Genomic DNA, 288,358 nt, shown 5'->3' with positions numbered 1-288,358 from the left:
TGCCTGAGTCATCACTGGAAGCTGGGGACCTAATTTGTCATTATTTGTTAATATTTTTTTAATTTTCTAAGCAGTCGCGGACACCCTGAGAAGGCTTCGCTGGCCCCCAGGGGTCCCCGGACCACAGGTTGGGAACCACAGATTTACAGTATAAAATGTAGCTAGCAAATGCAAGCCTATCATGTCAAACATAGCAATAGATTCAATCTTTCACATTTTTTTAGTCTTGTTGTCCTAAAAACCTGTGTAGCTCAAGACATCTTTGGAAGGAGTCTCCACATTCTTAGCAGTGCAGTTTGAGTGCTCTGATTACACTGCGAAGAATGAGCGGCGTTGCAGCCCCACATAGGAGTGGATGCAGAGGCGGTCCACATAACGCTCCTAGTATTCAGGACATTTTCAACATTTCAGGCAGAGGAGACACACTGGGCTCACCTGTATAAATGAAACAGAGTGGATCCAGATACCCCCAACATGTGGACAAGGTGTAGTACTAAGAGGTGAAGGGCCTGACTGCATTCCATGTCCTGAGGCGACCAGTGGTCTCTGGCCACAGGGTCGAAATGTTGATAATTTTGAATGGGACTGTCAAATTTACCACTGAATTGGAAGCAAGAATCTGTGTTTAAGGACTGGACTGTTGTTGATGAATTTATTAACTTTAATAGACATCCCATTTTTGTGCATATGCATCATTGTAAAAATTGCACAATATCACACACTTGAGCAATGTGCCGTCTGCACTTTTTTGATTCAGTGTAATGTTGAACTATTCCTATTTTTGGAAAACAAAATTAATGTGAGAGAAATATAAAGAATTAGAATCACATTGAGCATAATTTTAAGCCCCACCCTACTCTGTGTGTAAACAGTTTTCACCTAACACATTGCACTATTACTACCTGCCTCTTACACATGGTGCACTCATAGATCCCTGTACTCCACATTGCAACCTGTTTCCTACAGTGTACCCTGTACTGCCCTACACACAAACACACACACACAGGTGTGTACAGCATGTGCAGCAGCAGCGTAAGATTCCCCTACTTTAGGACATAAACATGAACTACAGGTACCTATGTGCTACAGTTTATAGGGCTAAGATTTTCCTAATATCTGCCTGAACATGCTTTAAAGTGAACAAGTGCACTTTCCACAAGTCTCTTCCTAAATACTTGTCCACAGCGTACAAACTACTTTAAATGAATAGTTCTCCAATGCGGTGAATCTAAGGTGTTTGCAGAAGAGATAGCAATAAATAACCTAACAAGAAGCGTCGAGCTTCCATTAATACAAGCCACCACTGAACACTTCTTATATGTTGTCTCTTCATACAAATTAGAGTGTTTTTTTTGTATATCACTACCGACAAAAATATTTTTCTAAACTCTCTAATTAATAGATCTATCTGGGGAAATCATCTCTGAAGGTTGAGTGCACGTATAGGGCTTGACCTCGAGTACTTAGGTCACAGTTAGTATCCCGGCGAACACGTATCTCGCTACCTACAGAATGCAAGAAATGACCCAGAGGCAACATTTAGCCGAGACCCAATAGTCACTGGGATTAACCTCTGCTTTTGTACAGAAGTCGCTAAAGTATTATCGAAATGTGTTTGTTGCCCCATCTTCTCAGCAAGCCTGGCAGGCATAAGGCATGATTCTTTCAAGTGGAACTGTGCTTTCTTGGCACTGGGACACCTATGGCACATAACTAACGATAGTGGGACTAATGAACCAATAGTTTTACGAATTTGCTAAAATGTATTATTCTTAGAGAATCGCTAACCCATTGCCTTTGAAACCTTTGTTATTAAACTTAAGTCACACATTAGCAAAGTACTAAAATTCACTAATGGGCTAACACATTGCTTCTTTGCAAATAAAAGTAATAATTTTAGTGAATTCACAATCAGTGACCCCTAGGGTGGGTGAACACTCAGATGTGGTTGGTGCCTTAAAATAAGGTGGACACTTGTCATAGACCTGCATCTTATACCCATCTAGGGCCGAGGTCCTACCATTTAGAAAGACCATGTAGAGATCATCTAATAAGTTAGGAAGATACTGGCATATCACAGTAAGGATTCTAAAGTCAATTGTACTAAGTAACTGAAATTCTAAAATTCCTACTTCAGCAGAACACTATGTCAAAACAGATGTTACCTGGAGCTGTAACCACTACAATAGGTGAGACACAAACCAAACCTAATATGCTTTTCCAAAATGTACATTGCACTTATTTTTTCACCCAAGGTGCACGTGTTCTGGCGGGAGCTGCAATAATTGTGATGCTCACCAGCCCAGTCTGGGGATGCAACTGCCATAATTATCATAGACCCACTTGGAGGGTCAAGTGATGTGGCCATCATAGGCTGGAAAGAGTGAGCAACTCCTGTGATCATCATAGGTCCAGATAGGGGCTACAACTACTATGACAATCATAGGGCCAAATGAAGGGTGCAACTATTGTGAGCACCGTAGGTCTGTCAGGGCTGCACATCCAGCTGCTTTGACTATGTTAGAAATTAGGTCTTTGGTTGGCAGTCAGGTTACCCCCTGTCCAAGCAAGGACCCTCATTCTAGTCAGGGTACGTCACACACAATCCAAATTATCCTGTGCCCACCCTCTGGTAGCTTGGCACTGAGCTGTCAGGCTTAACTTAGAAGGTGATATGTAAAGTATTTGTTCAATAAATCATGCAATAACACAAAAATACACCACACAGTGTTTAGAAAAATATATAATATTTATCTGGTTAAATGCAGGTCAAAACGATCAAGATTTGTACATGTTTTAATTTCACTTTAGAGAATGATAAAAAGAGTCTTCAGTCTTTGAAAAGTAACAAGTGTCTCTAGCAAGCACAAAGTACCTGGTTTGCGTTCAAATTCTCCGCAAGGGACCACAGAGGAGGAGATGCGTGGAAAACAGGGAGGTGTGCATCGGTTTCTCCGGGCGCACACAGACGATGCGTGGATAATTTTCCATGCAGGGAAGGCTTTTCGTCGATTTCCAGTGCGCCGACTTGGATCCTCTTTGGGTTGCGGGGTATCTGGACAACCCGGGGATGATGCAGAGAAATCCTGGGCGTGCAGGATGAAGTCAACAGGAGCTGCGTCGATCCGGTGGGCGATGCAGGGAAATTTCTGGTGCAATGCAGGCGCTGCGTCGATTCTTCTCGCAGAAGGTCAGGCTGTGTCGTTCCAGCTTGGCTATGCAAAGATCCATTGGGTTGTTGAGGTTCGGCATGCTGTGATTTTCTCACCACGATGGAGGCTGTGTGTCGTTTCTGGCAGGCTGTGCGTCGAATTTTCACTGCACAAGGAGTTCTTTGCAGGATGAAGTCTTTTTGGCCCTGAGACTTCAAGGAACAGGAGGCAAGCTCTATCCAAGCCCTTGGAGAGCTCTTCTCAGCAGAGCCAGAGGTCAGCAAGGCAGCACGGCAACAGCAGGGCAGCAGTCCTTTGCTGAAAAGCAGTCAGGGGAGTCCTTTGGGAAGCCAGGCAGTTCCTTTTGGCAGGTTGCAGGGTCTGGTTCAGAGTTTCTTCACCAATGGCATCTTGTCCAGAAGTGTCTGAGTTGGTAGGGTCAGAGGCCCTGTTTAAATACCCAAATGTGCCGATGAAGTGGTGGAGGCTTCAAAGAGTGGCTTAGAAGTGTACCAGGTCCCCTTTCAGTTCCATCCTGTCTGCCAGGGCCCCAGTAGGGGGTTTGGCAGTCCATAGTGTGAGGACAGTCCACTGTACTCTTAAATGTAAGTGTCAGGCCCCCCACTCTCCCAGCCCAGGAAGACCCATTCAGTATGCAGATGTGTACAGGTGTGACTCAGCATCCTGTGTTTGGGGTTGTCTGAGTGAAATGCACAAGGGAGCTGTCAAGTAACCTAGCCAGACATGGATTGTAAGGCACAGATAAGTCCAGAGAAATGCTCTCTTTCTAAAAGTGAGATTTCTAAAATAGTAATATTAAATTCAACTTCACCAGTCAGCAGGATTGTGTATTACCATTCTGGCCATACTACATATGACCTTGTTACTCCTTTCAGATCAGAATCTACCACTCAAACAGTATATGAGGGTATCCATAATGTTAGCCTATGAAAGGAGCAGGCCTCACAGCAGTGTAAAACAAATTTAGGAGTTCTACACTACCAGGACAAATAAACTACACAGGTACATGTCCTGCCTTTTACCTACAAAGCACCCTGCCCTGTGGGTTACCTAGGGCCTACCATAGGGGTGACTTATATGCAGAAAAAGGGGAGTTTAAGGCTTGGCAAGTACTTTTAAATGCCAAGTCAAAGTGGCAGTGAAACTGCACACACAGGCCTTGCAATGGCAGGCCTGAGGCATGGTTAAGGGGCTACTTATGCGGGTGGCACAATCAGTGCTGCAGGCCCACTAGTAGCATTTAATCTCCAGGCCCTGGGCACATGTAGTGCACTTTACTGGGGACTTACAAGTAGATTAAATATGCCAATTGGGTATGAACCAATGTCACATGCTTTAAGGGAGAGAGCATATGCACTTTAGCACTGATTAGCAGTGGTAAAGTGTGCAGAGTCCTAAAACCAGCAAAACAGTGTCCAAAAAGTGGAGGGAGGCAGGCAGGAAAAAAGTTAGGGGTGACCACCCTAAGGCTGTCAGATCTAACAGACTACCATTGGCCTGACCTGGTCCAGGCTGGGTAATGGTACCGCAAACTTTTGAAACCACTACTGCCAGGTCTGCACCTGTGCCAGTGCTGTCAGTTCCACAGACTAAGGCCAGACACGTACTCTAACATGGGCAGTGCACAGGTTCGTCTGTAACCCAGGGGACTTATTGCTCACTACGGCCCCCACAGGAGACAACCAGGATCATCCATAGGCAAAAAAGGACTCTAACATGCCCCTTCGTACCAAGGGCAGCAAGACTTAAAGACTGAGACATACACTAACTAAAAACCCATGCTACACAGGACAGCAACCAAAATTACGGGACTGCATTGCAACAGAGAGAGCAGGAAAGCACTGTATCTACTAAGATATAGCACTCTCCCACTCTCTCCCTAGTGCTACACAATTAGACTGCTTAGTGCCACAGTGAAAGAGTGTGTGTGTGTGTGTGTGTGCATGTTCATGCGTGTATGTGTGTGTAAGAAGAGAAAGAGAGAAAGTTGTTTAGCACAGGTTTTGTACTGGAAGGATACCCTTCCAGTACAAAACACTAGGCCTAGACAAACACTAACGCCCAGATTTATATAAAGTGGAACTTCTCATTGTGAGGCGCCACTTTTCTTGCGCTCCGCCTAACGCCACCATGTGTGTGCCATATTTAAGATACGACGCACCATGGCAGTATTAGGAACAATAGTGTCAAAATGGTTTACGCTATTGTGGTGCTCAGCTCTACTAGCATCAAAAATTCTGATGCTAGTGGAGCAAAGTGCAAGGAGGCCCATTGATTCCAATGAGTGCATCCTTTTAATGCCTGCTTTCAGCGCCATTTCAGCGGGCCTCCTTGCACCGGAACACCCCCTTTGCATACATTATGCATGGTGCATGCATAATGTGGCGCAAAGGGTCACAAACTGGCGCAATGCATGCCTTGTGCCACTTTGTAGATATGGTGCGGTGTTTTTGGCAATCTAACACCACATTAGGGTCTGAAAAATTGCACTAATTTGGCATTAGGTGGCGCAAGGCCATCCCTAAATTTGGGCCTAAAGCTTCCCCCACTTTGCATGTGTGCTGTACAGTCCAGCACACATAGGCAGAATAGTTTGGAGAAAATAAAGGATTTCTCCATGTAACACCATTCTGAAAAAAAGCATTATTTTTTAGCACAAAAACCCTGTCTACTACAGTTAGTAGACACTTCTTTGTGTCAAAACCCAGAGGTGATTTCACATGAACGCCCATGTTCAGGCCATGGAATGCCCCTCCCTCCCTCACAAAGGAATGAAAGTACCGTTGCGCACTGCTCTGTGTAACTTGGAGGAAACTTTTCAGCACAAAACATGTTTTGCACTGCTATGTAAATTCAAAATCAACAATTTACACTGTGTTGCATCACTTTTGTGACCAAAATTTGCTCAGGCGTGTTTTTTACTGTGTGATTGAAGCTGCACTTGGGTACATTCCCAATATCTCCTGATTTTCCAAACGTGGCAGGTAGGATGGGGGTGACTTAGAGCTAGGGGAGCACCTGGGACCGATTAGCAGAGGATCAGAGAGTGTGTAGCGCCTTATGGAAGAATCGCACACAGGGACAATAACTTGTATAACTAATTGAATTTTGAATTATGTCAACCAACTGATTGATTAAAAGTACTTTCTTTCAGAGAATGCAAGCACTTGGATGGACTTTTGAGCTATTGTTTCTATTGGTTGATTGTTGAGTGTGAGGGTCAAGCATCCCACACAGCCTCCCTAAGAAGCCTAGGACTGTTCACGACCCTGAAGAGGGGGTTGTAGTTGGCCCACTTTACAGAGACATAGTAAGACAGGCCCCAAGACCTCGGGGGCATATAACCTCCACTCCCATGGTTGCAAACCAGCAGCCCCTGCTCTTCTCTGTGCCCCCTTGCCCCTGAATGGGGTTTGACAATCGTCTATTGTTCATAGTTTGAATCAATATTTTACAGAAAGCAGACTGCTTTTATATTATTATTATTATTATTATTTTATATATTTAAAACCAAGGTTATTTCAGGTTTTGACTCCTTAGAATTTGCAATTAATCATTGTTTTCTATACTCAGAAGAAAAGTCTTGAGCATTTGATCCTTCCCTGGGTCAAACTTTTTTTTTGCATTTGTTTTGATAGGACATGGAACAAGTAAGTTTGCGAAAATAAGAAAAACACAGCTTTCTGTCAGAGCTGAGGCACCGTATGTCTCCAAATGTAGTTATATGTGGTGTCCAATGTTTTCTATGATTATTTTTCTCTTTGGATTGCAATAGGATGTTTATGAGGGTCCTTTTTTCATCAGTGTGTGAATCCGAAATAGCGGATAAAGGCACTGGTTCAGATGCAGCGAATGGAAAAGGGTGAGCAAAAAGGAGGATCTGTCAAGATTTATTTTAAACTTCCACGTGCAATATGCTTTAGTTCCTCTGTTTTTTTCTAGTGGTTTGAACCATGGTTGAAACAGTGGTTAGGGTACGGTCACTTCATCTTATAGTTGATTCTTGCCTCCAGAGTAGCTGACATCTGTGGAGATAAGTAGATATAAAACATATGATTTGATCACCACACAAATATGCATGAAAGTTTTTGAGGATATGGTCTATCACAATTAGGCCAGAAGTCTGCATGTTGAATTTAATAAGGTTGAACTGAATGGTAGACACTGTGATCGGAAGTGGTTGTTGCAGTAGGGATCTGTCATTAGATGTCACTTTCAACCAGGATTAGAAAGAAGCACTTCTACTAATGCAGAACGATAAGCCCGGTTAGGGCTGCATCATTCGCACCATAGCAGGAAAATAGGAGAAAAGATACACATTGAATTGTCCTTAAGGAACAGTAGTAGTGAAGAAATAAAAAGGCTCCATTATTCCCTAAAGAGACATGGAAGGGGGAATAGAAAGCAGCTGCATTATTCCCACAGAGAAGAGCAGGACCTGTACTGAGTCTCAGCCTATACTAACCTAATAATGCAGGAAACACACACTGCAAGCAGCACAAACCCCCTGACACTGCTGACACCAGTCCACGTAGCCATTGCTTATATGTACAAATACCATATACTCTTCTGCCATTTTACACCCTATTGAACATGTAGTGTAAGAGATCTGGCCACTGAGCAAACGGAGAGCAGGAAAACAGGCACCTAAGGGTCGAGGTGGCCATGTGAGATTGACTTTAGAAGGAGACCTTCATATCTAGAACTCAAAATGTTCGGTGGGCTAAACTCCTTTTCACTCAGTATTCTGCAGCTCAGCATCTTTGTAGAACACCACAGTGTGGCCAGGCTGCCTCATCACTCCTGATGCAGATTCACTCCTTTCAAACTTCAAAGCGACTACAATTTAAAGATTTATGTATGATTGGGCCACAGTCGTTCTCAAACAAGAATCCCATTGGGACAATACATTTAGTTGACTTTGTACTGCCTACTTAGATGCAATTCAAAGCCCCTCTTCGGAAAAGCACATTAGAATACCTTTCTTCTTTCTAGTGTTCTAGATTGCCCCCAGAGACACAAACTATGGTGGGAGGATTGCTTGCACATAGACTAAAGCCCTTGCATCACTCTGGGTAGCATTCAGACCAATAGTTTTTCACAACTGAGCTACTCTAGACAGAGTTCTGTCTTATGCATATTGTTACCCACTGATTCGACTCCTCATGAAAACAGTTCATCCCACACTGCCGAGCAAGGGCCCCTCCAGAAGAGAACAGAACAAATGAGAGACTCTTTTCTGTATTGTTAGGCCTCATCATTGAGGAACAGCTTGGTTCCTCTGGCACAGTCAGTAAGGGACCCATATCTAGACATACCTTTGGCCACTAAGTGCTTTAACACACAAAATGTGATAACATGAATGTGTGTAAATAGTATAACCAATAGCAATTGCTCTAAATAGTGTTGGAACACATTTTTTTGCCCACTGTGCCACTCTAGCCAGCCTTAACCAAAATCAGTTCTCAAACTGCTTCTCATAGAAACAGTTCATCCTGAAACTGTCAGGAAAGCCCCTCTCCAAAAGGAAACATTAACAGTGCCAGACTGGTTTTGTTCTTGTCAGTACGGTGTGGCTATGATCCAGTTGCACAGCAAGCAAGGGTACACGTCTGGGCATACACTTGGCCATTTAAGGCACTAATGCACGAATTCAAGAAAAGTTGCACTGCGTCCAATGCAGCACCACTTTTCTTCAGCCCCTGAGTGCCCCCCTACCACCACCATGTGTGCAACGTATTAAATATATGAAGCACCATGGCGCAGGGTAGGGGCAATAGCTCAAAACGATTGACGCTATTGATGTACTGTGCAGGATTAGTAGCGCTAATCCTGCAGAATACATAGGGGCCCATTGAAAACAATGCTATGCCCCATTTTAATGCCTTCTCTGTGCAGGCATTAAAAATAGCCACTAAAAATGGCACCGTAGATTCCACTGCGCCATTTTTGCGGTGGCCCTAGCAGAGGAACGCCCCCTTGCATACATTATGCAGGCATAACGTGACACAAGGGGTTACAAAGTGACTTAATGCATGCATTGGCCACTTTGTAAATATGCTGCTGCGAATTTGGCCTCCTTGGGCTGCATTTGGGTCATAAAAAATGCCATTTTATCTCATTTAGGCCCTCTTAAATCTCGGCCTAAATGAGGCACGCAAAAGTTGAAGGGTAGCTGGTTAACTTTGGTTCACGTATCCGTTTGCGCTTTGAGAGAAAAAAAAACTTTAAACTTTGCATTTCTATTTATAATGCAGAATACTTTGTAAAGTGCTATTTATCTTCATTATGCTTTTGAAAGGTTTGTTTCTGGCTAAACAATCCTTGCAAGAAACTGTGAAAAACAAATGTAGTGTTTTATTCATTCTGCACTTAGTTTGTAAATTTTCAAGAATCTTTTAAGAACGCCACACAATCACCAATGACGTTGCAATGCATACATGTCACAACCTCCTGCTTTATTCCCATCAACCACCTCTATTTCTCTTCACTAAACACTAATAGAGGGTAACCAAGGCTCATTCGTATAAATAAAGTACAATATTAAAAAAGAAACATAGTTCATATTTTAAAATGATCTGGACATAGCAATGCATTTTCTTTTTTGTTAGGGTGCAATTACTTTCCTTATCAAGACATCACAGTCAGAAGCAGGCAAAACACGTAATTATAAACCCAAACATAAATACTTTTGTTCGGAATACCTTTGCAAACAGTTGTTGTGCTTTTAATCCCTGGCTTTTTTCAACATTTGTAACATTACAGTTAGGACAGGGGAATTCCGCCTGTTTGGAAAGTCGTTTCTGTCTTACACAATCAAAAGATGAATGCTGACTATGAACCTGTCATTATTAATTCTATGTCAGGACCCGGAGGTGAAGATTAGGCTTTTAACTTCCTTCACTTTATTCCAGCATCCATGACTAAACATTAATAACTACATTTCCCATGAACCCTTGGAAAAGAAAAAAAACTGTTCATCCAATCAGAGCAGTGTGGTGTTGGTAACACGTGCCTAACACCTGCACCCGACAATAGTTGGGGAACTTTGTGGAGTGGGAGTTCGAGAATGTGGGAGGCAGCAGGGGCAGACGGTCATTAGCTGAAGAACAGGATGAACGTGTAAAGGCCTGCTCTTAAATAAAGGATCTCCTCTACTTCCCTGCGAAGTGTAATTATTCTACAAAGTTGGCGACGAGTGGAAGAACCTTTGAATCTACATTGGCACTTACCGGCAGTAACAAGCTGCATCAGTAAGAAGAGCAGATCCAGGATAGGCTACTGGCCTCTGGTGTCTCCTTGTGGCCTATTTAGCCTCTGTGTTTATACAGCATTTCTTCTCCGCGGACGTTACTGGCAGATTTTTTTTGGAGGCTGTAAAAGGTACTGATTCATGCATGTGTGAACTGCTACGCACACCTGTAGCATGTCATGTTGCGCCGTTGCTTCGTCTGACATCTTAAAGTCAGGCGTGGTGAAGCATTGAATTACGTGCGGCCATTTTGTATGCTCGCATGTGGAGTCTGGCCGAATTGATCGGCGTGGTTAAGCTTAACGTGCATTCAACGATCGTGAAAACTGGAAGACGCAAACAGGTGCAAACAGAATTGGTAGATGCAAACAGAATTGGAGCGACTAAAAAACAGGATCGGAATTTCAGCACATTGATTGTTACCTTACTTCCAGTTTTAACAATGATGTGCACACGTAATTCTGTAGTACATAGTATATATAAAAAGGAAAAAACTCTCCAGTTAAGAAATAACTACATATTATAAGTGTTTTTTGGAGCGTTTTCAGCACTTTGGTTAGAAATGTAATTGCTAGAAGTGTCTAAGCTGGTTCCCCATTACCTTTGCTTATTTTGAACATGTGTGGGCAGGCATTTTCACTCACCCCTCCCATTTCTTTCCTTCCCAAAGCAGGGGAGCCTGCAATGAAATGGGGGGGATTGGAAAGAGTATTTCTTGAACTACATTGCTGCTATTGAAGAAGAGCGTGAAGAAGCATTCGCCTGGGAAAGGAAGAAACAAATACTTTTAGATTGTTTGGGTCCCGAAGGACAGAGAGTGTTCACTCAGATGGAAAAAAAACAGAGAGCGAGGGATGACTCAGATGTCATCAAACATGCATTGGAAGACTTAGACGCGCATTACCAACTGGTTGTGTGTGCTGCGGTGGATAGATGAAATTTCTTTCAACGTAGGAAAGGCAAAGATGAGACTGTGGAAGACTATGTATCTGCTCTCAAAAAATTGGCAATAACTTGCAGGTTCGGGCAGTTACATGATGAACTGATTCGTGATCAAATCATTATGCATTCTAATAATGCTGGGGTACAAGAGAAACTTTGGATTAGTGGAGATGCTCCCTTGAATTAAATTATTGCTATTGTTAAGTAAGCAGAATTGTCTAAACGCTTTGCCGAAGCAGCTTTGAGTAATAGAAACGAGGGTGATTTGGTGTGTAAAGTGATGCATGAGGATTTTTTTTTACCAGTAATAAGTATACTGCACATAAACCAGGCATGAAGAAGAGTCAGCAGGGGAAGGTTATCTTATGCTACATTTGTGGCAATAAGGGACATTACACGAGAGACAAGTGTTGTCCTGAGACCAAATCAAAATGTATATTTTGTGGTGTGTTAGGGCACTTCACCAAAGTGTGTAAGAAGAAAAACAATGATTCTGCTGTTAAGTGTGTGGAAGTTGAACAAGAATGCCATGTCGAAGAGTCTGAGTCAGAAGATGGGGATTGTATTTTAAGCATAGACAATTTTGTATTAAGCACCAATGAGTTGCGAAAAAAGCCCATATGCGATATAAAAATTGGGGGGTGCAAATACTAATGGTTGCAGATTCTGGTTCACCGTTCACTATTCTCTGTAGTGAGGTTTGGAATGAAAAGTTTGCTGATTTATATGGAAGTGATTTATCACCCTCTTGCATTTAACCTGTTACTTTTATGGGTGAGAAGATTCCTATGGTGGGTTCCATGAATTTGATGTTCGAGTTCAAAGGCAGGGAGGCATCTGACACTTTATTTGTGGCAGAGAAAGGACCCTCTATTTTAGGGTGGAAGGACCAAGGAGCATTAGGAGTCATTTTAAATCCTAATAGTGACACACAAGTGCTATTCTTAGGAGAGCCTGGCAAGCTCTTAGAGGTGGAGTTATTGCAAAAATGTCCCAAGTATTTTAGGTCAAGATGGTTGAACTGTTGAAATTTAATCATGAAATCATAGTTAAGGAAGGTGTTACCCCTGTTTCCCCCAAAGTAAGGAACATTCCCTTAAGTGTGAGAGACGCTGTTATGAAGGAGTTGGATAAAGTGGAAAAGGATGGTATAATAGAACCCATTGAAAGTGCGGAATGGTTAGCACCTTTAGTTGTGGCTCGTAAAACCAATGGACAGATTAGGCTCTGTGTGGATTTGAGAGAGCTTAACAGACAATGGCCCTCAATTTGTGTCTGAGAAGTAGAAGGAGTTTTTGTCTAGGAAAGGGATTAGGGAAAAACACAATCCAGTCTACCATCCAGTGGGGAACGGTGCTGTGGATCGTTTCAACCATGTGATAATGGGTTCTGTACAAGCAGTCATTGGTGCAGGGAAGGCTTGGGAAAAGAAACTTGCATGCATGATGTGGGCTTATAGAGTCACTCCGACTGTAACGGGGTATAGTCCCTTAAAGATACTCAGGTGAAGAGAGCCTTACACTAAAGATAATAAAGCGTGGTTAAATCTGAAGATTTGGAGTAAGTGGTCCCCTGCTATGGTCAGGAGCAACATTTTGAAGGCACAGAAGGTTTATAAAGAGATTGCGATCAAAGTCACAAGGTAAAGGAAGTCAACCTTGAGCCAGATGATTGGGTCAAAGTAAAATTGGCATGTAGAACCCTGAAATGGGACAGCAAGCTCTCTAATCCCCTTCAAGTCAAAAAAATGTTTTAGCGATCAGCGTTATTGAGTGATGTGATGGTATGCCATCATGGTAAATTGGCTAAATGCAGTGGTAATGTGAAGGGGAGTGGTATGGATGTGTGGGAAAAATCTAGAGCAGATTTTGAGTGCTTATGGCAAGAGGTTGCGGGTGAGGATAAGCACATACAAGTTGAACAGGAACAACCTTGGGGACATAATCAGCATGGGCATTCGTCAGGTTCCACTCATTCAGCTGTCCGAAGTGAGTTGCCTCCAGCCCAGGAGCAACAGATCATTTGTCAGAATCCACTCGTGTTAACAACCGGAAGAAGTTGCCTCCGGTTGCTACTCGTAGTGGAAGGGTGGTGGCACTGCCAAGGAAGTATCAGGATTTTGTGTTAGATATTTAAAAATCTATATACAATCTTCCTTATTCGATGTTCATGTATCTGTATTTATCAAGCTTTCATGTATCTGTATTTATTGACCTTTAAACTGGCTCATTGGTCTATGTTATGTTATTGTTAAAGAGGGGGGATGTGTGGCGTTGGTAACACATGCCTAACACCTGCACGCAACTATAGTTGTGGACATTTGTGGAGTGAGAGTTCGAGAATATGTGAGGCAGTGGGGGCAGACGGCCGTTAGCTGAAGACCAGGATGAACGTGTAAAGGTTTGCTCTTAAATAAAGGATCTCCTCTACTTACCTGCCAAAGTGTAATTATTCTACAAGCAGCACATCTTCCTATAACAACCAATGAGAACCATCTATCCCCCTCTTTCTTCACTGCTCCAGCAGCTTAAGATGTTCTCCTTTACGATTACTTGTGTGTGTGCTTTAGAACACAGCACCGAATTCTACACAAAGGCAGGCAGGGGATTTTGCTGCCGTCGCATTGTGTTCTATTGTGTTCTATTGCTGTTTACATGCCTAACCATTATCTGTTATGGTTGCGAGTGCGTTTGTGTTCCTACACCGACATTGGACCTTTCAGCCCGCTCCCTGTGCAGTGCGGTCGCCATTAGCTAGGGGGCCCGCGCATAAGAATTTCATTGCGCTCAGCGCGACTTGACCTCTAGTTTCTCTGCGTGTCTCTCTGACTCGTTATCAGACAAAGAGATGCACGCCTCCTCAAATTGGACTGGGCCTGCGAGTGACATGCACAGGGCTAATAAATACTGATCAATATGAAAAGGGAGCCACCGCCTGGAGAATTACACACACAACGCAGGTAGGATCACCCTGCAAGCATGGATTGTTTCTGGGACACATCCCAGGCAGCTTATTTCCTTAGAAAAGTTGGTGGAGGTCCCGAGGCCTATGAAACCCAGTCCCTTGGTCTATAATTGGGAAAGTTCCAACTGTATTGGGAACTATTCCCGTTATTTTCCCCCTTACTGTCTAGCTCTGCCTGACTTGGCTTTTACTTACCTGCCTTCCCTGATTAGCCATAGTGATCATTATGGAGGGCTTTCAAGAGTCCTGTGTGGAGAAGGAGGGCATTACTTACCTGCCAATTGATGATGAATTTTGTAGGATAATGGATACGTCAATTTTTAAAGTTGTCATGCAGCTAGTGGCAGCCTTGGAGAAGAGAATGGAACAATTGCAGGTGCAATGCAATATACCCCTTAATCCAAGGAAAGAATCCGACGGACCATCCGTCCCTAAACCTCCGGGCAGCATGGCATTTCTAACCCTGAAGCCAAACAGAAGCGTGTGGAGGAGGCAGGGCTGGATAAGGAGGCCTTTTCTCACTTTAAAAGAGCCTTTATGAACTCCCAGGCATCCCCACTAGATGCTGCCCCCCTGCCATACCCCAAGACTCTTCCCCTCTTTCTTCCTTCCCGCATACCCACACAGATGGGGATGACTCCCCTAACACATCGGTTGGTGATGCAGACCCCAGCAGACCTTGGCGCCCATCCTCATTACTCACTGTAACTGGGGATTCCCCTCCACTTTGGACATGCTTGATCCAGACGAGCTAGTACACCCACGTTCGGTGGAATGGTACCCAGCCCCCAAGGTCGCCGCATATGTGATGGCCAGACTGCGCAAACCCCTGGATAAGGAGGTTCAAAGCTGTCTAAGAGCAGAATGCGCAAGGCCTTCCCTAGAAGGCAAGGTAGCCTACACCCCTGAGACAGACTCTAAAATGGCCACTTTCTGGACCAAGTTTATCAGGAATCCGAAGAAAGGGATCTATCGATCCTGGCACACCTGCCAGGATAAACTTCTAGACATGCAGGGCTTTTAACGAAGATTCTGGATATGGCAGAAGACGCAAAAGCTTCGGGCTCCCTAATAGCTCTGGAAGCATTGTCTAATTGGGCCAGAGAGCTATCATCTTTTTGGGTAATGCAAATTGCGCAATTTCGACCAAGCACAAGAGATCCCTCTTAATAAAGATCAATCCCAAATTGGGGAGTGTTTTGTTTTCACTAATGACCGAGCTGACAACAATCTCTGGAATGCACTTCTTAGTTTAAAGAAGACATTTATTATTACTTCACCACAAGGTTCCTGAGAGAGATTATTAGGTTGGAGGCACACATTTAAAAATAGTCACAGCAATGAAAGGAAAATATATCAAAGTGATTCTCAATTGCAATGTACACAGCAAATATATGTGATTATATTATAGCATAACTGTCAAAGAATAAAAGTCAAAATTCATCACCGTAGGGCCTATCACTACTCGTCATCTTTCTCATGCCAGCAAGTTGATAACCCCTGTTCAACTGCGAGAAAGAGATCTTCTGCCCTCACAGGACAGGTCAGACAGTTGACGTCCACTCCTGACTAAAGTCTCGGAAAATTCCCCCTGCTGCTGCCCTGGGACACCTGTTATAATATTCAAAACATGCTGGCTACTGTAGGTCAGAGTTGGAAGAAACACCGTCCAAAGTTGGCCAAGTTTTCAAAGCTGTCTCTCCCAAGGCCGCACTAGAGAAAAACACAAAATAAGCGCTTCCTTATCATGCTAGTGTTCGGTGAGAGAAAATACAAAAAACACAAGCTTGGTTTACCATGTTGAAAAACACAGCTCATCTGCAATGTCTCAACTGCATGTCTAACGCCACGATAAAGTCAATAGGCAGCTAAACTGAATACAAAATGTAATTTATAACACCACGATAAAGCCAATAGGCAGCTAAACTGAATACAGAATGTATTTTGCTACTGGTGAACATTGAACAACAAATATGCACAGTGGTGAAACACAAAGTCAGTGGTCAAACATTCTTAATTTCAATACAGGGAACTAACTGCTTCTGAGGCTGGTCCTATTGCCCAGGGGAATCTTTTCAGTGAGCCTTTTGTCTGAGAGCTGGGCAAATGTGTGATTACATTCATCTTGTTGGACAAAGTACGATCTTCTTATCATGAATCAATGTCCGGTGGCCTTGTCTCACTACCTACACAAGACGATCAGCCTGCTAGAGTCTCTAGGTTTTGTCATCAATGAGACAAAGTCTGTCCTCCATCTTTCCAGGTCCATCCAATTCCTGGGATTCATAGTGGATTTGGTTCAGGCTACCCTCAGCCTTCTGCAACAAAATTGTCCAGGATAAGGCACAAGCTGCTCCGGACTCTGGCCATGCCAAAGATTTCTTCACAGCATCTAGCGCGGATCGTCGGTCTCCTTTCATCCTCTATCCAGGCCATTTTTCCCGGTCAAGTGCACTACCGGGAACTGTAATGCCTCAAAATATCCCACCTGCAGCGTTGTCACTTATTCTCAGTCCATTTCCCTCTCGAAGGAAGCGAGAGAGGAGTTGCAATGGTAGCTCGCTCACATAGAGGCTTGGAATGGCCAAGCGATCTTTGGCTCCTGATCCGACCTGGTGATAGAGTCGGATGCCAGCGGATCAGGTTGGGGAGCTCGCTGCAGAGAATTTTCCACAGGAGGAAGTTGGTCATCCACAGAGCCGACTTTGCACATCAACTGCCTGGAACACATGGCAGGGTCTTTTGCAGTAAAATGCTGGACAAAAGTGAAAGCGCAGTGCTGTGTCCTACTCAAAATGGACAATGTGGCGGCAGTTCACTACGTCAACTGCATGGGGGGGACCAGGTCAAAGACCTTGTCAGGCTTAGCCCGGACATTCTGGGAGTATTGCCTGGCCAATTGAATCTCAGTATAGGAAGAACATCTTCCAGAGGCTATCAATCAGGTGGCAAACTGGCAATGTCGCCACTAGAGGGACACCAACCTCTGGAAGCTTCATCCAAAGGTGTTTCAGTACTGGTGGGGTCCCTTCTCAATAGACCTGTTCGACTCCCGGCTGGACAATCAGCTGGACAAGTATTGCAGCTGGCATCCGGACCCAGAAGCGACATACACAGATGCATTTCTCCTGGATTGGAGCAAGGAATCAGTGTACGCGTTTCCCCCATTTCCAATGTGAGTTTCCACGCAGGTCCAGAGACAACAAGCTTGTCTGGTGCTGATTTCCCCGATTTGGAGGTTGCAAGTTCTGATGGAACTTTCTTGGATTTTTCCAATCCCCTTACCCCTATTTCCTACTCTGCTCCTGGATCCCCGGAGCAATCCACATGATCTGGTCCTGAAAGGCTCTTTGTGTCTCATGCGTGGCAGATTACCAGAAATGCTGGAAAGTCCTGGGAATTTCACAAGAAGCTGCTGCTTTACTTGCCAAGGCATGGGCTGACAGCACAAATATACAAGATACCGGTTCACCTGGTCTCGATGGTTGGGTTGATGTCTCCAGTAACAAGTGGATCCCATGGGGGTAAATGTTGTCCATATCCTGAATTTCTTGGCAACCCTAGCTTCCAAAGGTATGACCTATAGACCTGTTAATACATTCAGGTCAGCCATCTCCGCGTGACACCTCCCAGTAGAGGGTCACCCAGTTGGGGAACACCCCATAGTCTGCTAGATTTTGTGGGGTATAAGGCTGTCTGTTCCACCACAGCCTAGTTACTCCACCTTGTGGGACGTGAATAAGGTCCTCAATCTGTATAAGTCATTGCCTTTTAATCGGTATTTGTCACCTTGCTGTATCTTATTTTGTGCTGAAGGGTTTCGGATGTGAGAGCTCTGGAGATAACAGGTAGAGTTTTCTTTTTTTGTGTTGTAATTTTTTATTGTTTTCACCACTTTACACAGTTTACAAGGAATATTTAATACCATTCTTAATTCTAATCGTAGCTTCTATTAGCTTAAGTGACATATATAAGTATAAGTTCTGTAGTCTGTTGTAACACATATGTTCGCTTACTAAACATTTTGAGCAAATATTTACATTCCTATTTGTCAATTGGCGTCGTCAATATTATTTGACAAAATAGAAATAATTATCATAAAAGGATACAAATAGAATCTCGAGCCGTGTCTTGTTTTGACAGACTTATAAAAGAAAACGAGAACCCATTCGCTCCATGATGTTCTCGCTATTCAGCCCCGTTGTATTAATAGTCTGGCTTAATAATAGTCAAATAATCTCCTCACTACCCCATCCCATATCTCCAGGGGAGGGTCATGTGGGTGACTGTCTTTCTTAATGGAAGGTGGTCCGCCCCCTGGTGAATAAAATATATATGGTGCGGGTAAAGATAAACGTATATTGTGGGAGAGCAACAGATGAGAAGGGGAAAAATGTGGTTTTGAGTAACTTCCACGTGTGGGCTAGAGGTTATGGGCGATATAGGTTGGTCCAACATGGTATGAGAAGAGATGAGGTGACGCCCCAGTTACAATATATGGGGGCTGACCTTAATGTGGACCGTGATATAGCGACATGGGTGTGAGACTCTGAGGTCTAACAACCTCTCAAAAGTGTCACTTCTAAGGCTGAGAGATGTAATTTGAGATGTTGCATGAAACAGATGGGAAATGATCAAGGATGAGGGGGAGAACGGTATGAGCTTACTGAAGGAAACAAGAAAAGATAGTGAAAAGGAAGGAATGAAAGAAAGAAAGATCAAAATAAAAAGGAGAGGGATAAAGAGGGACAAGGATATAGATCAATAAGGGTGTGGAGAAAAAGAGTAATGATGGTAGGGATGATATCAATAGGAATTGTAATAATATCAATGATGATAACAATAATGGAAATGGAAATAACACTAGCGGTGACCAAGGGGAAAAAAATCGCAAATAAACAAAAAGGAAATTATTGTAATGGTGGGGATAGTGTGGAGATGGCAGGACAAAGTTAAGGGACGTTGAGGGGCAGGGGGCAGATGGGTAAAGGTGGGATGGTGAGATAAGTGATGATATGGCACTAAGGATAAAAACGAGGGGCCGATGGGTTTACAGGAGGCTGTGTGATAGCTTTCTATCGGGGAACGTGGTTGGGTTATGGGAGTAAAGTATGAAGGGGGGTAGCTGTGCATATTTTGCTGTTGTAAGGGGCACATTCCTGCTGTGTGGGTTGGTTCTTTGAAGAGGGTCTAGTCCTGTGGTCCCAAGAGGAAGGGTGACCAGGTCTGTAGGAACACTTCTGTTCTATCTTGTAAGCTATAAATGAGTTGTTCATGTGTGGCTGCTTGGTACATTGCCACCAACCATTCGTCATGGGAGGGAGCGGCCGCTGCACGCCAGTGTCTGAGAATACATAGTTTTGCCGTGGCCAGCGCTGTAGGTAGTAGTCGGCTTTGTGTTCGGGAAATATTGTAGAGCTCTCCAGTATTATGCAGCATTTGGAGAGATGGGGTGAGGAGTGGTGGAAGAGATAGGGCTTCCCGGAGAGTGTTTCCCACTGACCGCCAAAAGGGTTGTATGGCCGGACAATCGTGTAAGATTGAATTAGATCACAGCGTGTGTGCCGGCATCTCCAGCAGGCTGCATGGGGAAGGAGTCCTGCTGCGCGTAGTTTCTGTGGGGTCCAGTACCAGTAATGTAGGGTCTTAAAGAGACAGAATTTTAGGCAGACCTCACGTGCTCCTCGCTCTTTGGCTTCGATCAAATCAGCCCAATCCTCCAGATCATAGTCAGTCTGTAGGCGTGTTTGCCATTTATTCTTAAGGGAGTTCAGGAGGGGGAGTGAGAAGAGGCGTTGGTTCAGTAAAGCCTGCAGTCCTGATACTGCTCCCTTCAGTTGCCCCCATGTTTCCAGGTAGTGTAGATCTGGAGAGGGTAGGGGTCGTCGGGGGGAGGGTCCTAGTCGCTGTGTCAGACAATGTCGGAGTTGGAGATAGTGCCATGAATAACATTCCGGGAGATTGACTTCTGCCTGGATTTCCCTGAATGTTTTCCAGGTATCCCCCGATATGGGTTGGTCTACTCGTTTGATACCTCTTTGATTCCAGTCCCTCCAGACAATGGTCTTCCCCCCAATCTGAAACACTTTATTGCCCCATAGTGGGGCTCTGTCATGTAGATGGGGATCTATTTTAAGGGATTGGTTCACCTGTCTCCAAACTTTCCTCATGGCTCCTATCATGGGGTTGGTGGGTCGGTAGCCCATCTAGCCTGTATCATAGAGCATCTGGAGGCCATAGGGAGCTCCTGTAAGTGCTTGTTCTACTTCCACCCATAGCGGTGGGTCTCTTGCATTCGGGAGAAGGAAGACCAATTGTGAGAGGTGTAGCGCAGAGGTATAATGTTCAACCGAGGGGAGGTTTAGCCCGCCACATTCACGTCTGGCTAACAGGGTGGCTCTGGGTAGTCGCGGGCGCATGGATCCCCAGGCGAAAGCGCGGATACGGCGGTCTATCTCTCGTAGCAGAGGTAGGGGTATATGTAGAGGAATCATACCTAGGATGTATAGGAATCTTGGTAAGGTCACCATTCGCACCGCTTGCACTCTGCCCCACATAGAAAGGCCCAGCTGGCTCCACTTCTCGAAATCCCGTTTCATATTACTAAGCAGTGGGTCTAATTTATCTGTCACTATGTTATCCAGCCCCGTGTTTATGTCGATACCTAAGTACCGGAGTCAGGATTGTTTCCACTTGACCGGAGGTCCTTGTGTTGAGGTGCTGACTGTGACTGGAGATAGTGGTAGGGCTTCGCTTTTATCCCAATTGATCCGGTACCCCGATATGTGTTCAAATTCCGTTAGTGTCTCTCCAAGGGCTGTAAGGGAGTTGGGTAAATCTGTGAGGGTATCTAAGATGTCATCTGCCTATAAATAGATGATGGAGTTTCCGCCTGGTAGCGGAATTCCTGATAGAAGGTTGGAGCTACGGATGACCGCTGCCAAGGGCTCTACAGCAAGAAGGAATAGGAGAGGGGACAGTGGGCAGCCCTGACGTGTCCCTCTACGAATCGGGAAGGTGTCCGAGAGGAACCCTCCACAGTTCACCTGGGCTGTCGGGAATCATATAGTAGATGCACTTTATTAATAAAATTGTCTCCTAACCTGAAGCGTTTTAAAATTTCAAAGAGGTACCACCCCTCTATTCGATCTAATGCTTTTTCGGCATCCAATGAGAGGGCCAAGGCTTCCTGTCGCATATCTCGTGCTGACCAGATAGCATGAAAGAGTGTGCGGAGATGGTTCCTTGAGGAGTGGCCCGGTACAAAGCCTACTTGGGTGTGATGGATTATAGAGGGGATAACTTTTTTGAGACGGGTAGCCAATATTCCCGTCAGTATCTTAATATCCCCATTAAGGAGGGAGATGGGATGTTAACTTCCGCTGAGAAGTGGGAATTTTCCAGGTTTTGGCAAAACTGTGATGGAGGCTTTATTAGATAGAGGGTGTAAGGAGCCTTCCTGATCTGCCCCTTTGAATGCCTCGTATAAGGCGTCCACTGTGTCGGTTCCCGTCCATTTATAGAATTTGGATGTGAACCCATCCTCTCCTGGTGCTTTGTGATATGATAGGTTGGCTATTGCCTGTTGTATCTCTACCTTACTGATGTCACCTTCTAAAAGTGCCTTGCCGTCAGCTGAGAGGCCCTCCATAGGAAGGCGGCTAGCCGAGTAGTATCCTCAACCGTTTCTGGGGTATATAGGGCTTGATAGTACCAGAAGAAGTCAGCCGCGATCGCCTGGGGATGTGTGATAAGTGTGTTATCTTGGGTGCGTATTGCCAGTGTGGCTAGTGGGGTTTCTCCTTGGCATAGTTGGGCAGCTAGCAGGCAGCGTGCTTTCTCTCCATGTTCAGAGTGTCGGCCCTTCAACCTTTGTAAAGAATATTCCGCGTGTGAGGTATAGATAGAGTTAAGCTCCATTTTGGCCTGTTCTATATGGCGGTGATTGGAAGGGGTAGGGCTTCTCGTGTATTCCCTGGTGGCATTGGCTATTCTATCTTCTAACGTTCCCTGTTGGTCCCTTCTATGGGCATTGGAAATGGCTGTGTCCCTCATTAGCTGTCCCCTAATAGTTGCCTGCGCCGCCGCCCAGAGAAGCTGCAGTGAAGTTACTGAGCCCTTATTATCGTTCAGGTATGTGGCTATATGAGTCTTGAGTTGTTCCTTTCCTTTTGGGGTTCGGTATCTGTGGTTAGAGAGGCGCCAGGGTTTGCGACAGGGCATAATCATCCCGAGTTCAAGGGTTATTAAGACCGGGGAGTGATCCGATAGTGCGGCCACCAGTATTTATGCTGACCTAATCTATTGTATCATCCGGTGATTGAGAAAATAGTCGAGCTGCGATTGAGTCCCGTGGACCGGGGAGACAAAGGTATATTCCTTATTGGAGGGGTGGGAAAGACGCCAGCAATCTAGTAGGCTATGGTCTGAAAGGATGTCTTTTAAAAGGGCTCTGTCTGCATTGTTGCTCGAATCAAGACCGCTTTAGCGGTCTAGGATAGCATCTTGAACTATGTTCCAATCCCCTCCTAGTATATATTGTGAGGCGCCTATCTGCGTTAGCAGCCGATTGAGGGAGAGAAAGAAGGAGTGCTTGGAGCCGGTGGGGGCGTATTTCAAGCCTATCCAGATTGTGGAGGATCCTACCATGAGTTTGGTGAGGACGTAACGTCCCTCCGGGTCATGCCATCTCTTAAGTAATCGGAATTGTAGTGAAGGCTGAAGAAGTATTGCCACTCCACATCTCCTTCCCGTTCCCTGTGTACCTTCCGTTATAGGCGGTGTTCTGCTGTAAAGTGCCTTGCCCACCCAGTCTCTGCGTAGTTTCTCTGATTCTGCCGGGTAAAGTTGTGTTTCCTGTAGTAGGGCAATGTCGGCATGTTTGGAGCGGAGATAAGACAGTGGCAGTCATTTTGACCCTGGCGGTACGAGACCGCCAGGGCTAAAATGACGGAAGCACCGCCAACAGGCTGGCGGTGCTTCCTGGCCTATTACGACCACGGCGGAAGCGCCGCAGTCGTACCGCCGGAGCCGGAGGTATTCTGCCACATTTGCCCCGGGGGCTAGCAGCGCTGCCCAGGGGATCATGAGTCCCCTTTCCGCCAGCCTTTTCCTGGCGGTTTGAACCGCCAGGAAAAGGCTGGTGGAAAGGGGAGTCGCGGGGCCCCTGGGGGCCCCTTCACTGCCCATGCCACCGGCATGGGCAGGGCCCCATGGAGCTTTTCACTGTCTGCACAGCAGACAGTGAAAAGCGCGACGGGTGCAACTGCACCCGTCGCACAGCCGCAACACCACCGGCTCCATTTGGAGGCGGCTCCTGTGTTGCGTCCGGGATCCCCGCTGGGCCGGCGGGCGGAAACCAGGTTTCTGCCCGCCGGCCCAGCGGGGATCTCCAAATGGCCGCGGCTGGAGTGCGGCTGCATTGGCGGCCGCCCGGCGGTCTCAGCCACCCGCCAAGGTCGTAATGACCCCCAGTATCTTTTGGCATTTAATATAGTGAGTCATACCGTGTACATTCCAGGAGGGGACTGTGAGTGGAGTCGTCGATCCCATGAGTGTATAATAGTTTGTGGTTTACGGGGTGTCGAATGTGCTATGGTCAGTGGGAAAGAACTAGAGGGGGGAGAGCAAACCCGAGATGTGGCGGGGCCTCTGTTTGGGTGTGTAATAAGGAAGAAGCGGGGGAATAAAATAAGAATAATAATGAAGAGAATACCCCTCGGTCACAAAGGGGAAAAAAAAAAAAAAAAGGGGGGGGAGGGAAGGTGAAGTAGAGTACCCCGAAGATCAGGTAGTGACTACTACGTTAGTGTGTACAGGGGTGGGGGCAGAAATAAACCTGGTCTAGGAGTCGCAATAGAAAAAAGGAAATAGATGATAGTAAATAAAGAGAGGGGAATAATAGTCGTAGTGAGTGGACACTGGCTACTAAAGTCCTGCTAACCTGCGGGTCTTATCCTGTAGGGCCCGCGCGCCAGGGAGGTGTTATCATATCATTAGAGTGTAATGAGGGAGTTTGTGATTTATTCATAGTTTGTGAGACCTCTAAGGAGCCCCCTAACTGGGTATTCATTTATGATAATGTGTAGGATACTGAGGGTTCTGAGTACGGATATAGGGCAGAGATTTGGAGGTTTAAGGGGGGAAGTAGGGGTGACGAGTCACGGGATATCTCTTATTATATATTCTGTGACTGCTGGAAGTTAGAATGGTGTAGGGTGTAAAGAATTATGGTAAATTTTGATAAATGGGGCTTCGTTTCGGGTGGTTATCATTGTGTGTGTTTTGTGGGTCCAGTCCCGGAAATGCTGGAGGCGGAGCGTGTGAGTGTGGGTCTATGAGGCTGTGTCATCACTGTTACCCCATTCAGAGTGATTAGTATGTGAAGGGGAGGCTGCCTTAGTGGTCGATGAGTGTGCCTTCATTAGTTCACTCTCGGGGGTTAGGGGTGTGGGATTAGCTGTTAGATTTGTCTGTGAGTTCTCCTAGGGGAGTAGGAGGGTCCCCTGTGAGGTAGTACTAGTACTGGTGGGTTTAGCATATTTGGGTATGAATTACTGAATATTCTTCAAGTCCGTCCTTCGTATGGGTAGAGTTTTCACCACAGAAGGGGTTACCTTTTATATTACTTGTAGAACGAAGAGTAATTCAAAGACTGTTTCCTATCCATCCTTTCCAGAGGTTCCAAAATCGTGTGTTGTCAAATCAATTAAGGCGTACGAAGAGATGACATAAGAACTTCGCCCCCCTGGGGAACATCAATTGTTAATTGCTCTTACTAAACCTCATGGGGCGGTGTCTTCCCCTACAGTTGCTAGATCGGTTAAATGGGCCATGCGGGAAGCAGTTATTGATGTTTCCCGTTTTGGAGCTCATTCGGTGAGAGGTGCCAATGCATTGAAGGCCTTCTTTTTGGGAGCCCGACTGAGGATATTCTTAATGCAGCAGACTGGTCTTCCAATTCTACTTTTAAAAGGTTTTATTTAAACCTATTACCAATCTGGCAACTGTAGTGGTAGATAAGCTTTAAACTAGCCTAATCCTCACCTTCGGGTCCTGACATAGAAAGAAAACTTTCCTAGCTAACGTAACAGAAAATGTTATATATATATACATATTCAACTTTTCTCAGTGTCTCAAATATATACAAATATATCACTGAATTGAAATATCCCCATCCCTGACCACCCTGACCACGTTGTCATGTCGCCCAAAAAGGGTGTCATTTCGTTGTGTTCCCCAGTTATACAGCCTCCATTGTCATTAAATATGAAGCAAAATATTGATATTAGCCACATATAAGTGAGTTTTTTGTAGAGTGCAGGCCCTGTACTGACTTATATTCTTAAACATGTATACATACAGAGTGAAGAAAAGGGATAGGTCACGGATCACAGAATTTGGGCAAGTGGGGAAACCTGAATTTGAGTGTAGGATTACAAAGTGTGCATTTCAGTGACTGCAGAGTTACAGTCTTCTCTCTTCTGTTTAACACCAAAGATTAATGCCTCAATTGATATTATTTAGTTAGTGTTATAATATGGAGTTCAATAAATACACTTATCACATCTCAAATAAAACTACTTTTGTTCACACTTCGATTCCTGTGCGTAGTCATAAGATTTAAAGGTGTGGTTTTCTCTTCGGATTTTGCCCACACACCCGTAGGCCAGAGCCAGGGACTGAAGATGCCTCTCTGAAATCATGCTGCACTTCCCAGCTGTCTCCTCGAAGAGCGGGAACCTAAGGACCACCCTCCGGTGACTGACGTGCTGAGCCTATCCTAAAATCCAGTTTTTAGGTTGAGAGCAAAGCGCTTTCACCTGTTCTAGGTGTTGTAGACTTTTACCACGCCCATCTCACTCCCATAACTTTCATTAGTTCGTGGGCTTGTCTTTAAAAAATGACTTGATGTCATTGGTAAATGCTTTACTTTTATCCCACCTTGGGGCGGTTTGGTTACTGCCTTGGACACCCACCCTGTTACAGGGATAATTGCACAATTGCCAATATACTTCAACATGTTCAAACTACTTTTTTATTTTGTCTACGCTCCGTGGCTGCCATGACGCTCACAGCAAAAGTCGATCACTAGTATTGTTTTACATTATATGTACTCTAATCTGCTTAAAACACATTCTTTGCAGCAGAAATATTAATCCTGTGCGCTGCATTATGATGACTCCAAGCTTCCACTAGACAAAGTATGTTATCTCTCCAGAAAGAAAATAAATTGCCAGTTGTTTTGACATTTTTACTTTACATGCACTTTGTGATTTGCAGAGTGTACGTTCTTTGCAGCAGGCACATTAGCGCTCTACGCTACAACATAATGAGTCCAAGCTTCTATTAGACAAACGTATTTCCTCTCTCCAGAAAGAACATCAATCGCCAGAGTTATTTTGACATTTTTACATTAGATGCACTCTGACCTGCTTAGTACACGTTCTTTGCAGCACACATATTCATGCTGAGACTGGTAGTTTTATTTTTGTAGTGCGATACTCACTGGAAGCCAGCCCTTGGAGTAGCAGTCGTAGAGTTGTGCAGCTCCCCAGTTCAATGCATTATTCGCTCATTAAGTTTAACTTTCTGCTTTGCATTTTGGGACAAGTAGTTTTATTTTAATAATGTGATACAAGCTGTGAATACAAGCAGAAACTTGATTAGATGAACTACACATGTTTAAGTCTGTGAAACTTGAGCTGTGTGTGCCTGTATTTAAAAAAAAAAAACTAAAGGTGAGCTTACTGCTGAATATGCTGTACAATGGTAAATATTTATAACTAATATTTTAGTTCAAGGCTGAAGTTCATTAATATCATGTGAGGTGGCTCTCCTCAAGCGTGTGAAAAATCCTGGGCGTTTCGTTCGATTTCCCAGACTGCAGTAAAGGGACAGTGATCCAGTAAGCACACTTTTCCGGAGGATACCAACGGGTGAAAGTCTTGGGGTAGTAATAGAAGACAACTCCCAGCACTGCATTACAGTTTCGATCCTGACCACTGTTTCTTTCAGCTATAACTCCTACACCTCGACAACCTCTTGGTCGCATGTAACATCACGGATGTTGATTTTACACAGTGCTTAATTTGAGCCGGTTGGTCACTGGGGAGGGACACCGGCACTCCCTTTTTGGGACCAATGCTCCTCTTTCCTGATAGAACTTTTCGAATGTCATTAAATGACAATGTGAGGGGTGAGACTTGTGAGGATCGCTGGTGGCTTAGACGGATGCCACGCGTTGGAAAACAACCCCTTTGGTGCCACTTACCCATCAGTACTATATGCTTTTGCCAGGGTATTTCCCATATCTTGCCATTCTTGCAATTGCTGCGAAAAGTTTGGGTCTTTGTAGAAGCAGGAAGGCTGTAAGGAAGGAGGTAAGCGCAGCCGTGGTCCCTTAGTTTGGAGAGTAATTGTTTAAAGTTGCCCTTACACCACAGTGTGCGGTGAAAGCTTTCCCAGCGCAGCCCACTTGGGAGGGGTTTATGCTGAGTCGGTACGTGTTATACTTTATCTGATAACTGAACCTGTCATTGCTTGATTTACATGGATCCCGTATGAAACAGCCCCGTAAAGCCTCTGCCAAGTTTAAATTTGCATAAGAATCCCGTACTGAAGTAGCTTAACAGAAAGACTGAAAGAATAGCGAAAGGAATAATTTCAGTGTTATTGAAACGAGTGGGGTTGTGAAGCGAAACTGTTTTGTTTGTTTTAATATCATGAAAGTTATAAAGTAGACACTGCAGCAAAGCCCTGCCCCACAACAGAGTACCTATGGACAGCAACTGAGGTAGCGCAATTCTGATGATCACTGAGTCTGCCTCCAATTTATGAACCAGTGCTTAATTTGTACAGGCGATTTCCGGTGGGCACCGGCTCTTCTTTTTGCGGGCCAACACTTATTTTCGGCATCAGGCATTTACTGCGAGCAAAGGCACATTTGCGAAAGACACAAAAACCAAGCATGTGCACTGCAATAGGTCTTGCATTTGCAAGAGTTAGAGCTATTGTTGTTGTAAAAGCACAACTGGATTTTCTTGCCACATAACTTGGTCAACCCTGCCACATAATTTGGTCCTCTCTGCCACATAATTCCAGTGGCCCTACATATAACTAAAGCACTTCCATTTCCCTTCTTCCTCCATCTGCAGCAAAAAATAAAAATATTGCATTTAGCATCCAATTTTAAATTTGCCATGCTAATTAGAATGGAATACCACTTTCACTGCCCACCATCAGAGTTGCTGGGGTAGAAATATTAAAAATAGCCTTCAATGTTTTGCTGAATAATTGATGGATGTTGTGCCATGGGGAGCATGCGCCTCTGGGAAAGAGGCAATGTCAAACAGAGAGTGACAACACGAGTGCTTGAATGTTTAAAGTAGTGCTTAATTTGTGCTTGTTGTTTCCGGTGTGCTTAATTTGTGCTGGTTGTTTCCGGTGCTGAGCACTGGCACTTATTTTGGAGGGCGGCATTTATTCTTCTGCCTCAAGCAATTACAGCGAGCAAAAGTCACATATGGAAAAGACGGAGGAAGAGAAAAATGAAAAAGTGTCACAAAGGGAGAAAGTAGAAAGATGCAAGAGTGAGCTGAGGGGACAGGGAGTGGCTTTAAATGGATTAACGAGGCCCGAGGTAGCTTCAGGATTATGCTGCCTCAGTAATCCCTGTTCCCACATTTAATTGCAGCAGCCACATGTTTAAGAGGAGGGTTTTGGCCACCGCCACGTTTTTATTTACAAATTAAGCACTGGTTTAAACAGAGAAAATGAAAAATACATCATACATTAAATAATCACAGTTTATTGAAAAGAGTGCCTTGACCGCAAAGATTTGAAAGAAAAAATATTTCCCTTTACAAAGGCCACAGAGTAGTTTAGTAGGTGCAGATAACACTTAGTAAAGGTTTGACCTTATGTTATTGAAATTACTGAAGATGGATAAAGGAGGGGCTGCAGGCAACCTTTGTCTGGCAGCAAGCTTTTTGTCTATGCTAAGCCCACTTTTAAGTAAAGCGTTAACAGTTAACACATTTTTGTAAATATTTTGGAGACAACCCTGCTGTGAGGAGGCAAAGTATTCTGAGTCTTTGTCCCACGGGGTCCAGTAATTAGTCTTATCCAGTGAAAGGTTGCAAACCCTGAAAAGCATCCAAGATAGTCATTACTGCCAGAAACAAAGTGTTTCCAATCTAAAGCATTTGTTTTCCACCCAAATGCATATTAACTACTTGAATGGATGTTCTTTTTATATGAAAAGCAAAAACCTTCATCAACAACAAACAAATACATTTGAAATTATATCTCTTGCTTTGTCTAACAGTCGAGGAAGAAAAGCGATTTTGTGTACTTATAATTGTAATAGCAAAGCAGCTTATGAGGTTTTTTTACGGATCGTGTTGGATGTATAATTTATAGACAAATGAGCAATCTGTGCTGTTTGTGTGTTTTCTATTGGCAAACCTTATCTCAACTTATGCCACACCTTTGTCAGAACTTGTCTCCCAGCAAAGAAAGTGGAATAGGACGGGAGAAGGCAATAGTAAACACATGAGCAAATTAACATTCTTGAAGGATAACTCAGATGCCACCCACTTCTGGAAAAACGTGACCTGAATAGTAGGTGGGCCTTTTTTCTTATAAGAAGGAAACCATTTGGGCGCAGACGACTTTGGCCAGCTCTGCGTCCGTTCCCCCACTTCAAGACCCAAGATAAGTGGCCTCAAAGCAGTGGGTGTTCTCCTGGCCTCCCCGGTCAAGGGGCGTCCATCCCAGCCCCGCCCATCGGGCGTGAACTCCGCAGGGCTGCTATGTGCCCGCCCTAGATGCCTTTTTGAGATGTGTGCTTCGTTTCGCATTACAGCCTTGAGCAAAGGCAACTCCTGGCGAGGAGGGTGAGGGAACAATTGGAACACTCAAACTGTTTCAAGCAAGGAAGAAACAGTGTCAAGTTATGGATAAATGCTAACAACGTATCTGAGTGGCTGAAGGCATCTGCTGCAGCATTCTGTGTCCAGCATTCATGTGTGTTCACAGTAGGGCCAGCGTGTATCCATCCAAAGTCAATAAACTTGAGCGCCACTCAGTTGGGTCACAGGAACACCTGTCTTTTACAGCACCGGAAAGCCAGAAGAATATGGCATCGGGTGTATATAAACAAAAACATTAACTCACCACTAGCACTATGTTGCGGTTGTCAAAGCACTATTCATTGCTCCCCATTTTTGATGAAATATTCCTTGTTGTAAAGTTTATTCATACCAACACAGCAGCCCCAGGTGCTGCTCGGTGGAGTGAGAGAGCTTTAGCAGATTAATGGCAAGGAGTCTAGGAATCTGATGACAGTGACAAGGGCAGCAGCGGGGGGGCAGTGGGACTCCTCACCCTACTGATGTGCACTTGTGTGAGCGGACCAATTACCGCTGAAGCACAATCCTGCGCAGTGGCCATAGGTGGGACCTAGTGGCTGAGTTATGGAGCATCCGAGGTCTAATGTTGGCTCTACGACCTGTCGACATTGTGTCATACTGGGCAAACCAGCCGAGGTCCCTGCTCCCCAGATCACCACCCACAACTATTGAAAATCCCGCAAAAAACAAATCAAGTTCCAAACGTTTTCATTTCAATTAGATTGGTTGTCTAACAAACACGTGCGCTGGGTTAGCACATTAGGGATTGCATAACGTTAAACAACTGAGCGAGGATCATCTTTCTCAGCACTGAGATATCTGTCTATTTTATGCCCCTTGGCAGGGGTGGCATACCAATGCAGCCAAATGGCTCTTGCTGCTTAATCCCAGCAAACTGCACGTGTTTCATCCCGCGTATCTGCATGGGGGGGCCGGCTTTTGCACTGGTGGCCCCCGTGCGACAATCTTTTTTTGCGCTCCCCCAACCTATGACCACCTCCTCGGGTTTCCTCACTACCACCCAGCAAAAGTCTCCTCATCTCTCCATAGCCCCTCTCTTACATACATTTAATTTGTTTTAAAGAACTGGTAAGGACTGGCTTTACTAATCCACTCAGCTTTCCACATAAAACATAGGCCATTATTTATACTTTTTGACGCAAAACTGTACAAACACAGTCCAGAGCACCAGCCGGGCGGCAATTGTACGGAATGCCGCAAGCTAGGGCAAAGCGTGAAAAAAATGATGTTAGCCTGGTGAGAGGTGGCGGGATGGGAGAAGGGGGTTTTGCATGAACCAACTAATGACATTAGGCTGGCTTGAGGCAAATAAAAATGCCTCCAACCAGCCTAGCCTAATTTTCTGATGTAAAACCATCCATACCACATGACTCCTGTCTTAGAAAAGACAGGAGTCATGCCCATCATCCCAATGGCCATTGTTCCCTGGGTATAGCCATTGCACCCTGTGCCATGCAGTGGGCCCCAATTTGAGCCCCGATGGCACTTTATTTAAAAATAAAAAAACATACCTATACTTACCCTACTTACCTGGGATGGGTCTCCCATCCTCCGGTGTCCTTCTGGTGTGGGTGGGGGTATTCCTGGGGCTTGAGGAGGGCACCTCTGGACCCATTCCATGGTATTCAACCATGGAAATGGGTCCACAGGTCCCCTAACGTCTGGTCTGATCCAGGCGTTAAATATTGGTGCAAAGCAAGCTTTGCACCATTATTTAGCTCCTCCTGCCATCCATGCGTCATTTTAGCATGAGGAGATGAATATGGGGCTATGGAGTTAGCACCAGTTTTTAGATGGGAAGGACTACCTTGCATCTCATTGACACAAGGAAGGTTCATGCATCTGAAAAATGGTGCAAACTCCAATATTTTGACATTAGACGGATCTAATGTCAAAATATAAAGATGTAGTTCGTTTTGCGCCGAATTTGCGTTAAAAAAATGACACAAATTTGGCACAAATGGAGTATAAATATGCCCCATAGTTCTGTTTTTAAAGCAGGTGCATTAACCCTCTGCAATACTTTGTATCAAGTCAAAACTGCCACTGGACAAATCTTCGATCTCTCTCTCTCCAGCAAGAACACTAAAAACAAGAGGTATCTTGACATTTTAATTGCTTCCTGAAGGCTGGACTGGCAATGAACTTTTCAGCAGGTGCTTTTAAATCCTAAATTTCTAAGTTATTGCTAACCCCTGAAGTCAGCTCTCCCCATCCAGACGAGCACCCGGTACATCCACACCGGTCTGTGTACACGTGTGCAATGGCGGCGGGGGTGGGCGCTTTCCTTCATCATGAAGTGGGAAATACCAGGATGCCATTTTGCTCTGAACTGCGCGCTCTGTAAGTGAGAGTTACTAAACTATCCGTATGATAGCACAGGGGCATAAGGTGTCCGCTTGGGACATCCTTGTCTGAAAGGTTAGAGAGACACTGAGGGTCAGCTTTGTCAGTTCGTCTTCCCTTCATTTGTCCAAGGAGATATTTTCGGTCCCATCGAGGCACACAATAGTAACACTTGTTATACATAGCGCTATGAAAGACAATAACCTGTGATAGCAAGCTTTGTTTTGAGAAACAATTAATTGATAACGCTATGTTTTTTTTTTAAAGATGTTTTTTATTGAGTCAAATACAAGAACATTAACTTAACATTGCCAGGACAGAGATATTCAGTTTTGAATATATATATGCATAAGGAATATTGTACTTATAAATGCATATTATCCATGTAAATGAATTAGGCATATACAGCAACATAGTATCAAAGACTCCAAGTTTGAATAAAGTAAGAAGAAAGAGAGAGGTAGAGGGAGAAGAGCTATAGGGGTAGAAAATGGAATCAAGTGATAGCCATGTGGAGAGAGAGGTAATAGACATTAGTTACAGCGAATGTAAGATGAAATAAGTATATATAAGAAGAAAAACAGGAAATATATTGACATTTTTTAAAAAGGAGGAGAAAAATCTATTTCCTTCGCAGTGCGTGAGAGATAGTTACTTAATGGCAACCATAGCTGATGACGTTTGAAGAAAGTTCCTGTTGAATCAAGCTTGTAGCTGTCAAGTCTATGTTGATAGCATACAGAATTCCACCACTGTCTGAGAGTCATGTTCTCCAAAGATTTCCAGTTAGAAGTAATAATAGAGATTGCAATAGAAAGCAAAAGGTCCACCAATTTTCCAAGAGGCCTGGATGAACTCCAGATACAGTGTATGCCCCCCAAAAACAGTAATTCATATGACATTGGTGAGGAGATCTGAGCTATTTGCTGAAATGCTAGACCATATTGAGGACCAAAAAGTAGATAGGGATGAACAGGAAAAAAAACATGTTAAAGTCAGTACCCTGCTGAGTGTGGCAGCGCCAACAATTGTCATTTTGTGCAAGTTTGAGTTTGTAAAGGCGTACAGGAGTGTAGAAAAGTCTATAATAAAAAAATATAGGGTCTGTGTGAGGCTTGCAATGCGTGCAGTGGAATGTATCTTATATCATATTCTATCCCATAAAAAAGTTGGCCAAACAGCACCAAGATCTGATTCCCACAATGTCTCAATAGGTGATTTGAGTCTAAGTGAAACAGACGTTCTTAAAAGTTTATAAATTCCAGCTGCCCTAGGATAATTAGAAGTTACAATCGGGTGTGGAGATGATGCAAGAGAAGAATGATTATGATGTATAAGTTTATTGAGGGCCTCTTGGACTAGAGTAGAAATAATTATATATTGGGATTTCATGCGAATAGGGAGATTATAAATTGCTGAGAGAGTAGTAAAAGGGATGATAGAGTCTTTATGATATAATTGGGAAATGAGAAGAATACCTTTAGTCACCCAAGCCTCCCAACACAAGGTTTTACCTTGTTTCCTAAGCGAACTATTGTGCCAAATAGGACTGTTAAAGAATTGATTAATGGGTGTAAGATGTGAAATAAAAAAAGGTTTCAGTGAGTTGACTGAATGGGAGATAGTGCTGGGCAACCAGAATTTTGGGGGTTAGACATAAATATAATGTGTGTATGGGAAAAGGGAGAAATAAATGTTTCTTCCAAAGAGAACCATAGCTTTTGAGGGGCATCATTGAGTGTAGATAAATAGGGATGTATTTGCGTAATGCCAAAAGATTTGTGATAAGTTATAAAGTAAGGAAAATTAACTCCACCTTGTACTTTAGGAAGTTTAAATTTCAAGAGAGTGATTCAGGATTGTTTACCGTTCCACAGGAACTTGGATAGAATTTTATCAATTGAACTAAAAAATAGTTTAGGTATGTTAATAGGAAGCATCATAAGGAAGAGGTTAATGATAGGGAGAAGCATCATCTTAATGGTGTCCAAGCGGCCCCACCACGTGAGATATAATGGAGACCATTTCTGTGTGAGATCTACAAGCTTTGCAGATAAGATTTCTAAATTAGTCCTTAATGTATCCTTGAAAGTAGTGCAGTACCATACCCCCAGGCATTTAATCTTAGAAGAATTCTAAGATAATCCTGCATCAAGGAATACAGAGCCAGTGCAATGAGCATTAAGTGGTAAGACCACTGTTTTGTCTATATTAATTTAAGTTTATAGCCAGATACATCAGAATATGAGTTGAGATCATGCTGGAATGCAGGAAGAGAAGTGTCAGGGTGAGACATGAACAAAAGAATAACATCAGCATATGCCATAAATTTGATGTGTGCATTATTAATTTGAAACCCCTTAAATTGTTCACACGTTTTTAATTGGTATAGAAAAGGTTCGAAAGCCAAAATAAATAGTAAAGGAGATAATGGGCATCCCTGACGAGTACCCCTTTTAAGAGGGAAAAAAGGAGATCGAATACCATTTGTTATAACTGAGGAACATGGTGAGGAATAAAGAATGGATATAAAATGTCAGAATTTAGTACCTAGTCCATGCCATTCCAATGCTTTCGACAAGAAACCCCAGTAGACCCTATCGAAGGCCTTTTCCGCATCCAATGATAAAGCTGCCAGAGGAATTTTAAGTTTAGATGCCTTGTTAATAATATTTTAAAAAGTACAGGAATTATCTGCTACATTTCTATTAGGGATGAAACCAGATTGATGACAATCAATAAGGTCAGGTATATATGGGAGTAAACGGAGAGCTAAAACTTTGGCATAGAGTTTACAATCAGTATTAATTAAAGATATGGGTCTATAATTTTTACAGTCAGTCGCATCCTGATCTTTTTTGGGAATAAGACAAATCATGGCCTCCGTAAATGAACCAGATGCAGAACCTGACATTATAAAGTGATTAAGTAATTGAAAGAGTTTGGGGAAAAGAGACTTAGCAAACTGAATAAAGAATTCTACTGTGAAGCCATCTGGGCCTAGAGCCTTACCCTTGGGGAGAGATTGTAAAGCTGTATATAGTTCGGTAGGTTGTAGGGGTTGGTCTAAAGATGAGAGGTCAATCTGCAATGGGTCTCTTGGTTTGTGATTAGAGAAATATTGGTTGAGAGATTCAACTGTTGGTATGTGTTCTGGAGTGTACAAGTCCTTATAGTCAGAAGCGAAACACAATGCTATATCTTTATCTCTAAAGTGTTTAACACCATTGTTATCTGTGATATATTTAATAGTTGTTTTTTCTTTTCTTTGTTTCAAATATCGAGCTAGAAGAGAACCAGCTTTATTGTTACCACCATAATAGCTGGCATTTATTTTCAGGAGGGTGCACCATGCTTGTTCAGTGGTATATTGGTTAAATTCCATTTTAGCTGAGACTAGTGCTTCAAGATGTGATTTACTAGTTTTGTGAGTATAGTATTCATGTTCTAGGACTTTATATTTTCAAGGATGGAAGTCGATTTTTGTTGAGCAGACTTTTTCTTTGAGTGAGCGTAACTTATGATGAAACCCCTAGAGGCTACTTTGAATGCATCCCACACAAAATGAAATGATAGTTGATCACTATCGTTGATGTGAAAGTATTCTTCTATAAACTTACTGTAGGAAGCGATAAAAGTAGCATCTTAAGGTAGAGAGTTATTAAACCTCCATGAAGATGTTTTAGAACCATTAAGAAAAAAGATCAAGGTCAGTAATCACAGGTGCGTGATCTGAGATCAAAATAGCACTGATTTCAGAGTTGACCATATGTTGCAATAAACCTTTACTCAGAAAGATATAATCAAGCCTAGAATGGGAATGGTGGGTAGGAGAATAAAAAGAGTATTCCAAGAGGTCGGGATTGCATACTCTCCAGGAATCAGAGAGAGAATGCTGTAAAATAAAGTTTTTAAAAGCTTTGTGGGAGGCATGTGGAATGAAGCGTGACATGGAACGTCTGTCCAAAAATGGATTACGAATTTGATTGCAGTCACCATCTATTAGTAATTTGTTTGAGGAATGTTCAGAGACAATATGTGAAAGATTCTTCCAAAAATTTAGATTCGGATGTGTGGGGCCGTATATATTTAGGATAGTAAAAGAAATATTGTCAATTGTAAATGTAAAAAGTACTCAGCGACCTTCTGTATCTTGATGCTGTGAAATTATGGTAGGTTTGAGAGATTTATTACAGAGTATAATTACCCCATTTTTGTTTGTGATGGAAGGGTAGTAGAAAATGTCCCCTACCCATTGTTTTTTAAGCTTAATTGCCTCAGAGTCGTTGAGGTGAGTTTTTTGCAACAAAGCAATGTGGCATTTCAAACAAGCTAGGTGAGATAAGACACGCTGACGTTTAATGGGGTGTTTAAGCCCCTTAACATTCCAAATAACAGTTCTAAGTTGCATAACAAGAAGTATTAATAAACAGCTGCTGTAACAAGGAAAAAACTAGGCATATCAATTTTGCAACAGCAAAGAAATGGGAAAGAAACAAGATAGTAAAGAAAAAGAAAAGGAGGAAGATGACCTCCAGAAGTTGTATATACATGGATATAGCAGTACAGGGACTAAAGTCCACGAAAGCTAAAGAAAACAAGATAGAATGTGAATAACCCGAAAGTTAGAGGGACAGCGGAGAACCTGAAAAGACAGGCAAGAGTGGCTTCAGCACAAGATAAGTGATATTAGATATTAAAACATATGAAGGCGAGTTTCATGGAAGAAAAAAAAAACATACTAATGAAAAATGTACCATTCAGGAGACCAAATAACGTAATAACTACAGAAAAGGACTGTGACATGATAAACAATAAAAATCAAAGCTTACCAGTGGAACGCGTAGGAGAACAATTTGGATGGTGAGAAAGGGATACGGTTGGGAAAGGAACATGAGGATTGCACAAAGAACACTATCTAAAAAAATATATATATAAGAAAATAAGAAGATGCAGAGAAGGAAAACCATGGATATAAATATTAAACATAACCATTACTATTAAACTGTCCAGAAAAAAAAAAAGAAAGGACATTAAAGACAAATTAAATTATATCTTCAAGTAATTGCAGATGCTCCTAGTTCCATTGCTTCTGTTTTGTGTTGGTTAATAAAAGTTTGTAGTGCTGAAGGTTCCTCAAACGAGTAAGATTTGTCCTTGAATGTAATTTTGGAAATGCATGGGTGAAGAAGACCATATTGAATACCCAAAGATTTGAGTTGTGGACGTAAGTCCAAAAACTGTTTGCGACGTGCAGCTGTAGCAGGAGAGAAGTCTTCTGCGAAAAACACTTTATGAGCCCATCTTTTTGGCTTCCGAGAGTATTTGCATCAAGTCAGTAAATTGGAGAAAGAGAAAAATAATTCCTCTAGGATGTGCACGAGGGCCAGTTGAAGTCTGTGGACCTAAACAATGTGCCCGTTGGATAGAGAGGGGAGAGGTAGAAGGCAAGCTAAGAATTGAAGATATTGCTGTTTGAAGGAATGCAATTATGTTAGAGCCTTCCGAACCTTCTGGAATCCCAAAAAGGCGAAGATTATTTCTCCTATTTCTGTTTTTTAAGTTTTCAGTAAGCCTTTTAAGTTGAGCTATGTCCTTGGAGATCTGAGGATTGACAGTGTTACAATCTTCAAGGTTACTGACTCTCTGTTCCAGAGTACAAATTTGTTGTTCGTGTTGGGACCATTGCTCCTCAATACGTTGCAAAGAGGCATTAGTGTCCATCATAAAGGGCTTTAGTGCACGCAATTCCTCCATGACATCATCTAGAGTAAGCTGTGTAGGTAATTTTGAGGGAGAATCAAGGTATTTTTTGGGGCGCTTGATGGAGGAGGTGTTAGATGCTTTTTTCGCAATTGCACCAGCAGCATGAGATGAAGAGGCGCTATCCTTTAAAAAGACTGCAGCACTATCCATTGTTAAAGCTGATGGTAGAGAAGATTTAGTTATATGTGTGCGCACCACTCGAAGAGGATTATTAGACTTGGAGAAAGATGATGACTGGCAACTCTGAGAATTATGTGGTCTCCCCATAAAAGCCAGCAGCAATTTGGTAATAGGAAGCCAGCAATGTGAGGTGTTGATGAAATTATATTATGATGAGAAGCTGCTTCCAGAAGTTTCCAACAACAGAGCAAAATATAATACAAAAATATATATATCATAACAGGCATGACAGAATACCACAAGAGCCAAACACTTTACTGCACATAGTCAAACAATTGGTCACTAGTTTTAAGGAAACCTTCTGAAAAGGAAAAATCCCCTCCATCAAAGGAAAGCATTTAACATGTTATGAAGAGCAATATGAAAGAGCTCCTTGACAAAAGCTGCCAGTGAATACTGAAAGTTGAAAACCTCAGCTAAATGTGTTTGAAGAGAGAGGTCAAAAGTTCAGCTGGCTGTCAGAAGGTAATAAATATTCCATTTCAGAGGAAACTAGATTTGTAGAATCACATCAAGGCAAGCAGTTAAAAGTCAAATAGCAACATCTCTGTGAAAGTTTAGGTTAGTGCAGAGGCTTATGTGACACAGATAAATAATTACCTCAGGCCCTCACATGAAGTCTCTGATATGACTTCAAAACTTGATGTCTCTGTAAGATAAAGGCATATTTATGCAGCTGCAGAGCTCTTGCGCTTAAAAATGCTGAAGAAATTAATCATTTTGATGTGAAAACATCTCCTTCTTTCCAGGAAGTGCTGAAGCCTCACGTAGCTCTAAAGAGCAGCAGCCATCTTGCGTGACCTCCAGCCACGCCCCCATAACTATTTTCAATTCCCAGAAACTGACGTGTTTGCACCCTGCACCCGTTCATCTAAACCCTGTCTTCTGAGAATAAAATGCATTAAAGCGCTCAGTGTTCCAGCTCCGGCTTTTTATGCACAGGAGACAGTTTTATCTTTTTTTAAGGGGCGCGGTTCGAGATTTCCAGGGGCTGTTCTTTTTCAGGCTGCCCTGACGGTCTCGTCAGTGCATTCAACTTGGGTTCTGTCTCAGCCTCCTGTGCATTTCAACTCTCTGAGATATACGGGGCCCTTGAATCGTTCTGTTCAAAATATGATAAAAAGACTTCACTGTGCTGCATGCACAATGCACTGAAGTATGTTTCAAGGCGCACTGTGGTCACTAGCAGCTCAGCTGTTGGAATGTGGGAATGTCCTGCTTTAAGCAGACCCGTTCTCTCGATCGGAATTTCTTTCCATTTTTGAGCACACACCTGTGTCCTCCAACTGCATGTATAAAGATGTGTGTGACCTTTTTTTATTTGCAAGTATATGCATGGTACATCTGGGAAAGCTGCATTAATATCTGAAATATTCTATAGGAAAGTAAAATGTAAAATAATCTAGGACAGCCATGGTGAACTTAATTCCTGGACAGGTACATGAAATTGGTGTTTTAAAGCACTATTGGTTCAGTTACAAGGATCATTCCATGTCATGCTCCATTCCATGTGGCTATATGACATCTCTGCCCATTCTGGAGTTGCAGAGTCAGGGTCTGGTCTCATTGAAGGCAACATCCTGTGATGATTCTGAGCAAATTACGTAATCCCTTCTCTTAAAAAAAAAACATGAATGTGACCTTGTTTAATAAAAGTAGTGCACATGTAAAGTTCTCCAATAACTTTGGGGTTAACTTCGCGTTTGGAATGACACTTAAAATAAATGAATATTTAAAATATAAAGGGCGCTTGCAATATGGCTTAGTGGCATTCAGGGATAGAATTCCAACAAAGTGTCCAGAGGCTTGAACAAACATATTCTGTCCTTCATTCTTCTATCTTTTGATAGAGCGACAAACATGCTGCTGTACCTATACACGTTCCTACGATAAATCTACAGACAAAACGCACACTGGTGTAAATGTAACGCTAGGTCTCTGCTTCCATAAGAAGTCACGTGCCTTCAAGGTCAAAAATCTCTAACTTGTTCCATTCAATCGGTTTGCGATTGTCACAATTCACATACTTTTTTATTCAATTTTGAACTTGAGTGCTGTGGTCAGGACATGCCAGGCAGTTTGCTGCAGTTTTTTTTTTATTCAGGCTTTCTAATTAGGTCCCTTATAAGTTGCTATACGATATTATTGTGTGCTCCATTCTGCGTTGTGGAATTTACCATTAACTGTATTCACAGCATCAGCTGGCTGTTCTTATTGCGGGTTAAGGTTATTTTTGGTTCATTACCACAGTAAGGTATTCTAATTCCCTTCCATAGTGCCATATATCTTGGCTTCTCCAGTTTATGGGTGCTCCCACATCGGCAGCACTGGAAGATAATTAAATGGTTGTTTCGGACAATTAAGGGACTTTTCCTATTTACCCAAGTAGCCCATGGAGGAAGCTGATCTTGTATCCTTCATTGGACAGTAGTGTATGTGGGGAGGGGGGGTCCCAAGGCCTGGGGGATGGTACCACAGCTTTATCAGCATGCATATGTATTTTTTCCGGCCACTCCTAAAGGCTATTTCACAGTAAACCTGCTGTGGTTATACATTGGTGTTTGTGCTGGTCAGTCTTTCAGCCTAAAGTATTTTAAGCGGGTCTGGTGGGGGGAGGGCAACACAGCCACTGGGTACATTTATTTCTAATGCAGGAAGTACATACATTCCATTGCCATAGGGGGTAATTGCTGAAGGACATGTGCAAGGCACGCCAGGTCGGTCTTGTTCTGCGTCGGCTGGTTCATCTTCTTACCTCTAATTCACGCCCGACCTATTTCTAATATTGTTATATTTAGCCTGAAGTTAGTCTCTTATTTTAAAAGATCCTGTGCTAGAACTGGGTTGAATAGTGTGGCACCCCCAGCAGGGAAACTGCTCATGCGAATGAGCGGGAGGCCTTTTCTCATGGGTGCTTATTAGGTCACCTCTGACTCGAGGCCACCAAAGGTACGACATGTGGTCTATTTTATACGGTCTGGCATATTATTGACCCTTAAAATACAGTGAGTTCCATGCATTCCATGTCCTTACAGGGGGTAGACTGCAGCGCAGGGCAAGTCACTCAGTGCAGGTAATGGGTCTAGTCAGGCAATTTAACAAGGGGTACATCTCATTCTAGCTAGGTAGGGGCTTCCTGGATGGAAAGGCTGGAGCAGGGGCTGCCAAGTGATGCCAGAGGACTCTGATAGGGTACGCCTAAAAGTTCAGTGGTGGAAGGGCTTTTGCACGACCCATCATGAGGCCCCCATGATGCTGTTTATTAACCTCACTTAATGGCACAGCATTAAGCCAGGGCAGTGTGGGTCCAGCAGTGAGGCAGAGGTTTTTCCTCATTCAAGTGTTCTAGCTCACAATTGTCCACTTGAAGGTAGGGGACAAAGCTCATGGGAAGAGGGCAAGTATACAGCAGCAACTGGAAGGTAAGCAATGGCCAACAGCAAATCTCTTGGATATAGGTGGAAGCAAATGTTCCTGGTAGGATCAGTTGCATTGCTTTGAGGTTGATTAAATGACCTTACGGGGAACCATTGTGTATATAGGTCAAGGGATCCTCAGCAACAAACCTTCAGGCTTTTGTCTAGTGATTGAAGTGCCCGGTTTAGCACTGGTAGCCATTAGCAGACAAGGTGCAAGATTTATGGCCGTCTGCCTATATATGGGTTTTGGATTGAGTCCTAGCTAAGCTATGAAGATGCCAGGGGACACGGAAGAGAACATCCATCCATGGGCAAAAGTGGTCGAGCAGGAGTACGTTGGTCTCCTACTAGGGAGGGATGTATGGAATATTTTCAGGGCAGGAGGGAATCGATCCATGCACCTAGGGCGGTCTCTTGGTGCATTTTGAGGTTGTTGTAAGGCCCACATTTGGGAGAGAGGATGGTGTAGTCAGCCATGGGACAAGTACCCCTGAGGGTAAGCTGGGGTAGAGATATTTCTGGAAGCACCTGTAGAATGGTGTCATGGGGATGGAGAGCGTCCCCATAGTGAGGATGTGCATTGGTCACCTGGGGGTCGTGAGCTCTTCATTCGGCAGTCACACAATCTTATAGATCTTTTTCGAAAGCCCTCCAGTGGTGACAGGGCGAGAGCGCCAGTAACCTCTTCGCTCAGTGGTTGAATTTCTAGCAGCAGAAAAAAGGGCTACCCAAAAAATGTGGACTGATTTACTGAACTGACCCCTGGGAGGGGTGTTGAATTGTATGGGCAACTGCAGGCAGAAGGGGAACTGACCTGCTGATGGTCCTGGACCCTTCTGCCCTACCCCAAGATGCCTGGTGTTAAACATTTGGGGGATTTTCCTGGAGGCAGGGACAATGTGCTATGTGGTGCCCTGGTTTTGTGTTGGTATGGAACAGCGAGTATTGTCCGTCCCTCTGTGAGAAGGAGGGGAAGTTGCCACTAAGATATGCTTGCCAATAATCTCCCGGATGCCCTTGTTTGAGGGCATGTGCGATGGATAAGAAAATTAGAAAAGGGGGCCTTCTGGCACTTTGCATTCTGGAGAGTTGTGCTGTGCTGGAAAAGTGGAGATGACTATTTATATAGGCTGTACAAACAAGCAGTCTTTGAGCTCCTTCACTGATCTTATGTCCTGTATTTTTATAATAATGTCTGCTTAACTATGGTTATTATTTTCACTGATATTAGCTGACTATGTGAATCAAAGGCTATACTGTGGTTCAATAATCATAATTGCGGTTGTCTCTCCTTGGAAGTTGTTGAAGTGGGGGCAGCGACTTGCATGTTGTGAGCGCACTAGTGTGATTTACGTTTGATTGTAACCAAAAGTAACGCAAAGCTGCACAATGTGGTAGCTTGCATTACTTTGCATCAAGTGGGCATTTCATGAGTAGCACAATGTGGTAGCTTGCATTACTTTGCATCAAGTGGGCATTTCATGAGTAGTGCATGGGCTTTCCCATGCAACCATCCATGGGGTTGGAAGCACATCCCTATCTATAAACAACCATAGGCAGGGATTTGTGCCAAAATCTTATGCCTCCTTGAGGCAGACATAGGTGGACAAATGTTTTAATTTCACCTCATTTTGCCCTCTTTGTACGTGTGCTGCACTCTACAGCACACATGCAAACGCGGAAATCCCTTAGTGCCTAGCGTTTGCATGGAAAGGGACCCCAGCCTGTACAAAAACGATGCCTGGCACAAGGTTATCTGTGTAGGAGGTTGGCAGCATAAAACGCGCCATTGCAGGGGGAGAGCAGAACAGCGTCACATCCTAGTAGATGTTGTGATGTTCTACTCTCTCCTGTTCACACAACACAGCTCAGCAACTTTACTTGTTGTGCTGCATTGTGATTTCGTAGTATATCTGACCTAAATGCAGAAGAGACTGCATAAATGTTTTATATGTAAAGCTGAATGAGGGACCAATAGGTTATGGAAAACATTATTTATTCAAACATGCTCCTTTATTGATCGTCATTTCTTCCATAGTAAAATATTTATCATATCATTTATTATGCGTTGGATATCCATAGGTGAATAAGGTTACCCCGTGTGAACGGGTGGGCACAATGAAAGCTGTGAATGTTTCCTATGGATATGTGATTAATTCATAGTATTTTTGTGTTACTGTACGCAGGTTCATACCATTTAAGCATGCAGAATGTTTAAGGGAGTGGAATGGTTGCCACTGTAACACTTGATTTTCAGGTCACGAGTTTACATCCCAGCAAGGGCCACTCAGCCTTCCATCCTTGTGTAATTGAAGACTATTACATTTGGAAATAGTGTCATCAGTTACTTGGAAAAGAAAGAGGTGCAGTATTAAGTGCTATATAAATTAGGCCTGTTGCTCAAAAAAAGGCTGGTTGAATGTCTAAATGTTTGCATTGTTCTCTTACTGGTCTCTCTCATTGCAGTAGAAGGGAACCTGAAATCCTCTCAGTGCAAAAGAACTATTCACAAGAATCACAAACCAAGCATCTCTTTGATATTACTTAGGTCTGTTTCTTGTGAAAGTGAATACTTTTATGAACGGGTGCTGTGCAATATTGACTTCTGCCCTGGTTCTTACAACTTTTCGCAATAAGTCACAAATCAATTCCCATTCTATTAGTAATGATGAGGGTGCCAGGTGGGTATGACATTTTTGCATAGACTCTTTGTGCTGCAAGAGATGTGAACATTCCTAGTGCCACACAAAGAGACTCTTGTCAGAGAGAAATCTGAATTAGTCCTATTACGTCTGTGGCCAGTTCCTTTGCAATTGTGTCAGTTAACAAAGGGGAACCTTCTCGTAGTTTTTTCAACTTTTTTTGGTTTTCGCCTCCACAGCGCTTGCACTGTGCTTGGCAAATCTCTTGTAAATATAAAACAAACATAAAAGTGGCTTAGGTCCCAGCTATTATTTACCATTGGTTGGCTTTCACATCAATCCCATCTCCTTGATTCTCATTGTTCAACACATCTTCCATTGCTTGCTCTTCCATTGCTTTTTGGTTGTTTTGGGGAGCATGGTCCAACTACAGTTTATGGTCTGCAGCAGGAATCCTTCCACTGGCTGCAGGTTTCCAGAGGTACTTTTTTTTTTTTTTTTTTTACTTCTTAGTGTACACTCCAGAAGAGTACATTATATTGAAGGCTGCCTGAGACACATCCTTGGTACCCCACAGGTTTTCCTTTGCTACTTGCCCTGTCTCTTCCCTACCTCCACCTCAATGCTTGCCAACCCACTTTGCTTGATGACCCAGTTTTTAGAGTCCAGCAGTTATCGCCACATGTGCTTGAAATGTTTCCAGAAAAAACCTTTGTCCAATGGAAACAACAAATTGCACTGATTAATGTAAGAAATCATTGTACTGATGTTAGACATGGCATCCTTGGCATGATCTTCCCTGTCTTTTTTGCCTCTGCTTCCTATGTTTTGACTGTGAGCTGCACTTCAGTTTTTGCTGGTTTTGGTGCTCGGGCACTTTACTGCTGCTGACCCGTGCTAAAGTGCAAGTGCTCCCTGTGTAAATTATATTGGTGCTTGGTTTATCCACTATTGGCATAATTCATTTACTGTTAAGTCCCTAGTAAAGTGCACTAGAGGAGCCCAGGGCCCGTAAATCAAATGATACGAGTGGGCCTGCAGCACTGAATGTGTCACCCACATGTGTAGCCCCGTCAACATGGCTCAGATCTGCCACTGCAGTGACGTGTGTGCAGTTTTAAACTGCCAATTTGACCTGACAAGTGTACTCACTTGCCAGGACCAAATCTTCCCTTTTTGTACATGTACGGCACCCCTAAGGTAGGTCATAGGCAGCACAATGGGCAGGATGCAGTGTATGTTAAAGGTGGGACATATACTGATGTGTTTTACATGTCCTAACAGTGAAATACTGCCAAATTTGGTTTTCACTGTGGCAAGGCATATCTCTCTCATAGGTTAACATGGGAGCTCCCTTTAAATAACTTTTGAGTGCAGTGTTCTTTGGGAGCAGATAGAGATTTGGAGTTTAGGGTCTCTGAACTCACAATTTAAAAATACATATTTTGGTAAAGCTGGTTTTTAAACTGTTTGAAAATGCCACTTTTAGAAAGTGGTCATTTTCCTGCTTAAACCATTCTGTGACTCTGCCTTGCCTGCCTGCCTGTGTAGTTCCTGTCTGAATCAGATGATAGTTGGGCAATTTGTGAATTTCCACTAGACAGTGACACAAAGGGAGCTGGGGTGGAGCCTGCATATCCTAATGGGCCATCTAAGCTAAAGTGTTGGGAGGAGTGGTTACTTACACCTGAATGGGCTGTTCCTGCTCTCATACAATGTAGTCTCCAACCCACTGGTGTGAGTCAGGAGCCACGCCTGGGCAAGGCAGGATCTTGTGAACAACAGAGACTTTCCTTTGAAATTTGGTTACTTCAAATGTAGAAAGGGGAATGAGTAGGGGACCCAAAACCCCAGATTTTCACATTACTTCTGGAACCAAGAGGACCCTCTGCCAAGGAGAAGAGCTGAGGAGCTGGAGGAGGAGTACTGCCCCTTTGCCTATGGCTGTGATTTGCTGGGTTCACCTGCAGTTGCTGCTTCTGCATGAAAGAGGAAAAAGACTGGATTTTGTGGTATATTACTGCTTGTGAAGTGTCTCCAAGGACTTGTATTGAGCTTGCCTCCTGTTTTGAAGTCTCAGGACCATCAAAGACTTCCTCTTCCAGCATCTGGACTCTCTGCTGAGATTCCTGCCCTGCCAAAGGGTGCCCTATCCAGTCCCTGGGCTCTAGAAAGGTGAAGCTGGTAGAACAAAGACTGAAATCCACACACAGGAAGCCGTGCTGGGAAACTTTCGAAGCAACACCTGCTTGCAGCTGCTAAAATTGACGCATACCCAACGCAGCATGGTTTTCCATCACCGTGCGCCGGAATATCTCACGCATCTTCGCAGGGTGTCAAAATCAACATGAACCTGCGCAGATTTAAGGTGTCCAGCCCAGAAATCGATGCATCGCTGTCTTGCGGGAGAGAAAAACGATGCATTGCATACCCGACAAAAGAAGAAATGACGCATGGCCTCACGCATAAGTAAGGAATCTACGCTTCGCTGACTTTTCTGATACATGCTCACATGTGCAGCTTTATTTTTGATGCAAACCAGGTACTTTGTGTAACAACGTTTCCATTGTTTTCTATGGACTAAAGCTCTTTTTACTTTAAAAATTCATAACTTGTGTATGTTGGATTTTTGTCATTCTGGTCTTGTTTGATTTAAATATATAATGGCTATTTTTCTAAACTGGTGTGGTTTCCATTTTGTAGTTTTTTCACTGTATTAATGTGTGTGTTGGTACAAATACTTTACACATTGCCTATGAGATAAGCCTGGCTGCTTGTGCCAAGCTACCAAGAGGGTGAGCAGGGGTTATCTTATTGTATCTCCATTGCCCTGACTAGAGTGAGAGTCCCTCTTTGGAAAGACTGCAAACTGACTGCCAACCAGAGACCCCATTTCTAACATTTGCCATCTTGTGTGTCTATAAAAAAATGCCTCCAGTCCACAGCACAGCAGTGCTGCAACCCCCCACTTCATGATTGTCCCTCTTTTGAGGTTTCACAACAACACATGTTTCACACAGGAAGCTCCTTTGGGATATTTTTTTAGTAAATTAAATATAAAAAATCTTAAACAGGCATTTTTATTGTACCAAGTCCACAAACTCTCTTTACCGCTTGCTCCATTGTTGCTTGTCTCCCTCCCATCCCCGGCGTAACTTGAACCAAAATTGCCGGCCCCTTCTATGATTTAAGACTTAAAGCTGTTGCAAGCACAAAACATTGAGAAATATACCAAATGCATTTATTTTCACAAGAAATCATTTGTAAATTAAAGAACAAGGTGATAACTGTCTTGTAACTCAAAGAACACATATAATGATCCTACTCCGCATTGTCTTCTGCAGCTGCATGAGTTTGCTATACCAGTGGGCCTTGTGGAAAGTGAGCTGTCAAGCTTTATCAAAGACTGGCTTTGTTGTGGAATCAGCAGACAAGCATTTGACCTTTTGATATTTTCCACTGTTGTTGCTTGCCCTCACTTAAATCTTCCTGGGAAACTAAAATGAGTTACAATGAATCGCAGGGCAGCAAAGCAGACAAGCATTGACAAAGCCAATAAGTTTCACATATGCAAGAACTATTAGCTTTGACAGTGACTTTATTACATGTTGCCTAGCAGCATGGGCTTCTGTGCCACCTGGCCTGAATGAAAAAACACTGACCATGCCATAGCACTTTTTTTTTTTTTTAATTAAAGCACCATTGCACAGTTGTACGCCCTGCTGTGCAACATGTAAAAAAAAAATTGTCAAAGCCAATAAATCTTGCATAGGCGAAATCTATAGGCTTTGCAAATACTTGTTGAACCTTGTAGGCCTAGAGAAAATGTAACTTGTTATCACAATTTGCTAACTCTTCATCTTTTTGTACATTTCAGTAGAGGTTGTCAAGGTGATTTTGTGATTGTTATTGACTTTACACTTTTCACAACCATTCACAGTGAAAACCGCCACCAACTGCATAGTGGCTACATTTGTGACTTTGTACATTGTTGAATGAGAATGTTTATACATTAAGTAATTTGCACTGACTTTGCAAATAGATAGTTAACTCTACATCAGGCCAATTATGCTGTTTTGAATCACAGCAGGAAATTGATACCTTGCCAAAATGATGAAAAAGGTGACAATAAGAATGACAAAGTGAGGAATAATTATGTGTCTGTGTTTATTGCATGTGACGTCAATTATTAGAATGGTGCTTCGAAAATGTGGTTACAAAATTGCTTGTCTTCCAATGGCTTAGGGTTTTTGATGCTTAAACCAACTCTTCCTCCTGTAAATACCATGTTTAATAGGGCAAATACTGTAAAATTAACTTTCAGATTGTACCAAACAATCAATCAATCATAGCATTTGTAAAGCGCAGCACTGTCACCCCAAGGGCATCTGGGTGTTGAGAGTGCCATGTCTCAGTGGAAAAGCCACTTCTTGAGTCGCTTTCTGAAGTCCGCCAGGACCCTAAATAGAGTGGAGATGGAATGCTCATTTTTCTCACACTACTTCTCTCTTACATTGTTGAAAGCATTGGTGTCACAAAGAAATCTCAGTACAATTAACTTCCCGAAGGTAGAATGGGATAGGGAGAGAAACAAAGACATGTATCAGATGCAGTGCTTGGATGACCCTTAGCTTCCGTTTTGGCACCCTTTGAAATATGCTTACTACCGCGTACAGAGAGGTCATGCAGAAAGCAGAAGGAACTCAAAGATGATAACAGGCCTCTTTCCTTACCATCTGTAGTTTCCACTCCTTGCCCATCCCCTGGCTCCTCAAGTTTGGTGGGAGGTTGTTAAGTGTATTAGAGTGTGACTACAATTCAGTGGTTGGTGTCATCAGGGGAAAAGGTGTCTGATGTACCTGGTTCTACCTCCAGAATTTTGGTTAATTGATCAGAGTGATCATAGAGAATGGGCGAAGACTTGGAAGGGAGAACAGGATGATGGTGGCAGAAAAGGAGAAGTAACAAATGTGGGAGGAAAATGGCCACTTGCAATGGCTGATTAGAAACGAGGTGGAAGGGGAAAGATGGAAAGCAGAAATGACTGGATTAGGAACCAGCTCTGTCTTTTTCTTTCATACCAGTCACATAACAACGCAGTGTGAGCGAAATGAGTCAGTGTCTAAATGAAGACTAAGGCAGCACCCACCCCACTTTGAGGTACACACAGGAGATCCATCCCCACAGCGGGAGTGCACAATAAGGGCAATACAGAAGGACCAGGGAGGGCAGGAAAGCCATCAGCAGGGACAGTCGGAGGCGATACACAAGAATGTTCATGGGCGTAGGGCACAATAAATTGTGGGTGAGGGGAGTGTAGAAGTCACATCCCATGAGATGCATTGTTTGTAGGTTTGTCAGCAAGTTTTCTATAAAGTTCCTTATGTACTCAGGGTTGAGTGGTTGAATACAAATTATGAGACAACCAAAGTCATTGGTAAAATAACACAAAGTGTTAATCCAGCTGCTGCAGAAATCATCCTTTCATTCTCCAGAGGTAGACAAAAAGGTGATATTTAGTAGGGTAACTTATACCTCTCATGTGCAGTTGCATGTATTCTCTGAGAAGAGCAATACATAAAGTCCATTTCACTTAAATTGTTTTCTTGAAATAATTTCGGAAAAATGGCATTCACAAAAGTTTTGTACTTTGCCCTTATTTGCTTTCTCTCTCTGTAAGGGTGTTTTAGGAATCTGGGATTGGTGTTGTTTAGTGGTGTGGTGAGGGTTGTCATGGTTCAGGGATAGTTCGAGAATAGGTGTGTGAGGAGGTTTTAATGTTTCAGGGATGAGTGGTGTTTAGATGTAGATTTTGTTTTAGGATTCGGGAATGGGTAGAGGTTTGGGCAGTGAGGGTTTTTTGGGCTCAGGGATAAGTGAAGTTTAGGAGTAGAATGGGCTTTTATGATTCAGGTATGGATGGGCTTACTCGATCAGGGAATGGTGTAGTTTAGTCATCAGGAGCCATATTTGGCAAGGCAGGATGAATAGTGTTGAGGGTGGTTAGGTATTTTGGTTGCTAAGTGAATTAAAAGTATCCAAAGTATAACAATCTGAAATTATGTCCCCTGAAGTAAAGCAGTGAAAAAACACCCCATACATAAATGTTTTTGAAAGTAAGACCTGCAACCATTGCATTCACACCTTAAAAAGAGCATGCAAAAGCCAATTTTGAAAAAAAGACAGTTCGAAAAATGGTTTCTGTGAGAAGGTAAATGCTATTCATTCTGCTAATTTCCATGACACGGTTTAGCTGAAACGGTTTCTTAGTAATGTCATTCCATGAATTAATTTTTCTGTGAAATCACAAGCAAATCAAATGTCCTTCTTCCCTCCCCTCTTCTGCCCATTATGCTCTGATTCCTACTGCTGTCTACAGTTTTCTTCTTTTGTCTTTGTGGAGTGGTAGACCATAACCACATCTCATCATGTCCATCTACCTAACTCTTTTTTTTGTTTTTTTTTTCTCACCATTTGCTTGAATCTTTTACCAATCCCTAAATTGATTTTTAACTAAAAGTGACCAATTTCCATTTATCTGGATTGTATTTTTCTTTTCTTTGCTTTGCCTTTTACTGTCATCTGCTGTGACCTCTAATTTTTAGGTGATGGTAGAAATAAAATTATAACTGCTGTGATACTAAACGATTTATTTTGTTATAGTTTCAATACTTCCCTTTAAAAATGCTGATCTTCATATTCTCTCTTTTTAATATTTTTTATAGAAAGTGTTGAAAATGTTGTGATTATTTAAAATAAAAATCATTATCATCCAGAAAAAGGATTTGGTACCGGGCCAAGATTTTCACATTTTTGCCATTTCTAAAAGATGGAATCTCACACAATGTTTTTGTCCGTTAGGAATTATCTGTCTTTTTTTATTAAGCCAAAAATTCTAATCATTTACAATTCTTTACATGTAAGAGCCAACAACTACGGTTATTGTCAGCAGCGACTCCTCCACTATGGCTCAGGAGCATTGCCCCCCCCCCCACCAGCAGCAGAAGCTGCAAAACTTAAAAAATAAAACCATAATAAACTATGTTTATTATCATTTTATTTTTAAGGGGCTGGGCCATGGTGATGACGAACATGGAGAGGGAGTGCACAGCCCTCCCCTAAGTGCGCATGTGTGTTTGGCCGGCCGTCTCGGGCCAGCCAAACACATATGCGCACTGTGGTCTCTCATGACTGGCACTGTGTTGTTGGGTTTTGGAGAGAGCAGGCAGAGGCTCCCAGTCTGCCTGGGTGTGCCAAGCTAGGGCACTCCCGCCAATCCTAATGCAGCATTCGGATTGGCCGCAGGGCAGGCTGGGAGCCTGCATAACAGCGGTGAGGCTGTAGGGAATTAGGTACGTTTTCTTTTTTTATTTCATTTTTCTGCTTGTCGTTGTCCACCCCCCTGTCACTTGCCGCCACTCCCTTTTTCCACACCGTGAGCCGCGACTGGTTATTGTCTCGTTCTTAGCCTGACTGAGACACACTCAGTCACATTCAGATGTAGAGAGCCGCATAATTTTTAAAGGGGAATTTAAAGGATTGTATTGCTGAGAGCATGTATTATTCGAGAGGAGATAAAAAGTTCCTCCAGTGCTCCCAACAAGTGCCCAGATATTATGGAATATGGAAACAAACAATATAAAGGTTCTGGGTGCAAATAGCAATGCTAGCCCAAAAATGTCACATCCGTTAGCTTTCAGACAGCAGGGCTGATTCAAGTTTCATACATTTTATGGGCTCTTGCTTTAAATCATTGTGTTGCCTTAAACTCACACAAAAAAAAGTATTCAACTTCAAATAGAATCACTGTCTTCATTGTTACGTAGATCTTGCAGTCATTAAGTAGCGAAGCTATTCCATAGGTGAAATAGAACGTAAAAAGCAGAACTTAGAGGCTTTGGTAGCAGCTATCAGATTTATATATTTTGCTTTATTGAACATACAATCCAGGGGTTCAGAGAGCAGCCTTATGCCTCAGTTGATACATTGGGGTATCATTTTTAAAAGTTAATATTACGCAGGGAAGCAAAAGAAGCTGCTGCGCTGTGTTGCCTCAACTAGAGAAACAGAAAGTGCCATATCTACTAAGGTGCACTTGAGGTTGTCTAGCGCCAACAGGGGCACCTTTGCCTGCATTGCGTTATGGGCAGGATTGTTTACGTACAGGAGTGGACACCTTCCTGTACAAACACATATATTTACAGTACCCTTATTCATAATCATTAAATTCTGCATCTCATAACTGCATTACATGCAGGAAGCAAATGTTTTCTATTTTGTTTATTTCAATGCAGCAGGAGTTTTTTTTATACTTTGACAGTTCTCCAGATACATGCCAAAACTATTGCTTTTGCCGACGCTTGCTTTTTAAGGAATTATGCAAAAAAACATGGACTTTCTCCCCTTCCCCTTGTTTTTACTACAATATATCACTCATTATGTGGAAAAAAAAATAGCATTCCCGGGTTTCAGTCAAATTTATTCAGAAGCAACGCCTAATATTTTTAGGAGTAACTCAGAAGACTTAATTACCTTAATATCAATGCACATCGCTAAAAAAGAACATGCTCGTTCCTTTGAAAAACGAGTGGTTATATACATTTAAGACTGAGCTGCATAACAGTAGGGAAGATGTTATGAGCATGATAATTGTCAATATATATATATATATATATATATATATATATATATATATATATATATATATATATTTATATATATATATATATACATATATACTTGAGGGTAAAATGTATAATGCATTTCAAATTAAGTTATTTGAAGGAGACGTAGGTTACCTCTGTGCATTGTTCCCTAATTGTATGAGATTAAGATTGGGGGATTTTAAAGAGTTTTAAACCATCCCAAGAGGAGCTGCTAGTTAGAGAACTGATGAGTGTTAACAAGATACTCCAAACAATTTTACTCAAAGTCATAGATCTAAGTTAGGTGGGAAAAATTTTGGCCAATTGGAATCTGTACTGCCTAAAGCGTTGTTTCCAGTCAGCTACCCCTGCTAGCAAGACATTTAGGCCCATGTTTATACTTTTACACACAAAACTGCGCTAGCGCAGTTTTGCGTGTAAAAGTATAGCGCCGGCTAGCGCCATTCCCAGATGCCGGCCGGGTGCCATATTTATGGAATGGCGCTAGCCAGTGCTAATGCCCTGTTAGCGTCCTTGTAAAGGACGCTAACAGGGTGGGGAGGCGTAGGGGAAACCGGGATTTGTGTGCCTAATTATGGAGCTGCACTGTTTAGAGGCAAAAAAATGCCTCTGAGCAGTGTAACGCCATTTCCTGGTGCACAATCCCCATGGACATGGCTCCTGTCGTAGTAAAGACGGGAGCCATGCCCACCACCCCATTGGCCATTGGGGCCAGCACCATGCGGGGGGCCCCAAGTCAGGGCCCCGAGCGGGGAAATACTTACCTGGACTTACCTGGGTGGGTCCCCCATTCTGTGGTGTCCCTCTGGTCGGTGGGGGTGTCCATTGGGCCAGGGAAGGGTACCTGTGGGCTCTTTCAATGGTCTCTGATCATGGAAAAAGGCGCAAAGGTCCCCTAACACCTGTCCATGCCCAGGTGTTAAATAATAGCGCTAAGCAAGCTTAGCTCCATTGTTTAAGGCCCCCATCCCCCTATGCTAGATTTTAGCATGGGGTATAAATATGGCGCTAAGGCCATATCATTGTTTTCTGCACGGGAACACCTACCTTGCATATAATTGATGCAAGGTAGGTTTTCACGTCCAGAAAATGATGTAACCTCCATGACTTTTTTGCTAGACGTGTCTCGCGCCAAAATATAGATATGGAGTGAGGTTTGAGCTGAATTAGCGTAAAAAAATGATGCTAATTCAGTGCAAGCTAAGTATAAATATGGGCCTTAGGGCCTCATTATGAGTTTGGCGAGTGGTCTGCCAGACCGCTAGGTTGACGATTTTGAAAAGACTGCCATGTTGGCGGTCTTCCTGAACCTCTATCACATGTTACACAAGCAGGATTGACGACCGCCAAGCATAAATGGGAGACCACATGTGGTGCGGCAGCCTGGAAATAGGCAGTCCAATCACCTGTTTTGTCAGTCACTGAGCTCATTACAAGCACACAGTCACCATGGTGGCCCTTCATGGCGGTGAGCCAATGGCGGTCCGAACCACAGAGGTTTGCGGTCTGCTGAGTAAAAAACAACTGCACATTGGATGATTTGGAAAACAACACAGCTGACACACATTGCCACAGTGGACACACCTGAAAAGGATACTATACTACACACCCCTTCACACACCACAATCCTTTGCATCTCCACTGCATGACCAAAAACACTCATCATCATCTTCCCATCTGTTCAAGTCCTAGGGACCACCATCCTTTTTTAAACTATCCTATAGAATACCCAGCACACACTTTTTGTCAATTCACGCCCTTTTGCACTTCCCTCATTTAGTAAGCCCCTGAAATCATTAGAGTAGAGCCACAATTGATTGGAGCACAAGTCCAGCATACTCCACTCAGTAGTAAAATTGAAATGTGGGAGAGGAAAGTCGACAAAGTCAATGCTCTAGGCACCACCCTGCACACAAAGGACAACGTCAGGAAGAGGTGGAATGACCTCAGGGTCAAGGTCCATTTCCTGGTCTCCAGGCACAATTTTCATACCAAGAAGACTGGCAGTGGCCCTCCAAGTGCCTCATTACATCTCCTTTCCTAGGAGGAGAAGGTCTTGGCCATCCTGCATCCTGAGGGCTTGACTGGAATACTAGGGGGAGTGGAGTCTGGTAAGCCACAACACAAATGTCATAAAAATACCATGTCATGCATGATCATAGCTCACCTTTACCCACTGTCTTGTTCATGTACCACACCAAAATTCAATATTCAGAGTATCTGGGTGTTCACACTGTCAATCTGTATTGTCGGACCCAACATCACAGCTACTAAGGTCCATCACATGTCATTGGTACAAATGGAGACTGTAAGTCTTACAATATACAACAACAATCCCAGGACCCATGGTATGCCTCCATAGGTAAATGTATGCCCAAAACTTAAATGCAGTCTGCATACAGATATGTGATACCAAACATTTGGATAGTGTGTGTAGTACAGAGAATGACCTAACTGCAACTCCCAGCAGCCCTGTTTCTGAAACTCCAACCACCAGCCCAGTGTCCCTTTGACCAAATACACCTGTGTATCACCTCACAAAAGAAGTTTACTCACCAGGGGGTAAGATACCATTTGTCTTGTGTGTGAAGTAGAAGGAGTAAGCTTACTACAGCTCCCAATAGGCCCTGTTTCTGAAACTCCAACCACAATCCCAGTGCTCATGTGAACAATATCAACTGTGTATCAACTCACAAATGACACTTACTCACCTGGGGGATGGATACCATTTGTAGAGTATGTGAAGTAGAGCGAGTGAGCTGACTACACTTCCCAATAGGCCCTGTTTCTGAAACTCCAACCACCAGCCCAGTGTTCCTTTGATCAAATACACCTGTGTATCAACTCACAAATGATGTTTACTCACCTTGGGGGAGGATACCATTTGTAGAGTGTGTGATGTAGAGGGAGTGAGCTGACTACAGCACCTAATAGGCCCTGTTTCTGAAACTCCAACCACCAGCCCAGAGTTCCTTTGACCAAATACACCTGTGCATCAACTCACAAATGAAGTTTACTCGATGAGGGGAGGATACCATTTGTAGAGTATGTGAAGTAGAGGGGATGAGCTGACTGCAGCTCCCAATAGACCCTGTTTATGACACTCCAACCACCAGCCCAGTGTTCCTTTGACTAAATACACCTGTGTATCAACTCACACCCTTGGGGGGAGAATATTTGTCTACTGTGTCATGTAGAGGGACTGACCTTGCTTCATAGCCCAATAGGTCCTCTCAGTCTTACTCCAATCACCAGCACAGTGGCCACTTGTCCAAATACCTTTATTTGTCAACTCTCAAATGAAGTATACTCACCTGGAAGTTATCATGCACACATTATGCACAAATCAGAGACATATCTGTCAACATAGCTCCATTTTGAATTGCAAACCCAAGAATAAACATTTGAGTACAGGAATGACACCTTACCCAATGTAAATAGCAAATATTCCTAAGGCCTCAAGATGCCTCACCAGATTGGTTTTGGCAGCAGACACATTCACAATGCATTGTGCACATGATGACTCCAGTCACACATACGACAGATCCCTTGGTTTGCCTGTATCACACTCAATTAGGCCTCAAAAAAGCAAAATCCATATCTTGCCTAGCCACAGTCTTGTCTGCAATGGTGGCCATCCTCCAAAGTGCAAATGATCTGCACATCACATCAGCAGCTTGGTTCAAAATGAGCTGGCAAACGTCACACATGTTAAGTCAAAACACTCAATTCTATGGTCACTTGGCACCATTGGATTAATTGCAACTTAACTTCGAACAAAGTCTCTGCTTAATGTAACCCCGATAACCAAGGTAGATTTCACTTTACAAACTGTAACATAGTTTCCCATCAACAAGTGGAGATGCCGCTACACACACATAGGCCATAGAACAGACTTCCACTATCCTGCTGGATAGCAAAGAAGACACTCCTGGACATCTGGATGTGGAGGACGGTACTGGCCCATCTGAGCAACCTGGTCAGAGAGCAACATTGAGTCTCACTGTGCCCATTACATCACATCCCAGCCCTGTTGCTTCAACATCACAGACAAACATTTGCCCCCCAACCTGTGCACCTAGCACAGTGTCTATCATCTCACGCGCCACAGTCGTGGATCCTGAGTTGCAGTGCAACACTTCCAACAATGATGGTTCAGGAATAAGTTGGAGAGGCCACCTGTGGCAAGGGCACAGGCCAGTGGGGTATGGTGCGTGGTGAGGCCACTGGGGTTGCTGCCAGCCAGGACACCATCAGCCACGTCTTGGGGTCTATCAGGAGTCCCAAGGTCTGATAGGCCCGGTGTTGGCCAAACTCCGGGAAATCAAGCAGCTACAGAGGGACATCCATAGGGATATGCATGAACAGTGGGAGGCCCACAATACCAACATGGCCTCCCTAACAGGGGTGTTGAGGGACATTAACACCACCCTGAGCAAAACTCGACAACAACACTCTAACCATTCATTTGGCACAGCAACACCATGCCCTTCTTCATCGGTGCCAGCCACTGGAAGGGAGGCCCTGCCAGAAGAACAAGCCACAGACAGCCCTGCCTCTGTAGCAGCAGACCCCCCCACACACACACACAAGCGACGATGTCTGGCCAAGAATCCAAGAGGTGCAGATGGCAAGACACCCACCACTGCCAGTAATAACCATCTTCCTTAAGGACCTCATTTGTGTGCCACACATTCACTCTGTGGACTGATCCTGAACTACCTACCTGTTCCAATGGGAGGAGTACTCTGGCCTTTGGACTCCTAATGGTGTGGCATCCACTCCTATGATTTCTTTCACCATGACTTACCTCTTCTCTTTTCATTTTTGTTTCTTTCAATTCTAAATGTATTTCCTGTATTAGCATCAATATAAATTCACCCATCACAAACTCATTGTCTGCTTGCTTTGATTTCTCATTTAGCTATGTAGAGATGTAAGGCAATATGAACCAAACGATGAAGATACAAGCAACTTGAGTAAGCAGGGGTGTGTCACGGGCACACAGTATACAGCTCAGGATTTCAACTATTACACACCAACACATTTGCCCAAGTGTCAGGTCAGACCACAAATCTGAATCCATCCAGTGTTCAGCACTCAGGCTGTCAATATATCTTGAGTATTGGAAATTAGAATGTGTAACTCATACTGAGTAGATCTACACATTTGCAGTTGCAGGCCCCCAGACCATGAAAGGAAGGGATTTGTCAGACATTGTTGTGTGGTATAGGAAAACATAGAAGTGGCTGATGTTATCAGCTTGAGCCTTATCACATACCACACCTAAGTAATCCAACACCACATAATCCAAGACAGATGGAAGTACAACAGGCCCTGATCACAGGTCTATCCTTATCCAATGACCATGCATCTGGTGGTATGACACAAACATATGTCAGTGTTGTGGCACTGGCACTGTGGCCTACAATAACAAAACACATCAACAGCTACATACAGGTCATACAAAGAGTATGTTGAGCCAATGTGAAGGAATCGTGGGCTGATCCGCGATAACAGGCACAGACATGTGAGATGTAGAGATCTGCCAAACAGACAACTTGCATGTTGAAGGAATGGAAGAACTTTCTGTTGTGATAAACTTGTTCAGTGGTTTGCGATGGCACAAAGCCAACATGTCTGCCATCAATGGCCCCCACCACATGTGGGAGGTGGGCAAAACCATAAAGGTCTGGCTTCACATTGGCTAAATCCTCATGTCGGGGAAACCTAATTTAGCTGTCAATGTGTTTCATCATTGCTGAAAGGAAATTCTTCAACACCAAACTGAACATAGGTTTGGACACTCCAGCAGATAGGGCCACTGTATGTTGGAAGGACCCTTTGTCCAGGAAGTGAAACCTGCCATAACTTGTACAATGGGTGATATGCAGTATGGATTGCTCTTGGCTGGCATCAGATCTGGCTCCAACTGATGGCATGAGTCCACTATTGTTTGCCTGTCCAGGCAGAAGAATATTATTACATGACGTTGCTCCATTGTCTGAAGATCTGTCAATGGGCAGTAGACTGGAGGTTGTAGCCTCCTCCCTCTCCCAGGGTACCTATGTGTCTATGTGTGAAAATACTTGATTTGTAACATTAGTCAGTGTCTCCACAGCAAAATCCATGATGTATACCAATAATGTCATGTGACAAAGCATTTCTGACAGGATAGACATGACACCCAGAGCCCAGCATAGCTGGCAACTACACAAGGGTCACATGTGACCCACATTGCTGTCAACACATGTGTCCACATCATAGATTTGGATTGAACTCAATTATCTGCTACACAATTGCCCCTCAAAATGTGTCTGTATAGTCCATCTACAAAAATAAGCGTCTGCAGTGGTGTACCAAGCAGTGCCGTCAATTGTCATCTGTGTGCTGCAACACACTACCCTGGTGGTTATGTAGGAGAACCTACATGAAAGGCAGAATAATGGTGTTTGCAATGCCACAACACATTTTTTGTAGGTGTGACACCATTTACAAAGCTAAATACCTTATTTCATTGTGCCAAAATGATGGATGCCTGACCTCCTCAATTGGACATTAGGAACCACCCGTTACCGCCAGCAAAAGTCGTCAGGGTGGTAGACAGTCGTAACTGCGATGGACTCAGGCACAGGCTAACGGTGTTGCCTGTGGTGGTTGAGAACACAAAATGGCTGTGTCTGCCGGCGGTGATGACCACATACATGGAGGACGTGATTGCCATGTTGTGCTTATTCACTCACTTAACTCTGCTGCCAGGAACACCTCCACTACCTGAGCTGCTGTGTGGTGCCTCTAGTAGCAATCATACCACATCCAGCAAGTGATAGGACCCCTGCATTTTCTCCAGAGGAACTGGATAGGCTTGCAAAGGAGGTTCTACCTCTATATGGACAGATCTATGTATCACCAGAGAAGCAAGTAAAAGTCTCATAGGCACAATTGATACTGTTACACATCATCCTTTCCCTCCTCACAGGCTAATATGCACCCCTGTATGCCAGTAAGACTTCTTGTGTGCCTGTTGTTTCAGTCTGTGTGGGATCAATGGGATGTACAGGGTGCAGGTATTGGTGCACAGTAACATATGTTACGTTTACTCACATGTGTGAGGTTTTTGGAATCTAATATCTTCCTTGTGTTGGATGCACATAAATAGGTAAGGAGACTTTACTGCCATCCCTGACATCTTTGTCTTTATGATGTTTGTAAACGTTAGACAACATGTATGTGGTTGACAGCATGAGCTGTGTATGCATTTTGTTTGAGTCATTTGAGGGTATTGTGAGCAATGTGTATAGTACCACAGATCTTTCACCCCACATCTGGTCTTGACAAACTGTAGTCTGGAAGGCATATCCTGAGTCACTCTGCCCTTCAGGTTGCCACACACACACCTCATGACAAATTGTTGATGGGCACATGATGTACTGTCATGCATGGAAGTCAATGGAAATGGAGTAACGTAAGATCTGCAAGCTCAGTCGGCAGAGCCCTGGCCCTGTCAAATGTATCTTCCAGTATGTGACATAGTCCATGCTGTGGTAGAGTCATTGTGGCAATGCAACTGTGACACTGTGCCCACTCCCTGTATACCAGTAGATACTGTAATGTGGGCAATATAATGCTCTAGTTGCAGAACTTGCCCTGCATGCCTTAGAGCATTGACTAGATGAGGAATGGGTACAGAGGTAAAACCATGAACTAGTCCATAAGTGCATTGCCTCATTGTCAAAGGATGTCTTTAACTCATGACAGGTCCCTTACCCCCACAGCTCTGTTGTCACCTTCACAGAAGTAATATTTGCCTTGCACAGGCTTAGTACACTGATGACAGTCCCACAGTGCAGACAGTGTGGTGATTCCTGTGAGGCCATGACTTGTAACTCATTAGCCTAGTCACATTGCAGAAATTGTACAATGCATATATTTGTATGTTGAATGGCATTTCTGTGGGATAGACACATATATACAAACAAGTGTTCTGTGGCACAGGTATGTATCCCAGAACCTACCCCCTGAAGGGGCATGGGACTGCATGTGATAGGTCACATGTCCATGCATACACAAGAAAGACACTTTCTGTACCTGTCATGCCAGCCCCTTCAGTGTCACTCAAGTGTAAGGGTGAAGTTTGTACTATGGCAGTTGCCTGAAGGGACTGTACTCAGTGAGTCAATCTCACAGAGTGTGAATGTATTGGTCCAGTCAGGCCTCAGAAGTTTACCCTTCAGAAGCCACATGTGTGTAGTGTTTCATTGTGGCTCACATCACAGTACATGTTGCTGGAACATGGGCCACCTGATGTGAGTAGGCTTGCTTATTCATTGTGGGCCATCGGCAGGGTAGTTGGTAAGTCTGCAGATGGATACAAAAGTGTGTAGTCATGTCCCTGTACTTATTGGCCTGTGTGTTTTACACTTGTGATGTGTTAAAAGTTTTTATTTTCTAGCTTGCTTTTTCTGATGAGTGTGACTCAACCATTTGTGCCAAAACTTGTGATTGTAATCTCTTGATTTGTCTCTTGCATCCATGCAGTTCAATGCCCGTCAGAAGAAGGGGATATGGAGAGTCATCGCCTGAAAGGTGCGGACACTGGGGGTCCACAGCTGGAGGAGTTCCCACTGTCGCAAGAGGTGGGAGGACCTGAGACGCTGGGCCCGGAAGATCGCCGAGCCCCAGCTGGGGGTGTCCTCCTAATGTGGGCGGGGTGCCCATTGGACCCTGACCCCCCTAATATCACGAATCCTGGTGGTGGTGTACCCAGATCTTGATGGGCATTTGAGTGGAGCACAGCAGCCACAAGGGGGAGAGTACGGGGCACAATCCTGCCTGTCAAATTGAGTGTTAATGTGTTAGGTTCTGACATCTCCCCCTGACGATTAGGGGTGTGCCTTGTGTGAAACAGTAGCTAAGTGCATGTTTATGTAGATATGTAATATGGTGCATACTGATGGGCCTATTGGCCCAGGGACATAGGGCACAACTGTCCACAATACGCAAACAATTTGATCTCCGGGGACAACATATGGCTGTGTACATTGGTCAATCAAGTACTGTTTGTTGTTGTATTTGTGGTAAATTGTATGCAACAGACCACTACTCCTCAGTATTACAGGCCAAAGTAAAGGAAGTGATGGATCACCGTCCTCAGCCATGTCTGTGGTTAAATGAGTATATTAGCATCTGCCACCCAGAGGCTATTTGTCTTTAGGGTGTAACAGGTGCTGGTGCCTCACTGTTGTCTGTAATCTGAAGATGGCCATCATTCATGTGACAGAGCATGCAATTATCTTTGTGTGCAGGAACGGATCAATACCTTCCCTTGGTAAGTGGGGAATGTTCATAGACATGATTTGTGTGCCACCACTGTTGCCAACATTCCTTGTGATACATGGTAGCGTGTGTCTTTCTCTTTTGACAAAATGTGTACTCTGGTGTTTCATGCATGGTCTACGTGTCTTCATTGAATGATTCCTGTATTCCCTCACAAATAGGTGAGTGCCAACCTGTGTTTGGAATAGGACATTTGCAAAGTGAGACCATTTCATGTGGGGCCACAGCCAGGAGTGTGTCACCATTGATTGTTGGCTCACACATACTTTCAGCCGTCATTGCATGTAATTTTTCACGTACAACTGCAGTAGCAATAAGGTACAAGAAGTATATGGCTAGATTTTTTTAGCCACAATGTGCATTTCCAGGCCATTCATGTGGCATCATGTAGCAAAGTGCACTTCACATGTGTAATGGGTAAGGTTTTTCACCTAACTGTTAGCTTGCATCATGGAATGTCTAGCAGTAATGTTGAACTCACATGTGTTTAGGTACACCCATTCATCCACAGACATCTGGGTTTACATGACCAAAATGGAGTGAGTGCTGTAGCTTCCCACTGGGCAACATGTTGAGGGCCTCCTATTTGCAAATCTTTATGTCTCTCTGACATACACACGACTAATGGCTTCTACTGATGCAATCAGAGTATGTATTTGTCAGTAGTTCTAGACATTAGTGGTAATTTCCCTGAGGCTTGCTGATTAACTCTGTTGTGGTTTTTAGGGACATAGGGCCTCATTATGAACATGGCGGTCCAGACCGCCATGCTGGTGACGGTGGAAAATACCGCCACTGGCATGGCGGTATGAAACCGCCATGTAATGTACAAGGGAGGGCCGCCACAGGCGGCCCTCCGCCACCGCCAAGCTACCGCCGAAAGGCAGCCTGACAATTGCGGATATCATTAAACGACAGGACAGCAGATAATGAACCCTTGTTTCTCCAGCCTTTCCCTGGCGGGTTCCCCCACCAGGGAAGGGCTGGCAGGAGGGGTGCTCAGGGGCCCCCGGGCTGTGCCCTGTCGCGCAGGTTTACAGGCAGTGATCTGTGCGACGGGTGCTGCTGCACCCGCCGCACAGTGCCATTGATGGCGGCTCCATGTGGAGCCGTCGGCAGTGTCCCGGCCCTGCATTCTGCTTCGCCAGCGGGCCAGCAGAATGTACATTATATGGCCGGCGGGTCTCAAGGGGGCTGGCAGTTTATGAAAAGAGCGCCAGCATGTACACGGCGGGGTTTCCCGCCATGTTCGTAATGACCCCCATAGTTCCCTGCCAAATTGCACATGATGTCTACAGTATACATTTCCATGTCAAATGTGTGGCCTATCGGGGCAAAATTGGTACTACCTCCATGACTCCATTGGGATACATTTCACTTGGTGAAGTGTGCATTGTGGATATGTTTCCATTATTTCCATGTCAGTTTCTCCAGGCTACTGTACTGTTGTCTGCAATATGTCATGTTCTGGAAGCATAATTCCTTATTGTTGTGGTATTGTGTATGTGATAAATAAATGTCTGCATGACCTTGTGTGGGATCTGTGGGAATGGAATTTGCATATGCCTACTATTGTATGACAACAGGTAACTGATGTATGCTCCTTGAGGCAAAGCATTGAAGGTGATGTTGTCTCCCACATGATCAATAGTTACTGATCTTGCACAACTTCACCCAGGTAATTGTAGTTGTCTGAGATCTTGATTTTCCTTTAGGCAACTGTTGACAGTTCAGATGGCATGCATGCATATGGTATGGTAAATGTATGGGCCACTTAGGTGGAGTTTGTTGCAGGCGCATACTTGACATCATGGCAATGTTGGCAAATCAGAACTGTTGTTTAAGTGTGATCAGGGACTAGCGGTTGCCCTATTTCTCTTTGAATTTCCAGCATCATCCCAGGCAGGTGAAGGAGACAGGGCACAGCCAAGTGGGGAAGCATCAGGCCATGGGACCTCAGGTCAAGACACCACCGACACAGAGGGGCCCAGTGACCCAGAGGGTGAGGAAAGTGCCACGGAGGAGACCGAATCTACATCATCATCATTGGATTCTTCCTCCAGTTGCCCCTCTCTAGTGGTGGTGGACCCATCAAGACATACTCCAGTAGCATCTTTGTCCACCACCCCTGTTCTATTGTACCCCTCCCTGTTGCTCCCCACCCAGTTGGCCGTGCTCGCTCACCCAAGAGGGTTGGTGTCTCCTTTGCCGCATGCACCTCGCTCTAGTCCCTTTTCCCCCTGCTGCCCTGAGTTAGGGGGATAATGACCTTCTGAGAGGTATCCCTGTGGGCCAGACTGCCATTGTGAATGCCATCCAGGGACTGGCCTACCAACTTCAGCAGACCAATGCTTTCCTGGAAGGCATTCATAGTGCCATGTCTGGCCTACAGAGATCTTTTCAGGTTCTGACCTCCTCACCGATGGCAGCCAGTCATCCCCTTCCTCCCGTCTCCCTTCTGCCTCCCTCTTCCCAAACCAAACCCCCCATTCCCCTACCTATCCCAAGCACACAGACAGATCCGCACCCACCACACCACACAAAAGCAACACATACAAATGCAAACACCATAAAACAAACCAGCACGCAAGCACTCAACATATACCCACACATACAACTTAAGCCACTTCCTCCCCAGACACCCAAACTGGTCCATACACCGAATAAAGCAAACCAACAGGCACCAGCACAACAGTCAGTGACACACCCACCACACCCACCATACCCACAGACACCACCCCATAGATACGCAGACATAAACCACATCCACCATACCTGCAGACCCCCCCCACAAACACACAGACATCCACCGCTACAAGCATACCTGCAGACACCACCCTAACTTACACACACACATCCATCATTCCGTCACCCTCCACCTCCACCTCCCAGCCTCCCAAGGCACACAAACGCCCACAGGCACACACACAACACACACCACCCAAACAGAAGCATACCGCACACACCCAAGACATCAACACCGACACAGTAGACGGCCACTCCTTGGACCTCCAAAACCCCAAACCATTCTGATAACTGCCCTCTGTTCCTAAGGAAAGATTTTTGTTTGACCTTGTCCTTCCCCGTTCCCTCCACCACCTGTCCCAAACCCAAGAGTCCCCGACCCACATCCCAACCCATCATTTCCACCTCCAAGCCATCTCTGTAGGCACCCATACCCCTCCACCCCAAGAAGAAGCCCACCCCTCCTAAGTAAGAACCCACACCTCCCAAACCCACCGATCCCAAATCTGATCCACACCCCTACAAGGATGATCCCTGAGGAGCCTGCCCAATTGATGCCCCTTCCTGTGGAGGTTTCCTGGCAGTAATAGGAGTTACGTGTGGGCACAGTAATGTGCATGGACATATATGGACTGGCCAATGGCCTTTGCTCCAATTCATTTGTTTAAAAATAAACCCAAACAGCTGTTGTTTGGGTATACATTTGTCCTGCAATTCCTTGTCTACCTTTATGTTGGTCCTGAGTAACTTGTGTTGTATGCATACAGTTGTGTGTGTTTGACCCTGCTTGCTGATCCGTTTGGTGTTGTTTGCAATACCTGACTTTGTGGGCAGTGCTGGTGCCCCCCAAGACAAGGGTATATGTTGACTCTATGTATGTGTTTGACAATGCAATTGTGGTCTCATTGCATTGTGTTCTTGTTACATACTCCGCTGGACTTCTCACCTCTGGATTTCGGATTGGCGAATACACTAAGGGGGTGATTCCAACCCTGGCGGTCGGTGTTAAAGCGGCGGCCAACCCGCCAACAGGCTGGCGGTCCAAAAAATGGAATTCTGACCCTGGCGGGAACCGCCAACACAGCCCGCCACTTTAACACTCCGACCGCCACGGCGGGACACACAAACAGCGCGGCGGTCACCGCCAACAGGCAGGCGGCAGACAATGTAACGCCCACCCTATCACAACTCACCAATCCGCCACCTTTTCCGGGGCGGGAGCGCCGCCGATAAAAACACGGCGGAAACAGACTACGAACGGGAAAACGCTCACCTCTACGCATTCCACGAGGACGGAGGACAGCATGGAGCCCAAATTAAACATCCTACCAGCTATTGTGTACCTGCTCATCTACCACGAGTACGAACTCCGGCGCAGAAGACAACGGTGAGTACCGCACCTACGACACAGGGGAGGGGGGAGGAGAAAAGGTTACGGGCACACACATACGCCCCCCCCAGCCATCAACACACCAATGCAGAGCAATAACTGAGTGACACCCCCCAAACCCCCCAGAAAAATGCACAGACATAATAAAAATGTAACGTTAAATTTATGTAAAAATTAGGTTCATTGAAGTCATGGAAAATTTACAAAATAAAATATCAAACCATAAATTATGAACAGTGCGAAAGCTATGTACAAAGTCAATAAGTCCAGCTCAGTTTTCCGAATATCCACAGTCCGTGGGCCAATGTCCACCAAACACATGGGCAAAGCCCACACAGGAGTCCTGAGTCCGTTGGAGAGAACACTGCAGGGGCATCAGATGACAAAACTACAGGCACCTCAGGGGGAAGGGAAGGGGGGCACCTCAGCCACATGAGTCCACAACGCCAGATCCACGAGGGGCCTCCATGCCCACTGTACCATCCTGGGGAGTGCAAAGCCACAGTCTCACAAGTCTCTACAGTGGGTGGATTGCCCACTGTACCATCCTGGGGAGTGCAAAGCCACAGTCTCTCAAGTGGATAACAGTGTCCAGTGGTTCTGGAGGAGGCAGGGTGCCCAGAGTGCAGCGTGAACACTAGCTCGAGACAGAACCGGCACTGTCAATGGGCCAGCGGTGCCTGACAGGAAGGGCCCAGCGGAGCGGTGCTTGAGACGGCGGGGCCCAGCGGAGCGGTGCTTGAGATGAAGGGCCCAGCGGAGCGGTGCCTGACAGGAAGGGCCCAGCGGAGCGGTGCTTGAGATGAAGTGCCCAGCGGAGCGGTGCTTGACAGCAAGGGCCCAGCGGAGCGGTGCTTGAGATGAAGGGCCCAGCGGAGCGGTGCTTGACAGGAAGGGCCCAGCGGAGCGGTGCTTGAGATGAAGGGCCCAGCGGAGCGGTGCCTGACAGGAAGGGCCCAGCGGAGCGGTGCTTGAGACGGCGGGGCCCAGCGGAGCGGTGCTTGACAGGAAGGGCCCAGCGGAGCGGTGCTTGAGATGAAGGGCCCAGCGGAGCGGTGCCTGACAGGAAGGGCCCAGCGGAGCGGTGCTTGAGACGGCGGGGCCCAGCGGAGCGGTGCTTGAGATGAAGGGCCCAGCGGAGCGGTGCTTGACAGGAAGGGCCCAGCGGAGCGGTGCTTGAGATGAAGGGCCCAGCGGAGCGGTGCTTGACAGGAAGGGCCCAGCGGAGCGGTGCTTGAGACGGCGGGTTCCAGCGGAGCGCTGCTTGAGATGAAGGGCCCAGCGGAGCGGTGCTTGACAGGAAGGGCCCAGCGGAGCGGTGCTTGAGATGAAGGGCCCAGCGGAGCGGTGCCTGACAGGAAGGGCCCAGCGGAGCGGTGCTTGAGACGGCGGGGCCCAGCGGAGCGGTGCTTGAGATGAAGGGCCCAGCGGAGCGGTGCTTGACAGGAAGGGCCCAGCGGAGCGGTGCTTGACAGGAAGGGCCCAGCGGGGCCCAGCGGAGCGGTGCTTGAGATGAAGGGCCCAGCGGAGCGGTGCTTGACAGGAAGGGCCCAGAGGAGCGGTGCTTGAGACGGCGGGGCCCTGTTCAGCGGTGCCTATCTTCACGGCGGGGCCCTGTGCAGCGTGCCTATCTTCACGGCGGGGCCCTGTTCAGCGGTGCCTATCTTCACGGCGGGGCCCTGTTCAGCGGTGCCTTCCAGCACGGCGGGGCCCTGTTCAGCGGTGCCTATCTTCACGGCGGGGCCCTGTTCAGCGGTGCCTATCTTCACGGCGGGGCCCTGTTCAGCGGTGCCTTCCATCTTCACGGCGGGGCCCTGTTCAGCGGTGCCTTCCAGCACGGCGGGGCCCTGTTCAGCGGTGCCTATCTTCACGGCGGGGCCCTGTTCAGCGGTGCCTATCTTCACGGCGGGCCCTGTTCAGCGGTGCCTACCTTCACGGCGGGGCCCTGTTCAGCGGTGCCTATCTTCACGGCGGGGCCCTATTCAGCGGTGCCTTCCAGCACGGCGGGGCCCTGTTCAGCGGTGCTTGTCCAGTCATTCAACGGAGCCAGACCTGGCCAGGACTCCCTCCTTAGTCGCCCTCCGACCGTGCAGTTGCTGGACCCTCCTGTGACAGAGTCCTGGGCCCGTGGGTGTCCTCCCTCACCCCCGGGATGGGGCTTGTGGGGCCCTCCTGGTCCACGCCCCTGCTGGCTGACTTCTCCGCCCTGCTGCCCTTGCCCTCCTTCGATGAGGCTCGCTGGCCCTTGCCTCCCCTGGATGTTGTGGCAGGTGACGGCCCAGGACTTTACTCCTTGGGGGCAGCCGAGTCAGTCTTCTCGCGGCGGCCCTTGATTTTACGGGTCCTCTTTCCAGGGGGGGGCTGGCTGTCCCCTTGCTGCTGGCCGATGTATCAGTGCTGGGAAAGGGGGGACTCCAAAACCCGTGCACAATGCTGACACTAGAAGCAGGGCTGGTGGTGGCTGAGGTGCTCTTCGGACTCTTACCAGATGGAGGGGGTGGGTCAGGTGGGGCAAAGAGGTTAAGTTTAGAGAGGTAAAGTTTTTTAGGACCAATGTAAAGGGTAGGTGCAGTGGGAATGGGAGTGGAGGAAGAGGATGTGGTTGTAGGAGAGTCAGGTGTGCTGTCTTTGGGTGCAGGTGCTTGTGACGTAGGCTGTCGTGAGGTGGTTGGCTGTTGGGTGGGTGGCTGCCTGCGTTTGTGTGTCTTGGAAGAGGGGGTGACAGACACAGTGGGAGAGGACACAGGGGACGTGTAAATGGCAGTGGGGGTGGTGACTCCACGTGTGCGGACTGTACTGGAGGGTGTGGTGGTGATGGAAGCACTGGCTGATGGTGGTGTGCATGCAGGTGTGAGTGTAGACGTCACAGGGAGGGAGGAGGGAGACAAGGAGGAGGGGGACACAGAGGTGGTAGTGACTGTTGCCATGTCTGCATCTGGGTGTTGCTTGGGTGAATGCTTGTGGGATCTGTGGTGCTTATGTCTGGATGAGCTGGCCTTGGGTGTTGAGGTGTGTGCAGGCTGGTCTGATGGTGTGGATGGGATAGGCTGAGGAACAGGAGACAGAGACAGGGTGGAGGCAGTCAGAAGAGGGAGGCTGGAAACAGGGACAATGGCTGCCGTCAGTGCTGAGGCCAGAGTATTGAACGATCGTTGATGGGCAGCCTGACCCGAATGAATGCCCTCCAGGTATGCATTGCTCCGATGCACCTCCCTCTCTACACCCTGGATGGCATTCAAAAGGGTAGACTGCCCAACAATGATGGTCTGTAGGAGGTCAATGACCTCCTCACTGAGGGCAGCAGGGGTAACTGGGGCAGGGCCTGAGGTGCCTGGGGCGAAGGTGATGCCCGCCTTCTTGGGCGAGCGGGCACGGAGAGAAGGCTGAGGGGCTGCTGGGAGGGCAGAGCTGGTGCGCTGGGTGGCGGCTGTACCTGTAGAGGCGGGGGGCCCGGATGTTGCCGCCACCGCTAGGGAGCTCCCATCCGAGGACGTGTCGGTGTCGCTGGTGTCACCACGGGTCCCCGTTGTGGTGCTCCCCTCGCCCTCCGTATCACTGGTGACCTCGGTGTCTGTACCATGGCCCACCGGGGCCTTGTGAGTCGCAGCTCCCTCGTGCTCCGATGCCAATTCTCCTCCGCCTGATGATGCTAATGCACACATGCACAAGAAGATAAAGAAAAAGGGTGGGGGGAGAAATAAAAACAGGTTGAGTGCATGCATTGTCAACACCGTTGGCGGAGAGGACAGACACAGGAGCCTCATGCACTAAGCCGCGCAATCGGGGTACACTACTCAGTATTTGCGACTAGGCCAACAGGTCTATGGACCACAAATGCGCTAATGGGTGATGCTGGACCATCGATTGCTGTACTTGTCACCCTACACAGGTGGGGGGCGGGGGCACAGGGCCATGCCTAAAGGAGGGGACTACACTACAGAAAGCGCCCTGGCCTAATGTCACCCACAGCCCTCCTCCCCCACCCAGATGCCTCCACTGCGTGTAAAGATAGCAGAATGTGCTGGTACTCACCCCCTTGTGTCTGCTGTGATGTCCTCACGCGCCCATCCAAATCGGGGTAGGCCACCGCCAGGATCTGGGACATCAGGGGGGTCAATGTACGACTGGCACCCCTCCTACGTTGGGAGGCCATCCCCAGCAGAGACTCGGCGGTCTTCCTGGTCCCGCGGCGGATGTCCTCCCACCTCTTGCGGCAGTGGGTGCCCCGTCTGTTGTGGACCCCCAGGGCCCGGACTTCCTTGGCGATGGCACGCCAAATGTCGACTTTCTGATGGGCGCTGACCTATTTGACATGTACAGGGTGGAATCGGAAATATCATCAGTTTTCTGTATGTTCGATGTGATTGCCCCCCTCTCCCCAACCTTGCCATGTGGCACATGCTCTCATCTGTCGTGCCTTGCACTCCTCATTCTCTCCCCACCCCACCATCTTACATCCACCATACACAACCCAGGCATAGCCCATTCAACGTGCACCCAGTGTACTTACCTGTTGGTCTGGAGGACCGTAGAGTAGCGCATACTGGGGGAGGACCCCATCCACAAGTTTCTCCAACTCTTCAGAAGTGAAGGCAGGGGCCCTTTCCCCAGTCGCAGCAGCCATTGTCTCTTCCAGACTGAGGTCACAGCAGCACTTGCAGTATAGGTCCTCTCCTGTGGATGATCAGGTCTCGAGTGATTAAGCAGATAGAAAATGGCGGTCACGCCCGCGGCAGTGCGTACCGCGGCGTTGCGTACCGCGACCGCTGGCGCACCTCGTCATTGGCTCCTGAAACCCATAGGGTTCAATGTTAACCAATGCGGCTTCGCACAGCGGTCTTCGACCGCCTACCGCCACGGTGTGCCATGCCAGCGCATTGACCTCACATCCCACTGTCACACTTCACAGGTCATACAGCCGCCATTTCAAGGGCCCACATGGCTTAATTTCTACTGCGTCACACAGGCCTAGGCCTTGCATTGCCACTCATACAAGCCATTCAATGCATAGCGATTCTTTTACTGTGCAAGCTGTGGTTACGTACCTGTGGGTTGCTTGACTCTGTGCTCCATGTTGTCCTTCCTGGGCACCGTCCGCTGGGACTTGCAAGGAGAAGGAGGAATCCTCCCGTGTTCAGACCACTGGTGGACCTGTCGACAATGGAAGAACGCCATATTATATTTCGATACCGACTTGACCGAGCCACTATACATGAACTGTGTGCCCAGCTGGAGCCAGCCCTGATGTCCCCCATCCGCCAACCCACAGGGATTCCCCCTCTGGTGCAGGTTCTGTCAGTCCTCCATTTTTTGGCAAGTGGGTCTTTTCAGACAACAGTGGCCATGTCATCAGGGATGTCTCAGCCTATGTTTTCTAAGATTTTGTCCAGAGTGGTGTCTGCCCTGATGAAATACATGCGGAGCTACATTGTTTTCCCAGAGGAGGGTGATTTGCCCATTGTGAAGGGTGATTTCTATGCCCTTGGACATATCCCCAACATCATTGGTGCCATTGATGGGACCCATGTGACTTTAGTACCCCCAAAAGACAATGAGCAGGTGTACAGAAACAGGAAAAATTACCATTCTATGAATGTCAAGGTGGTCTGTTTGGCAGACCAGTACATCTCCCATGTAAATGCCAAGTTCCCTGGGTCAGTGCATGACGCGTATGTTATGCGAAATAGCAGCATCCCTTATGTGATGGAACAGCTACAGAGACAACGTGTGTGGCTAATTGGTGACTCTGGTTACCCCAACCTGCCTTGGCTATTGACCCCAGTGAGGAATCCCCGGACCAGGGCAGAGGAACGGTACAATGAGGCGCATGGGCGAACTAGGAGGATCATAGAAAGGACATTCGGGCTCCTGAAGGCCAGGTTCAGGTGCCTGCATATGACAGGTGGATCCCTAATGTACTCACCAAAGAAGGTGTGCCATATCATCGTGGCCTGCTGTATGCTTCACAATCTTGCATTGCGACGCCAGGTGCCTTTCCTGCAGGAGGATGGTCCAGATGGTGGTGTTGTAGCAGCTGTGGATCCTGTGGAGAGTGAAGAGGAGGAAGACGACGGGGACGACACAGACAACAGGGACACAGTTATACAACAGTATTTTCAGTAGCACACAGGTAAGAATCACCCACGCCATTTTACATTTACTTCTGGCCTCCTGCATTTCTACTTTCTGTGTTCCCCACCATTTCCTTTTCACTGAATTATGACTTTCCCTTCCCTTTTCAGAGCTGTTTGACCAACTGCGTGACTTCTGCTTAGTTTGCCCATGGACTAAAGCGTATTGACATTGGTATGTTGTCATCACAATGTAAATGAACATTAAAGAACCGTTATGTGTAATACATTTGTTAAGAATACAAGCAGACTCCAGATTTTTGAAGTGCAATTAGTGATTTATTTTTAGTGCTACATATAGGTCCATGATAGTAAAATGGTGATGGGTGGGGGTGGAGTAATGTCCATGGCAGAGTCCAGTTCTCAGTTTCACAGGTGCATTGTCCATATGCCTGTGGAAGGATGGAGCAGGGGCTGTTTGAGGTTGGACAGGGTGACAATGTGGGACAGTGGGATGACATCAGGGGGTATCTTATGCTGGCGGTGGTCTTGGCATCCTACTCTGTCTTCTTGTGTGATCTCAGGTTCCGCTTGCGGGGTGGTTGATCTTCAGCAGGAGGTGGGGTTCTGGGGGCCTGTCGTTGTGTGGGGGCCTCCTGTCCACTAGCGCCGGCGGAGGTGGTAGGCTGTTCGTGGTCCGGGCTAGTGACAGGGGCCCTTTGGAGTGCCACATGGTCCCGCAATGTGGTGTCTATCCGGTTGAGGGCCAGGACGATGGTCCCCATTGCGGAACCGATGTTCCTGAGTTCGTCTCTGAACCCCATGTACCGTTCCTCCTGCTGTGCCTGGATTTCCTGGAACCTGGCCAGTACCATCGCCATCGTCTCCTGGGAGTGGTGGTATGCTCCCATGATGGTGGTGAGGGCCTCTTGGAGAGTGGGTTCCCTGGGCCTGTCCTCCCCCCCCTGTCGCACAGCAGCCCTCCCAGTTGCCCTGTTTCCCCGGGCCTCTGTCCCCTGGACGGTGTGCCCACTACCACTGCCCCCAGGTCCCTGTTGTTGTTGGGGTGGTGGGTCAGCCTGGGTGCCCTGTAGTGGCGGACACACCGCTGATTGACGCGTCCTGGAGACAGAAGCATGGGCCCGCTGGGTGGGAGCTGTGCTGATATTCCCAGAGGGGGTTAGGTCTGCTGTGGCCTGTGTCTGTGTGTGGGGAACCGACTGTCCAGAGGTCCCCGATGGTCCGGGCTGGTCATCAGGTTCTAGGTCGACAGAGCTGCTGTCCTCACTGGGGGCCTGTTCTGGGGGTGGGATGGACAATTCTGGACCCTCCGTGGCGGGGTGTTGGCGTTCGGGCCCTGCAGGGGTAAAAGAGTATGGTTATTGCTATTGTGTGTGCCATGTCGTGCGATTTGTGGGTGCCCTTGTCCCCCAGTGCTGGCATTCCCTTGTGGGAGGAGTTGTGAGGGTGGTTTGTGGGGGGGATGGGTATGTGCAGTGGTCATGCATAGGTGATGGGTGTCCATGGTTTGTGTTGGCATTCAGGGTTTGGTGTTGGGTTGGGTGGGTTGTGCTGGTGAGACATTGGCAGGGAGGATGTGTGCTGGGGGGTTGGGGGTGAGGGTGGGGGTGTGGGTTGGCATGCTCGTGGTTGGGGGGGGTGAAGTAGTTGAGATGAGACTTACCAGAGTCCATTCCTCCGGCTACTCCAGCGAGGCCGTCAGGATGCAGGATGTTGAAGACCTCTTGCTCCCATGCTGTGAATTCGGGTGGAGTGGGTGGTGGTCCGCCGCCAGTCTTCTGCACAGCGATGTTGTGTCTTGAGACCATCGACCGCACCTTCCCACGTAGGTCGTTCCAGCGCTTTCAGATGTCTTCCCGATTTCTGGGATGCTGTCCCACAGCGTTGACCCTGTCGACGATCCTTTGCCATAGCTCCGCCTTCCTGGCTATTGTGGTGTGCTGCACCTGTGTGCCGAAGAGCTGGGGCTCTACCCTTATTATTTCCTCCACCATGACCCTGAGTTCTTGGTCCGAGAACCTGGGGTGTCTTTGGGGTGCCATGGGGTGGTGTGGATGAGGTGTGGGGTGGTGTTAGTGGTGATGTGAGTGGTGGTGTGTGGTGATGTGTGCGTAGATGTGGTGTGGGTGATGATGTCGGGTTCCTGTGTGTGTTGTGGTTTGCGTTCCCTGTGCTCTCTCTCTGTGTATTGCGCCTTGTCTCTGAATTTCTGGTTGTAGGGGTTTGTGGGTGATGTGGGTGTGTGTTTTATATGGTGATGGGTGTGTGGGAGTGTTGTTTGTATGTGTGTCAGGTGTGTGTATTTCAAATTGTCCAATGTGGCTGTGTTTTGTATATGTGTGTGTATTGTGAGCGCGGCGGTGTGTACCGCCAATGGAATACCGCGGTTGAAAGACCGCCGCGTGGATTCGTGGGTCGTAATAGCATGGGCGTGTTTGTGTTGGCGTGACGGTGGAGGTTTGGCCATCTCCAGTTTATCGCTGCCCGCTGATGAGGCAGCCTTCCGTGGATGTCGGGTTTTTGGCGGTTTGCCAGTTGGAGGTCAGAATGACCGTGGCGGTTTACCACGGCCGCGGCGGTATGATGGCGGGCTTCTGACCGGCGGAAAGGGCCTTTTACCGCCGAGGTCAGAATGACCCCCTAAGTCTTCTACAGGTCCTGGATACTCCAAATAAGGGCGACCCCTTCTAGTAGCCACGGTGCCGCTTGACAGGCTACGCCAAAGCAGACCATACCCTCCAGAAGGAGTCCCAGAGGGAAAAAAAAAACAACACTGGGGAAAAAACCTCTAACAGGAACTCCTGAAGGAAAACAAGAAAAAACAGGACTTGACAACAGGAAACAAAAATAGGCAATATCCAGGTAAAAGGCAGGAAAAAAGGAACAGGCAAAAATATCCCAAGGCAAAAAAACAGGAACAAAGAACAGGGGCGAACAGCACAACCAGAAGGAAGTGTTTGCAACGCAAGGAGGAACAAGACTGACTGACTTATATACTGAGAAAAGGTAAGTGACATCACAGGAAAAGGAAGTAACACCATCTTGGATTGGGAAAAGCCCATAGACCAGTATAGGAAAAAGAAAGTAGTATAAAAGAAAAACAGAGCATGCTGGGACAAAAACACGAAGAAGACAGGATGGATACAACATGGATAGAGACAGGCAAAAGGACCAACAAAAAACCACCACCAAAAACAAAAGAAGAAAAAAGGGCTACAAGTAAGTGTAGTGCGACCGGGAGCGAAATATATGCTTCCCAGAAAGCATAGTCATAAAACGCGGGGAACGGCGCTCCGAATATCGGTAGCACGTTCCACCCGCGAGGACAGAAAGAGACGCCGCGTCAGAGCGCAGCGTTACAGTAGGTCCCCTCCCCGAGGCACCAGGTTTGTCAGGATGATTGTCAAAAAACAGGCGAACCAAACGGGGAGCATGGACGGAGGATGCATCCTCCCAAGAACAGTCACTGAGGGGGTATCCTTTCCAATGGACCAAAAACTGTAGTTTGCGTCGAAAAATTCTGAAATCACAGATCTCCTGGACTTCATACTCAGGCTGTCCGTTGATAGAAAGAGGAGGTGGACGTTGGAACTGGCGATGGTAAGGATCAGGAACAAAGGGTTTTAACTGGGACACTTGGAAAACAGGATGAACCCTCCAGGTATGAGGTAAGCGGAGACGCACAACTACAGGATTCAGAATGTGCGAAATTCGAAAGGGTCCATAAAAACGTGGTTGGAACTTATTGGTGGAAAACCGGGATGGTAGAAATCTGGAAGAAATCCATACCTTGTGGCCCACTTGATACAAAGGTGCGGCTTGCCGATAACGATCCGCCTTTCGCTTCATAGCTTTTTTCGAAGCTAGGAGAGTTGTGTGAAGTAGGCCCTGGATTCGACGGATCTGTCGTGAAAAAGAAGTGACTGCAGGCACAGAAGAGGATGTTCGAGAAACAGTAGTGAAAGTCCTCGGATGAAATCCAAAAGTACAATAAAAGGGTGTGGTCTTGGTCGCACTATGTATTGTGTTGTTATAGGAGAACTCGGCAAGAGCAAGATATTCCGACCAATTGCTTTGTGTGGCCTTACAGTAACATCTCAGATACTGCTGAAGTTCTTGATTCACTCTTTCAGTTTGCCCATTCGTTTGTGGATAGAAACCTGAGGATAAAGAAATCTCAATGTTAAAGAAGGCACAAAGGCTCTTCAGAAACGTGATACATATTGACGCTCTCTGTCCAAAATGACCTCTTGAGGAAGACCATGGAGGCGAAAAATATCCCGTAGAAAAATGCGACTCATTTCTGGGGCCGTTGGTAGTTTCTTCAAGGCTGAAAAATGGGCCATATTGGTGAATGAATCTACGGTCACCAAGATCACTTGGTTACCAGAGGAGATAGGTAGAGAGCATATGAAATCCGTGGATAGAGTACACCAAGGAGCGGAACGAACCAGTAGAGGTCTTAATAAACCTGCCACCTTAGTTCGGGGTGTCTTAGTCTGGGCACAGACTGGGCATGCTAACACATAGGTTTCAGTGTCTGTTTTTAGCGAAGGCCACCAAAAAGATAGCTGAAGCACCTCCTGGGTCTTCCTGATACCTCGATGACCGGCTATAGGAGAATCATGGCACATTTGCAGAGCTTCTGTCTGCACTTTCTTGGTAGGTAGGAAAAGAGCATGTTGATGATAGAAGTAGTTGTCCTTCTTCTGCAAAAAAGGAGTCACTCTATCCCATTCTGAAGCAGACAGAAACTGGTACTCGGATTGAATGCGTTCTTGAAAAGATTGAGTAGCTCCGATGATTCTGCTAGACTCAATAAAATGTGGAGAGGAGTTATGGGCTATGTCAGGATATCTGCGGGATAAGGCATCTGCCACTAAATTCTGGGAACCAGGTATGTACGTGATCACGAAATCGTACTGGCTAAAGAAGAAAGCCCATCGAGCCTGATGACTGTTGCGACACTGAAAGCTCCGAAGACACTGGAGATTACGGTGATCAGTCCTAGCTTCAAAAGGCTCTCTGGAACCCATCAGGAAATGCCTCCATTCCTTACAAGCTACTTTGAGAGCGAGTAGTTCTCATTCCAGTACAGAATAATTTTGTTCAGCCTCTGATAGGATATGAGACAGATAAAAGATAGGATGTTTCAATCCATCATTGTCTTGATTCTGCAGCAGAACTGCCCCAATAGCTCTGTCTGAGGCATCAGTCACGACGATAAATTTCTTGGTATTGTCAAGATGACGCAACACGGGTGCTTGGGTAAAGGCTGTCTTTAATTCTTGAAACGCGCGTTCAACCTCCTTGGTCCAAATGAAACCCTTCTTCAGGTTCTCTTTCTTAATTGTTTGTGTTATGAAACTTTGTAGGTGGGCAAAGTTCTGAATAAACTGACGATAAAAGTTTGATAAACCAAGAAAACATTGCGTTTCTTTAATGGACGTTGGAGAAGGCCAATCTAATATGGCACTGACCTTGTCAGGATCCATGGATATTCCGTGTTGATTAATACAAAACCCGAGATACCTTACTTCAGATTTATGGAACTCACACTTCTCAGGTTTACAAAACAATTGGTTTTTCTTGAGTCTTTCCAGGACTTGCAGGACATGATCTACATGGTGCTCAGGATCACGGGAATATATCAAGATATCATCCAAATAAATGACTACATATTGATTGAGTACATCAGAGAACACTGAATCCATAAATCGTTGAAAAACAGAAGGGGCGTTGGTCAGTCCAAAGGGCATGACACGGTACTCATAGTGCCCAAAAGGGGTACGGAAAGCTGTCTTCCATTCATCTCCTTCCTTGATCCGAAGGAGATGATAGGCACTCAGTAAGTCTAATTTGGTAAATATCTTGGCTCCTTGAATGGCATCCAATATATCTTTGATTAAAGGCAGTGGATATCGATCCTTAATCGTTATTCTGTTGAGTTCACGAAAGTCCATACAAGGACGCAGATCCTTATTCTTCTTTGGGACGAAGAAGAGAGGAGCCCCAGCGGGGGACGTGGAAGGAGCAATCAAACCATTGTGTAAGTTGTTGTCTAAATATTCCCTTAGCACCTTCTTTTCTTGGTCTGTCAGAGAATACATTCGACCGAAGGGGACGACTTCATCAGGAATTAAAGGAATAGCACAGTCATAACTGCGATGAGGTGGCAAAATAGGATTACTAGGTTTCTGAAAAATCCTGATATATTCCTGATAACAATCTGGAACCCCCTGGATAATAATGATAGAGTTAGTGTTATCCTTAGTTGACTGACAGGACCTTTTAGGAGTCCAATAAGAAGTAGTGGAATAACAATTCTGTTGACAAAATGAAGACGTTAGGGATATAGTTCGTGTTTCCCAATTGATAAAGGGGTTGTGTCGAGCTAACCAGGGAATTCCCAAAATCATGATGTGATTTGGTGAGACTATGAGATCAAAGGCAACGTGTTCTTGATGCCCCCCAAATGTCAAACAAAGAGTAGGAGTTGAGGCCACCACAGGTCCTGAGGTTAACGGAGAAACATCCACCGTGTGAACCTGCTCAGGAGTTTCTTTAGGAATGCGGGGAATTCCTTTACTCGTAGCCCAGGTCTCATCCCGATAGAGTCCACTGGCTCCACAATCAAGGAGAGCCAGAAGATGTTCTTCTTGATCTTGTGAACTTTGTAACTTGACCGAGAGGATAAACAGGGTGGACATTCTTTCTTTGGAGGAACATATTGATGGTACTTCAGCTCCTCCCGTCTCCTTCCTCCTTACAGGGGACGGGAGCTGGCGTTTCCCGCAGGCCGTACCGGACAACTGCGGATCAGGTGGTCAGCCTTACCACAGTATAGGCAAAGTCCCCTTTGTCGTCGTTCCTCCCTTTCTGACTGCGTCAATGGCCCACGAACCAGATCTATCTGCATGGGTTCTTCATGGGTAGGTGGAGAGGCTTCAGATGGACTATCTTCCGTTCGCCGACTGCTAGCACGGAAGGTACCAGACTGGTATGGAGCTCTAGTTCTACCTCTTTCCATCTTGCGCTCTCGAAGTCTATACTCGATGTTCATAGATTGATCCATTAATTCTTTCAAAGAACAAGCTGGAGAAGAGTGTTCAAGCTCATCTTTAATTTCTTCACGCAGGCCTCGGCGAAAAAGGGTTACGAAGGTGCGTTCTACCCAGGAGGTTTCAGCTGCCAGCTGTTTGAAGCAGGTTATATACTGCAGTACATCCTGATTACCCTGCTGAATGTCACATAAGGCTTCTTCACCTGCTGCTTCTACCCCAGGTCTCTCAAACATTTGTTTGAAAACAGTCAGGAAAGCGGAATAGTTAGCCAGGACTGGGTCATCTGCAGAAACCAGAGGAGTCGCCCAAGCAAGCGCTGGACCAGACAAGGCACTGATCAGATAGCCCACCTTAGCCTTATCCGAAGAAAACTGGAGTGGACGAAAGGCAAAGAAAACCGTCAGGGCGTCCAAAAATTCCTTCATCTTTAAAGGATCTCCGGAATATCGAGGAATAGTAGCAGATACGAGTGGTATGTCCATTGATCGGGAAGACAAGACCTGTCGTAGCGCGGTGTTCTCTGCCCGTAACTGTTGTAACTCTTGGGCTTGTTGTTGGACAGTCTGTAACATGGCTTGAGCATTTTCTGACGCCTCTCCCTGTGGATCTTCCATGGCGTCTCAAACGCAGAATCTTTTGGCGTTGCAATCTGTTACGTACTGCGCTGGACTTCTCACCTCTGGATTTCGGATTGGCGAATACACCAAGTCTTCTACTGGTCCTGGATACTCCCAAATAAGGGCGACCCCTTCTAGTAGCCACGGTGCCGCTTGACAGGCTACGCCAAAGCAGACCGTAACCTCCGGAGGGAAAAAAAAACAACACTGGGGGAAAAACCTCTTACAGGAACTCCTGAAGGAAAACAAGAAAAAACACGACTTGACAACAGGAAACAAAAATAGGCAATATCCAGGTAAAAGGCAGGAAAAAAGGAACAGCCAAAAATATCCCAAGGCAAAAGCAGGAACAAAGAACAGGCAAAAATCTCCCGAGGCAAAAGCAGGAACAAAGAACAGGCAAAAATCTCCCAAGGCAAAAAAACAGGAACAAAGAACAGGAGTGAACAGCACAACCAGAAGGAAGTGTTTGCAACGCAAGGAGGAACAAGACTGACTGACTTATACTGAGAAAAGGTAAGTGACATCACAGGAAAAGGAAGTAACACCATCTTGGATTGGGATAAGCCCATAGACCAGTATAGGAAAAAGAAAGTAGTATAAAAGAAAAACAGAGCATGCTGGGACAAAAACACGAAGACAGGATGGACACAACATGGATAGAGACAGGCAAAAGGACCAACAAAAACCCACCACCAACAACAAAAGAAGAAAAAAGCGCTACAAGTAAGTGTAGCACGACCGGGAGCGAAATATATGCTTCCCCGAAAGCATAGTCAAAAAACGCGGGGAACGACGCTCCGAATATCGGTAGTGCGTTCCACCCGCGAGGACAGAAAGAGACGCCGCGTCAGAGCGCGGCGTTACAGTTCTGTTTTGTATTGTAAGCATTTTATCTTGTGTTGTCCGATGTCAGCATGTATGTTGTCAGTCTTGTCCCCCTCACATGGACTGTACATTTTTTTCATGTGTGGGAGCTCGAGGTTGGCTTGTGCAGACATAGATGGTGTTCAATTGTGCTAGCATCCTTAGCCATAGCAGTGCAGGGACTACCAAACGTATAATCAGGCCCTTGATTGGGTGAATTCCCATAGCCCAAAAGATTACACCTATTCTCTAGCCGACGATTTCTAGTTATTCCGTGGCTCACAAAGGATACACAATTTAAGGAAGTTTTTGAATATCTAACTACTTTGGGATGATCGTTACAAGGTCTCCATCTTGGAGGCCACATTCTGATCCACTAACTACTGAAGCACTCTCTACTATTGGGGGGGGGGGTTAAGGAAATTTACAAGAACTATGGTGGTCCCTCGCCCCATCCCGATTTTCCTGCTTACAGCACAGTGGTTCTTCCACAATTCCTGCATGGGGCAGAGGTGTTAGATCTGGGTGGTTATCTCTATTGGAAAAAGATGGGAGGTTGCTGTCTGAACAATTTGCCAGCTCTCCTGAAATGTGCTATGGCCCGTACAATCAGGATGGAATCTGGGCTGCAATCCCGGTCCCTTATTGCTTTAATGCAATAGTTTACATTTTGGAATAACTAATAAATTGCTAGTGGCAGAGCAACCCAAAATAGGAAATAATTTCAAGTGATCTGTGCAGGACAGTGAAGACAAGGACTCAGAGACAGGTTATGGCTGCGGCATTACAAAGAAATATTTGAATAATCCACTTCCCCTATGGCTTTCAAAGTGTGAATTGACTGAGCGAGGTCTGAAGATCGGGAGAGAAAAAAGATTCCAGTGACTGAGTCTAAAGCCCTCAACGGTAGACATGTGGGAATCGTAGGAAATACATTATTTTTTAAGTATTTACATGGTTCGCCTACTAGTCAAATGCATAGTATAATGTAGAGATTTAGAATAGCGCTCCATCCTCTCCACCTCTATCCTTTAGGGGTATCTTTTCTCAAAATTTCAAAAAGGTTGTGTTGCTGGAAATGACCATTACAAAGGTCTGTTTTATATTAGATTATGTTTGTTTCTTAAATCTGCATTGAAAAACTGTTAAAACATTTTTTTACGTATGATATAACGTCAAGATTAGCAACAATTAAGTTTGTATTTCGAATGGAACATATCGACTTAACCTGTGCAATGGGTAGTTTTTTTTAATAACTGTAAATGATATTGTACCTTGGTTATTATTGTTTTATAATGTTTAATCACAACATGTATATTTTAAAGTGTTTCCAAATAGTTTGTATTTTAATTGACTTTCTTTGTTAACATTTTTATGAAATGTGATTATGTCGTTTAAGAGACTTGTGTCCTAAATAAACTAAACCTAGAACTGAATGTGTGATAAGGGAATGGAGCCTGGGTGCGCCATAGTCGCCTTGGAGAAGGCCCAGGTTTGGGTTCAATAGATGAGCATGGACCAGTGGATCATCCCCACAGTACGGTAGACAAAGGCAACCATATCTCGGGTCTAAAGGTCCCTTTACATTTCTGTGCCCAAGTGCCCCTGCACCTATTGGTCTCATCGTGGCCTGAACTGAAAAAGACAGCATTAATTGGGATCCAAAGGTCCCCTCACCTGATGCACTCTTGAGAGCTATGTCCCGGCTAAAACAGAGAATTTGGTCAAGCGTATTTACTGAACTGAAATAGTCGTGGGTCAAAATCTCTGGCCAGACTGAAGAAGTCAGCCATATGGGGGATCTAAAGAACCCCTCGCTCCATGTGCCCAGGTGCTACTGCACCTGCTCAATCAATAGCCACGCCTCTGCTAAGACCAGAGCCTTCGTAAGGCCTCTTTAAGATCTGAACTGAAGAAACAGCAATAATTTGGTTCAAAGACCCATCACACGGGTGGACCCCAGTGCCAGGCACATGTTGTACTGACCACAGTGCCAGTGCGCATGGTGAACTGACCACAGTGCCAGTGCACATGGTGTACTGACCACAGTGCCAGTGCACATGGTGAACTGGCACGAGAGGTGGCAGTGCTGCTCTATAGGTCAGTGGCCTAACGAAACTTGCGGGGTGCCCTGCACATTACATAGAGGGCGCCCCTCCAGAATCACGCAGGAGCTCCGAGGCCAGAGCATTGTGTTGAGGGGCCCTCTGGTGCTCGCTGCCCCCTGCAAGGCGGGGGCCTTCATTACCCGCTGATTGACCTATGACTCAAATGCTAAACTAACAAAGCTCGTCTTTGTGGCAAGACTTACTAGTAGCGGCAGGGCCGGTCTGCCAATTTTGGCTCATGTCCCGGTTTTTTAAGGCCAGCTGAGAACACTGAGAGGCGTCTTATTATGCGATCTAGGGCCATGCTATTTGGCAGCTGTTATAAGTAAGCAATTTATTGAACATGTATGATGCTGATTTTGAAAATTACATTTTATTTATTTTCCTAGAGTCTCTTCCGTGTTCCTATGTTGCTGAGACCTGCCTTTCTGCGCCCCTCCCTCGATGTAAAATTCTTCCTGCAAAACATCCCTGTTTCTGGTTCTCAAGATCTAGCCACCTTACTGATATATTCACATTCAGCCCGAGGCAGAGGACGCTCTGTTCTTTTTACAATTCCCTATAGTACAGCCCCTCACGCGTATTATCAGCAGTTGTTTTGCAGATGTTCGGAGATCCTAAACCCTCCCCAGGTTGCCAGAGGCATCGATGGGGCGGGGCCTTACACTTATATCTGTGGTATAGGGAGATCCGTGATATCTTGCTGGCTGCGATTTTCCGGAGCCCAGCAGCTCACACACGCAGTTCAGGTGAGTCTAGTGCGGGTGTCTCCAACGAGTAGCTCGTGAGCTACCGCTAGCTCTCCAGCTTCCTGTGTGCAGCCCAGCCTACTAATATAAAAGCTTTTTCTTTCTTGAGTCAACATGTAAATCAAAATTAAAAAGCATGTGTTCAAGACGAATGTGGGTGTATCTTCATAAGTCATAAAATGATGTTTAGAGATAAATGGTTGAATTTCCAAAATGCGTATTTATGTGTGATGCCATGGTTTGGTGTGAGATGTTCTGCGCTATTTTTTCATGAGCTTTTTTATGTCATGTGCTTTCTTTTGTGGTTTTTGTTGCTGATGTGTTGTGTATTGATTTGTTGTGTTTTGAGTGGTGAGTGTTGTTTTAGTGCTGTGACTGGTGTTATGAGCACTGATATATATTTGAGTAATGGAAAGGTTTTGTGGTTTGTTGGTATGTTGGGGTTGAGCTCTTGCTTTTTGTTTGGTATAGTCTGAAATTAGTTGTTGTCCTTTGAAATGCAGTGCTAATTGTTGTGCAGTTTTAGGTTGTACATGCTTTATATTGTGTTTATTCTTTGGGGTGTGATTGCATACAGTTAGGTGGTTTATGATTGTGCTATGTCGTTTGTTTTGTACATTTGATGATTTATTGCTTTTTGTGTATTGTTATCTTCGTTGTGTGTTGTCTTTTTGAATTATGTTATGTATTTTAGTGTTATGGGCTATATTATGTTTTGTCTTAAGTTTTGTTGATTTTATTGCCTGTACTATTGCATGTAGGCAAATTGGCATGTCAGGTTTCGTCTTATAAATTGATACAGTGTACAATATGTTATTGTGTTTGGGGGTTCATTTGGGGTGTGTTGTTGCAATATAGTTTTTTTAAGTTGCACAACATGGTGTGTTTTGTGCTGTGTAACATGTCATGTTTTTGTCTTCCGTTGTAAGTATTTCTGACATATTTGTTTTCTACTTGCATACCTTGTTAGGTGTTCCAATATGGTGATATGTGTGTTGTGGTAGGTGTTGTGCTGTGGAGTGTTGGTTTGTTGTGCAGTGCTGAGTATTGTTGTGTGTTATATACTTTAATGCTATGTGTTAAGGTGTTGTGTGTTGTGCTGGTATGCTGCCTGCTATGGTGTGGGTGTTGCATGTTTTATTCTTTGTGTGGTTTTCTGTTTTTTTATGTAGTGCTGGTAAGTTGTGTGTTGTGTTATGTGTCTTCGTGTCATAAATTGTTTTAAGTGTTGACATGTGTGTTGTGTTGCATTTTGTGTCACGTGTTGTATTTGTCTTCTGTTGTGAGTATTTTTGACATTTTTGTTTTGTGCTTGCATACTTTGTGAAGTGTTCTAATATGGTGATATCCGTGTTATGGTAGGAGTTGTGCTGTGGTGTGTTGGTTTGTTATGCAGTGCTGTGTATCGTTGTTTGTTATGTTTTCTATGCTCTACTGCTATGTGTTATGGTGTTGTGTTTGGTGCTGGTATGCTGTCTGCTATGTTGTGGGTGTTGCATGTTTTAGCCTGTATGAGGTTTTCTGTCTTTTACGTTGTGCTGGTAAATTGTGTTGTGTGTTATGTGTCAGTGTTATAAATTTTGATAAGTGTTGACATGTGTGTTGTGTTGGAATTTGTGTTATGTGTTAGTGTGACATGCTGGTTATGTAAGTGTGCTGTGGTGGATTCGGGTGTGGTGGGTTGCAGGTTCATGTGTTATGTGACAGTATTTTGATGTGGATTTTACTGTGTGTTTTCTTGTGTGATTTTAAATTGTAATTAAACAAGGGACTGTCCAGGAAACGACTTGATTTCAGTGAAGATGCTGGACCTTAACCCCTTCGCTACCAGGCATTTTCCTCCTACTGTGCAAGGCCTTTTTTTGCCTATTTGGAATAGTTCTTGCTTTGGCCCTCATAACTTTTTGTCCACATAAGCTACCCACGCCAAATTTTCATCCTTTTTTTCCAACATCCTAGGGATTCTAGAGGTACCCAGACTTTGTGGGTTCCCCTGAAGGAGGCCAAGAAATTAGCCAAAACACAGTGAAAATTTCGTTTTTTAAAAAAAAAAATGGGAAAAAGGGGCTGCAGAAGAAGGCTTGTGGTTTTTACCCTGAAAATGACATCAACAAGGTGTTTGCTAAAATCACCAGCTTCCCAGCTTTCAGGAACAGGCAGACATGAATCAGAAAACCCAATTTTTCAACACAATTTTGGCATTTTACTGGGACATACCCCATTTTTACGATTTTTTGTGCTTTCAGCCGCCTTCCAGTCAGTGACAGAAATGGGGGTGAAACCAATGCTGGATCCCAGAAACCTAAACATTTCTGAAAAGTAGACAACATTCTGAATTCACCAAGGGGTAATTTGTGTAGATCCTACAAGGGTTTCCTACAGAAAATAACAAATGAATTCTTTTTATTGAAATTGAGGTGAAAAAAAAGAGTTACTCTGTAACTTTTTCCTGCAATGTCAGATTTTTGAAAGCAATATACCGTTACTTCTGCTGGACTCTTCTGGTTGCGGGGATATATAGGGCTTGTAGGTTCATCAAGAACCCTAGCTACCCAGAGCCAATAAATGAGCTGCACGCTGCAGTGGGTTTTCATTCTATCCCGGGTATACAGCAATTCATTTGCTGAAATATGAAGAGTGAAAAATAGCTATCAAGAAAACCTTTGTATTTCCAAAATGGGCACAAGATAAGGTGTTGAGGAGCAGTGGTTATTTGCACTTCTCTGAATTCTGGGTTTCCCATACTAGCATGTGAATTACAGGGCATTTCTCAAATAGATGTCTTTTTTACACACTCTCTTATATTTGGAAAGAAAAAAGTAGAGAAAGACAAGGGGCAATAACACTTGTTTTGCTATTCTATGTTCCCCCAAGTCTCCCGATAAAAATGATACCTCACTTGTGTGGGTAGGCCTAGCGCCTGCGACAGGAAATGCCCCAAAACACAACGTGGACACATCCCATTTTTTGACAGAAAACAGAGGTGTTTTTTGCAAAGTGCCTACCTGTAGATTTTGGCCTCTAGCTCAGCCGGCACCTAAGGAAACCTACCAAACCTGTGCATTTATTAAAACTAGAGACCTAGGGGAATCCAAGATGGGGTGACTTGTGGGGCTCTGACCAGGTTCTGTTACCCAGAATCCTTTGCAAACCTCAAAATATGGCAAAAAAAAACACATTTTCCTCACATTTCGGTGACAGAAAGTTCTGGAATCTGAGAGGAGCCACAAATTTCCTTCCACCCAGCGTTCCCCCAAGTCTCCCGATAAAAATGGTTTCTCACTTGTGTGGGTAGGCCTAGCGCCCACGAAAGGAAATGGCTCAAAGAGTGCAGAGGAGAGCTGAAAGACTGTTACCCCCTTCAGTTGAGGTGGGGCGTAACCAGGCCCATACTGGTTGGTAGCCACCACCCCATTTTTTTTTGTTTTTTTTAAATTCCCTGGCATCTAGTAGACTTTCTGCCCCCGGGGTGTGGATCAGGGGAAGTTGCCCCCTCTGCCCACTAGTGGGCAGAACAACTTTGGCCCCATTTATTTGGGGTGGGGGTATGGCCATACCCCCACCCTCTTATTTTTGAAAAAAAAACTTCCCTGGCCTCTGGTGGGCTTTCTGTCCCCCCTTGGGGCAGATGGGCATTCCAAAAATAGGCACATCTGCCCCCAATGGGGGGCAGATATGGCCAACAGTAATGTGCTCTCATGGGGAGTGACCCTTACCCAAGGGGCTACCTCCCTAAAGAAAACACACACATACACACACACCAATCCCTGGTGCCTAAGTGGTTTCTGCCCCCATGGGGGCAGATTGGCCTAACAAAAATTGGCCGATCTGCCCCCAAGGGGGGCAGAAATGGTCTAAATACAATTTGCCCCCCAGGGGAGCAACCCTTGCCTAATGGGTCGCTCCCCATCTCTAAAAAAACAAACAAACAAAATAAAAAACACAAAAAGAAAATTAGCCCTGGTGCCTAGAGATCGGCCTAATAACAGGGGGGGCAGAAATGGCCTAAAATAAATTTGCTCCCCCTAAACCTTCCCGGGTGCGACCCTTACCTATGGGGTCACTCCCCTTGCGTGACATTTTCGGGGAAAAAAATCCCTGGTGCCTAGTTGTTTCTGCTCCCTCGGGGGCAGATTGACCTAAAATCGGCCGTCCTGCCCCCAAGGGGGGCAGAAATGGTCTAAATACAATTTGCCCCCCCAGGGGAGCGACCCTTGCCTAATGGGTCGCTCCACATCTCTAAAAAAAAAAAAAAAAAAAAAATGCCCTGGCGCCTAGAGGTTTCTGCCCCCCCTGGGGGCAGACCAGCCTAATAACAATAGGCCGATCTGTCTCCAGGGGGCAGCAATGGCCTAATATAAATTTACTCCCCCACACCCCAACCCCCCCCCCCCCGGGAGCGACCCTTGCCTACGGGGTCGCTCCCCTTGCGTGACATTGGCGCAAAAAAAATAAATCCCCGGTGCCTAGTTGTTTTTGCCCCCCTTGGGGGGCAGATTGACCTAAAATCGGCCGATCTGCCCCCAAGGGGGGCGGAAATGGTCTAAATACAATATGCCCCCCAGGGGAGTGACCCTTGCCTAATGGGTCGCTCCCCATCTCTAAAAAAAAAAAAAAAAAAAAAAAAACACAAATAAAAATTAGCCCTGGCGCCTAGAGGTTTCTCCCCCCCCTGGGGGCAGATCGGCCTAATAACAATAGGCCGATCTGCCCCCGGGGGGGGGCAGCAATGACCTAATATAAATTCCCCCCCCCCACCCCCTCAACCCACCCCGGGAGCGACCCTTGCCTACAGGGTCGCTCCCCTTGCGTGACATTGGCGCAAAAAAAAAATCCCTGGTGCCTAGTTGTTTCTGCCGCCTTGGGGGCAGATTGACCTAAAATCAGCCGATCTGCCCCCAAGGGGGGCAGAAATGGTCTAAATACAATTTGCCCCCCAGGGGAGCGACCCTTGCCTAATGGGTCGCTCCCCATCTCTAAAAAAACAAACAAACAAAAAAAAACACAAAAAGAAATTAGCCCTGGCACCTAGAGGTTTCTGCTCCCAGGGGGGGCAGAACTGGCCTAAAATAAATTTGCCCCTCCACCCCCCCCCGGGGAGCGACACGTGCCTCCCCTTGCATGACATTGGCGCAAAAAAAAAAAAAAAAAAGATCCCTGGGTGCCTAGTGGTTTCTGCCCCCAACCTAAAATCGGCTGATCTGCCCCAAAAGGCGGCAGAAATGGCCTAAATACAATTTGCCCCTCCAGGAGAGCGACCCTTGCCTAAGGGGTCGCTCACCATTTGTAAAACAACAACAACAAAAATCCCCAGTGCCTAGTGGTTTCTGCCCCCCTTGGGGGCAGATCGGCCTAATTAAAATAGGCTGATCTGCCCCCCAGGGGGGCAGAAATGGCCTAAAATAAATTTGCCCCCCCAGGGGAACGACCCTTGCCTAAGGGGTCGCACCCCTTGTGTGCAATTCACAATGAAAAAAAAAACTCCCTGGTGTCTAGTGGTTTCTGTCCCCCTTGGGGGCAGATTGGCCTCATAAAAATAGGCCAATCTGCCCCCAAGGGGGGCAGAAATGGCCTAAATATAATTTGCCCCCTAGGGGAGCGACCCTTGCCTAAGGGGTCGCTCCCCAACTCTAAAAACAAAAACAAAACAAACAAAAAAAATGATCCCCGGTGCCTAGAGGTTTCTGCCCCAAGGGGGGGCAGAAAAGGCCTTAAAATAAAATGCCCCCCCCTGGGAGCAACCCTTGCCCAAGGGGTCGCTCCCCTCATGCCAGTTTCCTTTTCTAAAATAAATCCCTGGTGTCTAGTGGGCATTTCAAAAGCCGGATTGCTTTACAATCCGGCTTTTGAAACGCTCAGAGAGACTTCAAAGGAAAGGAAATTCATTTCCTTCCCTTTGAAGCCTCTCCGGCCTCCTCCAAGTGATCCGAAGAGAAATGCTTTGCATTTCTCTTCCGATCAGCCTCTGTGATTGTCAGCGCGCGATGCGTGCTGACGTCACAGGAGTGGGGGTCGGGGGTGGAAGGGGAAGGGATTCCCCTTCCATCCACGACCAGGGGGTGTGGGTGGGGGGCTCATGGGGGGAGCGCTAGCACTCCCCCCGGTTCCCGGGTGCAGGATGAGGTAATCTCGTCCAAGGCACCCGGGAACCGGTGCCTTGGACGAGATCACCTTGCCCAAGGCACTGTACCGGTTAAATATTGTGGCCTTACGGTTAATCCCTTCGATTTGCACTGTGAAGGCTCAAAGCTCAAATTTAAGTTTTACCTGATTTTTTGGTCAATAACAAGGTTTGCAGTGAATGAGAATTATTGCAATGACGTTGCTTGTTTAGAAGAGTGTCAATAAATAACAATTATCGGCATATGCTCAGGCATACACTTCGATTTTTGGTGCACCATTTTGTAAGGGGTGGCATTTAATTTCATTGTCATTTTGAAAAGTGCGCATTATTCTTTGCTCATTACTTGGGGTCACTTTCACTGGAGGTAACTTCTTCATAGTCCTGCCAAGGCAGGTGAAGCAGACGGCAAGCGGGCAGGGTGCAGACATTGCAGTTGTTATGGGCTAAATAGATTCCATGGTGGAGTTATTGTCTTAATTGAGACCAACTCATGACTCCAACACTCAGGACCTACCTCTCAGCAGTCTTAGCCCAGGAGCCTTCCTTCTGGGATAGTTCTAGAGGAAAGTCCAGGAAGGGATAGTTCTAGAGGAAAGTCCAGGAAGGCCCAGGGTCCCACCTACATTGCTCCCCTTTCCTAAAAATACATGGGGCTTCTGTGGTGGTGTTGGGGGTGGGATGGGGGTTATTACCATAACTTCGACTTGCACCACTAGGATGCACTGCTTATGACATCAGATATCACATCACTGTTGACATCTGAAATCTATGATGGTGTAGGTTATACTTATGTTAATTACACATATCTGGTGAATTTCAGAGGTTTTGCTATCTTACTTGGATGTAACTCCACTTCAACCTTTGTTTTTGTCAGTGAACATATTTACTGTGCAGTTAGGTCTGAGTTTCCACAGGAAATTGATTTTATGTTTTGCTAATAACATTGACACAGTTTGACAAATCTTCACAAAACCTTCCAGAAAAAGGTTCATCTACCTAAGCTCCCTCCTGGAAAGTTTTGGGGTGATTCATCAAGCAGGAGCTAAGAAAAATGGAAGGGATCTCAAAACGTTTTTACCCATGCAGTTTCCCATAGAAACGTTAGACAACTCCACAGCCAAAATGATTGACTGGAATTACACTATATTTGGCATATAAACTAGGGGCCTCATTTACGAGGCCCTAGCGGCACACTGCACCATAAGTTTTCTACGCATAATTTTTTTTACACTCCAGGGGCACAGTGTGCCAGCCCATAATTACAAGGCACCTCAAAGCCACCTTGCATGGCTTTTCATGGCTTTGTAAATATGGAGCCCTTCCACGGATAACATTGCGTGAAAGGGGCATTCCAAGGGTCTTGCTTATGGCATTCCCACCAACATCCATGGAACACGAAGGAATCTGATGCATTCCCAGGTTTACAAGACTGGGAATGTGTCAAGTTCCTACACCACATCAGGGGTGTTGTACGGATGATGCAATGGGGAGAAATATCTTTATTTCTCCCTGTTTTTTCCTCTTTCTATGTGTGCTGCATTGTGCAGCACACATAGACAGAGGAAAACACCTCTTGTGATTGTTTTTGTGCAGGAAGGTGTTCCTTCCTGCACAAAACAATCATCCCCACAATGCAGGCACCCTTCCACTACGGCGCAAGGGTGCCTGCATTGGCGCTAGGCAGCAATTGGTGCACCATCGCAGGGGGACAGGACAGAGATGCTCTGTATCTTGTAGATATGGTACATTTCTGCCCTTTCCCGGAACTGCAGAGCGCCGCCCTGCGCCACAGACCTCATAAATGAGGCCCTGAATATTGACTCAGAAAGTGTGTTTTTTGCGATTTGGCCGTTTGAGAGAAATAAAGCTTCAATATCTATAGATATCTAGTGACAAGGTACTACCAAGAGTAAATTAGAGTACCAAAAAAATGACAAATGAAGCATTCTGACTGGCTGGTCCAATGGGGAATAGGAACAGTCCCACAAGACCGAGTACTGTGATTGGACAGCTGCAACAAGAAGAGCCTCCATTTCAGCACTCGAGGGCTCAATTTGGCCATTTGAGAGAAATAAAGCTTCAATATTTATAGACGTCTAGCAACATGATACCGCCAACATTAAAGGAGAGTGCCAACAAAAACGACAAATGAAGCGTTCTGATTGGCTGGTCTACTGTGGAATAGGAACAGACCCACAAGACCGAGGGCTGTGATTGGTCAGCCGCAACATGAAGAGTAATGTTGGAGTTACCACTTCAGGTCTCGAGGGCTCGATCCTTGAAACTTAAAATAAAACAACATATAAGGGGGGCCGTAGTCCTTGTGGGTGGCGGAGGGAATGGGTTTAGCAGTATACTCATAGAACTTGGCATGCCCCGCAAAAGTTGTGCAAAAGTAAAAAACATTGGGTGGGTTTACCTTGGTGTTGTAAAACCATGAGGGGTAAGCCAGCAGTGGGAAGTTGCCCACTTGCAGAGGTTTGGGTGCAGGAATTTGCCATAAGCCAGACCCTGTAACCAACTCCACACCATGTATAGCAAAAGACCATGCGCTGTGGGGGTGAATAACCCCATGCTGTCACGGCTAAAGCGCGTATGCTGCGGGCAGCTTGTTACTCTCAGGGGGTTGAATGCTGTGTCTGGACTCAAGCCATGCCCTGCACCCACCTCCCACTAGGCACGGCCAAATAGCATGTACTGCTGGGGTAGACATGGTTAGGTATGGTTATACAATCGTATTTCATGTTAAAAAAAAGTTAGAAATTCATTGAAAAAAGGTGAACGTGACATGGAGTCTTTGCAGTGGTACCACAAAGTACCGCAGTACCACAAGCTCAAAACATGTAATCTGATTGGCTGGTCACAACATGAACGTAAAGTTACAGTCCCCGTTTTGTGAATTCACAACTCAGTCACTGTGTTGTAGAAAACAAAACTAAAAAAGAGAGAAGGGAATAGGGCAGGGGTACACTGGCACCCCTGGCCCTTGTCGAGGAGTGGACCCCTCGTTTTCAAATTAAAAATATTTTTTCTGCGGTATCACTGTACTACAGTACTACAGTGAGGCTCAGCATGAACCCCGTGTATTTTCGAACTACTATCACAGCAGTGTAAATAAAAGGAGAGCGGGCTGGGTGGGACTCTGCAATACCACGGTGGTTGGCATGCAGTGGGGTGATGGTTGCCTGTGGGATATTAGGCCCATGTATGACGTAATTAGGCATGGTAAAAAATATTACTTCACATTAGAAAAAAATACAAAAACTTAATTGAAGAAAGCAAAGGTTTAAGAGATGTTATACTTAGGTGAGCATGTCATTTAGAACGCAACATTTTGAACTAAGAAACACATTAAAATTCACCAGTTATAAGTAACAAAATTAACTATAATTTGTGCCCTCCCCATGCACTGCTTATGACCTCACAGATACAACACTCATGACATATTCTATGACATCATTGATAATATCAATACAAAATCTGAAATTACATCATTGTTGACAACTCGGTTCATGGCGGGTGTGCAGTGATATTATCAATGATGTCATAGAGCATATCATGAGTGATGTGATATGGGAGTTAACTGGCAGTGTATTGCTCTCTGCACTGACGAACCTTTGGGTCTACTGATGCTGCACACTGCTCATGCGGACCTGGTCCAGTTGAGTCAGTTTATAACCTTTGCTTCACCAATTAAGTTTTCTACTAGGGTATCTAGAAAAATTTGTCAACATATGGAAATCTTAAGGCAATGCCAATGAATTGCACTGAATTGAAGTGAAATTAACTGAATTGCATTAACCTGAATTTAACCGAGAACAAAGGAAAGTAGACAGAGAAAATGACAGAGGGAGAGAGAAAAAGAAGCAAGAGGAAGGGAGAGAGAGACAGTGGGAGAGGGAGAGAGAGAGCATAGAGTGAGAGGGGGAGACACGGAGAAAGAGAAAGAAAGGTAGAGGATTATGTATGCAGAGCTCCAGCAAATTGGAATACTCAGTTTGCATATAAATACTCAAAAATTCTCCATGGCTGAGGATTCCAAAGAGGAGTGCTCATAGTCTGAGTATGAATCTAGTGTGAGATATTTTTAATAACAGGAATAAACACGATACCTGTGAAAATAAGATTGTAAGAATTATCCAGCAAGGAATGACTTGCTTATAACTGATAATAAGGTAGAAGAGAGTATTTCTTATGGCGCTTAGTCAAAGGATGTCCATGTTAAGCATAGTCCTTATGGCCCCATAAATTTCTCTGAAGATGATCTTTAGCATCGTCTCTTCTCTTCCTAAGAAGAAAAAATTCTGAATCCTACTTACCTTATTGTGGCTATAACTTACCTCATTCACAAAATCAGATTTAAGACTTGAGATGACTGGGTTTAAGAAGGGAAGAAATACATAGAATGTGAACTTGCGATCATAATTTGTTTTATTACTAGGAAATATAGTCCCACAATGATGTAGTATTGCTGATGAATAAATACTAGGCAGGGTAGGCTGTGTTCATCCCAGGGCATAGTTATCTTTGAAAGATTGTGAACACTCACAAATACTGGCTCTTTCACCATTTACCACCATGGAAATAGTAGGCAATTTACTTGATCAATGGTAGGAGTAAACCAATTTCTGTGGTGTTGAGTGGAAAGGAATACCCCAAACTTTGTGGATGCGTAGCATAAGAAGCTTTGCCACAGGGAAAAATATTTTCCCCACGGGGAAAATAAGTAAATGTGTCATTGCTCAAAGATCCTGGCATTTTCAGTAGGAGCAATTGAGCACCATGTATAGAATACTAGCACATAGGCCTATATTAATTCACAAGCCTTCTCTGAGATACATCTGGGAAGCTGCAACTGACTATGAGCTCTTAAGTCTGCAGGTGCAGGTTTTCAACTTCTTTGTGAATCTGGCCCAATTTTCCTCCTGATTGTTCAAATTTCTATACTGTTCAACTATAGTTATGACTACTCAATGCTGGAAGTATTTGCATCTAATGTTTTTAATTTTTATTTTGGAATAGACCGGCAGTTCCAGAAATTAGAGGTATCGACATGCTGCAGTCATTCAACCGATCTCAGGAGATTCTTCGATCAGTGGTGCGTGCGAGAGCTTGCTGTCACCAGAGGAGGCACTGCTGTGCTGCAAATGGGAACGCCATGCATGCTGGGAAGGTGGCTGTCATGACCGCCTCCACTAAAGGGTAATAAAATAAAAACTTCTGCCTATTGCAAAGTTGCAGCTCATTGTGTTTAGACGTGCAACGCTGAATGGGTGCCCAAAAATTAGATATTGCCACCTATGGTTTAATTTACAGAACTCAAGCCCCCATAGCTGTGTTACTAATGGGGAAGGGATCAGTCCTACTGGGCTGAAGGATACACATGGGGCCTATTTACCCTGCTTTGTTTTCTCAGAATAATGTGCATCCCATTGTCCTTCCTGGGATAGACCCTTTTTAACAACTTCAGTTTAAAGAAAGTGCTTAAGTCAGCTATTTATCAGAGAGTACCAACTATAGCAGTTGCCATGTGGTTTGTGGACTGGAGAAATTATGCAGGGGACCCATGTGAATGACATTTCCGTCCACCTCTAGCAAAGATCCAGGAGCGTGACGTAAAACAATGGGTCCTGCCCTACAGAATTTGATGCAGGGCATGTGAATCTCCCATATATCACAGATATTCATTGCCTTGCATTGAATGGGGCCCCAGAAGAGTTAGAGGGGTGCCTGTGGCACAGGGGCTGCAGGGGGCTGTGTTACACCTGTTGACAAATCTGTGTTAACTACACCATGGTATCTTAGTATGTTCAGTGCTTTAAATTGGCAGGCACTGCCCGGTACTGAGTACCCTCACTTCTTTCATTTGAAAAGGAGAGTATCTGCACTTCTAAGCACTGCTGCAGTACATTTAATGGGAGAGTGATGGCACTTTTCGAGATTAAATGGACACCCTAAATTATGAGTACCTGTACTTTCACATTCCCATTTAAAGAGAATGGTGTGCCATTTTTCACAGCTATCAGGTTACACAGCATGCATTATATCTTCCTTCCTCTGGCTCATTCATCCTGTTCCCTTAACTTCCTTCCAGCTATCTCACAACAAAATTGATTTCTTTTCTCAGGTTTTGGGGAAGACTTGGGTTCTTGGTGTTTGGGTCTCCCAGGGAAGGAGTCCTAGGAGTGATCTTGGGTTTTCAGGCTTGGACAGCCTCCAGTCAGTCCTCTTTGTCACCTCCTGCCATCTGTCACCAACGCAAGGTGGCAATTTCTTTGCACCAGCGTGGCCCCATGCTTTGGTTATTCTTGGGTGTGGTCTACGAAAGACGTAAATACAAAGACGATGGGTAATGTATGGAGCTAGTTCTTCTCCAGGTTGCTCTCATTGTGGTATCTTCATTTGCTTGGCAGAGTTGGTGGATTCTCAGGTACGCCAACATATATATTCCTCTTCCTGTCTCTGATAAATCTTCAAAGACCACCTCTATGCCAAAAACTCCCTTTCCCTAATTATATGTTATAAGGATAAAAGGACCCGGTTGCAGTCGAAGCACACTGGAGAATGTATTCATTTGTTTCAAAGTCTAAGCTGTGATTTTTGTGTTTTTTTAGCACATTAACTATTTTTAGGGTTGAGCGTGCAAGCGCTGTGGCCCCTGTTGTAATCTCTCTATGGGCTTTTACCCATGCCCATGTCACGCCCATCAGTTTGGTTGGTTCGTGGACTTGCCTTTTATAATTCTCTTGATTTCATTAGTGAAAGGCATGCATACATAATGCCTTTCTCTGTGTTTAGCCCTCCTCAAGAGCACCGGTAAACTACTGAAAACATAAGAGGCTCCATGTTTTCCGAATGGCTTCTGGACCACTTTTTCTTTTTATTTCCTACGCAGCGTGATCTCACTGGACAGTAGTCAAGCGCTTTGCATGACATCGATCTTGTTGCATTAATAACTGTACTTTTGCAGGTTATATGGATAATTGCACTTTTGCCAAAATGTTTGACTGTGAGTGAACTTCTGTTTCCTTTTGTGTGTCTCCTTTGTGCTCATGGCAACCGTCGGCTTGCTTATGTGAAACTGTTTTACTTTTCATTTTCAGTTTATGTGGCAGGAAAAATCCGGGTAGGAGTATGCAACGCTAATAGCTCTAACTCGAGCAAATCCAAAAAAATGTCATGGTCACATACTCACCTTAGGTGTTGATTTCTCATTCTTTTTCAAGATTCTATAGCTACATTTCTTTTTCTTCTTACTAGTTTTCCCTATATTTTTATCATCATACAAAGATGTACATTGCTAGTTTTCATGCATTAGAATAGCTACAAGGCAAGTTGGAAGTTCTTTGGACTGGCTAAATTTGGCACTATCAAGTACCCATTTAAAAACAACAGCAAAGTGTTTATTGTTTGATCACCCAGGGTCTTTTGCAGGCTGTTGGTTAAATAGAGGGCCCCTTACCTTGACTGTCACGTTTGGATGAAAATAGATTTTCCAAGTCTATTCTTCATGAATCACCCCAGAAGGCACTTGCACCCAGTAGGCTCCTGGTTAGTATGGACACCTTGCATATTCTACTTGCTTTTCAACCAAAGCATGTTAGTCTACCTTGGAGGCAACACTCAACTGCCAAAGATGTGCTTAAAACAGCCTTCATTGCCCTCAGGTCATTTAGGGGCATAATTAGAAGCCCCTAGAGCCACCATAGTGTCATTTGTTTTACGCTAAGGCGACGTTAAGGAGGCTTTTCTCTATCGCCGTATTTACAAAGTGGCGCATCGGTTGCATTGCGCCTTCTTGTAAACCCTTGTGCCACATTATGGCTGCTCCAGGCATAATGTATGCAAGGGGGGGCGTTCCGATGCAGGTAGGCCCAACAAAATGGATCAGTAAAATTTACATTTCTGTGCACCATTATTTCCATCATTTTTCATGCCTGCTCAGAGCAGGGGTTAAAATGTCACCCCTATTTTAATCAGTGGGCCTCCCTATGCTTTGCTGCACTAGCGTCAACATTTTTGTGCAGCAAAGTGTCACAATAGCATAAAAAATGTTGACTATATTGTCCTAACAACTGCCATGGGTTGCCTTCTTGTAAATATGGTGCAACCGTGGTGTCGTTAGATGGGGACAAGGGAAACGCGAGAAAAATGGTGCATCAGGATCAATGTGCAACTTTCTTGTAAATAAGCCGCTTAATCTCCCTGCTCTTCTTTTATAGGATTGGACTTGCCATTGCACGGCGCCTAGGACAGCAAGGAGCTAAGATCGTACTGAGCAGCCGAAAGCAAGAAAATGTCAACCGTGCAGTGGAACAGCTTGAGGCAGAGAACCTGTCGGTATCAGGAACAGTTTGTGATGTTGGAAAGATGGAAGACAGGAGCAGACTGTTGAAATTGGTAAGATGATTTACACAATTCTGCCGTCTTTCATTTATAAATTTATTTGCAGGTTTTTTAAAGTGCAGAAATTAGAGCATCCTTCCAGATGAGTAACTACAGGGACACCAACCACCATGGTTGTTCAGACCACGTCAAGTATGCTCTTCCTCTTTTAGATACACTACTAGTCCAATATGGAGTACATAAATCAACCTGATTTGTTGCTGACCCTCATCTACCATGCATGTTTCGTGCCTATTTAACACTGCCCTGAAAAACAAATATGAATCTAAGTCATCAACAGTTACAAGCTAGTCCCTGACTTTCCTATGTTCTGAGGCAAGCCACAAATCAATTTAAAGGGAGCTAATCATATCATTCATACGAAGGTACATCTGCACTGCCCATTCCTCAGGGGGCATAGAATTATAGTCCTACTGTACCAGATACAAAAGAGTCAATCAACCCACCAACCTACAAGGAATAAGACTATAGAATTCAGGGGGAGCAATGCAATACTCAAAGCCCTAATATCATCAAACTAGAAATGGTGAAATGGCAAAAGAAGACTTGCCTTAAAGGCAGGCTAAGGGAATCTGGAACAATAACCAAGCATAGGTTTGACAACTTGTTTAATTCTCAGTTCAGAAAGCCCCTAAAAGAGTATCTCTACCTGGAGCTCTTAGTCTACCACCAAAAAGGTGTGTCATGGGAGGGGTCAAGGAAATATCCCACAAGTACAATTCACATCCAGTAGGGTGTGACAGTTTGGGTATTTATGAACATTTGCAAGTACATTTATTGCACATTGCTCATACTGAGGTTACAAACAGAGGCTCCAACCAGCACTACTCCTGAACATGTGAGTAAAAACAGCAATCTGGACCGATTCCATCAAGGGCGTGAAGGGACATTTGTGAAAGAACTTTAAGTGACGGAAGTTTTTCTGAAGTTAATTAAAACGTGTGCCAAATTCCTAAAACCGAATCTGATGCATTTTCACTCAGTGCATGAAATATGTACGCTGAGGCCTATAAAAACAGTAGAACCTGAGTTTTGATACAGTTAGGACTGTTTCTTACAATCGTTGTGAGTTATGTGAACCAGCGTTTAGTACTGACACTCAACAGAAGCAACTTAAGACCGGATGTAGGCACAATTTACAATAGTCATACTTTGTAAATCTGGCTTTAAGTTCATTTGAAACAGCAGACCCAGTGAGCAACATGGATTGCTGCAAAAAATTAACCAATCCTATTGCAGCCATAGTACTTGAAAGCTTTTAACTATATTTTAACTAATACAAAGTTTAGACTGTGAGAAAATCGTATTATTAGTAGGGGTAGCTGTGATACCTCGTCAAGAAATAATGTCACTATTCCCTGTTAGGTACATATAGGGTTCTTCAAATCAAACCTTAGCTCAGTCCTTTGTAGCTGAGGCACATAGCAGTAACGCTTAACTCATCGGAAAACAAGTGTAAACCATTTATCAGTACAAAAAAAGTTAATAGGTAAGAAGCACACAAGAAAATCCCACTTCAATTTATAAAAAAATAGAATATATTTTTACCTTTAATTGAACACTAAACCAGCAAAAATCAGATGAGGAGAGCTGGAGTTATGACTTTTGAAAGATTTTCATAAATCACGACAAAATCTTCTAAAAGTTTCTGAGATCACTGTTTTTCAATCATAGTGGTAATATATTAACCCGGAATGCGAGGGTCCAGGGCAAAGTTTAAGTTTCAGGCCCCCATCATAGAAGCCTGTGTCATATAGTGGCGTCCTCTGCAGCTTGAGGCTAGGGTTGGGCTCCTAGTTGATGGACATATGAAGACCAGCGGTCCAGTGAATTCTTGATCTCAATGACACTTGAGGCTACCTAGAAACTGGCAAGCAGCAGTAGTCTTTAAAGCCTCGGACACTGTGCCCAAAAATGGTTACCTTTTACCTTTGGCTTGCAAGTTTAAGTTTTGGGGCAGAAAGGGTACACTCTAACACTGGTTGAGGTTCACCACTTGCAGTCCTTCATCTGCCCTTTCCGAGACCATCAGTTTTGTGATGATGGTAGACAGTGCCCCTTACATACCAGGTTTAAGTTTGTGGGTTGGGAGGACTCTCTAGGCAGTGGGGTTTCAAGTCCCATAGGCAAACTAACCCACTCTTGCAACATTTCCTGTGGGATTGGCACTAAATAATCCCATAGTCCTCCTCTCTGCCCAAATCGAAAATGTTGAGACCCTTCTGACACCTCCTCCCTCCAACAGACCCTTTGTTCCCCTTCCTAGGAGCGCTTCACATGTCTCAGCAAGATGGCACCATGCTGCCTCAGCTCACAACTGCTGCAGTTGATCAGAAGCGGCTACTAGAAGTTTGGGGTAAGAAGATGTGACTTTTTAAAGTCACCTTTTTATTAAACGTTACTTTAAATCCAACTCCACCACTGGGTCGGTGTTTGACCTGGCATCCTTGGCTTAGTTTTTTCCTAACTTTTGTCCACCAGACCTCCTGTTTTTGCTAAATTTGTTTTACTGGTCTTAGGACTCTGCACACATTACCACTGCTCCTAGTGATAACGTGCTTGTGCTCGCTCCTTAAAAAGTGGTAGAATTGGCTATACCCAATTGGCTTACTTAATTTACTTTTAAGTCCCTAGTAAAGTGACACTACTTGTGCACAGGACCTATAAAATAAATGCTACTAGTGGGCCTGCAGCACTGATTGTGCCACCCACTTAAGTATCACTCTAAACATGTCTTATGTCTGACATTGCACCTGTCATTTTGACTTGGAAAAATATACTTTCTGCCAGGCTTAACCTTCCTTTTTAATCAATAAAAGACAGCCCTAGGGTAGATATTGGACAGCCCAGAGGGCAGGGTGAAATGTATTCAAAAAGTAGGATATGTGCTTTTATGTTTTACATGTGCTGGTAGTATACAAACCTTACATTTGTTTTTCCTACTTCTCCTATAGGATAACATTGGAGTTATCTTATCACATTTTATAAGTGCAATTTCCAAATGGGAAGAGGTTTTTATGCCATGTTTGGTATCTCCGGAATTGGAATTTAAAATCCCGATTGATGGTGAAGTATGATTTTAAACTCCAATTTTGAAAATTCCACTTTTAAAAAGTTGGCATTTTCTTGCCTTTGCCTTTTGGTGCCTGCAGCATGTCTCTGGGTCTCATGATTCGGTGTAGTTGACAGTTGAGCTTGGTGTATTCCTCCAAGGCAGACACACACCATAGGGAGCTTGGGTGTGACTGAATGGGCCATAATGTTCAGGATGGTGGAAAACCTGGGCCCAGCCCCACTTACATTTGAATAGGCTGTGTCCTGTCTCCACACAAAGGACTGCTTACCCCCTGTAGTTAGTCTGGAGCCAGTGCCAGGAAGGCAGAGCATCGTTGCACTACAAAGACATGCCTCTAGAAGCCTCCCACCACTTCAAAGGCACACCTGTGTATAAATACTGGACATCAGACACCAATTCCTCAGTACACATCTGTGGATTCTCTAACTGGAAAAAAGGACTACTGTGCTGCTGACAGGACTGGCATTTTGCTGGACTCCTGCTCTGAAGGAATTGCTGCCCTGCTGTGGTGACCTACTGCCTGCTGTCCTAGTGCCTGTTGAGGAAGAACTGGACCTGTAACGTTATCTTAAACCCATGGTACCCGGAGGGACTCCAAGGGCCAGTATGCTGGCCTCCGGGTCTGAGCCTCAGGGATGCAGAACCCCAACCCCCAATTGCCTGCACTTTACCCAGGACCCAGCTGCAGTGCCTCTCAGGTTTGTTAGCTGAAATCAAGCTTTTGGGATCTTTGCAACTGCGAACGGGCCCATTCGCACCAAGACGTCGCAGCTTGCACCACAATCCTGCTCAAAGTTGAAGCTCTCTCAGCCCAGCACTTCCCGCCCCAGCATTATCTGCTTGAAGGGTCCACTGGTGCGAAGCACCAGCAATATCCACCTAAAACGCTGGTCAATTCTTTGCACCATGCCAACAGCCTCCCTCAATGCTCTCCCTGCTCCCTGTGACCCTCTCCAACACAAACAGGACTCTTTATTACTACATGAAGTGTTGCACAAATACTTTACACGTTGCCTCTAGGTTAAGCCTGACTGCTCTGTGCTAAGCTACGAGGGGGTTGAACTCAGATTAATTTGGGGTTTGCTCGTGCCTTACACTGACATGGCTTTTAGTTGCTGCCTGAACAGGGCTCACACCTCACATTTCTTACAGTCTGTTTTATTGTAACAATTAAGATGATACCTTGGAGTACTTGGTTTGGTGGTCCCAAATGGAAGTTAGCACTTGAGCTCATGGAACTCCATGTTAGCCAATAGGGCTACTTACCTATTACAGTAAAAATGAAAATTTTGAGATTTCACTATCACAACACTTACAGCACAACTGAAACACATCCCTCTTTTTAATATGTAGAACCCTCGTTTGTGGCTACCAGGGCCTACCCAGGTGCAACTTATAAATATTAAAAAGGAAGGTTCTGACTCAGAAAACTGATTTATTTTGTTATTTCGAGTTGTCAGTTTAAAAGCTACCCACCTAGGCTCCAATGGCAGACCTAGTTCCATGTTTTCACATTGTCACTGCAATGGTGGCAATGGTAAGCGCTGTAGGCAACTAGTGACATTTAACTTACTAGTCCAGGGCTCACCTTGCACTATATACTAGGAACTTATAGGTAAGAAAGGTCTACTAATCAGCCAGCTGTACATACACTTTTAAGGGTCTTGGCACATGCACTGGAGCCTAGTCAGCAGGACCCAATGCACTACAAAGTCATAAAACCAGTACCATCTGTCCACAAACTTGGTGGTGGGGTGATCAATCAAAAAGAGGCACTTTCTTACAAAGACCTAAATAAAATGTCTACAAAATGTAAAGTAAGCCTACCATAATCCTAACAAATAAAATTATCCTTGGTTACCAGCAATCTGTGAGAAGGCAAGAGCAGGTGTAGCAATGTTAGTAGATGCACAAAGGAGGAGGGCCTCTAGACACTACATCTGTGTTTAGACATGGGAAAAGCTGGAATCTCTGCCAGCTATTGGTAGGCAAATACATGGGAACCCTAACAACTATAGGTCGCATGGTAAAAAAGTTGGACAACCCTACTCTCATGGAACTTGTACATTCAGTGAGATATGATAGGAGAGCCAGGTAGAAAGGGGTAATGAGAATGGGTGCTAGTTGGGGTTAGCACCAGGTTTGACCACTCTAGAAAGAGACACCCATAGCCTCAGTTGCTGAAACAAGTTGCATAATGAGGACATTCTAACATGGCGGTTGGTGGGGGAGGTGGAGTACATACATACATTAAATAGAGAACTATGTCTAGGGTCAAAAAACAGCTTGAAACATTGTTGGAACCCAGCAGACGGTATGCAATGAGTCTAGATTAAATTTAGACATCAGCAGCAATCCAGAAAGAGAGGGAGACAGGCAGCAAAGCAGATACAGAGACTAACAGCATACCAGGACAATGAATACGCTCGGAGACCCACGGGGAAACAGTGCTCAAGTAGGGATGTCAAAGTTTCATAGTTTCTTTACTCACAAAGTACCCATATTTCATACAAAAACTACACAAAACACATAAAGTAGGCGTAATTTGTTGCGCGGTTTGCTTTGATGTTAAAATCGAGACTTTGCAAACCTGTGTCATGCAAGTGTTATTTGTATTGAGTTGCTTGCAAGGAAAACCTCAGCATGCTCAATGCTTGCATATTACAAGTGTGACACTAGGCTCTCACATATAAAATGCTCATAACTTACTGATACAACATGGGTTCACACTACACACAAGAAAAAGCTAAGCAAAACAAAGCATTTCTAAAATACTCACAAGGTTCTAGCACCAACTATCCAGCTGTTGATGCTGCAGCAGATGCAGTGGCACCAGTGCCCAGATGCCTACAGGAACCACTGAGTCCTGATTACTGCTGCATTTTCACTGCATGCACTGGAGTTCATAGCCCCCTTGCTGCACCACTGCAGCTAACAATCAGGAGAGAAAACTACATCTGTGCTTAGGCATGGGAAAAGCAGAAATCTCTGCCAACTGTTGGTCAGCCAATAAACGGGAACCCTGCAAGACCATGCTTGCATAATAAAAACTTTGGACAACCCTACTCTTATGCAGCATGCAGAATCAGTGAGGTATTCAGAGATCTGGAGTGGGATGACAGAGAGAAAGGAAAGCACAAACTATAGAGCCAGAGGTCTCAAGGGACATAAACATACAGCAAGACATAAATGCCAATAGGAAAGAGTGTGGAAATTACTCAGAATGGGTGACTTTGGTGAGCACCTTTTAATGGCCCAAGGGCACCCAGGGTTTACTACACCTAATTTCTAACACCTTAGTCATTCACTGCTAACATACAGGTTCCTCCTAGTTATCACTAAAAACTGAAAGCTGTAAACACACTTTCAGGACATGACTCTAAATGTAGGGAAGGCAATGCAGTTCAAGGAACCCCTAGTGAGGTGGTGTTGGTTGGAAAGTCAAATTAAATAATACATGTAATAAAACTGATCTAATCGTTGTATGCAACTGGGTTCATATTGGGAAAGATGTGAGTCCTTCCCAAGTAACAAGTCCAAAATTCTCTTAGGTACAACGCACATTAAATAAACTTGGCTCATCCAAGGTAGCCATGGCAAACAACAGACTGGCCTAAAGCAAGACGTTTGTCAAGTACTTAGCAGTGCCAAAATAATGATAGTCAAAACACTATAATCCCCACAACTAATTTTAAAAAATAGACAACAATATAATGAGAAAAAAGAGACCAAAATGATTAAATGGAATATGGGAAACTGAAGATGTGATTTTTAAAAAGTTTTAGAGCAAAATAAACCAAGTAAAAGTAAGGCACCAATCATAAGTCACTGTCCACAGTTGACCAGGACTTAGGCACAATTTCAGGCTAAGCATGATGGGCAGGAGGTCAGAAAACCCAAGCAGGTATCCTAGTCAAAATGTTACCTTCTTACCTAGTCTCTGAAATGAAAGTTGAAATCTTCCACTGTGAGAAAGGCCCCTTGGTTGAGGTCCTGCCAAAGCCACTGAAATTAGTAGTGGTGGGCGCAATGCGCGGTGTTGTACTCTGAAGAATTCCGCAAAGTTAAATAAAAATTCTGAGTGATTTCGCAGAGGTCCGCTGACCCGCTCTGTACTAGGAACCACACACAACAAGCATCTAAAAAAGTGGCTTAACACTACAGCACGTTTAAAAAAACCCTAGTGTTGCAGACAGCGAACAAAAAAAGGATTCACTCTGGGTGCTGCTTCACTTACACCTGGGCGGACCTAGGTAGCCATCGGAGTGCATGCACGCTTCTCCCTATCTAGCTGTGTGTGTGTGGTCTGCTCTTCACATTCACAACATGGTAGACATGTTGCGGTCACTGTCCTTGAGTGCATGATTATATGGTAAACTCTACCACGAGGCGTGGGCAGAGTTTTGGCTGAACCCCAAGCTCTAAACAGACTGCAGAGTTGCAAAAACTCTGTGAGCTCTTCCGGTGGAGGGAAGTTTACCACCTGCCCTTAGAATTTGGCAGGAAAAATCACATTTTGCTCCTGTAGAAGTCCTCTCGTCGGTCAGACAATTTTTGTGCTTTATGGAACTCAAAATTCTCCAGTGAGACAAACCTGAAGCTGTATCTGACAAAATGTAACCGAAATACAACATTTTTTGCCACAAGGTCCCCCTGATGCTCCAGAGGGCTTTGAAATCCATTATTTTCTAAGTCCCAACTTTTCTCTCTTTCTGGAGCAGTTCCTCTATGTCACTTCTAAGGCTTCAAGCAGATCTTAGGGGCCAGGACTCACTCCAGCAGAAGCTACCACTAGAGCTCAGATGTGATTCAGTTGCTAGTGGTCATCTTGGCACTCTAAGAAAAAGTCTTCTTGCCACTATTTGCGTCCTTGCAGTCAAACAGAAGGCCAGCCAACTGACCCTTGTTGTCCACTTCTCAGTCCTGGGTACAAGTAGAAGCAGGCCCTGACCTACAGATCTCCACACAGGTCACAAAAAGCAGGCTAGTCATCTGTTGTTCTGTATATCCAGATGTGTTCTGGTGAGCTGTGACTGAGGTGTCACTTTTTGTAGGACTGACTATCCAATTGGAGGGGAAGACTCCTTGGCACTACCCAACCAATGAAAAAATGTTTTAAAGACAGTCTGCCTCTCTTTTCTTATCCCAAAGTGCACTATTCTAAGGCACTGCCAATATGGTAGTTCCTTTAAGCTAGTGTACCAGCTAGGAGTGCACTTAGAGAAATGAGCAGTACCCTGCTCCTCAACTACATCAGACTAGTGGTTCTGGGACCACCTCCCTCTCCCACCGGGCTGTTGCTAGGCTGGCTTCAGATGGGCTAGGACACATAGGCTTTTCTTCTCCAGTTCTCATTTTACACTTAACTATGAATAGGCAGGCCTTATCCTGATCCCTTAAGTTAATTCAAATTCCTGAGGCCTACCTAGCTGAAACAAACCACATACCTCACACCCAGGTCTTCCTGACAAAAGGCCCAAGCCATTGTTTCTGCTCTCGGAGCATTATTATTACCTCATTAAGGGGAATCGTAGACAGAGCCCAGTTTCTAGCAGTCTAATACCAACTGATCTGCTGGTAGTACGGGAAGATAAAGTGCATCTTTATAAATGTTGCCTTTCCTAAATATTTATAAAAAATCTGACATCACAAGTGAATTGGATTTTTTTGGATGACCTATTTTGATTGACTTTTCTTATTTTAACAACATTAAAAACAGAAAATGACCAGTTCAACACATCAAAGTATGCATCATTCCACTATATATCTTTGAAGTCGCAACATCCAACCCATATTCTCACCCCCTGTCCCAAATCTTCTCATGTTTTTGGGGGCAGCCACATGCCTCGTAAATTGGTCGCTCTTGCTTTGCACACCTGTCTACCCCCCTTTTTCCACTCAGTCATGGAAGGGAGTTTTGGGGAGTTCCATTTGCGAGCTATGTCACTCTTGGCCATCAATGCCCAATAAAGGTCTGCTCCATCCTCTGTTTCTTCCCTCCTCTGACAAGCCCAGCAGGGCCACCCTGGGGTTAAGGTCAATCTAGCGCCCCAGGGCTATGACGATCTACTTGCTCACTCCCTCTCAAAAGTGGGGGTCAGCCTGGGACAGGACAAGTGCATGTGGAAGAAGCCAGCTTCTGGCAGAGAGCAACGTGCACACTGGCTCGGGGAGTCGAATAGGCAAAATGCAGGTAGCTAAGTTGAAAAATACGGAGGTGCGAGGAGATAGCCATCTCCCTTGGAGCCATCCTGGCCTCATACAAGTCATCATCATCAAGGTCCCCCTACCAATGTCTCCCACCAAACCCCACCGCCCAGGGAAGTGATCTGGAGCATTAATGATGAGAGAGCGGTAAATCCGATAGATGGCTGCTTTACCCAGTCTCCTTACTAAGGGCCTCATTACGAGGCTGGTGGTCTGACCGCCATACTCCAGATGGTCCTATCACCACATCATGACCCTGGCGGTCGGACTGCCATGGGTCCACTGTCCCCACCAGGAATGGTCCGAGTCGTGGTCAGCCATGGCGGCGCTGAGTTTGGCGCCGCTGTGCTGATAATGAGTCCATTTTCCACCAGCCTTTTCATGGCAGGGACACAACCATGAATAGGGTGGCAGAAACCCATTGCTGGGGGGGGGGCCTCCTTGTCCAGTACCCTCAGAAAGCGCATTATCTGCAGTGCAGACAGTGCTCATTCTGAGGGTTCTGGAGGCCCTCTCTGTGTGACACCATTGGATTCGGCTACATGCGCAGCTGAGGCCAATGCCACCACATTGTTTCTGCTGGGCTGACTAGCGGAAACCTCCAAATATGGAGGTTTCTGACGGTCAGCCCAGCGGAAACGTCATAATGGGGCCGGGGTGTGGAAGAGCCAGTTCTTCGACGGTCTCCTCTCCACAGGATGGTGGGCCAATGGTCAGCCCGGCAGCTTCTTACGAGGCCCCTAGATTTTAGCTTCTTTTAGCTTCATGAGGAATAAAATTGGGGATTTGAGTGTTTGGTGGAATGTGGAGGGTGTGGCGTAACTGCAGGTACTGGTGAAACTATGTGTAAGAAAGCTGGTAGTGGTCCATCATTTCATGAAATGGCACTATGGACTCACCAGACGTCCCCATTGTGAGTAATTCTGAGTTTTCCACAACTCCCTAAACCCTGTAGGCCTGCAACATGGGGCAACCACCTACCTTGCCACAGTAGGGTCATCCCAGTGCGTTGAGCGACTAATCAAAGCAGTGCCACCCAACACAGCAGGGCCACACATGTAGCGTCCAGGAGTGTTTTGGGAATTGGGGTCCCATAAATCAGGCCCAGGCGCCTGTCAAGGCCCAGCAGACTCAGGTCCTCCAGGTAGGGAGGGTCATTCCACCCCCACTATAAACCACTTATTAATCATCATGAGCTGTGCAGCTAGGTAGGGACAGAGGTCTGTCATTCCCAGTCCCCCATCATATGGGGATTGCCACCCAATGACAAAGGCCACACGGTGTCTCCCTGCCCAGAGAAAAGCGGTAAGCTTTGATGTCAGGGACTGAAACTACTTCCTAGGGATCAAATGGGGAAAGTTTGAAGCAACAACTTCGAACGGTGTTGCAGGAGCTCTGAAATCTTTTACTCACCCTTCCTCAAGGTGCCACTTTGATAAGTGGTGACTAAATGATTACCCCAACCCAGTTTTGGGTATTTCTGCTTCCCCCAGGCTGGGCTGTCGAACACGCTCCACACAATTCTCCCAATAGGCAGACTCAATGGGCCTCTGCATCTCGTGGAGAACATGGCACCCTTGTGTGCGCTCATTCACCCATGCATTGGCAGCACACAAAACATTGGCATGGATTGATCAGATCTGGCTCCCAGCACCCGACTTCCTCCACCTCACACATGTTCAAATGCTCTCCTGGGGATATCGATCAGGCCCCTCTTTTCCTCGACATGGGTCCCCCTGAAGTGCACTTGAAACACTTGTGGCATATCAGCACCTAGTACCTCACAGATCAGGAATGTGCTGGCTTTGTGGGGAGGAGATCAATCAGTCTTTGAAACAAACCAGGGTACAGTGGCATCCGCTGGGACTCTCTGGGCAGCCAACAAGCCTACTCATAGAGGACTGATCAAAGGGTATGTCAGCAGCAAAGAGACACACAATGTTGCAATGTTTGAAGTCTCAGATCCTTTCCCTGTAATGACAACTGTGACACTGCTCTCGGATGACCTAGACCAGAGACTGAAGCTTGCAAAATCTAGCTTGAAACAGGTTTCCCGGGAGGAGGCCAGGCAGTGTTGAAGGGCATCAAACCCAAGGGTATATCAACAAGGGGACAAGTCTGGCAAACTCCTCTAATGGCTGGCCTCCAGGGACACAGCCTCTAGGATAGGGCCCTTGATTCGAGACACCGCAATTCATAAGTGAACCATGGTGGGGGAACAGGTCTTTCCAGACTATTATCGCAAATTTAGTAGGGCAATAGCCAGGCCCCTCCAGGAACTTGATCATCCGATACTGCGGGATATTCTGTTACCTTTAATCCCTACAATACAATAAAATGGGACAAGCAAATGAAGGAAACTGAGATAAAATAAGATAGATTGTGAAAGGGGGAGTGGGGAAAAAATTCTTTGGAGAAGGTAAATGCATAATAGATAATGTCAGTACCTCGAGGACCATAGACTTCATTTGTATTCTGTAGAATCACATCATACTATGTTATCTTAGACATGAATACTCTCCCTTTGGAAAAAAAAACAGAAATTGAAATCACTCTGAAGTAAGGATATTGTGAGTCAATGGCACACCTCAAAACTCTGTCATGATTTATAGAAATTCTTAGTTAGGCGATGATATAAGAAGACTGTGTTCAATATTGGGTTAAGTGGGAAGAGTAGAAGGCAGGATCCAATTTCGACTTTCTCCATACCCCTGATTATCATCCCATGCTATCATTGAATGGCAGTGACCCCATGTAAGGTCAAACACCTCTAACATATCATTCACTTGCTTCAGGCTTTTACGCAGGATGCAGTTCTGTTGAGTTCAGTTAACCATTTACTGCATGAAAGTGTAGAGGTGTTTCACCAGTGTTGTAAAATACAAGGTTTCCTGGTAGCTAAAGATGCCAGTGTTTATGTATACTGATGCCTACTAGTACTGATGTATCATGTACTAGTAGGCCTGTTGTTTAGATATTGTTAATGCCACATCACTTAATGAGGAAACTTTGGTTTTTGGTCCAGATTGAGTATAGTAAAGGACAGTATTGCACACAATAATTCAAAAGGGTTCTAAGAGTTCTATGACTTTAGCCCTTATAGGCAAGAGAGTACTGCCTTGATACATTAGGCTTGTACTGATATTACCAGCATAGACATATTCCCACAAGCATATGTGGAAGCTCACATACCAAGACACAGCCCAATGTGACCAGACGCAGCCAAGAACCACTCACACCATGCAGTGCCCAGCCTTATGTTCTTGCCCACAGCCTCACGTAAAATGCTCAACCATTATTTCACGCATCCATCACACACCAAGGCTGTGAATTACAAACAATTCATGCAAGGCAGTACAGCAACTAAAGTTTCAGCGTTGCGATGTTTGGAAGAGAGTGAGAGAGCGAGCAGAACAGCACATATCTACTAAGATATGGTGCTGGGTTCCTCTGACCCAGCATTGGCGCACTTTAGGCAGACATGCGCCACTTCACACAGTCTTGCACCATAGAGCAAGAGTGTATGTGTTCTGTATGAAATTGTTTTTGTACTGGAAGTTCCAGTACAAAAGCTACACTTTTCCTGCTATGTAAATGTGCTGTGTAATGTAGCACACACACAAATTAGGAAAAACAGTGATAAATGAAAACATGTCTCTGCATTTTACGCCTGCCTCGATGAGACTAAGGGCCTGATTTAGATTACGGCGGACGGGTTACAACGGTGGCAGATATCCCGTCTGCCGAAATGTAAATCCCATAGGAAACAATAGGATTCATACTTTGGCAGATGGGAAATCTGTCACTGCCTTGATGGAGCAACCTGTCCGCCGAAATCTAAATCAGGTCCTATGATTTTGAAAAAATCCATGTCTACGAATGTTTATAGATAGGGATTTGCATCAAAACCCATGTGTGGTTGCACAGGAACACCAATGTACCAGCCATGGAATGCTTTCTTGAGTAAAGTAACGCAAATCATCTTATAGCACAACTTTGCATTACCTTGGGAAACTATCCAACACAAATCTTGATTTCAGTAAGTCCCAGCATAACACTTTGCTTTAACCTTTGATTTTGTCATTAAATGTAACTGTTTTTTGTTATTTAATAAAACTGTTTACAATCATGGTATTTAGTGTCATTCAATTGAGTGTTATAATGAGTAGTATTGTTGAATTTTGTTTAATAAATGTAATTTTAAAAATCTTTTTAACAAAAATGTGTTTCAAATCATTGTGTTGACTATCATTTAATTGTGTGCTTTTAAGTGTAGTAATGTAGAGTATAGAAAAGGATGGTGTTATACAGGGTAGTGTCACAAGACTCTAATATTGGGGAGTGAAATACAGTGCTATAGTGCAGTAGTGTTATACAGTGGAGTGCCATGATGTGTCATACACTGGTGTGGAGTATTACAGAATGTAGGAGCGTGTAGTACAGTGGAGTGTCGGAAAATTGCATGGGTTTCACTAGAGTGTCAGGGAAAGGCATAGAGTGGAGTAGAGAGTCATAGAATTTAGTCTTAGTGCATGCAGTGTAGTACGGTGTCAAACAGTGAAGTAAAGTGTTGCTGAGTGTAGTTTCATAGAGTACAGTAGAGAGGTATAGAGTGGAATGGTATACACTGGAGTCTTGTACAGTGGCATACAGTGGGCTGAACTGTCATACAGTGTATTTGAGTGGGTGGCATAGCATAACACAGAATAAAGTGTGATATAGTGATGTGCTATCTACTATAGCATAATAACATACAGTGGAGTAAAGTGTTATAGAGTACAGTGGAGTGTCATACAGTGGAATTGTGTGCTGTGTTTTAGAGTATGAGAAACTTGTAGAATAGATACACCGTAGTGGAATAGTGAGGGCTACAGTGTTGTACAGTGGATTAAGTTAGAGAATGCTAGAATGTGGTACAAAATGCTACAGTGTAGTGGTGTATAGTGTTTTAGAGTGTAGCAGCATAGTGTGCTGGTAAGTTGCCCAATGTACAATGGAGTAACATACAGTGGATTGATGCAGAGTGGAAGGTCATAGAGTGGAGTGGTATCCAGTGGAATAGCATTCAGTGGAGTCACGTACACTTGGGTGCCGAGCAGTGGAGTGGCATGCAATGAAGTTGCGTCTAGTGTAGTGTTATTGACTGGTTTGGCGTACTGTGGTGTGGGATAGTGTGGAATACTATACAGTGAAGTGAGGTATAGTAGACTATCATACAGTGGAGTGCCATAAAGTGGAACTTCGTATAGTGGAGTGGCGTACAGCGGAATAGCATAGATGCATGCAGTGAACAACCATAGAGTGGAATATAGAAAAATGGAGTAGCGTATAGTGAAGCAGCGTACAGTTGAGTGACATTTACTGGAGTGGCCTATAGTCATGTAGGGTAGAGTGAAATAGCGTGTAGTGGCTTAGAGTGGATTCGCATTCAGTGGAATAGTGGAGAGTACATTGGTATAGAGTTGAGTAGTGTACAGTGGTGTGTTGTAAACTGGAGTTGCGTACAGTGATATAGCATGAAGTGGAGTATTGTACAGGGAAGTGGCATAGAGTGGGGTGGAGTAGAGTGGAGTGGAGTAGAGTGGAGTGGCATAGAGTGCAGTAGATTGGAGCAGCATACAGTGGGGTAGCATACAGGGGAGCAGATAAAAGTGGAGTGGTATACAGTGGGATAGCATACAGCAGAGTAGCATAGACTGAAACAGCATACAGTGGACTACCATACAGTGGAGTGGCATGCTCTGTAGTGCTGTACACTAGAGTGGGGCAGAATAGAATAGCATACAGTAGAATGGTGTAGAGTACTGTGACATACATTGGAGTGGCATAGAGGAAAGTGGGGCACCTGGGAGTAGCATACAGTGGAATAGCATACAGTGTAGTGGTTTACAGTGGTGTGAGGTAGAGTAAAGTGGCATAGAGTCGACTAGCATAGAGTTGAGTTGGGTGAAGTGTAGTTGAGTATAGTGGAGTACTGTATAGTGGAGTGGCATAAAGTTGAGTGGGGTACAGTGGAGTGGCATAGACTAGATTGGCTTACAGTGTAGTGGCATAGAGTGGAATACCATACAGTGGAGTGTTGTAGAGTGTAGTGGTATAGAGTGGTGTACATTAGAATAGTGCACAGTGGAGTGGCAAATAGTAGAGTGGTGTAGATTGGAGTGTGGTAGAGTGTAATAGCAAAGAATGAAGCATTGTATACTGCAGTGGCATAGAGATGAGGGAAGTACAGTGGAGTGAGGTACAGTATATTGAAATACAGTAGAGTAGCATAGATTGGAATGGAATACCTTATAGTGGAGTGGGGTACACTGGAGTGGTCTAGACCTGAGAGGAATAGAGTAGAATAGTGCACAGTACAGAAATAAAGTGCAGTGTAGTAGTCTGGACGGGTGTGGCATACAGTGGAATGGTGATCAGTGAATTGAGGTGCAGTACCGCACAGTGGAATAACATACAGTGGAGTGGCATACAGTGGAGTAGCATGCAGCCGAATAGCATAGAGTTGAGTGGCATAGAGTGTAGTTGCATGCAGTGGAATAGTGTATACTGGAGTGGCATAAGTGGAGTGATGTACAGTGAAGTGATGTAGAGTGGAGTGATGTTAAGTAGAGTTATGTACAGTGAAGTGGTGTAGAGTGAAGTGACGTACAGTGGAGTTGCATAGAGTGAAATACTGTACAGTGGAGTTCTGTAGGGTGTAGTGGCATACAGTATAAAGTATAAAGTATAATAGGATACAGTGGAATGGCATGTGGCATAGAATGCAGTGTGGTGGAGTGCAATGGCGTACATTGGAGTAGTATAAAGTGCAATGGCATAGGATGGATCAGCATACGGTGGAGTGAGGTATTTGATAGTGGCAAACAGTAGAACAGCATAGGGTGGAGCATCATAGAGTAGAGTGTCATAGAGTGGACTAGCGTATAGCGTAGTGTCATACAGTGTAGTGGCATTGAGTAGAGTGGCGTACAGTGGAATACCATACAGTGGAGTGGCGTGAAGGAGAGTGGTGTAGAGTGGAATAGTGTATAGTGGAGCAGCACACAATGGAGTGGTGTAGAGGGGTATGGCAGAGAGTGGAGGGGCAACAGTGGTGCTGAATCCAGTGGAATAGGGTAGAGTTGAGTAATATATAGTAGAGTGGCATATACTGGAGTGGCATACAGTGGAGTGGCGTAGAGTGGATTGGTGTGGAGTGGTGTAGCATACAGTATTGTAGAGTGCAGTGGCATTGAGTGTAGTAGCATATAAATGAATAGGGTATAGTAGAGTGATGTACACTGGAGTGTTGTACACTGGAGTTGCATAGAGTGGAATAGTGTACAGTGGATTGGTATACAGGCCCTCATTATGACATTATGCTGACTGCTGCCAACATACAGCGACTGCGGTGGTATAAAGCTACGGGTATTATGACCCACACATAGAAATCCGCCACTATACAGACACACACACAAGTCCGCCAACCCAAAGGTCAGTGATAAACTGGCTGTTCCAAAACCCACACCGTTACGGCAACAGAAATACGCCCACAGCATCATGACCCACGAATCACCGAGGCGGTCATTCAACCGTGGTAAACCATTGGCCGCACTCAAAATATACACACACATACAAAACAACACCACATTGGACAATTCAAACTACACACACCTGACACACATACACACACCCACACCACTATAAAACACACACCCACAATACCCACAACCCTTTACGACCCAAAGAATTTGACAACTGAGAGATAGACAAGCCAGGAGCACCCACTAAATCAGAGCCACAAAACACCATCACCCATACACCATCCACGCACCTCACAGCACACACCAAAACACATCACCCCACACACCCTCACACACACCACTCACACTACACCCATGGCACCACAACAACACCCCAGATTCTCTGAGGAAGAGCTAATGGTCATGGTGGAGGAAATCATCTGGTAGAGCCACAGCTATTCGTATCACAGGTGCAGCAGACATCCATTGCTAGGAAGATGGAGTTATGGTGGAGAGTCATGGGCAGGGTCAACTCCGTGGGACAGCACCCAAGAACAAGAGATGACATCAGGAAGAGGTGGAACGACCTACGAGGGAAGGTACGTTCTGTGGTTGCAAGACACCAGATAGCAGTACAGAGGACTGGCGGTGGACCCCCACAACTAACAACATGGGAGGAGCAAGTCTTGGCAATCATGCATCCTGAGGGCCTGGCAGGAGTAGCAGAAGGACTGCACTCTGGTAAGTCAAATCTTTACTACTTTCACCCCTACCTGAATGCCATCATATACCCCCACCCCTACCCTCACCCTACACCCCACCATCACAGCCCACCCATCCTAGTACCCAGCACTGCATGCAACACCAATATATGGACACCACTCACAGCCCTGCATGGACACCCATCACCACAGTATGCACAGTAGTGGCAATCGCTTAGCCAACCAAATTACAACTCACACAAGCTAAAGCTGCCTTGGTAATAACAACCATAGAGGGAAACACACCCATGCACAAGATGTCACACGCAGTAACAATAACACTGCATTTACATACCCACTGGACCCCCACACAACGTCACCAGAGAGGAGGTGCCAGCAACATTCAGTCCACCCCCAGAAGAGGCCCGCAGTGATGACAGCAGCTCTGCACGCCTGGATCAGGATGACCAGCCTGGCCCATCAGGGACCTCTGGACAGTCAGTGACCCAGCCACATTCCCAAACCACCACAGTGCCTCCCCCCACGGGAAACACCAGCACAGCACCCACCCAGCGGGCCCATCCCTCTGTCCCCAGGACACGTCAATCAGCAGTGTGTCCACCACTACAGGGATCCAGGCAACCCCACAAACACAGGACAATCAGGGTCCTGGGGTCAGTGGAAGTGGGCACACGGTTCAGGGGACATAGGCACAGGACAACAGGGAAGCTGGGAGGACTGCTGTGCGACAGGAGAAGGACAGGGCCAGGGAACCCACTCTCCACGAGGCACTCACCAACATCCTGGGAGCATACCACCATTCCCAGGAGACCATGGGCCAGATACTGGCCAAGCTGCAGGAGACCCAGCGGCTGCAGGAGGGATAGTACCTGGGGATCAGGGAGGACATGAGGGACATCCACAGCACCCTGGTCACCATTGCAGGGGTGCTGACAGACATGGCCAACACCATGAGGGAGGCAGTGGCACACCAACGGGGCCATGACACTAGCCACACCGAAGAACAGCCCTCCACCTCCGCCGACACTAGTGGACAGGAGGCCTCGCCACTGAAACAACAGGCCACCAGCACCCCACCCCCTGCAGAAGGAGAACCACCACGCAAAAGGTCCCTGCGATACAGGCAGAAGCCACAGAACATTGCCAAGACCCCCGCCAGGAAATAGGGCTCACCTGAGTGTCACCCTTGTGTCCCACTTTGTCACCCTGTCCACCTTTAACTGACATTGCTCCACTTCCTATGCCCCTTGGACAATGCAACTGTGATACCAATAGACTGCACTCTATCCTGGACATTTCTCCCCCATCAACCCAGCCCATTGCAATACCCCCTACACTTATTATCACAGAAATAAACACCCTTGGAACAAATACAAGTATGGAGTCTGTGAATTGATTGAAATATGTATTTGTTTAACAAGCTGTAAACATTGCAATTCAAATGTACAGTTATATTTACATAGGTATGACCTGTAGTGGGCAGCAGTAAACACACCAGGAGCCTGAGTGGGGCACAGATATCAGAAAATAGAGATGCCAAAGGGTACAGTAAGTGGCCATAGAAATAGGGAAATCAGCTTGCCATGTACAATGTCCAACATAAAACTGCAATGGAAGGTGAAGTTACAGTGTCTTACCTGTGTGTCACTGGAAGTACTGTTGGATTATTGTAGTTCTGTTGTCCATATCTTCTTCCTCTGCCTCCTCTTTGTCACTGTCCACAGGCTCCACCGCTGCCACACGACCATCCCCAGGCTCATCCTGCTGCAGAACAGGCACCTGGGAGCATATTTATACTCCGTTTGCGCCGAATTAGCGTCGTTTTTTTCGACGCAAATTCGGCGCAAAACTAACGCCATATTTATACTTTGGCGTTAGACGCGTCTAGCGCCAAAGTATGAGGAAAGAGCGTCATTTTTTTGCGTGAACGCCTTCCTTGCGTTAATGAGATGCAAGGTAGGCGTTCCCGTCCAAAAAAATGACTGCGACACAAATGCGTCGTATTTATACTCCCGGGCAAAAATCACGCCCGGGAGTAGGCGGGGCAAAAAACCCTGCATTTGCGCCTCTTTTTAACGCCTGGGTCAGGGCAGGCGTTAAGGGACCTGTGGGCTCAAAATGAGCCCACAGCTGCCCTCCCATGCCCCCAGGGACCCCCCCTGCCACCCTTGCCCACCCCAGGAGGACACCCAAGGATGGAGGGACCCATCCCAGGGACATTCAGGTAAGTTCAGGTAAGTATAATTTTTTATTTTTTTATATTTTTTTTTGGCATAGGGGGGCCTGATTTGTGCCCCCCTACATGCCTCAATGCCCAATGACCATGCCCAGGGGACATAAGTCCCCTGGGCATGGCCATTGGGCAAGGGGGCATGACTCCTGTCTTTACTAAGACAGGAGTCATGTAAATGGCGTCTGGGCGTCGTTAAAAATGGCGCAAATCGAGTGGAGGCGATTTTTTACCGTCAACCTGACTTGCACCATTTTTAAGACGCCCTAACGCCATTTTCCCCAATGCCGGCGCTGCCTGGTGTACGTGTTTTTTTTCCACGCACACCAGGCAGCGCCGGTCTGCTAGCGCCGGCTAACGCCATTCAATAAATACGGCGCCCGCATGGCGCTTCAGAATGGCGTTAGCCGGCGCTAAACTTTTTGACGCTAAACTGCGTTAGCGCAGTTTAGCGTCAAAAAGTATAAATACGGGCCCTGGTGTCTAAAGGCCAGGTTGTGCAACATGCAACATGCAACGATGATCTGGCACACCTTCTTGAGTGAGTAGTACAGGGATCCACCTGTCAGATGGAGGCACCTGAATCTGGCCTTCGGGAGGCCAAAGGTGCGCTCAATGATCCTCCTTGTTCGCCCATGTGCCTCATTGTAATGTTCCTCTGCCATTGTCCTGGCATTCCTCACTGGGTTCAGTAACCGTGAGAGGTTGGGGTAACCAGAGTCACCTGTAAATATCGAGGGATAGTTGTTAGCCAAACACTCAACCTTAAGCCAACCCCCACACACATATACCTACATCAACTGGGTGGGGACCATGGGCTCACCTATTAGCCACACCCGGTGCCTCTGGAGTTGAGACATCACATATGGGATGCTGCTATTCCTCAAGATAAAGGCATCATGCACAGAGCCAGGATACTTTGCATTGACATGGGAGATGTACTGGTCTGCAAACACACCATCTGCACATTCAGAGAGTGAAAGTTCTTTCGATTTCTGAACACCTGTTCATTTCTCCGGGGAGTGGACAAAGGCAATATGTTTACCATCAATGGCACAAATGATGTTGGGCATATGTCCCAGTGCATAGAGGTCAATCTTGACTGTAGCCAAATCCTCCATCTGGGGGAATACGATGTAGCTGCGCATGTGTTTCATCAGGGGAGACAACACTCTGGTTAGCACGTTTGAGAACATAGGCTGTGACATTCCTGATGCCATGGCCACTGTTACTTGGAAGGAACGACTTGCCATGAAATGGAGCACTGACAGGGCCTGCACTAGAGGGGGGATACTTGTGGGGTGGCGGATAGCTGAAATCAGGTCTGGATCCAGTTGGGCACACAGCTCTTGGATTGTGGCCCTATCAAGTCTGTAGCTTAGGATAATGTGCCTGTCCTCCATTGTCGATAGGTCCACCAGGGGTATCTACACGGGGGATGTCTCCATCTCCTATTCATCCTCAGTGGTTGAACTCTAGGTTGAAAAACGGTGAGCAAAAGGCCATTTTCAAACATATACTCAGATTAATAAGTCAGTTGATGTGCCTATGTCTGCTGTGACCCAGTTAGGTGCCATGGCCTGTGCCCCCCTGAAATGGCGGCTGCCTGACCTGTGAGGAGGGACAAGTGTAAATGAGGTAATTCCGCTGGCGTTATGCGCGGTTGCGGTCATTGGTCGACTACCGCCATGCAACACCGCATTGGTTATCATTGGGGCCTACGGGTTCCAGGAGCCAATGGCAATGTACGCCAGCGGTGATGGTACGCACCGCCGCGGACGTGACTGCCATTTTCTATCTGTACACTCACTTGCTACCTGACCTTCAACAGTAGAGGACCTACACTTCAAGTGCTGCTGTGACCTTTGTCTGGAAGTGACCATGGCTTGAGTGTCTGGGGAAAGGGCCCCTGCCTTCACTTCGGAGGAGTTGGAGAGACTGGTGGATGGGATCCTACCCCAGTACCGTTTACTTTATGGTCCTCCAGAACAACAGGCCAGTACACTGTGAGCATGATGCGTGGGGCATGAATGTATGGACTGCTGTGTGTGTAAGCCTCGTGTGGGGGGGGCTGAGGGGTCCTGGGCATAGTGCTGCATGTATGGTGGTCAATGTCTGTGCATAAGAGGATGGGAGGGATATGGCGGGCCATGAGTATGACAGTCCGGACAGTATGACTAATCTCTTTTCTGCTGTATTTTTTCTGCAGGCCAGCACCCATCATAAAATGGGTATGTGGCGTGCCATTGCCAAGGAGGTGCGGACCCTGGGGGTCTTTGACAGACGGAGCACCCACTGCCGCAAACGGTGGGAGGACCTGCACCGCTGGGCAAGGAAGACGGTGGAAGCCCAGCTGGGGCTGGCCTCCCAACGAGGAAGGGATGCCCGTCGTACCCTGACCCTCCTGATGTTCGGCATCCTGGCCGTGGCCTATCCGGAGTTGGATGGACGCTTGAAGGCATCACAGCAGCCACAAGGGGGTGAGTACAGATTCAGATTCTTGACTTTGCGTGTGTTAAAGTGTTACCTGGGTGGGGGGATGTGGGCTGTGGGTGCCCCTAGGCCAGGGCGATAATGTCAGGTAGGTTCCATGATTGGCAAGCTCAGATGCACTCCAACCACCATAATTTTGGTGGGCATCTACTACTGGGCAGGGTCCTGTGGGTTTCAGGTGTGCAGCTAATTGTGTTAGGCATTGTACCCCATGGGCTGGTGACTAGCATCGTAGCTGGTAGTGCATGGCCTAGTACATAGGGCTGTTCCCAGTTTGTTGTGTATGCCAACTGTAGTGTTGTTGCTGGCATTGATCAAGTGTATCCTCTGTCTCTTCCCCCATTTTTGTTTTGTCACCCTGTTCTTGTGTGCATTAGCATCATCTGGTGGAGGAGCAGAGGCACCGGCGACAGAGGGAGCTGAACCCCACATAGGCCTGGAGACTGAATCCACCGACGGTGAGGGCACCAGTGGGATGGAGGGCAAGGGGAGCACCACGATGGAAACAGGAGGGGACAGTACCGACAGCGACTCTTCCTCCGATGGAAGCTCCCTGGCGGTGGCGGACACCTCTGTGGCTACCACAACTACAGGTATAGCTGCCACCCGTACCAGCACCGCCCTCCCAGCAGTCCCTCAGCGTGTTTCCCGTGCCCGCTCACCCAGGAGGGTGGGCATCTCCTATGCCCCAGGCACCTCAGGCCCTGCCCCAGTCAACCCTGCTGCCCTCAGTGAGGAGGCTATTGACCTCCTGAGATTCCTCTCTGTTGGCTAGTCAACCATACTGAATGCCATCCATTGTCTAGCAGGGCATTTGCAACAAACAAATGCATACCTGGAGGGCATTCACTCTGGCGTGGCGGACCAACAGAGAGCATTCCAGGTTCTGGCCAATTCACTGATGGCAGCTATTGTCCCTGTCTCCAGCCTCCCCCCTCCAATTTCCTCTACCCAGTCCCAATCCGCTCAACCCCAGCCTATTCCAAGCACTTCTTCAGACCTGCATGCACCCAAATCAACACACTGAAGTGGCTCAGGCAAACACAAGCACTACACTTCATCCCACAGGCACTCACAAGCACCATGCAGATGCAGACACACCAACATCCACCGCCTCCACTGTGTCCCCCTCCTCCTCCTCGTCCACCTCCCTTCGAGTAGCGTCTCCACTCACACGTACATGCACTACATCCTCATCCACTACCTCCATCACCAGCAGGCCTATCACTACACGTCCCTCACTGGCAGTCACCACCCCCACATCCATGCACACGTCCCTTGTGTCCTCTACCACTGTGTCTGTGACCCCTCCTCCCAAAGTACACAAACAAAGTACAAAAAGTAGACAACCAACAACCATCCAACTCACAACAGCATCCAGCCCATGCACCTGCACCCAAACACAGCAGACTGACAGCCCCTACAAACACTCCCTCTTTCTCCACTCCTAAACTTTCACCCTCTTCCCGCCCCAGTGTCCCTAAGAAGCTTTTCCTCACCACCATTGACCTATTCCCTACCCCTCCCCCCATCCTTCACTTCGGGCCAGGGTGGCCAGAAACCAGCCCAGCACCTCAGCCACCCAGTCCACTGCCACTGTGGTTTCTGCAGCTACTGCAGGTGTGAGAGGCTCCAAGGAGGCACCCGTCAGCACAGCCAGTGTGCCAGCACCACCTGCCAAGGCCAAGAGGGGGCTGCCGCCTAGCAAGGGGAAGAAGGGGACACCAGCCAGCAAGGGAAGGAAGCACCACCAGCCAGCAAGGGGAAGGAGGCACTACCAGCCAGCAAGGGGAAGAAGGCACCATCAGCCAGCAAGGGCAAGAAAAGAACACCAGCTGGCAGAAGCAAGGAGGCACCACCATCTGCCAAGGGCAGGAAGGGGCACACAACACCAGCCATGGCACTTCAGCTGTCCGAGGCTGCAGGGGAAGGGCTGGAGCCTCCCCCCACCACTGACTGCACCGCCACCTGTGCCACAGCCAGCACCGCCACCTGACCCGCTGCCAGCAGCACCACTGCCAGCAGCTGCAGCCCCAGTGGGCAGCCGTCCGAGGCTGCAGAGGAAGGGCTGGAGCCTCCCCCCACCACTGACAGCACCGCCACCTGCAGCGCAACTGCCACTCAATGGGCAGCCATCACCGCCAGCGAGCAGTGTGTAGTAGTGACTACATGTGGGTGTGACACCCAGGGGAGAGACTGTGACTTTGCACCATCCAGGATGACGCACACTGGGCACAAAGCCCCCTCCAGAACCAGTGGAAGAAAGCATCCACTCACCCCCTCCTTGCCAGGATGAAGCATACTGGGCACAAACCCCCCTTCAGAACCAGTGGAAGAAGGCATCCACTCACTGCATCCTTGCCAGGATGAAGCACACTGGGCACAAAGCCCCCTCCAGAACCAGTGGAGAAGCCATCCCCTTGAGAGACTGTGGCTTTGGCCTCCCCAGAATCAAGCAGTGGGCAAACCACCCAATAGAGATATTGTGGCTTTGCACTCCCCAGGACCAAGCAGTGGGCAAACCACCCACTTGAGAGACTGTGGCTTTGCACTCCCCAGGACCAAGCAGTGTGCATGGAGCCCCCTCCAGGCCAGTGGCGTTGTACCATCTTCCGGCTGAGGTGCCTCCCCATTCCCCGTCCCCCTGAGGTGCCTGTGTGTTTTCGACCTGATGCCCCTGCAGTTTTCTCTCCATATTGAGGCAGGAGTCAAGTGTGGTCTTGGCCTATGTGTTATGGCCACGTGGGCCACGGACATTTTGGAGTGGGCATTTTCCCTCCTTTTGTATATATTGTACATATTGTTTATTGATTTAAGGACTTATTTATCTAAAATTGTACTATTACACTCATTTTAATCCATTCCTTTTGTCCTTGCCTTATTCCTGAGGGTTACGGGGTGTATATGTAATGTTGTTGCATCTGTATGTGTGTATGGTGTTGGGAGTGAGGGTGGGGGTGGGGGTGTTGCATGTGTGTGTCACTCTCTTTTTCCTCCCCCCTCCCTTGTGTGCTAGGTGCAGTACTCACCGTGGTCGTTGTCACCGGTGTTGGTGTTCCTGGGGTATGAGGAGGTACACCAGCATTGGAAAAATGTGCATCTCGGGCTCCATTGCATTGTGGTTCTTCCTTGAGTGTTGAGAGGTGAGTCGTTTCCCTGCAGTGTACTGTTTCCGCAGGGCTTTTAATGCCGTTGCTACCGCCCGGGAAAAAGTGGCGGATAGGCCTCCTGTAATGCTATGGGTGGTACATTGTCTTCCGCCTGGCTGTTGGCGGTTACCGCCGTGGTGTTTGTTGCTACCACCATAGCGATCAGTGTGTTAAAGTGGCTGTCTGTGTTGGCGGTTTCCCCCATGGTCATAATTCAATTTTTATTACCGCCAGCCTGTTGGCGGTATTACCGCTGCTTTATCACCGACCGCCAGGGTTGTAATCAGAGCCACAGTGTTGTGATGATCAGTATACTGGTGGACCAGAGTGTTGTACAGTGGAGCAGCATAGAGTGGAATAGCATACAGTGGAACGGAGTACAGTGTAGTGGTGTAGAGTGGAGTTTGATGCAATAGACTGACATAAAGTGGAATAGCGTAGAGTGGAGTGGGATAGAGTACAGTTGCATACAATGGAATATCGTACATTGGAGCGGTGTAGAGTGGAGTGTTATACCAAGGAATAGTGTACAGTAGAGTAGCATACACTGAAATAGCATACAGCAGAGTACTGAGCAGTGGAGTGGCATGCAGTACAGTGGCGTGTTATGTAGTGCCATAAACTGGAGTGGAGCAGATTGGAATAGCATTCAGTGAAGAGGTGTAGAGTGCAGTGTCGTACAGTGGAGTGGCATACAGTAGAATGGGGTACAGTGAAGTTGTGTACAGTGGAGTAGCGTACACTGGAGTGGGGTACAGTGGAGTGAGGTAGAGTAAAGGTTCATTGAGTTGAATAGCTTGTAATAGAGGGGCACAGAGTGTAGTTGTGCACAGTGGAATACCATATAATGGAGTGGCATAAAGTCAAGTTGGGTACAGTGGAGTGGCAGTAGAGTGGAATAGCTTACAGTGGAGTGGAGTGGCATAGAGTACAGTAGAATAGTGTACAGTGGAGTGGCAAAGAGTGGTGTAGTATAGAGTGTGGAAGAGTAGAATAGTGTACAGTGGGTTTTTGAAGAGTGTAGTGGCATAGAGTGGAGCAGCGTACAGTGGAATAGCGTATTGTGGAGTGGTGAAGAGAGCAATGGCACAAAATTAAGTGTGGTAGAGTGCATTAATGTACACTGGAGTAGTATAGAGGCATAGAGTGATCAGCATGCGGTAGAGTGAGGTATATTATAGTGGCATACAGTAGAATAGTGTAGTGTGTAGAGTCGTACAGTAGTGTGGCGTAGAGTGGAATAGAATATAGTGGAGTGGCATAGTGCAGAATGGCATACAGTGAAGTGGCATAAAGTTGAGTTGTGTACAACAGATTAGCATAGAGTGGAGCGACAACAGTGGAGTTGCATGCAGTGGAATAGCGTTGAGTTGTATAGAGTGGAGTACCTACAGTGGAGTGACCTAGACTAGAGTGGCATACAGCGGAGTGACATTAAGTGGAGTGGGGTAGAGTACAGTTTCATAGAATGGGGTGGTGTAGAGTGAAGTGGGGTAGGACTGGATTGCATAGATTGCAGTGTCGTACAGTGGAGATGCATATAGTGAAACAGTGTAGAGTGGATTAGCATACAGTGTAGTGGAGTATGGTGTAGTGGCAAAAACTGGAGTATCATACAGTGGAGCAGTATACAGATGAACCGGGACAGTGGAGCTGTGTACAGAGCAGTGGTATAGAGTGGAGTTTTGGTAGAAGAAACTGGCATACAGTGGAATAGGGTAGAGTGGAGTGACATACAGTAGAGTGGCAAAGATTGGACTGGCATATAGTGGAGTCAGGTACAGTGTATGGTGCACAGTGGAATAGCATAGACTGCAGGGCATAGAATTGAGTATTCTACAGTAGAGGGGCATACAGCAGATTAGCGTACGGTGGAGTGAGTGGGAGTTAGTGAAGTAGAGTGGAGTGACATAGATTGGAATAACGTAGAATGGATTGGCATACGCTGGAATAACATAAAGTGGACTGGCCTGGAGTGGAATGAGATAGGGTGTAATAGCATACAGTGGAACAGCATAGACTGGAGTGGGGTAGAGTGCAGTGGCATAGAGTGGAGTGTTGTTGAGTGGAATACTGTAGAGTAGAGCATTGTACATCAGAGCAGTTTAGATTGTAGTGGCATGAAGTGCAATAGTACACTGTGAGTGGCGTACAGTGGTGTGTTGTAGAGTGTAGTGGCATATAGTGAAATAACATAGTACAGTGGATTGGTGTAGAGTGGAATAACATTGAGTTTATTGCCATACAGAGTACTGACATAGAGGAGAGTGGCACATAGTGGAGTAGCATAGAGTAGCGTGGCAAGAGTGGAGAATTGTAGAGTGGAATAGTGTAGAGTGTAGTAGCATAGAGTGTAGTGATGTATAATGGAGTGACAGAGTGGAGTGGCCTAGAATGGAGTAGTGTACAGTGTAAAAGCGTACAGTGGATTGTCATAGAGTCGAGTGGTGTACAGTAGAGTGAAGTAGTATATACTGGAATAGCTTATAGTGCAGTTTTGTACACTTAAGAGGCATTCAGTGGAGAGACAATGAGTACATAGCATAGACTGTAGTGTGATAGAGAGATGATGCATACAGTGGAATAGTGTACAGGTGATAAAAGTAGAGTGGCGAGGCATATAGAGGTGTGATGTAGACTGGAATGGTGTAGAGTGTAATAGCGTACAGTGTAGTGGCGTAGCTTGGAGTGGCATAGAGTGAAGTGTTGTAGAATGGAGTGTGGAAATTAAAACCAAAGTAGTGTGAAAATGTGTGGACAGATGGAGATGTAATGCGCAGGTAAATACATTGTGAGGTGTAAATGGTAATTTTTGGTAGTATGTGTGATTAGTGAAATTAGTGTTAAAGTTGTGAGTTTTAAAGACTTAGGTCACTTAGGCTTTAGTGGGATATTGAATAATTGTTCAATTGTGCTCTATAGAAGATTCCTTGATATTTTCTGAGGGCAGTCTGTAGCACTTACAGACTGGGAACCGAAAGCAGCCCTGGCAAACTTTGTTGGACCACCCCCCATACATTGAATATAGAGCGAACCTGAACACTACAATGAGTCTTGGGGTGTTCTCCCCCAAAAAGAAAATTTGGGAAACAGTGGCAAAAATGGTGCATTCTACAACAATGTTTCATTATATAATCAATAGTATTCGTTTAAAGCATAGTAAAAGATGACCTTACAGTGCACCAGGATACAGCAATCTTTAATGATTCCATCACACTCTCCATGGCTCTTTTCTCACATATATTGCATTTGTTTTATAGTGCCTCTCTTACCATCATAGGGTGTTGGAGCACTTTACATCAAACACACTTAGGGACAATGGTGGTCATTCTGACCCTGGCGGTCTTTGACCGCCAGGGCGGAGGACCGCGGGAGCACCGCCGACAGGCCGGCGGTGCTCCAATGGGGATTCCGACCGCGGCGGTAAAGCCGCGGTCGGACCGGCACCACTGGCGGGTTCCCGCCAGTGTACCGCGGCCCCATTGAATCCTCTGCGGCGGCGCAGCTTGCTGCACCGCCGCGGGGATTCCGACCCCCCCTACCGCCATCCAGATCCCGGCGGTCGGACCGCCGAGATCCGGATGGCGGTAGGGGGGGTCGCGGGGCCCCTTGGGGCCCCTGCAGTGCCCATGCCACTGGCATGGGCATTGCAGGGGCCCCCGTAAGAGGGCCCCTACATGTATTTCACTGTCTGCTGCGCAGACAGTGAAATACGCGACGGGTGCAACTGCACCCGTCGCACAGCTTCCACTCCGCCGGCTCGATTCCGAGCCGGCTTCATCGTGGAAGCCTCTTTCCCGCTGGGCTGGCTGGCGGTCTGAAGGCGACCGCCCGCCAGCCCAGCGGGAAAGTCAGAATTACCGCCGCGGTCTTTCGACCGCGGAACGGTAACCTGACGGCGGGACTTTGGCGGGCGGCCTCCGCTGCCCGCCAAGGTCAGAATGAGGGCCAATGTATCATACATGTGTAAATAGTGTTTAGAAAATGTTACCTAAGACAATGGAGACTACATTGTGTAGGATTCGCATGTCATCCATACTGGCAGGCACTTTGTAAAGAGTGCTTGGTGTGGGGACACATACACTCCGGATTAAGATTGTAAAACAATGGTTAGGGTTGACTTTATCAATGAAAACGTATTTGAAACCAAACAAACCCTTTTTTGAAAAATTAGGATAGTCAAAGACTTGGGGGAAAATATAACTTCCTAAACTGTACCATGCAGTTTGCATGCAGCTCTATGATTGCAGTTCACAGCTCACTATGCTAGTTTATGATTGTATGTTATGAACAGCACAGTAACAAAAGGAGCTCTGTGACAAAAGCCCTATCCCACTGAGCTATGCACATAAAATAATGTTTTGTGATCTGCATGGTACATAGTCTCTGTGCTACCTTAGATGAGTCAAAACTGCCCCTAGACAAAATTTCGATCTCTCTCCAGCATTAATCACCAGAGTTATCTTGGCACTTTTGTTGTTGTCTGAAAACTGTTGGATATATAAGGAACTCTTTACAGTTGTTGGGCTTGAGAGCGACTGGACAGGCTCCCAGTCTGCCTGGGAGCACCCTGACTGGGCGCTCTCAGCCAATCCTGATGCTGCGTCAGGAAGGCCTGTGCCTGCAGCAGCGATGAGGGACAGAGGAGTGGCAGGTGGCGGAGGTGGTAAGTGTTTCTCTTTTTATCTCTTTAATTTTATTTTTATTTACACCCCCCCAGCACAGCCCCACCCCTCTTGTTGTCACCAGCTGCAACTGCCTAATTCAGATTCACGTCAAACTCTGCTTCTCTTCTCTGAGCCAGATTTACAAGGCCATAGCTCCTCCTTGCGCCACACTAGCGTCATTTTTTTTTACGCTAATATGGCTCAAGGAGGCAATTTTTGCTGCGCCATATTTACATATGCCCATAGGTTCCTCCCACTTAGTTTAAAATAATCTTTACTGATATGGTAAGTGAACAAAAACGCAGGAAAAACATGTTTTGAAGCACTTTTAATGAATAACAGCAATTAGTAGTGGTTGCATGTGAGTAGAAAATGTTTCTGAAAAATGTATTCTAGAACCCCTTTTCCTCCTTTTTTTGCCCTTTGTTTACATACCCCTTACTCCCACTTCCCCTTTACTCTCTTTGTTTAACTTCTTACCACCACCCCAGCTTTACTCCCATTATTAATGCTTCTTTTTGCCATGCCACTCCTTTTTCAGATGTCTTATTCCCACAACTTCTATACTCCCTCTTTCAAGTCACTTACTCCCCCTCCCGCTTTACTTGCACCCCATACTCCCACACGTGTTCTCCCTTGTTTCAAATCCAATACTCCATTTTCCCTTCTCACTTCCATATAATATTCTACTGTAAAATAAACATTTACCCTTTCCACTGAATCATCATATTTTCGTGGGAAAGGTGTCTCGACATTTTAAATTTCCTGTAAAATGAAGGTTGGTCAGCCTGTTTTTATCAAACTGATTTTCTTCACTTTTTAAATTAATCAAAAGGATAGATTTTTAACAACTGTAATCATTGTTTGTCTTTGCTTTCGACTTTAAGGAAGGCCTATGTCTAACAGCCAACCTAGAAATTCCAATGAGCACTTGCACTTTTACTCATGCGTGCCGCATACATCTTAACTGTCACATTTGCACTTAAAACCCCACACTGTCCCATGCATTTTGTAGGGGAGGTTGGGGTGCACATGTTGGGGAAGGCATAGCACTTTAAGACACTCCCGTTCTTGATTCTAAGGAAGGTCTATTAGACTGTTTTTTCTGTGGCCAATTCATAACTTGTAATATGCACTTGCACTCTAACTCCCACATTTTTCTATGCATCTTCGTTGGCGGATTTGCACTTTAGTCCCTACACTGTCCTATGAATTTAGTGGGAGAGAGGGTGCACATGTTGGGGAAGGGACAAGCACTTAAAGGTAGTTCTCTTTACGACTATAAGGAAGGTTGATCAGAGCGGTTGTCTTGCCGCCAACTCAGAACTTGTAATGAGCACTTGCACTTTAACTTCCGTATTGCCCTATGCACCTTAACCCTTTGTTTTGACTGGCAGCCCTCGGTGCATACGTGCTATTTATGGCCAACATTATTAGGTATGGCAGAGAACATAAGGCCTAGGGTTAGTTGGGTATGTAGTAGGGTCCACCTCATAACTTATTTAATTGAAGCTTGGCTATAGAGGCTCACAAGGCTGGAATGTGTTATTTTAAATGAAAGTATAGATGGAAAACGTTGCAGTGCAATGTTAATGAAAACAGACTTGGATGGTAATGTTTTATGTGTTTTACAATATGTTTTATGCAATGCTTTTTATTACCCAACCAATAAAAATGTTTTTGACTTGATTGTTGATTGGTGTATACATTTTTTCTAAGCAGGAAGTGCAACATTCCAATCAAAAGTTTCCGCATAAAAGGTGTGGAGAGAAGATATCTTTGTTTATATGTTCTCCAATATCTACTTTCATGCCAGTATTAAGTGTGGTCTCAAACCTACCTTAAGGGTATTTATTAAGATTTATGTTGTTTAAGGTCTGCACCCTACTCAATTAATTGTCTGATCTTGTTTTTTATTAGGCTCTTGACAAATATGGAGGAATCGACTATCTTTTCTCTAACGCAGCATATGACCTCGCTCCCAAGAATGTTTTGGACTCAACAGAAGAAGAGTGGGACACGGTAGGAACATAATATTCTAATTTTCAATGATTTTAGGTAACTTTTCGATATGTGTCCCCCAACAGTACTCATTTTATTCTCATCCTCCAAAATGGTACTTGTATTTAATGCAATAAAAAGATTCCATGTTCTCCACATATCATTACTAAGCTGTGATGTTGAGTACACTCCTTAGCAGAGAGGCTGATCCTCCGTAGCATCCTGCACTCGATCTTTGAAAATGAGAGAGTAAGTGAGTGTGTGATGGCTTGTGGGCCAGGAAATACCAAACCTATTTTTTCCAGATCTGGATCTGCACCTGAAGAGGGGCAGGGACTATGGGCAGAGACACAGACAAGCCCACACCCATCTGCTCCAGCATTACAGAACCAGCATACAATGCTCCACAAGATAGGCCACGACTTCTATAGAACCACACTAGCAGTCCCCACGAGAAATTTACAAGCATATGTAGGTAAACCCAGGGATCAACCTGGGGTTCTGGGTCCTAAAGGTTGTTCCACATTCTGGAGAGTTTAACTTATAATTGAGTTAACTCATGGAGAGATACTGGGTAGAACCCACTTTGTCTAGTAAGGTATATAAAGTTAATGGAATTTATGTTGCTGGATCTATTATAAAATAAGATATTCAAGGGAAAGGTCAGGGAGACTTCTTTTTACTACATGCAGGTCTTTTACCCACTTAGAATACTCCACTGCTATTACAAGTCACGCAGGTGTTGCTAAAGTAAAAGTAACCAAAATCTCCAGTAGTGGGATCTGCAAGACTAGTTCATCGAAATCAGGGGGAAGCCCATAGATGACGAGTACTAAAAGAAAAAAATAGATCTAGAAAAATGAAAGAAAGGATTAGTGCATGAGAGCCTGAGAGATGAATATGTTTCAGGGAAGCTATAGACATATAACACTTGCTAAAGGTTTATGGAGACACTGGTTGAACCGAAAGCAGAACAAATAGCCTGAGAGTCAAGGGGGGAATTAAAAAGCAAGAGGGGAGCACAGTTGCAGAGTGGAGCAGGGGTACTGCAGGCTTCCTTTTGGTGCTTGGTGTGGTAAGGTAATAGGTGAGGCTCTTTCAAAGCCTCCCTCCTGGCCTAGCCCCAAATACGCTTTTTCCCCTGCTTGTTCTTGCTCCCACTTGCTTTCCTTCCCTTTCCTGCCTGTCTGCTCACCCACCCAGCATTCCTAGGAGGGGCTGGTCGGTGTTCAGAAGAGGCTAGATGACCTGTTCCCATCCAACCCAGTCATCCAGTAGAGCTCGCTGAGAGTATGATGAGTGGAGGAGTAGAGTGGAGGACGTGCAATTGGAGGTGAGTGCCTGCAGTGTTTGCCACCGCAGGTCAGGGTTTGTGCAGGGTAGCACCAGTTGCGGCTTTTGTTCCTTGGTGCATCATGTGTCAGACCACGCCTTCTTCCAACCTTCAGCAAAATATTTCTGTATAACTGTTGCACTATGGATGTAAACTAGTTCATAAACTTTCCAAAGTCTTTGCTTGAACATTAGCGCAAGCAAACCTTAGAAACCTGAAACCTTCACAGGGTATGTGTGGTCACCAATTCAACGCTTTCCTGGTCATACAGGGAAGGACCAGCAAAGGTAAAGATAAATATCCTTGGTGAGTCTAATGAAGAATGCTCACAAAATCATATGGAAAGTCCCACTGCCAGCTACATTAAAAACGCTATCTGCCCATGCAAAGGCCTTCACATCCCCAATTCTTGGATGCCTCCATGTTGTATAGAGCATTTTCAGTACATCTAGGGCCAGATGTAGGTACTTTTCAAATTGCGACTTGCAATTTGCTAGTCCGAGCGACTCGCAAATTGCAACTCGCAATTTGCAATGCAGAACGGTGTCTCAGACACCGTCTGCGAGTCGCTATGGGGTCGCAAAGACCCACCTCATTAATATTAATGAGGTGGGTCGCAAATTGCGGCCCCATAGTGACTATGGGCACTCACTGACATGGAGGCCTGCTGTAGTCAGCAGACTTCCATGTCCGTGACTGCTTGTTAATAAAGCAGTTTTTTTTTTTCTAGTGTAGCCCGTTTTCCTTAAAGGAAAACTTTTGTTTCGGAATTTTTTCAGGGCAGGTAGTGGTCCATTGGACCACTACCTGCCCTGAAAAAATATTTTGGGGTCCATTCACAAAGGGGAAGGGGTCCCATGGGGACCCCTTCCAATTTGCGAGTGGGTTACCATCCACTTCAAGTGGATGGTAACTGCGACTCCATTTGCGACCACGTACGCGGTCGCAAATGGAATTGCATACCACTGCGAGTCGCAAATAGGAAGGGAAAACCCCTTCCTATTTGCGAGTCGGAAATGCATTTTGCGAGTCGGTCCCGACTCGCAAAATGCATTTCTGCATAGCAAACTCCGGTTTGCGACTCGCAAATGGCAATTTTTGCCGTTTGCGAGCCGCAAACTGGTTGCTACATCTGGCCCCTAGTTACTAAATATAGGCATTAGATAAGAAGACCCAGCAAGTTGAGCAACTTAAACACTAAACATGTATAATTGGAAAATGCTGACCGAAAACTAGTAAGTACTGCAACTAAAGACATTTTAAAAATGTAGCAGTGACCATAATTTTCCCTTAAGGATTAATTCAAATTACCAAGAGTAACTGAAAACAATTTACCACACTGAATGATCTACTACGGCAGACAAAATGTTTATGTGTTAAAAGAGAACTGCAAAGAAGTGATGGTAGACACTGTCGGAATGCCATATTGAAAGATTGCATTTATTTAACTTCTCATTGTTATAGACCACAACTCAACCAAGAAGGTATAAGAGCTATTCGTACAATACCTACCTTCCATCACATAACCACCATCATCGTCGCTATTACTGCATTTTAGCTGCCATACCTCTGCACGTGTACAGACAGACAGATGCTTCACTTACAGCTGGCTCCTGCGATTGCTTAATGCTGCTAACCCTGCAAAGTGCAATGCTTTGCCATGCCCACTGCCCTTTGGCTGGGGTTTGCTGGATCCCGCTCCCAAGACTTTGTGCCTGTGGACCTTTCCTGTGCATATCCCCAAATAACTTTCTGCTGCTCCCTTTGTTTTCTTGTTGGTCTCGCCGTGTTGCTGCAGGGGCTAGCAATGGCTAAGGCTTGAGGCATGGGTCTGAATCTTCTAGGACTGACAGAGAGTGATCTACCACCATCTACTCCCATTTACTGGCTTCCATGCCCCTTCCATGAAGGGAAGCCTCTTTCTCTTTCCACTGACTACTGTCTGCATTTGGTGGCATTGCTGTGTAGCTTCAGCTCCCTCCTAATTTCTACTCTGCAATACCTCGATCCTGCTGTGCTGCTTTAGGGGCCTGAACTGATCTGGAAGTTTGTGCAGCTGCCTCTAGTGCATTGTGAGGGGGAGCTGGCCTCTTCAGTGACTGGACCACTGGATCATTGGCTTCTTTACTTTCAGATCCTCTCACAGCTCAGCAGATAAGGACATTTGGTAAACTGTCTGGTTTTGGTCTGGGTTTGAGTGAAAACTGCAGCAGAGGATCAGCAGGGTGGAATTGTTGAGGCGGTGAAAAGGTAAACGAGCAAGGAGCAAGCTTGCAAACACCAAGAAAACCAAGCCAAGCTGAAGCAGAGACTTGCTACTGCTGCCAAGGTTGCTTTGCTAGCAGACTCCACCAGAAACCACTGGGCATCTTGTAGCCTGGAGGGGAAATCTAAGAAGGTCAGCCAAACATCCACATGCAAAAGCCTGCAAGAAACTAAACAGAGCCTAAACGTAAAAGGCACCAAAAAATAATCTACAAGGAATTTGAAAGGAGTATGAAAGGATTCTTTATAATCCAGACCTGATCCAGTCTTTTCCATTTTGGACCATTGCTGCTATGGAAGCGGTTTGGTCTGCTCATGCCCTGGGGAGGTTGGACTCATCCCCGCCTAGGACGACCTATTATATCCTGCCAGTCACCCTTTATTTCATTGATTCTGGGAAGCCAGTCTTTTGTAGTGTTCTGGGGTTAACAGATAAGGCGACTGCCCAGTCAGTTCAGACGGAGGCAAGCATTTCAAGAAGGCGGCCCTGATGTGGCTTGTAGCAAATTGCCTTGTGGCAGTCGATCTGATCATCTTCAGGAATCTGGCAACTTGGCTTCTATATTGTTACCAAGCACTGGGATCACCTGGCTCAATAAGATCTAACTATCCAGGTGCAATGCTTCATGACGGCACACAGCCACTGTTAAATTTCAACTTTAGAAAAGTCCCATATTTTGGGCAAGAGAAGTGGAAAACTTTTAAGATTATCTGTAGCAGTCCTATCTAAAATCATGAAAGTTATCAGACAGAACTTTGAATCAAGATACAAGCTGCACATGCAGTACCTAAAAGAGACCCTATAAGTGACTCTGAGCTTCTCCCGCAGTAGGGAATAATCCAAGGTTATGACCTGATCCATGTCACCTACCTCAAGCTAGAAGCTAAGTTAGACGATGTTACGAATGATTATGCAAACAATTAATCTAACACTATGAAAGTGGGTAAAAAGGAAAAGATTGTTAAACCTGTTGTAAATTAAAAAAAATCCCAGCTACAACTATGCCTCTCCACAATCTCTAGTTGTCTTCAAAAATATGGAAAAGAAATGAAGAAGGCCCCTTGTTATGCAAGTCAGATAAGCCAATAAGTAGTCTCACCCTCGGCCGAGAACTAGGTCAGTTCTATCCCCAACATCATTAAATATAATTGTGGAATACTGTGCCTAAAGTTTGACATTAGAATGTCAGCTCGCAGCCGCCCTAATCTCTACCACTACCTGCAGCTCTAAACTGGAGGAGAATCATATATCAAGAAAGCAAGGGGAAATTGTAGTTCTTGGGCAAGACGAGCTACAATTAGACGTGACAGTTAGGTGAAGTGATCAACTCCATTGGGGCAGACTGAAAAAGGTCTAGTAAAACATGAACCATGCACTCGATATATCAGAAATACAGGGGATGCCATTTCTCGGACGACCGTAAGGGGCACCGTTTTATCCAGTAGGAGGGTTGATGTCCTCCCGGGGGAACATGAAAGGCAGAATTAGAGTTTAACATGGTCTGCTCAGATTATGATTTAGATAGGAAATAATCCATTGATCATAGTGACAATACGATAGCGTTATTCTTATGCTTCACTCTTCTAGTCACCATTTTAATACTGTCATGTTGAGTCATCCTGGTTATTGCAGCTCACGCTTTGCTATCTAAGATGCAGTTGTTTTATTAAACCAATCATTGAAACATATACTGCTTACATCTGTCATTTATATATGAGACTGAATTGTGAATGAGAGAACCGGATGTGACCTGAGTGACCACGACTTCCCTGAGAAGCTTAATATGTCATGCGCTCGGCTGCCCAATCATCCCTATCCTCTGGTAAAGATGAGGCACTGCTAGTTAGCCGGAGCAAAACCCAGATTTAGAGCGACAGGTGTCACCCAGAGTGGGTCAGACTCAGTCTCCCACACCGTGGACGATCTTGCTGCTCAAATTCCAGTAGTCTCATTAGACTAATGAGAGCCTCTGCGACAAAGCCACCGCCAGTATGCTGGCCATCACGGGGGTCAGAGTCCGACGTGCATCCCTTCCTCGTTGGGAGGCCATTGCCACCTGGGCCTCCGCAGTCTTCTGTGCCCAGCGACTCAGGTCCTCCCACCGTTTGTGACAGTTGGTGCTCCACCTTCCATAGACCCCCAGGGTCTGCACATCCTTGGCGATGGCACGCCATAATCCTTTCTTTTGATGGGTGCTGACCTGCAGAGGCAATATACACAGGAAAATTGACTTACACAAACAGTCCTGCCTTTTACACATATGGCCCACCATACCCGCTTCCATCACCATTGGCACACACATGGCCCAGTACACAACCTATACGCCGCCCAGACGACATCCACCCATCCCCCTTACAAGAGGCCTTCTCACACACCACGCCATACTTTCATGCCACATGCATCGTGCCCACAGTGCACTCACCTGTGGTCTGGAGGCCCATACAGCAGTCCGTACTGGGCTAGGACCCCATTCACCAGTCTCTCCAACTCTTCCGAAGTGAAGGCAGGGGCCCTATTCCCAGTCACACTTCCAGACACAGATCACAGCAGAACATGCAGTGTAGGTATTCTCCTGTGGAAGATCAGGCAGCAAGTGTGGAATCAGATAGAAAATGGCAGTCACATCTGCGGCGGTGCATACCGTCTCCGCCGGCGTAGATCTCCATTGGCCACTGTAACCCATAGGGCCCAACTACTGTATAACCAATGAGGAGTTGCACGGTGGTTCCCGACCGCCTCCCGCAACGGCGCACAACCTTAGCGGAATTACCTAACTTCCGCCAGGCCTTCCACACAGGACAGGCGGACGCCATTTCGGGGGGTGGGGAGGGGTCAGGCCCTGCAAATTTGCTGTGTCACTGGTGAAAATTTTACATACTGGACAAATAACACTGACCCATTACAAGTTAACAGCATGCAAAGTTCTGTTGTAGCACCATTGTTTGGTTTGTGACTGGCTCCTCACTCTTTTGCCTCATAGATTGCTACCGCTGCATAGAAATAGGAGATGGAGACATACCCGTGTATAGGCCCTGGTGGACTTGGCATCACAGGAGGACAGGCACATTATCCTCACCTATAGACTGTACAGGGCCACAATCACAGAGCTGTGTGCCCAATTAGAGCCTGACCTGATACCTGCTATCTGTCACCCCACTAGGATCCCCCCCTTGTGCAAGTTCTATCAGTGCTCCATTTCCTGGCAACTGGTTCTTTCCAAGTGACAGTGGGCTTGGCAGCAGGAATGTCACAGCCAATGTTCTCAAATGTGCTGACAAGAGTGCTATCTGCCCTGATGAAACACATGTGCAGCTACATTGTATTCCCCCAGGTTGAAGATTTGGCCACAGTGAAGGCCGAGTTCTGTGTTATGGGATATATCCCCAACATAATTGGGGCGATTGACGGAACCCATATTGCATATGTCCCCCCTGCCAGAATGAACCAGTGTTCAGAAATCGGAAGAGTTTCCACTCTATGAATGTACAGATGGTGTGCTTGGCGGACCAGTTCATCTGCCACGTCAATGCTAAGTATCCTGGGTTGGTGCATGATGCCCTTGTTCTGAGGAATACCAGCATCCCAAATGTGATGTGCCACCTACAGAGGCACAGGGTGTGGCTAATAGGTGAACCCTGGTTCCCACCCAGTAGATTTTGGTGTATGGGCATGATGTGGGCCATATGAGATAGTGTGTGGCTAAATGTAGTCCCTCAATATTTGCAGGTGACTCTGGTTACCCCAACCTCTCATGGCTGCTGACCCCTGTGAGGAATGCCAGGACAAGGGCAGAAGAACATTATAATGAGGCACATAGGTGAACCGGAAGGATCATAGAAAGGACCTTTGGTCTCCTGAAGGTCAGGTTCCGGTGCCTCCATCTGACAGGTGGATCCCTGTACTACTCACCAGAGAAGGTCTGCCAGATAGTGGTGGCATGCTGCATGTTGCATAACCTGGCCCTCAAACGCCATGTCCCATTCCTGCAGGAGGAGGAGGCTGTAGATGCCTGTGTGCCAGCAGTGGACCCTGTGGACAGTGAAAAGGAGGAGGCAAAGGATGAGGATGAGGACAAGAGAACATCAGTGATCAGACAATACTTCCAATGATACACAGGTAGGACAGTGTTACTTTACATTTCAATGTCATTTGTTTGAATCCCTGTGGCACTGGCATGCTGATATTTCCCACCTCTATGCCCACTTACTATTCCCCCTGGAAATTCATTTTGCAGATGTTGGTGACCTTACATATACTCCTGGGGTGAACACTGCAGCCAGGTACAGGTCATCTAAGCTCATTTCCTGTACAGTTGAATTGCAATGTTTGTACCTGTTTCAATGAATACATAATTGATATACATGACATACTCCAAACTTTTTATTTCTTCAAGGGTGTTTATTAAAGTGTTAAAATAGAGAGCGGAAGGTGCAATGGGATGGGGTGATGATGGCGGAAAGTACAGGGTATTGTTCCAGTCTGTTTGTAGCACAGGTGCATTGTCCAAGGGGACACAGGAAGGGGAGCAATGGCAGTTCAAGGTGGACAGAGTGACTGAGTGGGACACCAGGGTTACAATCAGGAGAGTCTCATTTCCTGGTGGTGGTCTTGGCAAGTGTCTCTGGCTTCTGTCTGGATCACAGGGAACGTTTGCTGGGTAGTTCACCTTCTGCAGGGGAGGGGTGCTGGTGGCCTGTGAGTCCTGTGGCGGGGCCTCCTGGCCACTAGTGGTGGCAGAGGTGAAGGGCTGTTCAGATGTGTGGCAGGGGCCCACTGTTCTGTGACTGTCTCCCTCATAATATTGGCCATGTCTGCCAGCATCCCTGCTGTGGAGATCAGGGTGTTGTTGATGGTCTGCAAGTCCTCCCCGATACCCTGGTACTGTCCCTCCTGCTGCTGCCTGTTCTCCTGCACATTGTCCAGGATCTGGCCCATTGTGTCCTGGGAATGTTGATAGGCTTCCAGGATCTCTGCAAGTGCCTTCTGGAGAGTTGGTTCGCTGGGTCTGTCCTCCCCCTTGACACCCAGCAGTCCTCCCCCCAGTTTCCCTGTTGGCCTGTGCCTCTGTACCCTGAACCATGTGCCCACTGCCACTGACCCCAGGTCCCTGATTGTCTTGGGTATGAGGTGTGGTCTGGGGTCCCTGTATAGGTGGACACACTGCAGATTGACGTGTCCTGGGGACAGAGGTGTGGGTACGCTGGGTGGGTGATGTGATGGTGTTTCCTAATGGGGGAGGCTCTGTGGTGGTGTGTGTGTGGGCCCGGGTAACCGGCTGTCCAGAGGTCCCTGATGGGCCAGGTAGGTCATCCTGAAGACCAGGGTTGCTGTCATCACTGTGGCCCTCTTCATTTGAGGCACTGGATATTGCTGGCACCTCCTCTCCACTGACATTGGCTGGGGTACCTGTGGGGATGTAAATGATGTGTTATGGTTTCTGTGCCTGACATATTGTGCATCTGTGGCTTGCCCTCTTTGGTTGTATTTGCCCTCACAGCTTTCACTTGTGTATGTTGGTGGATGGTGGGATGATTAGTTCTCTATGGTGTGCATGATTTAGTGATGAGTGTCCATGCAGGGCTGTGAGGGGTGTCCATGCATTGGTAGAGCATGCAGGGCTTGGCATTGGGATAAGTGAGATGTGATGGTGGGGTGTGTGTGTGAAGTTGTGGAGTGATGGGAGTTAGGGTGAGGGTGTGTGTATGTGATGACATGCAGGTAGGGGGGTGATAGTAGTAGAGGGTTGACTTACCAGAGTCCAATCCCCCTCCTACTCCGGCCAGGCCCTCAGAATGCAGGATTGCCAAGACTTGCTCCTCCCATGCTGTTAGTTGTGGGGGAGGAGGTGGGGGTCCACCGCGAGTTCTCTGTACAGCGAGCTGGTGTCTTGCTGCAATGGAATGCACCTTTCCCCGTAATTTGTTCCACCTCTTCCTGATGTTGTCTTTTGTTCTGGGGTGCTGTCCCACGGCATTGACCCTGTCCACGATTACCCGCCCTAGCTCCATCTTCCTAGCTATCGATATCTGCTGCACCTGTGCTCCAAATAGCTGTGGCTCTACCCTGACAATTTCCTCCACCATGACCCTTAGCTCCTCCTCTGTGAAACGGGGGTGTCTTTGTGGTGCCATGGGTGTTGTGTGAGGTGTGTAGGTGAGGGTGTGTTGGGTTATCTGTTGGGGTGTGTGATGTGGGGTGCATGAGTGGTGTATAGGTGTGTATAGTGTGTGGCTCTGGTTGTGTCTGTGGTCTTGTTGTCTCTCTGCTGGCAATGGTTTGGAATGGTAAAGGGTTGTGGGTACTGTGTGTGTGTGTTTTATAGTTGTGTGGGTGTGGTGTGTGTATGGGTGTCAGGTGTGTGTTGTTTGAATTGTGCAATGTGGTGTTGTTTTATCTGTTGGTGGGTCTTCTGAGCACAGCGGTATGTACCACCAATGGTTTACCGCCGTTGAATGTCCGCCGTGGTGATTCGTGGGTCATAATGTGGTGGGCGTTGTTCTGTTGGCGTAATGGTGTGGGTTTGTATACTGACAGTTTATCACTGAGCTTTGGTCTGGTGAATTTGTGCCTGTGGCTGAATACTGCCGGATTGGTGTGTGTGGGTCATAATATGGTGAACGGATGTACGCCGTGGCGTCGGTAAGTTGGCGGCAGTCAGTGTGGCGGTAATTGGGATTTACCGCCAATAACATAATGAGGGCCAAATTTTTTTACCGCTACACGCTACCTTCAAGAAATCGCAAGGCACAATCACTCAAACTAAGTGACTGTACAATATTGCCATAAAATACACACACATAAACCATTTAATGCTATATATGATGTTTATTGCCCCTAAAATGTCATTCGACTCAGTGACTAAGCCACTGCTCTGGCGTAGCTTGCTAGATTTGGATCTCCCAGAGAAGCTTGTGTCTGTCATAAATGTTCTTCACCAGAGAAACTCATCCACGGTAAGATATGGTCCCGGTGGGGAAGCCACAGCAATGTTAGGATCAATGTTGGCACCAGACATGACTGCACATAGGCACCAGCCCTGTTTAACATCTTTATCAATGACGTTGACAAATTTCCACTGGCCTAGACTTTGAATGTACAAATCTGTGAGGGGCTGAAGATTTCCATCTTCCTGTTTGCGACAATACAATGCTACTGGCCTGCACTGAACTGTCAATGCACAAATTATTGAGATCATTCAAAGATTGTTGTGAAACAAAGTAACTCATTCTAAAACAGAGAAAACTGAGTTTATGGTCTTAAACTACTGACAAACTCAGAAGAATTTATTTCAAATATATTTGTGTGGGGCACTATAACTATTTGGGTGCCAAATGTGATGAAAAAATGTCCTGGACTAAAGGACTGGTGAAAAGGGAGGCTGCACTAGATCAATATGTAAACTCTGCCCTTGGATTCCCTTATACATGAGTATACACAGATAAATTAGACCCCGCATTGGAAGCATACCGAATGAAGGTGGTGGTACAGGTGTGGGAAGCTGGCCTGGTGTGTGGTGAGCACCCATGATGTTATCACCTTATACCAGGTATTTCCTATTAGTGAAGTGTGCCAGTGCTAGGAAGCCAGGGCTCTCTAGAGGTAGCTGGGGATGAGCAGCCAAGACTTCTCTAGGAGACATACAAAGTTTATGCAAAACAACTATAGTCACACAGCTCTTACACACATGAAAGAACCACGAGTAATACAAAAATAAAGATACTTTATTGTAGTACCACAAATACTAGAATACTCAATAGGCGATTCCCCAACTGGAGGTAAGTAACAACACTATTATGTGCACATTAGCAATCAGTAAATAGCATAGAAAGCAATAAGTATTTCTAAAAGCAATACCAAATAGTGAGGGCCCTAGGGGAAGGCCAAACCATATGCTAAAAAAATGAAATGTGAAAAGCAGTCCCCCACTCAAGGAAGTGGAATTGGTAGAAGGGAGCTAGATGAATTAGGATCCCCAGGAGGTGAGTACCAGAGACCCAAGCGACCAGGAGAGCAGAGATAAATACCTCGTTTTCACCAAAACCAAATGGAGGACTTTGGGAAAGGATGATGCCACACCCAACCAAGAATGGAAGACCCCGATGGTGGATCCTGACAGAAGAGGACCTGCAAAGGAAGGGGATGAAGTCTAATACGAGTTGGAGTGTCTGGTTGTGGCAGGAGCCACTACCCACCCTTCTGTGGATACAGGACCAGGGCGACGGTGGATGACGAAGGTCACCAGTGCAGCACAGGAGTCGCCGAGGAGTCCCAGAAGTGATGCAAGTGATGTCCCAAGTCAGCGATCGTGATGCAGTGGGTCAGTGGTGCTGGAAAGCTATCAACAAACCTCAGCAAATGCAAGAGTTGGAGAAGAAGGTTTGCAAGGCTGAAGAGGACCTACAAGGTCCAGGTGATTCGACCCAAGGAGGGGATTCTGAGGTGACCCTCAGTACCTGGCAGAGTCACAAGAAGAGGGGGCAACCCCACAGGCTACCCACTGGGGGCAGGCACAGTCATCGCAGTGAGGCCCACTCAGCACATCTGAAGAGGAGTCCCACGTTACCGGAGCAGCAGGCAGGAGACTGTGCTTTGCAGGAAGGAGTGCTGGGGGCCGGGGATACATAGAGCCTGAAGATCCCTTGTAGGAGGATCAAACAAGCCTGGTAGCTGCAAGAGTTGCAGTGCATAGGGGTACTGTCCTGCAAGGAGATGCAAGGGCTTACTGTCTTCCAAGTTGGGCAGCTGGTAGAGATGACCAAGGGGGGCCACTGCAGACCACCTTCTGTGATTCAGGACCCACGCAGCTCTTGAGCAGAGAAGATCCCCACAGCCAGTCGTCATTGCAGTTGGTGCCTGCAGATTTAAGGAAGTGACTTCTTCACTCCAAGTCAGATGCCTTTTTGCTTCTTGTGTACGCTGAAGACTCATTACACTCAGAGAATGCACAGCTGGGGGAATTGTGCAGTTGCTGGAAGGAGCTGGGAAAACAATGTTGCAGAGCGGAGTCGTCACTGTAGTTGAAGATTGTCGGTTCTTGGAGGGTCCAGTTGCAGTCCTAGTGACCAGAAGATGAAGCAAACAATGCATGAGTCCTGCTGGAATCTTTCACATCGAATCTGAGGACCCACCTGAGTGGGAGACCCTAAATAGCCCCGGAAGGGGGATTGGTCACCTAGCAGGGTGACAACCTATCAGGAGGGGGCTGTGACATCACCCACTTGATCTTGGATTCAAGATGTCAGAATTGAGTGGCCTCCTGGAGGAACTCTAGGTAGGCACCACCCCTGAGGTGGTGATGGACAGGGGAGTGGTCACTCCCCTTTCCTTGTTCAGTTTCAACCCAGAGCAGGGACCAGATGAGGGAAACTGGCCTGGTGTGTGGTGAGCCCCTATGGTGTTATTACCTTATACCAGGTCCAGGTATCACCTATTAGTGAGGTGTAGACAGTGTCTAGGAAGCCAGGAATCTCTAGAGGTAGCAGTGGTTGAGCAGCCAAGACGTATCTCAGAGACAATCAAAGCTTATGCAATACCACTATAATCACACAGCACTTACACACATGAAAGTGTCACGGTTTCGGGCGGGTCTGATTAGGACTCTGGTTGGGACACCCCTTGAGGTCACCGAATATTCTAAAGAGGTAGTGTACTGGGGCATAAGAGCAGCTAAAGGAGTACACGGGAAGGACAGCTATGGACAGGCACAGGAAACAGGAAAGTAAAAGCAGAGCAACCCTTGTGTGAGCAAATAGGAAACGGATTACTAGTGGACAAACACGCTGGGGTTGTACACAGAGTAAGGCGCAGAACCTCCCACAGTGACAGGGAATCTCAATGCCTCTGTGCAGTTTGCTCTTACAGATAGTCACCCTTCCAGCCCCATAGAAAGGAGGCAGCAGAAGTGATTCTGTCTCTGGACCCTAGAGCACAAACAAGGATAGTACTTACATACACAGGACACGCTCTTGTGGGTCCAGCTGGAAACACAGTAGCGATTCCTGAGAAAACAGCAATAGCACACTTTCACTGTTAGGCACGAAAGACAACGTATAACACTAGACAAGGATGGGGGCTGGAATTGCCTCCTGGAAACCAGGAGCCAACCCCAGTACAAAGGAGGACACTTATACACTGGTGAAGGCTGATAGAACACTTACCAGACACAAAGAACCAAGAAGAAACAGAAACAAAAGGGAACAAACAAAGAGGCAGAGGCAAGAACTGGGAACAGGGTCAGGCTGAAGTAAAGGCGGGCTAGGACTTGAAAACAGGGTGCAAACTTCTGGCTGGAACAAACAGATATAGGACTGGGAAACTGAGAGCAGGCTCTGGCTGGAACAGGCAAGGACAGGACTGGAATACAGGGAGTAGGAATGAGTAGTAAACAGGACTGGGAAACAGAGAGCAGGTTCAGGCTGAAACAAGGCAGGAGCAGGGCAGGGAAACAGGGAGCAGCCTCTGGAAGAAACAAACAGGTACAAGGCTGAGTGATAGGGAGCAGACTCTGGCTGGAACAATCAGGAGCAGGGCAGAGAAACAGGAAACAGGATCAAGCTGGAACAGAACAGGAACAAAACTGGAACACCATCCGACAAGGGGTCTGTAACACAAAGGAATAGAACTCCAATGCACGGCAAGGATCTTGAGGAAATGGCTGCTTATAAGCAGTTCCAAGCTGGGCTGCACAGGAGAGGTCTCAGGTGTGTGTAGTTTCAGACACTTGCAAGTCCTGGAGGAGAGGATCAGGTGAAATGGAGCAACTGGATTTCTTCCATAGAAAACAATGGGAAACAGAATCCGGGCTTTCCTGACTACCAGGCTGTGCATTATGGGATTTGCAGTCCCAAGAAGAAAATGTAGTCCTACACAAGTGTACCATGGTGAAAGGAGAAACAAACAGGAGTCAGCAAGGGACTCTAGATAAGTGTTTAAGGTGATTCCCAGGCTTCTGACAGTCCCCTTACAGCGCCCCCTAGAAATGGGACGACAGAGTAGTAACAGAAAGAACCACAGTGTTGCAAAAATAAACATACTTTATTATAGTAACACAAATAGTAAAATAATGTATAGGCAATACTCCACTAGGAGATGAGTGAGCACACTATTTTATACACATTAGAAGTCAGTGATTAGCATAGAAAGCAATAGTAAACAGTAAAACAATAGAAAATAGTGAAGACCCTCTGGGGGACCAAACCATATACTAAGTAAGTGGAATGCAAAAGGCAGCCCCCCACCCAAGGAAGTTGAATCTGTATAGGGGAGCTGAAGGAAATAGGAACCCCAAAAGTTAAGCACCAGGGTGCCCCCCCACCCCCAGAGACCAGGAGAGAAGAGGTAAGCACTTGGTTTTTCCCCAAACCCACAGGTAAACTTTGGGAAAGGACTGTGCAAGACCCAAACAAGACTGGAAGAAACCAAAGGTGGATCCTGACAGAAGAGAACCTGCAAATGAAGGGAACCAAGTCCAATTAGAGTTTCAGGTTGGGGCAGGAGCCACTACCCACCCTTCTGGAGATGCAGGACCAAGTCAACGGTGTAGACAAGAAGTCGGCTGTGCAACACTGAAGCAGGAGAAGAGTTCCAGAAGTAATGCAGACGATGAACCACATTGGAAGAGGTGTTGCAGATGGTCAATGGTGGTGAAAAACCACCAACAATCCTTGGCAAAGGCAAAAATTGCAGATGAAGATTTGCGGAGCTGCCGGGGACTAGCAAGGTCCAAGGGGACTCAACCCAAGGATAGGAGTCCCAGGCAACCCTCAGCAGTGAGGAGAGTCAGAAGACTAGGAGGCAGCCCCCACAGGCAACTCACAGGTAGCAGGCACAGGAGTTGCAGTGAGGCTCACTCAGCACACCTGGAGAGGAGTCCCACGTCGCTGGAGCAGCAGGTAGGAGTCTGTGCTCTGCAGGGAAAAGTGCTGGAGGCCAGGGCTACATGGAACCTGAAGATCATTTGGAAGGAGAGCTAACAAGCCTTGGTGGCTGCAAGAGTCGTGGTGCACAGGGGTACTGTCCTGCAAGGAAAGGCAAGGGCTCACCATCTCCCAAGTTAGACAGCTGGTAGAGACGACTGAAGGAACCACTCCAGACTACCACCTGTGTTGCCGATTCCCCACAGTTTTGCAGGAGAGAAGATCTTCACAGCCAGATTTTGTTGCAGCTGGTGCCTGCGAATGCAGGAGCGTGACTACTTCACTCCAAGGGAGATTACTTCTTCCTTTTCATACAGGCTGAAGACTCGCCACCCTCAGTGGATGCAGCCAGGGAATTGTTGCAGTTGCTGGAATGACCCGAAGAAACAATGTTGCAGAGTGGAATTGTTGCTGTAGTTGCAGTTGGTCGGATCTTGGAAGGTCCAGTTTCAATCTAGTGGCCAGAAGATGAAGTAAACGATACAGAGGAGTCCTGCTCTAATCTCGCACATCAAATCTAAAGACACACCCTATAGGGAGACCCTAAATAACCCATAAAGGGGGTTTGGTCACCTAGCAGGGTGACAACCTATCAGGAGGGGGCTGTGACATCACCTGCCTGACCTGGCTGCTCAGAAGCTCCCAGGGGCCTCTGCCCACCTTAGATTCAAGATGGCAGAATCAAGTGGCCAACTGGAGGTGCTCTGGGCACCGCTCCTGGGGTGGTGATGGACAGGGGAGTGGTCACTCCCCTTCCCTTTGTCCAGTTTCGCGCCAGAGCAGGGACCAAGGGTCCCTGGACTGGTGCAAACTTGTTTATGCAGGAGGGCACCAAATGTGCCCTTTAAAGATAACCAGTGGCTTGGGGAGGCTTTCCCTCCCAAGCAATGTAACATCTATGTGCAAGGAAGAGGGTGTTACCTCACTCTCCTACAGGACATCCTTTGTTTTACCTTTCACTGCCTGAGCTGGTCAAGCAACAGGAGGGCAGAAACCTGTCAGAGGGGTGGCAGCAGCGCGGGCTGCCAGGAAAACCCCGGAAGACTAATAGGAGCGATGCTGGGGGTCCTCTAAGGAGCTCCCAGAGTGCATGGAATCATACAACCAATACTGGCAATAGTGTTGGGGTATGATTCCGACAGGTTTGATACCAAACATGCCCAGGTTTGGAGTTACCATACACAGGTTGTGTGACCTGTGTCCAGTACATGGGTAAAATGGCTTCCAGCACTTACAAAGTTCAGTGCAATGGAGCCGGTACCTGCCCTCTGGGCTACGAGGGCCTGCCATAGGATGACTTACAGTGACTTGGTGCAGTGACCTGTAGTAAAAGGGTGCATTCACCTTTTCACTAGGCTGCAATGGCAGGCCTGTAGATACATTTTGCATGGCCTGCCATGGGTAACATTATACATGCTGCAACCCACGGGGAACCCCTGGTGCCCTAATGCCTTAGGTACCTAAGTACCATATGCTGGGGACTTATATGGGGGAACCAGTATGCCAATTGTAGGGTGAGCAAAGTACTAAGCAACCAAATGAAGAGGGAAAGAGCACAGTCACTGGCGTCCTGGTTTGCAGGATCCCAGTGAAGACAGTCAAAACAAACTGACAGCATGCAAAAAGTGGTGTAACCATGCCAAAAGAGGGGACTTCCCTACAACCGGGTCCTATGGGGCAGAGATGTGGGGCCAAAAGAAAGGTTGCATGCCTGATAAAATGTGAAAAGCATTTTCTAAGACTTTTGTTATTACCCAGTCCATGGCACCCTGATGGTTGCACTTAGGTTGGACCTGGGCATGGCTACTATCAAGGCATATTTGGCACTTCAGCCACTTTTATATTAGTTACATATATGGACAGAGCCGGAATTTGCGAACTACCAGAAAATTACAAAAGCAAAAAGCCTCATAAATTACCTTGGTACAATTATGTAGTAAGCACCTTGGCAGATATTGCAAGCTATTGGCTGCCAAGATCACCAGACAAATCCTGAGTCAATGTCGCCCTCAAGTGTGCAACTGATTCAAGAGAAATAATTGTTCTATTTCACTGTGAATTGGAGTGGCTAATTAGTGCTGCAATTTCAAGAACTGAATTCCTACTTTTAATATGAGCAATACATAGACTAGGTATTTTGGGTATTTAAAAGATCACTTTACATAATTTTAGATTTGGCACACTACCTATATTGTCCTATACTAGCAGATGGTCAAACAAAATTAGTGGCACAACCACTTGTACATGCAAACAGGGACAAGATGAAACCATAGTACACATTGACCCTCATTACGAGAGTGGCCGTCCCAAGACCGCCACACTCCTGATGGCGGTCGGACCGCCGCAGACAGGACGGTCTGACCATTCTATTATGACTGTGGCTGATGGGCCACGCTCTGATCGCTGGCACCACCAGGTTGCTGCCTGTAGACAGTCTGGTGGTCTTGGCAGTTGCAATCCGCCAGGGCAGCACTTCCCTGGGGATTATGGGTCCCCTTTCTGCCAGCCCATGCATGGCAGTCTCAAGCTGGTGGAAAGGGGGCATGAGGGACCCATGGGGTCCCCTGCACTGCCCATGCACTTGGCATGGGCAGTGCCGCCAACCCCATGGACAGCCCTGTTGCTAACACACCCAATGCACCACAACATTGCGCCAGCTCCATTACGAGCCAGCATCAATGTTGTGGTGAGGTTTCCGCTGGGCCACTGTCCCAGCGGAAAACTCCTAATAGGGCGGACAGCAGGTTCATGATACATCTGTCTTATATTTGGCAATGATCAGGAGGAAGTTTTTATACTGATTGTTAATAATGTAAATGCTTATAAAGATGAAAATTAATTAACTGTATTCCTTCTCTTGTTTGATGTTTTTGTTTGTGTTTTGTTACGTTTGACTTTCTTTTATGTTTTGTGACCCATTATTGTATTGCTTTTTGTAAAGATGAATCAAAATAGAAGATAGTGAAGCTTGATTTCCAGACACAAAGGGCATCATTGCAAATCTGGCAGTCTACTGACCGCCAGACTCGTGGTGGCGGGTGGACCGCAGACAACGTGGCAATCCAAGCACCATATTATGACCGCGGCGGTAGCGCCACGGTTGGACTGCCAGCACTGCCAGATTACGACTTCACGACAGCCTGGCAGTGCTGGTGGTCCTAATCTTACGACCCCCTTATCCATCAGCGGTTTCATGACGGTACCACTGCCATGAAAAGGCTGGTGGAGATCAAATATTTATGGTAGGGTGTACGTTTTGCAATTCTAAGTCCAGTAACACTAAAAATGGGGATAATGCATCTGATGAATGGAACAGTGTCAGATTTATGGTCTTAACTCCAGTCCTACTAACATTGAAAAAAGTGTGTATGTCATGTAAAGGTCAAATGTTCTATTCTCACTCCAGTACAACAACACTGGAACGTGTACCTATACACCTGGAAGGTCACAAGTTAGTGTGCTTATATGATATTGGATTGTTTTAAACTTTGAAACTAAAATAAAATATAAACAAATACAATGAATCAATTCTGAATCCCAATAATTTGTTTCTAAATAACGTGAATACATGTATAGTTTAAAATTCTTATTTTATAGACATTAAAGACAATATCACTAAAATCTAGCATCATTTACTCTAATTAATCATCTTAATGCCAATACCCAACAAATTCCTCCCATTATTACATTAAAAATAAAAAACAATGGACATTAATATTTTCTTAATTTTTGAAAAAAACCTAATTTGAATTATTGACTTAAATATGAAAATTATAAACCAATAACATACTTACAATATCACTTTCTAAAACATAGTATGACTTTTAAACAAAATAACTCACCCTATCCCCTAATAAACTCTACAACCATTAAAAAACAAAACGAACAATCATAACGCAATGAAAAAGAATTGAACATATAAAGATAATAATAACATTAAAACTTAGGGCCTAATTAAGAGTTTGGCGGACGGGAAAGCCTGTCTGCCAAACTCCCAACAGTGTGGCCGCCACCTTCGTGGCAACCACCTCACCGGAGTTATTAAGGGAAACAAACAGACTACATCATTGTCTGCAGTTCTTAAACAAGCCGGCGGTAATGCTGTAGCCCGCAGGGTGCACCAGCAGTCTTGCAATGTTCGCTGTCTGCAAGGCAGACAGTGAACATTGTGAAGGTGCTGGGCAGGGGGGCCCCTGCACTGCCCATGCTAAGTGCATGGGCAGTGCATGGGGCCCACTGGACCTGTTCTCTGCCAGCCTTTTCATGGCGGTGTTACCGCCATGAAAAGGCTGGCAGAGAACAAGGTCGTAATCCGCAGGGCAGCGCTACATGCAGCACTGACCTGGAGGATTACGATCTCTGCCACCGCCAGCCCGCTGGGATCATGGATCCTGGCGGTGCTGGCAGAACCCTGGTGTTCTGACCACCAGGGTTCTAATGTGGGGGTCGGACTGCCGCAACAGTGGTGGTCCTGACCGCCACAGTGAGTGTGGCGGTCTGAAGACCGCCACACTCGTAATGAGGCCCTAAGTATCATGAATCTACAAATAGGCATTATTTAATATTTTTTAAAGGACACTAACGATCCCACAACCTGAAAAATGTAGGATATAGGTATATTAAGCAGACACCTATTTAATATATTTCTATATTAATGTATATTAATTTATAATGAAAATAGACACAATAGAATCCATTAAAAGATTATTAAATAATACAATATTTAAAGGAAGAGCATATCATTGATTTTGTTGTAAAGAAACCAGCAGGATTACCCTTTTTAAACTCTCAGTATGTTTGCAGTTGAGATATTTTGACCTTGATTATGAACAACAATATTCTGGAGTCAATATGCAGATGTCATACCTTATGATAATAGCATACAGACCTTTATTCTCGTTCACTAGTTTCTTCCTTATTGTCTATGCATGCCCAAAATATTTAGCAACACAACATTGACTGATTTTGTTAAAGTAATGCCAAAAATCGAGATAGGACAAATCAATCAATCATTATTCGTTTATATACAACCAGAAAATCAAAACATAAAATATAAAGGTATTTATTCTTAACTATCCCCTACAGACATGTGCAATTATCAATTTCTTACACACCTTGTCATAGTTAAAACAGACCAATAAAGAAAAATGTGCCATGGCCTTATAGAATAAATCATCATGGGTACAATGATACAATGAAGGTGGATTACAAATATGTTTTATTCCAAATATAAAGGTCCATAAAACATATTGAATCAGATCACACCGTGTGCCATATCACTCATACATCATACCTTCAGCAAAGATCCATTCAGCTCATTAGCTAACTGTGACTTACACAGGGGCATCAATCCTCTGAGTTAATTTAAACCAAGATAGATTTCAAGAGGCTATCTTGTTTGCATGAACAGTTACCATTAACCTCAGAACATGGGTAGATCACAGTATGCCTTAACAGCCAGTGAAAGCATAACTCACCTCTTTTCTATCTACCAGAGTCATGGAGTCTGATTCCATAAGTCATGTATCATGTCAACCATGTTTACTAGTTGTTACCCCAGAGTGGAATCATAAATATCACTACTTCAGTAGGGCTGGATAAGTATGGGGTCCTTGACAAAACTAGCACCGCTAGATTTCCCAGGACATCGGCCATCCAACAAACTCCAAGACTCAGAATATGGAAGCGCTCACCAATTATACAATAAAACATGTTTTCTTATTGTCTTGCATTTCAGATTTTTCACTTGAATGTTAAGTCGATGTTCCTGTTGGTGAAGCAGGTCTATCCTCACATGCAGAAGCGTGGGTAAGGATTGCAAAGCATGGGAAACGATGGGGTGAATACATCTATGAGTAAAAATGCTGCTGTAGACAAGTGATAGTCATAATTAGTGCCTCCACGAAAGTTGGAGAGAGGCCTAATAAAATGAAATGTGAGTGTTATAAAATGGGAGTGCCGAAAATTGAAGTTAGGCTCTGCTACTCTAAGGTGAACGATGGTTGGGTGAAAATGAGGAGGAACAGGAAAGAGGGAGAGGTAAAAGGAGGCTCCTGTGGGCATTAGGAGTATATGGTAAATGATATGAGATCAGGGAATAGAGACAGGAAAGAGAAAGTGATGTGGAGAGTGACAAACGAGGGAGAGGATTTGAAATGTCAAATGAGAAGATGTAGAGTAAATCAATATATATGACTGAGAGAGGTAGCGTGGTATTGAGCAAGCAAAGCCATATAAAAGAGGTAGAAAAAGAAATTAAAAAAAGGACTCAGTACATATTTGCGATATAAATATGCAGACTTTTCAAAGTACCTTTAGAGGTCATTGTTAGTCAGAAGGTACCACCCAAGAACCAACTGAGTTGATAAAAGGAGTGAAAGAGTTGTTTCCATTTAACTCAACAATTGAACATCTATTTATTTTCACATCTATTCACAATGATCCTGTGTCCATTTCTCTTTCAGGGGTGGATCCATTGTCCTTACTTCATCTGTAGTTGGCTTTTCAAATATTTCTGTAAGTAAAGTTCATAGGGATTACAATAGCAACTCTTTCATCTACTTTTTCATTGATTTTCATGGAACCTGAGTTTGGAGTGAATCACACACAACAGCACTTGTCGCTGCATTATCTTTTAGATCCCCAGTGTACTTATCTCCATACAAGAAGCATAATAAATATTCGAGTCTCAGTTACATTGAGTTTTTGTTTCATGCTAAATATTGTCAAAAGCGGTGTAATACTCCAGGACCCATTCGCTCCTGGACGACCACTTCTCCGGAAAAGGTTGGTTGATGGTCTGAAAGGGGGGTGTGGGGGATTTTGGGCACATGTGTGTGGTGTGTGCGTGTATGTGTTCCTGAATGGGTGTGTGTGTGTGTGTGTGTGTATGTATGTGTGTGTGGAGGCTTTGTGTGTCTGCATGTATGCCGAGGGGAGGGGTTTGTGTCAGGGTGCGAGTGCGTGTGTGTTTGTATGCAGAGGGGCGGGGGTATCTGTCTGAGTGCATGTATGTGTGCGAATGGGGGGGTCGGAGTACGTGTTTGTGAGCGAGCGAGTGGGGGTGTCTTGATCTATCCATGCGGTTGGGGGTGTCTGCATGTATGCGAGGGGAGGGGGGTGTCAGGATGTGAATGAGTAGGTGTGTATTGGGATACATGTGAGTGGGGGTGCATTTATGCAAGTGTGCGGATGGGATGTGTGTGCAAGTGTGCGGATGGGGGTGTGCAAGTGTGCAGATGAGGGGAGTGAGTGCGGATGTGTGTGTATGTGCAAGTGTGCGTATGCCGAAGGGGGAGTGTGTATATGTATGAATGCATTGAGGGGGTGGGGGTATGCATGAATACGGAGGGGGTGCAAATGATTGCTGAGGGGGTGCATTTGTGTGAGTGCGAGTGGGGGTGTTTGTATGTCAGTGGTGTTTGTATGGATTTGTGCGGTTGGGTGGAGGGGTGTTTGCAAGTGTGTAGACAGGTGTGGGGTGCATGGAGGTGTGTGAATAGGTGGGGGGCACATGGAGGTGTGGGAACATGTGTGCATGTGTGTGCTGGCGACAGGAATGGAGTTTCCTGTTGCTGAGTGCGTGACCGCCAGGGTTTTTGTGGTGGGGTGAATGACATGAAAGCCTGGCGGTCTCCTGCCTTGTAATCTGGCCGGCAGAGAGAGGACTGCCGCTGGCCCGGAGGAGCTCACCGCCGGCCACTTCAGTGCGACTGCACTGGCAGGCCAGGCGACGCTGTGGTGGTTTGACTTCAGCCAAAGCCCACAACTTGTAATGTAGTGGTCTTTACTGCCGGGCCCGCAGCAGTGCGACCGCCACCACCACCGCAGCAGTCCACTGACTGACAAAACCGTAATGAGGACCATAGTGTGCAGGGAGTCCAGGGGCTCCCAGAGGTTTAACAGAGGCTAAAGTAGCTAATATGAACGACCACCACCAGTGACACGGGCTGGCTGGATGCAGAGGTCAAAGTTGAGGTAGATTTAACATGGCATCCTATGGAGACTGGGGGCACTTGGAATCAGGCCTACTTGCAGGTATGTACCTGCACCTTCAGAGGGCAGATCTGGGGGGTTTAGAGGAGCACCGGGTCAGCACTCAACACACAAACTCAGCCGGGCAGGGGCAGCCGGGTGCAGGGGGCAAACACAGCGTTGGGCTCTTAATACTTTCCTATAGGGGGGTCTCTGGGGGTCACAAAGATGCTGCAAGCTAAGTCCAGGGGACTTGTTCTGGGAAACCAATGGCTGGACAATGAAGAGGGCCGCCGGCTGCGGGTGCAGGGGTACCTTTTGGCATCGGGAATCTTTGTCCAGTTCTTTTGCGGTCATGGGGGTCCTCTGGATTTAGGCTGCAGGTGTCGTTGTGTTGCACAGGAGGGGTGAACCCATGGTGGACACTAGGCCAGCTCTATTTGGTTGGGCCATCTGCACATGGGCCGTGGGTGTTGGTTGCATTGTGGGCAGGACTCGAGGATCCGGGGTCGTTCTGGAGTCTTGTTGGAGTTTCTTTTTTGACAGGGCCGCTGCCCACTGGAGTTCTTGAGTCCTCTGGGGTTCAGGCAATCCTCTGGAGGCTTTTAAGAGGTTGCTGGTCCTGCAGGATGCATCGCCTTCTCATAGCAGGGCTTCAGAAGCTGGAGACAGGCCCCAACCATTCAGGCTGGAGACAGGCCTGTAGGGCTGGGGCCAAGTCTGTTGGTGTCTTCAGTCTTCTCTGCTGGGGTCAGCGTAATCAATCAATCAATCACTCATTTGTAAAGCACGCTACTCACCTACTAGGGTCTCAAGGCACTGATGGCGGGGGATTGCTACTGATCGAATAACCAGGTCTTGAGGCATTTCCTGAAAGTCAGGAGGTCCTGGGTCTGTCGTAAGTGGGCAGGGAGGGTGTTCCAGGTCTTGGCGGTGAGGTGGGAAAAGGATCTGCAGCCGGCTGTAGTTCGATGGATGCGAGGGACGGTGGCGAGAGCTTAGCAGTCCTTATTCTTCCTTTGTGTTTTCTTCTTGAGGTCACCAGGAATCTGATGAGCTAGGTCCAGGGGAGCCCTTAAATGCAGGATTTAGGGGCATAACAGGGGTCAAAGGGCAGTGGCCAATGGCCACTGTCCCTGAGGGTGACTACACCCTTCCGGTTTCCACACCCTTTGGGTAGGGAGGCACAGATCTAACCCTATTGGTTCCTGTCCTCCAAACCAAGATAGAGGAATTTGCAGGGAGGGGGGTCACTTCAGCTCTGGACACCTTAGGGGTGGTCCCAGCTGAAGTGGTCACTCCTCCTTTTTTTCCCTAATTTTCCCGCTGGACTTGCCGCCAAAAGTGGGGCTTTTTCTGGGGGCGAGCATCTCCACTAGCTTGAGTTCCCTGGGGCACTGCAACAAGAGGTCTGAGCCCTTGAGGCTCACTATCAGATGTTACAGTTCCTGCAAGGGGGTGGTGTGTGAAGCACCTCCACCCAGTGCAGGCTTTGTGTTTGGCCACAAAGAGAACAAAGGCTCTGACCACATGTGGTCAGAAACTCGTCTGGAAGTGGCAGGCTGATACAGACTTGTCAGTCCTGCACTAGGAGTTTGGTTAAAATGCAGGGGGCATATCTAAGATGCCCTTTGGGTGCATTTTTCAATAAATCCAACACTGGCATCAGTGTGGGTTTATTGTGCTGAGAAGTTTGTTACCAAATGACAAACTGCCAGGCCATATACTTTATATGGCCACACTGCACTTACAATGTCTAAGAATGGACTTAGACACCTTAGGGGCATATTGCTCATGAAGCTATGTCCTCACCTGTGGTATAGTGTACCCTGTCTGAGGGGTGTATGGCCTGCTGGAGGGGTGACTTACCTATGCCACAGGCAGTGGTTTGTGGGCATGCCACCCCGGGAGGGGTGCCATGTCGACTTTGTCTTTTTCTCCCCACTAATACACACAAGCTGCACTGGAAGTGTGCAGGTGCTTGGTGAGATGTCCCCCAGGGTGGCCTAATACATGCTGTAGCCCTTAGGGACCCTCCCTGGCCACAGTGCCCTTTGTAGCATGGGTACCTATTACAAGGGACTTAACTGTGTGCCAGGTACAGGTTTCGGGAAGGAACACTGGTGCTAGGGCCTGGTTAGCAGGATCCCAGCACACCCTCAATCAAGTCAGCATCAATATCAGGCAAAAGGTCCGGGGGTAACCATGCAAAAAGGGGCACTTTCCTACACAACCCCTTCCCAAACAAAAGAGGATGAGACTAACCTTTCCCAAGAAAGTCTTCATTGTCTAAGTGGAAGAACCTGTAAAGGCTACCTGAATTGGTATGGGCAGTCCCAGGTCTGTGTTCCACTGAAACGTCCATTCCCTGTAGGGAGATGGGCCACCTCAAAAGTTTAGGGTTCTCTCCTTTCATTTTCACCAGACAGCTGAGAGGTCTGTGGTCAGTATTTTTCAGTTTTTCAGTGACCAAACCACAGCACAGGCCTTTCTCTCAATGGCACTCCAATGCTGCTCCATGGGGAGTAACCTCCTGTAAATGAAAGCAACAGGCTGGTCATGGCCCTCATCATTAGTTTGGGACAGGACTGCTCCTATCTCATGTTCAGAGGCATCTGTCTGCACATGGAACTGATTAGAACAATCTGGAGCTTTGAGAACTGGTGCTAAGCACATTGCCTCCTTTAGGCTGCCAAAGGACTTTTGACTGTCAGGAGTCCCATATACTTTTCTGGGCATTTTCGTTTAGGTCAGTTATGTGAGTGGAGTCACAGTGTACCCATACCCCTTCAGAAACCTTCTATAGTAACCTTTCAAGCCAAGGAATGCCCTGACTTGAGTTTGGGTTTTTGGAGCTTCCCAGTCCAGAAGTGTCTGGATCTTGGGCTGTAAAGGTTGCACTTGGCCTCCATCTACATGGTAGCCCAAGTATACAACAGTGCCTTGCCCTATTTGGCACTTTGATGCCTTGATAGTGAGGCCTACTGATTGCAAGACCTGCACAGCCTTCCCCAGGTGATCAGGTGATCCGGCCAGGAGGAGCTGAAGACAACCCTATCGTCTAGATATGCTGCACTAAAGGACTCCAAGCCAATAAGGACTTGATTCACCAACCTTTGGAAGGTGGCAGGGGCATTCTTTGAACCAAAGGGCATATCGGTAAACTGATAATGTCCATCAGGTGTAGAGAAGGCTGTCTTCTCTTTTGCTCCAGGTGCCATCCTAATTTGCCAGTACCCTGCAGTTCAGCTAACAGTACTAAGGAATTTGGCTGCACCTAACTTGTCAATTAGTTCATCTGCTCTTGATATAGGGTTAGCATCTGTCTTGATGACAGAGTTGAGACCCCTGTAGTCCGGACCAAACCTCATCTCTCTTTTGCCATCTTTGGAATAAGGTTTGTGGATGAAGACCACTGGACTGGCTCAGGGACTGTCAGAGGGCTCAATAACCACTTTTTGCTGGTGTTTTTCTGACTCTGATGGTGCCCTGGGTACTGCTAACCAGTCCCAGGGCCTGGGTCTGTGTTAAATCAGTATGCAAATTAGGTTAATTATAATTGGCTAAGGCAACCTAAGTCCCTAGTATATGGTAGAGCATGGAGGTATAGGGACTGACCCCAGCATAAGTAGTGCCCCTATTGGTGCACTGCTGAGGTGCCCAGTGTCATTTTAAAGGCAGGCCTGCCTTGCTGGCTGCTTTTAAATTAAAGTTACATGCAAATTCGACTTTGGAATTAAAAGTAGTTCCAAAGTCTTAACCTACCTTATTTGTACATATAAGTCACCCCTAAGGTGTGCCCTATGTGCCCCTAGAGCTGGGTGCCATGTAACTATAAGCAGGGACCTTATAAACATAATTTTATAAGCCCTGGTGAGGAAAAACAGCCAAATTTGTTGTTTCCCTCATTGTAGTGAATGGCCTCCATAGGCTAGAATGGGGAGCCTTTATTTTAATTTTAAAAGTCCCCTTAAGTAACAGACACCAGACGTTTGGTATCAAATTAATTGTTATAATAAATCCCACAACTTCCAGTTGTGGGATTTAATATAACTTGTTCAGGTAAAGAGTTTTAAACTGTACCTGAAAAGTTGCCAACTTCGGCCCTGCAGTGTTTTTGCTGCTGTGCTCTGATTGGCCAGCCTCTGGCCTTGATGAGGTGTGAAGTGGCCTGGCTCCACACAAAGAAATGTGCCTGGGGGAGGAGATCTCCCCTCAGCAGATGGTGAATCAGGAAGGGGGAGGGCTGCCTAACTGGTCTTCAAAGGCAGAGAAGGAAATTTGGAGCAACCCAGCAACACCCTCACATCCTGCAAACCCAGACAATTAGGTGCCCCCTTGATTAGATTAGTAAAGGCCAGAAGAGGGGTGTGTTTAGGTTTTGTAGCCACTCCAGTGGGTGGGCTCAGCCAGATGTAACCTCCAAAAATCACTTTCAGCCATGATGGATTTTTGAGGAATGTTGCTCCCTGGGACTGATTTTTGCACACTTCCCAGGAAGTGGTCATCACAGGGGGAAGGACCCTGCACCTGATTGGAGAACCAGGACCCCCCTTTTCTCACCCAGGAGCAGGGATAAAACTAGCAGACCTGCACCCACACCTCGGATCCCTATCAGATTCCAACAAGGAAGAACTACAGGAGAAGAAGGACTGCCCTGCTGCACCCCTGACCTGCACCTGGACACTGCACTCTGGAGGACTGCACCCGCTGCACACTTGGGCTTCAGCACTAAAAGGACTTTACCTGTCTTCTACTGCTTTAAGAAGGGACTCCCTGTTTGCTACAGGTACAAAAGAGCTGCCCAGAGTCCCCTGCATCAAGTCCTGCAAGCAGAGCCCAGCTGACCAGCATTCAGTGGCCATTTGAGGATTCTGACCAGGTGCATTCTGGGAATTGTAGTTCCAACTCCCAAGGAGCAACTCAGAGCTTCTGGAACCTTGGATCAAGTTGTGGACACTTCAAGGACACAAAAAGGACCTCTGGAAGAAGATCCAGAAGTTTGGAGGCGTTTGAAGCAACTCAATAAGTTGAAGAGGTGCATTGTGGGAGTTGTAGTCCCAGACACCAAGAGGCACACCGGAGCCTCTGAACCCTTGGCTGGTGCTGTGGACCACTTTCCTGAATCAAACACTTCTGAAAGTAAGTGTGACAGTATTAGCTCATGGGTGGCCTGAACTCTGGACTTTGTTCCTTTCCAGTGTGACCTTTTTTAGCCCTCTGAGTGCTATTTGCTTCTATGCGCTAGAAAGCATTAATTCTTTAAAAATTCATATCTCCAGTACCCCTCATCCGATTTTATTCGTTTTGGTGTCACTTTAAAGCTAAAAATATTTCCTATGTTTATAAATTGATTTGGGATTTTTAAACTCTTTCCTCTGTTTTATTTAATTACTGTTTTGTGATATCTGAATGCTTTACGCTTTGTCTCCTAAGTTAAGCCTTTTCGATCGTTGCCAAGCTACCAAGGTTTGAGCTGGGTTTAATTTACTGAGACCTAACTGGACCTAAGTGGAGGTTAGTGGCCTATTGCTAAGTGTAGGTACTTACCTGCCCTTACCAATAACCCATTTTCCAACACTGTCTTTGACTTGGTCAGACTGTCTATGGATGTTTGTTCTGCCTGCAGTCAGCTTGATGTTGGGCAGTGTCTGAGTAGACAACTCTATCAACTGACCCACCTTTAGGGTCATTTGGGAGGAGGTCGGGGAGTGGTTCTCTCTCAACTTCCTGCTCCCCATCAGTAACAACCATCATGGTTTCATCTGCCCTGTCACAATAGAGCTTTAGGCGGTTTACATGGATTACCCTTCTAGGTGTCCAGGTCACCAAGCAGGTGACCTCACTCTTTTTTCTAGGATAGGGTAAGGGCCACTCGATCTGTCCTGAAGTGCCCTGGGAGCCACAGGCTCCAGAACCCATACCTTCTGCCCTGGTTTGAACTCTACCAGTGCAGCCTGTTGGTCATTCCATTGCTGCCAGAGCTGTTGGCTGGCCTCAAGGTTTTTGGAGGCCTTTTCTATGTACTCAGCCATCCTTGAGCAGAGTGCATCCTTTTACAAATACAAGTGGTCCCCTTACAGAGTGACCAAACAGAAGTTCAAAGGGGGAAAACCCTACTCCCTTCTGAGGTACCTCTCTGTAGGTGAAAAGCAAGCATGGCAGGAGGACATCCCATCTCCTTTTGAGTTTTTCAGGGAGCTCTATGATCATGCCCTCAACATCTCTTAACAAGTCCATTTTTTTGTGAATGTTAAGGTGTGCTGAATTTATAAGTCATCCCACACTCATTCTACATGTGTTTTTGATAAGCTGACTCGAGGTTTGTACCTCTGTCATAAACCACCTCCTTAGGAAACCCTACTCTGGTAAAAATACCAATCAGGGTCTTGGCTATGGCAGGAGGTGTTGTAGGCCTAAGGGCAATTCCTTCAGCATATCTAGTTGCATAATCCACTACTACCAGTATGTACTGATTTCCTGAGGCTGTGGGTGGCTCAAGTCGACCCACAATGTCCACACCAACCCTTTCAAAGGGAACCCCCACTACAGGGAGTGGAATGAGGGGGGCATTTGGGTGGCCACCTGCCTTACCATTGGCTTGGCAGGTAACATAGGAGTTACAAAACTCCTTCACCTTCTTGGACATATTGGGACAGTAAAAGAGGCTGACAAGCCTATTCCATGTTTTTGTTTGTCCCAGATGCCCAGCTAGGGGTACATCATGGGCCAAAGTTATGGTAAACTCCCTACACCGCAGAGGCACTACCACTCTCCTGGTTGCACCAGGTTTGGGATCTCTGGCCTCAGTGTATAGGAGCCCATCCTCCCAGCAGACCTTGTGGGAGCCACTCACATCTCCAATCTCCTGTGCAGCTGCCTTCTGCCTCAGGCCTTCAAGAGTGGGTCAAGTCTTTCATCCCTGGCACAGCTGTTCCATTGAGGGTCCCCCCAGGTCCAAGACCTCTATCTGATAAGGATCCAGCTTCATGGACTCAGTTCCCTCAGAGGATAAGTCTTCTTCCTGAGAAGAGAGGTCTTATTTCTTTTGCTGTTCAGAAACTGGTCCGCCTGTCTTCTTGCCCTTTCTCTTGGAAGGTTGGGCCATTATTCCATGCTCGAACATTTCTTATTCACCCTCAAAATGGCATGTTTAAAGACTCAAAATTCTTCTTCAGGATCTGATAAAAAATGGACGGTGATTACGAAAACCCCTGTGGACGACACCATGACTGCACACTGTTGCCGAATCAGAAACAAAAGAGGAACTGACTATCCATGTGCAAGGACACTGAGAAAAGTGCTTGTGACAAATCAATAATGAAAAACCATTCTGCTTCACAAGAATCTGAAATAAAATTAATGCTGGATTTGGCACTGTGGGACAACAGGATACCACAATTTCATTTACCTTTCTCAAATCCTGAACTGTGCAATTTTTCCCACTAGGTTTTTGCAATCCCATAATTAGTGAAATACATGGGCTGCTCATCACTTCCTTTAGAACTCCCTGTTCAACAAAATCTGCAACTACTTGGGTAATTCCTTCAATCACTTCTGGGGACATGTGATACTGTGGTGTTCTGGGGAAAACTGCATCTGTCTTTACTGTCACTTTGACTGGTTCAACACCTCAAATAAGTCCAATATCTTTTACAGAGAGATCCCAAACTTCCAACGTTACTGTCTCTTGTAATTCTTCAGGCAAGTCTTTAACTGTCATGGCAGGAAACAACGTAATGAGAGGATACATCACATCAGTTTGACTAGAAGACTCATCAGCACTATTAGTCTGAATTTTATTCCCTCTTGTGTGCAAGTAATGGAACATTTTAATTGGCATATAAGTTTCTTCCTAACAGACTCACAGGGCTTGAATCACAGACTACAAATTGGTGCAGACCTTTAAAGGTCCCAATTTTAACTGGAATGGGCCCTGTAATGGGATTTACCAAATGCTGGTTTGCTACTCCAAAACCCGAACTGTGCTTCCCGAAAAGGGTACATTTGGGACTTCTGCAGATCTGACAGTGGAACATGTTGCTTTTGTGGCAACGACAAATGAAACATCATGACCCATTACACTCGCATTTGCATAAGGACCACGCTGATTTACCTCCAGTGAGGCAGCGAACACACATTCTCCTTCTGAATTCTCACTCATGCATTCTTCACCCACTTCGTCATAACTGAAATCATTTAATGGATATTGTGTTAACTGTTTTGCATATGTGTTTACTCTCTGGTTCAAGTTCTGTTGCTGTGCGATTGGAGTTTGTGGTAACTGCATTTGCTGGCGGACATGAATTTGTTGTTGGGGAAATTGTACTTGTTGCGGGGGAACCCGCATTTGGAGTGGTCCAATAGGAACATTCATGTTTTGATTTCGGGGCCTTTGAACTCTTTGATTCTGAAATTGACAGTTCTCAACCATCTGCATAACACCACCACCTTGCACCACATCGTTTACCTTACTATAAGGACACTCCTGCTTCCAATGTCCAACGCTGCCGCACGCATGACAGGGCAGCATTTTTTTTATGTTCTGAACATTGGCCCATTTGCATTCGGATCTACTCGAATCCCATGACCTCTGCCTCTGAACTGAGTCATCATATTTCCCTGCTGTTGCATCTCTTGTATTCTTTGTGCGTTCATCATAACCTGCGAACCCTGCGCACCTGCTGCTTATGCAGACTTAATCTGAATCACTGTTGCCTTCTCCTTCAACCTTGTTTTATTCATGTCAAACATGTCACTGCAGTATTTTGCATATTGAAATACCTCATTGATTGGCTTTGCTTACCAGCAAATTAAATGATTCTGAATCATATTACTAACTTCAGGTCTCAATCCTTTAACAAATCTGAACACAAAATTAATCATGTCTCTTGGCTCAATAATTTCTGTGTCAGTGTATTGTCAGAATGCTTTCAGCTGGCTCTCATAATGTGCATGAACAGGCTTCCTGTGATGTCCTGCCAATTCTTTGCCAATCAACATTCTAAGTCTATAGTCCTCAGAAATTCAATCACCTTGTAATAGTTTTTCATCACCTCTTCAGATGGCGCACCTGTTTCTGCATCTCTTGGCAGCTCTCGCATTGCCCAATTAACACTCCAATTACACACAAATCGGCTGGGACCACAATCTCAAATAAAGTATTCAAACTTCCCACAGACACTTTGCAAGCTTGACAAACCTCTCCTTTTGATTGTACCACTCAACTGGCTTCTCCCTCAACTTTAGGTAATCATTTGTAAATGACAATATGTCACTTCAGCTTCAGGGGACACTAACAAAATTCCCTCCAGGAATTTCTCTCATTGGCATCATTTTTTTCAGCTCCCTCAGCCTGCTGTACATCATTTGAAGATACAGTTGGCTTCTTTTTCTGATCCATTTTCTATGCCCATCTGCCTTACCATTTATGTAATGCTCCACATGTTTGAATACTTGAATCAACTCCTTCATGTGAATTTTCATTACAAGCAATCTCATGTTTGCAATGTCTCTCAATTCAAATTCTAATCTGTAACTCTTCTTCAACAGCTTGGATTTATTCATTTCGATTTCATACTTCTCAGCCAAATTAGTCAATTTCTCCTAAGCCTGTTCTGCATGAATAGTAACATGTTTTCACATGAAGCACAATTAATTCTCAATGCAAGAATCAAATCTGTCTCACTCAAGTGTTCCCTCAATCATTTTGTTTCATTCTAATTTTAATCCGCCATGTTCAATGTCTTTTCTCCCCCTGGTGTGTTCCCTGAAGCTGATGTTCCACTTAAATGTCTAGCCATTCAGTCACTTGCTGGGCTGTCAAATCTTGTAAACGAATGTTATTTCCATTATTTAGAGGCACAAACTGCAGAACATTGCATGGGGCTCTCATAGCCTGCCCTCGAGTCATTACAGATGACCCCATTGAGCATGGGGGACATGTCACATCAATCAGTGGACCAACTCCATTATGTGTCTGATTTGAACCAAAAGAATTCATAGGGATCATGGATGGCACCCAGGGAATCCATTGGCATGGTCTGTCTCTGGGTCACAATTTGTACAGGTGTCTGTACGTTAGGTATGGATCCACATTGAGTCATTCCTGCATTCTGAATTGGCTGTGGCATAACTGGAACTGGGACATTCTAAACCGTGTTAACATTTGGAACTGTTGGAATAACTACTGGCACCTGTGCAACATTAACAGTACGCACATTTGGAGCCATCTGACTTTGCTGAACTGGGGCTGTGGCAACACTCGTTACCACATTCTGATTTACAGGGACAGCTCCATTGTATGGTGGAGGACGATTCCATAACAACTGCGTTATGAATTCATCATCTGAATCACTCACTGTGTCTGCTACCATCTTATTTACCCCTCATTTCTGTTCTGGATCCTCTTCAGGTTCCTTTTTGGCTCTAGATTCAACACTTCCATCACATTCCTGAGTAACTGCTGGAAATAACCTCACTGCACATAATGTATATCCTCTCCACCTTCTCTGCTCCTCACCCCATCTAGCTTCTGCTAATGTCTATTCTGCTTTCCTCATCCTCCTCTCAAATTTCTGAGCTTCTTTTTGTCTTGCAACTAATTCCCAAATGGCAAGTTCTTCAAAGTGTGCAGGTCTAGGAAGGGGTTTTGATTCATACAGCATCCTCCTCAGTTTTTCTGAAATTCTCAAATTAAATGTTCCTTAACTAGGAAAAGCTAAGTCGCCTTCCTTCTCAGTTATTCTGCACCATTGACTTACCCAAAGAAATACTGAAACTCCTCTCTTCTCCATTACCTTGAATGCTGGTGTACCGTCAGGTGGAGTAGGTTCACCCTTTCCAACTGGACTAAAAAACATCTCCTCTCTATGCACTCTTTAAAGGTTTGAAAAACTTTATTTTTACCCAAATCTAATTCACAAACACAAAATCTATGAAACCAGGAAATCATTTCAATCCCATGATCCTTTTCATGAGCTGTTCTCAACGTTAGCAGCGCAGTCTTGTCCACCAATCCCTGCGTGGCTTTTATCACCAAGTGACCAATCTCAGCGTGGACCAAATGATGTTACACTCACTCAGTTCAGCAGCTGCGTCTCATATACCTCTTATGCAAAACCTAAATGCAAAATATTGCTAGCACCAAAATTGGTCTTCTCACTACGGGTAGGAGTCAAATACCTTAAAACTTTCAACTGTGGCCATTCGCACAAACAGCTACTCTTCAGACTGTTGCTTTCTCAGAAATGCAAGTAACATTTGACCCTCAAATCTCATTCCTGATTAAAATGGATCCTCCATGTGCACCCAGGATTCACCTCATATCAACCAACAACTCACACTCAAGGAAAATCTACTGGTGTTTTTGACAGCACTCAATCGACCAACACCTTCACTTGCAGACAATACATTAACCAGTGTCTCCATACACTTGTACATATTCTGGAGTCTTAGACCAAGCAGGACCTGTTAACAACAACAACGATGTGGGAAATGTTTTAGCACAAAGCTCCGCATTCACTTGGAGTACGCATCTCTCCACTCTCATACCTTGGAGTATGTAAACTTCCTACTCAACTACCTTGGAGTATCAAGCTCTCTACTTCACTTCATACATCACACTTCACCATGATTTGCTAAAGCACTGCAGGTGCAAACTCTACTCAAAACGCATACCACACACTTGGAACACAATGCTGAATATTCATCAACCCTTACTCTACACCAAACCACTCATAATGTGGAAAATTCTAACTCTACTCCTCACAAGACATAACAGTAACTCTTCTACCAAAAACTGTTAGAGCGGTCGCTGAGGTCTTCTTCCCACCTTGGGTTCAGAAACCGCAAACACTCGGGTGAAACACCATCCCAAATTCTCACCCTCAGAGGTCGACCAAACCTTTGAACTTGGTGACAGAGTCAGAATTTAGAATCATAGAATCACAAATCATTCACAATAGCCCAGGAACAATATTAAATACCGTCAGTAATGTGGGGGAGAGGGGTAACACATGTGGGCAAAAGCAAAAATAAAAGAAGGACAAAAATAATTTTGAAAACAAATCATCTTGTTCAGGTGACTAACCACAAAAATATACTGTTGTAAGTTACTAGGCTAAAAAAGAAACCAAAAATCACATGTAGTCATACCTTTTCTCATTGGACAGCATGCAACAATTTGTCGAGCAGAGTGGTCACCTTCTTTCAGTGTCAGTTGATAACAGCATCAGGATGGTGCAGAACACGAGCTGCACATAAGGTTAATCAGCAGTTCAGAATCAGTTGGGCATACTAGTACTAAAACTACATGGGGCGATTATGACTATGATAAGAACAATTATCAGGGGACTTAGAGAAGAGAAAAAGAAAGCAGACTTAAGAAACATAGAAGAGCTGGTGAATGACTGACTCTACAGTAAAAAGATCTCACAATGGATTGCCTTCAGACTCAAAGTTCTTCACTAAGTAAATTTCACAAAATTCATTGATTGGCTCCTCAACTGGGCACATATTAGGTGTGAGCTTCATCATCCAATGGTTGAATAGTGTTGCCACCAAGTTTGCATCTTTTAGGGATTTTAACAGCAAAATTGCATTGCTTGCTTCCTCCGTCACAGGGTTCCGCCAAAATATTACATTTTCTGACAATTTGTAACATACAATTTCTTTCACATAATTGTCAGAGTCCCAGATCCTCGGGGTCTGTGCACGTTCCCAACATGTCCACCACAAGACAGCTCCAATACTCTGATTAGAATGTCACAGAGTCTAAGAGAGTCCAAGTGGGCAAAAGGGGATGAGGAAGGGAACAGCTGGGAAGGAGACCTGTAGGAAGCAAAAGGTTAAAACACACAATATTAAGATTATATTATATTCATCATTACTAGGCTATGACTCTAAGCATTGGCATATTGGCAACATGGATAACTTAAGCATGTACTTAAATAACTAGTCCTCAAGATGACTGGATACCTGTGAAGGAATCAAGAAAGATGAATACAACTTTCCAATGAACCACTCAATGAAATGTTACACATGAATTAGAAACATCAGAACCTTCTAGAATTACGCTTTCAAATTCAAGTATTGTCTTTTGCATGAGGATCAGGAAATAATCTAAATGATTTCTATAACATCATATGAATTGTACTTGAAGGAATTATTATGCACATACAATATAACATCTAGAATTCTAACACTTTAGTTTTCTTAAAATGCAGGAACATGAATTGCGCACATTGCAGATTTTCACAAAGGTTTGTAAATGCCAATGAAATGACTGTGCACAATGAATAACATGAGTTAGACTCGAGAAATGAATTGCGCGTCTTGCCGATTTGAAGGCCACCAAGTAAATGCCATGACGTGGTAGCGCACAATGAACATCGTGATCTAAACACAAGAAATGAATCACGAGTATTGTCGATTCGTGTGCCACCAAGAGAATGCCATGAAATGGTAGCGCACGATGAGTGGCATGAGTTCAACACAAGAAATGAATCGCGCTTTCTGACGATTCGAATGTCACCACGGAAATGCCATAAAATGGTAACACACAATGCACATCATGAATTAGACACAAGAAATGAATTGCACGTCTTGCCGATTCGAAGGCCACCACGTGAATGCCAAGGAATGGTAGTGCACACTGAATATCATGAACTAAGCACAAGAAAGGAATTGCGCGTCTTGCCGATTCGAAGGCCACCATATGAATGTCAAGAAATTGTAGCGTACAATGAATAACACGAATTAAGCACAGGAAATGAATAGCGCGTTTTGACGATTCAAGTGTCAGCATGAAAATGCCATTAAACCGCAAGCGCACATTCACACACATAAGGGCAAAATTGTTTTATCTTGCAAATTAGGCCCAAGAACTCGAAAGCTTTTGAGAACGGGATCAGGGGCCCAGTCCAACCTCTGTTACCGCCCTGATCTAGAATCACCGACATGTGAAAGGGCTAGGCCTGGAAGATCAAAGTAGGCCTCCGGAACAGGTGCTCAGGAAGTTGCTGCTGCACTGCACCGGGTCCTCTGAATAGTGAGCACGTGGAGCTGGGCTGGCTCCCTTTTATAGAGTCTTGGCCCAGCCCACAAATCACACCCAGGTATGCTGCAGGGAAAGCTTCTGGAAGGCCCTGGAAAGGGACCACACCCTGACACACTCTGAAAGCCTGCAGCAGTACATTGCAAATGAACAGTATTTATAAACACCTTGAAAATAAGTCTTCAGGATTGAACGCTGCAATGCAAAAGGTTAAACAACAGCATATCAGCACAATGCATAAATTGACAATGATCCACAATAAGCTAAACTAATATTCTTTCAAATAAAAATCATGAGCTTCCTCTGCAATTAAGCAGCTAGAACAAATATTGTTACCTTAGCTTGAACTTGAAACATGCCTTTCTCCTGGAATTCAATATGACATTCAACATTACATTTGATGCCTAGAGAAAATAATTCAGGTAAAAGGAGAAAATGAACAGAAACCTTTCCATTTCGGCTTGCAAAATGAACTTTCAGGCCTAGTCATGTTAAAAGAGCCTAATGCACATTAATACAATTAATACATTTCTAAACCTTTGTGCACTTTTACATTTAAATTAAATATGCAAAACAAATTATTTTATTGAAACCTTATTCATGTTATGTCAAGACAATTTTTAAACACTTATTTATTTTTCACATTATGAAGCCATTTAACTTGTTTTTTGCCTGGAGACAAGATGGTGGCCATGACTTGCTAACGGCCATAGGCTCTCTCTCCCCTCGCAGCTCCGGTTGGCGTCTCTGCCTCCGCCTCTCAACAGAAGTAGATTATGCGGGAAGCGAGCAACGACTTAATAGGGGGTATTTTCGCCGTGATTTTTTACGGTCGTGCCTCCCGTAAGTGGTTTGTGCCCGTGCGAGCTGCCATTGCTGCAATGGTCATACCTGCGGCCTTTTGGAACTTTCTTTTTTTTTCCTTTCCTCCCGACTTTGAATCGGTCAGCAGGAGTTAATGGCCGCAAAGACTGCAAGAGGCAGCCAGTCAAAGCCCAGGCCGCAGGACCGCCAACCTTCTCACCCCCCATCCCCGTCTCGGGGGGTGCTCCCAGGAGTGGAAGTGCTGGTAATGTCAGGAGGCAAGCAGCTCTAAGAGCCCAGGGGGCCCCAGAGGATAAACAGTCAGCACCAGGGTCTTCTCTGGCATTGGATTGGAACTGTAAGTCGAAAATTTATGCCAACTCTGCTGGAGAACATGGGAGTGGGCTGACTATACCTCTAATGCTCAAAACCCCTCAGAATTCAGTTCCTCCAGTGGGCAGTATGCCCACAGATTCTACTAATTTTGAATGCCCTCTGGATTTGGCGGCAGTGGTGGCTGAGGTGGGGGAAAGTGGCTGCGAACCAGTGCCTCTTGTCCCTTTTTCATATAATAGAACGCTGCTCTAGGCTGATGCTGATGCTGATGGTAATGGGCACTTGGATACAAGCAATTTTGCTGGAGGCCTTTCCCTGGCATCTTTACACCTTTCAGCTCCTAGCTCTAGTGTTGAAGGTCAGTCAATATTGTTTGAGGGAAGGAGCTGTCAGCTGCCACAGGGTCCGTCCCTCTGGGTAATGCAATGTTTGCTCAAGATCCTGAGGTAGCTGTGATCGGGCAGCGGCAATACATCCGCTGGCAGGTGCAGACTTGCGGGCCCCTATTTCTACTCTTGGTGCCACCCGCAACTCCTGGCAGGGAAATGAGGATTGCCTTGCTCTAGGTGAAGCTGGAGAGAATTTCTGGTCCCTTTCGGACCAATCCAGGGATTCAGATGATGCCAGTACTAGCTCCTTAACAGACTCAGAGACTTATAATAGTTCCACTGCCCCCTTGACTCCTACCTCCATGCTGAGGTGTACTGCAATTAAATGTCATGAAAGGCGAGGTGAGGTGGCTAACTTGGACAAGTTTATGGAGCTTAATGAGAAAAGGAAAAAAAAAGAAAAATGCACGTGGGGTGATAGCAATGTCGTGGGACTATACAGGCACTCAACAGCCGCAGCACAGTCTGGATGATCTCTCTGTGAGCCTGGCGGGTTCCGGGATTGATGGTGTGAACGTAGAGGCTCCTCTCCCTTCCCTGCACCTTATACATCAAACCATCATGGCACAACATAAACAGACTCAAGGTGATAGTAAGAAAGCCAGGATGGCTACGAAGCAATTACAAGTAGCAGTTAGCAAAATTGCAAAGACCTGCTCAGAGATAGGGGAATGTATTGCTACATTCGAGTCCCAGGCAAACGTGTTAGAAACAGAGTTGGGGGCAGTGGTACATCAAACTGCCATACGTGATACTCATCTCTCTGATATCCAGTGGAAAATAGAGGATTTTGAAAATCGGCAACGCCGTAATAATTTGCGTTTACTGGGGATACAAGAAGGAGCAGAATGGCAGGATCCAATGTCCTTCATAGTTAGGCTATTTAGCGTAGCATTTCTGGAACAGGTTGGATGGGATTGGGGGAAAGAGATACAAAGAGCCCATCGGTTCCCATTGTACCTGAAGAATCAAAAACTGGGAGGAGTAACTGGGGCAAATCAACAGCAGCCCAGGGCCTTTATTGTCTATTTTGGTAACTTCTTGCTACGCCAAATAATTTTTGAGAAAGCCCCCCCCCCCGATTCCAAGATTAGCTGTGAGGGTTGTACTTTTTTCTCCCGCCCAGATTTTTGTCATGCCACAGTAGCGAGACGTTGGCGCCTGAGACAATTGATTAGCTCCTTTCAGGAGAAGGGAGACAAAGCTCATTTACTGTCTCCTGCTCGCCTTAAGACAATACATAAAGGCACTATTCCTATATAGGTATATTCTCGTCTGAGATTAAGGCCAAGGAGTAGTTGCAATCTTTGACTTAACTGATTTCAAGAGAATTAAAAAAAAACAAAGAGGAGGGATTGGGGAAGGAGGGGAGGTAGGAAGAGGGGGGATAAAAAGGGGGTAAAATGTTCTATATGATATTGGTTTAGTGGCTTTCCTTCTTCTTTTTTTTGGTGGTTGATTTTTATTCTTCTTTTGCTGTTCTTCTGGGGGAGGCTATTTTAGGGTGTTTTTTTTTCTTCTTTTTAGGGGGGCCACATTGCTGTTTACTTGTTTTTTACCAAGGTGTTGTTGTTTGGAGCCTCCGAGGGGAGGGGCCTTGTCCATCTTACAGACCTTCAGTCTGGTTGTGTCATCTGATGGGGTGTGGGGTGGAGGGGGGGAGGTGGGTCCTGGTTTGAGGGGGTTGGTGGTTGTGGGGTGGGGTTGGGTAGGTTGGGGTAGCGATAAAGTAAGGAAGATGCACAGAAAAATGTACAGTAAGCCATTGAAGATATTTTTTGCATGTATGATTAGGTTTGGTTAGATTATGGCTGTTAACTTTAGAGCCTTAAATGGGGCACTGTAATAATCTCCGTATAGCTACGCTAAATATATGCAGGTTAAATGATTTTACGAAAAGGCGGCTCTTTACCCATGGCTTAAAAACACTAGGGCAGACGTAATCTGCCTACAGGAGACACATGTTATCCCAACTAAAAAATATTTGTTGGATTTTCCTGACCTCTAATTACTGGCTTATACCACTCAAGGAACCACAACAAAAGGAGTTGCAGTACTTGCACGGCGTGATCTCCCTACAGTGGCTAAGAAAAGGGTTGATAATCTGGGCTGCTGGGTGATTTTAGAGTCTATAATGGGGCAAACTAGTTTTACTTTGTGCTCAATCTATGGCTCTAACCTTGATGATCCGGTCGTAATTAATACCTTGAATTTGGAGCTTGCTGCTTGGCCTTTACCGCTCGTTGTCTGTGGCGATTTAAATATACACATTAAGACTAGTATTCTCTTCCAGCACCAGGATTCATATTCGGGAAGAACACCAAAGTCGTTTAGAGCTCTACAAACCCTAGTGCAGAGCCATGGTCTGGTGGACGCTTGGCAGCAGTGTACGCCCTCTGACCCAGGGTACATCTTTTATTCTCATCCGCACAGGAAGTCTGTCCGGCTTGACTATTTTTTTTGTCAGCCTCGTTGTGCGAAGGGCTTTCTGTCGAAAAGCTTCCTAGAGTCATGTCCGACCATAATCCTTTGGTAGCACAATTTTTGTCTTACACAAAAAGCGACATTTTAAACCCTGGTCTTTTGATCAGCGACTATTGCTGGACTTGGCTTATGTGTTACGGTTGAAATAATGGATACCGGAGTTCTTGAGCTTTAACAGGGGCACGGTTCCTCCCGGGGGTGCTTTGGGATGCCATAAAAGCAGCTGTTCATGGGGAAACATTGAGTTATGCCCTAAACAGGGAAAAACAAAGTACTTCAGCCATACGTGCGGCTCAGACTGAGTTGGCTTTTTGGGAACGGCAGTTAGTGGGGCTGACAATGGATAATCTTTCTATACAGGATATTTTAGATCAGATTGCCGCTATGAAAGCTAGGATTACCCAGATGTACTTAGATCAAGACAATATTAAAGCTCATACTCGTAGACAGGAATGCTACGAGTTCAGTGAGAAGGTGGGCAAACTGCTTGCATATAATACTAGACAGAAGGAGACCCGGCATGCCATTATTGCTATCAAGGACAATCAAGGGCAGATTGTACGGGGGGTTTAGCGGTATTAAAGGTTTTTAAGGATTATTATTCTGTTTTGTATCAGCAGAAAAACCAACCCCCACTCGATTTAGAAGAAAGGTATGGCCAGTATTTGAGTGAAACGCCAGGTCCTAGGCTGTCGGCAGATGAGAGCCGCCAACTGGCTACTCCAGATATTCTGGATGAGATCATAGCAGCATTAGCCTCTTTGCCTAATGGGAAAGCTACTGGGCACGATATGATCACAATGGAATTTTTTTATACTTTTTTTGAGGAACTGAATTATGACATCAGTCAGGATAGAGCAGAGGCACCAGGCTCATGGCTAGGTGCTAATATTATTGTATTTTTTAAAAAGGAGAAGGATCCATTATTGCCAGGTTCCTATCGCCCTATTTCATTAATAACTGCAGACGCTAAGCTGTATGCTAAAATTCTTGCGACTAGAATGGGCCGAGAAATTAGCGGGCTTGTTTCCTCATGGCAGCATGGGTTTATTCCTGGGCGTGGGACCACGGACCATGTGAGGCGGGTCATCGCCATGTTAGATGCATCCAAGGTTGTAGCTATGTCACTCATTTTATTAGATGCTGAAAAGGCTTTTGATCGGGTGAGCTGGGAGTATCTCTGGCAGTGCTTTCTAAAGCTAATATAGATTCTGGCTTTATCAGGGCAATACAGGGCCTATATCAGAAAGCTATGGCTCGAATTCAATTGGCCGGGGCATCCTCTAACCCTATTTTCATCACAAGGGGTACCAGACAGGGCTGTCCCTGCTCGCCATTACTTCTTGCACTTTATATTGATCCTTAATTAGAAGGCTCCTCCAAAGTAATTCAATCCCACCCATGGTAATGATTGACGGCACGTTTAAAATACTGGCTTGTGCTGATGGTATAACCATTACTACACCTGATCCAGGGCTGGCGGTTGAAGAAATAGAGAAGCTAACGGCAGAGTTTAGCAATATTTCTGGCTATTTCTTAAACAAGGCTAAATGTCAAATACTGGGTAATGAATGGGTTTTTATTTAGCGATAATAGAAAGGGCTGAACAAGTGACCTATTTAGGTGTTAGATGAATTATTAATCTGGAGCAGATTGTTGAGAGCAATCTTGCCCCTGTTTTAGCCAAAACTAGGAAAGAAGTGCACCGTATGAATAATTTACATTTTCCGATTATCAGGCGGTGAAATCTTATTAAAATGCTGTTCTTACCCAGGGTTCTGTACTTGCTTCACACTATTCTGTTGGAAATTAGCAATGACTGGCTTAAACACATGGAAATTTGCAGCTAACAGTTTTAAACGGTCCTTTTCTAAACCACGGCTGGCATATAAGTACTTAGGCCCGTATTTATACTTTTTTTGCACCGCATTTGCGTCGTTTTTTGACGCAAAAATGGCGCAAACTTGCAAAATGCCATTGTATTTTGTAGGTTTGCGCCGTTTTGCGTCAAAAAGCAGCGCAAATGCGGCGCTAAAAAGAGTATAAATACGGGCCTTAGTGCTTCCAAGAAAGAAAGGGGGTTGGGCTGCCCCAAACTTCCTTTTTTATTACTGGGTAACAGCTTTAAAATATATTCAACTGCTAATTACCCAAGATGTTGACAGTAGAGGCGTTGTGTGAAACTTGTCCTTCTATTTACAACATGATTTGGGGAAGTTATGTCAATGCAGCTTTCATGAAAATTGTTGAGCTTAGCTATTTAAAAAAAGTTAAGTTTAAGACCGTTCGGGCTGCATTTAAAGTGTGGTCTTGTATTAAAACTAGATTTGAAATCAGCCGAGTTAACTTTTATACGCCTATTTTGAATTCGCCCATTCTTCCCGACATCTTTAAGGACAAGCGCTGTGCCAATTGGGCACAGCGGGGTGTCCGGCGTATTGGCGATTTTTATAAGGATCGCCATCTTAAGTCATTTGAGGAATTGGCAAGCAAGTTTAAGCTTGATAGTAAAGATTTATTTTAATTCTTACAAATCAGGGATTTTTTGCTGACAACTTCCACTCCCATATGTGGGCCATTGGGGGACAGAAATCCAGTCTTGGAGGTTTTGCACAAGTCAACTAGACGGCGGGTTCAGTCGCTATACCTATTTTTTCTGGATTTATTGTCAGATGATTTGGGTAATAATGTGGAGAGGTGGGCATGGAGTATTGGAGCTTCTGAAGCCTCATTTTTGGCTTCTTTAGACATGGCCCAGCACTTTTTGCTTGCTGCTGGGCCTCAAGCGCAACATTATAAGACAGTATTTCATTTCTATTATACCCCTGCCAAGTTATCTAAATGGGGCAGCTCGAGGGGGGTGGTATGTCCCCGCTGTAAGAGCGTAGCGGGCGATTTAGTACGTATGTTTTTCTACTATAGTAGACTACAGGAATAGTTTATTGATATGGCCAAGTTTTTGTCTAGGATTATTCATCAGGATGTTGTGATTACTCCTCAACTTGTATTGCTAGGAATTGATAGAGCGGGCCATACAGACCAGTCACAGAAGTTTTTGTTTCTAGCTATGTCAGTGGCCCATTGTTGTATTACGTCTGACTGGCTGGTATCAATGCCACAGACTTTTAACCACTGGCTGGCCCGTCTATGCTCAATGTTTTTTTTTAGATGGGCTCTCTCGCGCTTAAGGGCCGTGTCCATAGACAGATTGGGAAATCAATTTGGGCACCGCTTGCACAGTGGTTAGGCAATAGTTAAGCACCGATTGTATGAGAAATGTATCAAGCATCATTAATTCCTGCACTTTATCTGCACTTTACTTCTTTTTTTTAGGATGGCTTTAATGAACCTTATGAGCAATTGCTGTTTTTTGTATATGGATGAGATAAATTATATGTATTTATATGTCTTTGTATGTCTTCTATTTATATTGCTCTTTTTCTTTGCTGTGCATCTTCAATATTAAAATAATAAAAAAAAGAAAAAAAGAAAGCCATTTAACTCAATATAAGTGTGTTCATGTTAATTTCATTAATAATTCACACATTATAAATGCAAAATGCTTTCATGCTAAATGTGGTGTCAGAAATATGGTGGGCCACAGGGCTCGCTGAAATTCAAACAGGCACATTTTCATTTCTATGCTAATTTCTCTAATAGGCCTTTCAAATGTAATATAGAAGCTGTCATATGCTACTTCTATGCCTCTAATTTATTTTAAAAAGGCTGCTCTGTCTCAATGTCAAGGCTTTAGATACAGGTAAAAAATCCCTTTCTCCTCATGGTGTTACATTGTGTCATAAGAGGCACCAAAACAAATTCCTCTTCTATTATTAGTTGCACTTTACAATGTTGTACAAAATTATGAGTTAGTTCATGTCTTCCTTACTGTGAAGCTCATTAGAAAGACTGTTTATTTCACCACAAAGAAGAGGAAGTTTACTGTTAAGCAGAGCTGATTATCTTGTAGCCTTCTAACTGTTTGGTGTTTATTCTTTTGAGGCCCCCAGTGCTCTTCACTGCCAACATTTCTTTCATGTTATATGTATTGAAACAAGTTGAGCTTAAGGTTAGAGTTAAAGCAGTAGAGAAGTAACTTCATGATCTTTGCATCCATGTCTTTAATAGAATCCAAACCTCCTGTCACTTTAGTGGAGGAGAATTTCTTTGTTTGCAAAGTTGTTACCGTCCTAGGTTATGAGTCTCCACTGAGCAACTGCTGGTATCAAGCCAGTTGGCAGCTACTCCCAGGAAGGGCTGGACGCTCCCAATGGTACTTTCACAATGCACTGTGGTATTAAGGCACTGTAAAAGTGAAAGAGGCAGAGTTCTGCTGTACCATGCATGCCTCCAACCCTTCTTTCATTATTGTGCACAGTGAGAAGCTCATGTAAAACGAGTTCGCTGTTTATTATCAGGTGAACTATGTTGCAACACTTTGCGCTTGGTGCATCCAGACCAGTGCAAGGAACTAAGTGGTCGCAACCCAGTTCTGCTCAGGGACAGTACTGATGTGGCATTATAAGTAAAAAGAAGCACATTTGCTCAGGGTATTTAAAACTTTCCTTATCTTTGCTTCTCAGATGATTGGTCCCTACAGTGTCAGTAAAACAGCTGTTAATGGCTTAACCAAGGTTCTGGCCCCTGCTTTAGCACCCATGAATATTCGGGTGAACGCCCTGGCACCTGGCATTATCAGGACAGAATACAGCAAATGTGTAAGTATGCATGAAAAATTAACAGTGACTAGAGAGGGACTGGGCATGGAAGCTGTCATGAAGAAGAAGAATGATGTTGGTGAAGCAAGATTTGATAGGGCAAATACTACTGTCTTAAAGTTCAATTATGTTACATTATGTTGTCAATGAATGATTCTTGTGTAGGACGCAAAGCAAATTAAATGGTGCTTCATGGCTAAGAATAAGTGGCATCTATCTGCCCATGCTTGTGCCACATGCAGAACCTAGGATATTTTTTTTTACACTGAAGGAGCCATCATAGCTGCATGCATAGAAGCCACTGAGGGTAGTGGGATCAATGCAGAGCATTTGATAATTGTGCCATTTGTAGTGTATTAGGGGACAGCAGGTGAATCTAGGGATGATGCATAATAGATTTAGCATCGAAGTTTGTAATGTGACCTAGGGGAAACTAAGCCCTATCTGGGATATTTTAATGAATCTGAATGTTTGTGTATATTAAAGGTAAGATTTACTAATGCTTTGTGCCGGACTTGCATCAAGTATTATTAAAGCTAGGCCATGATGAATTGGCTTGGAAATAAAGATCACAAACATTGAAAGGTTTTTGCACCTAAGATTGCTTACAACTGCTTTAATTGCACCTGTCAGCAGGTTTACCCTTGGTTGTTCATTAAAATATTTTAGTTTGAAATGGTAAGTTAAAATTAGAGGATGACTTTCCCCTCAGACAAACAACAAGGACAGCCTCATCCCACACTTCTTCTTTCACTTGCTGATACCGACAGCATCCTAGGACCATGGGGCTTGTTAGAAATGGGGCCTCTAGTTGGCAGTCAGTTGACACCCTGTTCAAGCAGGGAACCTTACTCTAGTCAGGGTAAGGGTCAGATAACCCCTGCTCACCCCCTTGGTAGCTTGGCACAAGCAGTCAGGCTTAACTCAGAGGCAATATTTGCACAAACAATACAGTAACACAGTGAAAACATCACAAAGGGACTCCACACCAGTTTAGAAGAAAACAAAATATTTATCTAAATTAAGCAAGACCGAAACAACAAATATCCAACATACACAAGTAAAGATATCAAATTTTAAAGTAAAAAGAATCATAATCCATAAGAATCAATGGATGCGTTGTTTTATCACAAAGTACCTGGCATGCATCAAAAATAAAGCTGCAGGGGCGAGGGTGCATCAGAAAAGCAAACAATGTGCCGATTTCTTACTCGCAAGTGAGGCTGTGCGTCAATTCTTTCCTCGCAGGGAAGGGATGCGTCTATTTCCAGACAGCCTCCCTCTGGTCCGTGCGGAGATGATGAGGTTTTTGACACCCAGGGACAATGCATGGAAAGTTCGGATGTACTGTAACGATGAAGTCACGCTGGGCTGGCAATCTGTTGATTTCTGCAGCCACGGGACAGGAGCTGCATCGATTTTACAGCTGCAAGCTGGGTGTTTCATAGATTTGTCTGCAGCTCGGCTCTGGTGAGTGGATTTTCACTCCGGTTCTGCCAGCTTCTCCTACCGGGGGCCCAGGGACTGGATGTGGCACCATTTTGCAGGTCAGGGGTCTCATCAAGAGAGCCCAGGTGCTGACAGATGAAGTCTTTGATTTCCCTGAGGCTTCTTAACAGGAGGCAAGCTCAGTCCAAGCCCTTGGAGAAACTTCACAAGCAGGATGCACAGCAAAGTCCAGTCTTTGTCCTCTCTAAGGCAGAAGCAGCAACTGCAGGCCAACCCAGAAAAGTACACACAGCAAAGGACAGTACTCCTTCTCACAGCTCTTGAGTTCTTCTCCTTGGCAGAGGTTCCTCTTGATCCAGAAGTGATCTAAAGTTGTGGGGTCAGTAGTCCAATACTTATACTCATTTCTGCCTTTGAAGTAGGCAAACTTCAAATGTAGTGCACAAGACCCTGTCTCTTTGTTTCCCTGCCCCAGCCACACTCCAGGGGGTTAGAGACTGTATTGTGTGAGGTCAGGCATAGCCCTTTCAAGTGCAGGTGTCAGCTCCTTACTTCCACTCTAGCCCAGGAAGACCCATCAGGATATGCAGGACATACTTTAAGGAATATCATCCTATACTGTCTACCATCTGTATGTATGGCTTTGATACAGCTTGATCCTGCACCCCTACATACATCATTGTAAATTACTATGTTCTTTAATAGTCTTTTTATAATAATTTTAAGCTGACAGTGTTGTTGATATCAGACATGCCACAGTTGGTGTTCATGTTCCATACCTGCATTACATGAACTATGCTGCGTAGTCCCGAGTGGAACATTTTGCCTATTTACATGGCAGCTTCTATGTTAATCCACACAGTTTAGCACTACTCTGATATGGCCGCTGTCTGCAGTTGTTAGCAAATACGAGCCGGGACAGCACCCCATTTTCTATTTCTACCATCACGATTGATGGCTTTGCCTTGCCGCACCCAGCCGCGTTGCCTGGCAACGAGAACGTTAGCATTTCGCTCTTGCTTCCGGTTTACGGACTACTTCTACTCCTCGGTCCGCGGCTCCCTTTACATTCGGGAGTGCAGCCAGGGGTAGGTTATCTACACACCACCAGGACTTTAGAAGCAAGTGCCCCGGACGTTTGTTTGTTCAATTTTTGACGTAAGGGAATCATTGCGACAGCCCCCTCAGTTCGGAACTCTTCATTATGGCACGCTTACTCTGCGTGTGCGATTACTTTAATGTAAAGGGAGACACTGAGGGTTCGGATTCCAAACCTGTGTTCCTCTGTTTGTATTCCTAGGGCCGGTTTCACAATCAGAGAACCACCTAGTTGTTTGACACACTCTTGTTTGCTTTTTACAGATCGTTTGTATCACAAACATTCCATTTCTTCTGCCTGTCTGCTTAGTAGTTTTTTGTGGGGCTGGAGTGAGGTTTTTTTCACTGTATAAGTAATCAGACACAGTAACCCCTGATTCATACTGGTCTCCTTTTCCTTTTGATTATGACCAGTTCTAGTGACACCACACGGGTGGGTTAACATGTGCTCTCAGATGGATGAAATTTTTCATACAATTATTGTACAAGTTAAGCACACTCTGCCATTTGATGGATTAAGTTTCAATCTGTACTGTAACAGAGATGTGTGTTCTCTTGTTTGTTTTTTTGTCTACTTGACGTTCAGAGTTTTTGCAAGCCTGGCTAATGGCCTGTGTGATCCCATGAAGCCCGGACCCGACTTTGGGAGGGTAAGCCCATCTTTATTCATTTGGCATGGGTTTGCCACCACCAACACCACCACCTTGTGTTGCACAGTTTGTCACTTGTTTTTTGTTTTATTGACAATATTTTGTACTTATTCTGACAATGATTATCTAGAAAATAAGCTACATATTGTTAAGTGTTTTTTATACATCTTCAGGGTGACTAATAGGAACAGCAAATTCGGGTCAGATTGGACTCGTGTTAGTGACTGGTAACATTTGTACTGTCAGTTTCAGACTACAGGAGTCAACTTAATTTATTGTAGGAGAAGTTTAAGATGCATTAGGTCCTGAAGAAGCGTCATAGGATCCTTTTGGACCACAGAGACGTGATACATGTCGACCTCATTTTGAGGAAGGTCTGGTAGTTCCTGGCCTCCTCTCTTCCTTATAAAGTTGTTAGAGAGTGGTTGAGCATTATCTCTATCTCACTCTCTTGTTACATTTTTAATCTTGGCCATCACCCAATACAGCCAAATAAACTTAGTACTCATTTAGGATCTTGAGCCAATTTTAATCTTTCTGTTGATCTCTCCTCTTTTTCTCCTTACTCACTCTTGGGATTTGTGGCATCATCGAGAAACGATCTCCGGCAAAGAGCCCCCCCTACAGGGGGTGCCCATCAGACATTGCAGTGCCGGTCTTACGAGGAGCACGTCCGATGATGAAGCATGACACTCAATTGCTCCTAATAATTAGGATGCCCTAGTGTTCTCCCTGTCTCTCTTTCCCTTTTTGGAACAGTGTATTTCAATACATAGTAGTATTCACAGGAGGGCATACACTGGACCATTAATCCTCTGAATCCCCTTTCTTTCTTTATGCAGGACATACATCAGCTCCCTTTGTGGTACTGTCTAGAGTGAATTCACAACTGGCCCAGCAGTCACTCTGGCCCAGAGATGGATGCCAAGCAGAGGCACAGAATGGTTAAGCAAGTAAATGCCCACTCTCTAAAAGTGGCATTTTCAAACAGATAATCTAAAAATGAACTTTACCTAAAAATGTTTTTTAAATTGTGAGTTCAGAGACCCCAAACTCCAAATCTCTATCTGCCCTCAATGGGAAAATACAATTAAAATGGATTTAAAGGTAATCCCAAGAGATAGGCCCTGCAATAGAGAAAAACGACTTTGGAAGTATTCCACTATCAGGACATGTAAAACATATCTGTCAGAGTCACTAGATCCTCGGGGTCTGTGCACGTTCCCAACACTTCCACCACTAGACCACTCCAATACTCTGATTAGATTTATCACAGAGTCTAAGAGAGTCCAAGCAGGGAAAAGGGGATTAGGAAGGGAACAGCTGGGAAGGAGACCTGTAGGAAGCAAGAGGTTAAAGCACAACATCAAAATTACATCTCATGAAATTAGTACCATGCTATAACTCTAAGCTTTCTCATTTCTGAAAACATGAAATAACCCGAGAATAATTCTAGAACTACTAGGATTTTTGATGACCCAATACCTGGAAAGGAGACAAGAAAAGGTTAAATAGAACTTTCAGATTCAAGTACTTTCTTTAGCATGGAAAAAATAAATTGCGCACTTTGCAGGTTTTTATATGTGTACTAAACACCATAAAGGATTGTGCACCATTAAATTTCACAATGTATATTCAAGGAAATAAATCACACAACTTGTCAACTCAAAATGCTACCAAGGAAATGTCTTAGAATGGTAGCGTACAGTAATTAACATCTTTGATACACAAAGAAAGAATTGTGTGTCTTGCCGATTCGAATGCCACCATTAAAATGCCTCGGAAATGATAGCGTAAAATGAATATCAAAATTCACACTCAAGGAAGGAATCGCGCGTGTTGCTGATTCGAATGCCACCATGAAACTGCCAAGAAATAGTAGCGCACAATGAATAACATGAAAAGCACACAAGAAAAGAATTGCGCTTCTTGCCGATTCGAATGCCACCATTTAATGCCTCGGAAATGATAGCGTACAATGAATATCAGAATACACACTCAAGGAAGGAATTGCGCGTGTTGCTGATTCAAATGCCACCATGAAACTGCCAAGAAATGGTAGCACACAATAAATAACATGAAAGGCACACAAGAAAAGAATCACGCTTCTTGCCGATTCGAATGCCACCATTTAATGCCTCGGAAATGGTAGCGCACAATGAATACCAAGAATTTCACACAAGAGTTGAATCGCGCATGTTGCCGATTCGGATGTCACCATGGAACTGCCAAGAAAATGGTAGCGTACAGTGAATATCAAGAATTACACACCAGGAGGGAATGCTACCATGAAACTGTCAAGGAATGGTAGCGCACAATGAATAACACAAATTAATCTCCAGAAAAGAATTGCGCGTCTTGCCGATCCAAATGCGTGCATACAAATGCCATGAAAAGTTTTAAATGCACAGTTACACTTGCAGGAGCAAAATGTTATTAGCATCCAAAATTAGGCCCAAGAATTAGAGCATCAACGAATACGGAGTCGGGGGCCCAGCCCAACCTCCGCCTTACCGCCCTGACTAGGAACCACCACTGAAGAATGAAGAACATAGGCCTGGGAGGTCAAGGTAGGCCACCGGAACAGGAGCTCAGGAAGTTGCTGCTGCTCTGCACCGGGACCTCTGAATAGTGAGCACGTGGAGCTGGGCTGACTCCTTTTTATAGAGTTTTGGCGCAGACCACAGCCACACCCAAGCATGCTGCAGGGAAAGCTTCTAGAAGGCCCTGGAAAGGGACCACACCCTGACTCACTCTGAAAACCTGCAGCAATACATTGCAAATGTACAGTATTTATAAGCACCTTATAAATTAATGTTTTGGATTGAATTCTGCAATGCAAAAGTTTAAACAATAACATATCATTACAATGCATAGATTACATTATCTTGAGAGTGTTTGGTTTTTCCATTCTAGACGCCCGTAGAGCGCGCACTGTCCTGGTGTTGACAATATCAGTACATGTCCTACCTTCTAAATACACTGCACCCTGCCCATGGTGTTGCCTTGGGCATGCCTTAGGGGTGACTTACATGTAGTAAAAGGGAAGGTTTGGGCCTGGTAGGTGAATACACTTTCCAGGTTGAATTGGCAGTGCAAGACTGTACACACAGATACTGCAATGACAAGTCTGAGACATGTTTACATGGCTACTCATGTGGGTGGCACAATCAGTGCTGAAGGCCCACTGGTAGCATTTGATTTACAGGCCTTGGGCATCAAATGCCCTGTTGGAAATGTTATTTCCCTATGGAGAAACAGGGACAAACTTTAAGTGTTCAAATGCACACATGCGTCAGCTTAAGCATGCAAAATTGTATGCCTGTTGTAATTCTGCATATGGAAATATTCATGCATTTGAGTACATAAAGTAATTACTGTTGTAGATGTATATGAGAGCATGTAATTCCTTAAGAATAACCAAAAAGTTGCACATATGCTGTACAGAAGTAACCTCACAGAAGGAAGCTACCAACATTTCTGTTCTAAACATTGGACAATCTTCCACTTCCAGAGTTCGCTCTAGACAGTAGATTAGAGACTAATTGTACAGTGAAGGCAAGGTGAGTGCATCCATTTTGATTTCAAGAAAATATGATGCCTGCTGCACGAGCCCTCCAATGGCTGCATTTTTGCACTATATCATGCTATCTTTGGATGATTTCAAGAAAATATGATCCCTGCTGCACGAGCCCTCCAATGGCTGCATTTTTGCACTATATCATGCTATCTTTGGATGATTAACAAATTGGCCTCGCTAGAAGCAGTTCACACTGAGTAAAAAAACTGTGTGAGGACATCAGCCACCCAAGCAGGTTACTTAGAAACCTTAGATAGAAACAAACTTTTGTTCTGGAGGTCATGGTTGCTTCTGATCAGCTGGTTTATAGTGGTAATGGTAGAGCTGATCAATATCCACACGTGGCAGTACCCACTAACATCCTGCCAATTCATCACTGCTACATCAATGTCTAATCCTCTTTCTAGCCCATTGTTTCTCATTGACAGCACTAGTCAGCTAGCCTGGATTACCTACAACCTACAACAAATTGTTCTCAAACCCACACATATTGCAGGACACACCTATATGTCATTTTCAGCAACCCAGACCTACTCACCTGCCAAAGGATTACTCCAGTCACATGGTCAGATGATGACCTGGCCACCTTGCAACACAACTGACCACCGGTAAACCCATCTTACCTGCAATTACATATCCACTTTGGAACAAGCTTAACTTGGAAAAACTAGAAACCCAGCTTACTTTCAACATAAATCTGGACACAATTATAGCATCTATGGATGGCTCCATGAAGCCTTCAATAGCTTAATCCAAAAGAAAGCATCTAAATGTGGCAAAAAAGTAGCCCATTGGGTGAATTCTGACCTAAAAATGATAAAACAACACATTGCATACCTGGCTCAAAATAAACATGCCTCAAGATAAAACACACTTACAAAGACATAACAGAATGTACACTCCACAATCAAAAATACAAAAACAAAACTACTATTCAAGTAGAATCTGCAACGCAAAATGCCCCAATTATGAATTTTATGAAATACTCACAGGTTTTCACAATCCAAAATACACTGAAGAAATCCTTCCCCTTTCCCACGATTTTTGTCACAAGCTGGCACATCATTATACAACTAAAGCAGACATGTTGGATTCTTATTTACCCACAAAAAAACACAAGAACACTAACTCATTTACAACAAACACCTTGGGTAGGTTTAAACAGCCTTTGCACTGCTTCAAAGAATTATCACTAACTGAATTTCTGGATCTTGTCAAAGCAAGCAGGACGGACAGATTCTCCTCTGACCCCTGGCCATCATAAATCTTCAAAACCATTTTCCCAACAACTTTAGAGGCCATTCCAGTCAGGACACTAAGCAACAACTCCCTCATTATAGGAGTTTTTCTAGAAGGCTTATAAAGGGCATACATACACATGTTGTTAAAGAAAGCAAACCTGGACTCTCAAGACCTCAACAATTACAGAGCTATAGCAAATTGACTATCCTTCGTCAGACTTATAGAAGAGCAGCATTCACCCAGATATCACAAAGCTCCCTACATTCCGACTTCCAACCAGTATTCTGTTCAGAAGATACACTAAATGAACCCTAAACTCTATCTGGGACAACCTTAAAAACACAGTAGATCGGAATGGGGTTGCTTCTTCTCCTGGACCTTTCAGCTACCTTAGACACAGTCGACCATGACTTACTCCTAATCCTAAAACTTGAGAAAGCAAGTCTAGATTGTATCGCTCTCTCTTAAATCTTGTCCTTCCTATGTAATTGAACAAATGTCTTTCTCCTCCAAACCTTACAGCATAAAAACAGGATTCCCTCAAGGCTCTATCATCTCATCACTTATTTTCAACATCTACATGAAATCTTTTCTGGAATTGTTCAATATTTTGGTTCACCTACTATATACTATGAAGACAACATGCAGACACTGTAAAGTCCAAACTCTTCAGCTGCCTCCAGGACGTTGTCTAATGGATGACATGGAGGGTGAATACATATATGCTTAAGATAACAATCTATTAGGCATGTAACAATAAATATATGTTTATGAATTACATGAATATCATAGCATGTAGGTGTCTGTATATGGATTTATGCTTATGTTCTATGATAATATATGGTCGTCAGAATATCTAAATATGATATTATATAAAACAAACACAGAAATCATACTGTCACTGTGATGTGACAAAAATGATATATCAAAACATCCAATGATAAAAAACTGAAACACATCACATGGAAAATTAAGAACACCATTATGTAAGGATAATAAGCAGTGGCTTTTATCCTAAAAACTAGTGAATAGCAAAAAATAGCACAAGTGAAATTACGTATGCGACTTCCATTAGCCAGAGGAAGTGGTAAAATACAGTGGAGCTCTGCTCCTTCCTTCAAGAACATCCAACCAAGAAAAGGAATACAATTTATGTTACAATAGAACAAGACTGTAAAACATTATACTGAAGGAGATTTTTTAATTTGTGCTCCACAGACAGAAAAATGTGCAATCATGTTTTAATTGTGCATAGAATAATACCTGCAAATTAATTTGAGGTCTACGTATGTCAACCTTGAAGGCTTTGATATGTTAAATAGAATGCATTTATGTTATTCACCACATCATGTCTCAGGTCTGCCATTGCTAGGCCTGTGTGTGCAGTTTCACTGACAATCTGACTTGACATTTAATAACTACTTGCCAAGCCTTCAATTCCCCTTTTCTTCAATATGTCACCCCCCAAGGTAGGCCCAAGGTAAGCCACAGGGCAGGGTGCTGTGTAAGTAAAAGGCAGGACATAAATTATACATTTTACATGCCATTGTAGTGGAAACCGCCCAAAGTTGTTTTTCATTAAGTGAAGCCTGCTCCTCTCATAGGCCAGCATTAGAGATTCCCTTACATGCTTAAGTGGACATTTCTGATCTGAGAGGAACAGACTTGCCATATTTGGTATGGTTGGAATGGTAGTAAGAAATCCTACCTACTGGTAAAGGTTGATTTTACATTAATATTTCAGAAATGGCACTTTTAGAAAGTAGGTATTACCCTGCACTTACTGCCAGCCATCTTTGTCTAATAACCTGTCTCCAATCAATGTCTGGTATGTGCTGGCTGACAGCTCCTCTGGTACATTCCATCTAGACAGCCATAAACACAGGGCACTCAGCTGCATCTGCATTCATCTGCAAACAGATGTTTTTTCCTGGGCAGGAAGGGTGAAGGGGCCCTCTCTGATACTTTAAAGGTCTGTGGCCTGTCCTCACACAAAGGACTGATAACCCCCCAAAGTGCTTCTGGCAGACAGGGCTGGGTTGAAAGGGGAACTTGTATGCTTCAAAGTCATTCTTTGACGTTTCCTCCACTTCAAGGGTACCTTTAGGTATATATACAGGGTCTGTGACCCTACTAAATCAGACACTTCTGGACCTACAAATTGACTCTTTCAGAGGGACTGTCTGCCTGCCCAAAGGACTCCTCTGGACTGCTTTATTAGAAGGACTGCTGGCCTGCTTGATGCCCTACTGGCTGCTGACCCTTGACTCTGCTGGGAGGACTCTGCCTTCCTCCTCAAGTGCTCTCCAAGGGCTTGGATTAAGCTTGCCTCCTGTTCTGAGGTCTCAGGGCTGTCAAAGACTTCACCAAAGAGAAGAAATTCCAGTGTGTTGTAAATTCGACGCAACACCTGCCAAAGTTGACGCAACACCTGCCGGATCAATGCAGCCCTATAGCCTCTCCTCAACGTGTTCTGGGTTTTCCATGGTTCGTCCCTGGGCGTCAAAGTATCCCTGCATCACAGTGAGCAGCCAAGACTGCACTTCTGGAAACTGATTCATCACCTTGCAGCGTGAAAAGAACAACGCATCGCCTTTGCCACACTTGACAAATCAATGAATTGCTTCACTTTTGGACACATCACCTCCTCTGTAGCCCCTCTGTGTAATTATTTTTGTTGAAGCCCAGGTACTGCGTGTTAAAAAGATACAGCCACTGATTCTTAAGAATTGAAACTCATCTAATCCTTTAAAAAGTAATATCTTGACTTGTGGATCTTGGATTTTTATCATTTTGGTATTATTTTAATTAGACAAATATCATCTAATTTCCAAAACTGGTGTGGAGTACTTTTTGTGGTGTTTTCACTGTGTTACTGTATGAGTTATTGCACAATGCTTTACACATTGCCTTCTAAGTTAAGCCTGCCTGCTCTGTGCCAAGCTACCAGAGCTTGAGCACAGCATAATTTAGGTTGTATTGTGACTTACCCTGACTAGGATTGTGGTTCCTACTTGGACATGGTGCATACCTCTGCCAAGAAGAGACCCAATTTCTAACAGTAAGTAAAACGTTATTTAAAGTAAGTAATTTCTAGTGCATTGTGTTCTCTATTTGCAAATAATGTATGATTATGGTTTGGTGTCAAAGCATTCTAGTTGATCACAATCAAAGATAATGCAACAAATTTAATGCAGGAATGTTTTCTGTGCCTTTTTTTAACAGCTTTGGTTTGATGAAAACACCTTGGAAACCCTTAAGCCAATACACGGAATTAGCAGGTAAACCTTCTTTACTTTGTCTGAACAGTCCTAGCTACCTCACATTTGAACCCTAGGGACCAGAGTCTCTAACTGTATTCTGGGGTAAAGTATTACTCCAGTATTACTACTTTTTGTACTACAAATGCAATTCACAAACCTAAGCTGATATCTCAGCCTCAGCAACTCTCCGATCTCTGCAGTGCAGGGATGTCCACCCCAGAACCAGCACTCTCCACACACATAGGTATAGGATTTTGTAGTATATGTCTGAAGGACCTGGGGGAGTGATAGGGACATTTTTAACACTCCAAACTGGGTGGAGTTAGTGAAAAATAAGAAGGAATTTATGGACGGACATGCTAAAAACATAAACCCACAAGAGTAAGACCATTGCTATTCACATAATTATTATTATTAGTAGAGTGCAACAGCTACTCAGTTAGTGTCCCGGTGCTGGCAGTTAGCCTGATCCGCTACTAACATGTGATTCCAGAAAGCAGACCCAAAGAGTCACGTTTTGAGATTACGCTTGAAGACCTGGATGTCCTCTGTAGCACAGCATTCTACTGATGTGCAGCCAGGTAGAAGTACGAGCTGCCACCCCACTTTTTCCTTCTAAATTGAGGAATCACCACATACAGGGAGTTAGAGGACTACAGTGACCTGGAAGGTTGGTAGGGAATAAATCTGTGGGACAGATACTGAGGGTAAATGCGATAGAAGGCTTTGTGTGCCAAGACCACCCCTTCTAACCTTACACATCCTTGATAGGCAGCCAGTGTAGTTCTTTCAGAAAAGGTTGTACATGGGCTCCCCTGGAGAGTCACAAAAGAATCCTAGCAGCAGCGCTCTAGGCCAGCTGTAGTCTCCTCAAGAGATAGGCCAGCAGACCCTGATAGAGCGAGTTTAAATAATCCAATCTTGAGGTGATCAGGGCCTGGATCACTGTTTTTGCTGCAGAAGAGGGAGAAGGTAGAGCAACTTTTTTAGCAGCTTTAAAAGTCCAGAATAGGAACCCACTATGCTAGCCACCTGGGGTCAAAAGATGTAGCACTATCAAATTTCACCCCCCCATTGCGAGCCATGGAGGTAGGGTCAGGAGACGGTGGGACATTATTTGGAAAAGGTCGTTGTCCTAGCTGGGTGGCTGGATCCCAAAGCGAAGGATTTTTTTGTTCCTGGTATTGCATTGAATGCAGTTATCGCTCATCCATTGGAACACTGCGGACATGCATGCCTTAAAATTGCTTTGTGCTTTAGGGGCATTTTTATCAAGGGTTAGGAGCAATTGTGTATCATCGCCATAAGACACAATTTGAACTCCAAATGATTACACCAAGATCTCCAGAGCAGTCATTTATACATTGGAAAATGTGGGGCACCTTGCAGGCCCCTTTGGAACCTCGAAGCCTAAGGATTTTGGTTCCGAGGTGAATGGACCATCCAGACAGAATAGGATCTGTCTGCCAAAAAAGAGCGGAACCAGGTCAGAGCGGAGTCGCAGATGCCTATGGCACAAAGACGATGTAGAAGTGTAATGTGCAAGACCGTGTCAAAAGCCACAGATAGATTGAGGAGAATCAGGGCCACCTGCTTCCCCTGATCCACTGCTACCTTAATCATCCTTTTGGGTTGCTAAAGTTGTTTTAAGTGGGAAGGGTATACCCAGACTTGGGTCCCATGCTCACTGTGCCACGGGATTCAAGCTTGCCTGGCTGATGAAGGGTGATACCCAGAAACCGGTCCCAGGATGCTTGTTTCTGGTCCAGGGAGGGCCTGGCTTGGCAGTTTGGGCTGGACTGTTCCCTTGAGGAACAGGGTCAAGACTGATTTGCATTTACCTGGGTCCAAACTGGGGTGGCATGGTGAGCAAAAGAACGATGGATTAAACCCAGATCTGTGACTGGAGGTGAGTGTTTGCATTGTTCAGCTCTCTGTCCATCATCCTTTTGTGTTTCTAAACCTTAATCATATCAGCCATCTCCAATAGGGTTGTCTCAGTACTGAAGCCCGGGCAAAATCCGGACTGAAAAGGGTGAGGTAACTTGCTCTGTTCTAAGTAGGCAGAAAATTGTTTATTAATGAGCTTCTCTAGTACCTTGGTGAAGGCTGGCAGCAGAGAGACTGATCCAAAGTTAGCAAGGTTAGATTTCTCTTCCGATGGCCTTTTCATGAGAGGGATGAGCTTGGACTGTTTCCAGCCACTGGGGACTGTGGCAGACCTAATTGACAGACGTTAGAGCTGATTTAATGGAGGGGTTTATTACCTCACTGTTGGAAACAAGAGTGTGAGGGGGGCAAGGGTCATCAGAGGACTCTGATTTACAAACTCTGAGAGCGCGAGCAAACTCCTGCATCAAAATAGGGGCAAATTCACATAGCACAAGACATGGGGCAGGTACAGCCCCCTGCTGTCTTAAAGGGCCACTGATACTCAGGGAGTCGGGTTCATGGGATGTAGGGAATAATGACAGATTTAATTTTAATGTCTAAGAAGTTCGAAAGTTGGGTGCAGAGCTTGAGTGAGGGTGTTAGTGGTTGTAGTAAGGCACCAGGATGAGTACATTTTTTAACAATTTTGAAAACCTCACCAGGGTTATTGTGTGAAGTACTGATTTGAGCTGTGAAAAAGTTAGATTGTGCTTCTAAATTTACTACAGCGGTAATAGTGTCAAAACAGGCTTAAATATATTCCAAACCAATACGTCAAGCACCACACAGGACCAACCACTGGTATTGCAACACAGTTACATAGAAAACCACAGAGGTCCGATCACTCGGAAAACACGACATGGAAATCTAGGACACTATAACCACCCTCTACTCCTACTTCAAGTTCATCACCGTAACCTGGCTCTATACCTCTTCCGCTCCTGACATCGCCAACACAACCCCTGCCCCATGTTACAAGATGATCCACCGAGACCACACAGACAGAAAAGGAGGAGGCATCACCATAATCCACAAGGACTCCATCAACTGACCACCTCGGATGATGCGACTTCCCACATCATGGAACACCTCCATTTCATGATCACACTGGGTAACCCTCGTCTACAGGCCCCAGACACAAATTTTGTAGCGCCATCCAGGACCTCATTGCACCCCTCGCTATTGAGTCCAACCACTACATCCTACTGTGCAACCTAATATTTCACCTAGAAGACCCAAATGACGCCAACACCATCTCACTCCTAGAAAACATGAGCATCATCGGCCTTTCCCAACTTGTCACCAGCCCCACCACCTGCACAAGTCACGCCCTCGACCTCATCTTCTCCACGACTGATGGAGCATCCTTCTCCCACACCACCGAGCTCGCCTGATCACACCACCACATTGTTCCTTTCTCAATCAATGTAAAACCTGCTTCCCGAGAGACACTCCCCATGCTCCCCAGATGCAGCTGGAGGAACTTCACTGCATCTGCTTGGACCACCGACCTTATGGACACCAGAAGGAAAACGCAAACACTCTTGTGCTCCAAGTTCAGAATTTCTCCAACTGAATCACCTTCGCCGCCAACACAGACGCTTCCCTCAAAAAGACCATTGCAAGCAAATGCACCTAGACCGTATCCTGGTATACCCCAGAACTCTTGACCATCAAAGTCACTTCAGGAAGCTCGAAAGGTACTGGCGCACCGACAAAATCCTAGTCAAACTTGATACCTTCAAAGTCACCTTCCACAAATACCACCAGAGACTCAGAACTGCCAAAAAAGAAGCACTCATCTCCTGCATAGAAATAAGCGCCAACCATGCCAGAAAACTCTTCAGCATCGTCAGAGAGTTCTCCCACCCCTCTGCCACCTAAAACTCTGTCGACCCTTCCCAATCACTATTCAACAGGCTATCAGACTTCTTCCACTACAAGATCATCTATATATACAACAACTTCGACCCCCAGCCCAACATCCTGAACCTCCACCGTACTCATATCATACGCTTCCCCCAACATACTCTCTGACTGGAAGCCACACTCCTCCATCATGTCATCCATACACTCCGGATCCCCCTCGGACCGCTGCCCACACCACATCTATAACCTTGGAAGTAAGGTCACTGGATCTGCCCTAATTAAAATCATCAACTCTTCTATTGCCACGGCCACCATCCCGACACCTGGAAGGACGCAGAGGTCAAGCCTCTCCTTGCCCGCAAAGGTGCAGGAAAAAGCCATCAATCGCCAGCTCACAGACTTCGTGGACCACAACAAACTGCTGGACACTTCCCAATCCGGATTCAGATCCAATCACAGAATAGAAACCGCCCTCATTGCCGCCACTGATGATATTAGATGACTCATTGATCAAGGAGGTTCTGCCGCCCTAGAACCATTTGTTTCCAAACCCAAAGACATATCCAGGGGTTCTCCTTCAGCCCCACCTTCTTCAAAACATACATGACACCCCTTGCTGACATCGCACACACACACGGGCTCAGCATCATCACCTACACCGATGACACCCAGCTGATTCTATCCCTCTCAGAGGACACCTCCCCCACTAAGACAAACTTCCACAACACCATGACCGACATCGCCATGTGGATGAGGACCAACTGTCTCAAGCTAAACTCAGACAAGACGGAAGTTCTTATCTTCAGAAACAGGTCCTCGCCCCTGGAATGTCTCATAGTTGTCACCCACCCTCGGACCCCCACCCACCTCCACCAGCCATGCACGCAACCTGGTAATCATCCTTGACACCCAACTCACCATGAAACAACAGATAAACACAGTCTCAGCTTCTTGCTTCAATATACTACGCATGCTCAGAAAAATATTCCAATAGATCCCGCAATCAGCCAGGAAAACAATTTCACAAGCCCTCATCACAAGCTGACTCAACTACAGTAACTCCCTCTAAGCTGGAGGTTCATAACTTCTCCTAAACGGCCTCCAGACTGCTCAGAACGCAGATGCCAGACTCGTCCTTGACCTCCGTAGAAGAACCAGCATAACCCCTCACCTCAGAGTGCTCCACTGGCTCCCCGTCTAGCAGAGATGTCTCTTCAAGCTCCTCACCCACACCTATAAGGCCCTCCACAACTAAGGTCCGGCCTAAGGTCTCTACAACTGCCTCCACTTCAACTCACCTACAAGAGAACTTTGCTCCACCTCCCTCACCCACCTCCCACGCATCCGACACAGACACACCAGAGGTCGATCTTTCTCCTATATCGCACCCAAGGCCTCTAACAACCTACCCCATCACTTATGAACCTGCCTTTCTCTGCAAGAGTTCAGGAAACAGCTCAAACCTGGCTGTTTGACCAACATCCCCTGGCAGCTACCCGCCCTAACCCTAAGCGCCTGGACACCCCCTGGGTTGAAAAGTCGCACTGTATAAGACACGATTGATTTAGTTGATTGATTGGGGTAAGGAATGAAACTAATTTTTTTGAATCATTTTAAGTTTTTTAAAATGTAATACACCGAATGAAGAAAAATTAACTTATAACTTAGCTGTAAAATATGTCATGCATTTAAATTAATTACTTACATTTCAATCAAGCTTAAAACATAGCTTAAAGCTAGTATTTATTACTTAAATTAATATTTTTGAATTCAATTATTTTATATTTTAATAAACATTTAATTTGAGGAGGTAATGTGTTTTAACTTTTCATTTTATTAGTTTAAATTTAATATAGCCTTAGAACCCGCCGTAGCGGGCTCTACCGGCTATTAAAGGCCCGCTCCCCGCGTTAAATGCCCGAGCCGAAGGCTGTTGCTGTGAACAAAGCGAACATTGGGATGTTGGTGCTGCGGGCTTTTACCGGCCAGTAAAAGCCCGCAGCACTCCATTGTTTTCAATGGAGCCCCAAGCATTCCAATGTTCTAATAATATTTATTTTATTCATTTTGGCACTTTTTTACATTCTCTCCCTAATTGGATGGCTTTTCTGTCTCACAAGACTGCTCCTTATTCAAAGATTTTCCTCCATATTCTTCTGTCTGCTATGCCCCAGTGCATTTCATTCCTGCACTGTTCTTATTTGTTGACATTTGTCCTTTCACTGCGTTGTAGGCATCAGGGAGCTATTTTTCTTGTTGAATTTTTCCACTGTTTGACTTTTAACATTGAGAACTATCCCCCTCCCCCTTTACTCTTTATGTGCTTTTCTCACTCTGCCACAACTTTAACTTACTCCTGCCCTTCCCTCTTTATCCATACCTCTCCTGCTTTTCCTCCCCCTAGTGCTCATCCCCAGCCTGTACGCTTTCTGCTCATCCTCACACTATCTCTCCCTTCCCCTTATCACTGCTTCCTTCCTTCCAGTCTGTCTGGTAATTGCTTCCTACCTGTAATCATCACCAGTGGTCACTGCCAGAGGAAAATTGAACCAATGCACTTTAGTTTTATGAAAAGTTTTACCAATGAGCCTGTGTAGAGCTATAACATATTTCATAAAAGCACAAATGTAGCAAAGGCAGCACAATGATGGACATTGGAATGCTGGAATGTTGGAATGTCGAAGGTTCCACGGAAGACAATGAAGTGCCTTGGGGCTAAAAATGGCTGGTAAAATTCCTGTTTGCCTTTCCGTTTATTCCCTGTTAAGTAAGAACATTCTACCATTCTACCCTCAGTGGGTAGAATATTCTAACCCTTCTGACTTGAGCTAACGCGGCTGTTAGTGGCCCTCTCTCTGGTTATTCAAGACCTCTAGCAACCGGTATAGCCCTCAGAAATGGGCTGTAAGACTATAAAATAACTCTGCTGACCTAGTGTTTGCCTTAGCTTTTTAGTTACTGGTCCTCAGCTGGGCCCTAGATATTGTTAATTCACTTCGTTCCTTGAGCTAAGTCTGTGGTTGGGCAGCATTAAAGAACATTTTTTGACATGTTTAAATTGATGGAGTTTTTTTGGGTGGAATATGCAGTAATGGTTCTTTTTAAAAATGATGCTTTTCAGGAGAATACAGAGTAAGGAAATTCACATTATGTAGTTAATGGCTTTTATGGAGGTGGTGGAGCCTGCAAATTAACAGGGAAAAAACACCCAGAGCCGAGCCAACAGTCTAGCTTGGGCCTAAGAGCCTTAACTCGAGCAGAGCCCACAACAACTTTGGTATGTAAATCCTGGAACAAACGGCATGCAAGAATGAGATAAAGTCTACTCGAAGTCAGTGACAGCAGCCGCAAATGTCAGGAGGAGGCAGGGGGACCGCCGTCTCCTTCCACCTTGCTTGTCACTCCTCTTCTGGTATCCCATCCTTCACTGCTGGGACACCAGCACAGGCTCCCCAGCAATCCTGGCGCTGTTTTCATGCTAAACCTAGCATAAAACATCATCAAAATTGGTGTGAGCAGCAGTGACGGCCACTCAGAAACAGCCCTGGGGTCTGTGCAATTTCTCCAGCCTGGCTGTTAAACACTGCCAGGCTGGAGGAACCTAAGTGCACATACATGTGTGGGCAAACACACAAGCACACTTAGGTACACTCTCCCTTCCCACCTGCCGTGGCCCAGCCCTGCCCCTCCCTGAACTTCTGGCTGAGCCAGCAAATGAAAAATAAAACAATATTAGAATATTGTTTTATTTTTCATCTCTTGGCTCTTGGCCATGGGGGTGGCGCTCCTCCCCCATTGCGGAGGAGCCTCCCCTGCTTGAAGTTCAAACAACTTTATTTTTTAACACCCCCAAGCATTTCATTTGAGAGCATTAGATTTCATCACTGCACTTAGTAGCATGTTTTTGACGTGATAGTTTTCAAGCATGAACATAAATACAATCATGCGCCTTGATCTTGCCTGATAAGAATGTTATATGTGATATAAGAGGCAAGTCAGTTCTCATATGTACCCTATATGTAGTCCAGATTGATAATATACATGGAGAAACATTAAAGTATATTAAAACATTGATAAGAGAGGTTTTTGTCTAATGCACTTGCTCCAATGGTGTATTTCGAGGCGATCTTGAATGTAGTGATAAATGAAAAAAGAAGCAGAGTGAAATGAGTTAATTGCCCATGACCACACAATTTGGTGTAGCAAAGAATGATCCCATGTTTCCTGGTTGTGCAAGTAAACTACTAGATACATTCCCTTTCTAACACAGCTGTCGGGCATTTTAGAATAGTAAATAAAAAATGTAAAAATGGCCACCTAGATATGCACACAAATGCTAACGAACATGCTACCGTCCTGGAATGGCTTTTATTAATAGAAAACCCATTCAAACATGCACATGAAGCTTTTGGGTGCATTTGTTGTGACACACTGGCAGCCATTTTGGCATTAGCTAATGCTAGCCTAGGCCGGCATAGCTAGCCCAACTGGCCCAAACTAGCATAGACAATAGCTCAGCCTTTTACTGCTGAGACCTGTTGGCTTTGACAGTGCTTGTATGCAAGGTCAACATGCACAAGCAAGTGATTTAGCCCAGGGGCAGCTCCTCCATTAGGGCAGAGGAGCATCACCCTTCCCCCCCTCGGTAGCAGCGGCAGCTGCAAAACCTTTTCAAGAAAACTATAATAAGCAGTGTTTATTATCGTTTTCCTGAAAAGGGGCGGGCATTGGGGTGACAAGCAGTTGAGGGGAGTGCTCAGAGCACTGCCTGAGGAGTGCATGTGTATTTGGCCGGTGCAGTAGGCTCTCTCCATCTCAGCAACGCAGCTAGGCTCTCAGCCAATCCTGAGGCTTCTTTGAGCAGCCTCAGGATTGGCCGCAGGGCAGGCTGGGAGCCTGTGCCTGCCTGGCCCCGGGACGAAGCAGAGGAGTGGCACGACACAGCACGGCAGGTCAGCAGAAAAGGTAAGTGTTTTTAAACAAAATGTTTTATATAATGTGCAATAGTTGTTTGAAGCAGTAGAGGTTTTTTCATCCCCAGGTAGGGAAACTTTTGCATGGTGTACCCCTACATTTTTGCCCTATCAGTTTTTGTTGCTAACAAATAGTAAATTTACATTTTGGAGGCTGAGAGGAAGAGGGTTAGTTTCTACTTAATGTGCATTCCTCTCCCACAGGGTGTGGACGTGCCCGGGCAGAGCCCTGGCAAAGACAGACCTGTCTAAGCCTATCAGAGCCTGGAGGAGGCTGGGCTGGGCCACTCCCCAGCCCCTTAATTTGTTTCATAGACAAGTCTGTGATGCATTTTTACAATGTGAAAGAGAAAATCGACACAAGGGATTTGTTGTAGTGGGGCAACCCCATCAACGGCAAACTTTCTAACAACTCCAATGGATTTCGTTATTAATGAAATTGTGAGGGTGGGGGAAAGACTACAACCAACCAGCATGCAACTCAACAGTTTATTGCCGTCTCTAAAACATCTGCTGACTCAGTGAGACTTTGGCTGACCTGGGGGCTGTAGGAGCAAATAGTGTTATTAATTCTACAAGTCTAGTCTGCATGCATCACTGAGTAAAAGCCTATGCCAATCTTAATGGAAACTATTTAGCATACAGTTGTGAAAAAGAGCAGGGTAATAATCTAGGGGGCCTATGTCATTTTAGACAAGGCTAAGAATTGTGTTCTAATAGACTAACATTTAGGTGGGTTGAACCCCTGAAAACCCAAAATTCAATGAAGAACTGTAACCTATGGTATAGGTTAGTCATAAGTAGCATGTAAATCCAAAGTTAGGTTCCAATTTAGTTATAGTGAGCACAAAAGTCCATAAATCATCATATTACAGGGATATAATTTATTAATCTTGTGGACCTTGGTGCTCTTTAAATATTGTTATAGTGCTTAGCGAGAATTTGTAGATAGTAACTAGTTGACACTTGTTTCTCCCCATGCGGCCACATGCCTGGGCATTTTCAAGGCTGTGTGTATATTTTCAAGAAACCCACAAGTGAATTAAATAATAAAGTAAGGTATTGATATACGTAAATGATAGTTAAGAAAAACAGAATAAACATTAATTGCAGGTTGCGTCATTAGGGCACATTTGATGCATTCAATGGTCCCATAAAATAATACATAGTAAAATAATTAGCAATGATAGGCATGAATCATAAACATAACATAAAGGACAAACAAAAAGGACAAACAGAAAAACAGAAAAACAAAAGATATCATTCGTCTGATTATGATTCGCATAAGGAGTCTTTTGGTTTCATGTGTGCAAAGCAATACTGTCAGCAGATGTTTGACAAAATGGTTGAGCACTGCACACTGGTGAGCAAACAACAAGAGGACAACATGATTAAGTAAAGCAACAGTGCTAGCATGCTTGTGAACGTGCATGTGGAGCCACAATAGTCATGTGTAATAAGCATCATTAATGAGTATTGATTTAGCTCAATAGTACTTGTTATACATGGCTTGGCACACCAGTGCTGCTCTGGTAAGAACCGGCCAGGGCAGGACATATGGCAAGCATGCATGGAAATAAACATGCTAACTGTTACTTGAAATGTTTGCCTACAGATAAGTCAAAGACACTTATTAATTCAGGTCGTCAGAATCGGTCTAGAAGAAATAGTACAAATGAATTACTAAATAAAAAGTGTGGGATAGGTCACACATAAAAAGATGAGCATGGAGAGAGAATACCTTAATGAGAAAGTTAAATCAGATTGTCCAAGTAGAGTCGTCTGTGGAGAGATTAGAACATCATTATTGTTATATGGGCTTCATACTTAAGGCAAAGCCTATACCAGAGTTGTGTCTAAAAAGAGAGTGGAGGTACATCCTTACCTCCAAGGGTCCTGAATAGGTCCATAGCTAATGCAGTCCTAGACGGGGATGTGGTGCGTCATCCTAGTCGGGGATGTGGGAGCACCCTGCTTAGAAAATCTGATTTAACTTCCACACCCCATGTTTCTGTTTCTGAAGGTAATGGAACCACATGCTGTGTTTTACTAGACTTCTCCTACCACCCCAGAAAACCTGGGAGTTAGAAACATTTTCAACTTCAGGACCTAAGGAGGACCATGACCAAACTGCAAAGCTGATCAGCGCCCAAAGTGTGTTGATGTTGGGCTAAAGATTTACTTTTCTGCTGCTTGGAGCTTCTCCGCAGCAGAAAATCCAATTCAGCTGGTCCTTGTAGAGAAGGTATCCAGCCTTGTGAGCCTCCTTTGGAAACAGCCTGCAGCGTTGTCCAGCTGAAGTATTCTTATCTCCTAAAAAATTACTAACTGTGAACATGGAAAATTTAGAAATCATGACCAGGCAAAGGCTCCAAAAGTAGCCGGCAAGTGAGAATACTTTGCTGGGCATGAAAGTTGAATCTCTCCTGTCCTGAGCTTCCCTCAAAATCAATGGTTTCACTGGGACCGTGTCTAACAGCTATCTGACCTCGTAGAGCCCTCTTGGGCTAAAGCCTCCAGATTTGCCGCACTGAAGATTTTGGACTTCCATTTTTTTGGAGTAAGGGCCTGAGTTAGAGTTTGCGGATGGGTTACTCCATCACAAACATGACGGATATTCCGTCCGCTGTGTTATGATGTCCGTAGGATATAATGGCATCGTAATATGGCAGAAGGGATACCTTTCACGTTTGTGATGGAGTGACCCATCCACCAAACTGTAAACGAGGCCCTAAGTTCCAAGGTAAAACCTCCAACCAGAGCAAGCCTGGTTCTTACATCTGACCTGCGTTCCACCAAAATCAGCTGCCAATCATCCCTAGTTCTTGTCTACCATGACAAGTTCATCATGGCTGTTACTTAACACTTTTTAGAGCTATTTTGATTTAAAACCTTTTTTAATTAAAAAGCTAATTTTCTCAAGTTCCCCTTATTGGATTTTTGTAATTTTGGTGTCATCCTATTTATTAAAATGTACTCTATTTTTCTAGTTTGATTTGGGATATTTATTGCATTGTGTCTTGACTTTAGCACTGTTTTGGTACTGCTTACATACTTTACACATTGCCCTAAGTGAAGCTTGTCTGCCCTGTGCATTAGCTTCCTGGTAGTTGAGCGCAAGTTAATTGAGGTGAACAGGTTAATTTAGAGACTCCTATGGTTCACTCTGATGGAGATTGTGGCTGTTGCTTGAGAAGAGCTCACACACCCCCTCCACCAACAGCTCAATTTCTCACACTTCTACACTGCTACATTCAGAGAGACATCCTTTGTAATACAGTCAAGGTCAATTCAACTTACATTTTGACTTCCACCAGCTTATCAAGCCCTTATGAAATGTCTTACAGTATAGTGGTCCATAGTCTTTGTGACAGAAAGGAGGTACATATCTGCCTTCCACTCCACAGAATTAATTTTCTCCAACCTATCTTTCATGGATTCGAAGCTTGCCCGTGTTCATTCCTGTCCTGAATCTTTCACTTATCTGCTTTTCTTTGGCTTTGAAATTTCATACATCTCTTTGTGACCCATTTAACTACTTTTGCGATTTTTATGAGATGTGCCAAGTACCTAAATGAACAAATAATAATACTCTTTTATGATACTCCAATAGATATGTTGTGATAAATAAATAATAATTTTAAGTAACAGTCGACAATTGCGTTGAAAAAAAGTGTTCTTTCTTTTTATAAAAGCATTTTAGTAAGACGAAGGCAAGTCATAATATTTGAAAATCTGAATCAAAGTTTTGTGTGCTCTATCTTGACATAAACACCAAGTCAGAGCACAATATAATAGGATTTTCAAGCAGTAACAGGAAAAAAGAAAATCAGATTTTTGGAATTGGCTACCTTTTAATAATTCTAGTTTTCTTTGTGTCCTCAGAGCTGGAGAGCCAGAAGAATGTGCCGGGATGGTGTCTTTTCTCCTTTCATCGGATGCCTCCTATGTCACCGGAGAGATATTTGTGGTGGGGGGAGGGTTTAGGACAAGGATCTGAAACTGAAATGTATGCATTCCCTTATTATTATCGCCCGCATAAGGAAATAATTAAACATGAATAAGTGTCAATACATCAGGTATCATCAAGGCTTTACACAACCTAGATTTAGCTTCAAACAAATGTCAATACTCTGCAGACAGAGACATGCTCTTCAATCACTGCTCTGGCCCACTTAACTGATGCCATCACAAAGAAAAGGTTCAATTGAGCAAAGGATGACAGTGTTCAAATTAGGTCACCAGTATCAAAAATATAATTCACATTGAAACTGCATGTTCCCTGGCATGTGGGGCTGTAGATACACATGCTTTGCATGAGTCCTACATCTAGTGTTGAGCTCCAAGTGTGAGAAGTTGTTTTTCTTTGAAGAATGTTTTCGAGTTACAAGATCGAGTGACTCTTTCTCTTGGTGATAGTGCGCATAGTCATTGAGTCCTTTGTTAGATTGTTTTCTCTCCTCTGTTGGGTTCGGACGTGTTTCCTCTCGCTCCTGTACATCTCGGTTCAGTTTCTTTCAAACTTTACTTTCTATCTTTCTTTAGATGATGGAATCGTTTTCGATTGTGCATTTCCACACTTTAATCAATCAATCTGATTTTCATCTTCATGGTCAGTTCTGTGCCATTAGGGGCGTCTGCGCCCGTTTTGGGCCTACTTCACCAACTGCTGTAGAAAAATGCTAGGCTAATAATACAAATTTGGTTTAGGTTCTGTCCTCGATGCCACTCCAAGTTTCTGTACACTGATCAAGACTTCGGGGGTCATTACGACCTCGGCGGTCTTTGAAAAAGACCGCAGAGGCCGCGGGAGACAGAATACCGCCATTGCCGGCGGTATTCCTGTCTCCCTATTATGACGTTTCCGCTGGGCCAGCGGACGGTAACAGTGTTACCGTGACGGAAATGTCACATCAACATTGCAGCCGGCTCGTAATAGAGCCGGCGGCAATGCTGATGTGCAGCGGGTGCAGTAGCACCCGTCGCGCATTTCACTGCCCGAAAGTGAAATGCGCGACAGGGCTATGCCTGGGGGCCCCTGCACTGCCCATGCCAAGTGCATGGGCAGTGCAGGGGCCCCCAGGGGCACCCCAAGTCCCCTTACTGCCAGCCTTTCAATGGCGGTGTTTACCGTCACGGACAGGCTGGCGGTCGGGGACTCATAATCCCCAGGGCAGCGGTGATTGCACCGCTGCCCTGGGGAATATGACCGCCAGGCGGAAACCTGGCGGGAAAGTGGAGGGGCCGGCGGTATGGCCGTGGCTTTTCCGCCACGGTCATGATTGCTGGTGGAACACCGCCAGCCTGTTGGCGGTGTTACCGCCAACTTACCGCCGCCCGCCAGGGTCGTAATGACCCCCTCAGTCTGTAACTCATGCTTGTTCCCGGGACATAAGGAAAAAACCTGTGATGCCTGTAGGTCTTTTCAATCCAAAAAGACCCTCGGGGACTGAAGAGCACTTTGGTTACAAATAGTCTGGAAGGCAACGGACGCCACTCCTGACATCTTTAAAGAGGAACATGCACAAGAAGAAGTTGGACACCTGGCAGCCCTTTCGATCCGAGAGTCCAAGTCTGACCAAGCTTCTGTCATCGAGAGCCAGTTGATTCAAGCAGCGCAGTACCTGAGTACACCAGCCCATTCTCAGCACGCAAAGATTTTAAAAAAGACTTCCAAGTTGGCCATCAGTCCACCACTGCCTTTGGGCCATGGTAGAATCTGAAAAATACATTTGGACGCCCCACCTTCCGGTTTAGCACCAAAATTCATGAGGACCAAGATGCCCTCAGCAGCAACCAAAGAGTCAATGCTATCCCAATCTTCATCGGGATTGAGTCGAACTTTTGAATTGACCACCTTGGCGTCAAAAAAGCAACCATCAACATTAGCTTTGGAGCCGACACGTACTTCAGTACCAAAAATTTCAGAACTGAAAAGTATGCTTGGCAAAGACCCTACAGTATCAACTGAAGAGACTTCTCCTGTGGAGCCTATTTTGGAAGTCATGGGAGCTCCCCAGTGCAAAATTCATATATAAAAAAGAATGGGGAAAATAATTGCTTCTCTTTCGTTCCAGTTAAAAGAAGACTTACTTTCCAAGAAACATTGGACACTGTTCCTCCCAAGAAAGTCTCCAAAGAAAAAGACAAGGCTTCAGACCAACCTCCACCTTCTCTACCTCACTCTCCTGTAATTCCTCCTACTCCACCACCACCACAATCTCCTACATCTTTTATACAACCACAGTTCTGTCCACAAGGGATATCATCACCTCATAGGGATGACTTAGCTGATCTTCCACAAGATGTAGATCCATGGGATCTATACAATCCAGATCCCATTCTCCCTAATGACCCTGACCTTTATCCGGCACGGCCTTCACCACCTGGGGATACAACAGCATACAATCAAGTTATTGCAAGGGCAGTAGCATATCATAATGAGCAGATGCATACAGACCCAATTGAAGAGGCTTTCCTCTTCGACACTTCAACCAGCACTCATAAAGAGAGTCAGTTTCTACCCATGCTAACAGGTATGCTCAGACATGCCACAGACATATTCAAAGAACCAATTATGCCAAGGATCATTAAACTAAGGGTAGATAAAAATTATGAAGCTTCACCCTCAGATCCAACGTTTATAAAAACACAACTACCACCAGATTCCATAGTGGTAAGTGCGGCATCAAAGCATGCTAATAGCTAGTCTACAGGGGATGCTCCTCCTCTAAATAATGAGAGTAAAAAATGGGACTCAGCAGGCAAACGGTAGCTGCTGAAGCTGCAAATCACTGGAAAATAGCAAATTTTCAGGAACTCTTGGAGTGGTATGACAGAGCCCACTGGGACGAGATGAAAGAACTATACCAGTATCTTCCACAAGAACACCAAAAAAGGGGGCAGAATATAGTTGCAGAAGGGCAGGCCATCTCAAATAACTTAATCAGATGTGCCATTGATGCAGCCAATACAGCAGCACGTGGCGTGAACACTAGTGTTTTTATAAGAAGACATGCTTGGTTGAAGTGCTCAGGCTTCAAGCCAGTAATAGAACAAGCAGTCCTCAACACACCTTTTGATAAGGAACATTTATTTGTAGAGGTTGATACCACTATTGATAAGCTGAAACTGCTAAAGCTATACTGTTAGCCTTACTAACTACACCAACTAGGGGTAATTTCCATAGGCCACAATTTAGGGGTGGTTTCAAAACATCAGCCACCAAGCCTTCCACCTCACAAAATAAACAAGGGACAAACCCTTACAACAGGGGTTCCTTAAGAGGATCGTATAGAGGCTCGAATAACAGAGGGAGAGGTAAAGAGTCTACCTCTAGAGGCTCTCCCTCCAATACAAAACAGTGAGTTCTTACAAGTTCCTTCAGCACATACATCTCCAGTGGGGGGAAGGTTGGCAGTTTTTATCCCCAGTGGTTCAATATCACCACAGATCAATGGGTTATATCAATTATCCAATATGGTTATTGTCTAGAACTCATTTCCACTCCACCAAATATTCCTCCTCATGTTCACAAGCTGTCACACGACCATCTCATTCTCTTAAAAGAAGAGGTAAAGTCCTTTCTTCTAAGAGGGGCTGTAGAACCAATTCTTCTATCTCAACAAGGGTTAGGAGTATATTCACTTTACTTCCCTATGCCAAAGAAAGACGGTTCCTGAAGACCAATTCTTGATCTCAGGCCTCTCAACCTATACATACTTTCAGAGCAATTTCATATGGAAACTCTGCAAGATGTTATTCCCCTATTACAGAAAGGGGATTACATGACAGCATTAGATCTCAAAGATGCTTATTTCCAAATTCCATACATCCAGCACATTGCAAATATCTCAGATTTGTCATTGTGGGAAAGCATTATCAATTCAAAGTTCTACCATTCAGGGTAACAACCGCTCCCAGGATTTTCACAAAATGCTGATCTGTAGTAGATGCATTTCTCAAAAGGCAACACATTTTCCCATACTTGGACGACTGGCTCATAAAAGCAAATACCATTCAAAAATGTCAGGAACATACTTAGTACACAGTAAATCTTCTACACACTTTGGGATTTATAATAAGCTACCTAAAATCCCATCTTCAAACCTCACAGCTACAGCCTTATCTGGGAGCAATTCTCAATACTCACTCAGGATTGGCATATCCAAACCCATCAAGTATTCAGGCTTTTCAAAAATCTTCTGGCTCAATTATAGGAGAATCATACTTGCCTAATGAAAGTAGTGATGCAACTATTAGGGATGACGGCCTCATACATTGCCATCATTCCTTATGCAAGACTACACATGCGTCCAGTACAGCAGTTTCTGTCTCATCAGTGGTCTCAGTCACAGGGTCATCTTCAGGATCTAGTGTTGTTGGACCATCAGACTCACCACTCCCTGAAATGGTAAAATTCCACCAACCTTTCAAAAGAGTGGCCCTTTCAAGATCCTGTGCCTCATATCACTCTCACAACAGACGCATCAAAGATGGGTTGGGGAGCGCACTTCAACAATCTTACAATACAAGGAAAATAGGATCCCATTCAATAAACTTATCGCATCAACTATTTGAAGTTGCTAGCAGTCCTCATAGCACTTAAAGTATTTCTGACACAAATATCACAAAGTGGTTCTAGTCTGTACAGAAAACATGACAACTATGTATTATCTTCAGAAACAGGGGGCACACACTCATCTCAATTGTCCCTTCTTGTTCAGACAATTTGGAAGTGGGTGATTCACAATCACATTCAGTTACTGGCAGAATATCTCCCGCGAATGGACAATTAGTTTGTTGACCTATTAAGCAGGATGCAGCAACAAGCCCACAAATGAGAAATTAACTCACAAGTACTTCACCAATACTTTCGCCTCTGGGAACACCAGAAATAGATCTCTTCATCACCACAGAAAGCTCAAAATGCTAAAACATCGCATCCAGATACCCACACCCTCAGTCCAAGGGCAATGCTCTATGGATGAATTGATCAGGGATATTTGCTTGCGCTTTTCTGCCTCTCCAACTCATTGCTATTCTGGTTCTCAAACTGAGACAAACATCACTCACCACGATCCTTGTAGCTCCCACATGGGCACGTCAACCTTGATACACAACACTATTGGATATGTCTGTGGTTCCCCAAAACAAACCTCCCAACAGACTGGACCTTTTGACTCAAAAGACAGGTCAAATCAGACATCCAGACCCCAAATCACCCAATCTTGCGATATGGCTCCTGAAGTCTTAGATTTTGGGTATTTACAACTTCCCCCTGAATGTATGGACATTCTTAGGGAGGCATGTAAACCTACAACTAGACCGTGTTATGCTGCAAAATGGAACATTTTGTATGCTACTGTCAACCTAAGCACATTGATCCACTGAAAGCATCAGTACAAGACATTGTTTGTTATCTGCTACATTTACAAAAGGCAAATTTAGCATGTTCATCTATTAGACTACATTTAGCAGCTATAGCTGCTTACCTTTAAAGCAGACAACTTATTTCTTTGTTAAGGATTCCTGTAATTAAGGCATTCATGGAAGAACTTAAAAGAGTTATTCCACCCAGCGTTCCTTCAGCCCCAGTATGGATCCTTAACATTGTCCTTACTAGACTCATGGGTCCACCATTTGAACCCATGCACTCCTGTTCCTTGCAATTTCTTTCATGGAAAGTTGCCTTTTTGGTAGCTATCACTTATCTATGACATGTAAGTGAGATACAAGCTTTCACTTTAAAGAAACCTTTTATCCAAGTACATAAAAATAGAGTAATCCTTAGGACAAACCCTAAATTTCTCCCTAAATTAGTTTCACCATTTCACATTAACCAACCAGTTGAACTACCTGTATTTTCCCACAACAAGTCTCAGTTGCTGAAAAAGCTCTGCACAGACTAGATGTTAAATGAGCTCTTATGTATTACATTGACAGGACTAACATGTTAGAAAATCTAAACAACTGTTTGTAGCATTTCCAATGCCAGACATCCCATTTATAAAAATGGAATAGCTGTATAGATAGTCAAGTGTATTCAAATGTGTTATCTCAAAGCTAAAAGACAATTACCAACATATCCTAAAGCACACTCTACCAGGGAAAAAGGTGCTTCCTTGGCTTTTTTAGGAAACATTCCAATAGCAGATATTTGTAAAGCTGCTACTTGGTCTACACCACACACATTTACTAAACACTATTGTGTAGATGTTTTAGATCGCCAACAAGCAAATGTTGGCCAGGCAATGCTGAGGACACATTTTCAAGCTAATCCAACTCCTACAGGCTAACCACAGCTTAATTGGAGGGGACGGCTTTACAGTCTATGCAAAGCATGTGTACCTACAGCCACACATGCCATCGAATGGAAAATGTTACTTACCTAGTAGACATCTGTTCGTGGCATGTAGTGGTGTAGATTCACATGCGCCTTCTCTCCTCCCAGGAAGCCTGTAGTTGTTATAGTAAAAAATATTGTACATATGTTTATACACTGCATGGACATCCTTTTTTTAATTACTATCTATAAATACGCTCTTTACCTCACCCGCCTGAGGGAAAACAATATAACAAAGGACTCGATGTGCATGCGCACTATCACCAAGAGGAGGAGTCACTCGATCTCATGACTTGAAAACATTCTTCAAGGAAAAACAACTTATGACACTCTACCCCAACACTAGATGGCAGATTTATGCAAAGCATGTGAATCTACAGCACTACATCCCACGAACTGATGTCTACTGCGTAAGTAACTTTTTTCTTCTACTCAGAGCCAACAATGGCATTAAGTAAGTGAGTTAGTAATCAAGGATTAGTATTTAAGTGTAACCCAATTTACTGTCAATTACAAATGATTATTGCTTGTTACTAACTCCCATCCGCCTCATCTTCCTCCACCTGGCTTATTCCATCTAGCTGCTGCCTATATTCTAGGACACTTCAACCAGCAGACAGAGAGGGAACATCTACAGCTTGCACATCCTACCTTGCAAGCAGCACCACAAAGATCCGTGGAGACTAGCAGCCCCCAGAGCCAGTGTGAATGTGAAGCACTGAAAGAGTTCAGGTTAGGCAAACAAAACTTAAAAGCCAGTGACTTAAAAGGTGCATTCAACATGGCGCACATCACTGTACTCTGACCTATAGCAATGGTAGGAAAAGATGGAAGAAAACGACCAGAAGGCTCTGCTCCGTTTGTAACATTGTTATTGGTCGGTTCTGGGAGTGAAAGCAAATAGGCTACAAAACTTTCATTAAGCTAGCTCCCACCACTTTAATTATTTCTCGCCTAAACTTTTACTGCAACCTGCAGGACTGAAAGTAGCAGCAAATTAGTGGCTACTTTCTGCTTGAGTGTCTTTGCAGAAAAAAAGACACTGATTCACATAAATACCAATAGACCCGCTTCAGACGGGAGACTCCAGATTGGAAAAACAAAAATAAAAAAGGGTTCTCCCGGTTGAAATTGCCTCCGCTTCAATATGTGAATAATATGTATAAAGGACAAACTCTGCATAGTAGTGGCAAGAGTACGAATAAACAGTTGGTCAGACTAAAACGTGTATGTAAGAGAAGGGCAGAGACAAGATTCATTTATACTGAGAAACACTGAAAAGGCTTATCTTGCTTAGGTACCATGAAGCTTATATTATGAGTAGCTATTTCTGTTTTTTCTTGACAGAGAGCAATAAAATGCAAGGAATGAAAGATTGCATCAGTGTTCTTTACTGGTCTACTTGTGATGAACCGTTATCAACTTGGTTTTGCTAACCAGAAGTGCTAGAGGGTAGGATGCAATGTAGAAGCCAGTAACGTCATGTGACAGATTCCTTTAATTGCACCAGTTGATAAGCATTGTACCAATATAATTCGGGTTAATCTTGAGTCAGGTTTTACAACAATTTTCTTAATTTTATTAGAAGCATCTACTGTGTATGGCGAATTTCCTTGCCTAATATCACTTCATAACCATATGGGGCCGAATGACAAAGGCAGTGGTTCTTAACCTTTTGTCTTCTGTGAGACCCAGTGATTGAGTATTGGAACGCGGGGCCTCCTACCTAAGATATTTCTCTGGTGTAAACCTCAAAACATTACACAAAAACAAGTGTGCCTCAAAGAAATACAAAAATTATGAAATATTTAATTCACAAACGAAAACATGCAAAAAATATGTATATATTCGAAAGGTTGTACCAGTTTGTAATTTTTTTTTTAGTCCAGTGTATGATTTCTTTTAGTGGGCTAGTTCCAGTGTTTCATTCAAGGTGACCGGTTGTCCATCCTAGATTCCCTTTGGTGTTGATGAAGCAGAAAAAGAAAGGCTAACAAATATTCATATATCACGTAACAAAATCGTATGATACAATGTGTGTTTTTTAGCAAAGAAAAATAATGTATGTAGAAAATGTGCCCTCGAGGTAGTTCGCCATTTAGTATAAGCGAGCTTGATTAATCATGAAGAATCGACAATGTAGTAATCCGCCATAATTGCAGATGTATTTTATGATTTTCTCGTTAAACTGATGTATGCTTAGCTTAAATTTAGCAGAGGCTTTGGCCTAGTTGCCTGGTCTCAAATTTAACTGTGTGGTTTTCACTTGTATTACCAAAAACTTGCTTAAAGTTTAAAGGCTGTATTTTTCCAGTAGAAATGACTAATACACTTATCTCAAGGTTTCGTGCTAGGCAAGTTTCATCCCTTTGAAGCAAGGTCAGTTTCTGCAGGTGCAGACAATAAAGACACTGATACAGAAATAATTGGCAAACTTTGTTGCAACTTGTGTTCCAAAACTCCAAGGACACCTTAAGCATAAATGAGTGCTAAGAGAAAGACACTATTCATTGGTCAAAGAGAAACCACCCTATGGACCCTCCAATGGAAGACCCTGAAGAATTTGGAACGTTTCTTACTTAAACCCACCGGACAAAGAGAAGTCAGCCATTTTCTTTGATGCCATTTTGAAACAAGATTGAAGATGCAATTTTAATGACCCTTTGATGCCTTTTCTCTATCCCAGAGAGAGAGACTTTAAAGAATTCTCACCCTAGAGACTTTAACTTTAACTTTACTCCGTTTTGCCCATTCAATAACTTTTGCCCCATTTTCCTTGTTGCTGCAAGGAAAACTTGCCTTAAACTTTGCCCCTTTGAAATTTGCCCCATGCTGATCGAACCGGTACCTGAAGGACGAAGACTTACCTTGAATGCTGATTGTATTTGGTAATTATGAAAAGATAAATGTATTATGCATTGTGTTTTCCTTCTTAGGTACCAACTGCTTAATTTTGACAGAGCCTAAGCTAGAAGTTTTCTAAATTTGTGTTGACTAAATTCATTTTGCATGAAGCCCCACATGCCAATGCTAATCAGAGGTTAGTTGAGGTATTCATTTGATGCACCATGCTGAATTGAAATCTTGTTATGCTGACCGATGTATGAAATGAGTCAAATTCAGTTACTCATATTAGTGATTTGCATTACTGTAACTGAGTACATTATAATCCAAATTCTGCGTCAATTGCGTTTCTTCCATTGCTATGGACAGCTAGTAATGTTCGTATACATATATCATTTGATTTTGAGACTTACTTATATTGTGTTAGCTTTGTTAATATAGGGAAATAAACTCATTAACTTTTAATAAACAGGTGTGGTTATTCATGACTGAAAGATCATGGTGTGTCTAATTACTGATTTTCTGTTTTACTAATGTGTTGATTGATTACTAATCGAGTATTGGTTATTGATTATAAATGATTATTGATTATTGATTTGCGAGATCCGACTATTCTTTGGATGAGGAGAGCTCAACCCGGTCAAAAGGTTCACCGACCTCCGGCGTGTCCAAGTATAAGTAATTTATAGGGACTGGACGTGCTATCAGTAGATGGTAGCAGAGTTTGATGGTTTGGCCCTTTGGGACCCCATCCGAACAATAGACGGATTCAAGTTAGAATTTTCTTTGATAAAACAAGTTTGAGAGATGATGATGCCCTAAATCCCCAATGACTTTCCCAGAATCTCGGAGCTTGCGAATGGAGGAAATGGAGGTGTGAGAATGTTTTTGGCGTTTCTAGTGACGGTATGAGTGAAGTTAGGGTTTCGCGCTTGCATAGCTTATGCCGCAGATGAATTGTGAAGTTTGTGAGGATTTTAGGGGGTTACGAACTCCAATCGAAATTTTAGAGGAGTGATACTCCAAAGTGTGAGAGTAGGGAAGTCGTCGAACTTCATATGAGTGTAGCGCTTTGTGCAAGAAAAATTGACCACGTGGTTGTTGATGTTGAGACGGGCCCTGCGAGGTTAAGAGACTCCAGAGTATGTTGAAAAAAGTGTATGAGACACTTGATTGATGTTGTATCCTGTTCGGTTTAATAGGTTGATCGGGTGTGGTCAACGAGTCAGTATGAATATTGAGGAATGAAAGAAAAATTTTGACTTTGAGATTTGGCGAATTCTAAAGTGCACTAGAATAGTTCATTGATCAGTCGAGAGTAAAGTTTGCAGGTCAAATTTTGCTTGCGAAAGTGGGAAACCGAGAAAGATGGAATAACTGCAGAGGCTAGTGACAAATCCCTAAGGTTTCTGAAACAATTGTATTACCCTTCCTGTAGTAAACCGACAGATTTGTTTTCTTCTTTTTGGTTAGTGCTCGCGATATATTGCAGAAATTAGTTTTGGGTGAAGCTGAATGAAGGAGGACAAGCCGCGAGACTTTGTCAGCCGCAGTGTGTGGGTGTGACATCACTAGGAGCCGTGCTGGGATAAGTTGGTTGGTGAGAAGGGTCGCACACGGATTGGACGCAGTCCGTGAATCGCAATTGGTGGGGAAAGGCAAGCGAAGAGAATTCCGGGAATTAAGGTCACTTATTGATTACATTTTGAGAAAATAAAAGATGGAAAGATGAAATTTTTCAAAGCACTTAAGAGTGCCCTGAGGGGAAATGTATATATTAAAACAAATGTAGGAGAAGAAACACCGCCTGAGGGTACGCCATCTTACATCGTAATTGAAGAAAAGGGTGTCGCACCATGTCTTTGGTTAAAGCAATGGTGTAAATTAACAGAAAAGCATGGAAGTGTAGCGTTCCCTATCCATGGGTCGTTTAATCTAAGAGTTTTGGAGAATTTAAGATTTGCGCTATATGACATGAAAATACCTCCAAGACCAGCACAGTCTGAAGCATTAGCAATTTGGGAACAAATAGCTAGAAGGCAACTACAAAAGAAATTTGAGACAAGAGTGAGAAAAGTAGAAAAGACACTAGCGGATGCTAGATGGGGTAGTACTCAAAAGGTTTGGAGATCAGACATATTGCAGGGAATTAAATTGTTTCCAGCAATTACTGACGAAGCAGAGATGGAAGGAAGGAAAGCTACCCATAAAACAAACAGGAGTCAGTCCGGAGATAGAGAAAACAAGAGAAACTCGAAAAGGTCAGACGAATCAGACGATGAGGATTTCATTCTGCAATTGCTAAATGACCGTCCACCACCATATGTGGAGAACGAAAATGGCCCAAGCACTAGTACTGCCCCTCCAGAACCAATACAGGGTACTGTAGCCCCAAATTTGAGAATGTTGCAGAGGCAAAGTAGTCCCGATATGCCTTTTACACCAGAAATACCACAAGTTCAGAGAATATATCCTGACATGACTAAATTGAAACCTGTTAATGGTTATCAGCCGCAGGTTCAAAGACGCTATTATAATGAGCATAATTTGGAAATTACTTCTAATTTAATGGTGCAGGGAGGACAGAATTACCAAAGACCGACATTGATTCAAACCGAATCAACACAAATTTTGGTGCCTCAAAACCAGACGCAAGAAATGCCAAAGTACATTCAAACAACAGAAACGCAGTTAGGCATGCCAGCATTGATGCACCATAATGTGGGAATTAATATGCCATAGAATTTGGGTAACAGACAGAATCCGGACGCAATATCTTTGCCTATCACTCTAGGTCTGCCAGTACCATTATATACACGGGCAAAGCCAAGTGTATGCGATCAAGGGGTAATGACGCAGAATGAGACAGGAAGAAGATACATAGAAAATACTCAAGAAACGACTCCCGTAGGAACACTGTCAAACATACCTGGGTCCTTGTTGGAATTTAGTCCGAGTCCAATTTGTGTTCCGTCAACTGTGGTAGGGTCAAGTCCACCACTAATAGTACCGCTAACCTCAAAAACAGACACATTACAGAAACCATCAGTAGCAGTGGACGTAGATGCCACATTAATGGGACTAAAAGCACAACAGTTAACACAATGGTTGAACAGTCTGAGTTCCCCACAGAGTACATGCAAGGGGAAAGGAGAAGAATATTTGAATCAAATAAGATTGGGCATGGAAGCAGGTGAACTCGTAGAGGGGACAATGGGTTTGAACAGGTTAGAATCATACACAGAAGAAGAGCTGAGATACATTTGCCCTAGAGTTACAAGAGAAGTAAGCAGCATACATAGGAGGTTACAAGAAATTGCAGACGGAAACAAAATAGACAAAAATAAAACAAAGCATTTGAGCAGAAGTTACAGGTTAGCCTTTGAGACAAAAGATTTTGAACACATGAGGTCTGCAGGAATGAAAACACACCTTAAAGAAATACTGCAAAGCGCGCAGATTTGGAGATGTTTAGACAAATGGGAGAGTAGGTGGGTTAAGAAAAAGGATAAGAAGAAAGAAATACCTGTGGTGGGAGTTCTTCAACCACAACTCACGCCTCAGCATCCGAGGAATATGATATCTATAGACTTTATTGTTGAGTTACCTCCATCACAAGGCTATACAACAATCTTGGGAGTAGTAGACTAATTCACTAAGAAGGAACATTTTATCCCATTGAAAAAATACCATCAGAAGTGGAACTGGCTGGAGTTTTCATCATTCAGATCTTTCATCTACATGGTCTATCTGAAGACATTATCTCCAACAGGTGAACACAGTTCACATCACTTTTTTTGGAGTGAAAACGTAGGTACCAAGAACATTTGATCTACAAGTTGCCATCCATCAGATTGAACATTTGAACTAATCACCTGAACAATTCTTTTCTGATGGACCATCAAAGTGCCAAATAGCGATGGACTGCTTTAGCTGCCTTAGCCCACAACAACTCCTTAAATTTTTCTCTGGGGAGATCATCCTTCTTCTGCTTACATGGGTTTGATCCTCAGAGAATTCCCCAGAAGGTTGCTTGGTCATCTGCCCTTTTTGTCACTACTCTCTTAAGTACTCTCTAGGCCATCAAGAAAGATGCTCATAACATTTGGTATAAGCAGTTTATTTACAAACATGTTGCTGATGGACACCAAACAAAAGAACTAGATTATGATGTGGATGTTATCGACCATTCCTAGGCCTCATTCAATGTCTACCACTCGATTTGTGTGCCCATTTACCAGAGAAGTAGGGAAGGTTGCTGTACAATTAGCACTTCCTTCTCAATGGCATAATTACCCAGTGTTTCATTTGCCCTAGGTCAAACCCTCATTAGCCAGGAAACGTCTCTCAGACTTAATTGATGGATCTCTTAAATACGGTACTCATGAAATTAGAGATTCTCTTATCATCTGAGTCCAGTTACAATACCTCCTAGCTGGAATATGAAACATCTAGAAGATCCCAGTAACATGCATACTTTATCCATGCCTTCAGAACAGTTAGGACATTCTTTAAAGGGCACCCTTCAAAGGGAAATGTGTCCAATTAATTGGGACGGAACGCAATGAAATACCTCGGTATGCACATTACCATCTCAGTAGAGACATTGGTCTCTGTCAACTGGCTATGACTGAAGTCTCAGATACCATTAGATTTACCAAAATGGGAGGAATCAATGTGGTGAGAATGAATGTTGTGCTTCACCTGTTATATCTTTTTAAAGCTTTGCTTTGGCTATCCCCCTATCTGAACTAGAAATAATGCAACAACACCTATTCAGTCATGTCTGGGGAGGAGAAAAAGCAAGGTTGAATAAAAGGCTGTTTTTGCCTCCATGGATGAGGGGGTTGGCACCAAAATGTCATTCAATATCATAATGCAGTCAACCTCAGGATAATAGCTGAATGGTCAGCAAAAGACTCTGGTGAGAGATAACGTTATCTGGACAGGGTGCTGGCAGGCAGAGACGTATGGGATCTACAATGGCTTAGCAAGTGGGAGAAAACAACTTTGGGAATATAGGACCCCATTGCAGCCATAAACAGCCTCCCAACAACACTAGGCCCCTACACCTCCCACTCATAAGAGCAAAGATTTTACACCCAGATTGGAAGAAGCAAAATTTGGATACTGGAGGGTAGGTTTGTGTCTCGTGATACAAGACATATTTGAAAAGGGGGACATTAAATAATTAGCAAATTGTAAATCACAAAATCAGAAGGGATGCAATATAACCAACTCCAGCACTGGATTATACACCCTGATATTAGGGAAGCTGCAACCAGAACTTTATCAGCTTTTGAAAAAGTCTCCTCAGGTTTTTGCTAGAAGGTCAATAACATAGCAGATGGTCATACCAGATACAATGGGACATTGACCTGAGTAGAATTTTTAGTGATGGAGTAGGTAGCCACTGGAACAATTTTTTGCAAGAGCTCTAAGAACGTAGAGTACAGGGAAGGCCAATACAAACTGTTAATGTGATGGTATCTGACACCCATTAGAATGAAATTGATGCATCCAAACACACAGACCTGTGCTGGTGTGGCAGGGAGACCAAGTACATGATCCTACATATATTGTGGGAGTGTGACAAAATCCAGCTATTCTGGAAAGAAACACTGAGCCATATAGATGCCAAAGTTGGACCAAAGAACTCAAAGAGGTCCAATAGTGACTATTCCCAATGTGCAAGTGGTCCAAGCTTGGGGAAGAGGCTAAAATAATAAGACACCGTGGGGCATATTTATCAAAGTTTTGCATTGCACGTGTGCTATGCAATGGAACTCCAGGGCAATGCAAAAACTAGATGGGATTTACCAAGCTACGCAAGACCAACTCTCCTGGCCCTGTGTGGCTCGTTAAATATGGAGTAAAGCAAAGTAGTGCAAGTCACTGCCTTGCATTACTTTGTATGAACGAGGGGTTACATGGGTAGAGCATGGATAGAGCATGGATGTTCCCATACACCTACTCATGCAATACTGGTAGACCTTGGAATGCACCAGAATTCTATGCTTCCCTTCCTGTTAGACCTGACAGCCTCAGGTAGGTCACCCCCATCTTTTTGCCTACTTCCCTCCACTGTTTGACACTGTTTTTGCTGGGTTTAGGACTCTGCGCACTTTACCACTGCCAACCACTGCTAAAGTGCATATGCTCTTTCCCTTAAAACATGGTGACATTGTCTCATACCCAATTGGCATATTTAATGTATTTGTAAGTCACTAATAAAGTGCACTGCATGTGCCAAGGGCCTGTAAATTAAATGCTACTAGTGGGCCTGCAGCAATGTGCCATACTCAGTTACACCTGCACACGTCTACATATTGAATGGGTCTTCTGGGCTGGAAGGGGTGGAGGGCCTGACACTTATATTTCAAAGGACAGTGGCCTGCCCTCACACAATGGACTGCCAAACCCTTTACCGGGATCCTGGCAGACAGGGTTGTACTGAAAAGGGACCTTGTGCACTTCAAAACCACTCTTTGAAGACTCCCCTACTTCAAAGGCACTTTTGGGTATGTAAACTGTGTCCCTGATACTACCAACTTAGAAACTTCTTGGGAAATACACTCTGCACCAGAATCACACAACCTGGCAAGAGGAGCTGCCTGGCTGCCTAAATGACTCACCTGGACTGCTTTGCTGTGAAGGACTGCTGCCTTGCTGTTGCCCTGCTGCCTTGCTCATCAGCTCGTGGGATGGGTTGAGCATCTGTCTTTGTGACTGAGTTGAGACCCCAGTAGTATCTATATGTATATATATATATCAACTCAATAAATTCCTAAAAAGTGCTGAGAAGTTCTTCATGAACAATTAATATCCATTCTAAGAAGTTCATATCATCAATAATATTCGAATCATCTATAAACAGAAGCAAGCCTTCAGAGAGCTCAGGGTGAGTGAGAATAACAGTAGAATTAGAGAAAATAAAGTTTTAAAGAGTAGAAAGCACAGTAACTGATATTGTATGTCCCTAGTAATTGTGAATGTGACTTTTGCAGGTGCTTTATCCAATCTTAGACGTGAAGAGGCAGACTGAGTACTGACGTACATCACCTCTGAGGCAGTCTCTCTAAAATCCCATTCCCCTTTCCCCTTCCAGGGTGCTCAGTATGAAGATTCTAAATTTGTTGTGAGTAGTCTGGGTTGGGACTGAGGAGTTATCTTCTGCTCCTGAGGAAATTAAATCGAGGTACTCTTGACAACACGGAAGAGAACTGCTCCATTAACTTGTAGCAGTCTCCTCTCTGATCTAGGGTCAGGGAGTCAGAGAGATTGACACTCTCCACCGGCTCATCCCCTTCTTTAGCAAAGAAGAGGTTTGGGAGAGAGACTCACTCTCCTCTTCCATACCCTCATCTGTCACCAGAAGCATGCTGATTTCAGAAATGAGGCATCAGTCTGTTTTGGTGGAGCACCCTTGGGGGTTCCTAGGGTACTTTGTGCTTGCAAGACACAATTGTTGCTTTTTAAGAACTTAAGACTCTTCTTATTATTACAAAAGTGATATTACAACTTCTGATTATTAAATCTTGATCGTTTTGACCTTAATATAATCCGATAAATATCTTATATCTTTCTAAACCTGTGCAGTGTCTTTTGGAAGGGTTCTCACTCGGACATTGCATGATTTATTGCACAAAAACTTGACACATTGCCTTCTAAGTTAAGCCTGACTGCTCAGTGCCAAGCTACCAGAGAGTGGGAACAGAATAATTTGGATTGTGTGTGACTTACCCTGACTAGGAGTGTGGTCCCTACTTGGACAAAGGTGTATACCTCTGCCAACTAGAGACCCCATTTCTAACACTACCATGGGTGAAACGAGGAATAATATCTTTATTTCTCCTCTTTGTTTCCTCTTTCTAAGTGTGCTACATTCTGGTGAAGGGCTGCTGATTGTGTGCCAGCACAGGCAGAGGACAGGAATGCACCATATCTTGATAGATGGCGTATTCTTGCCTTCCCCTTTTCATGCTGTGCAGCAAGTTGTCTTGCTGCATTGTGCTGCCTGAAAGAATAATAATTACGAGCCTAAGTATCCACTTATTTGGAGCAGCAAAGAGATTGCTAACGATGTATTAGGGGAGGAAAGAGCCCCTCCCCAAGAGAGCCTTTGGATATGTAACCTATGGCACACGTTAGAGTTGTAGAATTTTTGTAGCACCCTACTGAACTCAAAAAAGAAATTTGAAAAACTTTGGTCACCCTTGGTAAGTTCCAGTGCCTTACTGCCAATCAGACTTAAGGTTCCCTAGATGATTATGAAGCTAGGAGTCAGCCCAGTAAGCTCACCACTACTGTGTATACCCCTCTGCATTCTTATATACTCTCCAGTGATTGGTGTTGAGTATGTAATGTCGTAGAGTGGTATGCACAGCAGTGCCAAATACTGCATGCACTTACAGTGCATACCTCTCAGCACCCTTACATACACTGCAATAATTACTGTAGAGTGTGTAAGTGCACTGAGGGGGTACCCACAGTGAGGGTGCATTTTGTGCTACGTAAAGAGCGCCAAATGCCCATACTACCATGTCGCGGAGTTCAATGGAGTGTCACATAATTTTACTGTAATTCCACAGAATTTCATGGAATCAAATTCTACCAATTCTAGTCTGCTCCAGGCTCGTCATAGCACTGCCCCCTGTTGATCCAGTAAGCCTTGTTGTAATTGTTATTGCCGTCTAAGCTAGTTAACTATACATACACTATACCTCTGTGTTTCAGCTGATATGTCATGTTATACAATGTTAGCCTATGTTATTCAGACTAGTAGAGCACCTGTATGATCTAGCATCTAGCAACTTTCAGACACAGTGGTGTCATCCTTAGGTGCGGCGAGGGAGCAGCGGCCGCGCACCGGTTGGAGCGGGCTGGAGAAGAGGCGTCGCTTGGTGGGCCGGTTCGGTGGTCTTATCGGGCCATGGCCCCGCGCCTCTGCGGCCCCCGCGGCCCTGTGACGTGCGGCTGTTGAGCCTTGCGGCCTGGCACGGAGCGGCCCTGCTCCGCCTTTGGCGCCGGCGGGTTTTGCGGCTCGCGGCGGGGCCTGCCCGGCTGTGGTGACTTCGGCTGCGGGGGCCCATTAGAACTGGTGATCGTGATGTGCCCCCCTGTTGCGGGGGGCTCTGGGCTCGGCCCTGTGGTTGGGCAGGGCTCGCTTTGGACCTCCTGGTGAGGGGTGCCCATAGGGGGACCTCTGGGTGGCCCCATCGCCAGCCGGGTTGGGCCGGGGGGCCTCTTTTGTATTTTTCACTCTGCATTTTGCATTTTGGAGTATTTTAGATGCTGGTGACGACGGTTTGGTGATTGCGGAGGCCTACAATGAACTTTGATCCATGCCTGCTGTTGATCAGGAGGTGAGCTGCCAGCATTGAAGGTGAGACTATAACTGGGAGTGAGAGGCTAGCGGCTGGAAGGTACTGCATTGTTATTGGAGTTCTTCTGCGCGACGCCTTTCTGGAGGCAAACTTTTTGTGCTGATTTCCTCTTTCTTGGGCCTCTGTGGTGCGTTACCCTTTGTGGTTCTTGGCGGCATACATTATGGGAAAGGCGGAGCAGCAGCAGGCTAATATTTCTTTTGACGGTGTCAGGAGGAAAGGTGGTATGCCTGCATCGCAGTCCGGGGAGGCGCCGATGGAGTAAGGGCCCTCGGACACTTCAGTTCAGACTACGTTTTTGGAGCTTAAGAGTAGCTTGGCGGGCACAGATGCTAAACTGGACCACTTAACTGAGCAGATGGACCGCATCAGGGCCAGGGTGGATGATCACGACGTTCGTTTTGAGCAGTTAGAGTTGCGCACCTTGGAGTTGGAGGATCAGCGGCATGGAGAGCCAGAACGATTGTTGCGGATGGAACGGGTGCTGGAGGTAATACGAAGTAAAAACAAAGATTTGGAAGCACGGTCTCGTCATAACAACAATAGGATGATTGGTCTTCCGGAGTCCACGGATATGGGCAGGATGGGGGACTTTATGGAGAAAATGCTTGCAGATCTATTTCCTGGTGAGCTCTCTCGAATGCTGGTAGTGGAGAGGGCCCACAGGTCGCTTGGACCCCGGCCGCCTCCTGGGACCCCGCCGGGACTCATTAATTTCCACTTACTGAATTATCGTGATAGAGACACTGTGCTGAGGCTGGCTAGAGAAAGACGCCCGGTGCTATATAAGAACTCTGAGTTGAACTTCTTCCCAGATTACACTCCGAGTGTGCAGGCGGCACGCGGGGCGTTTCTGCCAGTTAAACACTCCCTAAGACTGACTGATGCTGGCTTTTCTCTTATCTACCCTGCGAAGCTTCGAGTACAGCATGGAGGCGAACTGCATTTCTTTACGGACCCGAAACTGGCGGCAAAGTTCGTTAAGATGATTCCCCCGAGGTCTACAACTGAGGGAGCGAGTGATCCTGGCGCGGAGTTAGCGAACCTCAGTGACACTGATTAACTGCCTTTGGGGCTGAAGTACCAGTAGGCCTTGATGACTGTCCGGAAATGCTGCTGTGGTGCCTTTTTTTCCCTTTTATGTGCCGCTCTGACAATATTACTGCTTCTCTAGCCCTCTGCCCACCCCAGCCCGTCTGCTCGGTTGGCAGGCTGGGTGGCTAGTCTTAAGACCCTTGGATGAGTCCTCTCACTATGTTGTGGGTCTTTGATCTCCTTCTTGTGGGGTTGGGGGGGTTCCTTGCTCTGACCCATTTGGGGGGTCTGCGTGGGTGGGGGTGGGACTTCGTTAAGTCTAGTTCTTCCTTTGTGGTTTGGGTTTCTTCTCTTTGTCCTCTCGTTTTGGATGTGACTGGTGGGTGGCGGAGAGTGGCTTGGCGGCGGGGAGTACTGGCTTGGTGGTTTGGTGGTGCTAGGGAGGATGACGGCGGTTAGCTGCCTTACCTGGAATGTGCGTGGCTTGAATGACCAGCACAAGGTGCGGCTCATGTCTGCTCATGTTCAGCGTCATCACATAGATGTATGCATGCTGCAGGAGACTCACTTGGTGGCGTGCACGTTGAATCGTTTGAAGGCTGGGTGGATCGGTGAGTGCCACAGTGCAGTGTACTCGCGATATGCAAGAGGTGTGGCGATTCTGCTGCGCAGGGGGTTGCAATGGTGTACACACTGAGCAATAGTGGATCCAAATGGGCATTATGTTCTGTTGAGTGGAACACTATTGGACAGGTCCTGTCGGCTTGTTTCGGTTTACGGTCCTAATGTCGATGACCCTGAATTCTTCTGTGAGGTGTGGCGTCTGATTGACTCGATGGGGAGTGGTGCTGTGATTTGGGGGGGAGACTTCAATATGGTCCTGGACCCAGAGAGGGACCGGAAGAGCTCTGCCAAGGTGGGACACTCTGCTGCTGCCACTGCTTTAATGACCATAATGAGTAATGGCGCCTTGATTGACCTATGGAGGGTGAAGCATGGAAATCCGAGGGAATGTACGTGTGTTAATTATGTACACAATAGCTGGACCTGTCTAGATTGCTGGCTGGGCACAAGGGATGTGGAGCTCTGGACACGGTCCGTGGAGCACTTGGCCCAGACCCTCTCTGACCATTCTCCCATTAAATTGGAGCTAGTGATACCCGGGGGGCCGAGTGCTGCTTTTGCCTGGCGTCTGCCGCGGGGGGCTCTTCGAGATGTGGCATTCCGTGAGGAAGTTCGCAAGGCCATCATTCAATTTTTCGATGAGAACAGTGGGTCACTGGGCTCTGCCGGGACGCTCTGGGAGGCTTTCAAGGTGGTTATTCGTGGAGTGTGTCTTTCTAAGCAGCATGGAGTGCTTCGAGCGCTGCGGCGGGAGCTGGCTGAGTTCGAGTCGCGAATTGCTGAGCTGGAGGCAAAATTAGTGGTGGATTGCGCTGACGAGACGTTGGTGGCTTTAGGGAGTGCAGTATCTTGATACGAAGAAGCATCCCTGCGGGAAGTCTGCTTTTTGGGGAAATACGCCAGGGCGCAGCGCTATGTGAGGGAGACAGGGCCGGGCGAACGCTGGCGAACATGTTGCGCAAACCCTGGGCTAGTGGCTATGTCACTGAAATAGATGGGCTGGAGGGTGAGTGGGTGGCTGGAACGGAGGGAGTCATGAAGGTTTTTACTAGATATTTTATGGATTTGTACTCTGCACCCACCAAGCTGAACTCTGAAGCGGCGCAGGCCTATTTTTCTGAGATTAGTTTGCTCTGGCTTGAAGATGCACATAGAGCTTATTTTGATGTGCCCATCTCAGTGGAGGAGGTTAAGGCGGTAATCAGCGGTTTACCCGGTGACAAGTCCCCGAGATTAGATGGCTTAACTCCTGCTTTTTATAAAGAGTACTCTGATATTTTAGCCCACTACCTGCTGGAGGTCTATGCTGAGGCAATGGAGACCAAGGTTCTTCCTGCTTCCCTTCGGGAGGCACTGATTGTCACGATTCTTAAGCCTGGAAAGGATCCCCATAGCTGTGACTCGTACCGCCTGCTCTCTATGATTAATGTGGACAATAACATTTTAGCTAAGCTGATAGCGGCGAGGCTGCAGCCATTGATGCCGCGACTGGTGCTCCCTGACCAGTCTGGATTTGTCGACGATGCATAATCTGTGAATGTTCTTCGTGGTGGTGGGTGGTCTTGCGGTGGGGGAGGAAGCTGCTGCGGTGTTTTTGGACACCTCAAAGGCATTTGATTCTCTGGCCTGGCCATATTTATTTGCGCTGCTGGGCCTGTTTATCGACTGCGGTTGAATGGTAGCATTTCTGACCCCTTCCGGGTGGATCGGGGAACCCGCCAGGGATGCCCTTTGTCCCTGTTACTTTTTGCAATAGCAATAGAGCTGTTGGCGGCTTTTCTGCGACAGCACCATAACAGCAGGGGGCTGCCGTTCCGACGATATTGCGTTGTATGTTCGCGAGCCGAGCAAGAACCTTGAAGTTCTGCTTAATGAGGTCGTCCGATTTGGCGCCTTTTCTGGTATAATGATAAATTGGTCTAAATCGGTCTTGCTGCACCTCACAGCTGGAACTGTGAGCTTTTTGTCGCGATATCCTATCGAGTGGGCAGGCGGCCCGGTCAGATACTTGGGAATCTGGCTGAGTTGTGACGTAGAAACTCTTTGGCTTGCCAACTATGGCAGGTTGGTAGCTTAGCTAGAGGACAGAATTGAGGTATGGCGCTCGCTGTCGCTTTTTGGGTGCATTGGCAACGCCAAGATGGTCGTGCTGCCAAAATTTCTGTATCTCTTTGTTAACCTTCCTCTGGCGCTTACTGCTGGTTTTTTGTGGCGGCTCCGTTCGGCCCTGGTGCGGTTGGTCTTGGCAGGCGGACAGCCCAGGATTGCTTGGGAGAAGCTGATGCTGCAGTTCGAGCTGGGTGGTCTTGCTGCCCCCGATCTAGAGCTTTATTACTATTGTGCGCAGGCCCAGTTTGGTACTAATGGATCTGCCCCATGAAGTATTTACCTCATCTTGCACCTGAGAGTGATGTGGTGTGGCCGGATAGACTGCCGAGGGTACTTGGGTGCTTGTCACAGTCCCGGTCTCGGGGTGGACACAGTTGCGTGCACTTCCGGGGCTTGGGCAGCTTTACTTCAGTCAGGCAAGTGTGAGCTCTTTGCTCCTGCGATGCCGGTGCTAGATGTTGCTGATGAGAGGATGTCCCGGGATGTGCGGATGCAAGACTTCCTTGTTGACTCCAGGCTGTCGTCGTTGGGAGATTGGTTTGAGGGGGAGCGATTGATTTCTCCGGAGGAGGTGCTTAGCGCTGGAGCTGACAATGCCATCGGTTATATGTGTTGCGTGTTTATGCAATGCTCCGTGCACGATTTGCCGACCTTCCGGCGATGCCAAAGACTTGCCAGGTGCTGGAGATGCTGTGGTGAGCACAGTCGCCGTGTAGACTCATTACCAAGCTGTATTGGTGTTTGAAGGAACAGCAAAGCGAAATAGCCATGGCTGCTAAGGCAAAGTGGGAGCTGGATGTTGGGGAGGATATTTCTGAGGCAATGTGGAGGAGCTGCTGTGCGCACTTGAGAGCGCTGTCGCCGAACTATCGACTGCGGCTTATTCATTTCAAATTTCTACATCGCTATATTACACCCCTCGAAGTTTTGGCACAAGGTGATGCAGGCGATTGCGGAAATGACTGGCTTGGATCTACCTCTCTCCCCTGTGTTAGCGCTGCTTGGACTGGTGGATGAGGTGCCGCCCGTGTGGCGACGACTGGTGGGAATGCTGCTATTGTTGGCTAAAAGAAGAGTGACGTTGTGCTGGGGACGGGCAGGGCCCCGCATGGGGCTGATTGGCTGCGTGATGCGGTGTTCTGTCAGGAGCAATTAACGACTTTTTGGGAACTGGCCCCTGAGTGCTCTCTCCCCAGGGATATCTGGGCTCCGCTACGCTCCTTCTTGGAGTCTCATAAATGAAACGCAATGCGCTTTTTTCCTTCTGAGTGGTCATGCACATGGAGGATTGGCTTGGTCGTTAACCGTCAGCGCCATGTCAAGTTGGATGATTCTGCTGCCTGTGCCTGCCCTGCCGCCCCCTATCATTATCTTGTTGGTTGTTGTTGTTGCTTTTTCCACCCTGGGAGAGTGCCAGCATTCCGGTTCTGTCCTTGCGGTGTGCTCTAATGCTATTTCTTCTGTTCAGTGTACAAGGGTTGACTGGAATCTGATGCTTTGAGCACGTTGGGAATCTCTTCTTGCTGTATCTTATTATTGGCCGACTCCCATAGCTAACATTGCTGGATTATCTATGTCTGTATTTGCTCCACTCCTGGGGCTGTCGTTGTATGTTTATAAAATTGCATGAATAAATCAATTAAAAAAATAAAAATGATATCAGGAACATTTTAGCATTATCGGATGTTTGTGTACTATCTGAAAATCAGATTTAAATGCGGATGGAATGAAAGCCTTTAATTTAGTGACCAAAACCATTGAAATGTTTTTATGTGTATTAAAGAAATTGAATTGATTAACATTTCTTACAGAGTTCATGATTTTTATCAGCTTTTGGCAAAAAAACTTCAAAAAATAAAGATAGTAAATATGAGAAACAACGTATAACTGCACTGCTTTATACTAGAATTAAAATGATTATTAATAGGTATGGGGAAATCCTTAAAATACTAATCATGATCTTTTTGAGATGAGTTTATATTATCAGCATGTAGATCCTTATAATATTTTTCTAAATGATTAAAAAAAAATATTAACCAATTACAATTTTATTGAATTTATTTATTACACAATTCAAAGATTTATACTCTTTTTAACTGTAAAATATTTTCCTAAATTCTTACCAGTTTTTCTTTGTCCATCATAGTTTTTTACCTAAACACCTTACAAGAAATAATAAACAATTGAAACTTAAGTAATACGATCTTTAAATTATGATTGACCCTCAACCTCCTGACTTTTTTATTAACAATTAGTCGGTCTAGTGTTGGAATCAAAAAAGCATGGACCAAAATAAAATGAAATAAATATTGTCTCTGCTATAAATTCAAGTTAGGATTTTACTTATAGAAATCTAGGTATATAAACAATAAAAGAAAAAACAATCCATATTCTTTAACACCTGGGTTACATCTTCATATTAGATCACAAACTGAAAGCGAATTAATGGCAGCTTTATTAGTTCGTTTGAGAGTATGTTGTTTTTAGTATTCCTGGGTAAAATTGGATCAAATACATGATTTAAGTCACCATAGACCAAAAGATTATCATCACAACATATTGCTATCTTATTCTTTAATATTATTTCAGAAGAAACCATTAGACTGTACACAGCTGTTTATGTTAAATAAAGCTATACATTTTTTTAATAATGGGAACATCATGAAATATTCTAATGCCCTCTAAATTATGCACCAGAGAACATTTACAGAGCAAGTGCTTTGTTACATAAAATTGATGCTCTAACTGTATGGTAAAATGAAGGAGAATTATAAACTTTTCAACCAACTGTTTTAAAATCTTTATTAAAGATTAATTGCATTGTGTTTCTTGTAAAAGAGTTCTGGAAGCAATCACTTCAGCAATGTGGGCATGGATGTTCTGTCTCTTAACAGGATTGCTGAAAACTCTGTGCATTCCAGGAGACTATATTGAACATAGCAAAAAGGATTACAGTATTCCACAAAATTATCCCAAAGGAAACAGATAAAGTAGAAAAGAGGAGAAGATGAGGAAGATAATAAGGAGTTAAAAATAAATGGCATTAAAGGTAAGAAATCCTGAATTTAACATGGACAAAATACAGCAAATACATATGACATACTGACATAATGATGATGGAATTCTAGAGGGGAAATAACATGCAAAAGGAAAATTGTGACACCATGGAATTTTAGAACTGGACATTTCATGAGATAAATCCTGTATTTTACATAATAAATGTAGTCTATTGACTTATCCAGCTCATCAAAATATGAGGACTTACCATTGTCAATTAATAAAGTACTGTGGATGAATAAGCCCATAATGAATATTCATGTTACCGAGATAGACTTAGTACCACAAATTCCTGTCTCTTCAACTTTGTAACATTAGCCTGATCCTCCAAGATGAAAAGTGTATGACAAGGCAAGTGAGTATTTTTGCTGCCTTAATAAATTAGTGGAGTTTAATATATTTAAGGAATAGCTGAATGATACTCCAAGTCCTACCATACTTACCAGTAGATGAGACGTCTCCAAATTTCTATGGCCTCTTTAACTATTTATGCAGTGCGATCTTTAATACTCACAAGAGAATTGATAGAAGGAATCTCAAAAGAGAGTGATCATATTGAAAAGAAATACAACACAACCCCCTTCTTTTTATTAGAATTATCTTAAATGAGGCCCATTCCTGTCACATTTCCCTCAAAAAATCACACATCCTTCCCAACACTTCACTCACACGCTGATTTACCCCTCTCCTCGAAAAGGATAAAGAGTTTAAACACATGTTGTTGCATTCTAACTTAAAGCAAAGGCCACTGCTGGGACAATATGAGGCATTTTTGTGGCAGTTCAACTGACAAGTCTAACATTTTAATGTGTCCCTACAGTCAAGAAGGTATGGCATATTGCTATCAATATTACAACTACACCATAAAGAATTATGGACCTCACTACAAGGCTGGCGGTTAGGACCGCCGCTGCTGTGGCGGTCCGAGCGCCACATTGCAACCCTGGTGGTCAGACCGCAAGGGTACCACCGTCTCCTCCAGGATCGATGATCCAGATGGGCTGACAGAGGCAGAGGTCAGAATCTGCCAGGGCGGCGCTGCATAAAGCGCCAATGTGTTGATTATGACCTGGTTCTCCGCCAGCTTTTTCATGGCGATTTCACCGCCGTGAAGAGGCTGGTGGAGAACAGGTGCAGGCGGCCACGGGGGGGGCTGCACTGCCCATGCACTTAGCATTGGCAGTGTAGGGGTCTCAGACAGTGAGCATTGTAAGGGTGCTGGTGCCCACTGCAGTGGCAGCATTGCTGCCGACACTTTCCTGCTGGGCTGACAGGCAGAAACCTTGTTTTCCACCCATCAGCCCTGCAGGAAACTCGTAATGGGTCTGGCAGGGAGGTAGCCAGAATGGCGGCAACCTCCCCATCGGGCCCGTCTGCCTAATCAGGCCCCTTATGTTTCCCATACCTCAACAATACCATTAATGTAGCTTGCTTGTGTATGCTGAGATGTTGTGCTCAGCATGTAGTTGAGTACTTCTAAAATATGCTCATCCGTATCATTGAAGGCTTTTACTTGGTTCTGTGAGGTAACCTATCAGCCACCTCCTCCTCCTCCACTGCTCCAATGACTATGGCCTTCATTATGAACACTGGCGGCTGAGACCGCCATGCCGGACAGCAAAAAAACAAATAGATACATTGTCTAAAAAAACAGCATCAATCTCTCCCCGTGTCCCAGGGTATTCTGAAAGACGCGGGCGCCTCTGAGCCCAATATAGACAGACTTCAAACCTTCCCAGCCTCCAGACTCGTCCTTAACCTCCCATGCCAAACCAACACCGCACAACTCCTCGGAGAGCTTCACTGGGTCCCTAACCAGAAGCGCTGCCAGTTGAAGCTTGTCACACACACACACATTCAAGTGACTAATAGGCCCAGGTGGAAAACTCTTCTCCCCTCGCAGAGTTTTTGGCATTGGAACACTTTGTGCTATGCTGAGTAGCACAGAGTTCCTGAATTCCGCCATCCAGTGCATAGCAGAGTTTTTTGTTTCCATTTGCACGTGCAAGATTTGTTTTTGGCACTCGCTCACGAGGGCCATGATATTCTCAGGCTGCTACCAAGCGTGCACAAGATTATGCACCTGCTTGCATGGCTTCCAGCCATGACGGGACCAATATAGTGCTGCTCATGAGTGCAAATGCACCTTAAATAGATTATTCTCCAGAAGCAGCTAAATCGACTGAAAAAGAGGTTTTCACGTGGAATTTATTTTCCAACGGACCAGGTTCTTTGGGGCCAGAAGCCTTTTTTTTAAAACCTTTTTTTCAACAGAAAGGAATTGTCCCAGAGACTCCAACTACCTGTTCCTGTCCAGAAGGGTCCTCCCAGTGTTTTGTCCATCTCCTTGTCACTTTTCATTTGGATTTCGAGGTAGAAGGATCACTAACCTTTGGATTTAAGGACATTGTTGAAGTGATATCACACAAGTAAGTTCAAAACCTATTGTATAAAGGTGTTGTTTTGATGGATTTGGCATGCACCAGTATTTTTTGTACTTTGATTTAATGTTTACAATTCATTTGGGTGGTTGGCCTGAAGTTTAAGTAGGAGCCTAGTCATTTTTTTGCATTTCATTTTTCATCTTTTGTAAAGGAAAAATGTTGCACGATTCAGTACCCTTTCTCCCTGTTTGTTACATTTGCAATATTCATTTAATTTACTGTGTCGCCTAGATTTCCAATGGGCCATCTAGCCAGCAGGCCACGTTCTAGTCATCAATGCATGAAAGGAATGTTTCTGTGGTATATGTTTTTAAAACTTCATTTAGGGCAGAGATGCCACTGGATTAAATTAAAAATGATGGCTGTTTTTTGTATTTAATTTGTTTCTGCAAAAAGTGTATATGTGGGGTAGATTTGATGCTATGGGTGTTTTTGTAAAAACTCTATAGCTCAGTTAATTTCCATGTTTTGCACTGCTGAATTAATGCTACTGTTTTCTTCAGTATAACCACCATTCCTCCTTTTTCTGGTCAGTGTGTGTGTTTGTGTGTGTGTTTGTCATTGGCCAACATGTGTCTTTGTTCTCCATGTCATATGGCCAGGGATCATTGTGTATAGTCGGTTTCTATAGGCCCGAATATGTTCTTTGTTCTCCATGCCTCCTTGCTTGCTATTGTAGTTTGACCAAGTGGCTGGTATCCATTTTTGTGCATCCAGCCAGTGTGTTTTTGCCATAGGCTTGCGTGTGTTCTTTGTTCCCCATGCTTCCTTCCTTGCTGTTGTAGTTTGACCACGTGGCTGGCAGCCATTTTGTACATCCAGCCAGTGGACCTTTGCCAGAGGCCTGTATGTGTTCTATGTTCCCCATGCCTCCTTGCTCGCTGTTGTTGTTTTACCATGTTGCTGGCAGCCATTTTGTGCATTCAGCCAGTGTTCCCCTGCCATAGGCTTGCATGTGTTCTTTGTTCCCCATGCCTCCTTGCGCGCTGTTGTTTGACCATGTCGCTGACAGCCATTTTGTGCATCCAGGCAGAGTGACTTTGCTAGAGGCTTGCATGTTTTCTTTGTTTCCCATGCTTCCTTGATCACTGTTGTTGACCACGTGGCTGGCGTCCATTTTGTGCATCCAGCCAGTGTGTTTTTGCCATAGCCTTGCATGTGTTCTTTGTTCCTCATGACTCCTTTCTCACTGTTGTAGTTTGACCGTGTGGCTGGCAGCCATTTTGTGCATCTAGACAGTTTGCCTTTGCTATAGGCTTGCATGAATAGATGTGATATCAGTTTAATAATATGTTTGAGGATCATTGTGGTATATGTATATTATAAATATGATTTTCATGAACAGTGCTTATGTTACATGCATTTTTTGCATTTTTTGCATTTTTTATTTTGCACCTCCTTGTCTCACAATAGGTTTCTCCTCATCCTACCATACAAAACATTGGCACTTATTTATAGTTTTTTCTATTTTAATTTTAATTATTTATTTTATTTTATTTTTATTTAATTTTTAATTTTATGTTTTTGTTATTTTTTATTTAAGTTTAAAAAAAAAAAATTAAAACATTTTTTTGTTGTATTTTTGCATTTTGCCTGGATCAATCCATTCACCAATCCATCCACCATGGGAGCACAGCAGTGCAACACCATCCAGTTTAAAAAAAATATATAAATCTATTTCCTCCTGGACACCCTGGCTTCCATGCACTGCAGACGCATCAGAATCTTTCATTTTTCCAATGATTAATCCTTTTACCCCTGGACCTCATTGTCTCCAATAGGTGCACACTAACTTTAATTTTTTTTAAGATTATTCCATTTACCCATGTCCTTCCCTGGCTGCCACAGGTGTCTCCTTTAGAATAGAATGACATAAAGGAAAAAAGCTATATCTGTACATTGTGTTATCCTAATTAGAAATTAAATGTTACGGTATGCGGTGTGGTTTGACTTTAAAGTGGTTGATTTATTGTTATCTAAGTATCCAAACACACTAATATTACTTTGGTCTGGTGTGAGAGAACGTGGCTGATTGCAGAGGCCCCCTACATATTTGCCCCCATTTTCCACTTTTTGCTGGTGTTTTCCTGACTCTGATAGTGTCCTGGGTACTGCTAACCAGTGCCAGGGCCTGTCCTCTGTGTAAACTCAGTATGCAAATTAGGCTAATTATAATTGGCTAAGTCAACCTACCTATAAGTCTCTAGTATATGGTAGGGCATGTAGGTTTAGGGACCCCAGCATAGGTAGTGCACCCTGAGGTGCCCAGTGTCATTTTAAAGGCAGGCCTACCTTGCTGGCTGCTTTTAAATTAAAGTTACATGCAAATTCGACTTTGGAATTAAACGTAGTTCCAAAGTCTTAAATCACCTTATTTTTACATATACGTCACCCCTAAGGTCTGCCGTATGTGCCCCTAGGGCTGGGTGCCATGTAACTATAAGCAGGGACCTTATAAAAATAGTTTTATAAGCTCTGGTGAGGTAAAACAGCCAAATTCTTTTTTCCCTCACTGTAGTGAATGGCCTCCATAGGCTAGAATGGGGAGACTTTATTTTAATTTTAAAAGTCCCCTTAATTAACAGATACAAGAAGTTTGGTATCAAATTAATTGTTATAATAAATCCCACTGCTTCCAGTTGTTGGATTTAATATAACTTGTTCCGGTAAAGAGTTTTAAACTTTCCCTGAAAAGTTGCCAAGTTCAGCCCTGCAGTGTTTTTGTTGTTGTGCTCTGATTGGCCAGCCTCTGGCAGCCTTGCCAGGCTGCCTTGATGAGGTGTGAAGTGGCCTGGCTGTACACAAAGAGATGTGCCTGGGGGAGTGTTTTGCTTTCCTTCTCTCATCTTAAGACCGAGCTGACAAAACTTCTCTGGAATGCACTTTTTAGTTTAAAGAAGACATTTAATATTATTATTACTTCACCAAGAGATTCCTGAAAGACGAGATTAGTAGATTGGAAGCACACGTTTAAAAGTAGTCACAGCAATGAAAGCAAAGTATATCAAAGTACTTCTCAATTGAAATGAACACAGCAAATACATGTGATTATATTATAGCATAACTTCAAAGCAAAGAATAAAAGTCAAAATTGCATCACCGTAGGGCCTATCACTGCTTGTCATCTTTCTCCTATCTTCAAGTTGATGACTCCGGTTCAACTGCGAGAAAGAGACTTTCCACCCAAACGGGAGCCAGGCTGCTGACGTCCGCTCCTGACTGAAGTCCTGGAAGATCTCTCCCTGCTGCTGCCACAGGGCCACCGTTACATAAGCCTACCCCTTCCTCTCAGACTCGGGAAATAAAACAAGCCATTGGAGATTGGCCAGATCTCCTAGACCTCTCCTCTTCCCAAGGCTGAGCAGAAAGGAAAACACCAAATATAAGCTCTCTTATCACGTTAGGGTTCTTGTGAATTCAATTTGAAAAACACAGCTTGGTCTACCATGTGGAAAAACACAACTTGGAAAAACACAGCTCATCTGCAATGTCTCAACTGCAATGTCTAACTCCACGTTAAAGCCAATAGGCAGCTTACCTAATTACCAAATGTAATGTCTAATGCCATGTTAAAGCCAATAGGCAGCAGACCTACATACCAAATGTAATGTCTAATGCCATGTTAAAGCCAATAGGCAGCTAACCTAAATACCAAATGTAATGTGCTACTGGTGAACACTGAGCAACTAATATGCGCAGTGGTGAAACACAAAGTCATTGGTAAAACACAATTAATAGCATAACATCTCCACCCTATGACCAATGAATTTTGTTTACGTACATCTTAGTTAAAAAAAAAACCACAAAAAAAAAACAACAACCAAAAAAAACATTATAAGCAAATCAGATTTGAAGGATAAAAGCAATCACTGTAAAGCAATGGAAGTGGATTAACATATTGATCTGAGAACCTTTCACATCAGATACATCTACAATGAAAAGACTGAAGCTTATGTACTCTGATTGGGATAATAACTGATTAAACAGTGTCTTTAAAACAGCAAGTTCATGTAGCATGAATTCTACTCATGTAAAGGTACACGGTCCACCTGAAAGGTTTGCTGGAATGTAAGTGAAAGTCAGGGTTCCACATGAAAAAACACAGACAGTTAACTGGCAATGTTGCTTAGTTCCAGTGGAAGAATGTAATCAAACAAGTTGACAAACTTTATATTGATCCCATGTAGAACTTGAACTGAAAGTGCCAGTTGCGTGAAATGGATCCATGGGGTTTGTACTTTAATCAATCAGGTTCAGGTTGGGAGGGCGGTCCCTCTCCTGATCCCACACGCACACACCCGAAGGGGGACCACACAGCACACTCATGGTCAGTGGCGAGTCGTGGTAGGATCTGCAAAAGAAAAAAGTATGACTTTTCTTGCAAATAACATTTGTTATCTGAAATGTGCCCTTCTTCTTCCTTTCCTTGTTTTATATTCAGCAGGACTTTTTTGGGGCCCTTTGTTATAATTTCTGCAGGGTCTGGAGGGTAATTTGGGGATTCAACCCACACCTTAGCAATGAGGTTTTTATCTGCTGCACCACAGCTTCCCTTTCCTTGCACTGTCAGAAGGGCTGGGGCAGGCTCCTTCCTTACCAAACCTCCATTCAATGCACTTATGACAAGTTGGGCAATTCTGTTTCCAATCTGTATGAATAAATCAGATTATCTTCTAGTTATCAGCATCATTTTAATTTTGACTTGGTAATCTGCAGCAATCACTCCCCCTAAAACCTGGTCAATTTGCCATGTCTGTCCTGGTAACTTTCCTCTCCCCAACTGATCTTTGACTGTTTGTGGGACAGATCTCTGTTGTGTGTGCTGACAAATAAGACATTGCAAACTCAAAGTTTTTATCAAATCTAGGGGAATGTGTATCTCTCTAATCTCTGCCCACCTGTAAGTGGCTTTTTCTCCCAGATGTCCACATTTCTGGTGCACCCACTTAGCTATCCCACTAAGTCAGAATTCTGGGTGGACACTTCTGTCTCTGAATTTTTCTCTTTAACATCTGCAAGGCAATTGAACCAGTTATGTACAAGCCATGTTGAAAACCAAACGGCTAAACCATTGGCAGTGAACCGAGAATCAGTGAAAAAATGACACGTCTCAAGCAGCTCTTGCTTTAAAGTCTGACACACATTGTACAACTCTGCATATTGGTTACTTTTTCCTTCTCCTGTGGTAGACAACAACTTTTCAGTAATTGGATTATATAACACTGCTTTCCAATGTCTTTTAGTACTCATGCATTTCAATGAATCATTAGTCAAACAAACATGCTTTTTATCCTCAGGGAACAAGAATTCAAATGGTGCACTCAATTTCACTGGTGACTCTTTTACCTGTGGTACTCCCTGCACCCTCTCTTCACCCTATAAAGGGGCTTGTGACACCTGTTCATGTACGGCTGCAGTGACTCGAGCCCTGTTTTGTATGTACCATATCCAGTGTATGATACTAGCCTCTTGTGCCTGTCCTAAACTGTGAGATTTAGGTGAACTCATCACCCACTGCATGATTGGCAGTTCAGGTTTCAGAATTACATTATCATTTAATGTCATTTGCTCAGCATTCACTAGAGCCCAATAACAAGTCAAAAGCTGTGTTTCAAAAGGAGTACAGCGCTCCACAAAGTCAGATAGTTTTCTAATCCAAAGTTCCAGGGGCACTCTTGTCTTCCCCTGATTCTGTTTTACATGTAAATCAGTGTTTCCCTCTTGCACTGCGAAACTCAATGTCTCTTGCTTAGTGCAAATAGTAAGAGACTCTAAAATCTTTTGTTTTACCTGTGATAACATCTGTCTATTTTCTGGATTCCACTGAATTCCCAGAAACTGCACATTTTGCCACAGTACTGCTGCCTTGTCTGAATTAATTTTAAACATCGTACTTTGCAAAAGCGGTCTGAATATAACATTCTGAACTTTGTGCCCAGTGTAATCTTTTAACTGACAACAACCGTGGGCTGCTCTGCAGATCTACGCTCTGTTCAAGAGGCACACACTGGCCCCCACCTTTTTTAACCTCCTCATTACTGGAATGGGAAAAAACAGATTCTACTACAATAGTTTTATAGATTTCAGCATTATCTTGCAATAATGTGTTCTGGCTAATTTGCTCACATAAATTCTTATTTTCATGTACTAACTGCCTACATCTCTCCTGCATTTTTCTGTAAGCAGACAAAAGTATCCAAACCCTTCTGTCAAGAACAAAAGGAACTTCATTTCTTTCAAAAGGCACATTTTCTAAATACGAAAACACTTTTGCTTTATCAAAGCACTCATCCCAAGACTCAAAAAGTCCTGATAAACAAGAAAACATGTTTCTCGCAGCACCATAAGGCAGTTTAACTTCACATGCAATTTCAAACATGGTCTGCCGTGCTTCTTTAATTCTCTAAACAACAAAAACAATTACACTTTTAAATAGTGCACTTCCAAGCCCCAATTCGACTTCCAGACTGTCGACTAACGCCAAAATGTTTTGCTTTCCTTCTCTTATCTTATGACCGAGCTGACAAAACTTCTCTGGAATGCACTTCTTAGTTTAAAGAAGACATTTATTATTATTATTACTTCACCACGAGGTTCCTGAAAGATGAGATTAATAGATCGGAAGCACATGTTTAAAAGTAGTCACAGCAATGAAAGCAAAATATATCAAAGTACTCCTCAATTGCAATGTACACAGCAAATACATACGATTATATTATAGCATAACTTCAAAGCAAAGAATAAAAGTCAAAATTGCATCACCGTAGGGCCTATCACTACGTGTCATCTTTCTCCTATCTTCAAGTCGATGACTCCGGTTCAACTGCGAGAAAGAGACTTTCCACCCAAAAGGGAGCCAGGCAGCTGACGTCCGCTCCTGACTGAAGTCCTGGAAGATCTCTCCCTGCTGCTGCCACGGGGCCACCATTACAAAAACCTGCCCCTTCCTCTCAGACTCGGGAAATAAAACAAGCCATTGGAGATTGGCCAGATCTCCTAAACCTCTCCTCTTCTCAATTCTGAGCAAAAAGGAAAACACCAAATATATGCTCTCTTATCACGTTAGGGTTCTTGTGAATTCAATTTGAAAAACACAGCCTGGTATACCATGTGGAAAAACACAGCTTGGAAAAACACAGCTCATCTGCAATGTCTCAACTGCAATGTCTAACTCCACGTTAAAGCCAATAGGCAGCTAACCTAAATACCAAATGTAATGTCTAATGCCATGTTACAGCCAAAAGGCAGCTGACCTACATACCAAATGTAATGTCTAATGCCACGTTAAAGCCAATAGGCAGCTAACCTAAATACCAAATGTAATGTGCTAGTGGTGAACATTGAGCAACTAATATGCGCAGTGGTGAAACACAAAGTCGTTGGTCAAATACAATTAATAGCATAACAGGGAGCAGATCTCCCCTCAGCAGATGGTGAAGCAGGAAGGGGGAGGGCTGTCAACCTGGTCTTTAAAGGCAGGGAAGGACATTTGGAGCAACCCAGCAACACCCTGACATCCTGCAAACCCAGACAATTAGGTGCCCCCTTGATTAGATTAGGAGAGGGCAGGAGAGGGGTGTGTTAACGATTTTTAGCCACACCAGTGGGTGGGCTCAGCCAGATGTAACCTCCAAAAATAACATTCAGCCATGATGCATTTTTGAGGAATGTTGCTCCCTGGGATTGATTTTTTGCTACACTTCCCAGGAAGTGGTCATCACAGGGGGAAGGACCCTGCAACTGATTGGAGAACCAGGACCCCCCTGTTTTTCACCCAGGAGCAAGGATAAAACTGGCAGACCTGCACCCACACCTCAGATCCCTATCAGATTCCAACAAGGAAGAACTACAGGTAGAAGAAGTACTGCCCTGCTGGACCCCTGACCGGCACCTGGACACTGCACTCTGGAGGACTGCACCAGCTGCACACTTGGGCTTCAGCACTAAAAGGACTTTACCTGTCTTCTACTGCTTCAAGAAGGGACTCCCTGTTTGCTACAGGTACAAAGAAGCTGCCCAGAGTCTCCTGTATCAAGTCCTGCAAGCAGAGCCCAGCTGACCAGCGTCCAGGGGGCATTTGAGGATTCTGATCAGGTGCATTCTGGGAATTGTAGTCCCAACTCCCAAGGAGCAACTCAGAGCTTCTGGAACATTGGATCAGGTTGTGGACACTTCAAGGACCTCTCGAAGAAGATCCAGAAGTTTGGAGACATTTGGAGCAACTCCATAAATTGAAGAGGTGCATTGTGGGAATTGTAGTCCCAGACCCCAAGAGGCACACCAGAGCCTCTGAACCCTTGGCTGGTGCTGTGGATCACTTTCCTGAATCAAACACTTCTGAAAGTAAGTGTGACAGTGTTACCTCGTGGATGCCCTCAACTCTGGACTTTGGGCCAGATGTAGGTAGGTAAAAATTAGCGACTCGCAAATTGCGAGTTTTAGCGACTCGCAATTTGCGAGTCGCTAACTGCAATGCAGGTAGAAAGTGCGAGGAGAATTTGCGACTCGCACATGGAGTCGCACCGCAGATAGCGAGTCCGCTGTTTGCGAGGTCGCTTTTTGCGACCGCGCAAAAAACGGACTCGCAATTTGCGAGTGGGTGTCGCAAATTGCGACTGTGCTGAAAATTGAAAGCAGGTGCTGCAGAACACTCTGGAAATCACTTCAGAACACTCAGGAAAACACTTCCTGGCACATGTTGATGACATCACAGCCAGGAAGTTTACAAATACACCTGGGAGGAGGGAGGACCACACCCTTTTTAATTGCAGCACAGCTAACAAACAGAGCTCCAGCAACCATGGCTGACACTCCCAGGAAAAGGAAGCTAAAGTTTGCTGAGAAGGAGTTGGAGGTGCTAACAGATGAGTGCTGTCAGCACCATGACGAGCTGTTTGGCAGGGCAGCCCTCACTGTGCCCGACACAGAAAAAAAAGAATTTGGCAGGATATCCAGGACAAGGTCAACTCCCTGGGGGTCAGCCACCGGAGTGTGGAAGAACTTAAGAAAAGGTGGTATGACCTGTGCTCCCGGACCAAGGAGAGGGTGGGAGAGCGGCTCCGGGAGATGAGAGGCACAGGAGGGGGACCATCGACGGTACCACCACCCACACCCCTGGAGGAAAGGGTGGAGGAGACCCTTGAGCCTGAGGCTGTCAGTGGAATGGGAGATCTGGACACCTCTGAGCCAGGACCATCAACCGGTGAGTACCATGTGATATGCATGTACCCCCATCAATGCCATACCCCCACCCACCTTGTACACAGGGGCATGCACAACCAAGATAGCTCCATTTCAGAGTAGCAAACACCAGAATGATGCATTATGGGCAATGTAGTCAAGTAGTCAGTTCATAGGCAATTGTTTATTAGGAAGTTGATAACAGATAGTAGATACTGACAGTGTGTTCACTATGTCCCACAGGTCTCCCACAAGACCCCCCCACCAGCCCAAGCAGCCAGGGGCCAATGGTCAGCCAGCACAGAGAGGAGACAACAGGACCAGCCGCCACTGCTACCTGCACCACCAACACCATGCCCTCTCTGGAAACACCTGTTGCAACAGTGGTGTGCGAGCCTGCACCAGGTACAAGCCAGAGTGCCACGTCAGACAATACAGGGCCTCCACCGCTGCGCAGGCGACATAGGATAACAACAGCAGAGCAGCAGGCAGAGTCAAGGCATGCCTCCACAACACCAACAGAGGCCCAACTGCTACGGGGTCAGCGCCTGCAAAACCAACAATTAAGGAGGATTAGTGGGGTATTGTAGCGCTTTGAAAGAAATCATGCCATCAGTATGCAGCAGGTGCAGTCGGAATTGCAGGTCATTGGTAACAACACGGGTGACCTTGCACCGTCTATGTGCGAACTGGTGGCAGGAATGCTAGCACAGAGTGACAGTGCACGGCGCAGGGACCGCCAGCTGCTGTAACGCCTGGACAGGATGGCCTCCTCTATAGTTAGGCTGGCTGTTAACACAACAGGGCTGTCTAGGCGAACAGTCAGCCTCCAGGTGGACATGGGTCACTTTGCGGGTGATGTGGCATGGGGACTGGGCCGGATCAACCATGCAATAGACTTAATGGAGGCACGGCAGGTGGCCAGGTGCACAGGCGACACCCCACAGGACAGTGAGGAGGGCTCCACTGTCAGCAGTGTCTCTGCAAGTAACCCCAGGGTGCTACGTAGTGGAAGCACAAGGCAGAGCACTGCTGACCCACCTAGTACCAGCCAGACTGGCCGAGCCCACCGTAGGGTGTGAGCTCCACACTGTCCCTGGGGTTGGGGCACATGATGTCAATGTGTCCCATGCTAGGTGGACTATTGAAGACCCTGAACTGTTTTTCATGTACATAGTTTGGTTATTTGCACTTATTAAATCATTTGTTCTTTCCACTTAACACATGGACTCTTTGTTATATTGGTGAGAATGGTAGAAGTTGGCACGTACCTTCCAAAGTATTGGTTTGCAATGTGTTCCCGTCTCAGTCTGCCTTGATTTGCGATGCTCCTATCCCCATGATGGCTATGTGGTTGCTCTTGCTCTTCATCCGCAGAATCAGGGTCTTCAGGGGTGAGAGGTAGCCCACGTCGGGTGGCAATGTTGTGCAGGATAGCGCATGCAACAACTATTTTGAATGCCGTTATTGGGGTATACTGGAGGGCACCTCCACTTCGGTGGAGGCATCTGAACCTTGCTTTCAGCAGTCCAAAGGTTCGTTCTATGATGTTCCTGGTCCTCTTATGTGCACTGTTGTATCGCCTCTCGCAATCATTGCTGGGTGTTAAGTACGGAGTCAGTATCCATGGACGTCGTGCATATGCACTGTCACCTGTTGGGCACAAGATGTACACTATTAGCAAGGTATGGGTGGTTTGCACATTGACCTGTGTGCATGTCTTCAAGTTGTATTCAGCTCTACCTAGGAGGTATCCGTCTCAAAACTCCCCACGTTCCAGGCGTTGATGAATCCCACTGTGCCTAAAAATGTAGGAGTCATGAGTACTGCCTGGAAATTTGGCAACCATGTCAGTGATGATATAATGAGCGTCACATACCACCTGTATGTTGATTGAGTGGGTACACTTCCTATTGCGGAACAGATATTCCAGGTGTGCAGGAGGGCATATTTGAATATATGTCCTGTCTACACACCCTATGACATGGGGGAAGTTGGCAATCCGGTAAAATTCCAACTTGGTACTGTTGATTTCTGCCTCATTCCTGGGTAGGTATATGTATCGGGACATGTGTGTGAGTAAGGCGTCTAGGAATGCCCTGAAGAACTGTGATAGTGCACTTTGGGATACCCCACCTGTCACAGCAATGACCCCCTGATAGCTACCCGACGCCAAGAGGTGCAGTGAGCATAGCACTTGCACATGCGTAGGGATGGCGCAGCCGCGCACAGTCTGGCGTTCTAGCTGTGGTTTGAGTAAATCTATTAAATCTAGTATAGCTGCGCTGCTAAGTCTATATTTATCATAAATTTCCTCCTCAGTTTGCTGGAGGAGGGTCTGCCTTGTTCTGTAAATCTTCTCCTGTCTCTGGCTCCTCTTCCTCCTCTGCTGTGCGGCGTGGGCTCTCCTCCTCACTGCTATCAGGTATATCTCCGCCATCTTGAGTAACCCAGATGCCTTCTGGGTCTCCTTTTATACTTTGGTAATGGTTACCACCTGCTCTGAGTTAGTGGTAAATTGGAAGTGCAAACTGGGCTTTTTGCGACTAGTCGCAATTTGCGAGTTGCTATTGCATATGGTTTGCGACTCGCAAATTGCGACTTCCATTTTGCGAGTCGGAAATGGGATTTTTGCATCCCATTTCCGAATTTGCGGGGTCGCAAATAGCGAATCGGGCCATTTGTGACTTGCAAAAGTTTGCTACATCTGGCCCTTTGTTCCTTTCCAGTGTGACCTTTTTTTAATCCTTTGAGCGCTAGTTGCTTCTATGCGCTAGAAAGCATTAATTCTTTAAAAATTCATATCTACGGTTCCCCTTATCCGATTTTATTAATTTTGGTTTCATTGTAAAGATAAAAATATAATCTATTTTTATAAATTGATTTTGAATTTTTAAACTGTTTCCTGTGTTTTATTTAATTACTGTTTTTTGATATTTGAATGCTTTATGCTTTGTCTCTTAAGTTAAGCCTTGTTGCTCGTTGCCAAGCTGCCAAGGGTTGAGCTAGGTTTAATTTACTGAGACCTAACTGGACCTAAGTGGAGGTTGGTGGCCTATTGCTAAGTGTAGGTACTTATCTGCCATTACCAATAACCCATTTTCCAACATCTGTACTATTTCAAATTGCAACAATGCCACATTTCACTAAATCTTTTTCTGGCTTGTTTGCTTTTAGGTGCACAAGAGAAGAAAAAACATCACCTGCAGTGCTGACAAACAGAAGGCATGTACAGCCCCCAAGAAAATGGTCAGTGAGAAGAAGCAGCTTTCCACCAGTGGCATGCCAACCACAACCTTTTTTGAGAGATGTGTGTCTGCCACACTGGCCTCTGGGGAGGAAGAGGTATCCGCATCATCGCATCAACAGCACAACCCCAATTTAAGCCCAAGACCATGCCTGTCAGTGAGGCAGCCACTGCAATCATAGTGACGCTAACAAGCAGTGACACTCAATTTGAATTGTCTCTTTCGCAAAGTAGTACCCAATCGTTTCAGAAAACAGACCAAAGTGGACAGCAGCCGCAGCTAGCAACAGTAAATCTTCCTGGAGTTGCAGCAGAACAGGAGGTTCAGCTTCCTGCCAAGCAAGAACCTTCTCTTTTAGAATCATTGGCTCCCAGATCTCCAGCAAGGAATAGGAAGGGTACTACTCCACCATCTTCTCCAAGCACCACTTCTGATGATGATGATAGGACATGGAATGGACTCTGACAGAGTGTGGGAGACACTAGGAGGGTCAAAAAAAAAGAAAAAGAAAAGTTCCTGAAAGTCTTAGAATTATAGAATAGGATAATGAGAAGGATGACGACGGCAAGCCAGTCATTGTGGAAGCTGGCACAGAGAAGTCCCACATTACTCTTCAGCTTGCTTCAAGGGATGTGGCACAGGTAGCACTGCCAGCTCCCATTTTTGTAAGCCCCATAGCTGAAACCTTCACCAACCCCTACCTCAGTAGGAGTATGCACTGCAGAGAGGCAATGGATGGCACGCCAACCTACCTCCATTTCTTCTTCAGGTATTGGCAGTGGTCCACTAAGGAAGCACTCCTCCCCAGTGTGGAACTTTTTCACGCTTAGCAAACAGGAGGAGAAAATTACAGTTTGCTCCATTTGCCACGCAAATGTTCGTCAAAGTAAGCCTGGTTCACATTATGATTCTGGAGGCCAAATGACCCATGTGAAAAAACATCACGCAATCCAGTGGGAGGAGAACCTTAAAAAAAATTACTGAACGTAGTCATGGTGGTGAAGGTGAGGAGAGCAGAGAAACATTACCTACAAGTCCAATCACGGTGGGAGGTTTTGATGAGGATGAAGAGGGAGATATCCTCACGCATAGCAGCCCTGTCCTAGGCAGTGCACCAGAATCACCCACCTCAGGTTCCTCAGCATGGCACAAGATGACTCAGAGTCAGATTTAGAAACCACAGCATATAGTGACTGCCCCACGATACACATTGAGTCTACCACCACCTACTTCTCGAAAGTCACCTGCGTCAGTGGCCCCATAAAAGAAGAAAATCCAGGCTACCATTATGGGCATGTTTAGGCAAGAGGGGGCCTACGACCACAACCACCCAGTGGCACATTTGTACAATGGGAAGCTGGCAAAAATGTTAGTTGCAGATCTCCTCCCTTTTTCCTTAGGGAAGGATTGGGATTCTTAGAATTTGTGGCAGCCATCTGCCCAAAATGGAAGGTTCTCATTCGGACCTATTCTACTAGAGTTGCTGTTCAGGTGCTGCATCTGTTCAGGTGCTGCAACATAGCTGTAATTGGTATGACAGGCTTTGCAGCAAAGTATTTTTCACACTATCCACTTTATGAAGAACATGTGGACCAGTTGTCAGGCGACTAATTACATGTGCATCACTGCACACTGTATCTGATTTGTGGGGGTAAAGCAAAAGCTATCTACCAGTACTGGCCCGAAGAAAGTTTTAAGAGCGTTCGACGGCATGCAACAGTAGCCATGTTTGCCATGGAGAAACCACATACAGCTGCAAACATTTTGGACAAATTTAATAGCACGGTGTCTGAATGACTGCAACCAACAGGTCTTATAATTGGATTTGTTGCCATGGATAATGGCAGTAAAATAGTCAAGGCAATGGCAGATGGTGGCTATTTCTGGGTAATGTGTTTGGCCCATTGCATCAACCGGGTTGTGCAAGATTTTCTCAAAAAAGGAGGCATAGTCAGCAACATGCAGACCACCTTCTGAAGAATCTGTACTCATTGCAGCCATTCTTTTAAAGCCCGGAAGCAGATGTGGATTAACCAGGGTCCTAATAGAGTAACAGTTAAAGACCTGATACAGGAGGTGTCAAGACGTTGGAACTCAATCTATTATATGTTGCAACGTCTGTTTGAGCAATACAGACAGATCAATGACTATGTCATTTCAAAAAGGAGGGGATGTGATTGGGAAAGCTATTAAAATGGATGCGGACAGGTCAAATGCCTAGTCAATTGCCTGACACAGATACTACTCTCTTTGGAGGTTTTCACATGGGAAGTAAGCAAGGAAGACACTACCACGGGCCAAGCTCTCCCGTTGTTGCTTCTGCTACAGGACCAGCTAAACATGGTGTCTGAAAGGTTCGCACTCGCAGATGTGAATGAAAACCCAGAAGTGGATGCCTTGTTTGAGAGTGTAATCTTTCACTTGGCTTATAATGCGAGGCTGCAAAATGACAATATTTCATCCAAAAAGTACATCTGTGCTACACTACTTAATCCACAGTACAAACAAAATTCTGCCCACTTTCTTTCCTTGAAGCGCATGTTTCAAAATACAAGCAGTGGATTATTGAGTAAGCTCGAGACCGGGAAGAAGTACGGCTAGAACTTAGAGTCCCATCCGCAGTTCAGAGTTGCCACCTTCAACTTCCAGATAGGGCAATCTTGTCTCACAGCAGCCAACACCAGCAACAACAACACTGGCAACAACAGCAACAGAAGAATTGGACCAAACCTCTGCATTGGCTTGGTTTCAAGTGGCAGGTCTTAAGTCCAGAGCAGAGGCGAAGGCAAAAGAGGTTGAGCAAGTGGAGGAGGAGGAGGAGGATGGTTGGTCAGAATCAAGTGTGTTAGTTGACCAAATTCTGGGTGAACCACCTGAGTTTGAGGAGGAAGTCTACATACCGGACTGAGTATGTCAGTGCCACCATATGACTTTTTAATTATTTCTCATTGAACTTCTTTCTCTGCAAAAACACAAAAAATTATCTAGTGGGATATTATGTTTGTGTTAGAATTATGTGGCCCCACCATTTTTTAGTTGCATATTTGGCCGGACTGGAGTTGTATCAGTGTGCAATGAAGAAGCCTCCACAACCTTTTCATTACACTGGAGACAATGCCTGCCTCCTTCGCATGTGTGTTCTTTTTTCATCTCTTAGCAGGGCTGCCCCAGAAGATCATTGATTTACAAGAGTGCCAATACCAAATTCCAATGTGTTGCCTGCATCTAAGATACAGTTGTGTACCTAACCTACCGGTGCTTGGATTGGAAAGGTAACTACAACGATTGCAAGAAGTGAGTGATTGTGATTGATGATTGATGATTTATGTGGTGGCAGATAGTGAGGAAGGGTATTCAGTTAATAGTAAACTTGCTTTTGATGAATTGCAATGTGCAGTGCCTGATGTGTGATCATTTTTCCTGAAGGTGATTGGCCTTTTCAAACTTATTTATTGAAAATTTCCATGTACGACCTACTCCTTTTTTTCTGGTTCTTCAGAGACCCGATCAATCACTTTAGTTAACAAACACAAATCTATCCAAAATACTGCAATTCTCTACTTCAAAAGCAGTGCATTACAGGCCTATCTCACTATGGTCGAGATTGGGACGGAGTTACTCAGAGTCAGGAGGATGGAAGAACTCGGGTGGGATTACCTAATTGCCAGCTGGAAGAAAGAAGATATCGGCTTCAAAGGGAAACCATGACTGTGAGGTCCGCTGTGTGGAATGGAGAGAGGTGCATGATTTAGGAAATGCTGCTGAGTGTGTGTGTTGCACTTGTTGCAAAAGTGAAACTCTGAGTCCTCTTGTTTTTTGCTCTGCCTCCGAATCTTCTTGGTACACTCCTCATGAAGTTACGTTCCTTCTTTACTTCTCCTTGACTCTATAATATAGTTTCTGTTTTGCAACTAGCAGGCCTCCTGTACCAACAAAGGTGAAAGCTGAGCTCAACACTCCTCCTTACCTACCGAAACAGTTCAGACAGGCACCCAAGAGTCACAGACATTCCTGAGGAGAATGCAGGTGCACCGCCCAATTTGGCAATACAATATAAATTTTCTTCTAACAATCATATTTTTAGAACTGGGTTGGTTCAATTCACTCCTCCATAATTAGATTTTTTCAAACCTAGAAGACAGAACATTTAGATCCTAATAACTTGGGTCTCAGAAGGACTCTTTGCAATGCATTTAACTGAAGTGTCATACACATTCCTTCATTTCCTTCCACAACCGATTGATGATGATGATGATGTGCTGCTCATAGCCCTGATAAATATTGTTCTTGTGTTGTGTCTGTCTTTATCACACCTTTCCCCAAATTCCCTTTGCCATCCATTCATCAAACCCCTAACCCTCTTCCAAAGGGCTGTGTGATTTTATTTTTTAGGTGTGTCTTAATTTACACCAAATAGATCACACACTTGCTGGGGGAGATGTGGTTAAATGCAGCACCAGCGCACTGCAGGGTCTTCTGTTATCTGAGCAATAGCCCACCAGCCCCATTTACCCAACCACACATAAGTAAGAAGAAGGTCATTCCTCAACATCAACATTATCATTCAGGCCTTTGTTATGCATAAATTAAACACTCTGGGCCTCATTACAACATTGGCAGGCGGCTAGCGCCGCCCGCCAAGCTGTAACCGCCGGGCGGCCACCAATGTGGCCGCACTCCCGTGGTGCCCATTTGGACATCCCCGCCGGCCCAGCGGGATGTGGGCCGCAACATGGGAGCCGGCTCCAAATGGAGCCGGCGGTGTTGCGGCCGTGCGACGGGTGCAGTTGCACCCGTCACGCTTTTGACTGTCTGCTGTGCAGACAGTGAAAAGCCGCATGGGTCCCTGTCAGGGGGCCCCTGCACTGCCCATGCCAGTGGCATGGGCAGTGCAGGGGCCCCCAGGGGCCCCACGACTCCCCATACCGCCAGCCTCTTCCTGGCGGTGCAAACCGCCAGAAACAGGCTGGCGGTAGGGGAGTCATAATCCCCAGGGCAGCGCTGCTTGCAGCGCTGCCCTGGCTGATTATCACCGCCGGGGCTAAAGTGGCGGTATACCGCCGGCCCCGGTGGTGCGACCGCGGCGCTTCCGCCGCGGTCGTAATACGCCTGGAAGCACCACCAGCCTGTTGGCGGTGCTTCCGTCGTATTAGCCCTGGCGGTCCCATACCGCCAGGGACAAAATGACCCCCTTAGACCCTCATATTAACAATGGCGGTAAATGCCGCCAAAAGATTACTGCCCCGGCAAACATCCGTCTGCCAGATTATGACCACAGCTGGATTTCCACCATAACTAGGGCAGAAATCCATCTGTGGCCATACTGACAGATGTTGTTAAGGTGGCGCTGCTACCACCAACAGCACCACACCAGTAGACTGCCGCCAGCCGTATTATAACAAATAATATGGCCTGGCGGTGTTCAGCTGGCAGGCACTGCTTGCGGTAGCAGCGCCCCGTTCTCTGCCGAAAGACCCCCTGGATGCAGGTAAGTTGGGCTTCTGACAGAGGAGGGTGTGTTGGGTGTTGTGTGTTTGTATGTGTGGGGTTGTGTGCATGAATGTGTGAGTGTGTGTGCTTGAATACGACTGTGTGTGTGTAGTGCTGTTTGCATGGGTGTATGCATGTGTGAGAATGCGTGTAAGAATGGACATTTGAATGCATGTCTGCGTGTCAGTGTGAATGTGTGTGAGAATAAATGGATGAATGTGTGATGATTGGGGGATGGGTGAGCCTCCTGCCAGTGACAGGAAAAGAATTGCCTGTCACTGGTAGGGCCTACCGCCATGGTTTTCATGCGTTACAAATACCCCGAAAACCATGGCGGTAGTCAGGGTCAAAATGCCGACGGCGGTAGAATAGCGCCCGCTGGGCTGGAGATTGTTATCTTAATAGCCTTTTTCTATGCTCAACCCAGTTCAATAGGGTTAAAACCAATGATACCCAAACACTGAAATCAAAAGAAAACTCCATCTGTCGCCACCAAATTCACAAGCAACTGCTCAATCAGCAATTGAAGTCCAAAGCACAAAACTTAGGAATGGCATCCAACCATATTCAGTCCATATTTTGATCAGATCCTACAAAAGAAATATAGCATTGTTATATACATATATCACAGACAATCACAACACGGGCAGGGTGAAAAATAAGAGAATGCATACACATTTTTTACATTTAAATTCAGTGACTGATAGTCCTGGGGGGGGGAATCCCCTCCTCTGTGTTCTTAATAGAATTGAAAATTCTTGGCTCGAATGCTACCAAATTTTTTATTCTATGTCATGACTGGAGGCTCCGATTTTGCTAGTTTAGTTTATTTAACACCATGGAAGAAATATCACCCACTGGCTTGTAATAAGATTATTTAAAAGTAAAATCGGAGGACCAGTCAGCTGATTTAATGATACCTTGAATAGTTGAACCCAACATAAAGGATTTTGAGACCATACCACCTCTATCAGAATGAGCCTTAAACACCTGAGTATCAATCCCAGCTTCTGCCATTACACATTTTAACCACCAGCCTATAGTGGCAGATGACAGGGCTAAAGGGCTTCTATAGAGCAGTCAATGACTTCCAAGATACATCCTTTCTCAATGCACAAGTACAATATTCATATGCTTTTAAACATTTGAGCACACATAACTTATCATTAGCAGGAAAAACATGATAATCAATGTGTTTTGACAAAGGGCCAGATGTAGGTAGCCTTTTGCGCCTCGCAAACTGCAAAAAACGCCGTTTGCGAGGCGCAAAAGGCCTCACGCGATGCAGAAACACATTTTGCGAGTCGGTACCGACTCGCAAAATGTGATTCCGACTCGCAAATAGGAAGGGGTGTGCCCTTCCTATTTGCGACCGCATCGCGATGTAGAGTTGATTTGTGACCGCGAAAGCGGTCGCAAATCAACTCGCAGTTACCATCCACTTGAAGTGGATGGTAACTCATTTGCAAACGGGAAGGGGTCCCCATGGGACCCCTTCCCCTTTGTGAATGCAAACAAAAATATTTTTTCAGAGCAGGCAGTGGTCCTATGGACCACTGCCTACTCTGAAAAAAAAAAAAAAAAAAAGGTTTCGGTATTTTTTCTATTTGCAGCTCGTTTTCCTTTAAGGAAAACGGGCTGCAAAAAGAAGAAAAAAAACTGCTTTATTCAAAAGCAGTCGTGGACATGGTGGTCTGCTGTCTCCAGCAGGCCACCTTCCCCGTGAGTGCCTAGACTCGCTATGGGGTCGCAAACTGCGACCCACCTCATAAATATTTATGAGGTGGGTCTTTGCGACCCCATAGCGAGTCGCAGAAGGTGTCTGAGACACCTTTCTGCACTTCCTTTTGCGAGTTGCAAATTGCGAGTCGCTGGGACTCGCAATTTGCAACTCGCAAAAGGAATCCTTCCTACATCTGGCCCTAAGTCTTAATTCTGCTAGTAAGGGTAAAGGAAACTCCCTTCGGAGTAAATACTCTACCTGCAATATCCAAAACTCTCACATCCAAAGTCCTTCTCAATGCAATAAGACATAACAGGATGGCCAGCTTAGTTGATAACTGCCTACTGGTCGATTGATCATGAATCAGCTATCTTGTAAATAGGTTTAAGACCAAATTCTCATCCCATAAAAAAGAATACTTAGGTTTGGGAGGATTAGTAACTTTGATCCCCTTAAGAAGCTTGCAAATGACGGGATGCATCCCCACAGGATTATTATTGATTTGCACATGTCCTGCTGAAATAGAAGAGCAAAAAATGTTCAATGATCTGTATGATAAGCTTTTCGTTGCCCTCTGACACAAAAAGTTTAAAATGTGGGCTATCCCTCCTGCCACTGGATCCAAGTGCCGCTCCAAGCACCAAGCCACCTAGTAAATAAGTACAAAAACTCAAGGCTATCAGAAATATGCATAATATCTCAACGTCAATGTAAGAAACACAGAGACACTTAACTCAACTGCAGAGCAGCAAAGACTGCTTATGTGGTCTACTGAGCCATGATTGGTGTTCATGGGGCAGGGCATCATGGGATATGTAATTTGTGTTATATTTGAAATGTAAAAAAAATAAATGCAAAACTCTCACCTCCAGCTCTAATACATTTTAGCTTCCACTGCATATTGCTAATAGAGCTGCACTTTGTTGGAAGGTCAACATTTTTTATTTCTTTTGCAGTAATAAAAAAAGATGTTGCTTTCTATGTTGCAAGATGACACATTTGTGTGTCCAAATGTACTTTGCTGTGTCTGCTCTTTGACTACTGGAATTTGCCAGGGAAAAAAGCTGTAAGCAGTACTTACACTTTACTGAATTTACGCTTTCTCCAGGATCTAGATATTTGACAGTATGAAAGGCTAAGGGGGTCATTCCAACCCTGGCGGTCCGAGACCGCCAGGGTAGGGGACGGAGGAAGCACCGCTAACAGGCTGGCGGTGCTTCTGGGGCAATTCTGACCGTGGCGGTAAAGCCGCGGACAGAAAAGGGAAACCGGCGGTTTCCCGCCGGTTTCCCGCTGCCTCTGTGAATCCTCCACGGCGGCGCTGCAAGCAATGCCGCCATGGGGATTCCGACCCGAAGTTTGAGGGAGTTGTTAGGGTATCTGGGTTTGTTGGGAGCATGAATGGCGCAATCTGCAAGGCTTTCAAGTGCCTTTTGACCGTGTGTGCCAAGGCACTTTTTTTGTATGTTTGACAGTAATTATATCTGCAAGCATGAGTCATGATACATGTGTGTATATCAGGTTGTGTTTCCTGCACCTTTCATGTTTACCCTTTATTTTCACCACTTTAGGTCAGACACCCAGCCAGATAATCATTACTGTGCTACTAACTTATTTTGTTACAGCTCTTTCTAACTAGCATACCAATCCAGCTGCAGTTCTGTCCTCATATCAGGGTACATCTCTTGTACATTCTCTATTTATAGAGTGACTAGTGTGTGAAAGTGTCTGTCTCTTGGTATGTGTGTCGTATTTAAACATTTATCTGTGAATATTAGGTGGTGTTTGCATTTATGTTGTGGTGTCTGCTGTTGTGTGTGTTTGTAGGTGTCTGACAGTGTCTTATCTGAGGAAATTTGTGTATTATTCCATGAGAGATTATAGAGTCTCCAAGAAGTGTAAAGTTGGATGTTTGTGTCTGGTAATTCCATAGAAGTCAATGGAATTGAACTTTTTTTGGAGGCCAATGAAATTTTGCTCAATATGTGATCCAAGCGAACACTACAGAAAGCATTTGGCATGTAGGGAGTGTAAAAATATTTCCAAAATTCAATGATAACATCCAGATGATGACTTAAGTGGTAAGGTAATGTGTGGGTGAGAAGCTGGGGGTATAGGTTTTTTTGCAAATGTGCGGGTCAATGTGGGCCCGCTGGTTTACCGTGGTCTAGGTGGATGCCTACAGGCATCTGAGGTATATGTGAATGTTAGGTGTGTTATATGAATATTTCTGATTATCTCTGCAATTTGACTAGGGCAGTGGCCCCAAACATTTGCAAGTGTTTGCAATATTGGGTTCCAGAGGCTATAGGGTTATATTTCAAAATGATTGCATTGTAATGTGTCTGAGTGACTGAGGTTATTCCCAGCTGTATCGCTGATGCCTTTTTCTCCGCTAGATGATCTCTTCCCAGTAAGTAAATTATAGCCCTATGTCAACTCTTCCTCCAGTAAACAGTCTTGCAACAAAATCCTGTGGGTTGAAACCTACAATAAGACTCAGCACAGATCTCTAAAAGACCCATTTTTCATGCAAGCAAAATTCCTACTTGAATTAAAGAATCTCACCCTGCTCAGTAAGTCTTATCATGCTCTAGAGCCAAATACTACCCAGTCTCATCTGTGTAAATCACTTCACTCTGCCTCTCCTATCATAATCATGCATATTGCTACTGTACACTCAGTTCTTCATTTGAACCGGTGGTTTCGGTGCTCAGCATTAGCATTTAACTGTCAACACTGGTACTTATGAAAGTCTGCCACATGACACCCCTGTCTGTCTGATTTAGAGAGGAATGCAACAAAAGTTGTTTATTAATTCAAGATACATTAACTGGTTGTGTGCCCAGGACGAGGTGATCTCGTCCAAGGCGCCGGTTCCCCGGTGCCTTGGACGAGATCACCTTGTCCTGCTATGGGCCCCTGGCGATGGCCAGGCACACCCCTCCCCAAGGCAGGGATGGAAGGGGAATCGCTTCCCTTCCACCCCGCACCCCCATTGACCTCCCCCCGTGGCGTCTGATGACATCAGCTCATCAGAGGCCTTCCCTCCGGCGCTGGAACACCCGATCGGAGGAGAAATGCAGAGAATTTCTCCTCCGATCACGTGGAGCGGGCAGAGAAGCCTGAAAGGAAAGGAAAGGCTTTTCCCTCCTTTCAGGCTTCTCTGAGCATTTCTGCTGCCCGATTTAGTTATTTGAAATAAGGGGAGCGGCCCCTTGGGCAAGGGCCGCTCCTTGGGGGGGGGGCAATTTATTTCTTGGCATTTCTGCCCCCCTGGGGGCAGATCAGCCTAAAATTATTAGGCCGATCTGCCCCCAGGGGTGGCAGAAATCCACTAGACACCAGGGAAACTAGTATTGATTGTTTTTTTTGTTTTTTTTTATGTTTGGGGAGTGACCCCTTGGGCAAGGGTCGCTCGGGGGGGCAAATTATTATTAGGCCATTTCTGCCTCCCAGGGGGCAGATCGGCCTTGCGATCTTCCCCCGGGTGGGGCAGATACCATTAGACACCAGGGAATATATTTTCTTGTGGCCTATTTGAAGTAAGGGGAGCAGCCCCTTGGGCAAGGGCTGCTCCTCGGGGGGCAAATTATTTCTAGGCCATTTCTGCACCCCCTGGGGGCAGATCGGCCTTGCGATCGGCCCCCGGGGGGGGCAGAAACCACTAGACACCAGGGATTTTATTTTTTGTGGGCTATTTGAACTAATATTATTAGGCCGATCTGCCCCTGGGGGGGCAGAAAAACACTAGACACCAGGGATATTTTTTTTCTTGTTTACTTTTATTTTTTTATGTTTGGAGAGCGACCACTTAGGCAAGGGTTGCTCCCGGGGGGGGGCAATTTTTATTAGGCCATTTCCACAAGACACCAGGGAATTTTTTTAAATACTAACGCATAAGGGGAGCAGCCCCTTTGGCAAGGGCCACTCCCCGGGGAAGGGGGGGAATATTTTTAGGCATTTTCTGCCCCCTCTGGAGGCAGATCGGCTTAATATAATTAGGTGGATCTGCCCCGGGGGGCAGAAACCTCTAGACACCAGGGATATATATATTTATTTATTTACTTTATGCTTTTATGTATGGGGAGCGACCCTTTAAACAAGGGTCGCTCCCCTGGGGGACAAATTGTAGTTAGGCCATTTCTGATAAGCCTATTTTTGTTAGGCCACTCTGCCCCCAAAAGGGGCAGAAACCTCTAGACACCATGGATTGGTGTGTGTTTAGGTGTGTGTTTTGTTTGGAGGGAGCAGCCCCTTGGGCAAGGGTCTCTCCCCATGGGGGCACATTACTGTTGGCCATAACTGCCCCCTTGGGGGCAGATTGACCTATTTTGAAAGGCCCGTCTGCCCCCAAGGGGGGCAGAAAGCCCACCAGAGACAAGGGAAGATTTTTTTTTCAAAATAAGAGGTTGGGGGTATGGCCATACCCCCACCCCAAATAAATGGGGCAAAAGTTGTTCTGCCCACCAGTGGGAAGATTGGGCAATTACATCCAATCCACACCCCGGGGGACAGAAAGTCTACTAGATGCCAGGGAATAAAAAAAAATAAAAGGAAATAGTGGGGTGGTGGCTACCAACCAGTATGGGCCTGGTTATGCCCCCACCCATACTGAAAGGGCTAACAGTCTTTCAGCTCTCCCCTGCACACTAAAACATCTTATCCCATGGCATGCAAGAGGACATTTGATTATTTTTGGTTTTGTTTTACATTTGGGCCATGAGAGCTTGGTAACTCTCAAAATCGTCCCACTTGAAATGGTGGGGGCTGCACTTTTTTTTACTTTGGGAAACTGCCATGTAGAAAAATCCACAAGACCTAGACACATCTGAAAACTAAACATCTAGTTGATTCCAGGGTGGTGTGCTTCACATGCACCCCACACCATTTCCTTACCCACAGTGCCCTGCAAACCTGCAACTTTGCTGGAAAGCACACATTTTTCCCACATTTTTGTGATGGAACCTTCCAGAATCTGCAGTAATCCACAAAATTCCTACCACCCAGCATTGTCTCATCTATACCGATAGAATTTCTGCTGCACTTGTCAGCCTAAAAATGATTTTTTTCAAACTGCCCTTTTGGAACCACTTAGGCTCCCCCTCAATTTCGATGTGTTTTTGGCTCTTCCCTGTCACAAACACTTGGCCCACCTACACAAGTGAGGTATAATTTTTACCGGGAAACTGAGGGGAACGTTGGGTGGTAGGAAATTTGTCCCGGTGCAGTGATCCCACCAAGAAATGTGGGAAAAACGTGATTTTTTAGCTAAATTTGCAGTTTGCTGAGGATTCTCTGTAAGAAAATATTGGGGGATCCACGCAAGTCATACCTCCCTTGACTCCCTCGGGTGTCTAGTTTTCAGAAATGTCTGAGTTTGGTAGGTTTCCCTAGATGGCTGCTGAGCCCAGGACCAAAAATGCAGGTGCCCCCCACAAAAACAGGTAGTTTTCTATTTGATAATTTTGATGTGTCCACGTTGTGTTTTGGAGCATTTCCTGTTGCGGGCACTAGACCTACCCACACAAGTGAGGTATCATTTTTATCAGGAGACTTCGGGGAACGCTGGGTGGAAGGATATTTGTGGCTCCTCTCAGACTCCAGAACTTTCTGTCACCAAAATGTGAGGAAAAAGTGTTTTTTTAGCCACATTTTGAGGTTTGCAAAGGATTCTGGGTAACAGAACCTGGTGAGAGCCCGACAAGTCAACCCATCATGGATTCCCCTAGGTCTCTAGTTTTCAAAAATGCACAGGTTTGGTAGGTTTCCCTAGGTGCCGGCTGAGCTAGAGGCCAAAATCCACATGTAGGCACTTTGCAAAAAACACCTCTGTTTTCTTTGAAAAAATTTGATGTGTCCACTTTGTGTTTTGGGGCATTTCCTGTTGCGGGCACTAGGCCTACCCGCACAAGTGAAGTACCATTTTTATCGTGAGATTTGGGGGAACGCTGGGTGGAAGGAAATTTGTGGCTCCTCTCAGATTCCAGAACTTTCTGTCACCAAAATGTGATGAAAAAGTGTTTTTTTAGCCACATTTTGAGGTTTGCAAAGGATTCTGGGTAACAGAACCTGGTGAGAGCCCAACAAGTCACCCCATCTTGGATTCCCCTAGGTCTCTAGTTTTCATAAATGCACAGGTTTGGTAGGTTTCCCTAGGTGGCGGCTGAGCTAGAGGCCAAAATCCACAGGTAGGCACTTTACAAAAAAACCTCTATTTTCTTTGAGAAAATGTGATAAGTCCACTTTGTGTTTTGGGGCATTTCCTGTTGCGGGCACTAGGCCTACCCACACAAGTGAGGTACCATTTTTATCGTGAGACTTCGGGGAACACTGGGTGGAAGAAAATGTGTGGTTCCTCTCAGATTCCAGAACTTTCTGTCACCGAAATGTGAGGAAAAAGTATTTTTTTAGCCACATTTTGAGGTTTGCAAAGGATTCTGGGTAACAGAACCTGGTGAAAGCCCGACAAGTCACCCCGTCCTGGATTCCCCTAGGTCTCTAGTTTTAAAAAATGCACAGGTTTGGTAGGGTTCCCTAGGTGCCGGCTGAGCTAGAGGCCAAAATCCACAGGTAGGCACTTTGCAAAAAACACCTCTGTTTTCTCTAGAAACATGTGATGTGTCCACGTTGTGTTTTGGAGCATTTCCTGTTGCGGGCACTAGGCCTACCCACACAAGTGAGGTACCATTATTATCGAGAGACGTGGGGAAACGCTGGGTGGAAGGAAATTTGTGGCTCCTCTCAGATTCCAGAACTCTCTGTCACCGAAATGTGAGGAAAAAGTGTTTTATTAGCCACATTTTTAGGTTTGCAAAGGATTCTGGGTAACAGAACCTGCTGAGAGCCCCACAAGTCACCCCGTCCTGGATTCCCCTAGGTCTCTAGATTTAAAAAATGCACAGGTTTGGTAGGTTTCCCTAGGTGCTGGCTGAGCTCGAGGCCAAAATCCACAGGTAGGCACTTTGCAAAAAACATCTCTGTTTTCTGTGGAAAAATGTTATGTGTCCACGTTGTGTTTTGGGGCATTTCCTGTTGCGGGCACTAGGCCTACCCACACAAGTGAGGTACCATTTTTATCGGGAGACTTGGGGGAACATAGAATAGCAAAACTAATGTTATTGCCCCTTGTCTTTCTCTACATTTTTTCCTTCCAAATATAAGACTGGTTGTAAAAAAGACGTCTATTTGAGAAATGCCCAGTAATTCACATGCTAGTATGGGCACCCCAGAATTCAGAGATGTGCAAATAACCACCGCTCCTCAACACCTTATCTTGTGCCCATTTTGGAAGTACAAAGGTTTTCTTGATACCTATTTTTGACTCTTTATATTTCAGCAAATTAATTGCCGTATACCCGGTATAGAATGAAAACCCACTGCAAGGTGCAGCTCATTTATTGGCTCTGGGTGCCTAGGGTTCTTGATGAACCTACAAGCCCTATATATCCCCACAACCAGAAGAGTCCAGCAGACGAAACAGTATATTGCTTTCAAAAACCTGACATTGCAGGAAAAAGCTACAGAGTAAAACGTAGAGAAAAATGGCTGTTTTTTTCACCTCAATTTCAATATTTTTTTATTTTAGTTGTTATTTTCGCAGGAAACCTTTGTAGGATCTACACAAATTACCCATTGCTGAATTCAGAATTGTGTCTACTTTTCAGAAATGTTTAGGTTTCTGGGATCCAGCATTGGTTTCACACCCATTTCTGTCACTGACTGGAAGGAGGCTGAAAGCACAAAAAATCGTAAAAATGGGGTATGTTCCAGTAAAATGCCAAAATTGTGTTGAAAAATTGAGTTTTCTGATTCAAGTCTGCCTGTTCCTGAAAGCTGGGAAGCTGGTAATTTTAGCACCGCAAACCCTTTGTTGATGCCATTTTCAGGGAAAAAAACACAAGCCTTCTTCTGCAGCCCTTTTTTCCCATTTTGGTTAAAAAAAAAAAAACTTTTCACTGTATTTTAGCTAATTTCTTGGCCTCCTTCAGGGGAATCCACAAAGTTTGGGTACCTCTAGAATCCCTAGGATGTTTGGAAAAAAGGATGCAAATTTGGCGTGGGTAGCTTATGTAGACAAAAAGTTATGAGGGCCTAAGCGAGAACTATTCCAAATAGGCAAAAAAAGGCCTGGCACAGGAGAGAGAAAAGGCCTGGCAGCGAAGGGGTTAAACATGACTAATAACTTCTTTCAAAGTCATTCTTATAGATTTGAAGGCTTGGAATAGTCAGAATTGTAATACTTGTAGGTGTATGATGGCTAGTAGTTAGTTTGGCATTTATGTATGTTTATGGTGCCTAGGGAGTTCCATGGTGTGCACTGATGTTGACTGCATGGGTGTCATGTTACTTCAAGCCGTTTTCCTCTGGTGTCTTGGAGTGTATCCTATTATGGCATTCCAAAATGGGGAAAGTACTCAATTTACACACTTGACCGGCCTATCCTCCTCCCTTGTCCAGCCCATTTTAGTTGCAGTATGTGATTAACATCCTGGCTGACCCAATTATATCTTCTCATCATTTTTAAAACAAAATTGCTGAAATATTTATCTAAGCCAACCACACATGCATAAACCCAGAATGACTTTCAAGCCACAATAGTGGTTATAAGGGGGCATAACTTGGTACCAACCTGGAGTGAGATTTGCAACTTATTGTACGTCACAATCATGCCCCTTCCATGTAATTATCCCAAGATGGATCTCACATCTATGATTCCAAGCATTTTCCACCTCAGAAGCACATTAAGATGTAACTTTATTTATACAACTATCTGAGACTGCAGGGATTATTGTAAGACTCAACACTTACTATTGCTGTGAAGACAATGGTAGTTGTTGACTGCTAGCACTTAATCATTGAAATTAATTTTTTCTTCAGGTGGTGGACATCATACACATGAGAACACTTTGATGATGTCTTTGATGGAAGTGAAGAAGAACATGAAAATTCATGATACCCGGTTCCAAGGCTGTTGGTCATTGCCAAAGACATGTTGTTAAGGCAAGTTGGTGAATAGGAGGTAGACAAAATCTTAAGCCTCCTGGGAATCATCTTGGAAAGCACTCTACAAATCCGAATCTAGTTCTTGCTCTCTACGTGATACTCTATTTTCCCCTTCCAGGTGGACCAGGAACTTTGACAAACATCAACAACACATGTTTAGACTAGGGACAGTTTGTAGGTTCATGGTTTTCAGCAAGGCTGTTTAGCTCAAGGACAGGTTGTAGGTAACCCAATCCAGTCAGTCTTCAGTGCCTGAAAGGGTGCATTGAAGGAAGCAATATCTGTTCTATTAGAGAGGATAGCTGCTGAGGATTTTGTTGTATGGTCCTCCACTGTAGTCATTATTGTTCCGAGTGGTGTTTGTTTCTTCAGTGTGATATCCAAGAATGTGTGCTTGGGTGAGGCCATACTGTCAGCCAATGCTTTAGAACTTTACCAGAGACGTCTTCTGTGAAGGGGATTTGTCTGGCTGGTGTTAACATCTTGCTATGATTCTTTAGTACCAGCACTCAAATTTTCACTTTCAGTGGTCGTTTTGGACCCTTAGTATTTGGCAATAAATGTGAGGAATGCAGCTTTAGGAAATTACCCTTGTCTTTCTGTTGTAATCTGAGGGGTATTTTGTGGTGTCCATCTATCTTCCTTTCACCTCCCTTGCTTGCCTCCACAAAGGTGAAGAATTCATTCTAGCAAGTCCCATTCACAGTGGGGTAATGTGTCGACCCAAATTTCTTTAACCTGATCTGTCCTATTATGGACAAGGTAGTGAGGATGAGCAGTCAAAAGTATCTCAGTGAAGATGCCTGGGGAGGGGAGACTCAAAACTTGCATTCAAGCAAACTATCGATTGACTTTGAAAAAGGAAGTCCTTTATTGTCAGAGGAAATCAATCTTCTACATACATTACTTGCAGGTTATGCAACAGTATTCTGCATTTCACCTACAGCTTCTAGTTATCTACTGTGACCAGTCTAATTTCTGAGGATGACCCAGAATCTTTGGTGGACTAGCAGAGATAACTGTTCATAGGCTATAATTAGATATGTGCAAGTTCACTTGCAAGGTAGCCAGCAAATCGGGTTATTCACTTCTTCTGCAAAAGCGTTCAAGCTAGCACATTTTTCTCTCCTAATAGTAGACTTACATTAGTGAGTTCAAAACATAATTTCTCAGTCTTTAATCTCAGGCCATACGTTAACTGTTGATCATTGAAAAGACTTGGTGAGGCATTAGATGGAATGCCCATCAAGATCACTCAATCTTTGACTTCATCAATAGGAACAGAATCCTGGATGTTCACCTCATTTATCACTCTAGCCATAGGCATCAAGCAGCATGGCAGGCTGGGTCAGTAGTTGTGACCTTTGGGTCATTTTACTAGGCAGTGGTACAGTTGCCACTTAAGCAGGGTTGCTATGATGTTTTAGTACCAACTCGCAGCCTCAATTTTAGCGGTTGTTGTCGTCGGTTATTACATTCTTACAGCTGAGTTTGTGTTAAAGGGAGTGACGGACTCCATTCATTGAGAAATAAACCCAGGTGCCATTGAAGAAGACAGACTAGTATTGTTTTGTTGCACAGGCCTTAATCAAGGACATACTTGCTGCAGCATGGGCTTCTCAGGCTCCCTATAGAGCCACATGCACCCATTTTACCATTTCGCTAGGCATAGGTACAGTTGGCAATGGAGTGGGGTGAAACTTCGGTGCCATATACCTGTGCTTTCAAAGTGGTGGACCCATGTACACATTTTCTCCTGAAAGAAAACCTGTTTCTCTGGCCATGCTGTGAAAAAGAAGACTCATCCTAGTACCCTACCTTATGCAACTGAAAGTAGATTTCTCATTGAGAATCAAGTCCTCTCTTCTATTGTGTTTGTCTGATAAGTGTTGTAAGGAGGATCCAAGGGTGCAGGACTTCCATAGGTGTTTTTAGACTATGTCATGAAGCTACACCAGTCTCTCTACAGAGAAGACCCTGTCTCTATGCACACATTTCAAACAGGCCTCCCACTTCACCATTTTATTAGGCAAAAGTACCGGTGAGACTGGAGCAAGTTTAAGACTCCAGTGTTATAAGCCTATGCATCCATGAATACATTTTGTTCCTTTTATGAAATGTGTTTTTCGTGGAGGACCTGAATTCAGTATCCTAATCTCAGATACCATGCACCAGAACAGAATAGCCACACGTGCTTTGTTCCTTGGTTTTGAAAATGTATCTCACTTGGTGGAGTTTGACTTCATTTGTAATGAGAGACACATTCATGTATAGGTTACTGAAAAACTATCAGCATATGGTACCCTACAGGTTTGAACTATAAACAATAAAAAAAGAGAATAAACCTTTTTTTTACTTTTTATTTTTTTATACTTTTTTGATTTTTGTATTTGTTTTTAAACATTGATTCCAATCAGTTACTTACTCAACCTATAACTAAATGAAATAAACTGTAAACACAAAAATACTTAAATGAGTGCTATAGTAACAGTAATGCAAAATATTATAGCACTTAGTAAGAACAACGTAAGGCAACAGAAAACTAGCTTTCTTTCTCCTGATCTCTAGGAGCAGGATGACAGTGACTTAACTGGGGGTAGCATTGCTCATGAACCCCAAGTTTACTCACAGGACATTTCTCCCCCTCACCCAGGCTGACTCCTGTCAGGGTGCACAGCACAGTCTCTCTCCTTTCACCAAGGCAGTAAAGCAAAGCTGTGCTCCTCAGTGCAAGTGGAAAGTAGTGATGTAGATATTTGTTCTTGAAAGACCCCATCATGCCTGAGACAAAGTGCCTCTACAACACTCACAATACAACTATGGGGACTCTGGACATTGCATAGATCAATGTTAAGTTTATACAATTTGTAAGCATTAATTATCAACACATCAATCAGATTAAGCCAAACCTTGGACCAATGTCTGTGTTTTGATCTCTCAGCTAAAAATTTGTATATTTTGCGGTCACTTACATCTACCCCACCCATTCCTTTATTGTAGTCTAAAATGATTTGAGATTTTATGATTGACTTCCCAGATCTGGTCTGTGCAGTCACATTATCTGCTAGGCTAGAGGTGGGCAGCAGTAGGACAGGCTCGAGTTGGCTTTTTTTTTCCCTAAAAGCACATACCAATACCCAATTTTTCTCATATACTTAGACATATCTGGATGCAATTTGTCCCTTGCAATCTCTGGAGACAATCCCTTAGAGTTTGCTCGTACTGTGCCTGTTAATAGAGTTTTGTTCACAAGGAACTCCTCCACTAGACTGAAACTTGTGAAATAGTTATCAGCCATTGGGTGATCCCTTTACCTCGTAAATCACACAAGCAGATACAACTCTTCACCTTATTTAACACAAACTCCTTTTCTGTTCCTATTGCTTTATCCTTCCCAGAATATAAATCTACATGAAGGACATAACTGTTACTGTTGTCACATACCTCAAAATTCTTAATTCTTTGTTGATCTTAAATTGTTTGATGTTCATGTTCTTAATTTTAAAAAAGCACAGGTGAAATGTTTAGCACCCTCCCGCCCAAGCCTCGGTTTTATAACTTCTGTGAGGGAAACATTTTTAACCAGCATGTCCTTTACCCCAAAAGGTGGTGAAGACTATGGTTAATGTAAAATAAAAAGAAACAGAGAAAAAAAATATGAACCCTCCTTCCCAATAAATGTATAGATAAGTAATTTCCCCACAAGCCCCAAAAAGCCCAACCTTTCTCCAACACATCCAAGTTCCTGTCAGGGAAAGTCCTGTCAGAGAGTGGGCTGGTGTATTTTTTGGGCTGTCCAGGCAGGAGTACACTGACAGAGAAGAATAACAAGCAAACACTGTTCAGCTTTTAGTAGGGAGAGTTAAACATTTTGTAATGACTGCCTGAGGTAAATTAGAAAGGTGTTGCAGTCATATATGCTTTTAGGTATGTTTCACTAAAAGAAAAAGACAGCCTAAAACAAATGAATTATTACCAACGTGATTTATTTTTCTCGTGCTAATGTTTCTTTTAGCAAATTGGTATTTAGACCATTTATATAAATTTCCACTGTTAGTTTTCAATTTCTGATAGTACTTTTAATATGTAGGGACCATTTTCAGAGAAGATAAATAAAATACAGCTAATCTGAAACATTACAAAACTAAATTTCCACTTGGTATATGTGCTTATTTTTTTTTTTACAATAGTTTGCTATTGCAATCTGTATATGTAATTCTATACATGCTGCATATATTTAGAGCTCTTTGGTTACATAGCTTCCATTGTCTCCAGCTTAATCCTTGTGAGAACAAATTGTGCATGGTTGCTAATACTGGTGACATAATTTGATAGTAATGTTAACCTCTAAGGTAACTCAAAACCCGGACTCGTATCCATTTCCTAAAAGTTCATTGGCTCTAGTCTCTCCTTTGTGTCCAGCTTTTCCCTTGCTGACAAGCAGCTGAACATGATTGAAAAAGGCTGTGAGTAAATGCAACACTGCCATTCTCTTGTAGCATACCTTATTTCACGCTGTCTTGTTCCTTCCTTATTTTTTTTATTTCCCATAGACTAACCATAGTCTGCAGGTTTACACTTGCATTCAAGCAGCAGAGCATGATTGAAAAAGATTGTGTCTAAATATAATTCTACTGCACACACCCCATATTCCTCAGGCAATGCTGAATATCTGTTCACTTTGACAGAACTTTCCTCTTCTCAATCTTTACTCATAGTGACAAGCTATAGGGCATATTTGCCATGGGCCGGTATCTGAATTTCATAGTACAACTTTCCCATATATACACCTAAAATCATGGTGTCGTGTTCCTTCCCATACATTTTTTAGACTTAAAAACTTACAAAAGTAGTATTTTGTGTCAAAGTATAGATTGAATTAACTACTCCACCAACTTGACCACGTAAAATTCAAGACCTCATTTCAATAGAAGAACACATTATGATTATTCCAGTGACATTACATTTAAAAAAACGGGATCAACAATAACAGAATAAAGTCATTTAAACACATAAATGATGTGTCTTTAGAAGCTGTGGATCAAATGGCGTAACTCCTCTACCAGTTTAACCAAGGAAATATAACTAATTTTCATGACAATACAAACAATGATACACTTGAGAGAAATGTTCCAATGGTAATTGAATAATGACCCTGAATGACTTAGAAAATGCATATTTATAGATCAAAGGTCAAATAGCATCACCCCTCCAACACTTTAACTAATGAGAATGTAAGTACTCATCATGACGATTCCAATGATGCTTCAGTTACTACATATGACTTAACGGTTATTGATGAATAACCATAAAACACGTACAAAAAGTGTAATAAGAGGTCAAAGATCAAGCCACATGACCCACCCCGCCACCTATTAAACCAAAGAAAATGCAGCTCTAACCATAATAGAATAATCACCTTGAAACACTTACAAAAAGTTAAATTAGATGTCAAAGGTCAAATATTATGACCTCTCCACCAATTTGAACAAAGACAAAAAAAGTACTTTTCAGGTCAAATCCAACAATACTACACTTGCAGAAAATGATCCAAGGATAACATAATAAAAACTACAAAAAAAAGTGTATTTAGAGGTCAAATGTTGTGGCCTCTTGCTCAATTTGACTAGTTGACTTGTAAGTTCAGACAGTGACCATTTCACTGATACCTCACTTTGCAGAAACAACTTTATTGTTAAAAAGATACATCCTTTGCACACTTTCAAAAGCTACCTTTTAGGGCCAAAGGTCAAGAACTGTGCCCTTCAAGAGACTATTCATGAAATTATACCTCACCTATAAACAAAATATACGTCACTACTGTGCATAAAAGTCAGAAAATACATTTTGAGATGTTGAACATATCTCCAATAACAAGATTGAGATTATTATATGAAAGGTGTCAACAGACAAAATAGCATGTCGCAATTTTGTAGTACGTAAAACTGTGTCAAAAGCAGCGAACATTTTTATTTTCATATCATTGCCAACAGTAGTCTCTAAAAAATCCATTTTAGTCCTGTGAGAACATTGTGCTAGACCTATAACTTTAGATTCTATACAACAATTGGAACACGTTAAAAATGTATGTGTCTTTTTTCTATGTCTTAGCATGGCAAATAGCTATAAACAAGCAAAAAAAGAAAATTAAAATCTGACTGTTTGTATGAAGAGGAAACAGAATAATAAATATTTTAGTACAATTGCTTTTCAAAAATACTACTTGTATATTAGCATACCAACGCTGTAACTTTCACAGTCATCTCTCGGCCATCTTGAATTGTGTTTGTGAATTCAGGGTGTTTTATAAATGTGTGTTTTATGAATAAATTGATAGTACAGGAAGTACTGAAAACAGAAATTGTAGTTACTCAACATTATAATCATAATTAGACAAAGTACACTACGTGAAAGCAAAGCACTCCAAAAGTCATCAAATGGCTTGCACTAAATGATTTTAAATAGGGTTAACAGAAGCAGACGCACATTGCATAGCCAACACTGCACTGTCAGAATGAACCATGCTGCAGTGATGTGGTCATGGCCGATGGGTTGCAATTGTGAAATGCCATGGGCAAAGAGGTGATGGATGATGATAGGTGGGATCTACCTCACTTAACAAAGTCAAGCCAACTGTTATGGAGGGGCAGAGATATAATGATGACTGTGAGTCATTTGAAGAGAAAAACCACAAGGGAATACCATAAATCCAGTTTGAGCCGTGTACAAACGGGTATCTATAACAATGTCTCAAAGGGTATTATTTAAAGCCACAATTTAGTTCATAGTGATTAAGAACACCATGGGAGAGCACTCATTATATCCTTCAAATCTATATTATTACATTTAGAGACAATAAAAACTAAAGTAACATCAACGTTTCTCAAAAAAAAAGTGAGGTGAATCATGCACCATGAATGCAAAGTGCTTCTGAAACAGTGCCCGGGAAGGGCGAAAGACAAACACAAAAGAAGCAGAAAAGAATGGCACAAGGGCTAGAAAAATATTTACATATCCAGTTCCAATGCATGGGATAAATGTCTTAAAACAAATTATTAACCACATGTAGTAGATCAAGCAATGCTTGATTCAGACATATCAAATGTTGCCGTTTTGGCCCCAGATTATTTAAGGGTCATTATCAGGACAGAAAAATATGAAGAATGCAGTGCTGGAGAATCAATCACCAAATTATTCCTGAGGGCATCTGGTACGTAAGGAGAATCAAATGGCTCTATGGCAAGGCACACCTTCCTATTGACCTTCAAATGCAAATTAAATTCCAGAGTCAGGATGTAAATGTCCACTGTAGCCCGTGCCAGCCGCGGAATCCAATTAAACGCCTCCTTTTAATATTGAGATAATGTCATGGTCCTGACTTAATCATGCATGAAGTCAACCAGTATGGGAGCAGTTAAAGTGGTGAATCAATCGCAAATAACTTTGTCCAGTATATCAGGAAGACAGGACCACTTCAGTTGGCTTCCAGCTCCATTGGAACCAGTACGGCTCCATGTACTGGTTCACTACGTACAGGGTTAAGTCTGGACCATAGCATTATTTTGTTATTAAAAGGAGTGATATGAGCTCCAACTTTATCATTGAATTTGATTTTAAATTGTATTAAGATGAGCCACTGAATTATTTTTAGATGCTCCCACAATTAACTTTTGCACTGTAAATTATTATAATGAGGCCCACAGTTTCCACATGGGAGAGATAGCTTTGCCAAAGTGAAAAACGACTTTGGAGGTTTTTAACTGTCAGGACATGAAAAACATAATAGATAAATGCCCTACTTTTCAAGCACCAAGCACCCTTTCCTACAGGTACTCAGGGCCTAACTGAGAGGTGACTTATAGGCATTAAACAGGACGGTTTGGGCCTGGTACTTTGTGAGGTCAAAATGCCAGTTTAAAACTACACATACAGACTGTAGGCATATTTTACAATGCTACTGTATTGAGTGACACAATGAACACTGCAGCCCACTTGCAGCATTTATAATACAGGCCCTAGCTACATGCATTACCATATACTAGGAACTTATACATAAATTAAAAATGGCAAATATGGCAAATATATATATATTATAATTTACCCCTGTTTAGAAGGGAGACCACAAGCACTTTACCTCTGGTTTGCAGGGGTAAAGTGCACAGAGTTCTCGTACCAACATAGGTAGACAAATAACCCGGGAGTACCATGCAAAAGATGGTCATCTCCAGAGCTTTTTGATGCCAACCCACTTTGCTCTCCATGGGAACTAAAACTGACCTTTTGTTAATATACTAAGGGTGAATTGTGTTCTATAATTGCTTGCAGATAGTGCCCACAATGTTGGTGGAGATAACAATCCACTAAGCCAGCAGTATTTATTTTGTGCTATTCTTAGTTTTGTTACATCATTTAAATAGCCTTCAAAATTAAGTTACCTGCTTGCTGAAGGGATGAACATTTTCTCCTGGAAATGATCCCTGTGCCCACTGCTCTATTTATAATGTAATGCAATACTGTCAGTCTCAAGCCACCACTAACCTCTAGCTCTGTATGTTGCTGCAGGGACAGCGTGGAACCCACCAGTCTCCTTCCCCCTTGACTGTGCTGAGCATTCCTTAGACCAGAGGTCTTCAAACTGGGGGCCGGGCCGCCCTAAGGGGGCCCCAAGTGATCCTGGGGGGGCACCAGACTCTGGCCAAAAGAAGCATTATACAGATCACAGGCCTTTGTTTTAAGCAGAAGCATGATATGTTATTTTAAAAAGGTAACTACTTAACTGCAATGTTTAAATAGGCCTAGACATATTTAAACATGCCATCCTTATAAAATAATTGTGAAAAATTCTGAGGGGGGCCCAAGGATTTTTATTTCCCAACTGAAGGGGCACGGCATTAAAAAGTTTGGAGACCACTGCCTTAGACCCAAACTGGGGATAAAAGGGAGAGGGATAAAAGAGAAGGCAGTAAGAGATATTGTCCATTTTTGTAGCTACACAGCTCATCTGCAGTCTGTCATGAGTGACAACTTTTTGAAAAATAAACAGAACTCAAGACTAGACTCTGCTCTTGCATTAACTTAAAATACACTGCATTTTTTAATTTATATTGATTTCACATACATGGCAGCACCATGCAGTAAATGGCAAATACAGAAGATTTCCTCTAGCAAATGATGTACTGTGGTAAGCATTCTGGATATCAGTGACACAGTACCTTTATCTTACATCAGTGAAAAAATGTCAGGAAACTGCTCTTGTTGTAATGTTGCATAGCAAGTGTTAGCACCACACTGATCAGAAACAATGATTCACACAGAATCTGCCTTTAAGACTTTGGAGGCCCAAGATACTTTTCTAATAGCACAACTTTAAAGGAGTGACTGAATCCCGGTACATAACTGGACAGTAGCTGCAGGGCCACCTTTAGATCTTGAGGTGCCCAGTGCAGCAATCTTTTTCAGTGCCCCCCAATGACCTCCTTCTCCATGGATTCCCTCACTACCACCATCAAACAGTGCCCCTTACCTCCCCATAGCCCCTCTTTCAAATGCATTTCATTTGTTTCATAGTGTTATTCATTCCAGTTTAGGGTGTCACAGCACTTAAACTATACAGAAACAATTAATAATACATGTGTAAATTCAGTCTATAGGAAATGTTACATAAGACAATGAAGATTACAAAGGTGTAGGAATCAAAGGTTATCCATATTAGTAGGCAGGGTATTTTAAGAGTGGTTGGTCAGAAGAAGCACAAACATAGGATTTAAAACAAACCACAATGTTTGGGGTTGGATTTATTATTAGGAATTTATTTCTACCCAAACAAACCGCTTTTAGCAACATTACGATAATGAAAGATGGTGGAAAACATAGCTTTCTCACCTATACCATGCAGTTTGTATGCAGCGCTTTGATTACAGTTTATAGATCACTGGGCTGTTAGCATTGTAACTTATGAACTGCAATTAAAAAAGGATCTCTGAGAATAAAAGCAGCAACCCACTGAGATATCCACATAAAATACAGTTCTGTGCTCTGCATATTAAACGTTCTTTGCAGCAGTCATATCTACCATCTGTACTAAGTTATCATGACATTAGACAGAACTATGATTTCTCTCCAGCAGGTACGTTAATCACCAGAGTTAGCTTGACAGTTTTAGTCTTTCCTGAAATCTGATGAACACACAAGAAACTCTGCAGCAGGTGCTTTTAAAACTGGTAAGTTATTTCCTAACACAGCGCCTCAAAACTCAGCCATTCCTCGCCCCCAAACTCAGTGCCAGGTGAGGGTGCACCAGACGCACCACCATTAAGCCGGTCCTGGGTAGCAGGCTCAACAACAATCCCACAATCCAAATGTTAGACCTGACAGCCTTAGGGCGGTCACCCCCAACTTTTTGCCTGCCTCCCTCCACCTTTTGACACTGTTTTTACTGGTTTTAGGACTCTGCACACTTTATCACTGCTAACCAGTGCTAAAGTGTATATGCTCTCTCCCTTAAAACATGGTGACATTGGCTCATACCCAATTGGCATATATGATGTACTTGTAAGTCCTAGGTAAAGTGCACTATATGTGCCCAGGGCCTGTAAATGTAATGCTAATTTGGGGACCCTGGTAGACAGGGTTGTACTGAAAGGGGACCTTGTGCACTTCAAAACCACTCTTTGAATTCTCCTCCACTTCAAATGCACTTTTGGGCATATAAACTGGGTCCCTGACCTTACCAACTTAGACACTTCCTGGGGCAGATACTCTGAACCAGATCCTGCAACTTGCCAAGAGGAGCTGCCTGGCTGCCCAAAGTACTCACTTCAACTGCTTTGCTGTGAAGGACTGCTGCCTTGATGTTGCCCTGCTGCCTTGCTGGCCTTTGGCTCTGCTGAGAAGTGCTCTCCAAGGGCTTGGATTGATCTCTCCTCCTATTTCCTGAAGTCTCAGGGCCAAAAAGACTTCATCTCTGCAAAAGAATTCCTTGTGCAGTGAAAATCTACGCACAGCCTGTCGGAATCGATGCACAGCCTGCCTAGTGGTGACAGAATAACTGCATCGCTGACCAGAACGACACAGCCCAGCTCCCTGTGTGAAGATCAACGCAGCGCAAGCGTTGCGACCGGAACTTCGATGCACAGTCCACTGGATGGGTGCATCGCCGAGCTGGAACAACGCAGCCTGACTTCCTGCGGGAGGAATCGACACAGTGCTTGCTGTGTGACGGAAACTCTGATGCATCGCCCAGCAGATCAACGCAGCACCTGTGACAAAAGATCTGGCATCGCAAAGAGGATTCAAGCCTGCGTCGTGGAATTCGATGAAAAGTCCTTGCTGGGTGGAAAATAAGTAACGCTTCATCTTTGTGTGCCCGGAGATATGACGCACACCCTTTGTTTTCCTCGCATACCCTCCTCTGCGGTCTCCATGCATTTAATTTTGACGCATACCAGGTACTTTGTTGTTGCAAGAGACATTTGTTGCTTTTGAACGACTTAGGACTCTTCTTATCATTACAAAAGTGATATTTCAACTTGTACTCATCAAATCTTGATCGTTTTGACCTTAATTCACTCAGATAAATATCTTATCTTTATCTAAACCTGTGTGATTTATTTTTGTGGTGTTTTCACTGTGTTATTGCATGATTTATTGCACAAATACTTTACACATTGCCTTCTAAGTTAAGCCTGACTGCTCAGTGCCAAGCTACCAGAGGGTGGGCACAGGATAATTTGGATTGTGTGTGACTTACCCTGACTAAGATTGTGGTCCCTGCTTGGACAGGGGTGTATACCTCTGCCGACCAGAGACCCCATTTCTAACACCAAATATTATCAAGTTCTCTCTAGGTATTAGCAACCTGAGTCAGTTGAAGACAGAGCTGGAAGAAGCCAAAAAGTTCAAAGATGGTTCTCTCCACTGAAAAACCTTGCGCTCTGAAGTTTAGCAGGTTGAATCCCGAGAAGGCAGATACAGGTTTCTGTGTTTCCAAGGTGGATAGGCTGAATTCCATAGACCGGACAATAATATTATTAGTGTAGTTTATCTCTCATGATCTTTTCAAGGAGCATACTGTTGCCCATCAAAACAATCAGCTAAGTAACAGTCCTCATACTTCTCAGATTGCTTACATTTAGGCCCATACTTATACTTTTTTAGTGCCACATTTGCACCACTTTTTGACGCAAAAGCGGCGCAAGCTTACAAAATACAATTGTATTTTGTAATTTTGCACCGCTTTTGCATAAAAAAATTATGCAAATGATGTGCTAAAAGTTATAGATATGGGCCTTAATTTCTCATCCAGCATCTCCAGCAAAATGTTCACTACTAGTGAAACAGTTTGCATGTGATTTTATAAAAAAGATGTTTAAAGGAATACCATTTCATCTAAATGGTTTAATGGTTTCAGGATGAATGGCAATTGGCACTCCATAGAAAACAATTCATAGACTGGCTTTTTCATAGGCCTTCTGCATATTTATTTTAGGATGTAAATGAAATGGATGCAGGTCTTACTTTCAGAAATATTTTTGTTGAAGGTATTTATTTCAAACCTTTACATCAGGGGATATTATTTTGGATTTATATTGTTTACATTGTCAAACAATCACTTTGAATGCTTTCAAATTGCTGACCCTCACCACCAATAAACACGATCCGTCTCTGCACCCTAAAAATGCAAGGCAGTTCTGGAAAGTTGTAAATGGAATAAATTGCCCAGAAAGCCCAGTTGTTAATTCTAACATACCCGAACAGATATGGGTAAATAAGAATTATTTAAATCATCAGAAATTAGGCAGCGGGAAGGTGAACCTAAAACTGAGAACATCAGGAAGGGGGCTATGGGAATAGATGCTCCTGATACAGAGAGATTCCCAGAGAATCAGATAAGGGATATAGGGGGTGATTCTAAGTCTGGTGGGCGGCGGAGGGCGCCCGCCAGACTTCCCCCTCCAAAATACCGCTCTGCGGTCGGAAGACCGCTGAGGGTATTCTGGGTTTTGCACTGGGCTGGCGGGCGACCGCCAAAAGGCCGCCCGCCAGCCCAGTGCAAAACTACCTTCCCACGAGGACGCCGGCTCCGAATGGAGCCGGCGGAGTGGGAAGTGCGACGGGTGCAGTGGCACCCGTCGCGAATTTCACTGTCTGCAATGCAGACAGTGAAATTCTTTGTGGGGCCCTCTTACGGGGGCCCCTGCAGTGCCCATGCCATTGGCAACCCATACCGCCATCCTGTTCCTGGCGGGCGAACCGCCAGGAACAGGATGGCGGTATGGGCTGTCAGAATCCCCATGGCAGCGCAGCGAGCTGCGCCGCCATGGAGGATTCAAATGGGCAGCGGAAAACCGGCGGGAGACCGCCGGTTTTCCACTTCTGACCGCGGTCAAACCGCCGCGGTCAGAATGCCCAGCGGGGCACCGCCAGCCTGTTGGCGGTGCCCCCGTCATTTTAGTCTTGGACCGCCAGGGTTAGAATGACCCCCATAGTGTAAAGCTCCATGAAAGATGGTGCCCCGGAACCAAATGGGATTCCCCAACCCTTGTATTCATCAAATATAGATCTCTGGGGCCCTATACTGGTGACAGTATATAACTGTGTGATACAGCAGCAGATAGTGCCAGATTCATGCCGGGGGTCCATAATAAACCCTATACACAAGAAAGAATATAGGAACGCACCAGAAAACTACCGGATGATAATGCTCTAAGACATAGAAGCAAAGTATTTTGTTAGCGTATTACTGGGCGAATTGAGGGAATGGCCAATAGATAGGAAGATAGTTCCATTAAATAAAACAGGGTTTACACAAAGAGCAGGAACAGAAATCAATATCCTAACATTGTCCCTATTGATGGCTAAACATATTCTCAAGAATCAACAACTGTACCTTAGTTTTACTGATTTTAAATCAGCTTTTGATTCTATGAATCAGATCACTCTGGAAAAAACTTACACTACTGGGCATCCCAGCTGGTCTTCTTAAGGCTATTCAGCTCTTGTATACTGATACGTGGGTGAGGATAGGAATAGGGGACGGATCTATTCTGTCAAGGAAAATATACACCTTTCATGGATTAAAACACGGCTGTATCCTGGCATCCTATTTATTTAACCAGGTTTTAGCAGATTTGTCATATGAACTTGAAGTAGTAAATTTTCACTCCCCAAGATTTGGCCTGATGACTATATCAAATATGCTATATGCAGATGATGTTGCGCTTATAAGTCAAACATGGATTGGATTACATAGACTAATGGGAAGGTTAGCAGAGTATTCGAAGGATAATGGGCTAACAGTAAATCTAAAAAAGACTAAAGTAATGGAATGTAGTAGGAAAATAAGCAAGAAGCATAAATGGTTCCTGAATGGAGAGCAGGTTGTGCTATCTGGGAGTACTGTTTGATGCACAGGGATGTTTTATCCAACACAAGGATGAAATAAGAAGAAAAGGTCTAACATTGTGGCTAGCTTTTTCAACCTTAAAGAGAACTCTCTATGGCCCTAGTATCCTAACTCTATTAAATGTTATATCAGCTTAATTGGCACCCAACCTAACCTCTGGTAGTGTTGCACTGTGTGGGTGTGATGCAGCATTTTTAAACATGAGTATAGTAAAAACATACAGGCAGCTATTTTCCCTGCTGCCAAATGTATTGCCTGCACAAACACGTCTGGAGTTTGGGTTATTAAACCAGATAATAGCCAGTAAAGGGGCCTATGTGAATAGTTGGTATCGAATTAAAACAGACAATAGGAATGACCTACACCAGATGCTGTGGAAAGAACTTCACATTAATAATGGATACCCTGCCTCACTCCACTTGGAATGGGCAATAAAGAATCTAGGTTGTACGGAAGCTGGGACAGTGATTTCTCTATAGCAAGTTTCAAAAGAGTAGTAAATAATAGAATGAAGAGGCTATCCATGTTGAAAGATAAAGAAACATTATCAAAAAGATCACATACATGGGGTGCTAAATGATTACAAGTTCCTTCAACACCAGCTGTATTTTAAAATAGGATGGTCCCCAGTTCTAAAAGTGGAATTCATGCATATCCGATTAGGGAAGTTACCGGGTGATAAAAGTGATTACTCAAAGGGAGGGTGAGATTGAATGAGAGTTGCAGGTTATGCAAATCTGGAAAGAGGAATTTGATACATCTCATATGTTTGTGCCCAGCCTTAAAGCAAGAAAGAAAATGTCTGCTAAAAACTATTTTCAGTCAACGTGGTATAGAAACCTGTAGACAAGCAGTAATAGCATGTCTAAAACCACACAATCCCATTTTTAAGGGGGGGCACAGAAAAATAAATATTAAGTAAAGTAACAGAATAATAGCAGTATCAGGAGAGAGAGTACAAGATACTGCACAATTTGGACTAACTCTGGCACAAGTCATGTAGAATATGGAGGTTATGTTCAAGTCTACTTTTAAATGTTATTTTATTTAAGGAAGTTCCAATATTTATGCATTTTATGTGGGGATTCTATAATTTTAATGATTGTAATAGATTTTGTTAACTATACAATAAAGATTCATTCATTCATCCCTAAAAATGCCTCCCCAGATATAAACTACAGCCATCCCTGAACCCAAAATCCAATTGATCACTGAACCCTAAAAGCCATTTCTAACCGTATACTCCACAAATACCTAAACCCTAAAAACCCCTCAAAACACCTAAACTACTCCTATCTCTGACCTGCTAAACTCCACCCATCCCTGAACCCTTAAGGCCTTTTCTACTCCTAAACTCTGCCCATTCCTTATCCTAAAACCCCCCAAAAACATTTTCTATGCTTGAATCCCCTCACCCTCGAACCTTGAAAAAACCCTCATCACCCATGAAAACCACCCATTTGTGACCCCTAAAATGCCTCACTCTTAAAATTTCCCACCTGAAACCTTAAGCGCCCGTTCTACATATAAACTCTACCTATCCCTGTACCATTAACCACTCCAAACAACCCTAAACCCCACTCATCCCCGAACATTAAAAACACTTCACCACCCTAGACCTCTATCCATCAACGACCATTAAAACCCTCATCAACTCTAAACTCCACCCATTTGTAAAACCTAAAAAACCAAAACACCCCTACAAGACACCCATTCCTGAATCCTAAACCCCCTCACCATCTCTAAACTTGATTCATACGTGAACCCTAAACCCTCACCCCCCTAAACTTCACCGTTCCCTGAACCTAAAAACCCTCTTTAACCCGTGATCGGCATCCAAGTTTGTGATTTTGAATGTTTCCTTAATATTATTTTCCCATTCAAATGTTTCATTTCTTTTTCCATTTATTTGTTGTTCCTTACAATTGTCTTTTCTTAAAATTGGTTCTCAATGATTTTGTTTCCTCCAATCTCAGTTTTAATTTTTCCATTAGGTCACATGCATCTTGAAACATAAAGACAAGATAAGAGTCCAAACACATTGATAACATCTAATAAAAAATGCATTCTAAAGTTCTGGCATGCAAAGTTACCTAATTGTTTGTACCATTTCCTGAAAATCATTTAACAGTTAACAAAATAAAGTGAAATTACACTTTCAGAAATAAATGAGTTTTGCCAATAACGTGCATGACTTCCTTTGTTCAAGAGGGCTCCTCATGTAAAAAAAAGCCTTGTAGTATTCCAGCAGGGGATTGGGTGTGCAGAAAATGTGTCTGGAGAGACATTTTCTGTGTGAACTAGTTTTCTGAGTGAAAAACTGGACAAACAGGTGTAATGCAAAGCATTAAGACATTTTGTGAATTTTGCATAATCATTGGTGTCATTAAAACTCTACCCACCCCTTGATAAATTGATATGTGTCTCTATATTGGAAATACCATCTTGTGACTATGTAAGCAGGACCACCTTTAGCATTTTTCTCCTTAGCCCTTCTCTCACATGTATTTGTTTAATAGCGCTACTTATTCCTATATAGATTGTCCGATCACTTTACATTATAAACATATCATGCAGAGACCATGAGACAAACAAGTGTGTACATCAATGTATACGAAATGTTAGTTAAAACAATGAGGACTACAAGCTGTAGGATGACACAGTGTAAATGTTACGTCATCCACACTTTTCTGCATGTTGTGAGTGTTGGATCTGGAGCAGAAGTCTCCAGCCTTTTCTGAAAAAAGAACTACTTCTGCTCAATGTAAATCGTCCATGGTGCAGGGATGGTTGTGTGATATCAAGCTTACGTTTTATACTGGAAGAAAACCCTTCCAGCAAGAAGTTATATTCTTTGACAAAGTTTACCACTTTACCACTTTCTAGATGTGCTGTGTGGCGCAGCACACATGCAAAGTCGCAAAGGTTGGATGAAATAAATCTTTCCTCTAACTTTACACCTGCCTCGAGAATGCATATTTTTTTATGTCAGTCCCTTTCTACCAAATTTAGTAGACAGGGATTAACATCACAAATAGATATGTGAGTGCATGGGAACATCCATGCACCACCCACAGTATGCCTCTTTGAAGTATAGTAGTGCACAGTGCTACTTTCTGTTACTTTGGGGCTTCTGTCCAATGCAATTTTGGATTTGCGCTGGAAAGTAAGCCCCAAAACAAAGCTTTTCACCAGGTTTGCACACAATTATTGCTGTGTCATACCAATAAAATTCTGTTGATACCCAGAGCAACCGTTTTCTCCTACCATGAATAACAAACAATTCAACGGAAAAGGGAATAAGGTTTCAACCCTACCTCTTTCAATTTGCAAGGAGAGCCTTAAAACCAGTACGCAGCTCAATGTGCTGTTGATATAGAGGTATAAGAAGGATTGCTACTTATGAATCCCCATATAACAAGATGATCTCCATCACAAAATACACCGCTCACTGAGCCATCTACATAAAATGACTAATCTGTGATCTCTGTCTCATGTTTTGCTTTGCAGCTACAACATAAATCCTCTATGCTGCCATATCATGAGTCAAAACTGTGACTAGAAACTAAGGCCCTCATTATGACCCTGGTGGTGAGTGATTAAGTGGTGGTAATACCGCCAACAGGCTGGTGGTAATTACTGCCAAATTATGACCATGGCGGTGATAACTCTCATTGACAGCCAATGTACCACACCACCTGCCAGGGCAGAAACAACACTCACCACGGCGGTAGCCAACAGCAGCCAGGCGGAAGACAAAGTACCGTCCACCACATTAAGACACTGCAAACCACCACCTTTTTCGGGCCTGTACCAACGCCAACAAAAGCCTGGTGGAAAAAGAGCTGAGAAGTGAAAGGACTCATCATTGGAGACACAGGGAAGAATTACGCCGCCATGGAACTTGAACTGCAAGTCTTCCCGATGATCTTCTACTTAATGCTCCACCTGGAACACCAATGCCGACGAAGACGATGATGGTGAGTACAGCCGCCTAGCACACAAGGGATGAAGGGAGGAAAACGACAGTGACACACACACATGCACGACACACACACACCATACACACAACCAGCTGCACTCATAAACCAATGTCACACGACACTAGGCATAATAAAACACGGACCAGATTGCTGAAGTACTGACAATGTGTTAGCATAGCAAAACCCACCACATGAACCAAATATATACAGATGTTCATAAAGGGCCAATGCCCAGTCCAAAGTCATAAGGGCACAGAAGGCCACAGAGCAAAGTCCAGGGCCCAAGCTGTATCCTGACACATCTGGATAGAACACTGTAGTGGCATAATTTTGCAAGTGGGAAGGCATCTCAGGGGGATGGATGGTGTGAGGGGCACGTCAGCCGAATACAGTAACTTCCGCACTGGTTCTGGAGGGGGCTCCATGCACATTGCTCTGTCCTGGGGAGTGCAAAGCCACACTCTCTCGAGTGGGTGACTACCCCACTGGTTCTGGAGGGGGCAACATGCTCATTGCTGTGTCCTGGGCAGTACAGGACCACAGTCTCTTGAGTGGGTGATTACCCCACTGGTTCTGGAGGGGGCAACATGCCCATTGTTCTGTCCTGGGGAATGCAAGGACACAGTCTCTCGAGTGGGTGACTTTCCCACTGGTTCTGGAGGGGGCAACATGGTCATTGCTCTGTCCTGGGGAGTGCAAGGCCACAGTCTCCCGAGTGCGTGACTTTCCCACTGTTTCTGGAGGGGGCAACTTGCACATCAGCCCCTGGAGTGTGGCTTACATGGCGTCCGCTGGCGGTGACGGCTGCAGTGTGGTAGTGAATGGAGGAGCCTCCTGGGCAACTTCTGAACTGTCTGATGGCTGCAGTGTGGTGGTGGTGGATGGAGGAGCCTCCTGGGCAGCCTTTGCACCTTCTGATGGCTGCAGTGTGGTGGTGGATGGAGGAGCCTCCTGGGCAACCTCTGCACTGCCTGATGGCTGCAGTGTGGTAGTGGATGGAGGAGCCTCCTGGGTAGGCTCTGCACTTTCTTATCGCTGCAGTTCCTCAGCTGGCAGTGGTGGCCACGTGACAGCTGGTGGTAGTGAAGGTGTCAGACTGAAAGGCTCCGCTGGCATAGAGTGCTTTGTCTCCTCTAGTACATGGGGCGTGGATCCCTTCCCCTTCCTGGGAGGGGTGGATGGGCTCTTTTCCTCTCTGCCTGGTTGTGCAGGCTCCTTCCCCTTCTTTCCTGGTGGTGCTGGCTCCTTCCCCTTCTTTGATGGAGGTGTGGTATCCTAACTACCACGAGTAGGTAGTGCTACCACTGTCCCCGTGGACTGTTTGGCTGGGGTGCTGGGCTGTGTCTTTGGTACCCCGCCCATTAGAGCAGGACGAGGTAAAGGAGAGTAGGGAAGAGGTCAAATTGGGAAAGGAAAAACTTTTTAGGGATGGTGGGGCGGGAAGAGGGAGGAGTTATAGGAGTGGAGGATGAGGAAGTGTTTGCAGGAGGTGAATGTCTGCTGGACTTGGGTGCAGGTGCATGGGCAGTGTGCAGATGTGAGGTGGATGGCTGAGGGGTGTGTGAGTGCTTGCGTTTGTGTCCTTTAGGAGGTGGGGGGAAAGATAGGGTGGGCGAGGACAGAGGGGACGCATGCATGGCTGTTGTGGAGGTGTCTGCCAGTAAGGTGTGTGTTCTGCTTGGTGTGGTAATGCTGGTAGTGGATGTTAATGTAGTGCATGTAAGTGTGATTGTGGATGTGACTGGGAGGGAGGTGGTGGAGGAGGTTGAGAGGGAGACAGTGGAGACAGTGGATGTTGTAGTATCTACAACAGTATGGTGTTTGCATGAGTGCCTGTGGGATGAGGTGTGGTGCCTGTGTTTGCCTGTGCCACTATGGGTGTTGTCTTGTGTGCATGCTCTCTGTATGTGTGCCTGGGATTGGGTTGGGGTTGAGGACAATGTGTGTTAGATGGAGGGGGGACTGTAGAAACAGGGACAATGGCTGCCATCAAATAGGAGGCCAGAGCCTGAATCGATCTCTATTGGGCCGCCAATCCACTGTGAATGCCCTCCAGGAATGCATTGCATTGCTGCATCTGGGATTCCAGCATTTGAATGGCATTCACAATGGTTGACTGCCCTACAGAGATGGATCTCAGGAGGTCAATAGCCTCCTCACTTAGGGCAGCAGGGCTCAATTGGGCAGGGCCTGAGATGCCTGGGGCGAAGGTGATGCCCACCCTCCTGGGTGAGCAGACATGGGCAACTCACTTAGGGGCTACTGGGAGGGTGGTGCTGGTACAAGGATGGCTGCTATACATGCAGCTTGGGTGGTCACAGAGGTGTCTGCCCCTACCAGGGAGCTCCCATCGGCGGAGGTATCAGAGTCTGTGTTGTCCCCTCCAGTCTCCGCCGTTGTGCTCCCCTTGCCCTCCATCCCACTGATCCCTCGGCAGACTCTGCCTCCAGGGTCCTGTGGGATGCAGCTCCCTCTGTCGCCGGTGCTCCTGCTTCTCCAACAGTTGATGCTAATGCACACAAGTATAGGATGATAAAACAAGAAAGTGGGGGACAAAGGATACACTTGGTCAAAGACTGAACCAACACTACCATTGGCATGCACATCACTGTCACACACAGGGAACAGGCTTAAGCACTGTGCATTGCACTACCAGTGAAACGGCTAGTCACTAAGGCAAGATGAGGAGCACACAATGCCAACTGCAGCACACCTGTGACCCACGATGCCCTGCCTGAAATGGACTGCTAACAAGCTAGGTTACCTATATTTGCCATACAACCATTACCCTTCAGTTGACCCATGCTGCAATGTCTGGCAGGGACTTAGGGGCACCCACTAACAGCACATTCCCCACCCGGATACCACCCCACTAGCCAAAATATGCAATGAAACCCACTGTACTCACCCCCTTGTGGCTGCTGTGATTCCCTCAAGTGCCCATCCAGCTCAGGGTAGTCCACCGCCACTATGCGGGCCATCAGGGGGGCCAGGGTCCGCATGGCACCTCTTCCTTGTTCAGAGGCCATCCCCAGCTGGACCTCCGCGGTCTTCCATGCCCAGCGTCTCAGGTCCTCTGACTGTTTTCTGCCTGCCATAGACCCCCAGGGTCCGCACGTCCTTGGTGATGGCACACCCTAATCCCTTCTTTTGGTGGGCGATGACCTGCAGAGGAAATACAGATAGGAGAACTCCATTAAACAAACAGTCCAGCCTGTCATACCCGATTCCATCACCATTAGCACACACATAGGACAACTCACAACATGTACACCACCAACAGACAATCCCTCCATACCCACACACCCACCGTTACACAATGCCTTCACACACATCTCCATGCATCCATGCCACATGTATCGTGGCCAAAGTGTACTCACCTGTTGGTCTAGAGGCCCATACAGGTTGAACCCCATCCACCAGTCGTTCCAACTCCTTCGAAGTGAAGGCTGGGGCGCTTTCCCCAGTCGCACGGGCATGGTAGGTTCCAGACTCAAGTCACAGCAGCACACGCAGTGTAGGTCTTCTCCTTAGGGCCCAATATCATCCAATAACGAATTGCATGGCGATGCAAGACCATGTACCGCCACAACGCGATTACCTCACTTCCACGTGTCCCTCCATACAGGACAGGTGGTCTCCAATTCAGGGGTAAATAGGCCTATCAACATTTACTGCATCACAGGTTAAATAGGGACACACTTCGACATTTACACTGTCCCAATACATAAGTGTACCATGTGGACTGATGTTGTGGTTTAGTTGTTCAAATTGTGACAACCTACTCCCTCTTGTGTCCCTTAGATACCTACTGCTGCGGATGAAATGGAGGTGGAGACATACCCCCATGTACAAATCCCTGATGGACTTAGCTACACTGCAGGACAGGCACAATATACTCATCTAAAGACTGGACAGGGCCACAATCACAGAGCTGTGTGCCCAGTTGGAGCCTGACCTGATCTCATCTATCCATCATCCCACTGGGATCCCCCCTCTTGTGTAAGTGCTATCAGTGCTCCTGGTGACAGGTTCTTTCCAAGTGACAGTGGGCTTGGCAGCAGGAATGTCAAAGCCAATGTTCTCAATCGTGCTCGCAAGAGTGTTGTCTGCTCAGGTAAAACACATGTGCAGCTACATAGCTTTCCCCCAGGTGGAAGATTTGGCCACTGTGAAGGCCGGATTCTATACAATGGGACATATCCCCAATATTATTGGGGTGATTGACGGGACACATATTGCATTTGTCCCCCCGCCAGAATGAACATGTGTACAGAAATCGTAAGAGTTCCCATCCATGAATGTGCAGATGGTGTGCCTGGCGAACCAGTACATCTCATACGTCAATGCTAAGTATCCTGGGTCGGCTCACGGTGCCTTTGTCCTGAGGAATAGCAGCATCCCAAATGTGATGGCCCAACTACAGAGGCATAGGGTGTGGCTAATAGGTGAGCCTTGGTCCCCACCCAGTGTATGTTAGTGTATGCCTCTGGTGCTCACCTCATAGGATAGTGTGTGGCTAAATGTTGTCGCTCAATACCTGCAGGTGATTCTGGCTACCCGAACCTATCGTGGCTGCTGACCCTTGTGAGGAATGCTAGGACAAGGGCTGAACAACGTTATAATGAGGGACATGGGAGAACCAGAAGGACCATCGAGAGAACCTTCGGCCTCCTGAAGGCCAGGTTCAGGTGCCTCCATCTGACAGGTGGACCCCTGTACTACTCACCCCAGAAGGTCTGCCAGATAGCAGTGGTATGCTGCATGTTGCACAACATGGCCCTCAGATGCCATGTACATTTTCTGCAGGAGGAGAAGACTGGAAATGCCCCTGTGGCTGCAGTAGACCCTGATGACAGTGAGGATGAAGAGGCTGAAGATGAGGATGAGGACAACAGAACCACAGACTACAGTCAGCTACAGGTTATTATTTCTCTGCTCTCACACTGTACAGTTCATTTGCAACATATGTAACTGTTTCCATTAACACACTGTTTCAACACATGACATACAAGTATTTGAGTTGTGTTCAAGGGTGCTTGTTGTAGTGCTAAGAAATTGAGGGGAAAGTGCAATGGAATGGGGAGATGATGGAGAAAAATCCAGGGTATTGTTCCAGTCTGTTTGTAGCACAGGTGCAGTGTCAAAGTGGCCATAGGAAGGGGAGCAAAGGCAGTTCAAGGTGGACAGTGGGACACTGTGGGACACAAGGGGGATAATCAGGAGAGGCTCATTTCCTGGTGGCGGTCTTGGCAATTGTCTCTGGCTTCCGTCTGGGTCGCAGGGAACGTCTGCAGCGGGAGGGGTGCTGGTGGACTGTGGGTCCTGTGGCAGAGCCTCCTGGCAACTAGTGGCAGCAGAGGTGGAGGGCTGTTCAGTTGACTGGCTAGTGGTAGGGGACCGTTAGTGTGCTGTTGCCTCCCTCATGATGTTGGCCATGTCTGCCAGCACCCCTGCTATGGAGATCAGGGTGGTGTTGATGGCTTGCAAGTCCTCCCTGATCCCCTGATACTGTCCCTCCTGCAGCTGCCTGTTCTCCTGCACGTTGTCAACGATCTGGCCCATCGTGTCCTGGGAATGTTGGTAGGCTCCCTGGATCTCGGAGAGTGCCTCCTGGAGAGTCGGTTCCCTGCTTCTGTCCTCCCCCTGGCACACAGCAGTCTGCCCAGTGTCCCTGTTGGCCTGTACTCTGTCCCCTGACAGGTGTGCTCACTGCCACTGACCCCAGGTCCCTGATTGTTTTGGGTATGAGGTCTGGCCTGGGGTTCCTGTGCAGGTGGGCACACTGCTGATTGACGTGTCCTGGGGACAGAGGTGTGGGTATGCTGGGTGGGTGCTGTGGTGGTGGATCCTGATGGTGGATGCTCTGTGGTGGTCTGTGAGTGGCTTTGGGTAAACAGCTGTCCAGTGGACCTTGATGGGCCAGGTAGGTCATCCAGATCCTGAAGTCCAGAGTTACTGTCATCACTGGGGGCATCTTCTGTTGGGGGACTGGATAGTCGTGGCACCTCCTCTCCACTGACATTGGCTGGGACACCTGTGGGGATGTAATTGATGTTTTATTCTTCATGTGTGAGACATATTGTACATCCCTGGCTTTCCCTCTATTGTTGGAGTTGCCCTGCCATCTTTTGCTTGTGTATGGTGATGTATTGTGTGATTGTTAATTTCCCTATGCTGTGCATGCTTTAGTGATGGGTGTCCATGCAGGGCTGGGAGGGGTGTCCATGCATTTTTATAGCATGCAGGGTCTGGCGTTGTGGTTAGTCAAATGTGTAGGTGCAGTGTGTGGGATGTAGTGGAGTGATGGGAGTGAGTCTGAGGGGGTGTGAGGACATGCAGGTATGAGGGTGATAAGTGTCAAATGTTGACTTACCAGTGTCCAGTCTGCCGGCTACTCCAGCGAGTCCCTCAGGATGCAGTATTGCCAGTACCTACTCCTCCCATGCTGTGAGCTGTGGGGAGGAGGAGGTCCACCGCCAGTCCTGTGTATGGTGAGCTGGTGCCTTGCTGCCATGGAACGTACCTTCCCTCGTAGGTCGTTCCACCTCTTCCTGATGTCATCCTTTGTTCTTGGGTGCTGTCCCACAGTGTTGACCCTGTCCACGAATCTCCGCCATAGCTCCATCTTCCTTGCAATGGATATCTGCTGTACCTGTGCTCCAAATAGCTGTGGATCTACCCTGGCAATTCCTCCACCATGACCCATAACTCCTCCTCAGTGAAACGAGGGTGCCTTTGTGGTGCCATGGGTGTTGTGTGGTGTGTGTTCGTGATAGTGTGTTGAGTAATGTGGTGGGAGGTGTGATGTGGAGTGCGTGAGGGATGTATGGGTGAGAGTGATGTGTGTGTCTAGTTGTCTCTGTGTTGTTCGTGTCAATCTCCTGGCAGTAATTGTTGTTGGTAAAGGGATGTGGGTAATGTGGGTGGGTGTTTTATAGTGGTGTGTGTGTGTGTGGGTCATGTGTGTGCAGTTTGAATTGACCAATGTAGTATTGTTTTGTTAGTGTGTGTGTATTTTGAGCGCAGCGGTATGTATCGCCAATGGTTTACCGTCATTGAATGTCCGCCATGGTGATTTGAAGGTCATAATGTTGTGGGCGTTGTTCTGTTGGCGTAACGGTGTGGGTTTGGATACCGCCAGTTTATCACTGCCCTTTGTGTGGCTGTATAGTGATGGATTGGTATGTGTGTGTCATAATATGGTTGGCGGATATCTGCTGCGGCAGTAGTATGTTGGCAGCAGTCGTCATGGCAGTAAGTGGGATTTACCCGCCAATGTCATAATGAGGGCCATATGTGGGTGTCAATTTTGAGCGCGGCGGTATGTACCGCCAATGGTTTACCGCAGTTGAATGTCCGACGTTGTGATTTGTGAGTCATAATGTGATGGGCGGTGTTTTGTTGGCGTAATGGTATGGTTTTTCGGACTGCCAGTTTAGAACTGACCTTGGGGCTGGCGGACTTGAGTATGTGACTGTGCTCTGTCGGATTGATGTGTGTGTCATAATATGGTGAACGGATATTCACCACCGCAGTGGTATGTTGGCAGCTGTCAGCGTATCAGTAGGTGGCCTTTACCACTAATGTCATAATGAGGGCCTAAAGCTCTTCCTCAAATGATTGACCACCAGAATTGTCATGACATTTTCATTATTCCCTGAAAAATCCAGCCCTCATAAAGATTGCTGAAGGCTTCACTTCCCTCACTCACCATGCAATGTGTGTAGGTGTCTTGTACTTCTAGTGATTCTGTTGTTCGGTTTAGAGCCATAACATCATTGTACCATCATTGGTATTTCATTTCATGAAGAATAACCTTCAATGAGGTCTACATGCAACCAAATACCCGTGGCACTTTCACTGCCTCCATTTGGCTTCCAGATAGTAGTAGGTATTTTTTAGGCTTGTGAAAGAGGGATAGAACTACAGAAAGGTTCTCCCCCTGGTCCTTCCAGCTCTCTTTAGAGAAATCCCATAATGTTAGATACAGCTATATACTAAAACTTCATCCACTGAGTTGGGAACTCCTGACTCCAGATCAAGCTCACTCACGTCTTCTCTCATAGATCCTAATGCCACTTTATTCACTCCACAGGTTGTAAACAAGTCAATCTGGTGCCTTTAGGACATGCCCTGAAAATCGGACTATTGTCTCCAACACTGGTAGAGCTCGGACCATTCTAACTGAGTGAAGCTATGTATACTCTAACAGTGAGATCTACTTTCTTTTGTTCTCATGAAATGCAGTTAGATATACAGCATGCCTTTAATTCCGCAGGGCATGTCCTCAATATGCTGGAGGCCTTGGAGGCAGGGGAATGATCCGGAATCCTCTGTGACTTTTCACAGTGAGCTGCACTAGGCACAGGGAGGCTTCCAGAGAGAGAGAAAAAGGTGGAAGGTAGAGAGAAAGCTATCATAGAGGGTGAGGATAGAAAAGGGGAGAGAGACACTTGTTAGATGAAAAGAGAGAGATTGCACAGGGAGATGAAGAAAGTGAGGCTGGTTTGAGCATTTTGTCTGTACTGCTTTAGTTTTCCTGTCTATCCCTGCTCACCTCTATCTATTCCAACCAGTCCATGGATGGTAGCATCATCCTATAAGGTACCAAAGGATCCAGGGATTTCCTACACTGCTACGCAGTCAACATCTTAAACACTCCATCCCGGTTGTATGTTTTCAAAGATTTAGATTTGCACTGATGAAAATCGAAGCAGAAGACTGTGTACTTATATTCTGTGCTGCTTTTGCCATGGTTTATGCATGGGCTCCACTGATTGTTGTAGGATCTGTTGGTTGTTTGTAAGAGATGTGGATGTGCCTACTCAAGTGTTTACCCTGCGATATTTTGCTGCAACGGGCGCACCCCATGCCACATATTGCACCACCTCTTCCAGAGTCCGCTGGTGGTAACTAGCCATTACACTTTTGACTCAATGTGTAAGGTCTATATTTTTTCAGGTCTTGCTTCTGCTGGAACGTGCATGGAAGTGGAGATCAATCTTTATCAGATGGCTCTTTTTAGTTAACTAGGAGGCAAGAAAGTTAATAACAAATTTACAATTCAACTTTCATGAAGACCATTTAGTCAACACAAAAAGGACCAGGAATTGGCATGTAAAGTTTAGAAGGTTTATTATAAATTAGTAATCAATCCAATATAGGTGCATATCAAGAACATATTATAAATATACAGAATACAGAATCAGAAACTGCAAGCTGAAGCACCGGAATTGGTTGAGTCTCAGTAGCAAAGGAATACAAAGAAATACAGTCAAAGACTACAGTCACAGCAATATAGATACTAAAAATCTGTAAAGTTTTAAGGGTCATCTAATCCGGGCTCTAAGCTAGAATGGGAATGTTTGGTTTAGATGTCTCTCGGATTCAGGAATAAAGGAAGGTAGGTGTCAGCATAATGAGGACTCCAGTAGACGTCTTCTTAAAAGGGAAATCAGTGTTTAGAATTAAGCTAGATACTCACAAGGACAAAAGGAAGCAGAAAGGTATGTACCTTTAAATGTCAAAAGGGAATCTAACCATACCATCTAATGGTGTGAACACTAGAAGCATCCATATGCCCAATGCATCACCAAAAACCCAATAACTCCTCTTTCTCACAGTGTTCATTTAAAACATCCGTTGATTTTCTCATCCCAGAGAGCCCAAATAACCATGTTGACCTTGAGCATCATCAATCCTGATGTGCGATTAATCAGAGGCTTCTTCTATTCATTAAATAATTCTGTTCTTGTAGGATTTCCCTTTTCAGGCCTCACTATCTCTAAAAAAACAAAAGTCATTTCTCTAGCTAGGAAATCACAAAAATTCACCTGGAAAGGAAAAGAAACATGCAGAGCAAAGAAAAATACATTTCATGCTAAGAAATAAAGGCTTACTCATGCTAACTTTAGTTAATTATTTTCAATGTGGACTTCGAACACATGATTATATGTGCATGCATAAGTCAGAATAAATGCAAAGCGCAAATAAATGAATTAAAGATTACATATGCAAAGTACTTTCAATAAATGCAGTGTATCGTGAAAAACAAACATAAATGAGAATGAGGACTACGAATCTTCCTTTGAAGCTAAGCATTACAACAAACACACATATATAAATCTCTAGTTTCCACAGTGAATACACCTCAGTAAATTGTTTTGGTCCTTCAGTTTGCATTAATAACATTAAGGCACACAGAGTATGAAATGTCAGGTACAGATATATACTGCTTCTGTGACGTGTAGGGGTGAAGCCTAAATTACACTGCTCCTGCCCCCTCTTCGATGGTGAATCTAGCATTCACAATTAAGATGAGACTCTTATCAGATGGGCCAATCAAAACCACATAGATTTCATGAATTGTTGTCTAGCCTCTTACAGATGTTTCATTTCAACATAGTACATAGACCTATTCTCTTCCAACTATACATCCTGTCTCTTCCTTTGCACTTCCCTTTTTTCTTGTAAACTGTTATATCTAAAGATCACAGCAAGAGATATTGCACAGTGAGCAGTTATCACAAGGGGGTCTCAAATGGAACCCAATATTCCACTTCCCAAGTTTCCAAACCATTTGCCAACTGCAGCAAATCAGTTTCCAGTTGCTTCCGAAGCACCAGTTGCTTCTAACTCTTTCAAATCTTCCTTCAAATCAGTAATTTTCTTGATATATTCCTTCAAGTCTTTGCTGTTGTCGGGGATGTAGGTATAGCATTGCTGGACCTTTAACATCCTGCAGACTCTGCCCTCTTTGGTGAGGAGAATATTTCAAATCATACCAACAGATGGCACTATTGTACCACCAATGTCTCCCACTACTTCTCCAACACTAGCACTTCATTTAGGTCTGGAATCCACTTCCCGTACAGGATTAATAAAATGTTCCACATGTTATAAATTTGATAAGACGACACCTAAATAACATATGCCATAGCATCCCTTGGGCAATTTAAAATATGCATGTTCTCCACAAATATTGAAAACTCCAGGAATGACAAGTTCTCTACCTGACCTCAAATGTGTGATCATATTCATTCTTTACCATGATATATACTGTTAACTGATGATTTATCCCTAAGTATGCAGAATTTCCCTTTGTGTTGCCAATCCAAAGTTAATGCTTCTTGATTACATGCACCTTGATGCTCAATGTCTTCTCTAGCCCACTTATGATGATTCTTTAGGTCCTTGTCTGTCTTTAACTTATATGTCCTATCTTTCCTCCTGTCTTCGACTAAATTGAGAATTGTTTTCTCAACATCGGTCAAAATGCAAGTCAAATAGTTTCGATGAGCATAGGCAGTGTCCAATGTCATTGTGGGTTTTGAAGAACCTTGCATTTATCCCTATCTCTTTAACACTGAGGCGCTGATTCAAATGCTCAAGTATGAGAACTTCTGAAAAAACTAAATCACAAGTAACACCATAAGTCAGAGGAATATGATGTTGTGTGATGCCCTATGCATCTGATGCAGGCAATTGTTACATACCTAGCAATCCCTTGGATACATAGTGTCAATGTACTCATAAAGCAATTAAAATTAAAAATGTGAAGAAAAATCACCTCTAGATGTGTCGACATGTAATTCTCTGTCATCAGGTGAACGCAAACTACTATTCATAGAAAGAAGTGTTTTAGGGGTAGTTGTAGATCTGGTCTCCACTAAACTTAGAAGATGTGTGGGAATACAATCAATAATAAATAGTAAACAATCAATACTACGACTACAGCTAGTACACACCTGATAGTAGGTACCTAAATCTACTATGGTTATTGAGTTTCCATAACTTCTCTAAAATCAGATAATTGGGTTGAAAAATGCAGAAGGAGAGTATTTCTCTATAGGTTTCCATCAGTGCAAATGGCAAAACAAAGGTTATACAAAATGTAATGAAGTTATTTACAAAATCTTCATTATTCTTTCTTAACTCTGCTCCATGTTATTCTAAATGACACCCTTACACTCCTCCAGCTGCCTCAGGCCTCGATAACCAATAATCTTCTTACTTCACTAACAAAGACTGTGCAAATGTCTCTAATAAGTACACAGTTCGGAGACCACACTAATAACAGATCGTGCCAGTCCATTAGTGGCAAGGTAAATTCAAAACACTGTTTAGCCACAAAGTTCAGTTCATGAAGGTTTAGTTGGATTTGCACTGTTATCCTCAGAATTGCTAAATTTTATCTCTGTCATTGTCAGCAAATTATATGCATTCAGGTGAATGTTACTTTTGACAAGATACCTTTGCTGTTTTGGACCTTTTTATTGCAGACCCTTCATCTTCACTGTCACTGAGGCCAGAA

The 288,358-nt window shown here is 44.9% G+C and overlaps 1 protein-coding gene across 1 annotated transcript; it reads left to right on the top strand.

Annotated features, from left to right (window-relative positions):
- The first annotated feature begins 84,100 nt into the window (after window positions 1–84,100).
- LOC138265366 (dehydrogenase/reductase SDR family member 4-like) lies at window positions 84,101–208,882 on the top strand. The gene is made up of 9 exons (XM_069213010.1): window positions 84,101–84,253; window positions 95,400–95,579; window positions 98,600–98,777; window positions 130,753–130,854; window positions 152,085–152,155; window positions 152,812–152,863; window positions 176,974–177,108; window positions 188,353–188,408; window positions 201,050–208,882. Exons 2-9 carry the CDS (start codon window positions 95,431–95,433, stop codon window positions 201,162–201,164), a joined length of 858 nt encoding a protein of 285 aa, XP_069069111.1. The 5' UTR covers window positions 84,101–84,253; window positions 95,400–95,430; the 3' UTR covers window positions 201,165–208,882.
- Window positions 208,883–288,358: the final 79,476 nt, after the last annotated feature.

Source organism: Pleurodeles waltl, chromosome 11, assembly GCF_031143425.1.
Source record: "Pleurodeles waltl isolate 20211129_DDA chromosome 11, aPleWal1.hap1.20221129, whole genome shotgun sequence".
In the NCBI taxonomy this organism is placed as follows: domain Eukaryota; kingdom Metazoa; phylum Chordata; class Amphibia; order Caudata; family Salamandridae; genus Pleurodeles; species Pleurodeles waltl.
Note: the sequence above shows the minus strand (reverse complement) of the source record. Positions and strands in the feature narration are given on the sequence as shown.

Excerpts from the sequence above, each read along its gene's own strand:
- LOC138265366 (XM_069213010.1), top strand. The coding sequence starts at position 95,431 with ATGCTGCAGTCATTCAACCGATCTCAGGAGATTCTTCGATCAGTGGTG. Across the intron at positions 152,156-152,811 it reads CCTCACATGCAGAAGCGTGG|GGGTGGATCCATTGTCCTTA; the intron begins GTAAGGATTGCA and ends TTTCTCTTTCAG. Across the intron at positions 188,409-201,049 it reads CCAATACACGGAATTAGCAG|AGCTGGAGAGCCAGAAGAAT; the intron begins GTAAACCTTCTT and ends TTGTGTCCTCAG.